This window comes from Oncorhynchus masou, chromosome 24 (genome assembly GCF_036934945.1).
Source record: "Oncorhynchus masou masou isolate Uvic2021 chromosome 24, UVic_Omas_1.1, whole genome shotgun sequence".
In the NCBI taxonomy this organism is placed as follows: domain Eukaryota; kingdom Metazoa; phylum Chordata; class Actinopteri; order Salmoniformes; family Salmonidae; genus Oncorhynchus; species Oncorhynchus masou.
Window position 1 is genome coordinate 118,024,026 of NC_088235.1, and position 288,358 is coordinate 118,312,383.

General features: G+C 46.3%; 3 protein-coding genes and 2 long non-coding RNA genes across 12 annotated transcripts in view; 3 read left to right on the forward strand and 2 right to left on the reverse strand.

Annotated features, from left to right (window-relative positions):
• Positions 1-26,476, forward strand: part of chd1l (chromodomain helicase DNA binding protein 1-like) — an 87,152-nt gene extending 60,676 nt beyond the window's left edge. For both annotated transcript variants that reach the window (XM_064936250.1, XM_064936251.1), the window contains 5 exons: positions 1,409-1,479; positions 7,950-8,064; positions 8,437-8,545; positions 20,522-21,017; positions 24,864-26,476. In XM_064936250.1, coding sequence (XP_064792322.1) covers positions 1,409-1,479; positions 7,950-8,064; positions 8,437-8,545; positions 20,522-21,017; positions 24,864-24,986 — 914 coding nt within the window. In that variant the 3' untranslated portion in view covers positions 24,987-26,476. The remainder of the gene's footprint in view (positions 1-1,408; positions 1,480-7,949; positions 8,065-8,436; positions 8,546-20,521; positions 21,018-24,863) is intronic.
• An 11,425-nt stretch (positions 26,477-37,901) lies between these two features.
• LOC135511782 (uncharacterized) lies at positions 37,902-39,510 on the reverse strand. Of its 2 annotated transcripts, none has more exons than XR_010451317.1 (3): positions 39,122-39,510; positions 38,738-38,839; positions 37,902-38,643 (listed from the first exon to the last, which is right to left on the reverse strand). It is a non-coding gene; the product is annotated as an uncharacterized LOC135511782 (long non-coding RNA). The 2 variants fall into 2 exon arrangements; XR_010451318.1 differs by lacking the exon at positions 39,122-39,510 and adding an exon at positions 38,936-39,008.
• A 1,064-nt stretch (positions 39,511-40,574) lies between these two features.
• Positions 40,575-42,546, reverse strand: LOC135511783 (uncharacterized). The gene is made up of 3 exons (XR_010451319.1): positions 42,079-42,546; positions 40,832-40,902; positions 40,575-40,744 (listed from the first exon to the last, which is right to left on the reverse strand). It is a non-coding gene; the product is annotated as an uncharacterized LOC135511783 (long non-coding RNA).
• A 294-nt stretch (positions 42,547-42,840) lies between these two features.
• On the forward strand, positions 42,841-194,386 carry traf3ip2l (TRAF3 interacting protein 2-like). Of its 3 annotated transcripts, none has more exons than XM_064936252.1 (10): positions 42,841-42,941; positions 55,039-55,133; positions 93,701-94,332; positions 100,903-100,939; positions 101,056-101,141; positions 111,908-112,005; positions 113,943-114,011; positions 133,144-133,260; positions 134,759-134,833; positions 191,752-194,386. In XM_064936252.1, exons 2-10 carry the CDS (start codon positions 55,090-55,092, stop codon positions 191,896-191,898), a joined length of 1,305 nt encoding a protein of 434 aa, XP_064792324.1. In that variant the 5' UTR covers positions 42,841-42,941; positions 55,039-55,089; the 3' UTR covers positions 191,899-194,386. The 3 variants fall into 3 exon arrangements, with proteins under 3 accessions (XP_064792324.1, XP_064792326.1, XP_064792327.1); XM_064936254.1 differs by having other exon boundaries at positions 93,704-94,332; XM_064936255.1 differs by lacking the exons at positions 42,841-42,941; positions 93,701-94,332 and having other exon boundaries at positions 55,051-55,133.
• A 43,960-nt stretch (positions 194,387-238,346) lies between these two features.
• Positions 238,347-288,358, forward strand: part of shroom2a (shroom family member 2a) — a 134,945-nt gene continuing 84,933 nt past the window's right edge. For 2 of the 4 annotated variants that reach the window (XM_064936256.1, XM_064936259.1), the window contains exons 1-4: positions 238,347-238,429; positions 239,474-239,695; positions 272,792-272,940; positions 286,443-286,565. In XM_064936256.1, coding sequence (XP_064792328.1) covers positions 239,495-239,695; positions 272,792-272,940; positions 286,443-286,565 — 473 coding nt within the window. In that variant the 5' untranslated portion in view covers positions 238,347-238,429; positions 239,474-239,494. Of the gene's footprint in view, positions 238,587-239,473; positions 239,696-272,791; positions 272,941-282,771; positions 282,842-286,442; positions 286,566-288,358 lie in introns of those variants that run through there. The other 2 variants (XM_064936257.1, XM_064936258.1) reach the window with 2 other exon arrangements.

The window sequence follows — 288,358 nt, forward strand, 5'->3', positions numbered from 1 at the left end:
TACGTGTAGGTATGTACGGCAGGACCAAATCAGAAAGATAGGTAGGAGCAAGCCCATGTAATGCTTTGTAGGTTAGCAGTAAAACCTTGAAATCAGCCCTTGCTTTGACAGGAAGCCAGTGTAGAGAGGCTAGCACTGGAGTAATATGATCAAATATTTTGGTTCTAGTCAGGATTCTAGCAGCCGTATTTAGCACTACCTGAAGTTTATTTAGTGCTTTATCCGGGTAGCCGGAAAGTAGAGCATTGCAGTAGTCTAACCTAGAAGTGACAAAAGCATGGATTAATTTTTCTGCATCATTTTTGGACAGAAAGTTTTTGATTTTTGCAATGTTACGTAGATGGAAAAAAGCTGTCCTTGAAATGGTCTTGATATGTTCTTCAAAAGAGAGATTAGGGTCCAGAGTAACGCCGAGGTCCTTCACAGTTTTATTTGAGACGACTGTACAACCAATCAGGATATATCTATAGCTCTGTACTGTACAACCAATCAGGATATATCTATAGCTCTGTACTGTACATGCCAATCAGGATATATCTATAGCTATGTACTGTACATGCCAATCAGGATATATCTATAGCTATGAACTGTACATGCCAATCAGGATATATCTATAGCTCTGTACTGTACATGCCAATCAGGATATATCTATAGCTCTGTACTGTACATGCCAATCAGGATATATCTATAGCTCTGTACTGTACATGCCAATCAGGATATATCTATAGCTCTGTACTGTACATGCCAATCAGGATATATCTATAGCTATGTACTGTACATGCCAATCAGGATATATCTATAGCTCTGTACTGTACATGCCAATCAGGATATATCTATAGCTATGTACTGTACATGCCAATCAGGATATATCTATAGCTATGTACTGTACATGCCAATCAGGATATATCTATAGCTCTGTACTGTACATGCCAATCAGGATATATCTATAGCTATGTACTGTACATGCCAATCAGGATATATCTATAGCTATGTACTGTACATGCCAATCAGGATATATCTATAGCTATGTACTGTACATGCCAATCAGGATATATCTATAGCTCTGTAGTGTACAACCAATCAGGATATATCTATAGCTCTGTACTGTACATGCCAATCAATAGCATTAAATCGACATCCATCAATGGAAAATTATATTTTATCTTGCAACATATGCAATCTCCTTTGTTAGCTCACAGTAATTCTCATTTTGATGGAAAACCACATTTTGCTTCTTAATTCCCTCAATAACAAAAATGTTCTCGTTGTCTCTGTCTACTGGCTCTACATCAGCCCTGGTTCTAATGTCTAATCTAATGGCCTCCAGTGCCTTAGACCTAGTTGTAACTGTACTACCTGTGCTGTCCTGCCATTACACACCAGTAAATCAGAGTTCTTTCTGTTTCAGACTTGGAGCTGGGATCAGTGTTGCTGTTTCCTGTTGATGATAAACAGTCTAGACTGGATGGCCAGGACCAGGTGAGTGTAGCAGAGATGACGTAGACCTGTCTGTGTCACCCTCATGAGGAAATTTCCTCTAGGTCTAATGGTGGATGTTCAGGTGGGTACATAAGCACACCCTCTCAACACGCAGTACGTGTCTATGCCCTAACATCTTCTCAGAGTGTTAAAGCTATAGAGCCTTCAGAAAGTATATTTACTAATTAATAAAAATGTGTAGCTGAATTGTTTTGAGTCAATAAGTAGTATTCAACCCCTTTGTTATGGCAAGCCTAAACATTTTCAGGAGTAAAAATGTGCTTACCATAATAAGTGTCATGGACTCACTCTGTGTGCAATAATGGGGTTTAACAAGATTTTTGAATGACTACCTCATCTCTGTACCTCATCTCTGTGCCTCACGGCTACCTCATCTCTGTACCCCCCACATACAATTATCTGTAAGGTCCCTCAGTCCAGCAGTGAATTTCACACACAGATTCAACCACAAAGACCAGGGAGGTTTTCCAACTCCTCGCAAAGAAAAGCACCTATTGGTAGATAGATAAAAAAGCAGACATTGAATATCCCTTTGATCATGGTGAAGTTATTAGTTACACTTTGGATGGTGTATCAATACACCCAGTTACTACAAAGATACAGGGGTCCTTCCTAACTCAGTTGCCGGAGAAGAAGGAAACTGCTCACCATGAGGCCAATGGTGACTTTAAAACAGTTAGAGTTTAATGGCTGTGATAGGAGAAAACTGAGAATGGATCAACAACATTATAGTTACTCCACAATACTAAACTAATTGACAGTGAAAAGAACAAAGCCTGTACAGAATACAAATACTCCAAAACATTTACCCTGTTAGCAAACAAGGGACTAAAGTAATACTGTAAAAATATGGCAACGCAATTCACTTTTTGTCCTGAATACAAAGTGTTATGTTTGGGGCAAATCCAATACAACACATTACTGAGTACCACTCTCCATATTTTCAAGCACAGTGTTATGGGTATGCTTGTTATCATTAAGGGCTAGTGAGTTTTTCAGGATAGAAAAGAAATGGAATGGAGCTAAGCACAGGCAAAAAGGAAAACCTGGTTCAGTGCTTTCCACCAGACACTGGGAGATGGCTTCACCTTTCATCAGGACAACAACCTAAAACACAAGGCCAAATCTCCACTGGCACTGCTTACCAAGAAGACGGTGAATATTCATCAGTGGCAGTTACCGTTTGGACTTAAATCTGGTTGAAAATCTATGACAAGACCTGAAGATAACAATGATCAACAACCAATTTGACAGAGATAGAAAATATTAATGTGCCAATGTTGCACAATCCAGGTGTGGAAAGTTCTAGAAACTTACCCAGAAAGACTCACAGCTGTAATCGCTGCCAAAGGTCCTTCTACAAAGTATTGAGTCAGGGGTGCGGATACATCTCTAAATTAGATTTTTCTGTATTTAATTTTCAATGATTAGCAAAAGAAATCTAAAAACATGTTTTGACTTGGTCATTATGGGTTATTGTGTAGAAAAAATCAGTTTAATCAATTTGAATTCAGGCGGTAACACAACAAGATGTGGAACAAGTCAAGGGGTATGAATGCTTTCTGGAGGCGCTGTATGTTCCTGTGTGTGCGTCAGAGAGTCGGGACACTCTGCTCTGAAACAATTAAGATACCTGTGTAATTATGATGATGATGTACCTGATTTGTATAATGAGTGATTTGTTCCCACCCTCCTGTTCTCAGATGACCCTGATGTGATGTGTTCTGTCCGTCCGTCCCCAGGGTGTTCTGATGTGTTCTGTCCGTCCGTCCCCAGGGTGTTCTGATATGTCTGTCCGTCCGTCCCCAGGGTGTTCTGATGTGTTCTGTCCGTCCGTCCCCAGGGTGTTCTGATGTGTCTGTCCGTCCGTCCCCAGGGTGTTCTGATGTGTTCCGTCCGTCCCCAGGGTGTTCTGTCCGTCCGTCCCCAGGGTGTTCTGTCCGTCCGTCCCCAGGGTGTTCTGATGTGTTCTGTCCGTCCGTCCCCAGGGTGTTCTGTCTGTCCGTCCGTCCCCAGGGTGTTCTGATGTGTTCTGTCCGTCCGTCCCCAGGGTGTTCTGATGTGTCTGTCTGTCCATCCGTCCCCAGGGTGTTCTGATGTGTTCTGTCCGTCCGTCCGTCCCCAGGGTGTTCTGATGTGTTCTGTCCGTCCGTCCGTCCCCAGGGTGTTCTGATGTGTTCTGTCCGTCCGTCCCCAGGGTGTTCTGATGTGTTCTGTCCGTCCGTCCGTCCGTCCCCAGGGTGTTCTGATGTGTTCTGTCCGTCCGTCCGTCCGTCCCCAGGGTGTTCTGATGTGTTCTGTCCGTCCGTCCGTCCCCAGGGTGTTCTGATGTGTTCTGTCCGTCCGTCCGTCCCCAGGGTGTTCTGATGTGTTCTGTCCGTCCGTCTCCAGGGTGTTCTGATGTGATGTGTCTGTCCGTCCGTCCCCAGGGTGTTCTGATGTGTTCTGTCCGTCCCCAGGGTGTTCTGATGTGTCTGTCTGTCCGTCCCCAGGGTGTTCTGATGTGTTCTGTCCGTCCGTCCCCAGGGTGTTCTGATGTGTTCTGTCCGTCCGTCCCCAGGTTGTTCTGATGTGTTCTGTCCGTCCGTCCCCAGGGTGTTCTGATGTGTGCTGTCCGTCCGTCCCCAGGGTGTTCTGTCCGTCCGTCCCCAGGGTGTTCTGATGTGTTCTGTCCGTCCGTCCCCAGGGTGTTCTGATGTGTTCTGTCCGTCCGTCCCCAGGGTGTTCTGATGTGTTCTGTCCGTCCGTCCGTCCCCAGGGTGTTCTGATGTGTTCTGTCCGTCCGTCCCCAGGGTGTTCTGATGTGTTCTGTCCGTCCGTCCGTCCGTCCCCAGGGTGTTCTGATGTGTTCTGTCCGTCCGTCCGTCCGTCCCCAGGGTGTTCTGATGTGTTCTGTCCGTCCGTCCGTCCGTCCCCAGGGTGTTCTGATGTGTTCTGTCCGTCCGTCCGTCCCCAGGGTGTTCTGATGTGTTCTGTCCGTCCGTCCGTCCCCAGGGTGTTCTGATGTGTTCTGTCCGTCCGTCTCCAGGGTGTTCTGATGTGATGTGTCTGTCCGTCCGTCCCCAGGGTGTTCTGATGTGTTCTGTCCGTCCGTCCGTCCCCAGGGTGTTCTGATGTGTTCTGTCCGTCCGTCCGTCCCCAGGGTGTTCTGATGTGTTCTGTCCGTCCGTCCGTCCCCAGGGTGTTCTGATGTGTTCTGTCCGTCCGTCCCCAGGGTGTTCTGATGTGTTCTGTCCGTCCGTCTCCAGGGTGTTCTGATGTGATGTGTCTGTCCGTCCGTCCCCAGGGTGTTCTGATGTGTTCTGTCCGTCCCCAGGGTGTTCTGATGTGTCTGTCTGTCCGTCCCCAGGGTGTTCTGATGTGTTCTGTCCGTCCGTCCCCAGGGTGTTCTGATGTGTTCTGTCCGTCCGTCCCCAGGGTGTTCTGATGTGTTCTGTCCGTCCGTCCCCAGGGTGTTCTGATGTGTTCTGTCCGTCCGTCCCCAGGGTGTTCTGATGTGTTCTGTCCGTCCGTCCCCAGGGTGTTCTGATGTGTCTGTCTGTCCGTCCCCAGGGTGTTCTGATGTGTTCTGTCCGTCCGTCCCCAGGGTGTTCTGATGTGTTCTGTCCGTCCGTCCCCAGGGTGTTCTGATGTGTTCTGTCCGTCCGTCCCCAGGGTGTTCTGATGTGTCTGTCTGTCCGTCCCCAGGGTGTTCTGATGTGTTCTGTCCGTCCATCCCCAGGTTGTTCTGATGTGTCCGTCCGTCCGTCCCCAGGGTGTTCTGATGTGTTCTGTCCGTCCGTCCCCAGGGTGTTCTGATGTGTTCTGTCCGTCCGTCCCCAGGGTGTTCTGATGTGTCTGTCTGTCTGTCCCCAGGGTGTTCTGATGTGTTCTGTCTGTCCGTCCCCAGGGTGTTCTGATGTGTTCTGTCCGTCCGTCCGTCCGTCCCCAGGGTGTTCTGATGTGTTCTGTCCGTCCGTCCGTCCCCAGGGTGTTCTGATGTGTTCTGTCCGTCCGTCCGTCCGTCCCCAGGGTGTTCTGATGTGTTCTGTCCGTCCGTCCGTCCCCAGGGTGTTCTGATGTGTTCTGTCCGTCCGTCCGTCCCCAGGGTGTTCTGATGTGTTCTGTCCGTCCGTCTCCAGGGTGTTCTGATGTGATGTGTCTGTCCGTCCGTCCCCAGGGTGTTCTGATGTGTTCTGTCCGTCCGTCCGTCCCCAGGGTGTTCTGATGTGTTCTGTCCGTCCGTCCGTCCCCAGGGTGTTCTGATGTGTTCTGTCCGTCCGTCCGTCCCCAGGGTGTTCTGATGTGTTCTGTCCGTCCCCAGGGTGTTCTGATGTGTTCTGTCCGTCCGTCTCCAGGGTGTTCTGATGTGATGTGTCTGTCCGTCCGTCCCCAGGGTGTTCTGATGTGATGTGTTCTGTCCGTCCGTCTCCAGGGTGTTCTGATGTGATGTGTCTGTCCGTCCGTCCCCAGGGTGTTCTGATGTGTTCTGTCCGTCCGTCCGTCCGTCCCCAGGGTGTTCTGATGTGTTCTGTCCGTCCGTCCGTCCCCAGGGTGTTCTGATGTGTTCTGTCCGTCCGTCCGTCCCCAGGGTGTTCTGATGTGTTCTGTCCGTCCGTCCGTCCCCAGGGTGTTCTGATGTGTTCTGTCCGTCCGTCTCCAGGGTGTTCTGATGTGATGTGTCTGTCCGTCCGTCCCCAGGGTGTTCTGATGTGTTCTGTCCGTCCCCAGGGTGTTCTGATGTGTCTGTCTGTCCGTCCCCAGGGTGTTCTGATGTGTTCTGTCCGTCCGTCCCCAGGGTGTTCTGATGTGTTCTGTCCGTCCGTCCCCAGGGTGTTCTGATGTGTTCTGTCCGTCCGTCCCCAGGGTGTTCTGATGTGTTCTGTCCGTCCGTCCCCAGGGTGTTCTGATGTGTTCTGTCCGTCCGTCCCCAGGGTGTTCTGATGTGTCTGTCTGTCCGTCCCCAGGGTGTTCTGATGTGTTCTGTCCGTCCGTCCCCAGGGTGTTCTGATGTGTTCTGTCCGTCCGTCCCCAGGGTGTTCTGATGTGTTCTGTCCGTCCGTCCCCAGGGTGTTCTGATGTGTCTGTCTGTCCGTCCCCAGGGTGTTCTGATGTGTTCTGTCCGTCCATCCCCAGGTTGTTCTGATGTGTCCGTCCGTCCGTCCCCAGGGTGTTCTGATGTGTTCTGTCCGTCCGTCCCCAGGGTGTTCTGATGTGTTCTGTCCGTCCGTCCCCAGGGTGTTCTGATGTGTCTGTCCGTCCGTCCCCAGGTTGTTCTGATGTGTCCGTCCGTCCCCAGGGTGTTCTGATGTGATGTGTTCTGTCCGTCCATCCCCAGGTTGTTCTGATGTGTCCGTCCGTCCGTCCCCAGGGTGTTCTGATGTGTTCTGTCCGTCCGTCCCCAGGGTGTTCTGATGTGTTCTGTCCGTCCGTCCCCAGGGTGTTCTGATGTGTTCTGTCCGTCCGTCCCCAGGGTGTTCTGATGTGTTCTGTCCGTCCGTCCCCAGGGTGTTCTGATGTGTTCTGTCCGTCCGTCCCCAGGTTGTTCTGATGTGTTCTGTCCGTCCGTCCCCAGGGTGTTCTGATGTGTTCTGTCCGTCCGTCCCCAGGGTGTTCTGATGTGATGTGTCTGTCCGTCCATCCCCAGGTTGTTCTGATGTGTCCGTCCGTCCGTCCCCAGGGTGTTCTGATGTGTTCTGTCCGTCCGTCCCCAGGGTGTTCTGATGTGTTCTGTCCGTCCGTCCCCAGGGTGTTCTGATGTGTTCTGTCCGTCCGTCCCCAGGGTGTTCTGATGTGTTCTGTCCGTCCGTCCCCAGGGTGTTCTGATGTGTTCTGTCCGTCCGTCCCCAGGGTGTTCTGATGTGTTCTGTCCGTCCGTCCCCAGGGTGTTCTGATGTGTTCTGTCCGTCCGTCCCCAGGGTGTTCTGATGTGTTCTGTCCGTCCGTCCCCAGGGTGTTCTGATGTGATGTGTCTGTCCGTCCGTCCCCAGGTTGTTCTGATGTGTCCGTCCGTCCCCAGGGTGTTCTGATGTGATGTGTCTGTCCGTCCCCAGGGTGTTCTGTTGTGATGTGTCCGTCCGTCCCCAGGTTGTTCTGATGTGTCCGTCCATCCCCAGGGTGTTCTGATGTGTTCTGTCCGTCCGTCCCCAGGGTGTTCTGATGTGTTCTGTCCGTCCGTCCCCAGGGTGTTCTGATGTGTTCTGTCCGTCCGTCCCCAGGTTGTTCTGATGTGTCCGTCCGTCCCCAGGGTGTTCTGATGTGATGTGTCTGTCCGTCCCCAGGGTGTTCTGTTGTGATGTGTCCGTCCGTCCCCAGGTTGTTCTGATGTGTCCGTCCATCCCCAGGTTGTTCTGATGTGTCCGTCCATCCCCAGGGTGTTCTGATGTGTTCTGTCCGTCCGTCCCCAGGGTGTTCTGATGTGTTCTGTCCGTCCGTCCCCAGGTTGTTCTGATGTGTCTGTCTGTCCTCAGGTGGCCCTGATAGTGGCCCAGCATAGAGCCAGAGACAACAGCCTGTCAGGGATCCAACTCTCTGCTCTGGAAGAAGGACTCCAGAAAATCTACAGGGTCGCCAAGACTAACAAGGGTAGTTTGTCTGTCTCTGTGTCTGTCTGTCTGTGTGTGTGTGTGTGTCTCTGTCTGTCTCTGTGTCTCTGTCTCTGTCTCTGTCTATGTCTGTCTGTCTCTGTCTATGTCTGTCTCTGTCTATGTCTGTCTCTGTCTCTGTCTATGTCTGTCTATGTCTGTCTCTGTCTGTCTCTGTCTGTCTACGTCTGTCTCTGTCTGTCTACGTCTGTCTGTCTACGTCTGTCTGTCTACGTCTGTCTGTCTGTCTACGTCTGTCTGTGTGTAGTTGGAGTAAGAGACCATTTACTCTGCTGTACACGTCACTAAAGATGCTGATTTGAGTCACTTCATTTGTCTCCTTATTTCCCTCTCATACACCTCTCTCCCCTAGCGAGCGTCCACCTCCCCCGTATCGGCCACTCCACCAGAGGGTTTAACTGGTATGGAACAGAGAGACTCATCAGAAAACACCTGGCCTCCAGAGGGGTACACACCTCCATGTATCCTTTCTACTCCTTTACAAACCCTAACAACCCCATGTATCCTTTCTACTCCTTTACAAACCCTAACAACCCCATGTATCCTTTCTACTCCTTTACAAACCCTAACAACCCCATGTATCCTTTCTACTCCTTTACAAACCCTAACAACCCCATGTATCCTTTCTACTCCTTTACAAACCCTAACAACCCCATGTATCCTTTCTACTCCTTTACAAACCCTAACAACCCCATGTATCCTTTCTACTCCTTTACAAACCCTAACAACCCCATGTATCCTTTCTACTCCTTTACAAACCCTAACCACCCCATGTATCCTTTCTACTCCTTTACAAACCCTATCACACCTAAATGTATCCTTTCTACTCCTTTACAAACCCTAACGACCCCATGTATCCTTTCTACTCCTTTACAAACCCTAACCACCCCATGTATCCTTTCTACTCCTTTACAAACCCTATCACACCTAAATGTATCCTTTCTACTCCTTTTAAAACCCTAACACACCCCCAAAAACCCTACCACACATCCATGTATCCTTTCTACTCCTTTACTAACCCTAACATCTCCTTTGGTAAACAGTTGTGTACTCTGTTTATTTAACCAAATAGCTTGCCGGCTAACGTTAGCTGCCTAACTAAGTAGCATTGCTGTAACCAGCTAGCTGGCTAAATATGTCTTCAGCTAGTTAGCTAGCCATGTTCTATGCTGTCAGACTGATATATATTTTTTTAACTAGGCAAGTCCATGAAGAACAAATTGTTATTTACAATGACGGCCTAGGAAAAGGCAAACGGCCTCCTGCGGGGGACTGGGATTAAAAATAAATCAAATAAAAATATTGGACAAAACACTCATCACAACAAGAGAGACAGCACAACACTACATGAAGAGAGACCTAAGGTGACAACATAACATGGCAGCAACATAACAACAACATTGTAGCAGCACAAAACATGGTACAAACATTATAGCACAGACAACAGCACAAAGGGCAAGAAGGTAGAGTCAACAATACATCACACAAATCAGTCACAACTGTCAGAGTGTCCATGACTGAGTCTATGAATGAAGAGATGGAGATAAAACTGTCCAGTTTAAGTGTTAGTTGCAGCTCGTTCCAGTCGCTAGCTGCAGCGAACTGAAAAGAGGTGCGACCCAGGGATGTGTGCGCTTTGGGGACCTTTAACAGAATGTGACTGGCAGAACGGGTGTTGTATGTGGAGGATGAGGGCTGCAGTAGATATCTCAGATAAGGGGGAGTGAGGCCTAAGACGTTTTTTTAAATAAGCATCAACCAGTGGGTCTTGTGACGGGTATACAGAGATGACCAGTTTACAGAGGAGTATAGAGTGCACTGATGTGTCCTATAAGGAGCATTGGTGGCAAATATGATGGCAGAATGGTAATGAACATCTAGCTGCTCGAGTGCACCCTTACCTGCCGATCTATAAATTATGTCTCCGTAATCTAGCATGGGTAGGATGGTCATCTGAATCAGGGTTAGTTTGGCAGCTGGGGTGAAAGAGGAGCGATTACGATAGAGGAAACCAGGTCTAGATTTAACTTTAGCCTGCAGCTTTGATATGTGCTGAGAGAAGGGCAGTGTACCATCTAGCCATACTCCCAAGTTCTTGTATGACGTGACTAAATCAAGCTCTAAACCCTCACAGGTAGTAATCACACCTGTGGGGAGAGGGGCATTCTTCTTACCAAACCACATGACCTTTGTTTTGGAGGTGTTCAGAACAAGGTTAAGGATAGAAAAAGCTTGTTGGACACGAAGAAAGCTTTGTTGTAGAGCGTTTAACACAGAATCTGGTGGAGGGGCCAGCTGAGTACAAGACTGTATCATCTGCATATACAGTGGGGCAACAAAGTATTTAGTCAGCCACCGATTGTGCAAGTTCTCCCCCTTAAAAAGATGAGAGAGGCCTGTAATTTTCATCATAGGTACACTTCAACTGTGACAGACAAAATGAGAAAAAAATTCCAGAAAATCACATTGTAGGATTTTTAATGAATTTATTTGCAAATTATGGTGGAAAATAAGTATTTGGTCACCTACAAACAAGCAAGATTTCTGGCTCTCACAGACCTGTAACTTCTTCTTTAAGAGGCTCCTCTGTCCTCCACTCGTTACCTGTATTAATGGCACCTGTTTGAACTTGTTATCCGTATTAAAGACACCTGTCCACAACCTCAAACAGTCACACTCCAAACTCCACTATGGCCAAGACCAAAGAGCTGTCAAAGGACACCAGAAACAAAATTGTAGACCTGAACCAGGCTGGGCAGACTGAATCTGCAATAGGTAAACAGCTTGGTTTGAAGAAATCAACTGTGGGAGCAATTATTAGGAAATGGAAGACATACAAGACCACTGATAATCTCCCTTGATCTGGGGCTCCACGCAAGATCTCACCCTGTGGGGTCAAAATGACCACAAGAACGGTGAGCAAAAATCCCAGAACCACACGGGGGGGGGGGGGGGGATCTAGTGAATGACCTGCAGAGAGTTGGGACCAAAGTAACAAAGCCTACCATCAGTAACACACTACGCCGCCAGGGACTCAAATCCTGCAGTGCCAGACGTGTCCCCCTGCTTAAGCCAGTACATGTCCAGGCCCGTCTGAAGTTTGCTAGAGAGCATTTGGATGATCCAGAAGAAGATTGGGAGAATGTCATATGGTCAGATGAAACCAAAATATAACTTTTTGATAAAAACTCAACTCGTCGTGTTTGGAGGACAAAGAATGCTGAGTTGCATCCAAAGAACACCATAGCTACTGTGAAGCATGGGGGTGGAAACATCATGCTTTGGGGCTGTTTTTCTGCAAAGGGACCAGGACGACTGATCAGTCAAAACTGTTCGCTGCTCTGGCCCCCCAATGGTGGAACAAACTCCCTCACGACGCCAGGACAGCGGAGTCAATCATCACCTTCCGGAGATACCTGAAACCCCACCTCTTCAAGGAATACCTAGGATAGGATAAAGTAATCCTTCTCACCCCCCCCCCCCCCTTAAATGATTTAGATGCACTATTGTAAAGTGGCTGTTCCACTGGATGTCAGAAGGTGAATTCACCAATTTGTAAGTCGCTCTGGATAAGAGCGTCTGCTAAATGACTTAAATGTAAAATGTAAATGTGAAAGAATGAATGGGGCCATGTATCGTGAGATTTTGAGGGAAAACCTCCTTCCATCAGCAAGGGCATTGCAGATGAAACGTGGCTGGGTCTTTCAGCATGACAATGATCCCAAACACACCGCTCGGGCAACGAAGGAGTGGCTTCGTAAGCTTTTCAAGGTCCTGGAGTGGCCGAGCCAGTCTTCAGATCTCAACCCCATAGAAAATCTTTGAAGGGAGTTGAAAGTCCGTGTTGCCCAGCAACAGCCCCAAAACATCACTGCTCTAGAGGAGATCTGCATGGAGGAATGGGCCAAAATACCAGCAACAGTGTGTGAAAACCTTGTGAAGACTTACAGAAAATGTTTGACCTCTGTTATTGCCAACAAAGAGTATATAACAAAGTATTGAGAAACTTTTGTTATTGGCCAAATACTTATTTTCCACCATAATTTGCAAATAAATTCATTAAAAATCCTACAATGTGGGGCCTAGGATTGAGCCATTTGGGAAACTCCCTTGATGACAGGCAGTGGCTGAGACAGCAGATTTTCTGAGACAGCATATAGGGAGGAGGTCAGAGACCTGGCAGTGTGGTACCAGGACAACAACCTCTCCCTCAACGTGAGCAAGACAAAGGAGCTGATCGTGGACTACAGGGAAAAGGAGGGCTGAACAGGTCCCCATTCACATCGACGGGGTTGTAGTGGAGCGGGTTGAGAGTTTCAAGTTCCTTGGTGTTCACATCACCAACAAACTATCATGGTCCAAACATACCAAGACAGTTGTGAAAAAGGCACAACAAAACCTTTTCCCCCCCCAGGAGACTGAAAAGATTTGGCATGGACCCCCAGATCCTCATAAGGTTCTACAGATGCACCATGGAGAGCATCCTGACCGGTTGCATCACCGCCTGGTATGGCAACTGCTCGGCATCTGACCGTAAGGCTCTACAGCGGGTAGTGCATACGGCCCAGTATCACTGGGGCCAAGCTTCCTGCCATCCAGGACCTCTATACCAGGCGGTGTCAGAGGAAAACCCATAAAATTGTCAGAGACTCAAGTCACCAATATCATAGACGGTTTTCTCTGCTACTGCATGACAAGCGGTACCGGAGCGCCAAGTCTAGGACCATAAGGCTCCTCAACAGCTTCTACCCCCAAGCGATTAGACTGCTGAACAATTCATAAAAATCAACACCGGACAATTTACATTGACCCCCACCCCCTCTTGCTACTCGCTGTTTGTTTGTTACCTATGCATAGTCACTTCGCCCCCACCTACATGTACAGATTACCTCAACTAGCCTGTACCCCCGTACCCTGACTCAGTACCGGTGCCTCCTGTATATAGCCTCCACATTGACTCTGTACCGTAATACCCTGTATATAGCCTCCACATTGACTCTGTACCGGTACCCCTGTATATAGCCTCCACATTGACTCTGTACCGGTACCCCTGTATATAGCCTCCACATTGACTCTGTACCGGTACCCCCTGTATATAGCCTCCACACTGACTCTGTACCGGTACCCCCTGAATATAGCCACCACATTGACTGTACTGATACCCCCTGTATATAGCCTCCACATTGACTCTGTACCGGTAACCCCTGTATATAGCCTCCACATTGACTCTGTACCGTAACACCCTGTATATAGCCTCCACATTGACTCTGTACCGGTACCCCTGTATATAGCCTCCACATTGACTCTGTACCGTAACACCCTGTATATAGCCTCCACATTGACTCTGTACCGGTACCCCTGTATATAGCCTCTACATTGACTCTGTACCGTAATACCCTGTATATAGCCTCCACATTGACTCTGTACCGGTACCCCTGTATATAGCCTCCACATTGACTCTGTACCGGTACCCCCTGTATATAGCCTCCACACTGACTCTGTACCGGTACCCCCTGAATATAGCCACCACATTGACTGTACTGATACCCCCTGTATATAGCCTCCACATTGACTCTGTACCGGTAACCCCTGTATATAGCCTCCACATTGACTCTGTACCGGTAACCCCTGTATATAGCCTCCACATGGACTCTGTACCGGTACCCCCTGTATATAGCCTCCACATTGACTCTGTACCGGTAACCCCTGTATATAGCCTCCACATTGACTCTGTACCGGTACCCCCTGTATATAGCCTCCACATTGACTCTGTACCGGTACCCCCTGTATATAGCCTCTACATTGACTCTGTACCGGTACCCCCTGTCTATAGCCTCCACATGGACTCTGTACCCCCTGTATATAGCCTCCACATTGACTCTGTACCGGTACCCCCTGTATATAGCCTCCACATTGACTCTGTACCGGTACCCCCTGTATATAGCCTCCACATGGACTCTGTACCCCCTGTATATAGCCTCCACATTGACTCTGTACCGGTAACCCCTGTATATAGCCTCCACATTGACTCTGTACCGGTACCCCCTGTATATAGCCTCCACATTGACTCTGTACCGGTACCCCCTGTATATAGCCTCTACATTGACTCTGTACCGGTACCCCCTGTCTATAGCCTCCACATGGACTCTGTACCCCCTGTATATAGCCTCCACATTGACTCTGTACCGGTACCCCCTGTATATAGCCTCCACATTGACTCTGTACCGGTACCCCCTGTATATAGCCTCCACATGGACTCTGTACCCCCTGTATATAGCCTCCACATTGACTCTGTACCGGTACCCCCTGTATATAGCCTCCACACTGACTCTGTACCGGTGCACCATGTATATTACATTTACATTTAAGTCATTTAGCAGACGCTCTTATCCAGAGCGACTTACATATATAGCCTCTACATTGACTCTGTACCGTAATACCCTGTATATAGCCTCCACATTGACTCTGTACCGGTACCCCCTGTATATAGCCACCATATTGACTCTGTACCGGTACCCCCTGTATATAGCCTCCACATTGACTCTGTACCAGTACCCCCTGTATATAGCCTGCACATTGACTCTATACCGGTGCCCCCTGTATATAGCCTCCACATTGACTCTATACCGGTGCCCCCTGTATATAGCCTCCACATTGACTCTATACCGGTGCCCCCTGTATATAGCCTCTACATTGACTCTGTACCGTAATACCCTGTATATAGCCTCCACATTGACTCTGTACCGGTACCCCCTGTATATAGCCTCCACACTGACTCTGTACCGGTACCCCCTGAATATAGCCACCACATTGACTGTACTGATACCCCCTGTATATAGCCTCCACATTGACTCTGTACCGGTAACCCCTGTATATAGCCTCCACATTGACTCTGTACCGGTACCCCCTGTATATAGCCTCCACATGGACTCTGTACCGGTACCCCCTGTATATAGCCTCCACATTGACTCTGTACCGGTAACCCCTGTATATAGCCTCCACATTGACTCTGTACCGGTACCCCCTGTATATAGCCTCCACATTGACTCTGTACCGGTACCCCCTGTATATAGCCTCTACATTGACTCTGTACCGGTACCCCCTGTATATAGCCTCCACATTGACTCGGTACCGGTGCCCCCTGTATATAGCCTCCGCATTGACTCTGTACCGTTGCCCCCTGTATATAGCCTCCACATTGACTCTGTACCGGTACCCCCTGTATATAGCCTCCACATTGACTCTGTACCGGTACCCCCTGTATATAGCCTCCACATGGACTCTGTACCGGTACCCCCTGTATATAGCCTCCACATTGACTCTGTACCGGTAACCCCTGTATATAGCCTCCACATTGACTCTGTACCGGTACCCCCTGTATATAGCCTCCACATTGACTCTGTACCAGTACCCCCTGTATATAGCCTCTACATTGACTCTGTACCGGTACCCCCTGTATATAGCCTCCACATGGACTCTGTCCCGGTACCCCCTGTATATAGCCTCCACATGGACTCTGTACCCCCTGTATATAGCCTCCACATTGACTCTGTACCGGTACCCCCTGTATATAGCCTCCACACTGACTCTGTACCGGTGCACCATGTATATAGCCTCTACGTTGACTCTGTACCGTAATACCCTGTATATAGCCTCCACATTGACTCTGTACCGGTGCACCATGTATATAGCCTCCACATTGACTCTGTACCGGTACCCCCTGTATATAGCCACCATATTGACTCTATACCGGTGCCCCCTGTATATAGCCTCCACATTGACTCTATACCGGTGCCCCCTGTATATAGCCTCCACATTGACTCTATACCGGTGCCCCCTGTATATAGCCTCTACATTGACTCTGTACCGTAATACCCTGTATATAGCCTCCACATTGACTCTGTACCGGTACCCCCTGTATATAGCCTCCACACTGACTCTGTACCGGTACCCCCTGAATATAGCCACCACATTGACTGTACTGATACCCCCTGTATATAGCCTCCACATTGACTCTGTACCGGTAACCCCTGTATATAGCCTCCACATGGACTCTGTACCGGTACCCCCTGTATATAGCCTCCACATTGACTCTGTACCGGTAACCCCTGTATATAGCCTCCACATTGACTCTGTACCAGTACCCCCTGTATATAGCCTGCACCAGTACCCCCTGTATATAGCCTGCACATTGACTCTATACCGGTGCCCCCTGTATATAGCCTCTACATTGACTCTGTACCGTAATACCCTGTATATAGCCTCCACATTGACTCTGTACCGGTACCCCCTGTATATAGCCTCCACACTGACTCTGTACCGGTACCCCCTGAATATAGCCACCACATTGACTGTACTGATACCCCCTGTATATAGCCTCCACATTGACTCTGTACCGGTAACCCCTGTATATAGCCTCCACATGGACTCTGTACCGGTACCCCCTGTATATAGCCTCCACATTGACTCTGTACCGGTAACCCCTGTATATAGCCTCCACATTGACTCTGTACCGGTACCCCCTGTATATAGCCTCCACATTGACTCTGTACCGGTACCCCCTGTATATAGCCTCTACATTGACTCTGTACCGGTACCCCCTGTATATAGCCTCCACATTGACTCGGTACCGGTACCCCTGTATATAGCCTCCACATTGACTCTGTACCGTAACACCCTGTATATAGCCTCCACATTGACTCTGTACCGGTACCCCCTGTATATAGCCTCCACATTGACTCTGTACCGGTACCCCTGTATATAGCCTCCACATTGACTCTGTACCGGTACCCCTGTATATAGCCTCCACATTGACTCTGTACCGTAACACCCTGTATATAGCCTCCACATTGACTCTGTACCGGTACCCCCTGTATATAGCCTCCACATTGACTCTGTACCGGTACCCCTGTATATAACCTCCACATTGACTCTGTACCGGTACCCCTGTATATAGCCTCCACATTGACTCTGTACCGTAACACCCTGTATATAGCCTCCACATTGACTCTGTACCGGTACCCCCTGTATATAGCCTCCACATTGACTCTGTACCGGTACCCCCTGTATATAGCCTCCACATTGACTCTGTACCGGTACCCCCTGTATATAGCCTCCACATTGACTCGGTACCGGTGCCCCCTGTATATAGCCTCCGCATTGACTCTGTACCGTTGCCCCCTGTATATAGCCTCCACATTGACTCTGTACCGGTACCCCCTGTATATAGCCTCCACATTGACTCTGTACCGGTACCCCCTGTATATAGCCTCCACATGGACTCTGTACCGGTACCCCCTGTATATAGCCTCCACATTGACTCTGTACCGGTAACCCCTGTATATAGCCTCCACATTGACTCTGTACCGGTACCCCCTGTATATAGCCTCCACATTGACTCTGTACCAGTACCCCCTGTATATAGCCTCTACATTGACTCTGTACCGGTACCCCCTGTATATAGCCTCCACATGGACTCTGTCCCGGTACCCCCTGTATATAGCCTCCACATGGACTCTGTACCCCCTGTATATAGCCTCCACATTGACTCTGTACCGGTACCCCCTGTATATAGCCTCCACACTGACTCTGTACCGGTGCACCATGTATATAGCCTCTACATTGACTCTGTACCGTAATACCCTGTATATAGCCTCCACATTGACTCTGTACCGGTGCACCATGTATATAGCCTCCACATTGACTCTGTACCGGTACCCCCTGTATATAGCCACCATATTGACTCTATACCGGTGCCCCCTGTATATAGCCTCCACATTGACTCTATACCGGTGCCCCCTGTATATAGCCTCCACATTGACTCTATACCGGTGCCCCCTGTATATAGCCTCTACATTGACTCTGTACCGTAATACCCTGTATATAGCCTCCACATTGACTCTGTACCGGTACCCCCTGTATATAGCCTCCACACTGACTCTGTACCGGTACCCCCTGAATATAGCCACCACATTGACTGTACTGATACCCCCTGTATATAGCCTCCACATTGACTCTGTACCGGTAACCCCTGTATATAGCCTCCACATGGACTCTGTACCGGTACCCCCTGTATATAGCCTCCACATTGACTCTGTACCGGTAACCCCTGTATATAGCCTCCACATTGACTCTGTACCAGTACCCCCTGTATATAGCCTGCACCAGTACCCCCTGTATATAGCCTGCACATTGACTCTATACCGGTGCCCCCTGTATATAGCCTCCACATTGACTCTATACCGGTGCCCCCTGTATATAGCCTCCACATTGACTCTATACCGGTGCCCCCTGTATATAGCCTCTACATTGACTCTGTACCGTAATACCCTGTATATAGCCTCCACATTGACTGTACTGATACCCCCTGTATATAGCCTCCACATTGACTCTGTACCGGTAACCCCTGTATATAGCCTCCACATGGACTCTGTACCGGTACCCCCTGTATATAGCCTCCACATTGACTCTGTACCGGTAACCCCTGTATATAGCCTCCACATTGACTCTGTACCAGTACCCCCTGTATATAGCCTGCACCAGTACCCCCTGTATATAGCCTGCACATTGACTCTATACCGGTGCCCCCTGTATATAGCCTCCACATTGACTCTATACCGGTGCCCCCTGTATATAGCCTCCACATTGACTCTATACCGGTGCCCCCTGTATATAGCCTCTACATTGACTCTGTACCGTAATACCCTGTATATAGCCTCCACATTGACTCTGTACCTGTACCCCCTGTATATAGCCTCCACACTGACTCTGTACCGGTACCCCCTGAATATAGCCACCACATTGACTGTACTGATACCCCCTGTATATAGCCTCCACATTGACTCTGTACCGGTAACCCCTGTATATAGCCTCCACATGGACTCTGTACCGGTACCCCCTGTATATAGCCTCCACATTGACTCTGTACCGGTAACCCCTGTATATAGCCTCCACATTGACTCTGTACCGGTACCCCCTGTATATAGCCTCCACATTGACTCTGTACCGGTACCCCCTGTATATAGCCTCTACATTGACTCTGTACCGGTACCCCCTGTATATAGCCTCCACATTGACTCGGTACCGGTGCCCCCTGTATATAGCCTCCACATTGACTCTGTACCGGTACCCCTGTATATAGCCTCCACATTGACTCTGTACCGTAACACCCTGTATATAGCCTCCACATTGACTCTGTACCGGTACCCCCTGTATATAGCCTCCACATTGACTCTGTACCGGTACCCCTGTATATAGCCTCCACATTGACTCTGTACCGGTACCCCTGTATATAGCCTCCACATTGACTCTGTACCGTAACACCCTGTATATAGCCTCCACATTGACTCTGTACCGGTACCCCCTGTATATAGCCTCCACATTGACTCTGTACCGGTACCCCTGTATATAACCTCCACATTGACTCTGTACCGGTACCCCTGTATATAGCCTCCACATTGACTCTGTACCGTAACACCCTGTATATAGCCTCCACATTGACTCTGTACCGGTACCCCCTGTATATAGCCTCCACATTGACTCTGTACCGGTACCCCTGTATATAGCCTCCACATTGACTCTGTACCGGTACCCCTGTATATAGCCTCCACATTGACTCTGTACCGTAATACCCTGTATATAGCCTCCACATTGACTCTGTACCGGTACCCCTGTATATAGCCTCCACATTGACTCTGTACCGTAATACCCTGTATATAGCCTCCACATTGACTCTGTACCGTAACACCCTGTATATAGCCTCCACATTGACTCTGTACCGGTACCCCTGTATATAACCTCCACATTGACTCTGTACCGGTACCCCTGTATATAGCCTCCACATTGACTCTGTACCGTAACACCCTGTATATAGCCTCCACATTGACTCTGTACCGGTACCCCCTGTATATAGCCTCCACATTGACTCTGTACCGGTACCCCTGTATATAGCCTCCACATTGACTCTGTACCGGTACCCCCTGTATATAGCCTCCACATTGACTCTGTACCGTAACACCCTGTATATAGCCTCCACGTTGACTCTGTACCGGTACCCCCTGTATATAGCCTCCACATTGACTCTGTACCGGTACCCCTGTATATAGCCTCCACATTGACTCTGTACCGGTACCCAGTCAGCATTTCACAGTAAAGTCTACACTTGTTGTATTCAGTGCATGTGGTAAAGAAAGCTTGATTTGATACCAGAGAGAATACTATAGACATCAATAAAGCCAGTCAGTTGGTTATTGGCACGTTTTTACAACACTTGATAAACTGGGCGCTCTAAAAGAACAGGGTTCCGTTTGGGAAGCAGACAAATGGCCTTTTCTCTGCATTGCATTTGTTGAACGGATCGAGTGCTAAATGTGTTAGTCTTAACTGTGAAGGCTTTGTTTTGTCCAGGATGTTTAGTCCTTAACTGGCCTGTCTGTCAGATACTACTACAGCAGGTCTGTCTCTACCTCTGCTTTAGGTACGTCCACAACACCCTCCACAGCATCAGCCTCAACCTCCAAGGCCTCAGCCTCAACCTCCAAGGCCTCAGCCTCAACCTCCAAGGCCTCAGCCTCTAGCTCCAAGGCCTCAGCAGCATCCCCCTCCCCATCCTCCGTCTCCCCCTCCCCAACCTTCGTCTCGGGCACCCCCTCTCCTCCACACTCCCCCCCAGTGCCACAGTATCCTGGCCCTGACTCAGACCGGGAGAGTGAGGAAGGAGAGACAGCCAATCAGAGCAGCAGGACCCCCAGCCCCTCTGGACCTGCTCTGCCTGACTTCATGAGAGGAGTTCATGTGTTCTTCTACAACCTGACAGCCTCAGACAGGAAGAGACTGGCCCGCTACCTCATCACATATGAAGGAGATGAGGAGGAGATCATGAGTTCAGAGGTCACACACATTGTAACAGAGCTGGAGAGTCCTGTCCAATCACAGGTGACCTCAACAGTCAGGCTTACATTTACAATTTCAAGGATGGTTATAACATGGTTATAACATGAAAAGCATTGATGTACAATGACACATCTGATGTTGCTATGGTCTGATGATGCTAGTCTTGTGATGATGCTATGGTCTGATGATGCTAGTCTTGTGATGTTGCTATGGTCTGATGATGCTAGACTTGTGATGATGCTATGGTCTGATGATGCTAGTCTTGTGATGTTGCTATGGTCTGATGATGCTAGTCTTGTGATGTTGCTATGGTCTGATGATGCTAGTCTTGTGATGTTGCTATGGTCTGATGATGCTAGTCTTGTGATGTTGCTATGGTCTGATGATGCTAGTCTTGTGATGTTGCTATGGTCTGATGATGCTAGTCTTGTGATGTTGCTATGGTCTGATGATGCTAGTCTTGTGATGTTGCTATGGTCTGATAATGCTAGTCTTGTGATGTTGCTATGGTCTGATGATGCTAGTCTTGTGATGTTGCTATGGTCTGATGATGCTAGTCTTGTGATGTTGCTATGTTCTGATGATGCTAGTCTTGTGATGTTGCTATGTTCTGATGATGCTAGTCTTGTGATGTTGCTATGGTCTGATGATGCTAGTCTTGTGATGTTGCTATGGTCTGATGATGCTAGTCTTGTGATGTTGCTATGGTCTGATGATGCTAGTCTTGTGATGTTGCTATGGTCTGATGATGCTAGTCTTGTGATGTTGCTATGGTCTGATGATGCTAGTCTTGTGATGTTGCTATAGTCTGATGTTGCTGTGTTCTGATGTTGCTATGGTCTGATGATGCTCGTCTTGTGATTTTGCTATAGTCTGATGTTGCTGTGGTTTGATGTTGCTATGTTCTGATGATGCTAGACTTGTGATGATGCTATGGTCTGATGATGCTAGACTTGTGATGTTGCTATGGTCTGATGATGCTCGTCTTGTGATTTTGCTATAGTCTGATGTTGCTGTGGTTTGATGTTGCTATGGTCTGATGATGCTAGTCTTGTGATGTTGCTATGGTCTGATGATGCTCGTCTTGTGATGTTGCTATGGTCTGATGATGCTCGTCTTGTGATTTTGCTATAGTCTGTTGCTGTGGTCTGATGTTGCTATGGTCTGATGATGCTAGTCTTGTGATGTTGCTATGGTCTGATGATGCTAGTCCTCTGATGTTGCTATGGTCTGATGATGCTAGTCTTGTGATGATGCTATGGTCTGATGATGCTAGACTTGTGATGATGCTATGGTCTGATGATGCTAGACTTGTGATGTTGCTATGGTCTGATGATGCTCGTCTTGTGATTTTGCTATAGTCTGTTGCTGTGGTCTGATGTTGCTATGGTCTGATGATGCTAGTCTTGTGATGTTGCTATGGTCTGATGATGCTCGTCTTGTGATGTTGCTATGGTCTGATGATGCTAGTCTTGTGATGTTGCTATGGTCTGATGATGCTAGACTTGTGATGTTGCTATGGTCTGATGATGCTCGTCTTGTGATGATGCTATGGTCTGATGATGCTAGACTTGTGATGTTGCTATGGTCTGATGATGCTGTGGTCTGATGTTGCTGTGGTCTGATGATGCTAGTCTTGTGATGTTGCTATGGTCTGATGATGCTAGTCCTCTGATGTTGCTATGGTCTGATGATGCTAGTCTTGTGATGATGCTATGGTCTGATGATGCTAGACTTGTGATGTTGCTATGGTCTGATGATGCTCGTCTTGTGATTTTGCTATAGTCTGATGTTGCTGTGGTCTGATGTTGCTATGGTCTGATGATGCTAGTCTTGTGATGTTGCTATGGTCTGATGATGCTCGTCTTGTGATGTTGCTATGGTCTGATGATGCTCGTCTTGTGATTTTGCTATGGTCTGATGTTGCTGTGGTCTGATGTTGCTATGGTCTGATGATGCTAGTCTTGTGATGTTGCTATGGTCTGATGATGCTAGTCTTGTGATGTTGCTATGGTCTGATGATGCTAGTCTTGTGATGTTGCTATGGTCTGATGATGCTAGTCTTGTGATGTTGCTATGGTCTGATGATGCTCGTCTTGTGATGTTGCTATGGTCTGATGTTGCTGTGGTCTGATGATGCTAGTCTTGTGATGTTGCTATGGTCTGATGATGCTAGTCTTGTGATGTTGCTATGGTCTGATGATGCTAGTCTTGTGATGTTGCTATGGTCTGATGATGCTATGGTCTGATGATGCTAGTCTTGTGATGTTGCTATGGTCTGATGATGCTATGGTCTGATGATGCTAGTCTTGTGATGTTGCTATGGTCTGATGATGCTAGTCTTCTGATGATGCCATGGTCTGATGATGCTAGTCCTCTGATGTTGCTATGGTCTGATGATGCTAGTCTTGTGATGATGCTAGTCTTGTGATGATGCTAGTCTTGTGATGATCCTATGGTCTGATGATGCTAGTCTTGTGATGTTGCTATGGTCTGATGATGCTAGTCTTGTGATGTTGCTATGGTCTGATGATGCTAGTCTTGTGATGTTGTTATAGTCTGATGATGCTAGTCTTGTGATGTTGCTATGGTCTGATGATGCTATGGTCTGATGATGCTAGTCTTGTGATGTTGCTATGGTCTGATGATGCTAGTCCTCTGATGTTGCTATGGTCTGATGATGCTAGTCTTGTGATGTTGCTATGGTCTGATGTTGCTATGGTCTGATGATGCTAGTCTTGTGATGTTGCTATGGTCTGATGATGCTAGTCCTCTGATGTTGCTATGGTCTGATGATGCTAGTCTTGTGATGTTGCTATGGTCTGATGTTGCTATGGTCTGATGATGCTAGTCTTGTGATGCTGCTATGGTCTGATGATGCTCATCTTGTGATGCTGCTATGGTCTGATGATGCTAGTCTTGTGATGATGCTATGGTCTGATGTTGCTATGGTCTGATGATGCTAGTCTTGTGATGTTGCTTTGGTCTGATGTTGCTATGGTCTGATGATGCTACTCTTGTGATGTTGCTATGATCTGATGATGCTAGTCTTGTGATGTTGTTATAGTCTGATGATGCTAGTCTTGTGATGTTGCTATGGTCTGATGATGCTATGGTCTGATGTTGCTATGGTCTGATGATGCTATGGTCTGATGCTAGTCTTGTGATGTTGCTATGGTCTGATGGTGCTAGTCTTGTGATGATGCTAGTCCTCTGATGTTGCTATGGTCTGATGATGCTCGTCTTGTGATGTTGCTATGGTCTGATGATGCTCGTCTTGTGATGTTGCTATGGTCTGATGATGCTCGTCTTGTGATGTTGCTATGGTCTGATGATGCTAGTCTTGTGATGTTGCTATGGTCTGATGATGCTAGTCTTGTGATGTTGCTATGTTCTGATGATGCTAGTCTTGTGATGTTGCTATGGTCTGATGATGCTAGTCCTCTGATGTTGCTATGGTCTGATGATGCTAGTCTTGTGATGTTGCTATGGTCTGATGATGCTCGTCTTGTGATGTTGCTATGGTCTGATGATGCTCGTCTTGTGATGTTGCTATGGTCTGATGATGCTCGTCTTGTGATGTTGCTATGGTCTGATGATGCTCGTCTTGTGATGTTGCTATGGTCTGATGATGCTCGTCTTGTGATGTTGCTATGGTCTGATGATGCTAGTCTTGTGATGTTGCTATGGTCTGATGATGCTCGTCTTGTGATGTTGCTATGTTCTGATGATGCTAGTCTTGTGATGATGCTAGTCTTGTGATGTTGCTATGGTCTGATGATGCTAGTCTTGTGATGTTGCTATGGTCTGATGATGCTAGTCTTGTGATGTTGCTATGGTCTGATGATGCTAGTTTTCTGATGTTGCTATGATTTTCTGTGTCACCAGGAGCTCCAGGAGCTGATTGGTCAGCACCCTCATGCACTTCCTGTTCAGAAGACCTGGCTGGAGGCCTGCTTCTCTAGACAGAGACAAGTCAACACCACCAAGTTCCTGCACTGCTTTAAATGATGTATCTCTTCAGTACTATAACACGCAGGAGCCACGGATCAATTCCTTTTGCAGCACTCCCTTTCTCCCGCTACAATGCTACTTTAATACTTAACATACTCAACTGATTACACTGAAGTAGAGAGAATTCCTTTACTCTAACCCACTGTTCCCCGAGCGCTGAAGACATGGGTGTCGATTAAGGAAGCTCCCCCCGCACCTCTCTGATTCAGAGGGGTTGGGTTAAATGTGGAAGATACATTTCAGTTGAATGCATTCAGTTGTACTGACTAGGTATCTCACTTTCCTTATCATTAGGTGTTCTCTATATCAGTGGTTCCCAACGTTTATCAGATACTGTCCCTGAGGTACCCCCATGGCTGGGAACCAATGCTGTATATCTGACCAGGTACCACTCTAAAGTGATATGTTATGGAACAGAGAGGTGGGGCTTATAGAAAAGGGGCGTGGCATGAGGTATAAAAGAACTGGGAACTGCTTCCAAGATGGACATCTGTTGTTTTTAATGTAATCTGCTCATGTTGGCATATGCTGTTTTGTGGTCACTCCCATCTGCTTGACAGAGCCGGTAACGCCTGATCACTAGCGCTGTGTGCACTGGCGCTAGCAGCAATGACGTCATCCAGAAGCATTGCAGACATTGAATGATTATTAAAAGTTCAGCTGTCAGTGATGGGAAACAATTTGTTCAGACAATTATTAGGAAAAAAAAGCTCTGGATATTTTTGGCACAAAGGTGATAACGAGTGTCTTTTTAGAATTTTTTAAATTGGACTTCTATGGGGATTGTCGGGGCGGCAGTGTAGCCTAGTGGTTAGAGCATTGGACTAGTAACCGAAAGGTTGCAAGTTCAAATCCCCGAGCTGACAAGGTACAAAATCTGTCGTTCTGCCCCTGAACAGGCAGTTAACCCACTGTTCCTAGGCCGTCATTGAAAATAAGAATTTGTTCTTAACTGACTTGCCTAGTAAAATAAAGGTAAAATAAAATTTAAAAAATTGTCCTGTTGTGCTTTGCTCGGCTTGGTAGCAACACAACATGGCAGCAGCAAAAACGCAATGTGACCAACAGGCACAACCACAGCGGTCCTTGCTATGCTCCACATCCACAACCTAACTCTTTTACATTTCAGATTACTGGCTTAACGTTATTTGGGACAGCCCAAGGATCCCAGATAGCATAGAAAGGTCCGCTGTGGTTGTGCCTGTTGGTCACATTGCGTATATATGTGTGATGTATTGTTGTCTATGCCCAATAAAGTTTCTAACCTGTTTTGTGCTGCTGCCATGTTGCTACCATGCTATGTTGAAGTTTACATCCACCTTAGCCAAATACATGCACCAAAGTACATTCATCCTTCCTGAGCGGATTCATTGTGTTTATACTTGCGTACTGTTTGTACAGATGAACGAGGTACCTTCAGGCGTTTGGAAATTACTCCCAAGGATGAACCAGACTTGGAGGTCAAAAAATAAAATTCTGACATCTTGGCCGATTTCTTTTGATTTTCCCATTATGACAAGCAAAGAGGCACGGAGATAGAAGGTAGGCCTTGAAATACATCCACAGTTACACCTCCAATTGACTCATGATGTCAATTAGCCTATCATAAGCTTCTAAAGCCATGACAATTTTCTGGAATTTGCCAAGCAGTTTTAAAGGCACAGTCAACTTAGTGTATGTCAACTTCTGACCCACTGGAATTGTGATACAGTGAAATAATCTGTCTGTAAACAATTGTTGGAAAATTACTTCTGTCATGCACAAAGTAGATGTCCTAACAGACTTGGCAACACTAGTTTGTTAACAAGAAATTTGTGGAGTGGTTGAAAAACGGGTTCTAATAGCTCTACAAAGTGTAACTTCCAACTTCAACTGCCTTAAGTGTTGAACATTCAAATATTTTCAGAAAATAACGCTCAAGCACCAAGGAGAAAAGACAGCATTTGCGTGTTACATAAATTGCATAGTTTATTTACAAAAAAAACAAAAAAACACTGCAATTTGACATAACAGGTATCAAGCAGAAATGGACTTGATTTGTGCCCATCAATATTATAAACTTACTGTATCATATTTATGCTCGTATATATTATGTTAACTAATAGCAAAGAAAAGTTTTGGAATTGGCCTAATCAAGACCATTTTAAATCTGTGTGACATGATCCCCTTTGGATGGATCATTTTAGAATGTCAGTGTACTTGCTAGTACACAGTGCAGGTTTTAATCTTGAGCAGAGGGACTGCCTATGTGACAATTTATCCCTGGTAGCTTTAAACCAGCATAATTATGCAGTTCGGGTGAGAACTGGCAAAATGTTTCACATTCACCCATGTTAAGGGAGCGTGCCCTCCTTGACTCAACACGGAGAATTCTGAGCTGACTTAACCTATCATCGACCATTGTTGTCCTAAGGTGGTTTTAATCCATTTTAAAGCTGAGAAGCTTCTCTCGCAAGAAGCACTGCTGACTGGTGTAACAGAAATCTTAAAGTCAAAATAGCTCATGGAGGACCTCTTTATAAGGTTCTAGAAACAAAAGTCAAGGAGAGTAGATAGTCTGTCCCTTCCACTTCTCTCCTATCAAGAAGCCTCTTGGTTTGATGAACCTCATGTTTGAGGTCCTCTAAATCTGACTCAAAGGTCTGAGCAAAGGCAAACAGAGGCTCCTCATTCAAGAATGTTGTCCTCTTTGGGTTGAGAGACTGGGCCCTTTGCATTATCTCACAATCCTTCTTTGAAAAACGCCTCTGCAGCTCAGCTGTGAGACTGTCAAGCACCTGATTAAAGACAGCTCTTTGGAAGCTCTCACCATCACATTGGTCACTGTTTTTCTGTCCTACAGTGCTCATCAATGATTTGTGGAATCACAAGCTTGTTTTAGACTGTCTTTTACACACTGTTTGTACACTTATTTTGCAGTGCTCTGCAATCTCTTTCCATAGTAACCCTACCTTCTGTAGTCCTGTAATGGGTCTGTAAGGGCACCTACTAGACCCACAGCACCTACTAGATCTACAGACCTTGCTTGGTCAAGAGAGCTTGGTTGGAGCATGCCAAAAGACGTTTGGCATCACCAAGCACTTTCCAAAAGAAAGAAGGCCCCTGAGAAAGACGGCCCCTTGCCAGCACTGATCTATCACAAATATTTTCAAGTGTGGTATCCTGTAGCACTCTCAGAACTGCTGGAATCCTGTCCCTCAGATTATGGCATGCCATGTATCTGCAGGCACACCTTCCATCCGTAAGTCTCCGTAGTTCCCTGGGCTGCTGCTGTGTACAGCTCTTTCTGAACTGCAAGCCACTTGAGATGAACGTACGAGCCAGATACTAAAGTTAGAAAGCTTCTGCAGGAGGCACTGATTTTTACAGCATCGACAAGAACCAAATTCAAACAATATGCATTACAGTGCACATACAATGTAAATCTTGCACTGTTTTTAATCCGTGCAGACACCAGAATGCTTTCCGCTCACGACGGATGCACCGTCACAGCCTTGCCCCACCAGATTATTTCTGTCGTCCAGACCGTTTTTCAAGACAATCAACGTGAGACCTGCTGCATCGAACCTTTCAGCTGACTGAAAGTGTAAAAAGCTTTCGCGGATGGCCCCGTTGTAATAGTACCTCACAACTAAAGACATGATGTTCTTCATTCTTTAAATCTTTGATTTCATCTGAAATGACACTAAAAACATCACTTTAACTTCTCTTGTTATTTCACTTTGTACCATCTCAGCATTGCTTCTCAGCTCAGCCCTCAAGAACTCGATGACCTCTCTGCGCTATGTTTTGACTGGCAGTTAAGAGGAGCACATCTGTAATTGTTTTAATGTCAGTACAGTTGTCCTTTTTCCGGTCCTCATTCATGACATCTAACATTGAGTTGCTGTCAATAGCCCTTTCATGCTGATTCCAAGCATACATAGCATTGATATGATGCTATGCATTCGAATTGAGATTAAACCCAGAATCTTTAAACAGCGCCTTTTCCCAGGTATAAAAACCTGACTGATGTGAAGGCAGATTCAGGTGTATTGGGCAGAGAAAAATACCGACATGCGAAACAATAAGTCGAATCTTGACTTACAGAATATTCAAGCCATGAATTGTCCTTTATACCAGGAGCTGATGAAAGCCCTTTTCCCTCGTACCATGCTGAGTTCTGGGAAATGTTTTCAAACACGGCTGTACAGGACCCTCTTCTCTGGATCTTGAAATGTCTGAAATACACGTTAAATAATGTGTCATATCTGCATGGAAATGCATAATTAAGGGATCCACAAGATTAGAATATAACAGCTGCTAACTGAAATGTGTAGTTTAAGTAAAGGCCTGGCCTACCATTGGGTTCTTTTGGAACAGCATATCTGGTGCTTGATGCAGTTGGGAGGGGCTTGATGATATCTACTAGCATCTCTGGCTCACTGTCTTGCTCAGAGCCAGAGGTCTCTGTGTCATCCCTTGATACAGTTGGGAGGGGCTTGATGATATCTACTAGCAGCTCTGGCTCACTGTCTTGCTCAGAGCCAGAGGTCTCTGTGTCATCCCTTGATACAGTTGTGAGGGGCTTGATGACATCTCCTGGCAGCTCTGGCTCACTGTCTTGCTCAGAGCCAGAGGTCTCTGTGTCATCCCTTGATACAGTTGGGAGGGGCTTGATGATATCTACTAGCAGCTTTGGCTCACTGTCTTGCTCAGAGCCAGAGGTCTCTGTGTCATCCCTTGATACAGTTGGGAGGGGCTTGATGACATCTACTAGCAGCTCTGGCTCACTGTCTTGCTCAGAGCCAGAGGTCTCTGTGTCATCCCTTGATACAGTTGGGAGGGGCTTGATGACATCTCCTGGCAGCTCTGGCTCACTGTCTTGCTCAGAGCCAGAGGTCTCTGTGTCATCCCTTGATACAGTTGGGAGGGGCTTGATGATCTCTACTAGCAGCTCTGGCTCACTGTCTTGCTCAGAGCCAGAGGTCTCTGTGTCATCCCTTGATACAGTTGGGAGGGGCTTGATGACATCTCCTGGCAGCTCTGGCTCACTGTCTTGCTCAGAGCCAGAGGTCTCTGTGTCATCCCTTGATACAGTTGGGAGGGGCTTGATGATATCTACTAGCAGCTTTGGCTCACTGTCTTGCTCAGAGCCAGAGGTCTCTGTGTCATCCCTTGATACAGTTGGGAGGGGCTTGATGACATCTACTAGCATCTCTGGCTCACTGTCTTGCTCAGAGCCAGAGGTCTCTGTGTCATCCCTTGATACAGTTGGGAGGGGCTTGATGATATCTACTAGCAGCTCTGGCTCACTGTCTTGCTCAGAGCCAGAGGTCTCGGTGTCATCCCTTGATGCATCCATTACATTAAAATAACACAAGAACCATTAGTGTAGAATCACAATAAAAATGTCACAGCCATCAAAACAAGAACACACATGAATCAACAACCAACATTTTAAAGTGAGGCTTAATCTGACAAAATATTCTATTACAAACTGAAGCTCAACTTAAATTCTGAACTGGTCATGTGACTGACTGCCTGGTAGCCGCTCTGACCTGGTGGTGGTAGACTGGGACCTTGTGAAGTCTGACCACACTGACTAGCCTCAGGTAGGGAGCCGCTCTGACCTGGTGGTGGTAGACTGGGACCTTGTGAAGTCTGACCACACTGACTAGCCTCAGGTAGGGAGCCGCTCTGTGGTCTGGTGGTGGTAGACTGGGACCTTGAAGTCTGACCACACTGACTAGTCTCAGGTAGGGAGCCGCTCTGACCTGGTGGTGGTAGACTGGGACCTTGTGAAGTCTGACCACACTGACTAGTCTCAGGTAGGGAGCCACTCTGACCTGGTGGTGGTAGACTGGGACCTTGTGAAGTCTGACCACACTGACTAGTCTCAGGTAGGGAGCCGCTCTGACCTGGTGGTGGTAGACTGGGACCTTGTGAAGTCTGACCACACTGACTAGTCTCAGGTAGGGAGCCGCTCTGACCTGGTGGTGGTAGACTGGGACCTTGTGAAGTCTGACCACACTGACTAGCCTCAGGTAGGGAGCCGCTCTGACCTGGTGGTGGTAGACTGGGACCTTGTGAAGTCTGACCACACTGACTAGCCTCAGGTAGGGAGCCGCTCTGACCTGGTGGTGGTAGACTGGGACCTTGTGAAGTCTGACCACACTGACTAGCCTCAGGTAGGGAGCCGCTCTGACCTGGTGGTGGTAGACTGGGACCTTGTGAAGTCTGACCACACTGACTAGCCTCCGGTAGGGAGCCGCTCTGTGGTCTGGTGGTGGTAGACTGGGACCTTGTGAAGTCTGACCACACTGACTAGCCTCAGGTAGGGAGCCGCTCTGACCTGGTGGTGGTAGACTGGGACCTTGTGAAGTCAGACCACACTGACTAGTCTCAGGTAGGGAGCCGCTCTGACCTGGTGGTGGTAGACTGGGACCTTGTGAAGTCTGACCACACTGACTAGTCTCAGGTAGGGAGTCGCTCTGTGGTCTGGTGGTGGTAGACTGGGACCTTGTGAAGTCTGACCACACTGACTAGCCTCCGGTAGGGAGCCGCTCTGTGGTCTGGTGGTGGTAGACTGGGACCTTGTGAAGTCTGACCACACTGACTAGTCTCAGGTAGGGAGCCGCTCTGACCTGGTGGTGGTAGACTGGGACCTTGTGAAGTCTGACCACACTGACTAGCCTCAGGTAGGGAGCCGCTCTGTGGTCTGGTGGTGGTAGACTGGGACCTTGAAGTCTGACCACACTGACTAGCCTCAGGTAGGGAGCCGCTCTGACCTGGTGGTGGTAGACTGGGACCTTGAAGTCTGACCACACTGACTAGCCTCAGGTAGGGAGCCGCTCTGACCTGGTGGTGGTAGACTGGGACCTTGTGAAGTCTGACCACACTGACTAGTCTCAGGTAGGGAGCCGCTCTGACCTGGTGGTGGTAGACTGGGACCTTGTGAAGTCTGACCACACTGACTAGCCTCAGGTAGGGAGTCGCTCTGTGGTCTGGTGGTGGTAGACTGGGACCTTGTGAAGTCTGACCACACTGACTAGCCTCAGGTAGGGAGCCGCTCTGACCTGGTGGTGGTAGACTGGGACCTTGTGAAGTCTGACCACACTGACTAGCCTCTGGTGGAGAGTCGCTCTGGGGTCCGTTTGTGCTTCTTTAAAAAGAAGTCCGATATCTCTCCCTTTTCATGTATAATTGACCCTATGCAAAAATAAGATGGTCTATAGTTACATCTAAGCATCCAATTACCCACATTTGAGTCCAATTATCATGACTGTACCTTAAAATCAACTACCAGTCTAAGTTACTATTAGATAATGGCTAGCCCTACTCTGCAGTAAGTAACTATTAGATAATGGCTAGCCCTACTCTGCAGTAAGTTACTATTAGATAATGGCTAGCCCTACTCTGCAGTAAGTTACAATTAGATAATGGCTAGCCCTACTCTGCAGTAAGTAACTATTAGATAATGGCTAGCCCTACTCTGCAGTAAGTTACTATTAGATAATGGCTAGCCCTACTCTGCAGTAAGTAACTATTAGATAATGGCTAGCCCTACTCTGCAGTAAGTAACTATTAGATAATGGCTAGCCCTACTCTGCAGTAAGTTACTATTAGATAATGGCTAGCCCTACTCTGCAGTAAGTTACTATTAGATAATGGCTAGCCCTACTCTGCAGTAAGTTACTATTAGATAATGGCTAGCCCTACTCTGCAGTAAGTTACTATTAGATAATGGCTAGCCCTACTCTGCAGTAAGTAACTATTAGATAATAGCCCTACTCTGCAGTAAGTAACTATTAGATAATGGCTAGCCCTACTCTGCAGTAAGTTACTATTAGATAATGGCTAGCCCTACTCTGCAGTAAGTTACTATTAGATAATGGCTAGCCCTACTCTGCAGTAAGTTACTATTAGATAATGGCTAGCCCTACTCTGCAGTAAGTTACTATTAGATAATGGCTAGCCCTACTCTGCAGTAAGTAACTATTAGATAATGGCTAGCCCTACTCTGCAGTAAGTTACTATTAGATAATGGCTAGCCCTACTCTGCAGTAAGTTACTATTAGATAATGGCTAGCCCTACTCTGCAGTAAGTAACTATTAGATAATGGCTAGCCCTACTCTGCAGTAAGTTACTATTAGATAATGGCTAGCCCTACTCTGCAGTAAGTTACTATTAGATAATGGCTAGCCCTACTCTGCAGTAAGTTACTATTAGATAATGGCTAGCCCTACTCTGCAGTAAGTTACTATTAGATAATGGCTAGCCCTACTCTGCAGTAAGTTACAATTAGATAATGACTAGCCCTACTCTGCAGTAAGTTACAATTAGATAATGGCTAGCCCTACTCTGCAGTAAGTTACTATTAGATAATGGCTAGCCCTACTCTGCAGTAAGTAACTATTAGATAATGGCTAGCCCTACTCTGCAGTAAGTAACTATTAGATAATGGCTAGCCCTACTCTGCAGTAAGTTACTATTAGATAATGGCTAGCCCTACTCTGCAGTAAGTAACTATTAGATAATGGCTAGCCCTACTCTGCAGTAAGTTACTATTAGATAATGGCTAGCCCTACTCTGCAGTAAGTAACTATTAGATAATGACTAGCCCTACTCTGCAGTAAGTTACTATTAGATAATGGCTAGCCCTACTCTGCAGTAAGTAACTATTAGATAATGGCTAGCCCTACTCTGCAGTAAGTTACTATTAGATAATGGCTAGCCCTACTCTGCAGTAAGTAACTATTAGATAATGGCTAGCCCTACTCTGCAGTAAGTAACTATTAGATAATGGCTAGCCCTACTCTGCAGTAAGTAACTATTAGATAATGGCTAGCCCTACTCTGCAGTAAGTAACTATTAGATAATGGCTAGCCCTACTCTGCAGTAAGTTACTATTAGATAATGGCTAGCCCTACTCTGCAGTAAGTAACTATTAGATAATGACTAGCCCTACTCTGCAGTAAGTTACTATTAGATAATGGCTAGCCCTACTCTGCAGTAAGTTACTATTAGATAATGGCTAGCCCTACTCTGCAGTAAGTTACTATTAGATAATGGCTAGCCCTACTCTGCAGTAAGTTACTATTAGATAATGGCTAGCCCTACTCTGCAGTAAGTTACTATTAGATAATGGCTTGCCCTTCTCTGCAGTAAGTTACTAAATCAAATCAAATTTTATTTGTCACATACACATGGTTAGCAGATGTTAATGCGAGTGTAGCGAAATGCTTGTGCTTCTAGTTCCGACAATGCAGTAATAACCAACAAGTAATCTAACTAACAATTCCTAATCTACTGTCTTATACACAGTGTAAGGGGATAAAGAATATGTGCATAATGATATATGAATGAGTGATGGTACAGAGCAGCATAGGCAAGATACAGTAGATGGTATCGAGTACAGTATATACATGTGAGATGAGTATGTAAACAAAGTGGCATAGTTAAAGTGGCTAGTGATACATGTATTACATAAGGATGCAGTCGATGATATAGAGTACAGTATATACGTATGCATATGAGATGAATAATGTAGGGTAAGTAACATTATATAAGGTAGCATTGTTTAAAGTGGCTAGTGATATATTTACAACATTTCCCATCAATTCCCATTATTAAAGTGGCTGGAGTTGAGTCAGTGTGTAGGCAGCAGCCACTCAATGTTAGTGGTGGCTGTTTAACAGTCTGATGGCCTTGAGATAGAAGCTGTTTTTCAGTCTCTCGGTCCCAGCTTTGATGCACCGTACTGACCTCGCCTTCTGGATGATAGCGGGGTGAACAGGCAGTGGCTCGGGTGGTAGATGTCCTTGATGATCTTTATGGCCTTCCTGTAACATCGGGTGGTGTAGGTGTCCTGGAGGGCAGGTAGTTTGCCCCCGATGATGCGTTGTGCAGACCTCACTACCCTCTGGAGAGCCTTACGGTTGAGGGCGGAGCAGTTGCCGTACCAGGCGGTGATACAGCCCGCCAGGATGCTCTCGATTGTGCCTCTGTAGAAGTTTGTGAGTGCTTTTGGTGACAAGCCGAATTTCTTCAGCCTCCTGAGGTTGAAGAGGCGCTGCTGCGCCTTCTTCACGATGCTGTCTGTGTGAGTGGACCAATTCAGTTTGTCTGTGATGTGTATGCCGAGGAACTTAAAACTTGCTACTCTCTCCACTACTGTTCCATCGATGTGGATAGGGGGGTTACTATTAGATAATGATGAGCCCTACTCTGCAGTAAGTAACTCAGCTAGCTATAATTTCTTAGCCCGTTTGCTATCATCAAGGTGTATCTGCAAACTGTGGTAATTGTTTGAGTAACATTAACAGATTGATAATAACAATTGTTTGTTTTGAGTTCAAGTACGAAAATCTTAGTTAATGGATTTCAAATTGCTGAATGTTAACTTGCTGAACACTGACAGCTGTAGCATACTAGTTACCCCACATTAGCGCAATATTCATATACTGTAATTTACGACACTGCACTGTATATGTGTGTATTACTAGCACAGATGTAAACAATGTTAGGCTAAATTGGGAACCGATCTCTCTTATCTGATTAACTCTGTTAACTTTAGGCCTTTGGCTCCAGACAGTTAACTGAGTGACTCAACTTTCATAAAAGTTGTTAAGGAAACCTAAACCCGATGCGAAATCTTAACTTAGTTCAAATATGCTTTCGCCAATCGCGAAAGGAGCTTGTGGAGCTGTGGAAATATTATCTTTGTTACGCTCGCCCCTATGAAGAGGGAACGCAACACCCTGCTACAACTCAACGTGACGTGAAAGACGTATGGACTGTAGATGTGAGTAAGGATGACAAGACAGAATTTACCGTTTACTAGGAATTTATTCCTTCACGGTAATATGGGGAAAAGGCTGGACGGAACCAAAGCACAGAAAGTAAATATCAAAGCCCCCTCTCCTATCTAACCTGCCTACCCACTACTTACCTAACTTAGCATCACCTGGTGCACTAACCAAAATACAAGGGGTGGTCTGCCCAGGTCTTACCTAGTGTGCCTAGATAGTGAATGTTGTAGCGACCCACACAGACAGCTGTGTGTTTATGTGTTAGGCTAGTAGGTGGTTGTGTTGTACTTACCAGTTCCCAGTGTTCACAGGGTCCGACATGCCAATCAACCTGCTATCTGCCAATCACGGGAATGCCTGGAATGTTCTGATGCCGAGCATCCTGGCGGTTGGCGGAGTGGCGTGGAGGGGGGTTGGACAGGGGGATGGAGCATTGGAAGTTAAGACCAGGTGTAGCCTTTGTTCTCTCTCTTACTTCTGGGCTTCACAAGAGAAGGTCACGGTTGGCTTGTGGGGTATCTTTCATTTATTTGGCGTGGGCTACGGCCAAACAGTAGCCTGTGTAAAGTTGGGTTAATTAACCGTCAATTCTTAAACTCAACCCTCTGTCTGGACAATTGTTCCTTTATGATCTAGTCAGGTCATTACAATATATTACAGGTATATGTATGCCTGCGGGCCTCTTGCCTAAGCACTCCCTAGTTGCCTTCCCCTTCCCCCCCTGGGAACAAATTTAAAGAATATTACAAACCACTTCACAACAAAACTGGGGAAAAAACTAACTCAGGACATTAAAGAAGCTCTCTCTGAGCAACAAACTAACACAGGACATACCAAATCTCTGAGCAACAACCCAACATGATATAAGCATCAGCCTCCTCTCTCTCAGCAAAAAATAAATAAAAAATCTCTCTCCTGAACAACAGAACACTGACTTTTATAACTGGAGAAGGAGTCTAGGATTCTGCTGTAACTTGACGAGGGGGCGGGGTCAGCTCCAATTAGCCGTGGAGTCGACCAATCAGCTGCTTGGGAGATTTCAGGAAGCCATCTACTAAAACACACACTCAAATACACAAACTACAACACAGAAAATAGGAAACGGAACATTCTTCTGTATGTTCTTCTTCTTCTGTATCTAGCAACCAACAGTAATATTCTCTCTTCCTCGATTTGAAAAATGTGCCGCCGAAAGTCAAAATAAATGCTTCTTTCAACAAGAGGTGAAATGAGATGTCAATCAGCATTAAACTGCCAGTAGCGAATGACATATCTGGGACACCCCTCTGGCTCCGCCCCTGGTCCTTATTGAACCTCAGATTGTTGTCTTTTCATAGTCATTTTTCCATGTCCGATCCCTCACTGTCCTGGGGCCTGTTGCACAAAACTAGGATAAGGGATTAAGCCAGGATATCTTGGTGATCCTGGCTCAATTGATCCGTAATCCGGTTGCACTAAAGATGGATAGGGGGCAGGAGGATATGTTATGGTATAAATTACCATGGAGATTTATTCTGTGGAGCTAGCCTGCTCCAGACCAGGCTAAATTCCAGGATCTATTTAATCTCATCCCTAATGTCAGTCAGCAGTCACCACAAATGGAAACCAATAGTTATTTCACTGCTCACTATACATTGTTATCACATATAACTAGACCCACTGTTATTAAACGTTTGTGATCATTAATTTCAATGATTTTGGATAAAAAATGATTTTTAGATGATGTTGCTATCATTAGATAATTTACAGTTTCCCATAGACTATAAGGCTATATATAAAATGATAGAATATTAGGGCCACAGAGGAGAAAAAAAACACAAGTCATAATATTGTAACCAGTTGTTTTAGAGGACAGTTGTTAAAATGACAGATGTGGGGCATTTCGTGAAATTGTACTTCAGTATGGTTTCATAAACCAAGACATGCTGATGTGCCAGAATATTAAGTATCACATTGTCATAAGTATCAAAACTGTAAAAACAATATGTAGCTTTTCTGCAGAAAGAACCAGCCTCATAAATGTATGACTTTATCCTTTTTCTTCAGTGTGCCCTAGTACTCTGTCATATAAACAAATACACATTCCATATGAATATAAAAACACAATGTGTAACATTATGTTCCTTTATTGAATAAGGACAAAACAAAGCAGGTAAACCATCAGCTCCTTTCGAAACTGAAGTCACAGTGACTCTACAAGATGGAAAGCACAGAATCCAAGCATATTATACAAAATGATACATACACATTCAAAGGTCTGTATATAACACACCCTGCATGTCTGCACACTAAAATAAATGCAGGACAAATCCATACACATCAACTGAACAGACAAATGAATGGATGCAGTAGCCTCCCTGCAGCCTTGTATTACACACAGTATACCGCAAACATCATAAGAGGCCAAATTCGTCAAAAAACGAACCCAAAAAAACCCAAATTCCTCTGCCACCGCAGGACATATTTAACCAAAATTGAAAGCACACATACTAACTAAAATAATTCAACACATATTGGTCCCTCAGCAGCCGACCACTGTCGTCATCAGGGAAGATTGCCGGATTGTCCCAGTCCATGGCTGGTGGCACTCTGGGGGCCCTCTCCTTCCTCAGGCAGGCCACATTGTGGAGGACAGCACAAGCCACAGTAATATCACATGCCCTAACAGGGCTGACCCTTAATTTGTGAAGGCAGTGAAAGCGTGCCTTCAGGAGGCCAAAGGTCATTTCAACTCTGGCCCTGGTCCTGGCATGGGCATGGTTGTAGGCCTGCTGTGCTTCCTGGGGGTCTGTGAAAGGTGTCAGGAGAAAAGGCTGGCAGCCATACCCCCTGTCTCCCAGCAACACACCAGAGAATTCACCTGTCAACACAAAATCTCATCATTACTACCTCATAAACACAGTGATATTCTTGACACAGCCATGATGGTTATAAATGGGGGTTGTGTGGCTTACCTTGTGATAGATTTCAGAGGCCCGAAAGATTCTGGAGTCATGGACTGAGCCAGGCCATTTTGCCACAACATTGCTGATCACACAGTCAGCATTGCAGACCATCTGAAATCATAAGATGAGGAATATTACACCAATCAATGCACATCACTGGCAATGCAGAGTGTTCGTCAATGGACAATATCAAAAAGTTATGTTCACCTGAACATTAATGCTGTGAAAGGATTTCCTATTCACAAAATCGGCCTCATGGGCACCTGAGGGGGCTTTTATCCTTATGCGTGTGCAGTCCACTGCACCAATGACATTGGGGAAACCTGTCACACAAAGTAATGAGTATCCTACTATGTGTTAACAGTTGTCCTGTAATTTGTAGCACAATCTTACCTGCAATCCTATAGAACTCCTCTTTGATGTCACAGAGTCTTCTGTGGCCAGGGAAGGAGATGAAGACATCTGCTAATGCTTTGATAGCCAGACACACACTCCTTATTGTGCGGCAAATTGTGGCCTTGTTCAGCTGTTCTGCATCCCCCACTGAGTACAGGAAGGCTCCACTAGCAAAAAAGCGCAAGGCCACACAAACCATTTGCTCCACACTCAGTGCATGGCTCCGTGCAGTGCGGTGCTTAATCCTGGGACCCAGTAGTCTGCATAGATACCTGATGCCATCTGCAGAAAACCTGTATCTTTCATATAGATGGTCATCAGGGAAGGCCAGTGGGTCCAACCGGTCCCTGAAGACCCTTTCTCGCCTGAAGGCTCTCCTCAGCACAAGTGCTTCTTCATCCACCACATCTCGCACGAATGGGCATGCCATTGTCAGAGCAGAAAGGAACACACAATTTTGGGCCTTCATATAGGCTAGTGGCCACACCTGGTGCTGGGGGGGTGGGCAAAAGAGGACGATGACTTGGTTGTACTGATTGCTGGGAAAATTAAAAAAACCTTAGAAAGATGCCACCGTCCTGTGTGCTCACAATAAGAGCTCATATGTCATGGCTCACTTGACTTTACGAGAATATACCTAATTTTTATTTTGAGCTGTGTCATCTTCTTGGAGCTGGGGGAGGAAAGAAAAATAATGATTAATACATTTGTGTTACAGTTAGCATACAGTGTACATTGAAGGCATATCTCACCTCCCTCTCAAGTTTTTTTATTTCAAGGTCCAGTTTCCTAATTGTCCTCTTTTTTATTTCGGACTCCAGTGCAAGATTTTCCATCTTTTTCTTCTTGTACTGAATGTCTATGTCTGCCAGTTCTATTTGGCGCCGGAGGTGGTTGCCATACAACTTTCTGATAGCTTGTGAGCTCTGTGAACACAATACAATTAGCGCAGCTGGAATTTGGCAGGATGTGGTGTCCTTTTATTAATACGCACTATGTTGCCAGGCTGGTTTTCCCACTGTATAGCATCTGGGTCCTGTAAAATAAATTAGATTTTTTGATTTTGATGAGGACTCCTCACCATTGTAGAGTAAATAGTACTTTCACAGTCTTAACATGATACCTCATGCCTTCTGGAATCCAGAGAGATGGTCTCCTCCTCATCATCGTCTCCATCATGTGTAGTTGCTGCTGCACTGGGGCCTTCACCCTATCACATTTAATCGGATTCATATTGAAGCTAGTAGACAAGACATGCCAGGCCTACAGTATGCCTTTGATGGAGTACTCACTGGATCAGCATCGTCTGGTGCTTGTGCTGGTGGCTCTAACAGGAACACAGTGCTGCCAGACACTGCAAGGCAATAGGTAAACCAAAGTCAGACAGTCCAAATTGATTCAATATGAATGTGGTTGTATCCCATGTAGAGATGGAAGGACATACCTTGAATGAAGCGGGTGGCATCTTGGGAGGAACCTATGCTCGTCTCTTTCCCCCAGGGATCCCCTCTAAGACGGGCCTGCCTTTATTTAGCTCCAAGGCCATGTCCTCTGCTGGGGTAAGGTCAGCCTTTGGTGACCCACCACCCGTGCCTTGTCTGTGGGTATTCTTTTTCACTGCTAAAACAGTACAGACAATGTGTGAGCAGGCACCTTCTGGGTACAATATATGCTTGTGCTTTGTTAAATATTAGTCAGGGACCATACCATTCTGCAGAATGTTCTTGTATTTGATTTTGACCTGCTGCCATGTCCGTTTTGGCCCGTTCATGTTTAATCTACACACACACACACACACACACATTTAATGGAGTCACACTGCAAAAAATTACTTGGTATTTTTGTCTTGTTTTCAGTAAAAAAAATAAAAAAAATTATCATAGCTTTATACAGTGTGATGGAGTTACTTTACACAATTTCACTCATATCTGCAGTGCATTTCAATTAAAAATTTAACCGTTTCATAATTACAGTACAACTGCATTTTTGGAGATGTGAATTAAATATTTGAATTGTAATTGTGATGTTTCAGCGGAGCGGTGAGTGTGTAATTGTGCACTACTTACGCATTCAGGCGGTCTGCAATACTTTGCCACGCTTTTTCTCTTTCCTTTATCACTGTGGCGGTGTTGCCTTTCTTCTTAATTATATCTTTTACCTCCTCGTATGCCTCCATGAGGATTTGTGCTTCCGACGGGGAAAAGTACGCGGCTCTAGTTGCCATGGTAAATCAGTTAATCTGTGGCGGGGTCTATTTGAGTGAGCCGTGAGCGCGCACCTATCCAGGATTGGTTTCACCTGGTTTAATGAATCCGTGTCTGCTCATCCTGGCTTGGTCTTTGTGCAACCAATTAAGCCTGGACGCACATGTTTTGGCTTCATTGAGCTCAGCTGAGTCATTTATCCCGGATGTCTTAATTCTACTTTTGTGCAACAGGCCCCTGGAGATGAATCTCATAATCACTGGACGCGGTGGTTCTCCCCATCTCTCAGCCTACCCCGGCTGTCACGGATCCCTCTGGAACTTTCATTGCGAACACCATAAGTGTGCCCCCTATTCCCACTGATTGTATAAGTGTGCCCTTTATTCAACATGTTGGGGTTGATTATTCTTACAATGTCCGTTGGTGCGTGTGAGTACCTGTGCTGTGTGTTTTGGGCTTTCGTGCCATTGTGGATTGCCAGATGATTACGGGTCTCGTCCCGTGTGACAATAGTTGTGCGTGTGTGTATTTATTCAAGGTACTCCTCGCTCTTTTGTTTGGGTTTCAACCCAGTGTTTTTGTTACGTGTTTGTTTGGTCTTTGTCCCCGTGCTTTTACACCGCACGGCGTAATTTGGGCTAAATAAAAAACCCGATTACGCATTCCTGCTTCTATCTCCCGAATCATTCATGCCAACGTGACACAGGCGGTGCACCACATCCAGAGAACCTGCAACAACATTTTGCTCACCTGACTATTGTCCTGCAAATGTCCTTCACTTTTGCTTTGATGTTCTCCTCAGCTCTTTCTGCGATTCCGTAAATTCGAAGATTCCATCTCCGACCCGACCGGTCAGTCTCGTTTACCATTTACTCCATTTCAGTGAGTTTCTTCTCTTGCTTTGCAACCTGAGTTTTCAATGTTGCGTTCTGCTGCTTCAGATTTTTTTACTTCCTCAGAATTCAAATCAATCGCTTTCTTCAGGTTAATGATGCTGACAGTGTTTTTTCACCAAGTCCTTGTCGTCATCTGCGCTCTCTTATTTTAGCAGCGAGGATACGGATGATGTTGTCCTGTAGCTGGCTCAGTGATGGTTCGCTTCTCAGCCCCTTTGGAAGTTGCTCCCAGGTTGGGCTATTCGGGCATGACTGCAAGCATATGAATGAGTTTCAGCAAAAGCTATTTCCTCCTTGGAAGTCTGACATCCAATATCTCCGCAACAGTTTGGTTATGATCTTAATCCATACTGCTAGCAATGCAGGTGTTTGCGATGGCTTGATTAATGACACAATTATTCAAAATAGCTACATTGTATAGGTATATAATTTTGTTTGTTGCAACTGCAGCCTAAAATGATTAATGTGAGAACCGCTATTGTTTCTCAGCTATAAATGTTACCTCATCAACGTGTTGAGTTTGTCATGACGTATACAGATCTATGCAAACAACGTCAGTTATTGACCGAAGAGAGGAGGCTGGGCTTGGTGAACTTTTCTCTCTTGGCAGTGTCACTTGAGCGAGTGTCGAGACATACATGCCATACCGACTCTTCGATTTTCCACTTTTTGAACAAACCGTCAGATCTGGACTAAAATCCTTCTTTTGAACATGAGGTAGGTGAAATAGCCTTCTAGAGCACTGTGCCCTGGGTAATATGAGATGTGGATCTCATCTTTTTCACTTACACCAGGAAGCTACTCTGAAAATATAGTTTACCAATCTATCAATTACTTCACAATGGAAGAAGTTAAACGGCACTAAAGCAACCCTTAAATATGCACTGTGCAGAAATTGCTCCTGGTTGCTAAAATTATCATAGTTAACCTAATTTCAGTGTATGTAACAGAACAAACAGTCATTATGTAGAAAATCATTGTACCATCTACACCCTTGTGAAATATACATTTCCATAACTAAATATTGTATTTTCAGCTGTTTGAAGCAGGTTTACAAAACTGAAAGTAAAAGACAAACTAATCTTAAGAACGGGAAGCATAGAAATAGCACACAGAACAGCTCTACTGCTTCTTAGATCTGCTTTCAAAGAGAATGAAAGATCTATGACTCACATTTCTATGTGAATTTGGTGCGGTCCCCCAAAAAGCTTTAAGAAAAATATAGTTTACTTAACTGGAGTTACTTTTAAAAATGAGTTTGCTACATCCAAATACTTAGTTAAAAATTGTCTTATGCAAATCTGGAATGTCATTGAATACAAATTGCAAGAACAGATCACTATTGGGTCATATGTTACCACAAGGTAATTTAGCCTATTTAAAAACTTTTTAAAAGTGAGAATTAGGCACTTGTGACTGTGAAAAAGGAAATGATTGCCTATGTCAACCAAGTATTGTGTAATTCCAGTAGTTACCTACACCCCTAGATGGCAAAAAAGTAATCAACTACTGAAAACACTACCTAGATTTGAATTTGTTCAACTACCACCAAGCTACTGCTAAAATGGAGCTAAATTACTAGTTGAAGTGCATGTAGTTAACTACTCTCCAATACCTTTATGTATCCACCGCAGTACGTGATCTGGTAATGTTTCTTTCCCAACGTTTAAATGTTATTGTTAAAGATTTGTTGCAATAAAAAAACTAATAATTTCCTGAAAATTTTGTTCTGAAAGTACAATTGCAAGGCGCGTCTAGCTCTGGTCCAGGTGCGTCTTCTAGCTCTAGTCCAGGGTGTAATGCACATGCATGTAGTATTTTTCCATGTCAAGAATCAGAAAGTCAACTTCTGACATTTTAAATTCAGTGTCACAATAAAAGCTTCTGAAAGTTCATTTTGATAACTGACAGACCGTAGATCTGAACACAGGAAAGCGACAGGAAGAGGCACCAATCGAAATTGCACTCAACGCAGATTTTTGCGGTTGATAGGATAGATGTCTCGGGGGCAGTTTCTGTGCACCTTTGCATGCGCTGCTGCTCAGGCAGGGTGTGACCATGTCAAGCAGAATGTGAACTGTTGGAAAATATGAGTTCAGCTTCTGTTCTGAATCAGGGTCAATGCTACTGCTGTTTCAGTGGAAAACGTGACTGACTACAATGACTTCATCAGCGAAACGTTCTGAGATGTATAGCCTCTAGGCCAGGGGTCTGCAACAGGCGGCCTGCGGGCCAAAGCCGGCCCGCAAGTGATTTTATTTTTACATTCTCTTTATGCCTTTATTTATGGTCAATTTGCAGTGTGTTCATTATTTTCCGTCCCCTGACCATTTGCTCTGACAGCTGAATCATCTAGTTACATACCCCTGCTTCAGGCTTTGTGCATCACACCTGGAGATGGAACAGATACCTCTTTCCCAAACCATAGTAAATTATAAATACTCCGATTCAATCAAGCTGTCAAAAACCCAAACCTGTCCTCACCTTAAATATTTTATTAAATGACTCAGGTTTCATTACACCAATGTAACCATGTAAAAACACAAAAACATCTGATTGTTGGTTATCCGTCTATGTAAAAACACAGAACTTCTGATTGTTGGTTATCCGTCTATGTAAAAACACAGAACTTTGTAAAAGGGCTGGAATGTTGTGTACCTGAATATTGTAGTTGCCCCGAGACTACCTGAGGCCAGCCAGCTTTCTCACATATCATAAACTTGAACTTTTATAACTCTGGACTGACTGTATGGTTTCTAACCTAGAATTTATAAACCTGGACTGTGTGCCTGCATGATGTGTCCCAAATGACACCCTTCACTCTATATAGTGCCCTTCTTTTGCACTAAATAGGGAATAGAGAGCCATTTGAAGACATGTATGCCTACAATCAAGACACATTTTAACATTAAATGAGGATATGTTGATGGTTTGGTTTCCCATCAGTGAGAGTCGAGTTTGTATTTCCACTGAACTCGCATCACGTCCTCCTCCTCCCCACTAGTGCTACTAGATAACAGACTATACTGCTGGTAAATTACTGCTACAGGTTCAGAAAAGTCCCTATGAGCAGAGTAGCTGTAGGTGGCACTGCACGTTGACTCAATAGCCTTTACATTTTAAATTAATTTGCCAAAATGACTATATCAAATCAAGCTTTATTAATGCAGCACATTTCAGACATGGAATGCAAAACTAACAAAACACGATGAAAATAAAAGCTGAAATAGTTACTACACAAAACATAAGCTAAACAAAAGAATGACACAAACTGAACAACTAAAAAGCACGCTAAGGAAAAGCAAAGCTAAAAATGTGTTTTAAAATCCCTTTTAAATATGTCCACAGTTTCAGCCCCCCTCAGGTTCACTGGCAGGCTATTCCAGAGGGTGGGGGCATAGTAACTAAAGGCTGTCTTTCCATGCCTCTTGGTTCCCCTCAGGTTCTCTGGCAGGCTATTCCAGAGGGTGGGGGCATAATAACTAAAGGCTGTCTCTCCATGCCTCTTGGTCCCCCTCAGGTTCTCTGGCGGCTATTCCACAGGCTGGGGGCATAATAACTAAAGGCTGTCTCTCCATGCCTCTTGGTCCCCCTCAGGTTCTCTGACAGGCTATTCCAGAGGGTGGGGGCATAATAACTAAAGGCTGCCTCTCCATGCCTCTTGGTTCCCCTCAGGTTCTCTGACAGGCTATTCCAGAGGGTGGGGGCATAATAACTAAAGGCTGCCTCTCCATGCCTCTTGGTTCCCCTCAGGTTCTCTGGCAGGCTATTCCAGAGGGTGGGGGCATAGTAACTAAAGGCTGTCTCTCCATGCCTCTTGGTCCCCCTCAGGTTCTCTGACAGGCTATTCCAGAGGGTGGGGGCATAGTAACTAAAGGCTGTCTCTCCATGCCTCTTGGTCCCCCTCAGGTTCTCTGGCAGGCTATTCCAGAGGGTGGGGGCATAATAACTAAAGGCTGCCTCTCCATGCCTCTTGGTTCCCCTCAGGTTCTCTGGCAGGCTATTCCAGAGGGTGGGGGCATAGTAACTAAAGGCTGTCTTTCCATGCCTCTTGGTCCCCCTCAGGTTCTCTGACAGGCTATTCCAGAGGGTGGGGGCATAGTAACTAAAGGCTGTCTTTCCATGCCTCTTGGTTCCCCTCAGGTTCTCTGACAGGCTATTCCAGAGGGTGGGGGCATAGTAACTAAAGGCTGTCTTTCCATGCCTCTTGGTTCCCCTCAGGTTCACTGGCAGGCTATTCCAGAGGGTGGGGGCATAATAACTAAAGGTTGCCTCCATGCCTCTTGGTCCCCCTCAGGTTCACTGGCAGGCTATTCCAGAGGGTGGGGGCATAGTAACTAAAGGCTGTCTTTCCATGCCTCTTGGTCCCCCTCAGGTTCACTGGCAGGCTATTCCAGAGGGTGGGGGCATAATAACTAAAGGTTGCCTCCATGCCTCTTGGTCCCCCTCAGGTTCACTGGCAGGCTATTCCAGAGGGTGGGGGCATAGTAACTAAAGGCTGTCTTTCCATGCCTCTTGGTCCTAGGCTTAGGGATAGTTAAAAGGCTGTCTCTCCATGCCTCTTGGTCCTAGGCTTTAGGATAGTTAAAAGGCTGTCTCTCCATGCCGCTTGGTCCTAGGCTTTGGGATAGTTAAAATGCTGCCTCTCCATGCCTCTTGGTCCTTGGCTTTGGGATAGTAAAAAGGCTGTCTCTCCATGCCGCTTGGTCCTAGGCTTTGGGATAGTAAAAAGGCTGTCTCTCCATGCCGCTTGGTCCTAGGCTTTGGGATAGTAAAAAGGCTGTCTCTCCATGCCGCTTGGTCCTAGGCTTTGGGATAGTAAAAAGGCTGTCTCTCCATGCCGCTTGGTCCTAGGCTTTGGGATAGTAAAAAGGCTGTCTCTCCATGCCGCTTGGTCCTAGGCTTTGGGATAGTTAAAAGGCTGTCTCTCCATGCCTCTTGGTCCTTGGCTTTGGGATAGTAAAAAGGCTGTCTCTCCATGCCGCTTGGTCCTAGGCTTTGGGATAGTAAAAAGGCTGTCTCTCCATGCCTCCTGGTCCTTGGCTTTGGGATAGTAAAAAGGCTGTCTCTCCATGCCTCCTGGTCCTTGGCTTTGGGATAGTAAAAAGGCTGTCTCTCCATGCCTCCTGGTCCTTGGCTTTGGGATAGTAAAAAGGCTGTCTCTCCATGCCGCTTGGTCCTTGGCTTTGGGATAGTTAAAAGGCTGTCTCTCCATGCCGCTTGGTCCTTGGCTTTGGGATAGTTAAAAGGCTGTCTCTCCATGCCGCTTGGTCCTAGGCTTTGGGATAGTTAAAATGCTGCCTCTCCATGCCTCTTGGTCCTTGGCTTTGGGATAGTTAAAAGGCTGTCTCTCCATGCCTCCTGGTCCTTGGCTTTGGGATAGTTAAAAGGCTGCCTCTCCATGCCGCTTGGTCCTAGGCTTTGGGATAGTTAAAAGGCTGTCTCTCCATGCCGCTTGGTCCTAGGCTTTGGGATAGTTAAAAGGCTGTCTCTCCATGCCGCTTGGTCCTAGGCTTTGGGATAGTTAAAAGGCTGTCTCTCCATGCCGCTTGGTCCTAGGCTTTGGGATAGTAAAAAGGCTGTCTCTCCATGCCGCTTGGTCCTAGGCTTTGGGATAGTTAAAAGGCCAGAGGACCTGAGGGACCTACTGGGTACATAACTTAAAGCATGTCTGATCATGTATTGGGGTGCATAATCATGGATTGAGTTGAAAACCAATAGAATAATCTTCAAATTAATTCTAAAACTCGCAGCCAGTGCAGAGACCTTAAAACTGGTGTAATGTGTGCTCTCCATCTGGTCTTGGTCAGTACCCACGCTGTAGCATTCTGTATGTTTTGCAGTTGACCAATGGCTTTCTTGGGTAGACCAGACAGGAGAGCATTACAGTAGTCAAGCCTGCTTGTAATGAAAGCATGGATGATTTAAACAGTATAACATGACCAGACAGGAGAGCATTACAGTAGTCAAGCCTGCTTGTAATGAAAGCATGGATGATTTAAACAGTATAACATGACCAGACAGGAGAGCATTACAGTAGTCAAGCCTGCTTGTAATGAAAGCATGGATGATTTAAACAGTATAACATGACCAGACAGGAGAGCATTACAGTAGTCAAGCCTGCTTGTAATGAAAGCATGGATGATTTAAACAGTATAACATGACCAGACAGGAGAGCATTACAGTAGTCAAGCCTGCTTGTAATGAAAGCATGGATGATTTAAACAGTATAACATGACCAGACAGGAGAGCATTACAGTAGTCAAGCCTGCTTGTAATGAAAGCATGGATGATTTAAACAGTATAACATGACCAGACAGGAGAGCATTACAGTAGTCAAGCCTGCTTGTAATGAAAGCATGGATGAGTGTCTGTCATCCTGAGAGAAACGGCTGCACCTTGGAGATGTTCCTCAGGTGGTAAAAAAGCTCATTTGGTCACATTCCTAATGTGGGATTCCAAATTTTGTAAAGAATCTAAAATAACTCGTTTTTTTTAACCTGGTGTTTTATCTTTATTTCCTGTGAATTGAAATGTGCGGCCAGCTTCTCTCTCTGTGCTTTGGCTCCAACAATAAGCACCTCGGTCTTGTCTTGATTTAGCTGGAGGAAGTTGTGAGTATTTCAATCACTAATACTGTCTAATAATTTATCCGTGGAGCTGAAATCCTCTTGTGACACAGACATGTAAAGTTGTGTATCGTCTGTGCAAACGCGCCACATTTAGATGTGGAGGAAAGCTCACATAACTTTGCTGGGGTAGGATTTATGAGACCATCAATGGTCTAGAAGAGCACTGAAATTATTCTCATTAGTGATCGTTATAAAATGACCCCATTTGGCATTTCTAGTTGCTCTCAGAATATCATAGTGGACCTGCAACTTTGCCTTTCTCCACTTCTGCTCTGTCTTTCTGCAATGTCTCTTTAATTGATTAGTTTCCTCGCTCATATAAGGGGCTCTCCATTTGGATGTGTCCTTTTTCAACCTTAATTGAGCTATGGCATCAACGGTAGTCTAGTGGTTAGAGCATTGGACTAGTAACCGAAAGGTTGCAAGCTCAAATCCCCGAGCTGACAATATAAACATCTGTCGTTCTGCCCCTGAACAGGCAGTTAACCCACTGTTCCTAGGCCGTCATTGAAAATGAGTAATTTGATAGCGTTTCTTAATAATGCGTTCAGTATTACCCTGTGCTGTGGGCAACAAGGTAGTATAAAGCAACAATAGAGGATATGTCAATAGAAAGCCCCTTGGTAATAACCAGGTCCAGAGTATGGCTGTGGTTATGGGTGGGCCCTGTAGAAAGCCTCTTGGTAATAACCAGGTCCAGAGAATGGCTGTGGTTATGGGTGGGCCCAGTAGAAAGCCCCTTGGTAATAACCAGGTCCAGAGTATGGCTGTGGTTATGGGTGGGCCCAGTAGAAAGCCCCTTAGTAATAACCAGGTCCAGAGTATGGCTGTGGTTATGGGTGGGCCCAGTAGAAAGCCCCCTTAGTAATAACCAGGTCCAGAGTATGGCTGTGGTTATGGGTGGGCCCAGTAGAAAGCCCCTTGGTAATAACCAGGTCCAGAGTATGGCTGTGGTTATGGGTGGGCCCAGTAGAAAGCCCCTTGGTAATAACCAGGTTCAGAGTATGGCTGTGGTTATGGGTGGGCCTAGTAGAAAGCCCCTTGGTAATAACCAGGTCCAGAGTATGGCCACAGTTATGGGTGGGCCCAGTAGAAAGCCCCTTGGTAACATGGTCCAGAGTTTGGCTGTGGTTATGGGAGGGCCCAGTAGAAAGCCCCCTGGTAACAACCAGGTCCAGAGTTTGGCTGTGGTTATGGGTGGGCCCTGTAACATGATTGACTCCAAGGCCATTGAATTTATCAATATATTTGTCAACATAAATATTAAAATCGCCCAACACAATGATTTTATCCAAATTCTCAAGGACAATAGACTATAGTTCGGAGAAATCAGTAAAGAAAGTGGGGCAGTACTTTGGTTGCCTATACAGGGTTATGGTCAGCACTGGTGGCTGACATTTAAACAGTATAACATGATACTCTGGTCTGGTGGCTGACATTTAAACAGTATAACATGATGCTCTGGTCTGGTGGCTGACATTTAAACAGTATAACATGATGCTCTGGTCTGGTGGCTGACATTTAAACAGTATAACATGATGCTCTGGTCTGGTGGCTGACATTTAAACAGTATAACATGATGCTCTGGTCTGGTGGCTGACATTTAAACAGTATAACATGATGCTCTGGTCTGGTGATTGACATTTAAACAGTATAACATGATGCTCTGGTCTGGTGGCTGACATTTAAACAGTATAACATGATGCTCTGGTCTGGTGGCTGACATTTAAACAGTATAGCATGATGCTCAGAAGACTCAAAGTCACCAAATGAAATGTCCTCCAGCTGATAGCATTAGTAAAAATATAGGCTTCCCCTTTTTCCTTTTCTGATGGAGTATGAAAAGCTGTAGTCTGGGGGGTGGCTTCAATAAGAGAGGCACTACAGTCTGAAGACAGCCATGTTTCAGTGAGAAACATGCAATCAGCTTTGCACTCAGTAATGAGGTCATTCATAAGAAAGGCCTTACTCCTGAGTGGCCCAGCGGTCTAAGACACTGCATCGCAGCGCGAGCTGTGCCACTGGAGATTCTGGGTTCGAGTCCAGGCTCTGTCAGCCGGCCGCGACCGGCGCACAATTGGCCCAGCACCATCCAGGTTAGGGGAGGGTTTGGCCGGCAGGGATGTCCTTGTCCTATCGTGCACTAGCTACTCCGGGCGCGGTGCACGCAGACATGGTCGGCAGGTGTACAGTGTTTCCTCCAACACTTTAGTGCAGCTAGCTTCTGGGTTAAGTGGGCATTGTGTCAAGAAGCAGTGCGGCTTGGTTGGGTTGTGTTTCGGAGAACACACGGCTCTCTGCCTTCGCCTCTCCCAAGTCCGTATGGGAATTGCAGCGATGAGACAAGACTAACTATCAATTGGAAACCACAAAATTGGGATGACCACATTTTCTGACCGTCTCCAATCTATCAGAATGGTAGGAGATAACAGTTTGAATAAACTGGCGGAGTTAAAGGAACATAAATAAGGTTACTCACAATAACCATAGCCTGTCTGAGGTATGTCCTGGGATATGTGTCCTGTCTGAAGTATGTCCTGGGATATGTGTCCTGTCTGAAGTATGTCCTGGGATATGTGTCCTGTCTGAAGTATGTCCTGGGATATGTGTCCTGTCTGAAGTATGTCCTGGGATATGTGTCCTGTCTGAAGTATGTCCTGGGATATGTGTCCTGTCTGAAGTATGTCCTGGGATATGTGTCCTGTCTGAAGTATGTCCTGGGATATGTGTCCTGTCTGAGGTATGTCCTGGGATATGTGTCCTGTCTGAAGTATGTCCTGGGATATGTGTCCTGTCTGAGGTATGTCCTGGGATATGTGTCCTGTCTGAAGTATGTCCTGGGATATGTGTCCTGTCTGAGGTATGTCCTGGGATATGTGTCCTGTCTGAAGTATGTCCTGGGATATGTGTCCTGTCTGAGGTATGTCCTGGGATATGTGTCCTGTCTGAAGTATGTCCTGGGATATGTGTCCTGTCTGAGGTATGTCCTGGGATATGTGTCCTGTCTGAAGTATGTCCTGGGATATGTGTCCTGTCTGAGGTATGTCCTGGGATATGTGTCCTGTCTGGGAAGTATGTCCTGGGATATGTGTCCTGTCTGAGGTATGTCCTGGGATATGTGTCCTGTCTGAAGTATGTCCTGGGATATGTGTCCTGTCTGAGGTATGTCCTGGGATATGTGTCCTGTCTGAAGTATGTCCTGGGATATGTGTCCTGTCTGAAGTATGTTCTGGGATATGTGTCCTGTCTGAAGTATGTCCTGGGATATGTGTCCTGTCTGAAGTATGTTCTGGGATATGTGTCCTGTCTGAAGTATGTCCTGGGATATGTGTCCTGTCTGAGGTATGTCCTGGGATATGTGTCCTGTCTGAAGTATGTCCTGGGATATGTGTCCTGTCTGAGGTATGTCCTGGGATATGTGTCCTGTCTGAAGTATGTCCTGGGATATGTGTCCTGTCTGAGGTATGTCCTGGGATATGTGTCCTGTCTGAAGTATGTCCTGGGATATGTGTCCTGTCTGTATGTTCTGGGATATGTCCTGTCTGGGTATCCTGGGATATGTGTCCTGTCTGAAGTATGTCCTGGGATATGTGTCCTGTCTGAGGTATGTCCTGGGATATGTGTCCTGTCTGAGGTATGTCCTGGGATATGTGTCCTGTCTGAAGTATGTCCTGGGATATGTGTCCTGTCTGAAGTGTATCCTGGGATATGTGTCCTGTCTGAAGTATGTCCTGGGATATGTGTCCTGTCTGAAGTATGTCCTGGGATATGTGTCCTGTCTGAGGTATGTGTCCTGTCTGAAGTATGTCCTGGGATATGTGTCCTGTCTGAAGTGTATCCTGGGATATGTGTCCTGTCTGAGGTATGTCCTGGGATATGTGTCCTGTCTGAAGTATGTTCTGGGATATGTGTCCTGTCTGAAGTATGTCCTGGGATATGTGTCCTGTCTGAAGTATGTCCTGGGATATGTGTCCTGTCTGAGGTATGTCCTGGGATATGTGTCCTGTCTGAAGTGTATCCTGGGATATGTGTCCTGTCTGAGGTATGTCCTGGGATATGTGTCCTGTCTGATGTGAAACGTCTATGACTTTTCTACCTTTATGTACCAATTCATGATACATCACTATGAAGAGAACTGTGTTCTGGTCATGATGTGTTTGTCCTACATTTTATTTTTAATCTCAGCCCCCGTCCACGCAGGAGGCCTTTTGCCTCTTGGTAGGCCGTCATTGTAAATAATAATTTGTTCTTAACTGACTTTCCTAGTTAAATAAAACATTCATATCCATATTTATGCATTTCTGTGTACTACAGATCAGGGACCAGGATGTAATTCTGTTACCGGGTGGAAATCCACTTACTGCAGTTCAATAACCAACAGATTTTGGTGCCACCCCATTGTTTAGACATCTTTGAATCTTAACTCAGAGAAGATATTTAGGAGTTTTGGGAAAACGTGCCCACAGAGGGGAATTTTACCATCATTCTGTTACATCTGCACTATTGGAGAAAATGTTTTTTGTAAAATGTTCATTGTAAATTGTTCAAAGTAGTCCTTGTGCATGGAGTTGTATGGTTTGTTGAACTTTGAAATCATTGGTTTTAGCTCGGCATACTTTTACAGTGAAAAACCTGTCATTCTGTTACTGTAGAATTGCCCTCATTCTTTGCTAGCAGGCTGTGTGTTGCCATTAGTTACCTGTGATGTTTGTTTTAGCAGGCTGTGTGTTGCCATTAGTTACCTGTGATGTTTATTTTGGCAGGCTGTGTGTTGCCATACGTTACCTGTGATGTTTATTTTAGCAGGCTGTGTGTTGCCATTAGTTACCTGTGATGTTTATTTTGGCAGGCTGTGTGTTGCCATTAGTTACCTGTGATGTTTGTTTTAGCCGGCTGTGTGTTGCCATTAGTTACCTGTGATGTTTATTTTAGCCGGCTGTGTGTTGCCATAAGTTACCTGTGATGTTTATTTTAGCCGGCTGTGTGTTGCCATTAGTTACCTGTGATGTTTATTTTGGCAGGCTGTGTGTTGCCATAAGTTACCTGTGATGTTTATTTTGGCAGGCTGTGTGTTGCCATAAGTTACCTGTGATGTTTATTTTGGCAGGCTGTGTGTTGCCATAAGTTACCTGTGATGTTTATTTTAGCCGGCTGTGTGTTGCCATTAGTTACATGTGATGTTTATTTTAGCCGGCTGTGTGTTGCCATTAGTTACCTGTGATGTTTATTTTAGCCGGCTGTGTGTTGCCATTAGTTACCTGTGATGTTTATTTTGGCAGGCTGTGTGTTGCCATAAGTTACATGTGATGTTTATTTTGGCAGGCTGTGTGTTGCCATAAGTTACCTGTGATGTTTATTTTGGCAGGCTGTGTGTTGCCATTAGTTACCTGTGATGTTTATTTTAGCCGGCTGTGTGTTGCCATTAGTTACCTGTGATGTTTATTTTGGCAGGCTGTGTGTTGCCATAAGTTACCTGTGATGTTTATTTTGGCAGGCTGTGTGTTGCCATAAGTTACATGTGATGTTTATTTTGGCAGGCTGTGTGTTGCCATAAGTTACATGTGATGTTTATTTTGGCAGGCTGTGTGTTGCCATAAGTTACCTGTGATGTTTATTTTGGCAGGCTGTGTGTTGCCATAAGTTACCTGTGATGTTTATTTTGGCAGGCTGTGTGTTGCCATAAGTTACATGTGATGTTTATTTTGGCAGGCTGTGTGTTGCCATAAGTTATATGTGATGTTTGTTTTAGCCGGCTGTGTGTTGCCATTAGTTACCTGTGATGTTTATTTTGGCAGGCTGTGTGTTGCCATAAGTTACCTGTGATGTTTATTTTAGCCGGCTGTGTGTTGCCATTAGTTACCTGTGATGTTTATTTTGGCAGGATGTGTGTTGCCATAAGTTACCTGTGATGTTTATTTTAGCCGGCTGTGTGTTGCCATTAGTTACCTGTGATGTTTATTTTGGCAGGCTGTGTGTTGCCATAAGTTACCTGTGATGTTTATTTTGGCAGGCTGTGTGTTGCCATAAGTTACCTGTGATGTTTATTTTGGCAGGCTGTGTGTTGCCATAAGTTACCTGTGATGTTTATTTTGGCAGGCTGTGTGTTGCCATTAGTTACCTGTGATGTTTATTTTGGCAGGCTGTGTGTTGCCATAAGTTACCTGTGATGTTTATTTTGGCAGGCTGTGTGTTGCTGGGACTTGACAGGAGCTGATCCTCCAGTGGCAGACAGAATGATGCTGCCCACTCCCTGTTACTCAACCACAGCTACTAACAGGTAGGCCTACATGCTACAGTATGTCCTACTATGGGGCATTTCCATGTAAAAGGACACATGAGCACCAACATGTGAAATTCATAGGAGCTTGTCAAATTAAAGATAAGTCTATTTTTTTGGCGAAATTAAGGCATAAATACATTTTAACCATTTTCCATCGTAATAATTTAGCAAAAGTGTTTAATTTCTGGTCGAACAGATTGAAAAGCGGTCTTACAAAACGTTTAGCAGAAAAAGTCTTAAAATGATATTAGAATACATCAATACACAATGTTGAGGTAAAGCCTAGTGGTTAGAGTGTTGGCCTAGTAACCGGAAGGTTGCGAGTTCAAACCCCCGATCTGACAAGGTACAAATCTGTCGTTCTGCCCCTGAACAGGCAGATAACCCACTGTTCCCAGGCCGTCATTGAAAATAAGAGTTTGTTCTTAACTGACTTGCCTAGTTAAATAAAGGTAAAAAAAAAATAAAAAAAAAATAATATCATCATTTAGTGTGGAGAAATGACCTGCCTTCTGTAAGTTTGAGGACCATTGCCTTGTCATACTATTACCAACAACAGCGGCGCAACTTTGGTTTTAGAAATGGGGGGGACATAATTATTATTATTTATTTTTTTATCCAGTCGGATAAACACTCCAAACAGCCTGACCGCTTGGAGGCGTCCACATGGTCCTAAAGCAAACCTTTGCCTGTTTTGTATCACATTCCAATGATAAAACTGGCGGGGACAGAAATGCCACATACTGTTTCTTGAAGATATTTTCTAGTTTATCTCCTTCATGAAGAGGAAGGACAATGAAAGTTTACAGAAATAACAAGGTAGACCTACCAATTAGTTATATTATTTTTACTGATATCAAGTTTTATATCAGTGCTGTCACTAAATTGGTAATGGAATTACTGAAAGATTTGTAGGGGAGAGTGGGGTAAGTTTAGCCAAAGGGTTAGTTAATTCACCACTTGTTTCTAGGAAACCATGTCACCATTTCATGGAGTCTGTGAAGGAAGACACCAAATGGAAAAAGTGTTAAGCAAGTCGGTCCAAAAACACAGATTTTTTACAAAGTCAAATAAATTTTACGCAGCTTTTTTTGAAAGATCACGTAAGTAGAACTGCATAAGTGTTGCTCTCCACTTTCTGGGGGATGAGTTTTGAAATCAGTGGAATTAGAGTATGATAGCTAAGGAGATGGACAATATTCTGCCGTTTGATTGCAAATGAATTCATTAGGCCCTAATATGGATTTCACTTTACTGGGAATACAGATATGCATCTGTTGGTCACAGATACCTTTAATAAAAAACTAGGGGTGTGGATCAGAAAACCAGTCAGTGTCTGGTGTGACCACCATTTGCCTCATGTAGCGTGACACATCTCCTTCACATAGAGTTGATCAGGCTGTTCATTGTGGCCTGTGGAATGTTGTCCAACATGCTCAATGAGTGACATGTCTGGTGAGTATGCAGGCCATGGAGGAACTGGGCCATTTTCAACTTCCAGGAATTGTGTACAGATTCTTGCGACATGGGGCCATGCATTATCATGCTGAAACATGAGGTGATGGCGGCTGATGAGTAGAACAACAATGGGCCTCAGGATCTCGTCACGGCATCTCTGTGCATTCAAATTGCCATTGATAAAATGCAGTTGTGTTCGTTGTCCATAGCTTATGCCTGCCCATACCATAACCCCACCATGAGTCACTCCGTTCACGACGTTATCATCAGAAAACCGCTTGCCCACACAATGTTATACGCCTGGTCTGCGGTTGTGAGGCCGGTTGGACGTTCTGCCAAATTCTCTAAAACGGCGTTGGAGGTGGCTTATGGTAGATAAATTAGAACTTATCTGGCAACCACTCTGGTGGACATTCCTGCAGTCAGGATGCCAATGGCCTCAACTTGAGACGTCTGTGGCATTGTGTTATGTGACACAACTGCAAGTTTTTTTGGCCTTTTTATAGTCCCCAGCACAAGGTGCACCTGCGTAATGATCATGCTTTTTAATCAGTTTATTGATATGCCACACCTGTCAGGTGGATGGATCTAGGCAAAGGAGAAATGTTCTCAAATTTGTGTATAACATTTGAGAGAAATGCACTTTTTGTGTGTATGGAAATTTTCAGGTATCTTTTATTTCAGCTCATACATAGTATTTTTGTAACGTTGTAACGGTTTTGACTTGAGGTTATTATTTATAGGGGTGCCAGGTAGGTTGTGCCGACCAGAGAAAACATTGGTTTCTCTTTTTAGTTTGGGAGGGAATGAGTCCCATCTGGTCCGTCAAGTCTACACCAATACAAAGGACTTGTGCAAAAGTCAGGATGGAAATAAACTTTTCATTTACATTTAAGTCATTTAGCAGACGCTCTTATCCAGAGCGACTTACAAATTGATAAACCCTTAAAACATTGGAAATAACTTCAAAAACAACTATATTATTTTGCGTGGGTTGTATTAGCAACATCAATGATTACACACACATTATTATATCACAATGAGTTCTGGTTCTTCTAGAAATGTCCTGTACCTCGGGCTTAAAAGAGTCCAGCCCGGTAAAGGAGTTCAGGGAACTCCCGTGACCTTAGTCACGCAATGTTTGTCCGTTCATTCAAGTGTAGCGTAAACCCAGTATTAATCATACAATCCATATAACAATTATTTCCCCACAGAACTTTAAAGCGTATCAACTCTTACTAAGTCCTCAACTACAACTAACTACATAAATCACCACCATATACATCACATCAAAACAAATGAAATACCGTATACAAAAAAGGTGGTAGTCAGTCGGTCAGTCAGACAATCCAATCCGCCAATAGATCTCCAGCAGAGAAAGGCCACGAAGAACGGAGAGTTGTAGTCCACGGAAGCAAAGAGTAGATCCGATCCTGGGTAAACTAAACACACGTTTAACGGCAACAAAACAACGGAATAGAGAAGCTTCCGAACTGAGGGTTGAACACATCCTCCTTCACGTCTCCATCACAACCCCACTTTTGCGCTGCTGATGCTGGCTATTTAATTGGGAATTAAAGGGAAAGCGCCTTATTGGAAGGAGCTGCACTGAGACGGTTCAGAAAAATTCAGGTCCGTCACAACGTGTCATGCAAATTAACTCAAGATGGTGCGTTTTTTTTCTTCCAGAGCAGCCCTCATCATGTCCCGTGTATACAAATGTAAAACAAGCAGGGGTCTAGCACCCCTTGAGTTTCTTCAGACAACAGGAAGTGAGCGATGGGAAGAAGTCGAGCAGCAGCAAGGGATATATTTTTTTGACAATGACACTGAAGAGGTACATTTGACAAAAAAAGATGAAGGAAAAAGGAAACCGCACACTGCTCTTCATAGTATCACTGATATTTAATAATCTTACGTATTCGTCGGAGCTTTTGTGAATTTCTTAAAATTTGCACCCTTATGTGGACCTCGCCGCACCCACATCTGTGAAAATCTAACGGTAGAAATGAGTAGAGAGTAGCAGATGAACACAAGGTCTGATAACATGAAGTCTGAGCTTGATAAACATATCAAGAATCTCACGGACCAGTTTGATGGGCTGGAAACAACATCTGTCCCAAACAACTGGTCAAGAAATGAAAGGGTAATTGATATTGAACAGAGAGATACCACACCCCCATTCCATGAATTACACTTTGACCTTACACTTCAAACAACCCTCATCAATTTTGGAATGAAATCAATAAACTTTGACGGAAAAGTCTTGTGATAATTCCCATGGAAATCATACTGGAAAATGCTGAATTTGAAAATACAAAGAATTGTGTATTAGATAAGTGGGAGAATGATTTTGCTAACCTGTTTTCAGGGAACAATATAGCATCTGTGTTTGATGACTTCTTAAATGATACTTGTAACTTAAATAATTGGATGGGAATTAAGATGAATAGGGCTGGATACACCTGAATGCAAAATGTACTATGGAGGAAGTTGGAGGCTGTTGAGAAAGCAGGAACAAGAGAAGCAAACAAGAGAAGCATCAGGAACTTGGTACAGAGTCATCATTAACCCAATCCCAAAGTCATCAAAGAATGATCCAGGCTCCCATTCAATTACAGAGGCATCAGTCTTATTAGCAGTCTGCAGTTATACTCTGGCATCAGTCTTATTAGCAGTCTGCAGTTATACTCTGGCATCAGTCTTATTATCAGTCTGCGGTTATACTCTGGCATCAGTCTTATTAGCAGTCTGCGGTTATACTCTGGCTTCAGTCTTATTAGCAGTCTGCGGTTATACTCTGGCATCAGTCTTATTAGCAGTCTGCGGTTATACTCTGGCATCAGTCTTATTATCAGTCTGCAGTTATACTCTGGCATCAGTCTTATTAGCAGTCTGCGGTTATACTCTGGCTTCAGTCTTATTAGCAGTCTGCGGTTATACTCTGGCTTCAGTCTTATTAGCAGTCTGCGGTTATACTCTGGCTTCAGTCTTATTAGCAGTCTGCGGTTATACTCTGGCATCAGTCTTATTAGCAGTCTGCAGTTATACTCTGGCATCAGTCTTATTATCAGTCTGCAGTTATACTCTGGCATCAGTCTTATTAGCAGTCTGCGGTTATACTCTGGCATCAGTCTTATTAGCAGTCTGCGGTTATACTCTGGCTTCAGTCTTATTAGCAGTCTGCGGTTATACTCTGGCTTCAGTCTTATTAGCAGTCTGCAGTTATACTCTGGCTTCAATCTTATTACCAGTCTACAAGTTGTCCTCTGGTATCTTAAACAACAGGTTGACTCAGTATTTGGAAATGTCAGGTTTCCATGTAGACGAGCAGAACGGGTTTTGTAAACTCAGGGCTGGTGTCGTGGAAATAACCATACTCAGTTAATATAATATACTCAGTCAATATTAAATGAATCATTCTTTATAAACAGCAAGCTGGAGAGGTCACAGTCAAACTTAAATGCATAAAGTACAGGTCTGAAGTGGAATCTATCGGGGCAGTCCTGTTACTTCTCTTATATACTGCTTACGTAGGACGGTTCATAGGATTGGTTCTTGCATGTGATTGGCACGTTTCCTAGGATTGGTTCTTACATGTGACTGGCACGTCTCCTTTCTTAACTTATATAACATGTTCTGGACGTTCTGCCAAAAGGTCTGAGTGGGTCATGACCGTCTCCCCCTCATATCTCTCTACCCAGCACCTTACAGGAACCAATGATAGTATGAGACTAGATGTTCAAGGCGATACATTTTCCCTCCACATTTCCTACTTTTATCACTTCTACGATAATAATGGTAAAAAATGTATGCGATAAACACTTACAAACCCTTCATTCTGGGTTATACAATTCTTATTAGTATGATAATGCTATCTTCACAATAAAGGTTATACTTCTATTAACGGGAGTGAATTGATCAAAAATACACACACAGCATGTTAACACAAACTAAGAAAAAAAACACATGCTGCAGCTAGGGCTGTGGCGGTCACAAAATATCGTCAGCCAGTGATTGTCAAGCAAATAACTGTCCGTCTCACAGTAATTGTCAGGTTCCTCGACTCCTCTAACCGGGGTACCTGATCCTGCTGACTCCATTCAATCAGTGAATCAGTGTGTTATTCTGTCAGGATGTGTATGAAGGCGAAGTCAGGTGCAGGAGAGCAGAGTATGATTAAATAAAGAACACTTTATTAAAGTTCCAAACCAGGAGCACAACAAAACAAACACGCTCAAAAAACGGAACAATAAAGTAAAGCGCTTAACGAACATCACTTGACATGAAAACAATTACACACAAAACATGATGGGAAACAGAAGGTTAAATACAAGTAGATTGATTGGGGAAATGAAAACCAGGCGTGTATGGAAACAAGACAAATGGATATATGAAAACCAGGGGTGTATGAAGACAAGACAAATGGATATATGAAAACCAGGTGTGTATGAAGACAAGACAAATGGATATATGAAAACCAGGTGTGTATGAAGACAAGACAAATGGATATATGAACACCAGGTGTGTATGAAGACAAGACAAATGGATATATGAAAACCAGGTGTGTATGAAGACAAGACAAATGGATATATGAAAACCAGGTGTGTATGAAGACAAGACAAATGGAGCGGTGATGGCTAGGAAGCCGGTGACATCGAACGCCGCCCGAACAAGGAGAGGAGCCCACTTCGGCGGAAGTCGTGACAGTAATTTACCATAATTAACATAAACACATTTAGTATCTCCTGGCTTCCACACATATGCCAAATGACTGTGGGCAATACTAGTTCGTTTAGCACACAAGATTTGTTTAGAATTCCTTGGCATTATTTGGTATTATTTTATAGTATGAAGAACACAATTGAACAAAGCTGAATAAAATTGAAAGGATATTTTCTCCAAAAGATTTGAGGGAGTGTGCAGCTGCGGCCACTCTGAGTGGTTAACAAAGGAACAGGTCCTCCTATAAGCTGCATGTAGAGTTATTAATGTAACTTTAGTTGTTCTACAAACGTTGGGCTATAAATGTTTTTCCGTTTAATATATTGTAAGACTGCATGATGAGACAAACATTTGCATAAAAGGCATGAGCTCTGCTTTGTTTTTTTGCACAGGCTGTGTACACACTACATCAGTCTCTCATTCACAATTTGACAAGCACTTGTTCATGCCTCACATTTCCCAGCGGCATCCCCTTTGTGTGGCCATAATGCACCCTAAAACAATCCATGCCTTTTACCGCCAGTGGCCGTTGTGCTCTTGGCCCAGAGTGCTGCATTGTGTCCTTCAAATCAAATGTATTTATAAAGCCCTTCGTACATCAGCTGATATCTCAAAGTGCTGTACAGAAACCCAGCCTAAAACCCCAAACAGCAAGCAATGCAGGTGTAGAAGCACGGTGGCTAGGAAAAACTCCCTAGAAAGGCCAAAACCTAAGAAGAAACCTAGAGAGGAACCAGGCTATGAGGGGTGGCCAGTCCTCTTCTGGCTGTGCCGGGTGGAGATTATAACAGCACTCCCTGATTGCTGCCTGCTCCGAAGCACCTCTCACTCACATGGCTCATGTGATCGGGTCTTTCTCACAGGCTACAAGTGAAGACAGACACATCGGGGAAGCGGAGTCCATATCCAATTACGAGGTGCATAATTGAAGATATTGGAAGAGGCTATACTCCTGTTGTAAAGACAAGCAATGTGCTTAATATTAGGAAAGTTGAGTTGTAAATACAGTTGGCCTGGCCTATAGAAACCTGGTAGGATTCTCCTCTTTTGTAATAGAGGCCATCACTCTTTTCTCAAGCAATTCCATAGCCTATAGAAATGTTGCGCAACATGAGCTCATGGGCTCTTATGAAGTGTTTGATTAGATTTTCGAATATATTTGCATTGATGTCAGAGTGATTAGAGGGACAATAGAGTGCTGAGTACCGGGCAGTTAGCAAGTTTGGTAGGCTACTCGCGATTCCTGGCGCAGTGCGCACTGACCAGGTCGCTAGGTGCACTGTGTTTCCACCGACACATTGGTGCCGCTGGCTTCCGAGTTGGATGCACGCTGTATTAAGAAGCAGTGCAGCTTGTTTGGGTTGTGTTTCAGAGGACGCATGACTCTCGAACTTCGTCTCTCCGGGCCCGCACGGGAGTTGTAGCGATGAGACAAGACAGTAACTACTAACTATTGGATACTACGTAATTGGGGAGAAAAGAAGGGGGTAAAAATAAATAATCTCTTATTCAATTATTCATACATACCCCTGTCCCACTGTGTCCCTTACAGCCTGTTTGAGTTCAGTGAGTACTGGTGCCCTATCTATCTGTCCTCAGGAAGCTTATCTCTAACCCAAACACCAGATGGCAAACTCTAATATAATGTGCCAACATTGAGCTCCCTCTGTTTGTCATGTGACCTTGTATAGAAACCTCAGCGTCTTCAAATTACTAAAATACTGCATTCCTATTAAGAAGAACTTCTCAATCACTACTGCTAATACACACGGATCACTCTCAAACAATGTTCTGCTTTTACCCCTATTGTAAGGTTTAAAAACAAAACAAACATGACAACTTTCTCCATATTGGAAAGCATTGTTTTTATTTGAGTCCACCCTAACAAATGTTATATTTAGTACAAATTTCTTTTAGATATTTACTTTCTGCATCACATTTATGAAATGTCTAATATTTTAAGATGACATGTAATGCGGTGGATTTATACAATACATTGTTCAGAATGGAAGGGATCACCTTTCTGGGATCAAGGTGTATTAAAAGTGGGCTGTCTATCAGCCCCCTGTAGCTGGTGTGCTCTGTCCATAATAAGTCTCTACCTAGCAAGTTTACATCTAGTAAGCCGTTATACTATTCATTTCTTTCAATACTTTTTCACCACTTAGGTACGTCTACGTGTGGGTGTGCAAGTTGTTTATTATTATTTTCCCATTGTTACTTTATCAGAGCTCTAGTAACCCATTATACACAAATTCCTCCTTTACACTTGTGTTCTGTTCATACAGGGATTTAAATATTTACACTAGTGTTCTATTTTACAGCATATTCGGGAATAGTATTTTCTCCTTTCATATCTCACATTCAGAATCCCTATCTAATATTATAAATCAACATAAATGTTTACAGACAATTGTCAGTGGTGCTTAGGCATTGACATCCACACCAGTCCATGTGCATCTTCAACAATTCCTAAATACCTACAATAACATCTTGTGCTATTATCAGACCCCGTAGACTTTTCTATTGTTACATCCTATGCACCATATGTATCTTCAACATTTCTTACCGCTACTTCCTATACATATAAAACACACTGTGCTCAATAATACCTCGTGCTAGTAGTCCCAGACTACGATGATCGGTGGTGGACTGAACCCCTAGATAACCTTATAGATCAAAAAGCTCAGCTCACACAGAACTGGTTGGGGTATTTATTCAGACACACACCTCTTTCACACCGGAGCCAGTCACCTGACAGCCCTCATTCGCTCAGTACTTAATAGTAATATCTATTATTATCTAAATTTCAATCCTCTTCGATCCACTCTGTGCATCTTCAACGATTTTCTTAGAGCCAAACTACAAGAATGGAAACCTACATATGGATGTTTTATTGATTTTCAAAAGGCCTTATTTTGGGCAAATACAGATTCTTGCTTTCCAACATAAATGTAGGGGTGGAAGGTTATGATGGTCTCCTATATACAGCTCCAGTCTCCTGTGGACAGGTTAATGAACTGGATGGTCTCCTATATACAGCTCCAGTCTCCTGTGGACAGGTTAATGAACTGAGACTGGATGGTCTCCTATATACAGCTCCAGTCTCCTGTGGACAGGTTAATGAACTGGATGGTCTCCTATATACAGCTCCAGTCTCCTGTGGACAGGTTAATGAACAGAGACTGGATGGTCTCCTATATACAGCTCCAGTCTCCTGTGGACAGGTTAATGAACTGGATGGTCTCCTATATACAGCTCCAGTCTCCTGTGGACAGGTTAATGAACTGGATGGTCTCCTATATACAGCTCCAGTCTCCTGTGGACAGGTTAATGAACTGGATGGTCTCCTATATACAGCTCCAGTCTACTGTGGACAGGTTAATGAACTGGATGGTCTCCTATATACAGCTCCAGTCTCCTGTGGACAGGTTAATGAACAGAGACTGGATGGTCTCCTATATACAGCTACAGTCTTCTGTGGACAGGTTAATGAACTGGATGGTCTCCTATATACAGCTCCAGTCTACTGTGGACAGGTTAATGAACAGAGACTGGATGGTCTCCTATATACAGCTCCAGTCTTCTGTGGACAGGTTAATGAACTGGATGGTCTCCTATATACAGCTCCAGTCTCCTGTGGACAGGTTAATGAACAGAGACTGGATGGTCTCCTATATACAGCTCCAGTCTACTGTGGACAGGTTAATGAACAGAGACTGGATGGTCTCCTATATACAGCTCCAGTCTACTGTGGACAGGTTAATGAACTGGATGGTCTCCTATATACAGCTCCAGTCTCCTGTGGACAGGTTAATGAACAGAGACTGGATGGTCTCCTATATACAGCTCCAGTCTCCTGTGGACAGGTTAATGAACAGAGACTGGATGGTCTCCTATATACAGCTCCAGTCTCCTGTGGACAGGTTAATGAACAGAGACTGGATGGTCTCCTATATACAGCTCCAGTCTCCTGTGGACAGGTTAATGAACAGAGACTGGATGGTCTCCTATATACAGCTCCAGTCTCCTGTGGACAGGTTAATGAACTGGATGGTCTCCTATATACAGCTCCAGTCTCCTGTGGACAGGTTAATGAACTGGATGGTCTCCTATATACAGCTCCAGTCTCCTGTGGACAGGTTAATGAACAGAGACTGGATGGTCTCCTATATACAGCTCCAGTCTCCTGTGGACAGGTTAATGAACTGGATGGTCTCCTATATACAGCTCCAGTCTCCTGTGGACAGGTTAATGAACTGGATGGTCTCCTATATACAGCTCCAGTCTCCTGTGGACAGGTTAATGAACTGGATGGTCTCCTATATACAGCTCCAGTCTACTGTGGACAGGTTAATGAACTGGATGGTCTCCTATATACAGCTCCAGTCTCCTGTGGACAGGTTAATGAACAGAGACTGGATGGTCTCCTATATACAGCTACAGTCTTCTGTGGACAGGTTAATGAACTGGATGGTCTCCTATATACAGCTCCAGTCTACTGTGGACAGGTTAATGAACAGAGACTGGATGGTCTCCTATATACAGCTCCAGTCTTCTGTGGACAGGTTAATGAACTGGATGGTCTCCTATATACAGCTCCAGTCTCCTGTGGACAGGTTAATGAACAGAGACTGGATGGTCTCCTATATACAGCTCCAGTCTACTGTGGACAGGTTAATGAACAGAGACTGGATGGTCTCCTATATACAGCTCCAGTCTACTGTGGACAGGTTAATGAACTGGATGGTCTCCTATATACAGCTCCAGTCTCCTGTGGACAGGTTAATGAACAGAGACTGGATGGTCTCCTATATACAGCTCCAGTCTCCTGTGGACAGGTTAATGAACAGAGACTGGATGGTCTCCTATATACAGCTCCAGTCTCCTGTGGACAGGTTAATGAACAGAGACTGGATGGTCTCCTATATACAGCTCCAGTCTCCTGTGGACAGGTTAATGAACAGAGACTGGATGGTCTCCTATATACAGCTCCAGTCTCCTGTGGACAGGTTAATGAACTGGATGGTCTCCTATATACAGCTCCAGTCTCCTGTGGACAGGTTAATGAACTGGATGGTCTCCTATATACAGCTCCAGTCTCCTGTGGACAGGTTAATGAACAGAGACTGGATGGTCTCCTATATACAGCTCCAGTCTCCTGTGGACAGGTTAATGAACTGGATGGTCTCCTATATACAGCTCCAGTCTCCTGTGGACAGGTTAATGAACTGGATGGTCTCCTATATACACCTCCAGTCTCCTGTGGACAGGTTAATGAACAGAGACTGGATGGTCTCCTATATACAGCTCCAGTCTCCTGTGGACAGGTTAATGAACAGAGACTGGATGGTCTCCTATATACAGCTCCAGTCTCCTGTGGACAGGTTAATGAACTGGATGGTCTCCTATATACAGCTCCAGTCTCCTGTGGACAGGTTAATGAACTGGATGGTCTCCTATATACAGCTCCAGTCTCCTGTGGACAGGTTAATGAACAGAGACTGGATGGTCTCCTATATACAGCTCCAGTCTCCTGTGGACAGGTTAATGAACTGGATGGTCTCCTATATACAGCTCCAGTCTCCTGTGGACAGGTTAATGAACAGAGACTGGATGGTCTCCTATATACAGCTCCAGTCTCCTGTGGACAGGTTAATGAACTGGATGGTCTCCTATATACAGCTCCAGTCTCCTGTGGACAGGTTAATGAACTGGATGGTCTCCTATATACAGCTCCAGTCTCCTGTGGACAGGTTAATGAACAGAGACTGGATGGTCTCCTATATACAGCTCCAGTCTCCTGTGGACAGGTTAATGAACTGGATGGTCTCCTATATACAGCTCCAGTCTCCTGTGGACAGGTTAATGAACAGAGACTGGATGGTCTCCTATATACAGCTCCAGTCTCCTGTGGACAGGTTAATGAACTGGATGGTCTCCTATATACAGCTCCAGTCTCCTGTGGACAGGTTAATGAACTGGATGGTCTCCTATATACAGCTCCAGTCTCCTGTGGACAGGTTAATGAACTGGATGGTCTCCTATATACAGCTCCAGTCTCCTGTGGACAGGTTAATGAACAGAGACTGGATGGTCTCCTATATACAGCTCCAGTCTCCTGTGGACAGGTTAATGAACTGGATGGTCTCCTATATACAGCTCCAGTCTCCTGTGGACAGGTTAATGAACAGAGACTGGATGGTCTCCTATATACAGCTCCAGTCTCCTGTGGACAGGTTAATGAACAGAGACTGGATGGTCTCCTATATACAGCTCCAGTCTCCTGTGGACAGGTTAATGAACAGAGACTGGATGGTCTCCTATATACAGCTCCAGTCTCCTGTGGACAGGTTAATGTACTGGATGGTCTCCTATATACAGCTCCAGTCTCCTGTGGACAGGTTAATGAACAGAGACTGGATGGTCTCCTATATACAGCTCCAGTCTCCTGTGGACAGGTTAATGAACTGGATGGTCTCCTATATACAGCTCCAGTCTCCTGTGGACAGGTTAATGAACTGGATGGTCTCCTATATACAGCTCCAGTCTCCTGTGGACAGGTTAATGAACAGAGACTGGATGGTCTCCTATATACAGCTCCAGTCTCCTGTGGACAGGTTAATGAACTGGATGGTCTCCTATATACAGCTCCAGTCTCCTGTGGACAGGTTAATGAACAGAGACTGGATGGTCTCCTATATACAGCTCCAGTCTCCTGTGGACAGGTTAATGAACTGGATGGTCTCCTATATACAGCTCCAGTCTCCTGTGGACAGGTTAATGAACTGGATGGTCTCCTATATACAGCTCCAGTCTCCTGTGGACAGGTTAATGAACAGAGACTGGATGGTCTCCTATATACAGCTCCAGTCTCCTGTGGACAGGTTAATGAACAGAGACTGGATGGTCTCCTATATACAGCTCCAGTCTCCTGTGGACAGGTTAATGAACAGAGACTGGATGGTCTCCTATATACAGCTCCAGTCTCCTGTGGACAGGTTAATGAACAGAGACTGGATGGTCTCCTATATACAGCTCCAGTCTCCTGTGGACAGGTTAATGAACAGAGACTGGATGGTCTCCTATATACAGCTCCAGTCTCCTGTGGACAGGTTAATGAACAGAGACTGGATGGTCTCCTATATACAGCTCCAGTCTCCTGTGGACAGGTTAATGTACTGGATGGTCTCCTATATACAGCTCCAGTCTCCTGTGGACAGGTTAATGAACAGAGACTGGATGGTCTCCTATATACAGCTCCAGTCTCCTGTGGACAGGTTAATGAACTGGATGGTCTCCTATATACAGCTCCAGTCTCCTGTGGACAGGTTAATGAACTGGATGGTCTCCTATATACAGCTCCAGTCTCCTGTGGACAGGTTAATGAACTGGATGGTCTCCTATATACAGCTCCAGTCTCCTGTGGACAGGTTAATGAACAGAGACTGGATGGTCTCCTATATACAGCTCCAGTCTCCTGTGGACAGGTTAATGAACAGAGACTGGATGGTCTCCTATATACAGCTCCAGTCTCCTGTGGACAGGTTAATGAACAGAGACTGGATGGTCTCCTATATACAGCTCCAGTCTCCTGTGGACAGGTTAATGAACAGAGACTGGATGGTCTCCTATATACAGCTCCAGTCTCCTGTGGACAGGTTAATGAACTGGATGGTCTCCTATATACAGCTCCAGTCTCCTGTGGACGGGTTAATGAACAGAGACTGGATGGTCTCCTATATACAGCTCCAGTCTCCTGTGGACAGGTTAATGAACTGGATGGTCTCCTATATACAGCTCCAGTCTCCTGTGGACAGGTTAATGAACAGAGACTGGATGGTCTCCTATATACAGCTCCAGTCTCCTGTGGACAGGTTAATGAACTGGATGGTCTCCTATATACAGCTCCAGTCTCCTGTGGACAGGTTAATGAACAGAGACTGGATGGTCTCCTATATACAGCTCCAGTCTCCTGTGGACAGGTTAATGAACAGAGACTGGATGGTCTCCTATATACAGCTCCAGTCTCCTGTGGACAGGTTAATGTACTGGATGGTCTCCTATATACAGCTCCAGTCTCCTGTGGACAGGTTAATGAACAGAGACTGGATGGTCTCCTATATACAGCTCCAGTCTCCTGTGGACAGGTTAATGTACTGGATGGTCTCCTATATACAGCTCCAGTCTCCTGTGGACAGGTTAATGAACAGAGACTGGATGGTCTCCTATATACAGCTCCAGTCTCCTGTGGACAGGTTAATGAACTGGATGGTCTCCTATATACAGTTCCAGTCTCCTGTGGACAGGTTAATGAACTGGATGGTCTCCTATATACAGTTCCAGTCTCCTGTGGACAGGTTAATGAACTGGATGGTTTCCTATATACAGCTCCAGTCTCCTGTGGACAGGTTAATGAACAGAGACTGGATGGTCTCCTATATACAGCTCCAGTCTCCTGTGGACAGGTTAATGAACAGAGACTGGATGGTCTCCTATATACAGCTCCAGTCTCCTGTGGACAGGTTAATGAACAGAGACTGGATGGTCTCCTATATACAGCTCCAGTCTCCTGTGGACAGGTTAATGAACAGAGACTGGATGGTCTCCTATATACAGCTCCAGTCTCCTGTGGACAGGTTAATGAACTGGATGGTCTCCTATATACAGCTCCAGTCTCCTGTGGACAGGTTAATGAACTGGATGGTCTCCTATATACAGCTCCAGTCTCCTGTGGACAGGTTAATGAACTGGATGGTCTCCTATATACAGCTCCAGTCTCCCGTGGACAGGTTAATGAACAGAGACTGGATGGTCTCCTATATACAGCTCCAGTCTCCTGTGGACAGGTTAATGAACAGAGACTGGATGGTCTCCTATATACAGCTCCAGTCTCCTGTGGACAGGTTAATGAACAGAGACTGGATGGTCTCCTATATACAGCTCCAGTCTCCTGTGGACAGGTTAATGAACAGAGACTGGATGGTCTCCTATATACAGCTCCAGTCTCCTGTGGACAGGTTAATGAACTGGATGGTCTCCTATATACAGCTCCAGTCTCCTGTGGACAGGTTAATGAACTGGATGGTCTCCTATATACAGCTCCAGTCTCCTGTGGACAGGTTAATGAACTGGATGGTCTCCTATATACAGCTCCAGTCTCCCGTGGACAGGTTAATGAACAGAGACTGGATGGTCTCCTATATACAGCTCCAGTCTCCTGTGGACAGGTTAATGAACTGGATGGTCTCCTATATACAGCTCCAGTCTCCTGTGGACAGGTTAATGAACAGAGACTGGATGGTCTCCTATATACAGCTCCAGTCTCCTGTGGACAGGTTAATGAACAGAGACTGGATGGTCTCCTATATACAGCTCCAGTCTCCTGTGGACAGGTTAATGAACTGGATGGTCTCCTATATACAGCTCCAGTCTCCTGTGGACAGGTTAATGAACAGAGACTGGATGGTCTCCTATATACAGCTCCAGTCTCCTGTGGACAGGTTAATGAACTGGATGGTCTCCTATATACAGCTCCAGTCTCCTGTGGACAGGTTAATGAACTGAGACTGGATGGTCTCCTATATACAGCTCCAGTCTCCTGTGGACAGGTTAATGAACAGAGACTGGATGGTCTCCTATATACAGCTCCAGTCTCCTGTGGACAGGTTAATGAACAGAGACTGGATGGTCTCCTATATACAGCTCCAGTCTCCTGTGGACATGTTAATGAACTGGATGGTCTCCTATATACAGCTCCAGTCTCCTGTGGACAGGTTAATGAACAGAGACTGGATGGTCTCCTATATACAGCTCCAGTCTCCTGTGGACAGGTTAATGAACAGAGACTGGATGGTCTCCTATATACAGCTCCAGTCTCCTGTGGACAGGTTAATGAACAGAGACTGGATGGTCTCCTATATACAGCTCCAGTCACCTGTGGACAGGTTAATGAACTGGATGGTCTCCTATATACAGCTCCAGTCTCCTGTGGACAGGTTAATGAACAGAGACTGGATGGTCTCCTATATACAGCTCCAGTCTACTGTGGACAGGTTAATGAACAGAGACTGGATGGTCTCCTATATACAGCTCCAGTCACCTGTGGACAGGTTAATGAACAGAGACTGGATGGTCTCCTATATACAGCTCCAGTCTCCTGTGGACAGGTTAATGAACAGAGACTGGATGGTCTCCTATATACAGCTCCAGTCTCCTGTGGACAGGTTAATGAACTGGATGGTCTCCTATATACAGCTCCAGTCTCCTGTGGACATGTTAATGAACTGGATGGTCTCCTATATACAGCTCCAGTCTCCTGTGGACAGGTTAATGTACTGGATGGTCTCCTATATACAGCTCCAGTCTCCTGTGGACAGGTTAATGAACAGAGACTGGATGGTCTCCTATATACAGCTCCAGTCTCCTGTGGACAGGTTAATGAACTGGATGGTCTCCTATATACAGTTCCAGTCTCCTGTGGACAGGTTAATGAACTGGATGGTCTCCTATATACAGTTCCAGTCTCCTGTGGACAGGTTAATGAACTGGATGGTTTCCTATATACAGCTCCAGTCTCCTGTGGACAGGTTAATGAACAGAGACTGGATGGTCTCCTATATACAGCTCCAGTCTCCTGTGGACAGGTTAATGAACAGAGACTGGATGGTCTCCTATATACAGCTCCAGTCTCCTGTGGACAGGTTAATGAACAGAGACTGGATGGTCTCCTATATACAGCTCCAGTCTCCTGTGGACAGGTTAATGAACAGAGACTGGATGGTCTCCTATATACAGCTCCAGTCTCCTGTGGACAGGTTAATGAACTGGATGGTCTCCTATATACAGCTCCAGTCTCCTGTGGACAGGTTAATGAACTGGATGGTCTCCTATATACAGCTCCAGTCTCCTGTGGACAGGTTAATGAACTGGATGGTCTCCTATATACAGCTCCAGTCTCCCGTGGACAGGTTAATGAACAGAGACTGGATGGTCTCCTATATACAGCTCCAGTCTCCTGTGGACAGGTTAATGAACAGAGACTGGATGGTCTCCTATATACAGCTCCAGTCTCCTGTGGACAGGTTAATGAACAGAGACTGGATGGTCTCCTATATACAGCTCCAGTCTCCTGTGGACAGGTTAATGAACAGAGACTGGATGGTCTCCTATATACAGCTCCAGTCTCCTGTGGACAGGTTAATGAACTGGATGGTCTCCTATATACAGCTCCAGTCTCCTGTGGACAGGTTAATGAACTGGATGGTCTCCTATATACAGCTCCAGTCTCCTGTGGACAGGTTAATGAACTGGATGGTCTCCTATATACAGCTCCAGTCTCCCGTGGACAGGTTAATGAACAGAGACTGGATGGTCTCCTATATACAGCTCCAGTCTCCTGTGGACAGGTTAATGAACTGGATGGTCTCCTATATACAGCTCCAGTCTCCTGTGGACAGGTTAATGAACAGAGACTGGATGGTCTCCTATATACAGCTCCAGTCTCCTGTGGACAGGTTAATGAACAGAGACTGGATGGTCTCCTATATACAGCTCCAGTCTCCTGTGGACAGGTTAATGAACTGGATGGTCTCCTATATACAGCTCCAGTCTCCTGTGGACAGGTTAATGAACAGAGACTGGATGGTCTCCTATATACAGCTCCAGTCTCCTGTGGACAGGTTAATGAACTGGATGGTCTCCTATATACAGCTCCAGTCTCCTGTGGACAGGTTAATGAACTGAGACTGGATGGTCTCCTATATACAGCTCCAGTCTCCTGTGGACAGGTTAATGAACAGAGACTGGATGGTCTCCTATATACAGCTCCAGTCTCCTGTGGACAGGTTAATGAACAGAGACTGGATGGTCTCCTATATACAGCTCCAGTCTCCTGTGGACATGTTAATGAACTGGATGGTCTCCTATATACAGCTCCAGTCTCCTGTGGACAGGTTAATGAACAGAGACTGGATGGTCTCCTATATACAGCTCCAGTCTCCTGTGGACAGGTTAATGAACAGAGACTGGATGGTCTCCTATATACAGCTCCAGTCTCCTGTGGACAGGTTAATGAACAGAGACTGGATGGTCTCCTATATACAGCTCCAGTCACCTGTGGACAGGTTAATGAACTGGATGGTCTCCTATATACAGCTCCAGTCTCCTGTGGACAGGTTAATGAACAGAGACTGGATGGTCTCCTATATACAGCTCCAGTCTACTGTGGACAGGTTAATGAACAGAGACTGGATGGTCTCCTATATACAGCTCCAGTCACCTGTGGACAGGTTAATGAACAGAGACTGGATGGTCTCCTATATACAGCTCCAGTCTCCTGTGGACAGGTTAATGAACAGAGACTGGATGGTCTCCTATATACAGCTCCAGTCTCCTGTGGACAGGTTAATGAACTGGATGGTCTCCTATATACAGCTCCAGTCTCCTGTGGACATGTTAATGAACTGGATGGTCTCCTATATACAGCTCCAGTCTCCTGTGGACAGGTTAATGAACAGAGACTGGATGGTCTCCTATATACAGCTCCAGTCTCCTGTGGACAGGTTAATGAACAGAGACTGGATGGTCTCCTATATACAGCTCCAGTCTCCTGTGGACAGGTTAATGTACTGGATGGTCTCCTATATACAGCTCCAGTCTCCTGTGGACAGGTTAATGAACAGAGACTGGATGGTCTCCTATATACAGCTCCAGTCTCCTGTGGACAGGTTAATGTACTGGATGGTCTCCTATATACAGCTCCAGTCTCCTGTGGACAGGTTAATGAACAGAGACTGGATGGTCTCCTATATACAGCTCCAGTCTCCTGTGGACAGGTTAATGAACTGGATGGTCTCCTATATACAGTTCCAGTCTCCTGTGGACAGGTTAATGAACTGGATGGTCTCCTATATACAGTTCCAGTCTCCTGTGGACAGGTTAATGAACTGGATGGTTTCCTATATACAGCTCCAGTCTCCTGTGGACAGGTTAATGAACAGAGACTGGATGGTCTCCTATATACAGCTCCAGTCTCCTGTGGACAGGTTAATGAACAGAGACTGGATGGTCTCCTATATACAGCTCCAGTCTCCTGTGGACAGGTTAATGAACAGAGACTGGATGGTCTCCTATATACAGCTCCAGTCTCCTGTGGACAGGTTAATGAACAGAGACTGGATGGTCTCCTATATACAGCTCCAGTCTCCTGTGGACAGGTTAATGAACTGGATGGTCTCCTATATACAGCTCCAGTCTCCTGTGGACAGGTTAATGAACTGGATGGTCTCCTATATACAGCTCCAGTCTCCTGTGGACAGGTTAATGAACTGGATGGTCTCCTATATACAGCTCCAGTCTCCCGTGGACAGGTTAATGAACAGAGACTGGATGGTCTCCTATATACAGCTCCAGTCTCCTGTGGACAGGTTAATGAACAGAGACTGGATGGTCTCCTATATACAGCTCCAGTCTCCTGTGGACAGGTTAATGAACAGAGACTGGATGGTCTCCTATATACAGCTCCAGTCTCCTGTGGACAGGTTAATGAACAGAGACTGGATGGTCTCCTATATACAGCTCCAGTCTCCTGTGGACAGGTTAATGAACTGGATGGTCTCCTATATACAGCTCCAGTCTCCTGTGGACAGGTTAATGAACTGGATGGTCTCCTATATACAGCTCCAGTCTCCTGTGGACAGGTTAATGAACTGGATGGTCTCCTATATACAGCTCCAGTCTCCGTGGACAGGTTAATGAACAGAGACTGGATGGTCTCCTATATACAGCTCCAGTCTCCTGTGGACAGGTTAATGAACTGGATGGTCTCCTATATACAGCTCCAGTCTCCTGTGGACAGGTTAATGAACTGGATGGTCTCCTATATACAGCTCCAGTCTCCTGTGGACAGGTTAATGAACTGGATGGTCTCCTATATACAGCTCCAGTCTCCTGTGGACAGGTTAATGAACTGGATGGTCTCCTATATACAGCTCCAGTCTCCCGTGGACAGGTTAATGAACAGAGACTGGATGGTCTCCTATATACAGCTCCAGTCTCCTGTGGACAGGTTAATGAACTGGATGGTCTCCTATATACAGCTCCAGTCTCCTGTGGACAGGTTAATGAACAGAGACTGGATGGTCTCCTATATACAGCTCCAGTCTCCTGTGGACAGGTTAATGAACAGAGACTGGATGGTCTCCTATATACAGCTCCAGTCTCCTGTGGACAGGTTAATGAACTGGATGGTCTCCTATATACAGCTCCAGTCTCCTGTGGACAGGTTAATGAACAGAGACTGGATGGTCTCCTATATACAGCTCCAGTCTCCTGTGGACAGGTTAATGAACTGGATGGTCTCCTATATACAGCTCCAGTCTCCTGTGGACAGGTTAATGAACTGAGACTGGATGGTCTCCTATATACAGCTCCAGTCTCCTGTGGACAGGTTAATGAACAGAGACTGGATGGTCTCCTATATACAGCTCCAGTCTCCTGTGGACAGGTTAATGAACAGAGACTGGATGGTCTCCTATATACAGCTCCAGTCTCCTGTGGACATGTTAATGAACTGGATGGTCTCCTATATACAGCTCCAGTCTCCTGTGGACAGGTTAATGAACAGAGACTGGATGGTCTCCTATATACAGCTCCAGTCTCCTGTGGACAGGTTAATGAACAGAGACTGGATGGTCTCCTATATACAGCTCCAGTCTCCTGTGGACAGGTTAATGAACAGAGACTGGATGGTCTCCTATATACAGCTCCAGTCACCTGTGGACAGGTTAATGAACTGGATGGTCTCCTATATACAGCTCCAGTCTCCTGTGGACAGGTTAATGAACAGAGACTGGATGGTCTCCTATATACAGCTCCAGTCTACTGTGGACAGGTTAATGAACAGAGACTGGATGGTCTCCTATATACAGCTCCAGTCACCTGTGGACAGGTTAATGAACAGAGACTGGATGGTCTCCTATATACAGCTCCAGTCTCCTGTGGACAGGTTAATGAACAGAGACTGGATGGTCTCCTATATACAGCTCCAGTCTCCTGTGGACAGGTTAATGAACTGGATGGTCTCCTATATACAGCTCCAGTCTCCTGTGGACATGTTAATGAACTGGATGGTCTCCTATATACAGCTCCAGTCTCCTGTGGACAGGTTAATGAACAGAGACTGGATGGTCTCCTATATACAGCTCCAGTCTCCTGTGGACAGGTTAATGTACTGGATGGTCTCCTATATACAGCTCCAGTCTCCTGTGGACAGGTTAATGAACAGAGACTGGATGGTCTCCTATATACAGCTCCAGTCTCCTGTGGACAGGTTAATGAACAGAGACTGGATGGTCTCCTATATACAGCTCCAGTCTCCTGTGGACAGGTTAATGAACTGGATGGTCTCCTATATACAGCTCCAGTCTCCTGTGGACAGGTTAATGAACTGGATGGTCTCCTATATACAGCTCCAGTCTCCTGTGGACAGGTTAATGAACAGAGACTGGATGGTCTCCTATATACAGCTCCAGTCTCCTGTGGACAGGTTAATGAACTGGATGGTCTCCTATATACAGCTCCAGTCTCCTGTGGACAGGTTAATGAACAGAGACTGGATGGTCTCCTATATACAGCTCCAGTCTCCTGTGGACATTTTAATGAACTGGATGGTTTCCCACTCAGTTTGGAGTCGAACAAGGCCACATTCTTTCCCTAACTATTTTTGCCCTTTTTGTGAATGACTTGTCCCAGCAAATCAAGCATGCTAACCGAGGAGATAAATTAGATGACATCACTTTAAAGGATAATATTTAACACAGATTATATTGTCCTCCTTGGCAGAGAGTGAGTTTGATTTGCAATGTTGAACATGGTCATTCTGTGGTGTACAAAATGGAGATGGATGATAATCCCAGATAATCCCAGATAATCCCAGATCAACCCAGATAATCCCAGATAAATCCTGAAAGGTACAGTAAGAAGTATTCAGTACTTCTCTTTTGGAGCCACTCCCCTAAACTACACCAGCTCATATAAATACCTTAGTTTCCTGTCTAATGAATAGGACCTTTGAAGTCTTTCAGATTCTGCAGGTAGAGCGTTGGTCTGTTGGTAGTAAACTGAACATCTGTGAAGACCATGGCTATTGTACATAATCACAGTTCTATCATTTATGTGTGTGTCCTATCCTGAACTATGCCAATGGAATCTGGGTTTGTAAAGAATGTAAAACAGCAAACTCTATTCAGAATATGGCATACCATGTGTTTTGGGAGTGCATATGTTTGTCCCAAGCCTTACTATTCAAGGAGACATGGAATGGAGCCCTGTGAAATAAGACAGAGGAGGGAAAGTATTAGGTTATGGAACTGTCTTATCAATATGTCAGACCGAATAACAACAACAAAATGTTCAACTGGGATTAAACACACAGCTACCCAAAGGAACACAATGCCATATTTTAAAGAAACTGATCTACAACACATATTTAGAAACAAGTTACAATGCAATGCCAATATGAGCTCAAACAAGTTAACCCTAAAATACAACCAACAAAACTGGCCAACTGACTGGCTAAAACCAAAACTCTAAACCTTCAACCAGACCAAAAACAGCTACAATCCAGAACCTTGTCACCTCTCACATAAGAAGAAACTAAAGGTCCTTGTGTGGCCAGTTGAGAAACAGGATACTGCCCCTGGTAATGTAAGTAGTTGGTTCAATGCCATAGATGAAGAAGAGGGGCTATGTACTATCTGGGATTTAGGGGAGGTCCTTTATATGATGATTTGAGAGCTGTACTGTTTGATAAAATGTTGCAAAGAGAACCACATGAACTAAAGTTGGATGTCTCTTTAGGGAGTATTTGTGGTTGCAGACGGTCTCCATACTTGCAGGGTGAGACCGGATGAGTTGTTTGGATTTCTCAGTCATCTGTCACTGACGTATGAACATGTATTTTTTTATCCAAACATGCTTTCCATTGGCCAACACACCATATCCCATAATGTCAAAGTGGAATTATGTTTATTTTTACAAATGAAAAATAAAACGCTGAACTGTCTTGAGTCAATAACTATTCAACCCTTTTGTTATTGCAAGCCTAAATAAGTTCAGTAGTAAAAATATGCTCAACAAGTCACATAATAAGTTGCATGGACTCACTCTGTGTGCAATAATAGTGTTTAACATGATTTTTGAATGACTACCTCATCTCTGTACCCCCCACATACAATTATCTGTAAGGTCCCTCAGTTGAGCAGTGAATTTCCTACACAGATTCAACAACAAAGACCAGGGAGGTTTTCCAACTCCTCGCAAAGAAGGGCACCTATTGGTAGATGGGTAAAACAACAAGAAAAGCAGACATTGAGTATCCCTTTGAGCATGGTGCAGTTATGAGTTACACTTTGGATGGTGTATCAATACACCCAGTCACTACAGAAATACAGGTGTCCTTCCTAACTCAGTTGCTGTTGAGGAAGGAAACCGCTCAGGGATTTTGCCATGAGGCCAATGGTGACTTTAAAACAGTTACAGAGTTTAATGGGGGCGGCAGGGTAGCCTAGTGGTTAGAGCGTTGGACTAGTAACCGAAAGGTTGCAAGTTCATATCCCCGAGCTGACAATCTGTGGTTCTGCCCCTGAACAGGCAGTTAACCCATTGTTCCTAGGCCGTCATTGAAAATAAGAATTTGTTCTTAACTGACTTGCCTAGTTAAATAAAGGTTAAAAAAAATAAAAATGGCTGTGATAGGAGAAAACTGAGGATGGATCAACAACATTGTAGTTACTCCACAATACTAACCTAAATGACAGAGTGAAAAGAAGGAAGCCTGTACGGAATAAAAATATTCCAAAACATGTACCCTGTTTGCAACAAGGCCCTAAAGTAATACTGCTAAAATGTGGCAAAGCATGTCACTTTTGTTCCTGAATACAAAGTGTTAGTTTTGGGGCAAATCCAATTCAACACATTACTAAGTACCACTCTCCATATTTTGAAGCACAGTGGTGGCTGCATCATGTTATGGGTATGTTTGTAATGGTTAAGTACTGTGGAGTTTTTCAGGATAGAAACGGAATGGAGCTACACACAGGCAAAATCTCCACTGAAGTTGCTTATTGAGAAGACAGTGAATTTCCAAGTTACAGTTGACTTAAATCTGCTTAAATCTATGGCAAGACCTGAAAATGGCTGTCTAGCAATGATCAGCAACCAATTAGACAGACTTTGAAGAATTTAGAAATTAATAATAGGCAAATGTTTCACAATCCAGGTGTGGAAAGCTCTTAGAGACTTTCCCAGAAAGACTCATAGCTGTATTCGCTGCCAAAGGTACTCTTTTTTTTTTCTTTCTTCCCAGGACATACTTCAGACAGGACACATATCCCAGGATACACTTCAGACAGGACACATACCTCAGACAGGACACATATCCCAGGACATACTTCAGACAGGACACATATCCCAGGACACATCGCTCAGACAGGACACATATCCCAGGATACACTTCAGACAGGACACATCGCTCAGACAGGACACATATCCCAGGATACACTTCAGACAGGACACATATCCCAGGATACACTTCAGACAGGACACATATCCCAGGATACACTTCAGACAGGACACATATCCCAGGATACACTTCAGACAGGACACATACCTCAGACAGGACACATATCCCAGGACATACCTCAGACAGGACACATATCCCAGAACATACTTCAGACAGGACACATATCCCAGGACATACTTCAGACAGGACACATATCCCAGGACATACCTCAGACAGGACACATATCCCAGGACATACTTCAGACAGGACACATATCCCAGAACATACCTCAGACAGGACACATATCCCAGGATACACTTCAGACAGGACACATATCCCAGGACATACTTCAGACAGGACACATATCCCAGGACATACTTCAGACAGGACACATATCCCAGAACATACCTCAGACAGGACACATATCCCAGGATACACTTCAGACAGGACACATCGCTCAGACAGGACACATATCCCAGGATACACTTCAGACAGGACACATATCCCAGGACATACCTCAGACAGGACACATATCCCAGGATACACTTCAGACAGGACACATATCCCAGGACATACCTCAGACAGGACACATATCCCAGGACATACCTCAGACAGGACACATATCCCAGGATACACTTCAGACAGGACACATATCCCAGGATACACTTCAGACAGGACACATATCCCAGGATACACTTCAGACAGGACACATACCTCAGACAGGACACATATCCCAGGACATACCTCAGACAGGACACATATCCCAGAACATACTTCAGACAGGACACATATCCCAGGACATACCTCAGACAGGACACATATCCCAGGACATACTTCAGACAGGACACATATCCCAGGACATACCTCAGACAGGACACATATCCCAGGATACACTTCAGACAGGACACATATCCCAGGATACACTTCAGACAGGACACATACCTCAGACAGGACACATATCCCAGGACATACCTCAGACAGGACATATCCCAGAATATCAGACAGGACACATATCCCAGGACATACCTCAGACAGGACACATATCCCAGGACATACTTCAGACAGGACACATATCTTCAGACAGGACATACCTCAGACAGGACACATATCCCAGGACATCCCAGGACATACACTTCAGACAGGACACATATATCCCAGGATACACTTCAGACAGGACACATATCCCAGGATACACTTCAGACAGGACACATACCTCAGACAGGACACATATCCCAGGACATACTTCAGACAGGACACATATCCCAGGATACACTTCAGACAGGACACATATCCCAGGATACACTTCAGACAGGACACTTACCTCAGACAGGACACATATCCCAGAACGTACTTCAGACAGGACACATATCCCAGGACATACCTCAGACAGGACACATATCCCAGGACATACCTCAGACAGGACACATATCCCAGGACATACCTCAGACAGAACACATATCACAGTACATACCTCAGACAGGACACATATCCCAGGACATACTTCAGACAGGACACATATCCCAGGATACACTTCAGACAGGACACATATCCCAGAACATACTTCAGACAGGACACATATCCCTGAACATACCTCAGACAGGACACATATCCCAGGATACACTTCAGACAGGACACATATCCCTGAACATACCTCAGACAGGACACATATCCCAGGACACATCGCTCAGACAGGACACATATCCCAGGATACACTTCAGACAGGACACATCGCTCAGACAGGACACATATCCCAGGATACACTTCAGACAGGACACATATCCCAGGATACACTTCAGACAGGACACATATCCCAGGATACACTTCAGACAGGACACATATCCCAGGATACACTTCAGACAGGACACATATCCCAGGACACCAGGACACATACCTCAGACAGGACACATATCCCAGGACATCAGACAGGACACTCAGACAGACAGGACACATATCCCAGAACATACTTCAGACAGGACACATATCCCAGGACATACTTCAGACAGGACACATATCCCAGGACATACCTCAGACAGGACACATATCCCAGGACATACTTCAGACAGGACACATATCCCAGAACATACCTCAGACAGGACACATATCCCAGGATACACTTCAGACAGGACACATATCCCAGGACATACTTCAGACAGGACACATATCCCAGGACATACTTCAGACAGGACACATATCCCAGAACATACCTCAGACAGGACACATATCCCAGGATACACTTCAGACAGGACACATCGCTCAGACAGGACACATATCCCAGGATACACTTCAGACAGGACACATATCCCAGGACATACCTCAGACAGGACACATATCCCAGGATACACTTCAGACAGGACACATATCCCAGGACATACCTCAGACAGGACACATATCCCAGGACATACCTCAGACAGGACACATATCCCAGGATACACTTCAGACAGGACACATATCCCAGGATACACTTCAGACAGGACACATATCCCAGGATACACTTCAGACAGGACACATACCTCAGACAGGACACATATCCCAGGACATACCTCAGACAGGACACATATCCCACATATCAGACAGGACATATCCCAGGATACACTTCAGACAGGACACATATATCTTCAGACAGGACACATATCCCAGGACATACCTCAGACAGGACACATATCCCAGGACTTCAGACAGGACACATATTCAGACAGGACACATATCCCAGGACATACTTCAGACAGGACACATATCCCAGGACATACATTCAGACAGGACACATATCCCAGAACATACTTCAGACAGGACACATATCCCAGGATACACTTCAGACAGGACACATATCCCAGGATACGCTCAGACAGGACACATATCCCAGGATACACTTCAGACAGGACACATATCCCAGGACATACCTCAGACAGGACACATATCCCAGGACATACACTTCAGACAGGACACATATCCCAGGACATACCTCAGACAGGACACATATCCCAGGACATACCTCAGACAGGACACATATCCCAGGATACACTTCAGACAGGACACATATCCCAGGATACACTTCAGACAGGACACATACCTCAGACAGGACACATATCCCAGGACATACTTCAGACAGGACACATATCCCAGGATATACTTCAGACAGGACACATATCAGACAGGACACATATCCCAGGACATACCTCAGACAGGACACATATCCCAGGATACTTCAGACAGGACACATATCCCTGAACATACCTCAGACAGGACACATATCCCAGAACATACCTCAGACAGGACACATATCCCAGGACATACCTCAGACAGGACACATATCCCAGGACATACCTCAGACAGGACACATATCCCAGGATACACTTCAGACAGGACACATACCTAAGACAGGACACATATCCCAGGACATACTTCAGACAGGACACATATCACAGGACATACCTCAGACAGGACACATATCCCAGGATACACTTCAGACAGGACACATATCCCAGGACATACTTCAGACAGGACACATATCCCAGGACATACCTCAGACAGGACACATATCCCAGGACATACTTCAGACAGGACACATATCCCAGGACATACCTCAGACAGGACACATATCCCAGGACATATCAGACAGGACACATATCCCAGAACATACCTCAGACAGGACACATATCCCAGGACATACCTCAGACAGGACACATATCCCAGGATACTTCAGACAGGACACATACCTCAGACAGGACACATATCACAGGATACACTTCAGACAGGACACATATCACAGGACATACTTCAGACAGGACACATATCCCAGGATACACTTCAGACAGGACACATATCCCAGGACATACTTCAGACAGGACACATATATCTTCAGACAGGACACATATACACATACCTCAGACAGGACACATATCCCAGGACATCAGACAGGACACTCAGACAGGACATACATATCCCAGGACATACTTCAGACAGGACACATATCCCAGGATACACATTCAGACAGGACACATATCCCAGGATCTTCAGACAGGACACATATACATACTTCAGACAGGACACATATCCCAGGACATACCTCAGACAGGACACATATCTTCAGACAGGACACATACAGGATACTTCAGACAGGACACATATCCAGACAGGACACATACATACCTCAGACAGGACACATATCCCAGGACATACCTCAGACAGGACACATATCCCAGGACATACCTCAGACAGGACACATATCCCAGGACATACCTCAGACAGGACACATATCCCAGGACATACTTCAGACAGGACACATATCCCAGGATACACTTCAGACAGGACACATATCCCAGGACATACCTCAGACAGGACACATATCCCAGGACATACCTCAGACAGGACACATATCCCCCAGACAGGACACATATCCCAGGACATACCTCAGACAGGACACATATCCCAGGACATACTTCAGACAGGACACATATCCCAGGACATACTTCAGACAGGACACATATCCCAGACAGGACACATATCCCATACCTCAGACAGGACACATATCCCAGGACATACCTCAGACAGGACACATATCCCAGGACATACCTCAGACAGGACACATATATACCAGACAGGACACATACACATACCTCAGACAGGACACATATCCCATACTTCAGACAGGACACATATCCCAGGACATACTTCAGACAGGACACATATCCCAGGACATCAGACAGGACACATATCCCAGACAGGACACATATCCCAGGATACACTTCAGACAGGACACATACACATATCCCAGGACATACATTCAGACAGGACACATATCCCAGGATACACTTCAGACAGGACACATATACCTCAGACAGGACACATATCCCAGGACATACCTCAGACAGGACACATATCCCAGGACACATACATACTTCAGACAGGACACATATCCCAGGACATACCTCAGACAGGACACATATCCCAGGACATACCATACCTCAGACAGGACACATATCCCAGGACATCTCAGACAGGACACATATCCCAGGATACCTCAGACAGGACACATATCCCAGGATACACTTCAGACAGGACACATACCTCAGACAGGACACATATCCCAGGACATACTTCAGACAGGACACATATCACAGAACATCTCAGACAGGACACATACAGGACACATACCTCAGACAGGACACATATCCCAGGACATACTTCAGACAGGATCACATATCCCAGGACATACTTCTTCAGACAGGACACATATCCCAGGATACACTTCAGACAGGACACATATCCCATACCTCAGACAGGACACATATCCCAGGACATACCTCAGACAGGACACATATCCAGACAGGACACATACTTCAGACAGGACACATATCCCAGGACATACTTCAGACAGGACACATATCCCAGGACATACTTCAGACAGGACACATATCCAGACAGGACACATACATACCTCAGACAGGACACATATCCCAGGACATACTTCAGACAGGACACATATCCCAGGACATACCTCAGACAGGACACATATCCCAGGACATACTTCAGACAGGACACATATCCCAGGACATATCAGACAGGACACATAGGACATACTTCAGACAGGACACATATCCCAGGACATACTTCAGACAGGACACATATCCCAGGACATACAGGACACATATCAGACAGGACACATATCCCAGGACATCAGACAGGACACATATCCCAGGACATACACTTCAGACAGGACACATATCCCAGGACATCCTCAGACAGGACACATATCCCAGGACATCTCAGACAGGACACATATCCCAGGACATATCAGACAGGACACATATCCCAGGACATCTCAGACAGGACACATATCCCAGGACATACACTTCAGACAGGACACATATCCAGACAGGATCCCAGGACATACACTTCAGACAGGACACATATCCCAGGACATACTTCAGACAGGACACATATCCCAGGATACACTTCAGACAGGACACATATCCCAGGATACACTTCAGACAGGACACATATCCCAGGATACATCAGACAGGACACATATCCCAGGATACATTCAGACAGGACACATATACCTCAGACAGGACACATATCCCAGGACATACCTCAGACAGGACACATATCCCAGAACATACTTCAGACAGGACACATATCCCAGGACATACCTCAGACAGGACACATATCCCAGGACATACTTCAGACAGGACACATATCCCAGGATACACTTCAGACAGGACACATACCTCAGACAGGACACATATCCCAGGACATACCTCAGACAGGACACATATCCCAGGACATACTTCAGACAGGACTCAGACAGGACACATATCCCAGGACATACTCAGACAGGACACATATCCCAGGACATACAGGACACTCAGACAGGACACATATCCCAGGACATACTTCAGACAGGACACATATCCCAGGACATACCTCAGACAGGACACATATCCCAGGACATACTTCAGACAGGACACATATCCCAGGACATCTTCAGACAGGACACATATCCTCAGACAGGACACATATCCCAGGACATACTTCAGACAGGACACATATCCCAGGACATACTTCAGACAGGACACATATATCCAGACAGGACACATACTTCAGACAGGACACATATCCCAGGACATACCTCAGACAGGACACATATCCCAGGACATACTTCAGACAGGACACATATCCCAGGACATACCTCAGACAGGACACATATCCCAGGACATACTTCAGACAGGACACATATCCCAGGACATACCTCAGACAGGACACATATCCCAGGACATACCTCAGACAGGACACATATCCCAGGACATACCTCAGACAGGACACATATCCCAGGATACACTTCAGACAGGACACATATCCCAGGACATACTTCAGACAGGACACATATCTCAGACAGGACATATCCCAGGACATACCTCAGACAGGACACATATCCCAGGACATCCTCAGACAGGACACATATCCCAGGACATACCTCAGACAGGACACATATCCCAGGACATACTTCAGACAGGACACATATCCCAGGACATACCTCAGACAGGACACATATCATACTTCAGACAGGACACATATCCCAGGACATACCTCAGACAGGACACATATCCCAGGACATACCTCAGACAGGACACATATCCCAGAACATACTTCAGACAGGACACATATCCCAGGATACACTTCAGACAGGACACATACCTATCAGACAGGACACATATCCCAGGACATACACATATCTTCAGACAGGACACATATCCCAGGACATACCTCAGACAGGACACATATCCCAGGATACACTTCAGACAGGACACATATCCCAGGACATACTTCAGACAGGACACATATCCCAGGACATACCTCAGACAGGACACATATCCCAGGACATACTTCAGACAGGACACAGGACATCCAGACAGGATACACTTCAGACAGGACACATATCCATACTTCAGACAGGACACATATCCCAGGACATACCTCAGACAGGACACATATCCCAGGACATACCTCAGACAGGACACATATCCCAGGACATACCTCAGACAGGACACATATCCCAGGACACTTCAGACAGGACACATATCCCAGGACCTCAGGACACAGACAGGACACATATCCCAGGACATACCTCAGACAGGACACATACACATTCAGACAGGACACATATCCCAGGACATACAGGACACTTCAGACAGGACACATATCCCAGGACATACTTCAGACAGGACACATATCCCAGGACATACTTCAGACAGGACACATATCCCAGGACATACCTCAGACAGGACACATATCCCAGGATACACTTCAGACAGGACACATACCTCAGACAGGACACATATCCCAGGACATACTTCAGACAGGACACATATCCCAGGATACACTTCAGACAGGACACATATCCCAGGATACACTTCAGACAGGACACATACCTCAGACAGGACACATATCCCAGGACATACTTCAGACAGGATCCCACATATCAGACAGGACACATCCCAGGACATTCAGACAGGACACATATCCCAGGACATACTTCAGACAGGACACATATCCCAGGACATACTTCAGACAGGACACATATCCCAGGACATACCTCAGACAGGACACATATCCCAGGACATACCTCAGACAGGACACATATCCCAGGACATACTTCAGACAGGACACATATCCCAGGACATACTTCAGACAGGACACATATCCCAGGACATACTTCAGACAGGACACATATCCCAGGACATACTTCAGACAGGACACATATCCCAGGACATACCTCAGACAGGACACATATCCCAGGACATCAGACAGGACACATATCCCAGACAGGACACATATCCCAGGACATACCTCAGACAGGACACATATCCCAGGACATACCTCAGACAGGACACATATCCCAGGATACACTTCAGACAGGACACATATCACAGGACATACTTCAGACAGGACACATATCCCAGGATACACTTCAGACAGGACACATATCCCAGGACATACTTCAGACAGGACACATATCCCAGGACACACTTCAGACAGGACACATATCCCAGGACCTCAGACAGGACACATATACCTCAGACAGGACACATATCCCTCAGACAGGACACATATCCCAGACAGGACACATATCCCAGGACATTCAGACAGGACACATATCCCAGGACATACTTCAGACAGGACACATATCCCAGGACATACCTTCAGACAGGACACATATCCCAGGACATTCAGACAGGACACATATCCCAGGACATACTTCAGACAGGACACATATCCCAGGACATACTTCAGACAGGACACATATCCCAGGACATACCTCAGACAGGACACATATCCCAGGACATATACACATATTCAGACAGGACACATATCCCAGGACATACTTCAGACAGGACACATATCCCAGGATACACTTCAGACAGGACAGGACATCAGACAGGACACATATCCCAGGATACACTTCAGACAGGACACATACAGGATACCTCAGACAGGACATACACAGGACACATATCCCAGGACATACCTCAGACAGGACACATATCCCAGAACATACTTCAGACAGGACACATATCCCAGGACATACCTCAGACAGGACACATATCCCAGGACATACTTCAGACAGGACACATATCCCAGGATACACTTCAGACAGGACACATATCCCAGGACATACCTCAGACAGGACACATATCCCAGGACATCAGACAGGACACATCAGACAGGACACATATCAGACAGGACACATATCCATACTTCAGACAGGACACATATCCCAGGACATACCTCAGACAGGACACATATCAGACAGGACACATATCCCAGGACCTTCAGACAGGACACATATCCCAGGACATACCTCAGACAGGACACATATCCCAGGACTTCAGACAGGACACATATCCCAGGACATACTTCAGACAGGACACTCAGACAGGACACATATCCCAGGACATACTTCAGACAGGACACATATCCCAGGACACTTCAGACAGGACACATATCCCAGACATACAGGACACATATCCCAGGACATACTTCAGACAGGACACATATCCCAGGACATACCTCAGACAGGACACATATCCCAGGACATACCTCAGACAGGACACATATCCCAGGACATACCTCAGACAGGACACATATCCCAGACATACTTCAGACAGGACACATATCCCAGGACATACTTCAGACAGGACACATATCCCAGGACATACCTCAGACAGGACACATATCCCAGGACATACCTCAGACAGGACACATATCCCAGAACATACCTCAGACAGGACACATATCCCAGGATACACTTCAGACAGGACACATATCCCAGGACTATCAGACAGGACACATATCCCAGACAGGACATATCCCAGAACATTCAGACAGGACACATATCACAGGACATACCTCAGACAGGACACATACCTCAGACAGGACACATCCCAGGACATACCTCAGACAGGACACATATCCCAGGACATACCTCAGACAGGACACATATCCCAGAACATACTTCAGACAGGACACATATCCCAGGATACACTTCAGACAGGACACATACCTATGACAGGACACATATCCCAGGACATACTTCAGACAGGACACATATCACAGTACATACCTCAGACAGGACACATATCCCAGGATACACTTCAGACAGGACACATATCCCAGGACATACTTCAGACAGGACACATATCCCAGGACATACCTCAGACAGGACACATATCCCAGGACATACCTCAGACAGGACACATATCACAGTACATACCTCAGACAGGACACATATCCCAGGATACACTTCAGACAGGACACATATCCCAGGACATACTTCAGACAGGACACATATCCCAGGACATACCTCAGACAGGACACATACCTCAGACAGGACACATCCCAGGACATACCTCAGACAGGACACATATCCCAGGACATACTTCAGACAGGACACATATCCCAGGATACACTTCAGACAGAACACATATCCCAGGACATACTTCAGACAGAACACATATCCCAGAACATACCTCAGACAGGACACATATCCCAGGACATACTTCAGACAGGACACATATCCCAGGACATACTTCAGACAGAACACATATCCCAGAACATACTTCAGACAGGACACATATCCCAGAACATACCTCAGACAGGACACATATCCCAGGACATACTTCAGACAGAACACATATCCCAGGACATACTTCAGACAGAACACATATCACAGTACATACCTCAGACAGGACACATATCACAGTACATACCTCAGACAGGACACATATCCCAGGACATACTTCAGACAGGACACATATCCCAGGACATACCTCAGACAGGACACATATCCCAGGACATACCTCAGACAGGACACATATCCCAGGATACACTTCAGACAGGACACATATCCCAGGATACACTTCAGACAGGACACATATCCCAGGATACACTTCAGACAGGACACATATCCCAGGATACACTTCAGACAGGACACATATCCCAGGACATACCTCAGACAGGACACATACCTCAGACAGGACACATCCCAGGACATACCTCAGACAGGACACATACCTCAGACAGGACACATCCCAGGACACATACCTCAGACAGGACACATATCCCAGGACATACTTCAGACAGGACACATATCCCAGGACATACTTCAGACAGAACACATATCCCAGAACATACTTCAGACAGGACACATATCCCAGAACATACCTCAGACAGGACACATATCCCAGGACATACTTCAGACAGGACACATATCCCAGGACATACTTCAGACAGAACACATATCCCAGGACATACTTCAGACAGGACACATATCCCAGGACATACTTCAGACAGGACACATATCCCAGAACATACTTCAGACAGAACACATATCCCAGGACATACTTCAGACAGAACACATATCACAGTACATACCTCAGACAGGACACATATCCCAGGATACACTTCAGACAGGACACATATCCCAGAACATACCTCAGACAGGACACATATCCCAGGATACACTTCAGACAGGACACATACCTAAGACAGGACACATATCCCAGGACATACTTCAGACAGGACACATATCCCAGAACATACCTCAGACAGGACACATATCCCAGGACATACTTCAGACAGGACACATACCTAAGACAGGACACATATCCCAGGACATACTTCAGACAGGACACATATCACAGGACATACCTCAGACAGGACACATATCCCAGGACATACTTCAGACAGGACACATATCCCAGGACATACTTCAGACAGAACACATATCCCAGAACATACTTCAGACAGGACACATATCCCAGAACATACCTCAGACAGGACACATATCCCAGGACATACTTCAGACAGGACACATATCCCAGGACATACTTCAGACAGAACACATATCCCAGGACATACTTCAGACAGGACACATATCCCAGAACATACTTCAGACAGAACACATATCCCAGGACATACTTCAGACAGAACACATATCACAGTACATACCTCAGACAGGACACATATCCCAGGATACACTTCAGACAGGACACATATCCCAGAACATACCTCAGACAGGACACATATCCCAGGATACACTTCAGACAGGACACATACCTAAGACAGGACACATATCCCAGGACATACTTCAGACAGGACACATATCCCAGAACATACCTCAGACAGGACACATATCCCAGGACATACTTCAGACAGGACACATATCACAGGACATACCTCAGACAGGACACATATCCCAGGATACACTTCAGACAGGACACATATCCCAGGACATACTTCAGACAGGACACATATCCCAGGACATACCTCAGACAGGACACATATCCCAGGACATACCTCAGACAGGACACATATCCCAGGACATACCTCAGACAGGACACATATCCCAGGACATACCTCAGACAGGACACATATCCCAGGACATACTTCAGACAGGACACATATCCCAGAACATACCTCAGACAGGACACATATCCCAGGACATACCTCAGACAGGACACATATCCCAGGACATACCTCAGACAGGACACACATCCCAGGACATACCTCAGACAGGACACATATCCCAGAACATACCTCAGACAGGACACATATCCCAGAACATACTTCAGACAGGACACATATCCCAGGACATACCTCAGACAGGACACATATCCCAGGACATACCTCAGACAGGACACATATCCCAGAACATACTTCAGACAGGACACATACCTAAGACAGGACACATATCCCAGGACATACTTCAGACAGGACACATATCCCAGAACATACTTCTGACAGGACACATATCCCAGAACATACTTCAGACAGGACACATATCCCAGGACATACTTCAGACAGAACACATATCCCAGGACATACCTCAGACAGGACACATACTTCAGACAGGACACATATCCCAGGACATACTTCAGACAGGACACATATCCCAGGACATACCTCAGACAGAACACATCACAGAACACCTCAGACAGGACACAGATAGGCTATGGTTATTGTGAGTAAACTTATTTCTGTTCCTTTAACTCCGCCTTCTAGTGAATTTATACAAACTGTTGTCTTCTACCATTCTACCAATAATGTGGTTGTTATTCCATTGATTACCTCCAGCCAGATGACCCAGTGACCCAATGAACCTCATGAACCTTTCAAATGTTAGTCACAAATAAAACAGGTTGTTTTTACTCCTTTTTCTCTCCAATTCCGTCCAATTGGTAGTAACCGTTGTCTCATCGCTACAACTCCCGTACGGACTCAGGAGAGGCAAAGGTCGAGAGCCGTGCGTCCTCCGAAACACAACCCAACCAAGCCGCACTGCTTCTTAACACATTGCCCATGTAACCCGGAAGCCAGCCACGCCAACGTGTCGGAGGAAACACCGTACACCTGGCGACCGTGTCAGCGTGCACTGCACCCGGCCCGTCACAGGAATCGCTAGTGCGCGATAGGACAAAGGACATCCCTGTGACAGAGCCTGGACTCGAACCCAGAATCTCTAGTGGCACAGCTAGACCACTGTGCCACTCGGGTGATTCTAACGTGTATTGACTACTTACCTAATCATACTGTATATTAGAGTTTTGAGTTTTTACAAATATTCACATTTTTTACTTTGACAGAGTACTTTGTGTAGATCGTTGATAAAAAAAATTACAATCTACTTTAATCCCACTTTGTAACACAACAAAAAGTGGAATAAATCAAATGAATGCTTTCTGAAGTACATGATGTAACTGAAGCCTGTCCTCTGTCCCAGGCCTAACCCTAACCTCTGACCCCTAACTGACCTCTGTCCTAGTAGGCGTGTCCCCCAGCTGATCTGCTGCCATAGAGAGTTCCAGAACACTCCAGAGGAGGACGACGAAACCTCTACCCCCTGCCCTGATCTCCCCCCTGACCTCCACTCTGACCTCTGCCCCAACCTCCACCCCGACCTCCAACGTGACGAACCCAGCTCCATGGCTGGCTCTGCCCTCAGCAGTCGGAGGGCGGGGCCCAGCTACACGCCGTATCAGCCTCCTGTAGGCCTCCCAGTCGGGTACAGCCAGCCTACCCCGTTCCCCAGCCAGGCTGATGGCTCCTGGCTTCACCCCAGCTACACCAGTGCCTGGTCTGGTCCTGGACCTGCTTACCCCAGCAGCCTGCCCTCCTGCCTCACCCCTCCGAACTACCCCAGCTACCCAGGGGAGAGCTGCTACTCCCGGGGAAGGTCCCTGTCCCTCACCCCGCTGCCGGGCCGTGACAGCCCTAGTATGACCAGCCTGGAGCAGCCCCACTCCCTTCACTCCATCCCCCTCTCAGCAGGCTTCTACCACCACTCTCTGACTCCACACACCTGCTGTGCCCAGTGCCCTGTGGAGGCCTTCAACATGGGCCCCTACCACAGCCCCCGTCCCATCGCCGGTTACCGCCTACCCTCCAGGCCCATGTGTGAGTAACGCTAGCTAACAAACTTTTGTACATCGCACTGTTCCGTACGATTGACCTTATTTTAGTGTCCAAAAAAGGTAATAGTTCCAGGTCAACTGTAATATGAATACTATTGTAAAGCACAATTTCTCCCCTTTCCAACAAAATCAATGACGAGACCTTCAGGCTGCCCGTCTCTGCATGATTGAAGAAGGCAATGAGCTCCGTTGGGTCTTTTGAAAAATGGCGGGTGGGGAATCAAAACCTATTGCGTGATAGTGAAAGTGTGTGGAAACTGCTTTTTTCACCCGATCTGTCCAACTTATCACCTCTAAAATGGAAATAAAACACTATAAAGGGTTTATATAATGTGTCATAATATACCTATTTGAAAGTGTGTGTCGAATTTGAATCTGTTTTTTAGTGTGGCGCTAATGTTAACACCGGCTGTCGTGGCTTTTGAGAGTCACAGTGGCTTAAAATGATGACGCAAAAAATGTATGCATTCAGTTGTACAATTGACTAGGTATCCCCCTGTCCCTGTCCCCTTACCCTGTCCATGTCCCCTGTCCATGTCCCCTGTCCCTGTCCTCTTAGCCTGTCCCCTTACCCTGTCCCTGTCCCCTGTCCATGTCCCCTTACCCTGTCCCTGTCCTTTTAGCCTGTCCCCTGTCCCCTGTCCATGTCCCTTTACCCTGTCCTCTTACCCTGTCCCCTTACCCTGTCCCTCTCCTCTTACCCTGTCCCCTTTCCCTGTCCCTGTCCTCTTACCCTGTCCATGTCCCCTTACCTTGTCCCCTTACCCTGTCCATGCCCCCTGTCCCTGTCCCCTTACCCTGTCCATGTCCACCTACCCTGTCCATGTCCCCTGTCCCCTGTCAATGTCCCCTGTCCCCTTACCCTGTCCCCTTACCCTGTCCCCTTACCCTGTCCATGTCCCTTGTCCATGTCCCCTTACCCTGTCCATGTCCCCTTACCCTGTCCCCTTACCCTGTCCATGTCCCCTTACCCTGTCCCCTTACCCTGTCCATGTCCCCTTACCCTGTCCCCTTACCTTGTCCATGTCCCCTTACCCTGTCCCCCTACCCTGTCCATGTCCCCTTACCCTGTCCCCTTACCCTGTCCATGTCCCCTTACCCTGTCCCCTTACCCTGTCCATGTCCCCATACGCTGTCCCCTTACGCTGTCCATGTCCCCTGTCCATGTCCCCTGTCCATGTCCCCTGTCCATGTCCCCTGTCCCTGTCCCCTTACCCTGTCCATGTCCCCTTACCCTGTCCCCTTACCCTGTCCATGTCCCCTGTCCATGTCCCCTGTCCATGTCCCCGTACCCTGTCCATGTCCCCTGTCTCTGTCCTCTTACCCTGTCCCCTTACCCTGTCCCTGTCCTCTTACCCTGTCCCCTTACCCTGTCCCTGTCCTCTTACCCTGTCCCCTTACCCTGTCCTCTTACCCTGTCCACGTCCCCTTACCCTGTCCCCTTACCCTGTCCATGTCCCCTTACCCTGTCCATGTCCCCTGTCCCTGTCCCCTTACCCTGTCCATGTCCCCTTACCCTGTCCCTGTCCCCTTACCCTGTCCATGTCCCCTGTCCATGTCCCCTGTCCCTGTCCCCTTACCCTGTCCATGTCCCCTTACCCTGTCCCCTTACCCTGTCCATGTCCCCTTACCCTGTCCATGTCCCCTGTCCCCTTACCCTGTCCATGTCCCCTTACCCTGTCCCCTTACCCTGTCCCCTTACCCTGTCCATGTCCCCTGTCCATGTCCCCTTACCCTGTCCATGTCCCCGTCCCCTGTCCATGTCCCCTTACCCTGTCCCCTTACCCTGTCCCCTACCCTGTCCATGTCCCTGTCCCCTGTCCATGTCCCCTGTCCATGTCTCCTTACCCTGTCCCCTTACCCTGTCCCTGTCCTCTTTCCCTGTCCCCTTACCCTGTCCCTGTCCCCTTACCCTGTCCCCGTACCCTGTCCATGTCCCCGTACCCTGTCCATGTCCCCTTACCCTGTCCATGTCCCCTTACCCTGTCCATGTCCCCTTATGCTGTCCCCTTACCCTGTCCATGTCCCCTGTCCATGTCCCCTTACCATGTCCCATTACCCTGTCCATGTCCCCATCCCCTGTCCATGTCCCCTTACCCTGTCCCCTTACCCTGTCACCTTACCCTGTCCCCTTACCCTGTCCATGTCCCCTGTCCCCTTACCCTGTCCATGTCCCTTGTCCCCTTACCCTGTCCATGTCCCCTTACCCTGTCCATGTCCCTTTACCCTGTCCATGTCCCCTTACCCTGTCCCCTTACCCTGTCCATGTCCCCTTACCCTGTCCCCTTACCCTGTCCATGTCCCCTTACCATGTCCCCTGTCCATGTCCCCTTACCCTGTCCCCTTACCCTGTCCATGTCCCCTGTCCCTGTCCATGTCCCCTTACCCTGTCCATGTCCCCTGTCCCTGTCCTCTTCGCCTGTACCCTGACCATGTCCCCTTACCCTGTCCCTGTCCCCTTACCCTGTCCATGGCCCATGTCCCTGTCCTCTTACCCTGTCCATGTCCTCTTAGCTTGTCCCCTTACCCTGTCCATGTCCCCTTACCCTGTCCCCTTACCCTGTCCCCTGTCCATGTCCCCTTACCCTGTCCATGTCCCCTTACCCTGTCCCCTTACCCTGTCCCCTGTCCATGTCCTCTTACCCTGTCCACGTCCCCTGTCCACATACCCTGTCCATGTCCCCTTACCCTGTCCCCTTACCCTGTCCCCTTACCCTGTCCATGTCCCCTGTCCATGTCCCCTTACCCTGTCCATGTCCCTGTCCCCTTACCCTGTCCATGTCCATGTCCCCTTACCCTGTCCCTGTCCTCTTAGCCTGTCCCCTTACCCTGTCCATGTCCCTGTCCCCTTACCCTGTCCATGTCCCATTACCCTGTCCCCTTACCCTGTCCATGTCCCCTTACCCTGTCCCCTTACCCTGTCCATGTCCCTGTCCCCTTACCCTGTCCTTGTCCCCTTACCCTGTCCATGTCCCTGTCCCCTTACCCTGTCCCTGTCCCCTTACCCTGTCCATGTCCATGTCCCCTTACCCTGTCCATGTCCCCTTACCCTGTCCGTGTCCATGTCCCCTTACCGTGTCCCTGTCCCCTTACCCTGTCCCCTTACCCTGTCCCCTTACCCTGTCCATGTCCATGTCCCCTTACCCTGTCCATGTCCATGTCCCCTTACCCTGTCCATGTCCCCTTACCATGTCCCCTTACCCTGTCCCCTTACCCTGTCCCTGTCCCCTTACCCTGTCCCCTGTCCATGTCCCCTTACCCTGTCCATGTCCCCTTACCCTGTCCATGTCCCCTTACCCTGTCCATGTCCCCTTACCCTGTCCATGTCCCTGTCCCCTTACCCTGTCCCCTTACCCTGTCCATGTCCCCTTACCATGTCCCTGTCCTCTTAGCCTGTCCCCTTACCCTGTCCATGTCCCCTTACCCTGTCCCCTTACCCTGTCCTCTTTCCCTGTCCTCTTACCCTGTCCACGTCCCCTGTCCACATACCCTGTCCCCTTACCCTGTCCATGTCGCCTGTCCATGTCCCCTTACCCTGTCCTCTTACCCTGTCCCCTTACCCTCACCCCTACCCTGTCCATGTCCCCTGTCGCCTGTCCATGTCCCCTTACCCTGTCCTCTTACCCTGTCCCTGTCCTCTTACCCTGTCCAAGTCCCCTGTCCACATACCCTGTCCCCTTACCCTGTCCATGTCCCCTGTCGCCTGTCCATGTCCCCTTACCCTGTCCTCTTACCCTGTCCCTGTCCCCTTACCCTGTCCCCTACCCTGTCCATGTCCCCTGTCCCCTTACCATGTCCCTGTCCCCTTACCATGTCCCTGTCCCTGTCCCTTGTTTTTAATCTACACTCTCGCTTTGTGTGCTGTACGTTACGTCATGACACGTCACCATTTAACGTACATCGTCAGAGGGGTCCATTTAACGTACATCGTCAGAGGGGTCCATTTAACGTAGATCGTCAGAGGGGTCCATTTAACGTACATCGTCAGAGGGGTCCATTTAACGTACATCGTCAGAGGGGTCCATTTAACGTACATCGTCAGAGGGGTCCATTTAACGTACATCGTCAGAGGGGTCCATTTAACGTACATCGTCAGAGGGGTCCATTTAACGTACATCGTCAGAGGGGTCCATTTAACGTAGATCGTCAGAGGGGTCCATTTAACGTACATCGTCAGAGGGGTCCATTTAACGTACATCGTCAGAGTTGTCCATTTAACGTACATCGTCAGAGGGGTCCATTTAACGTACATTGTCAGAGGGGTCCTATTAACGTACATTGTTAGAGGGGTCCGTTTTTAAAAATGTTTAGGGTGTCTAGGGTATAGGGTTTGGGACCGTTCCATCATGATAGGACAATAAATTAATTACATGTTTCATTTATTTTAAAATGTATGTCCCTCATCGGCACAAAATTGAAAGCTCTCTCTCACAACACCTGCTCACAGACACACATTGGTCCATCACAATACATCCACACATACTGTGCCTTCTTTGTCTTCTGTTTGCTGTGTTTTATCTCTACCATTTTGGTTGAGTTATTTTGTGTTACAATTAGTTATATTTTAAGATGTGCTATTTTGCTAGTAATCCGTTCTTGTAATGTTGTCTTATCAATTTATAAAATACTATAAATGGAAAATTGAATACTAATTATTTTACAACATTCCCTATCTTGAAATGGATGGTGGAGTTGTACTTCATTTTACAATAGTTTTTTTTGTATTATTAAATTCCCTACCATGGCTAGTATTGGGTGTTCCATTATTACAATCCCTACCATTGCTAGTATTGGGTGTTCCATTATTACAATCCCTACCATGGCTAGTATTGGGTGTTCCATTATTACAATCCCTACCATGGCTAGTATTGGGTGTTCCATTATTACAATCCCTACCATGGCTAGTATTGGGTGTTCCATTATTACAATCCCTACCATGGCTAGTATTGGATGTTCCATTATTACATTCCCTACCATGGCTAGTATTGGGTGTTCCATTATTACAATCCCTACCATGGCTAGTATTGGGTGTTCCATTATTACAATCAACTGTATATTACAGGCATATAAAATAGCATTGTATCTTGTCAAACACAATATTTTCCAAAACTTTACTAAGGGTTGGTAACAGGTTTATTTGAGCCAGTAAAGGGGGCTTTACTATTCTTGGGTAGCACAATGACTTTTGCTTCCCTCCAGGCCTGAGGGCACACACTTTCTAGTAGGCTTAAATTGAAGATCTGGCAAATAGGAGTGGCAATATCTTACACTATTATCCTCAGTCATTTTCCATCCATGTTGTCAGACCCTGGTGTTGATAGACAACAATAAAAAAAAATCTCACTTTATGGAATTCAAAATTACAGTTCTTGTCTTTCATAATTTGGCCAGCGTTTGTTGCTGGCATGTCATGCCTAAATTTACCAATTTAAAAAATCATTAAAGTAGTTGGCAATCAGTCTGTTTTGATGGAGCTGAGTTTGCTATCATTCTTTGTCATTTATCTTTGTTTCATAGTGTAGTTTCTTCTTTTTATTCATTATCGTCACATGATTTCTCAATTTGCAGTACGTTTGCCCTTCGGTTGTGCAGCCAGACTTATTTGCCATTCCTTTTGCCTCATCCCTCTCAACCATACCATTTTTCAATTCCACTGGGATTGAACAGTTTTTAGTCATTTTCGTAATGAGTGCGTGCTTATGTCAAGTGCAACGTCTATTTGCTCCTCATTACACACCACGGACCAACAAATATTCTATATATCAACAACAGAGGAATCGCTACAAACTTATTGTATGACCTCTTATACACCTATATTAGGCCCAGCCTTTGGAACTTTGGTTCCAAACTTTGGTCCTTGTGGGACACCCATTCTGTTTTTCTGAGCTGTATACGTGTTATTGATCACTACACTTTGTTCCCAGTTCTTGAGATATGATTCAAACCATCTAAGTGCTTTTGTTTAGGACATGTTACCCTGGAGTGTTGAGACCAGGATGCGGTGTCAAAAGCGTTACTTAAATTGAGAAAATATCTCCAACCACATTGCCTTTGTCCAACATTCAAAACCATCTATCAGAAAACTGTTTTCTTTGTCTGTTGAGTCTCCCGAGTGGCGCAGAGTCTGCATCTCAGTGCAGGAGGCGTCACTGCAGTCCCTGGTTTGAATCCAGGCTGCATAACATCTGGCTGTGATTGGGAGTCCCATAGGGTGATGCACAATTGGCCCAGCGTCGTCTGGGTTTGGCCGGTGTAGGCCGTCATTGTAAATAAGAATTGGTTCTTAACTGACTTGCCAGGTTAAATAAAACATGTAGTGTTTACGTCTAAAGCCGAATTACTGTGAATGCAGAAATTGATTCTACAAGTAGGCCATTAATTGCTCTGTTAAAGCTGTCTCCATTACTTTTGATAGAACTGGGAAAATGCTATGCCTGGTCAACTTCACACCATTTTAAAAATGGGGGTTACCAGTGCCTTTATCCACCCCTCTGGAAACTGTGTAGTACTTATTGACAGATTTATCAGGTCTCTCTCTCTCTCTCTCTCTCAGATAACTACAGACTGCCAGGTGCAGGCGACGTGCAAAGGTAAGCTCGCGAGCATATGATCTGCATTACCAAGAGCACAGGTCTCAGAAATCCCTTTTTGCAAAGAGATTAACTTTGTTTCTGAAATGGTAACTCATGTTGGATCTTCTTTCTAGTGGCCACATGAGTCCCCATCCTAACCCCTGCAGTGCCTCGCTCTCTGTGGAACAACCCGGCAGTGCCCCGCTCTCTGTGGAACAAAGTAAGTACATGAGTCCCCATCTTACACCCTGCAGTGGTAGTGTAGTAGCAGTAGTGGTAGTGAATTAGTGTGTTTGTGTATTAGTGTAGTAGTGGTAGCGTAATAGCTGTAGAGAGGTAGTGGTAGTGTAGTAAGGTAGTAGTAGTGTATTATTTGTAGTGGTAGTGTAGTAGTGTACTGAAGTAGTGGTAGTGTAGTGGTAATGGGGTATTGTAGTTGTGGTAGTGTGGTGTTGTGGTTGTGTAGTAGTAGAGAAGTAGTGTAGTAGTAGAGAAGTAGTGTAGTTGTGGTAGTGTAGTATTAGTGTAGTAGTGTGGTAGTGTAGTAGTAGAGAAGTAGTGTAGTTGTGGTAGTGTAGTATTAGTGTAGTAGTGTGGTAGTAGTAGAGAAGTAGTGGTAGTGTAGTAGTAGAGAAGTAGTGTGGTAGTGGTATTTTAGTAATAGAGAAGTAGTGTGGTATTTTTGTAAGAGAAGTAGTGTAGTTGTGGTAGGGGTAGTGTGGAAGTGGTATTGTAGTAGTAGAGAAGTTGTGTAGTAGTAGAGAAGTAGTGTGGTAGTGTAGTAGTAGAGAAGTAGTGTGGTAGTGTAATAGTAGAGAAGTAGTGTAGTAGTAGTGTGGTAGTGTAGTAGTATTGTGGTAGTGTAGTAGTAGAGAAGTAGTGGTAGTGTAGTAGTAGCGAAGTAGTGTGGTAGTGTAGTAGTGTAATAGTAGAGAAGTAGTGTAGTGTGGTAGTGTAGTAGTAGTGTGGTAGTGTAGTAGTAGAGAAGTAGTGGTAGTGTAGTAGTAGCGAAGTAGTGTGGTAGTGTAGTAGTGTAATAGTAGAGAAGTAGTGTAGTAGTAGTGTGGTAGTGTAGTAGTAGAGAAGTAGTGTGGTAGTGTAGTAGTAGCGAAGTAGTGTGGTTGTGTAGTAGTGTAGTATTAGAGAAGTAGTGTGGTAGTGTAGTAGTAGTAGAGAAGTAGTGTGGTAGTGTGGTAGTAGATAAGTAGTGTAGTAGAGAAGTAGTGTGGTAGTGTAGTAGTAGAGAAGTAGTGTAGTAGGGGTAGTGTAGTAGAAGAGAAGTTGTGTAGTAGTAGAGAAGTAGTGTGGTAGTGTAGTAGTAGAGAAGTTGTGTAGTAGTAGAGAAGTAGTGTGGTAGTGTAGTAGTGTAGTAGTAGAGAAGTAGTGTGGTAGTGTAGTAGTAGAGAAGTTGTGTAGTAGGGGTAGTGTGGTAGTGTAGTAGAAGAGAAGTTGTGTAGTAGTAGAGAAGTAGTGTGGTAGTGTAGTAGTAGAGAAGTTGTGTAGTAGTAGAGAAGTAGTGTGGTAGTGTAGTAGTGTAGTAGTAGAGAAGTAGTGTGGTAGTGTAGTAGTCGAGAAGTTGTGTAGTAGTAGAGACGTAGTGTGGTAGTAGTAGTGAAGTAGTGTGGTAGTGTAGTAGTAGAGAAGTAGTGTAGTAGTAGAGAAGTAGTGTGGTAGTGTAGTAGTAGAGAAGTAGTGTGGTAGTGTAGTAGTAGAGAAGTAGTGTAGTTGTGGTAGTGTAGTAGTAGTGTGGTAGTAGTAGAGAAGTAGTGGTAGTGTAGTAGTAGAGAAGTAGTGTGGTAGTGGTATTTTGGTAATAGAGAAGTAGTGTGGTATTTTTGTAATAGAGAAGTAGTGTAGTTGTGGTAGGGGTAGTGTGGTAGTGGTAGTTGTAGTAGTATGGTAGGAGTAGTGTAGTAGTGCGGTAGTGGTACTGGGGTAATAGTAGTGTAGTAGTGTGGTAGTAAAGTAGTGGTAGTGCGGTAGGAGTAGTGGTACTGGGGTAATAGTAGTTTGGTAGTGTGGTAGTAAAGTAGTGGTAGTGTGGTAGGAGTAGTGGTACTGGGGTAATAGTAGTGTAGTAGTGTGGTAGTAAAGTAGTGGTAGTGTGGTAGGAGTAGTGGTACTGGGGTAATAGTAGTTTGGTAGTGTGGTTGTGGTAGTAAAGTAGGGGTAGTGTAGTAGTCTGGTAGGAGTAGTGGTACTGGGGTAATAGTAGTTTGGTAGTGTGGTTGTGGTAGTAAAGTAGGGGTAGTGTAGTAGTCTGGTAGGAGTAGTGGTACTGGGGTAATAGTAGTTTGGTAGTGTGGTTGTGGTAGTAAATTAGGGGTAGTGTAGTAGTCTGGTAGTGGTACTGGGGTAATAGTAGTTTGGTAGTGTGGTTGTGGTAGTAAAGTAGTGGTAGTGTGGTAGGAGTAGTGGTACTGGGGTAATAGTAGTTTGGTAGTGTGGTTGTGGTAGTAAAGTAGGGGTAGTGTAGTAGTCTGGTAGGAGTAGTGGTACTGGGGTAATAGTAGTTTGGTAGTGTGGTTGTGGTAGTAAAGTAGGGGTAGTGTAGTAGTCTGGTAGGAGTAGTGGTACTGGGGTAATAGTAGTTTGGTAGTGTGGTTGTGGTAGTAAAGTAGGGGTAGTGTAGTAGTCTGGTAGGAATAGTGGTACTGAAGTAGTGTGGGATGTGGTAGTGGTGGAAGTTGTAAAGTAGGGGTAGTAGTAGAGAAATGGTGTAGTAGTAGAGACGTAGTGTAAAAGGGATGTAGTGGTGGTTTAGTTGGGTGGTAGTGTAGTAGTAAAGTAGTAGTATGTGGAAGTGTTTTAGTGTGGTAGCGTGGTGGTGTAGTAGTAGTGATAGTGTGGAAGTGTTTTAGTGTGCTAGTGGTAGCGTGGTGGTGTAGTAGTAGTGATAGTGTGGAAGTGTTTTAGTGTGCTAGTGGTAGCGTGGTGGTGTAGTAGTAGTGATAGTGTGGAAGTGTTTTAGTGTGCTAGTGGTAGCATGGTGGTGTAGTGGGGGGGTAGTAGTGATTGTGTGCTGGTGCAGTAGTGATAGTAGTAGTGGTAGTGTGATGGTATAGTAGTAGTGGTAGCGTGGTGGTGTAGTAGTAGTAGTAGTATGTGGAAGTGTTTTAATGTGCTAGTGGTAGCGTGGTGGTGTAGTAGTAGTAATAGTGTGGAAGTGTTTTAGTGTGCTAGTGGTAGCGTGGTGGTGTAGTAGTAGTAATAGTGTGGAAGTGTTTTAATGTGCTAGTGGTAGCGTGGTGGTGTAGTAGTAGTAATAGTGTGGAAGTGTTTTAGTGTGCTAGTGGTAGCGTGGTGGTGTAGTAGTAGTGATAGTGTGGAAGTGTTTTAGTGTGCTAGTGGTAGCGTGGTGGTGTAGTAGTAGTAGTATGTGGAAGTGTTTTAGTGTGCTAGTGGTAGCATGGTGGTGTAGTGGGGGGGTAGTAGTGACTGTGTGCTGGTGCAGTAGTGATAGTAGTAGTGGTAGTGTGATGGTGCAGTAGTGATAGTAGTAGTGGTAGTGTGATGTTATAGTAGTGATAGTAGTAGTGATTGTGTGCTGGTGCAGTAGTGATAGTAGTAGTGGTAGTGTGATGGTATAGTAGTGATAGTAGTAGTGGTAGTGTGATGGTATAGTAGTGGTGGTGTGGTAGAGGTATATTGATGTGTGTGTTTATATATTTATAGTGATGTGTGTGCTAAAATCTTTCTCTCCCTGTGACCTCTAACCTCTATTTAAATCCTTCATCACAGTAGAATTGTTTGTAACCTCTAACCTCTTTAATCCCTCATCACCGTAGGAGAAGTGTTTGTGACCTCTTGTCACGATCGTCGTTGTAATCATGCTCAGACCAAAGTGCAGCATGGAATCGGTTCGACATCTTTTATTGATAGTCAAACGCACAAAAAACAAGGAAGAATAAACAATACGTGAAGCTCAAGCAGTGTTCACAGGCAACTACATAGAAACCAGATCCCACAAAATCCAGTGGGGAAATGGCTGCCTAAATATGATCCCCAATTAGAGACAATGATAAACAGCTGCCTCTGATTGGGATGCAAACATTGAAACAAAACACCTCGATCGGAACACCCCCCCCTAGTCACACCCCGACCTAACCTAAATAGAGAATTACAAGGCTCTCTATGGTCAGGGCGTGACACCTCTAACCTCTATTTAAACACTTCATCACCGTAGGAGAAGTGTTTGTGACCTCTAACCTCTATTTAAACCCTTTATATTTACATTTATATTTAAGTCATTTAGCAGACGCCCTTATCCAGAGCGACTTACAAATTGGTGAATTCACCTTCTGACATCCAGTGGAACAGCCACTTTACAATAGTGCATCTAAATCATTTAAGGGGGGGGGGGGGTGAGAAGGATTACTTTATCCTACCCTAGGTATTCCTTGAAGAGGTGGGGTTTCAGGTGTCTCCGGAAGGTGGTGATTGACTCCGCTGTCCTGGCGTCGTGAGGGAGTTTGTTCCACCATTGGGGGGCCAGAGCAGCGAACAGTTTTGACTGGGCTGAGCGGGAACTGTACTTACCCAGTGGTAGGGAGGCGAGCAGGCCAGAGGTGGATGAACGCAGTGCCCTTGTTTGGGTGTAGGGCCTGATCAGAGCCTGGAGGTACTGTGGTGCCATTCCCCTCACAGCTCCGTAGGCAAGCACCATGGTCTTGTAGCGGATGCGAGCTTCAACTGGAAGCCAGTGGAGAGAGCGGAGGAGCGGGGTGACGTGAGAGAACTTGGGAAGGTTGAACACCAGACGGGCTGCGGCGTTCTGGATGAGTTGTAGGGGTTTAATGGCACAGGCAGGGAGCCCAGCCAACAGCGAGTTGCAGTAATCCAGACGGGAGATGACAAGTGCCTGGATTAGGACCTGCGCCGCTTCCTGTGTGAGGCAGGGTCGTACTCTGCGGATGTTGTAGAGCATGAACCTACAGGAACGGGCCACCGCCTTGATGTTAGTTGAGAACGACAGGGTGTTGTCCAGGATCACGCCAAGGTTCTTAGCGCTCTGGGAGGAGGACACAATGGAGTTGTCAACCGTGATGGCGAGATCATGGAACGGGCAGTCCTTCCCCGGGAGGAAGAGCAGCTCCGTCTTGCCGAGGTTCAGCTTGAGGTGGTGATCCGTCATCCACACTGATATGTCTGCCAGACATGCAGAGATGCGATTCGCCACCTGGTCATCAGAAGGGGGAAAGGAGAAGATTAATTGTGTGTCGTCTGCATAGCAATGATAGGAGAGACCATGTGAGGTTATGACAGAGCCAAGTGACTTGGTGTATAGCGAGAATAGGAGAGGGCCTAGAACAGAGCCCTGGGGGACACCAGTGGTGAGAGCGCGTGGCGAGGAGACAGATTATCGCCACGCCACCTGGTAGGAGCGACCTGTCAGGTAGGACGCAATCCAAGCGTGGGCCGCGCCGGAGATGCCCAACTCGGAGAGGGTGGAGAGGAGGATCTGATGGTTCACAGTATCGAAGGGGGGGGAGGCGGAGGAGGATTCAGGAGGGAGGAGAAGGTGGCAAAGAGCTTCCTAGGGTTAGAGGCAGATGCTTGGAATTTAGAGTGGAAGAAAGTGGCTTTAGCAGCAGAGACAGAGGAAGAAAATGTAGAGAGGAGGGAGTGAAAGGATGCCAGGTCCGCAGGGAGGCGAGTTTTCCTCCATTTCCGCTCAGCTGCCCGGAGCACTGTTCTGTGAGCTCGCAATGAGTCGTCGAGCCACGGAGCGGGAGGGGAGGACCGAGCCGGCCTGGAGGATAGGGGACATAGAGAGTCAAAGGATGCAGAAAGGGAAGAGAGGAGGGTTGAGGAGGCAGAATCAGGAGATAGGTTGGAGAAGGTATGAGCAGAGGGAAGAGATGATAGGATGGAAGAGGAGAGAGTAGCGGGGGAGAGAGAGAGCGAAGGTTGGGACGGCGCGATACCATCCGAGTAGGGGCAGTGTGGGAAGTGTTGGATGAGAGCGAGAGGGAAAAGGATACAAGGTAGTGGTCGGAGACTTGGAGGGGAGTTGCAATGAGGTTAGTGGAAGAACAGCATCTAGTAAAGATGAGGTCGAGCGTATTGCCTGCCTTGTGAGTAGGGGGAAGGTGAGAGGGTGAGGTCAAAAGAGGAGAGGAGTGGAAAGAAGGAGGCAGAGAGGAATGAGTCAAAGGTAGACGTGGGGAGGTTAAAGTCGCCCAGGACTGTGAGAGGTGAGCCGTCCTCAGGAAAGGAGCTTATCAAGGCATCAAGCTCATTGATGAACTCTCCGAGGGAACCTGGAGGGCGATAAATGATAAGGATGTTAAGCTTGAAAGGGCTGGTAACTGTGACAGCATGGAATTCAAAGGAGGCGATAGACAGATGGGTAAGGGGAGAAAGAGAGAATGACCATTTGGGAGAGATGAGGATCCCGGTGCCACCACCCCGCTGACCAGAAGCTCTCGGGGTGTGCGAGAACACGTGGGCGGACGAAGAGAGAGCAGTAGGAGTAGCAGTGTTATCTGTGGTGATCCATGTTTCCGTCAGTGCCAAGAAGTCGAGGGACTGGAGGGAGGTATAGGCTGAGATGAACTCTGCCTTGTTGGCCGCAGATCGGCAGTTCCAGAGGCTACCGGAGACCTGGAACTCCACGTGGGTCGTGCGTGCTGGGACCACCAGATTAGGGTGGCCGCGGCCACGCGGTGTGGAGCGTTTGTATGGTCTGTGCAGAGAGGAGAGAACAGGGATAGATAGACACATAGTTGACAGGCTACAGAAGAGGCTACGCTAATGCAAAGGAGATTAGAATGACAAGTGGACTACACGTCTCGAATGTTCAGAAAGTTAAGCTTACGTAGCAAGAATCTTATTGACTAAAATGATTGAAATGATACAGTACTGCTGGAGTAGGCTAGCTGGCAGTGGCTGCGTTGTTGACTTTGTAGGCTAGCTGGCAGTGGCTGCGTTGTTGACACTACACTAATCAAGTCGTTCCGTCGAGTGTAATAGTTTCTACAGTGCTGCTATTCGGGGGCTAGCTGGCTAGCTGGCTAGCTAGCAGTGTAGATTACGTAACGTTACGTTAAAAGAACGACAATAGCTGGCTAGCTAACCTAGAAAATCGCTCTAGACTACACAATTGTCTTAGATACAAAGACGGCTATGTAGCTAGCTAGCTACGATCAAACAAATCAAACCGTTGTACTGTAATGAAGTGAAATGAAAATGTGATACTACCTGTGGAGCGAAGCGGAATGTTGACCGGGTAGTTGAAGTTCAATTCGGTAGACGTTGGCTAGCTGTTGGCTAGCTAGCTAGCAGTATCTCCTACGTTAAGGACGACAAATAGCTGGCTAGCTAACCTCGGTAAATTAAGATAATCACTCTAAGTCTACACACTCTAAACTACACAATTATCTTGGATACGAAGACGGCAAAGACAACTATGTAGCTAGCTAACACTACACTAATCGAGTCGTTCAGTTGAGTGTAATAGTTTCTACAGTGCTAGTAGACGGTGGACGATAGCTAGCTGCTGGGCAGATAGCAGTGTAGACTACGTTAGGACGAAGAAATACGATAATTACGCAATTATCTTTGATACAAAGACGTCTATGTAGCTAGCTAAGAAGAAATTGCTAAGATTAGACAAATCAAACCGTTGTACTATAATGAAATGTAATGAAAATGTAATGAAAAGTTATACTACCTGCGGACCGAAGTGTAGATGCGACCGCTCGCTCCAACCCGGAACCGGAACTTCACCGTAGGAAGGGTGTTTGTGACCTCTAACCTCTATTTAAACCCTTCATCACCGTAGAAGAAGAGTTTGTGACCTCTAACCTCTATTTAAACCCTTTATCACCGTAGGAAGGGTGTTTGTGACCTCTAACCTCTATTTAAACCCTTTATCACCGTAGGAAGGGTGTTTGTGACCTCTAACCTCTATTTAAACCCTTCATCACCGTAGGAAGGGTGTTTGTGACCTCTAACCTCTATTTAAACCCTTCATCACTGTAGGAGAAGTGTTTGTGACCTCTAACCTCTATTTAAACCCTTCATCACCGTAGGAAGGGTGTTTGTGACCTCTAACCTCTATTTAAACCCTTCATCCCCGTAGGAGAAGTGTTTGTGACCTCTAACCTCTATTTAAACCCTTCATCACCGTAGGAAGGGTGTTTGTGACCTCTAACCTCTATTTAAACCCTTCATCACCGTAGGAAGGGTGTTTGTGATCTCTAACCTCTATTTAAACCCTTCATCCCCGTAGGAGAAGTGTTTGTGACCTCTAACCTCTATTTAAACCCTTCATCACCGTAGGAAGGGTGTTTGTGACCTCTAACCTCTATTTAAACCCTTCATCACCGTAGGAAGGGTGTTTGTGATCTCTAACCTCTATTTAAACCCTTCATCACTGTAGGAGAAGTGTTTGTGACCTCTAACCTCTATTTAAACCCTTCATCACCGTAGGAAGGGTGTTTGTGACCTCTAACCTCTATTTAAACCCTTCATCCCCGTAGGAGAAGTGTTTGTGACCTCTAACCTCTATTTAAACCCTTCATCACCGTAGGAAGGGTGTTTGTGACCTCTAACCTCTATTTAAACCCTTCATCACCGTAGGAAGGGTGTTTGTGACCTCTAACCTCTATTTAAACCCTTTATCACCGTAGGAGAAGTGTTTGTGACCTCTAACCTCTATTTAAACCCTTCATCACCGTAGGAAGGGTGTTTGTGACCTCTAACCTCTATTTAAACCCTTCATCACCGTAGGAAGGGTGTTTGTGACCTCTAACCTCTATTTAAACCCTTCATCACCGTAGGAGAAGTGTTTGTGACCTCTAACCTCTATTTAAACCCTTTATCACCGTAGGAGAAGTGTTTGTGATCTCTAACTTCTATTTAAACCCTTCATCACCGTAGGAAGGGTGTTTGTGACCTCTAACCTCTATTTAAACCCTTCATCACCGTAGGAGAAGTGTTTGTGACCTCTAACCTCTATTTAAACCCTTTATCACCGTAGGAAGGGTGTTTGTGACCTCTAACTTCTATTTAAACCCTTTATCACCGTAGGAAGGGTGTTTGTGACCTCTAACCTCTATTTAAACCCTTTATCACCGTAGGAGAAGTGTTTGTCACCTCTAACCTCTATTTAAACCCTTTATCACCGTAGGAAGGGTGTTTTTGACCTCTAACCTCTATTTAAACCCTTCATCACCGTAGGAGAAGTGTTTGTGATCTCTAACCTCTATTTAAACCCTTCATCACCGTAGGAAGGGTGTTTGTGACCTCTAACCTCTATTTAAACCCTTCATCACCGTAGGAAGGGTGTTTGTGACCTCTAACCTCTATTTAAACCCTTCATCACCGTAGCAGAAGTGTTTGTGATCTCTAACCTCTATTTAAACCCTTCATCACCGTAGGAAGGGTGTTTGTGACCTCTAAACTCTATTTAAACCCTTCATCACTGTAGGAGAAGTGTTTGTGACCTCTAACCTCTATTTAAACCCTTCATCACCGTAGGAGAAGTGTTTGTGACCTCTAACCTCTATTTAAACCCTTCATCACCGTAGGAAGGGTGTTTGTGACCTCTAACCTCTATTTAAACCCTTCATCACCGTAGGAGAAGTGTTTGTGACCTCTAACCTCTATTTAAACCCTTCATCACCGTAGGAAGGGTGTTTGTGACCTCTAACCTCTATTTAAACCCTTTATCATCGTAGGAAGGGTGTTTGTGACCTCTAACCTCTATTTAAACCCTTCATCACCGTAGGAGAAGTGTTTGTGACCTCTAACCTCTATTTAAACCCTTTATCACCGTAGGAAGGGTGTTTGTGACCTCTAACTTCTATTTAAACCCTTTATCACCGTAGGAAGGGTGTTTGTGACCTCTAACCTCTATTTAAACCCTTTATCACCGTAGGAGAAGTGTTTGTCACCTCTAACCTCTATTTAAACCCTTTATCACCGTAGGAAGGGTGTTTGTGACCTCTAACCTCTATTTAAACCCTTCATCACCGTAGGAGAAGTGTTTGTGACCTCTAACCTCTATTTAAACCCTTCATCACCGTAAGAGAAGTGTTTGTGACCTCTAACCTCTATTTAAACCCTTCATCACCGTAGGAAGGGTGTTTGTGACCTCTAACCTCTATTTAAACCCTTCATCACCGTAGGAAGGGTGTTTGTGACCTCTAACCTCTATTTAAACCCTTCATCACCGTAGGAAGGTTGTTTGTGACCTCTAACCTCTATTTAAACCCTTCATCACCGTAGGAGAAGTGTTTGTGACCTCTAACCTCTATTTAAACCCTTCATCACCGTAGGAAGGGTGTTTGTGACCTCTAACCTCTATTTAAACCCTTCATCACCGTAGGAGAAGTGTTTGTGACCTCTAACCTCTATTTAAACCCTTCATCACCGTAGGAAGGGTGTTTGTGACCTCTAACCTCTATTTAAACCCTTCATCACCGTAGCAGAAGTGTTTGTGACCTCTAACCTCTATTTAAACCCTTCATCACCGTAGGAAGGGTGTTTGTGACCTCTAACCTCTATTTAAACCCTTCATCACCGTAGGAAGGGTGTTTGTGACCTCTAACCTCTATTTAAACCCTTCATCACCGTAGGAGAAGTGTTTGTGACCTCTAACCTCTATTTAAACCCTTCATCACCGTAGGAAGGGTGTTTGTGACCTCTAACCTCTATTTAAACCCTTCATCACCGTAGGAAGGGTGTTTGTGACCTCTAACCTCTATTTAAACCCTTCATCACCGTAGGAGAAGTGTTTGTGACCTCTAACCTCTATTTAAACCCTTCATCACCGTAGGAAGGGTGTTTGTGACCTCTAACCACTATTTAAACCCTTTATCACCGTAGGAGAAGTGTTTGTGACCTCTAACCACTATTTAAACCCTTTATCACCGTAGGAGAAGTGTTTGTGACCTCTAACCTCTATTTAAACCCTTCATCACCGTAGGAAGGGTGTTTGTGACCTCTAACCTCTATTTAAACCCTTCATCACCGTAGGAAGGGTGTTTGTGACGTACGAAGCCGACAGCGATAAACACGTCAAACAGATCATCAACTTTGTGGCGTTGCTGAGACACAATGGCTTCGATACACACGTAAGCACACACACACACACACACACACACACACACACACACACACACACACACACACACACACGTAAGCACACACACAAACACACACACACGTAAGCACACACACACACACGTAAGCACATACACACACATGTAAGCACACACACACACACACACACATGTAAGCACACACACACACACACACGTAAGCACACACACACACACGTAAGCACACTTAAACACACACACACACACACACACACACGTAAGCACACACACACGTAAGCACACACACACGTAAGCACACACACACGTAAGCACACACACACACACACACACACACACACGTAAGCACACACGCACACGTAAGCACACACGCACACGTAAGCACACACACACACACGTAAGCACACACGCACACACACACACACACACACGTAAGCACACACACACTACGTAAGCACACATACACACACACACACACACACACGTAAGCACACACACATAAGCACACACACACACATAAGCACACACACAGACACATGTAAGGCTGGATTCTCCTAGTGGAGACAGTGGAAGACCAATGAACAGCTTTTACTTTTAGGAATTATAACTGACCGAACCCCTTTTATAGATACAGTACTATTCAAAAGTTTGGACACACCTACTCATTCTAGGGTTTTTCTTTATTTTTACTATTTTCTACATAATAGAATAATAGTGAAGACATCACAACTATGAATAAAAAATATATAGGAATATATTTGAGATTCTTCAAAGTAGCCTTTGCCTTGATGACATCTTTGCACAAGAAACACCTAAGATTTTCCTAAAATGAAGTCTGAAAAAAAAGTTTTTTTATATTTAAATCATAAAATAATTTGACAACCCTGTTTGTAAACTTTTAAATGATATCAAACTCAACTGTGTGGTCCTGTGTGGCTCAGTCGGTAGAGCATGGCGCTTGCAACGCCAAGCGTCGTGGGTTCGATTCCCGCTGGGACCACCCATATGTAAAAAAGTAGTGGCCCCAGCCGACTTGTAAGTCGCTTTGGACAAAAGCGTCTGCTAAATGGGATATATTATTATTATTATTATTTTATATTAACTGTATATTTCCGGTGATGAAGACATGGATACCTCATGGTATGTTGGGGTATGCAAAACGCCTGTTAATTACTGACCACTTCTACCACAAAATGTTCATTTATGACCACTTCTACCATGGCAAATATGTTTAGAAAGCTTCGTTCAAATACAAAGGGTTGCGTTCAAAAAGTGATTGAAATCAGATGTAACGACCCAGTTGCACCTTCCTTGAGAGCTTTTGAATTCTTGAACACTGTATTTAGCATACAGTTCCCTTGGGGCTGTTCCAGAGAACTAGATCAATGAGAAACTTAATGACAGGGTACAATTTGTGTTTATTATGGATCTGCCTTGGCAGCAGCTACTCTTCCTGGGGTCCAGCAAAATTAAGGCGACAACAACATACACATTAAGCTTCCTTAATAAACCTTAAAATCTAGTTATATGTGGCTGTTAATTTGGGTGTTTGTCAAAGTTAGCTGGCTAACGTAGTACATTTACATTTTAGTCATTCAGCAGACGCTCTTATCCAAAGAGACTTAAAGGAGCAATTAGGTTTGAGTGCCTTGCTCAAGGGTACATGGACAGATTTGAAAAAAATCGTAGTTAGCTCTGTGATTCAAACACACACAGGGGCGGCAGGGTAGCCTAGTGGTTGGACTAGTAACCGGAAGGTTGCGAGTTCAAACCCCCGAGCTGACAAGGTACAAATCTGTCGTTCTGCCCTTGAACAGGCAGTTAACCCACTGTTCCTAGGCCGTCATTGAAAATAAGAATTTTTTCTTAACTGACTTGCCTGCTTAAATAAAGGTAAAAAAACCTCTGAAGTACTGCACCCCACTAGTCTGCTCTACATCCTGGTGTTTCAGATCGATATGTTTGAGCAGCAGTTCCGGAGCATCAGTAAGATCGACTTCATGGAGCGGTACCTCAGCGAGGTAAAGGACGTCCCTCGCCTCATTCCAGCTCTTCTTGTTAACTGAATGATAGTTCAGCTCGACTGTTCAGGGTTAGGGAATAGGGTTAGGGAATAGGGTGCTCTGTTGGGAATAGGGTTAGGGAATAGGGTTAGGGAATAGGGTGCTCTGTTGGGAATAGGGTTAGGGAATAGGGTTAGGGAATAGGGTGCTCTGTTGGGAATAGGGTTAGGGAATAGGGTTAGGGAATAGGGTTCCCTGGGCCAGGTGGCGCAGCAGTCTAAGGCACTGCATCTCAGTGCAAGAAGCATCACTACAAACCCTGGTTTGATTCCAGGCTGTATCACAACCGGCCGTGATTGGGAGTCCCATAGGGCGGCGGCATCATTGTAAATAAGAATGAGTTATTTATTGACTTGCCTAGTTAAATAAAGGTTAATAAAGGTTACATAACATTTAAATATGTAAAAATAATGCACTATGTAGGGAATAGTGTGACATTTGGGAAATGTTTATGCTATGACCAAAATCCATGAATGTCAATAGTGAAGTTAGTAACAGGCCAGTGTAAGAGACAGACCGACAGGTTAGTAACAGGGAAGTGTAAGAGAGACAGACAGGTTAGTAACAGGCCAGTGTAAGAGAGACAGACAGGTTAGTAACAGGGAAGTGTAAGAGACAGACAGGTTAGTAACAGGGAAGTGTAAGAGAGACAGACAGGTTATTAACAGGCCAGTGTAAGAGAGACAGACAGGTTAGTAACAGGCCAGTGTAAGAGAGACAGACAGGTTAGTAACAGGCCTGTAAGGGACAGTCAGACAGGTTAGTAACAGGCCTGTAAGGGACAGACAGACAGGTTAGTAACAGGCCAGTAAGGGACAGTCAGACAGGTTAGTAACAGGCCAGTGTAAGGGACAGACAGACAGGTTAGTAACAGGCCAGTGTAAGGGACAGACAGACAGACAGACAGGTTTTTTACAGGCCAGTGTAAGGGACAGTCAGACAGGTTAGTAACAGGCCAGTGTAAGGGACAGACAGACAGGTTAGTAACAGGCCAGTGTAAGGGACAGACAGACAGGTTAGTAACAGGCCAGTGTAAGGGACAGACAGGTTTTTAACAGGCCAGTGTAAGGGACAGACAGTCAGACAGACAGGTTTTTAACAGGCCAGTAAGGGACAGTCAGACAGGTTAGTAACAGGCTAGTGTAAGGGACAGACAGACAGGTTAGTAACAGGCCAGTGTAAGGGACAGACAGACAGGTTAGTAACAGGCCAGTGTAAGGGACAGACAGGTTAGTAACAGGTCAGTGTAAGGGACAGTCAGACAGACAGGTTAGTAACATGCCAGTGTAAGGGACAGAGAGACAGACAGGTTTTTAACAGGCCAGTGTAAGGGACAGACAGTCAGTCAGGTTAGTAACAGGCCAGTGTAAGGGACAGTCAGTCAGGTTAGTAACAGGCCAGTGTAAGGGACAGACAGACAGGTTAGTAACAGGGAAGTGTAAGAGACAGACAGGTTAGTAACAGGGAAGTGTAAGAGAGACAGACAGGTTAGTAACAGGGAAGTGTAAGAGAGACAGACAGGTTAGTAACAGGGAAGTGTAAGAGAGACAGACAGGTTAGTAACAGGGAAGTGTAAGGGACAGACAGACAGGTTAGTAACAGGCCAGTGTAAGGGACAGACAGACAGGTTAGTAACAGGCCAGTGTAAGGGACAGATAGACAGGTTAGTAACAGGCCAGTGTAAGGGACAGACAGACAGGTTAGTAACAGGCCAGTGTAAGGGACAGTCAGACAGGTTAGTAACAGGCCAGTGTAAGGGACAGACCGACAGGTTAGTTACAGGCCAGTGTAAGGGACAGTCAGACAGGTTAGTAACAGGGAAGTGTAAGACAGGCAGACAAGTTAGTAACAGGGAAGTGTAAGAGAGACAGACAGACAGGTTAGTAACAAGGAAGTGTAAGAGACAGACAGGTTTTTAACAGGCCAGTGTAAGGGACAGACAGACAGACAGGTTTTTAACAGGCCAGTGTAAGGGACAGTCAGACAGGTTAGTAACAGGCCAGTGTAAGGGACAGACAGACAGGTTAGTAACAGGCCAGTGTAAGGGACAGTCAGACAGGTTAGTAACAGGCCAGTGTAAGGGACAGACAGACAGGTTAGTAACAGGCCAGTGTAAGGGACAGACAGGTTTTTAACAGGCCAGTGTAAGGGACAGACAGTCAGACAGACAGGTTTTAACAGGCCAGGAAGGGACAGACAGACAGGTTAGTAACAGGCCAGTGTAAAGGACAGACCGACAGGTTAGTAACAGGGAAGTGTAAGAGAGACAGACAGGTTAGTAACAGGCCAGTATAAGAGAGACAGACAGGTTAGTAACAGGGAAGTGTAAGAGACAGACAGGTTAGTAACAGGGAAGTGTAAGAGAGACAGACAGGTTAGTAACAGCGTAGTGTAAGAGAGACAGACAGGTTAGTAACAGGGAAGTGTAAGAGAGACAGACAGGTTAGTAACAGGGAAGTGTAAAGGACAGATAGACAGGTTAGTAACAGGCCAGTGTAAGGGACAGACCGACAGGTTAGTAACAGGGAAGTGTAAGAGAGACAGACAGGTTAGTAACAGGCCAGTGTAAGGGACAGACAGACAGGTTAGTAACAGGCCAGTGTAAGGGACAGATAGACAGGTTAGTAACAGGCCAGTGTAAGGGACAGACCGACAGGTTAGTAACAGGGAAGTGTAAGAGAGACAGACAGGTTAGTAACAGGCCAGTGTAAGAGAGACAGACAGGTTAGTAACAGGGAAGTGTAAGAGAGACAGACAGGTTAGTAACAGGGAAGTGTAAGGGACAGACAGACAGGTTAGTAACAGGCCAGTGTAAGGGACAGTCAGTCAGGTTAGTAACAGGCCAGTGTAAGGGACAGACAGACAGGTTAGTAACAGGGAAGTGTAAGAGACAGACAGGTTAGTAACAGGGAAGTGTAAGAGAGACAGACAGGTTAGTAACAGGGAAGTGTAAGAGAGACAGACAGGTTAGTAACAGGGAAGTGTAAGAGAGACAGACAGGTTAGTAACAGGGAAGTGTAAGGGACAGACAGACAGGTTAGTAACAGGCCAGTGTAAGGGACAGACAGACAGGTTAGTAACAGGCCAGTGTAAGGGACAGACAGACAGGTTAGTAACAGGCCAGTGTAAGGGACAGACAGGTTTTTAACAGGCCAGTGTAAGGGACAGACAGACAGGTTAGTAACAGGCCAGTGTAAGGGACAGATAGACAGGTTAGTAACAGGCCAGTGTAAGGGACAGACAGACAGGTTAGTAACAGGCCAGTGTAAGGGACAGTCAGACAGGTTAGTAACAGGCCAGTGTAAGGGACAGACCGACAGGTTAGTTACAGGCCAGTGTAAGGGACAGTCAGACAGGTTAGTAACAGGGAAGTGTAAGACAGGCAGACAAGTTAGTAACAGGGAAGTGTAAGAGAGACAGACAGACAGGTTAGTAACAAGGAAGTGTAAGAGACAGACAGGTTTTTAACAGGCCAGTGTAAGGGACAGACAGACAGACAGACAGGTTTTTAACAGGCCAGTGTAAGGGACAGTCAGACAGGTTAGTAACAGGCCAGTGTAAGGGACAGACAGACAGGTTAGTAACAGGCCAGTGTAAGGGACAGTCAGACAGGTTAGTAACAGGCCAGTGTAAGGGACAGACAGACAGGTTAGTAACAGGCCAGTGTAAGGGACAGACAGGTTTTTAACAGGCCAGTGTAAGGGACAGACAGTCAGACAGACAGGTTTTTAACAGGCCAGGAAGGGACAGACAGACAGGTTAGTAACAGGCCAGTGTAAAGGACAGACCGACAGGTTAGTAACAGGGAAGTGTAAGAGAGACAGACAGGTTAGTAACAGGCCAGTATAAGAGAGACAGACAGGTTAGTAACAGGGAAGTGTAAGAGACAGACAGGTTAGTAACAGGGAAGTGTAAGAGAGACAGACAGGTTAGTAACAGCGTAGTGTAAGAGAGACAGACAGGTTAGTAACAGGGAAGTGTAAGAGAGACAGACAGGTTAGTAACAGGGAAGTGTAAAGGACAGATAGACAGGTTAGTAACAGGCCAGTGTAAGGGACAGACCGACAGGTTAGTAACAGGGAAGTGTAAGAGAGACAGACAGGTTAGTAACAGGCCAGTGTAAGGGACAGACAGACAGGTTAGTAACAGGCCAGTGTAAGGGACAGATAGACAGGTTAGTAACAGGCCAGTGTAAGGGACAGACCGACAGGTTAGTAACAGGGAAGTGTAAGAGAGACAGACAGGTTAGTAACAGGCCAGTGTAAGAGAGACAGACAGGTTAGTAACAGGGAAGTGTAAGAGAGACAGACAGGTTAGTAACAGGGAAGTGTAAGGGACAGACAGACAGGTTAGTAACAGGCCAGTGTAAGGGACAGTCAGTCAGGTTAGTAACAGGCCAGTGTAAGGGACAGACAGACAGGTTAGTAACAGGGAAGTGTAAGAGACAGACAGGTTAGTAACAGGGAAGTGTAAGAGAGACAGACAGGTTAGTAACAGGGAAGTGTAAGAGAGACAGACAGGTTAGTAACAGGGAAGTGTAAGAGAGACAGACAGGTTAGTAACAGGGAAGTGTAAGGGACAGACAGACAGGTTAGTAACAGGCCAGTGTAAGGGACAGACAGACAGGTTAGTAACAGGCCAGTGTAAGGGACAGACAGACAGGTTAGTAACAGGCCAGTGTAAGGGACAGACAGGTTTTTAACAGGCCAGTGTAAGGGACAGACAGTCAGACAGACAGGTTTTTAACAGGCCAGTAAGGGACAGTCAGACAGGTTAGTAACAGGCTAGTGTAAGGGACAGACAGACAGGTTAGTAACAGGCCAGTGTAAGGGACAGACAGACAGGTTAGTAACAGGCCAGTGTAAGGGACAGACAGGTTAGTAACAGGTCAGTGTAAGGGACAGTCAGACAGACAGGTTAGTAACATGCCAGTGTAAGGGACAGAGAGACAGACAGGTTTTTAACAGGCCAGTGTAAGGGACAGACAGTCAGTCAGGTTAGTAACAGGCCAGTGTAAGGGACAGTCAGTCAGGTTAGTAACAGGCCAGTGTAAGGGACAGACAGACAGGTTAGTAACAGGGAAGTGTAAGAGACAGACAGGTTAGTAACAGGGAAGTGTAAGAGAGACAGACAGGTTAGTAACAGGGAAGTGTAAGAGAGACAGACAGGTTAGTAACAGGGAAGTGTAAGAGAGACAGACAGGTTAGTAACAGGGAAGTGTAAGGGACAGACAGACAGGTTAGTAACAGGCCAGTGTAAGGGACAGACAGACAGGTTAGTAACAGGCCAGTGTAAGGGACAGATAGACAGGTTAGTAACAGGCCAGTGTAAGGGACAGACAGACAGGTTAGTAACAGGCCAGTGTAAGGGACAGTCAGACAGGTTAGTAACAGGCCAGTGTAAGGGACAGACCGACAGGTTAGTTACAGGCCAGTGTAAGGGACAGTCAGACAGGTTAGTAACAGGGAAGTGTAAGACAGGCAGACAAGTTAGTAACAGGGAAGTGTAAGAGAGACAGACAGACAGGTTAGTAACAAGGAAGTGTAAGAGACAGACAGGTTTTTAACAGGCCAGTGTAAGGGACAGACAGACAGACAGGTTTTTAACAGGCCAGTGTAAGGGACAGTCAGACAGGTTAGTAACAGGCCAGTGTAAGGGACAGACAGACAGGTTAGTAACAGGCCAGTGTAAGGGACAGTCAGACAGGTTAGTAACAGGCCAGTGTAAGGGACAGACAGACAGGTTAGTAACAGGCCAGTGTAAGGGACAGACAGGTTTTTAACAGGCCAGTGTAAGGGACAGACAGTCAGACAGACAGGTTGTTAACAGGCCAGGAAGGGACAGACAGACAGGTTAGTAACAGGCCAGTGTAAAGGACAGACCGACAGGTTAGTAACAGGGAAGTGTAAGAGAGACAGACAGGTTAGTAACAGGCCAGTATAAGAGAGACAGACAGGTTAGTAACAGGGAAGTGTAAGAGACAGACAGGTTAGTAACAGGGAAGTGTAAGAGAGACAGACAGGTTAGTAACAGCGTAGTGTAAGAGAGACAGACAGGTTAGTAACAGGGAAGTGTAAGAGAGACAGACAGGTTAGTAACAGGGAAGTGTAAAGGACAGATAGACAGGTTAGTAACAGGCCAGTGTAAGGGACAGACCGACAGGTTAGTAACAGGGAAGTGTAAGAGAGACAGACAGGTTAGTAACAGGCCAGTGTAAGGGACAGACAGACAGGTTAGTAACAGGCCAGTGTAAGGGACAGATAGACAGGTTAGTAACAGGCCAGTGTAAGGGACAGACCGACAGGTTAGTAACAGGGAAGTGTAAGAGAGACAGACAGGTTAGTAACAGGCCAGTGTAAGAGAGACAGACAGGTTAGTAACAGGGAAGTGTAAGAGAGACAGACAGGTTAGTAACAGGGAAGTGTAAGGGACAGACAGACAGGTTAGTAACAGGCCAGTGTAAGGGACAGTCAGTCAGGTTAGTAACAGGCCAGTGTAAGGGACAGACAGACAGGTTAGTAACAGGGAAGTGTAAGAGACAGACAGGTTAGTAACAGGGAAGTGTAAGAGAGACAGACAGGTTAGTAACAGGGAAGTGTAAGAGAGACAGACAGGTTAGTAACAGGGAAGTGTAAGAGAGACAGACAGGTTAGTAACAGGGAAGTGTAAGGGACAGACAGACAGGTTAGTAACAGGCCAGTGTAAGGGACAGACAGACAGGTTAGTAACAGGCCAGTGTAAGGGACAGACAGACAGGTTAGTAACAGGCCAGTGTAAGGGACAGACAGGTTTTTAACAGGCCAGTGTAAGGGACAGACAGTCAGACAGACAGGTTTTTAACAGGCCAGTAAGGGACAGTCAGACAGGTTAGTAACAGGCTAGTGTAAGGGACAGACAGACAGGTTAGTAACAGGCCAGTGTAAGGGACAGACAGACAGGTTAGTAACAGGCCAGTGTAAGGGACAGACAGGTTAGTAACAGGTCAGTGTAAGGGACAGTCAGACAGACAGGTTAGTAACATGCCAGTGTAAGGGACAGAGAGACAGACAGGTTTTTAACAGGCCAGTGTAAGGGACAGACAGTCAGTCAGGTTAGTAACAGGCCAGTGTAAGGGACAGTCAGTCAGGTTAGTAACAGGCCAGTGTAAGGGACAGACAGACAGGTTAGTAACAGGGAAGTGTAAGAGACAGACAGGTTAGTAACAGGGAAGTGTAAGAGAGACAGACAGGTTAGTAACAGGGAAGTGTAAGAGAGACAGACAGGTTAGTAACAGGGAAGTGTAAGAGAGACAGACAGGTTAGTAACAGGGAAGTGTAAGGGACAGACAGACAGGTTAGTAACAGGCCAGTGTAAGGGACAGACAGACAGGTTAGTAACAGGCCAGTGTAAGGGACAGATAGACAGGTTAGTAACAGGCCAGTGTAAGGGACAGACAGACAGGTTAGTAACAGGCCAGTGTAAGGGACAGTCAGACAGGTTAGTAACAGGCCAGTGTAAGGGACAGACCGACAGGTTAGTTACAGGCCAGTGTAAGGGACAGTCAGACAGGTTAGTAACAGGGAAGTGTAAGACAGGCAGACAAGTTAGTAACAGGGAAGTGTAAGAGAGACAGACAGACAGGTTAGTAACAAGGAAGTGTAAGAGACAGACAGGTTTTTAACAGGCCAGTGTAAGGGACAGACAGACAGACAGGTTTTTAACAGGCCAGTGTAAGGGACAGTCAGACAGGTTAGTAACAGGCCAGTGTAAGGGACAGACAGACAGGTTAGTAACAGGTCAGTGTAAGGGACAGTCAGACAGGTTAGTAACAGGCCAGTGTAAGGGACAGACAGACAGGTTAGTAACAGGCCAGTGTAAGGGACAGACAGGTTTTTAACAGGCCAGTGTAAGGGACAGACAGTCAGACAGACAGGTTTTTAACAGGCCAGGAAGGGACAGACAGACAGGTTAGTAACAGGCCAGTGTAAAGGACAGACCGACAGGTTAGTAACAGGGAAGTGTAAGAGAGACAGACAGGTTAGTAACAGGCCAGTATAAGAGAGACAGACAGGTTAGTAACAGGGAAGTGTAAGAGACAGACAGGTTAGTAACAGGGAAGTGTAAGAGAGACAGACAGGTTAGTAACAGCGTAGTGTAAGAGAGACAGACAGGTTAGTAACAGGGAAGTGTAAGAGAGACAGACAGGTTAGTAACAGGGAAGTGTAAAGGACAGATAGACAGGTTAGTAACAGGCCAGTGTAAGGGACAGACCGACAGGTTAGTAACAGGGAAGTGTAAGAGAGACAGACAGGTTAGTAACAGGCCAGTGTAAGGGACAGACAGACAGGTTAGTAACAGGCCAGTGTAAGGGACAGATAGACAGGTTAGTAACAGGCCAGTGTAAGGGACAGACCGACAGGTTAGTAACAGGGAAGTGTAAGAGAGACAGACAGGTTAGTAACAGGCCAGTGTAAGAGAGACAGACAGGTTAGTAACAGGGAAGTGTAAGAGAGACAGACAGGTTAGTAACAGGGAAGTGTAAGGGACAGACAGACAGGTTAGTAACAGGCCAGTGTAAGGGACAGTCAGTCAGGTTAGTAACAGGCCAGTGTAAGGGACAGACAGACAGGTTAGTAACAGGGAAGTGTAAGAGACAGACAGGTTAGTAACAGGGAAGTGTAAGAGAGACAGACAGGTTAGTAACAGGGAAGTGTAAGAGAGACAGACAGGTTAGTAACAGGGAAGTGTAAGAGAGACAGACAGGTTAGTAACAGGGAAGTGTAAGGGACAGACAGACAGGTTAGTAACAGGCCAGTGTAAGGGACAGACAGACAGGTTAGTAACAGGCCAGTGTAAGGGACAGACAGACAGGTTAGTAACAGGCCAGTGTAAGGGACAGACAGGTTTTTAACAGGCCAGTGTAAGGGACAGACAGTCAGACAGACAGGTTTTTAACAGGCCAGTAAGGGACAGTCAGACAGGTTAGTAACAGGCTAGTGTAAGGGACAGACAGACAGGTTAGTAACAGGCCAGTGTAAGGGACAGACAGACAGGTTAGTAACAGGCCAGTGTAAGGGACAGACAGGTTAGTAACAGGTCAGTGTAAGGGACAGTCAGACAGACAGGTTAGTAACATGCCAGTGTAAGGGACAGAGAGACAGACAGGTTTTTAACAGGCCAGTGTAAGGGACAGACAGTCAGTCAGGTTAGTAACAGGCCAGTGTAAGGGACAGTCAGTCAGGTTAGTAACAGGCCAGTGTAAGGGACAGACAGACAGGTTAGTAACAGGGAAGTGTAAGAGACAGACAGGTTAGTAACAGGGAAGTGTAAGAGAGACAGACAGGTTAGTAACAGGGAAGTGTAAGAGAGACAGACAGGTTAGTAACAGGGAAGTGTAAGAGAGACAGACAGGTTAGTAACAGGGAAGTGTAAGGGACAGACAGACAGGTTAGTAACAGGCCAGTGTAAGGGACAGACAGACAGGTTAGTAACAGGCCAGTGTAAGGGACAGATAGACAGGTTAGTAACAGGCCAGTGTAAGGGACAGACAGACAGGTTAGTAACAGGCCAGTGTAAGGGACAGTCAGACAGGTTAGTAACAGGCCAGTGTAAGGGACAGACCGACAGGTTAGTTACAGGCCAGTGTAAGGGACAGTCAGACAGGTTAGTAACAGGGAAGTGTAAGACAGGCAGACAAGTTAGTAACAGGGAAGTGTAAGAGAGACAGACAGACAGGTTAGTAACAAGGAAGTGTAAGAGACAGACAGGTTTTTAACAGGCCAGTGTAAGGGACAGACAGACAGACAGGTTTTTAACAGGCCAGTGTAAGGGACAGTCAGACAGGTTAGTAACAGGCCAGTGTAAGGGACAGACAGACAGGTTAGTAACAGGCCAGTGTAAGGGACAGTCAGACAGGTTAGTAACAGGCCAGTGTAAGGGACAGACAGGTTTTTAACAGGCCAGTGTAAGGGACAGACAGTCAGTCAGGTTAGTAACAGGCCAGTGTAAGGGACATTCAGACAGACAGGTTAGTAACAGGCCAGTGTAAGGGACAGTCAGACAGGTTAGTAACAGGCCAGTGTAAGGGACAGTCAGACAGGTTAGTAACAGGCCAGTAAGGGACAGTCAGACAGGTTAGTAACAGGCCAGTGTAAGGGACAGTCAGACAGGTTAGTAACAGGCCAGTGTAAGGGACAGACAGACAGGTTAGTAACAGGCCAGTAAGGGACAGTCAGACAGGTTAGTAACAGGCCAGTGTAAGGGACAGTCAGACAGGTTAGTAACAGGCCAGTGTAAGGGACAGTCAGACAGGTTAGTAACAGGCCAGTAAGGGACTGACAGACAGACAGGTTTTTAACAGGCCAGTGTCAGGGACAGTCAGACAGGTTAGTAACAGGCCAGTGTAAGTGACAGATAGTCAGTCAGGTTAGTAACATGCCAGTGTAAGGGACAGACAGGTTAGTAACAGGCCAGTGTAAGGGACAGACAAACAGACAGACAGACAGACCGGTTAGTAACAGGCCAGTAAGGTACAGACAGACAGACAGGTTTTTAACAGGCCAGTGTAAGGGACAGACAGCCAGGTTAGTAACAGGCCAGTGTAAGTGACAGACAGGTTAGTAACAGGCCAGTGTAAGGGGCAGACAGTCAGTCAGGTTAGTAACAGGCCAGTGTAAGTGACAGACAGGTTAGTAACAGGCCAGTGTAAGGGGCAGACAGGTTAGTAACAGGCCAGTGTAAGTGACAGACAGGTTAGTAACAGGCCAGTAAGTGACAGTCAGACAGGTTAGTAACAGGCCAGTGTAAGGGACAGTCAGACAGGTTAGTAACAGGCCAGTGTAAGGGACAGTCAGACAGGTTAGTAACATGACAGTGTAAGGGACAGACAGGTTAGTAACAGGCCAGTGTAAGGGACAGACAGGTTAGTAACAGGCCAGTGTAAGTGACAGACAGGTTAGTAACAGGCCAGTAAGGGACATTCAGACAGGTTAGTAACAGGCCAGTGTAAGGGACATTCAGACAGACAGGTTAGTAACAGGCCAGTGTAAGGGACAGTCAGACAGGTTAGTAACAGGCCAGTGTAAGGGACAGTCAGACAGGTTAGTAACAGGCCAGTGTAAGGGACAGTCAGACAGGTTAGTAACAGGCCAGTAAGGGACAGTCAGACAGGTTAGTAACAGGCCAGTGTAAGGGACAGTCAGACAGGTTAGTAACAGGCCAGTGTAAGGGACAGACAGACAGGTTAGTAACAGGCCAGTAAGGGACAGTCAGACAGGTTAGTAACAGGCCAGTGTAAGGGACAGACAGACAGGTTAGTAACAGGCCAGTGTAAGGGACAGACAGTCAGTCAGGTTAGTAACAGGCCAGTGTAAGGGACATTCAGACAGACAGGTTAGTAACAGGCCAGTGTAAGGGACAGTCAGACAGGTTAGTAACAGGCCAGTGTAAGGGACAGTCAGACAGGTTAGTAACAGGCCAGTGTAAGGGACAGTCAGACAGGTTTTTAACAGGCCAGGAAGGGACAGACAGACAGGTTAGTAACAGGCCAGTGTAAAGGACAGACCGACAGGTTAGTAACAGGGAAGTGTAAGAGAGACAGACAGGTTAGTAACAGGCCAGTATAAGAGAGACAGACAGGTTAGTAACAGGGAAGTGTAAGAGACAGACAGGTTAGTAACAGGGAAGTGTAAGAGAGACAGACAGGTTAGTAACAGGGAAGTGTAAAGGACAGCTAGACAGGTTAGTAACAGGCCAGTGTAGGGGACAGACCGACAGGTTAGTAACAGGGAAGTGTAAGAGAGACAGACAGGTTAGTAACAGGCCAGTGTAAGGGACAGACAGACAGGTTAGTAACAGGCCAGTGTAAGGGACAGATAGACAGGTTAGTAACAGGCCAGTGTAAGGGACAGACCGACAGGTTAGTAACAGGGAAGTGTAAGAGAGACAGACAGGTTAGTAACAGGCCAGTGTAAGAGAGACAGACAGGTTAGTAACAGGGAAGTGTAAGAGAGACAGACAGGTTAGTAACAGGGAAGTGTAAGGGACAGACAGACAGGTTAGTAACAGGGAAGTGTAAGAGACAGTCAGGTTAGTAACAGGCCAGTGTAAGGGGCAGACAGTCAGTCAGGTTAGTAACAGGCCAGTAAGGGACAGTCAGACAGGTTGGTAACAGGCCAGTGTAAGGGACAGACAGACAGGTTAGTAACAGGCCAGTGTAAGGGACAGTCAGACAGGTTAGTAACAGGCCAGTGTAAGAGACAGTCAGACAGACAGGTTAGTAACATGCCAGTGTAAGGGACAGAAAGGTTAGTAACAGGCCAGTGTAAGGGACAGACAGACAGACAGGTTTTTAACAGGCCAGTAAGGGACAGTCAGACAGGTTAGTAACAGGCCAGTGTAAGGGACAGTCAGACAGACAGGTTTGTAACAGGCCAGTAAGGGACAGTCAGACAGGTTAGTAACATGCCAGTGTAAGGGACAGACAGACAGACAGACAGACAGACAGACAGACAGATTTTTAACAGGCCAGTGTAAGGGACAGTCAGACAGACAGACAGACAGGTTAGTAACAGGCCAGTAAGGGACTGACAGACAGACAGGTTTTTAACAGGCCAGTGTCAGGGACAGTCAGACAGGTTAGTAACAGGCCAGTGTAAGTGACAGATAGTCAGTCAGGTTAGTAACATGCCAGTGTAAGGGACAGACAGGTTAGTAACAGGCCAGTGTAAGGGACAGACAAACAGACAGACAGACAGACCGGTTAGTAACAGGCCAGTAAGGTACAGACAGACAGACAGGTTTTTAACAGGCCAGTGTAAGGGACAGACAGCCAGGTTAGTAACAGGCCAGTGTAAGGGACAGTCAGACAGGTTAGTAACAGGCCAGTGTAAGGGACAGTCAGACAGGTTAGTAACAGGCCAGTGTAAGGGACAGTCAGGTTAGTAACAGGCCAGTGTAAGGGGCAGACAGTCAGTCAGGTTAGTAACAGGCCAGTAAGGGACAGTCAGACAGGTTGGTAACAGGCCAGTGTAAGGGACAGACAGACAGGATAGTAACAGGCCAGTGTAAGGGACAGTCAGACAGGTTAGTAACAGGCCAGTGTAAGAGACAGTCAGACAGACAGGTTATTAACATGCCAGTGTAAGGGACAGAAAGGTTAGTAACAGGCCAGTGTAAGGGACAGACAGACAGACAGGTTTTTAACAGGCCAGTAAGGGACAGTCAGACAGGTTAGTAACAGGCCAGTGTAAGGGACAGTCAGACAGACAGGTTTGTAAAAGGCCAGTAAGGGACAGTCAGACAGGTTAGTAACATGCCAGTGTAAGGGACAGACAGACAGAAAGATTTTTAACAGGCCAGTGTAAGGGACAGTCAGACAGACAGGTTAGTAACAGGCCAGTAAGGGAATGACAGACAGACAGGTTTTTAACAGGCCAGTGTCAGGGACAGTCAGACAGGTTAGTAACAGGCCAGTGTAAGTGACAGACAGACAGACAGACAGACAGACAGACAGACAGACAGACAGACCGGTTAGTAACAGGCCAGTAAGGTACAGACAGACAGACAGGTTTTTAACAGGCCAGTGTAAGGGACAGACAGCCAGGTTAGTAACAGGCCAGTGTAAGTGACAGACAGGTTAGTAACAGGCCAGTGTAAGGGACATTCAGACAGACAGGTTAGTGACATGCCAGTGTAAGGGACAGACAGACAGACAGGTTAGTAACAGGCCAGTGTAAGGGACATTCAGACAGACAGGTTAGTAACATGCCAGTGTAAGGGACAGACAGGTTAGTAACATGCCAGTGTAAGGGACAGACAGGTTAGTAACATGCCAGTGTAAGTGACAGACAGGTTAGTAACAGGCCAGTGTAATGGACAGTCAGACAGGTTAGTAACATGCCAGTGTAAGGGACAGACAGGTTAGTAACAGGCCAGTGTAAGGGACAGTCAGACAGGTTAGTAACAGGCCAGTGTAAGGGACATTCAGACAGACAGGTTAGTAACATGCCAGTGTAAGGGACAGACAGGTTAGTAACATGCCAGTGTAAGGGACTGACAGGTTAGTAACAGGCCAGTTTAAGGGACAGTCAGACAGGTTAGTAACATGCCAGTGGAAGGGACAGACAGGTTAGTAACAGGCCAGTGTAAGGGACAGTCAGACAGGTTAGTAACATGCCAGTGTAAGGGACATACAGGTTAGTAACAGGCCAGTGTAAGGGACAGTCAGACAGGTTAGTAACAGGCCAGTGTAAGGGACAGTCAGACAGGTTAGTAACAGGCCAGTGTAAGGGACAGTCAGACAGGTTAGTAACAGGCCAGTGTAAGGGACAGACAGTCAGTCAGGTTAGTAACAGGCCAGTGTAAGGGACAGACAGTCAGGTTAGTAACAGGCCAGTGTAAGGGACAGACAGGTTAGTAACAGGCCAGTTTAAGGGACAGTCAGACAGGTAAGTAACATGCCAGTGGAAGGGACAGACAGGTTAGTAACAGGCCAGTTTAAGGGACAGTCAGACAGGTAAGTAACATGCCAGTGGAAGGGACAGACAGGTTAGTAACAGGCCAGTGTAAGGGACAGTCAGACAGGTTAGTAACATGCCAGTGTAAGGGACAGACAGGTTAGTAACAGGCCAGTGTAAGGGACAGTCAGACAGGTTAGTAACAGGCCAGTGTAAGGGACAGTCAGACAGGTTAGTAACAGGCCAGTGTAAGGGACAGACAGTCAGTCAGGTTAGTAACAGGCCAGTGTAAGGGGCAGACAGGTTAGTAACAGGCCAGTGTAAGGGACAGACAGTCAGGTTAGTAACAGGCCAGTGTAAGGGACAGACAGTCAGTCAGGTTAGTAACAGGCCAGTAAGGGACAGCCAGACAGGTTGGTAACAGGCCAGTGTAAGGGACAGATAGACAGGTTAGTAACAGGCCAGTGTAAGGGACAGTCAGACAGGTTAGTAACAGGCCAGTGTAAGAGACAGTCAGACAGACAGGTTAGTAACATGCCAGTGGAAGGGACAGACAGGTTAGTAACAGGCCAGTGTAAGGGACAGACAGACAGGTTTGTAACAGGCCAGTAAGGGACAGTCAGACAGGTTAGTAACATGCCAGTGTAAGGGACAGACAGGTTAGTAACAGGCCAGTGTAATGGACAGACAGACAGGTTAGTAACAGGCCAGTGTAAGGGACAGACAGGTTAGTAACAGGCCAGTGTAAGGGACAGTCAGACAGGTTAGTAACATGCCAGTGTAAGGGACAGCCAGGTTAGTAACATGCCAGTGTAATGGACAGACAGACAGGTTAGTAACAGGCCAGTGTAAGGGACAGTCAGACAGGTTAGTAACAGGCCAGTAAGGGACAGTCAGACAGGTTAGTAACATGCCAGTGTAAGGGACAGACAGACAGGTTAGTAACAGGCCAGTATAAGGGACAGTCAGACAGGTTAGTAACGGGCCAGTGTAAGGGACAGTCAGACAGGTTAGTAACATGCCAGTGTAAGGGACAGACAGGTTAGTAACAGGCCAGTGTAAGGGACAGTCAGACAGGTTAGTAACATGCCAGTGTTAGGGACAGACAGGTTAGTAACATGCCAGTGTAAGAGACAGACAGACAGACAGGTTAGTAACAGGCCAGTGTAAGAGACAGTCAGACAGTTTAGTAACAGGCATGTAAGGGACAGTCAGACAGACAGGTTAGTAACGTGCCAGTGTAAGGGACAGTCAGACAGGTTAGTAACAGGCCAGTGTAAGGGACAGACAGTCAGTCAGGTTAGTAACAGGCCAGTGTAAGGGACAGACAGGTTAGTAACAGGCCAGTGTAAGGGACAGACAGTCAGGTTAGTAACAGGCCAGTGTAAGGGACAGACAGTCAGTCAGGTTAGTAACAGGCCAGTAAGGGACAGCCAGACAGGTTGGTAACAGGCCAGTGTAAGGGACAGATAGACAGGTTAGTAACAGGCCAGTGTAAGGGACAGTCAGACAGGTTAGTAACAGGCCAGTGTAAGAGACAGTCAGACAGACAGGTTAGTAACATGCCAGTGGAAGGGACAGACAGGTTAGTAACAGGCCAGTGTAAGGGACAGACAGACAGGTTTGTAACAGGCCAGTAAGGGACAGTCAGACAGGTTAGTAACATGCCAGTGTAAGGGACAGACAGGTTAGTAACAGGCCAGTGTAATGGACAGACAGACAGGTTAGTAACAGGCCAGTGTAAGGGACAGACAGGTTAGTAACAGGCCAGTGTAAGGGACAGTCAGACAGGTTAGTAACATGCCAGTGTAAGGGACAGCCAGGTTAGTAACATGCCAGTGTAATGGACAGACAGACAGGTTAGTAACAGGCCAGTGTAAGGGACAGTCAGACAGGTTAGTAACAGGCCAGTAAGGGACAGTCAGACAGGTTAGTAACATGCCAGTGTAAGGGACAGACAGACAGGTTAGTAACAGGCCAGTATAAGGGACAGTCAGACAGGTTAGTAACGGGCCAGTGTAAGGGACAGTCAGACAGGTTAGTAACATGCCAGTGTAAGGGACAGACAGGTTAGTAACAGGCCAGTGTAAGGGACAGTCAGACAGGTTAGTAACATGCCAGTGTTAGGGACAGACAGGTTAGTAACATGCCAGTGTAAGAGACAGACAGACAGACAGGTTAGTAACAGGCCAGTGTAAGAGACAGTCAGACAGTTTAGTAACAGGCATGTAAGGGACAGTCAGACAGACAGGTTAGTAACGTGCCAGTGTAAGGGACAGTCAGACAGGTTAGTAACAGGCCAGTGTAAGGGACTGACAGACAGGTTAGTAACAGGCCAGTGTAAGGGACAGACAGACAGGTTAGTAACAGGCCAGTAAGGGACAGTCAGACAGACAGGTTAGTAACGGGCCAGTGTAAGGGACAGTCAGACAGGTTAGTAACAGGCCAGTGTAAGGGACAGTCAGACAGGTTAGTAACAGGCCAGTGTAAGGGACAGTCAGACAGGTTAGTAACAGGCCAGTGTAAGGGACAGACAGTCAGTCAGGTTAGTAACAGGCCAGTGTAAGGGACAGACAGGTTAGTAACAGGCCAGTGTAAGGGACAGACAGTCAGGTTAGTAACAGGCCAGTGTAAGGGACAGACAGTCAGTCAGGTTAGTAACAGGCCAGTACGGGACAGCCAGACAGGTTGGTAACAGGCCAGTGTAAGGGACAGATAGACAGGTTAGTAACAGGCCAGTGTAAGGGACAGTCAGACAGGTTAGTAACAGGCCAGTGTAAGAGACAGTCAGACAGACAGGTTAGTAACATGCCAGTGGAAGGGACAGACAGGTTATTAACAGGCCAGTGTAAGGGACAGACAGACAGGTTTGTAACAGGCCAGTAAGGGACAGTCAGACAGGTTAGTAACATGCCAGTGTAAGGGACAGACAGGTTAGTAACAGGCCAGTGTAATGGACAGTCAGACAGGTTAGTAACATGCCAGTGTAAGGGACAGACAGGTTAGTAACAGGCCAGTGTAAGGGACAGTCAGACAGGTTAGTAACATGCCAGTGTAAGGGACAGCCAGGTTAGTAACATGCCAGTGTAATGGACAGACAGACAGGTTAGTAACAGGCCAGTGTAAGGGACAGTCAGACAGGTTAGTAACAGGCCAGTAAGGGACAGTCAGACAGGTTAGTAACATGCCAGTGTAAGGGACAGACAGACAGGTTAGTAACAGGCCAGTATAAGGGACAGTCAGACAGGTTAGTAACGGGCCAGTGTAAGGGACAGTCAGACAGGTTAGTAACATGCCAGTGTAAGGGACAGACAGGTTAGTAACAGGCCAGTGTAAGTGACAGACAGACAGGTTAGTAACATGCCAGTGTTAGGGACAGACAGGTTAGTAACATGCCAGTGTAAGAGACAGACAGACAGACAGGTTAGTAACAGGCCAGTGTAAGAGACAGTCAGACAGTTTAGTAACAGGCATGTAAGGGACAGTCAGACAGACAGGTTAGTAACGTGCCAGTGTAAGGGACAGTCAGACAGGTTAGTAACAGGCCAGTGTAAGGGACTGACAGACAGGTTAGTAACAGGCCAGTGTAAGGGACAGACAGACAGGTTAGTAACAGGCCAGTAAGGGACAGTCAGACAGACAGGTTAGTAACGGGCCAGTGTAAGGGACAGTCAGACAGGTTAGTAACAGGCCAGTGTAAGGGACAGACAGACAGACAGACAGGTTAGTAACAGGCCAGTGTAAGGGACAGTCAGACAGGTTAGTAACAGGCCAGTGTAAGGGACAGACAGGTTAGTAACAGGCCAGTGTAAGGGACAGACAGGTTAGTAACAGACCAGTGTAAGGGACAGACAGACAGGTTAGTAACAGGCCAGTGTAAGGGACAGACAGACAGACAGCCAGGTTAGTAACAGGCCAGTGTAAGGGACAGACAGGTTAGTAACAGACCAGTGTAAGGGACAGTCAGACAGGTTAGTAACAGGCCAGTGTAAGGGACAGACAGGTTAGTAACAGGCCAGTGTAAGGGACAGACAGGTTAGTAACAGGCCAGTGTAAGGGACAGTCAGACAGGTTAGTAACAGGCCAGTGTAAGGGACAGTCAGACAGGTTAGTAACAGGCCAGTGTAAGGGACAGACAGACAGACAGTCAGACAGGTTAGTAACAGGCCAGTGTAAGGGACAGACAGACAGGTTAGTAACAGGCCAGTGTAAGGGACAGCCAGGTTAGTAACAGGCCAGTGTAAGGGACAGCCAGGTTAGTAACAGGCCAGTGTAAGGGACAGACAGGTTAGTAACAGACCAGTGTAAGGGACAGTCAGACAGGTTAGTAACAGGCCAGTGTAAGGGACAGACAGGTTAGTAACAGGCCAGTGTAAGGGACAGACAGGTTAGTAACAGGCCAGTGTAAGGGACAGTCAGACAGGTTAGTAACAGGCCAGTGTAAGGGACAGACAGACAGACAGTCAGACAGGTTAGTAACAGGCCAGTGTAAGGGACAGACAGACAGACAGTCAGACAGGTTAGTAACAGGCCAGTGTAAGGGACAGACAGACAGGTTAGTAACAGGCCAGTGTAAGGGACAGACAGGTTAGTAACAGACCCGTGTAAGGGACAGACAGACAGGTGTCTAACTCCTCCGTGCCTCACCCTTACAGAAGGAATACCTCATTATCATCATCATCAGTCCAAAGTACCATGAGACTGTGACCTCATCACCGGTCAGCTTAGAGAACGACGAGAGGATCCTCAACACAGTCTACATACACAAACAGGTACCTCAACACGGTCAGACCTCAACACGGTCAGACCTCAACACAGTCTACATACACAAACAGGTACCTCAACACGGTCAGACCTCAACATGGTCAGACCTCAACACTGTCAGACCTCAACACGGTCAGACCTCAACACAGTCTACATACACAAACAGGTACCTCAACACGGTCAGACCTCAACATGGTCAGACCTCAACACTGTCAGACCTCAACACGGTCAGACCTCAACACAGTCTACATACACAAACAGGTACCTCAACACGGTCAGACCTCAACATGGTCAGACCTCAACACTGTCAGACCTCAACACGGTCAGACCTCAACACAGTCTACATACACAAACAGGTACCTCAACATGGTCAGACCTCAACATGGTCAGACCTCAACACTGTCAGCCCTCAACACGGTCAGACCTCAACACAGTCTACATACACAAACAGGTACCTCAACATGGTCAGACCTCAACATGGTCAGACCTCAACACTGTCAGACCTCAACATGATCAGACCTCAACACGGTCAGACCTCAACACAGTCTACATACACAAACAGGTTCCTCAACACTGTCAGACCTCAACACTGTCTACATACACAAACAGGTACCTCAACACTGTCAGACCTCAACACTGTCTACATACACAAACAGGTACCTCAACACTGTCAGACCTCAACACTGTCAGACCTCAACACAGTCTACATACACAAACAGGTACCTCAACACTGTCAGACCTCAACACTGTCAGACCTCAACACAGTCTACATACACAAACAGGTACCTCAACACTGTCAGACCTCAACACTGTCAGACCTCAACACAGTCTACATACACAAACAGGTACCTCAACACTGTCAGACCTCAACACTGTCAGACCTCAACACAGTCTACATACACAAACAGGTACCTCAACACTGTCAGACCTCAACACTGTCAGACCTCAACACAGTCTACATACACAAACAGGTACCTCAACACTGTCAGACCTCAACACAGTCTACATACACAAACAGGTACCTCAACACTGTCAGACCTCAACACTGTCAGACCTCAACACAGTCTACATACACAAACAGGTACCTCAACACTGTCAGACCTCAACACTGTCAGACCTCAACACTGTCTACATACACAAACAGGTCAGAGGTATATTCTTTAGTCGGTCACTGTTGCAAAATATTGCAGCAAAAACAGTTTACTCCAAACAGAAAAAGCTTTGCAACGAAAACAAGTTTTTATTGGACAAATTCAGGTAGGTCCCTCCCTGTTTGGTTCTGTTTGCTCCTTAGTGAAAACACCCCAGGCCATTCATGCAAGCTTTATACTGAGTCTGTTGCATTTTGGCTACAATGTCTCTGTCCCCTGTCACAAAGGGATTTATGGGCGATTTAAGATGAAATCGTCAACCCATTAAAACAGCTTATGACATGTTGTGTCATCATGATGTGGCTCTGACCGTGTCATAACGCTGGGTCACATGTTCTGTGTGTTTGTGCTGCAGCTGCAGAATGAGTTCATTCAGAACGGCAGTAAGAACTTCCGGTTCATCCCTATCCTGTTCCCTGGGGCTAGAAAGGTAAAATATATACATCTGTCTCTCTGCTGCTGAAGCTGCTTTATAGTCAACACAACATTACACTGCTGGCAATTTCTTAAATCATGACAAGTTAGCTAGCGTCGGTGACATGCCCGTGATACAGGTGCCCAGTAGGGAGCATGTTGATGGCCACATGCCCGTGATACAGGTGCCGAGTAGGGAGCATGTTGATGGCCACATGACCTTGATACAGGTGCCCAGTAGGGAGCATGTTGATGGTGCACAGGTCGCCGGCTTATCGAATCATTGTGAATCACAAACAGCCACGGAAAACGGTCTTGAGTGACAACAAATTAGCTGATTCGCTTTCCATGCACCCATTCCTTTCAACACAGTCATTTGCCTATACTCATGTTGTCATATTGTCCTGCAGCTACCCGTACTCCAGTCATCATATTGTCCTGCAGCTACCCATACTCCAGTCACCATATTGTCCTGCAGCTACCCATACTCCAGTCACCATATTGTCCTGCAGCTACCCATACTCCAGTCACCATATTGTCCTGCAGCTACCCATACTCCAGTCACCATATTGTCCTGCAGCTACCCATACTCCAGTCACCATATTGTCCTGCAGCTACCCGTACTCCAGTCACCATATTGTCCTGCAGCTACCCATACTCCAGTCACCATATTGTCCTGCAGCTACCCATACTCCAGTCACCATATTGTCCTGCAGCTACCCATACTCCAGTCACCATATTGTCCTGCAGCTACCCATACTCCAGTCACCATATTGTCCTGCAGCTACCCGTACTCCAGTCACCATATTGTCCTGCAGCTACCCGTACTCCAGTCACCATATTGTCCTGCAGCTACCCATACTCCAGTCACCATATTGTCCTGCAGCTACCCATACCCAAGTTGTCATATTGTCCTGCAGCTACCCATACCCAAGTTGTCATATTGTCCTGCAGCTACCCATACTCCAGTCACCATATTGTCCTGCAGCTACCCGTACTCCAGTCACCATATTGTCCTGCAGCTACCCATACTCCAGTCACCATATCGGGCTGCAGCTACACATACTCCAGTCACCATATTGGGGGACAGCTACCCATACTCCAGTCACCATATTGGGGGATAGCTACCCATACTCCAGTCAACATATTGGGCTGCAGCTACCCGTACTCCAGTCACCATATTGGCCTGCAGCTACCCATACTCAAGTCGTCATATTGTCCTGCAGCTACCCATACTCCAATCACCATACTGGGGGACAGCTACCCATACTCCAGTCACCATATTGGGCTGCAGCTACCCATACTCCAGTCACCATATTGTCCTGCAGCTACCCGTACTCCAGTCACCATATTGACCTGCAGCTACCCATACTCCAGTCACCATATTGGGCTGCAGCTACCCATACTCAAGTCATCATAATGTCCTGCAGCTACCCATACTCCAGTCACCATATTGGGGGACAGCTACCCATACTCCAGTCACCATATTGGGGGACAGCTACCCATACTCCAGTCGTCATTTTGTCCTGCAGCTACCCATACTCAAGTCGTCATATTGTCCTGCAGCTACCCATACTCCAGTCACTATATTGTCCTGCAGCTACCCATACTCAAGTCGTCATATTGTCCTGCAGCTACCCATACTCCAGTCACCATATTGTCCTGCAGCTACCAATACTCAAGTAGTCATATTGTTCTGCAGCTACCCATATTCCAGTCACCATATTGTCCTGCAGCTACCCATACCCCAGTCACCATATTGTCCTGCAGCTACCCATACTCCAGTCACCATATCGGGCTGCAGCTACACATACTCCAGTCACCATATTGGGGGACAGCTACCCATACTCCAGTCACCATATTGGGGGATAGCTACCCATACTCCAGTCACCATATTGTCCTGCAAATACCCATACTCCAGTCACCATATTGTCCTGCAGCTACCCATACTCCAGTCACCATACTGGGGGACAGCTACCCATACTCCAGTCACCATATTGTCCTGCAGCTACCCATACTGCAGTCACCATATTGTCCTGCAGCTACCCATACTCCAGTCACCATATTGTCCTGCAGCTACCCATACTCCAGTCACCATATCGGGCTGCAGCTACACATACTCCAGTCACCATATTGGGGGACAGCTACCCATACTCCAGTCAACATATTGGGCTGCAGCTACCTGTACTCCAGTCACCATATTGGACTGCAGCTACCCATACTCAAGTCGTCATATTGTCGTGCAGCTACCCATACTCCAGTCACCATATTGTCCTGCAGCTACCCATACTCCAGTCACCATACTGGGGGACAGCTACCCATACTCCAGTCACCATACTGGGGGACAGCTACCCATACTCCAGTCACCATATTGTCCTGCAGCTACCCATACTCCAGTCACCATACTGGGGGACAGCTACCCATACTCCAGTCACCATATTGTCCTGCAGCTACCCATACTCCAGTCACCATATTGTCCTGCAGCTACCCATACTCCAGTCACCTTACTGGGGGACAGCTACCCATACTCCAGTCACCATATTGTCCTGCAGCTACCCATACCCAAGTTGTCATATTGTCCTGCAGCTACCCATACCCAAGTTGTCATATTGTCCTGCAGCTACCCATACTCCAGTCACCATATTGTCCTGCAGCTACCCGTACTCCAGTCACCATATTGTCCTGCAGCTACCCATACTCCAGTCACCATATCGGGCTGCAGCTACACATACTCCAGTCACCATATTGGGGGACAGCTACCCATACTCCAGTCACCATATTGGGGGATAGCTACCCATACTCCAGTCAACATATTGGGCTGCAGCTACCCGTACTCCAGTCACCATATTGGCCTGCAGCTACCCATACTCAAGTCGTCATATTGTCCTGCAGCTACCCATACTCCAATCACCATACTGGGGGACAGCTACCCATACTCCAGTCACCATATTGGGCTGCAGCTACCCATACTCCAGTCACCATATTGTCCTGCAGCTACCCGTACTCCAGTCACCATATTGACCTGCAGCTACCCATACTCCAGTCACCATATTGGGCTGCAGCTACCCATACTCAAGTCATCATAATGTCCTGCAGCTACCCATACTCCAGTCACCATATTGGGGGACAGCTACCCATACTCCAGTCACCATATTGGGGGACAGCTACCCATACTCCAGTCACCATTTTGTCCTGCAGCTACCCATACTCAAGTCGTCATATTGTCCTGCAGCTACCCATACTCCAGTCACTATATTGTCCTGCAGCTACCCATACTCAAGTCGTCATATTGTCCTGCAGCTACCCATACTCCAGTCACCATATTGTCCTGCAGCTACCAATACTCAAGTAGTCATATTGTTCTGCAGCTACCCATATTCCAGTCACCATATTGTCCTGCAGCTACCCATACCCCAGTCACCATATTGTCCTGCAAATACCCATACTCCAGTCACCATATTGTCCTGCAGCTACCCATACTCCAGTCACCATACTGGGGGACAGCTACCCATACTCCAGTCACCATATTGTCCTGCAGCTACCCATACTCCAGTCACCATATCGGGCTGCAGCTACACATACTCCAGTCACCATATTGGGGGACAGCTACCCATACTCCAGTCAACATATTGGGCTGCAGCTACCTGTACTCCAGTCACCATATTGGACTGCAGCTACCCATACTCAAGTCGTCATATTGTCGTGCAGCTACCCATACTCCAGTCACCATATTGTCCTGCAGCTACCCATACTCCAGTCACCATACTGGGGGACAGCTACCCATACTCCAGTCACCATACTGGGGGACAGCTACCCATACTCCAGTCACCATATTGTCCTGCAGCTACCCATACTCCAGTCACCATACTGGGGGACAGCTACCCATACTCCAGTCACCATATTGTCCTGCAGCTACCCATACTCCAGTCACCATATTGTCCTGCAGCTACCCATACTCCAGTCACCTTACTGGGGGACAGCTACCCATACTCCAGTCACCATATTGGGCTGCAGCTACCAATACTCCAGTCACCAAACTGAGGGACAGCTACCCATACTCCAGTCACCATTTTGTCCTGCAACTACCCATACTCCAGTCACCATATTGGCCTGCAGCTACCCATACTCAAGTCATCATATTGTCCTGCAGCTACCCATACTCCAGTCACCATATTGTCCTGCAGCTCCCCATACTCCAGTCACCATATTGTCCTGCAGCTACCCATACTCAAGTCATCATAATGTCCTGCAGCTACCCATACTCCAGTCACCATACTGGGGGACAGCTACCCATACTCCAGTCACCATATTGTCCTGCAGCTACCCATACTCCAGTCACCTTACTGGGGGACAGCTACCCATACTCCAGTCACCATATTGGGCTGCAGCTACCAATACTCCAGTCACCAAACTGAGGGACAGCTACCCATACTCCAGTCACCATATTGTCCTGCAGCTACCCGTACTCCAGTCACCATATTGTCCTGCAGCTACCCATACTCCAGTCACCATACTGGGGGACAGCTACCCATACTCCAGTCACCATACTGGGGGACAGCTACCCATACTCCAGTCACCATACTGGGGGACAGCTACCCATACTCCAGTCACCATATTGTCCAGCAGCTACCCATACTCCAGTCACCATATTGTCCTGCAGCTACCCATACTCCAGTCACCATATTGTCCTGCAGCTACCCATACTCCAGTCACAATATTGTCCTGCAGCTACCCATACTCCAGTCACCATATTGTCCTGCAGCTACCCATACTCCAGTCACCATACTGGGGGACAGCTACCCATACTCCAGTCACCATATTGTCCTGCAGCTACCCATACTCCAGTCACCATACTGGGGGACAGCTACCCATACTCCAGTCACCATACTGGGGGACAGCTACCCATACTCCAGTCACCATATTGTCCTGCAGCTACCCATACTCCAGTCACCATATTGTCCTGCAGCTACCCATACTCCAGTCACCATATTGTCCTGCAGCTACCCATACTCCAGTCACAATATTGTCCTGCAGCTACCCATACTCCAGTCACCATATTGTCCTGCAGCTACCCATACTCCAGTCACCATGCTGGGGGACAGCTACCCATACTCCAGTCACCATATTGGGCTGCAGCTACCCATACTCCAGTCACCAAACTGAGGGACAGCTACCCATACTCCAGTCACCATATTGGCCTGCAGCTACCCATACTCAAGTCACCATATTGTCCTGCAGCTCCCCATACTCCAGTCACCATATTGTCCTGCAGCTACCCATACTCAAGTCATCATAATGTCCTGCAGCTACCCATACTCCAGTCACCATACTGGGGGACAGCTACCCATACTCCAGTCACCATATTGTCCTGCAGCTACCCATACTCCAGTCACCTTACTGGGGGACAGCTACCCATACTCCAGTCACCATATTGGGTTGCAGCTACCAATACTCTAGTCACCAAACTGAGGGACAGCTACCCATACTCCAGTCACCATATTGCCCTGCAGCTACCCGTACTCCAGTCACCATATTGTCCTGCAGCTACCCATACTCCAGTCACCATACTGGGGGACAGCTACCCATACTCCAGTCACCATACTGGGGGACAGCTACCCATACTCCAGTCACCATACTGGGGGACAGCTACCCATACTCCAGTCACCATATTGTCCTGCAGCTACCCATACTCCAGTCACCATATTGTCCTGCAGCTACCCATACTCCAGTCACCATATTGTCCTGCAGCTACCCATACTCCAGTCACAATATTGTCCTGCAGCTACCCATACTCCAGTCACCATATTGTCCTGCAGCTACCCATACTCCAGTCACCATACTGGGGGACAGCTACCCATACTCCAGTCACCATATTGTCCTGCAGCTACCCATACTCCAGTCACCATATTGGGCTGCAGCTACCCATACTCCAGTCACCAAACTGAGGGACAGCTACCCATACTCCAGTCACCATATTGGCCTGCAGCTACCCATACTCAAGTCGTCATATTGTCCTGCAGCTACCCATACTCCAGTCACCATATTGTCCTGCAGCTCCCCATACTCCAGTCACCATACTGTCCTGCAGCTACCCATACTCAAGTCATCATAATGTCCTGCAGCTACCCATACTCCAGTCACCATATTGGGGGACAGCTACCCATACTCCAGTCACCATACTGGGGGACAGCTACCCATACTCCAGTCACCATATTGTCCTGCAGCTACCCATACTCAAGTCGTCATATTGTCCTGCAGCTACCCATACTCCAGTCACCATATTGGGGGACAGCTACCCATACTTCAGTCACCATCCTGGGGGACAGCTACCCATACTCCAGTCACCATATTGGCCTGCAGCTACCCATACTCCAGTCACCATATTGGGCTGCAGCTACCCATACTCAAGTCATCATAATGTCCTGCAGCTACCCATACTCCAGTCACCATATTGGGGGACAGCTACCCATACTCCAGTCACCATATTGGGGGACAGCTACCCATACTCCAGTCACCATTTTGTCCTGCAGCTACCCATACTCAAGTCGTCATATTGTCCTGCAGCTACCCATACTCCAGTCACTATATTGTCCTGCAGCTACCCATACTCAAGTCGTCATATTGTCCTGCAGCTACCCATACTCCAGTCACCATATTGTCCTGCAGCTACCAATACTCAAGTAGTCATATTGTTCTGCAGCTACCCATACTCCAGTCACCATATTGTCCTGCAGCTACCCATACCCCAGTCACCATATTGTCCTGCAGCTACCCATACTCCAGTCACCATATCGGGCTGCAGCTACACATACTCCAGTCACCATATTGGTTGGACAGCTACCCATACTCCAGTCACCATATTGGGGGATAGCTACCCATACTCCAGTCACCATATTGTCCTGCAGCTACCCATACTCCAGTCAACATATTGGGCTGCAGCTACCCGTACTCCAGTCACCATATTGGCCTGCAGCTACCGATACTCCAGTCACCATATTGTCCTGCAGCTACCCATACTGCCTGTCACCATATTGTCCTGCAGCTACCCATACTCCAGTCACCATATTGTCCTGCAGCTACCCATACTCCAGTCACCATATCGGGCTGCAGCTACACATACTCCAGTCACCATATTGGGGGACAGCTACCCATACTCCAGTCAACATATTGGGCTGCAGCTACCCGTACTCCAGTCACCATATTGGCCTGCAGCTACCCATACTCAAGTCGTCATATTGTCGTGCAGCTACCCATACTCCAGTCACCATATTGTCCTGCAGCTACCCATACTCCAGTCACCATACTGGGGGACAGCTACCCATACTCCAGTCACCATACTGGGGGACAGCTACCCATACTCCAGTCACCATATTGTCCTGCAGCTACCCATACTCCAGTCACCATACTGGGGGACAGCTACCCATACTCCAGTCACCATATTGTCCTGCAGCTACCCATACTCCAGTCACCATATTGTCCTGCAGCTACCCATACTCCAGTCACCATACTGAGGGACAGCTACCCATACTCCAGTCACCATACTGGGGGACAGCTACCCATACTCCAGTCACCATATTGTTCTGCAGCTACCCATACTCCAGTCACCATATTGTCCTCCAGCTACCCATACTCCAGTCACCATATTGTCCTGCAGCTACCCATACTCCAGTCACCATACTGGGGGACAGCTACCCATACTCCAGTCACCATATTGTCCTGCAGCTACCCATACTCCAGTCACCATATTGGGCTGCAGCTACCCATACTCCAGTCACCAAACTGAGGGACAGCTACCCATACTCCAGTCACCATATTGTCCTGCAGCTACCCATACTCAAGTCGTCATATTGTCCTGCAGCTACCCATACTCCAGTCACCATATTGTCCTGCAGCTCCCCATACTCCAGTCACCATACTGTCCTGCAGCTACCCATACTCAAGTCATCATAATGTCCTGCAGCTACCCATACTCCAGTCACCATATTGGGGGACAGCTACCCATACTCCAGTCACCATACTGGGGGACAGCTACCCATACTCCAGTCACCATATTGTCCTGCAGCTACCCATACTCAAGTCGTCATATTGTCCTGCAGCTACCCATACTCCAGTCACCATATTGGGGGACAGCTACCCATACTTCAGTCACCATCCTGGGGGACAGCTACCCATACTCCAGTCACCATATTGGCCTGCAGCTACCCATACTCCAGTCACCATATTGGGCTGCAGCTACCCATACTCAAGTCATCATAATGTCCTGCAGCTACCCATACTCCAGTCACCATATTGGGGGACAGCTACCCATACTCCAGTCACCATATTGGGGGACAGCTACCCATACTCCAGTCACCATTTTGTCCTGCAGCTACCCATACTCAAGTCGTCATATTGTCCTGCAGCTACCCATACTCCAGTCACTATATTGTCCTGCAGCTACCCATACTCAAGTCGTCATATTGTCCTGCAGCTACCCATACTCCAGTCACCATATTGTCCTGCAGCTACCAATACTCAAGTAGTCATATTGTTCTGCAGCTACCCATACTCCAGTCACCATATTGTCCTGCAGCTACCCATACCCCAGTCACCATATTGTCCTGCAGCTACCCATACTCCAGTCACCATATCGGGCTGCAGCTACACATACTCCAGTCACCATATTGGTTGGACAGCTACCCATACTCCAGTCACCATATTGGGGGATAGCTACCCATACTCCAGTCACCATATTGTCCTGCAGCTACCCATACTCCAGTCAACATATTGGGCTGCAGCTACCCGTACTCCAGTCACCATATTGGCCTGCAGCTACCGATACTCCAGTCACCATATTGTCCTGCAGCTACCCATACTGCCTGTCACCATATTGTCCTGCAGCTACCCATACTCCAGTCACCATATTGTCCTGCAGCTACCCATACTCCAGTCACCATATCGGGCTGCAGCTACACATACTCCAGTCACCATATTGGGGGACAGCTACCCATACTCCAGTCAACATATTGGGCTGCAGCTACCCGTACTCCAGTCACCATATTGGCCTGCAGCTACCCATACTCAAGTCGTCATATTGTCGTGCAGCTACCCATACTCCAGTCACCATATTGTCCTGCAGCTACCCATACTCCAGTCACCATACTGGGGGACAGCTACCCATACTCCAGTCACCATACTGGGGGACAGCTACCCATACTCCAGTCACCATATTGTCCTGCAGCTACCCATACTCCAGTCACCATACTGGGGGACAGCTACCCATACTCCAGTCACCATATTGTCCTGCAGCTACCCATACTCCAGTCACCATATTGTCCTGCAGCTACCCATACTCCAGTCACCATACTGAGGGACAGCTACCCATACTCCAGTCACCATACTGGGGGACAGCTACCCATACTCCAGTCACCATATTGTTCTGCAGCTACCCATACTCCAGTCACCATATTGTCCTCCAGCTACCCATACTCCAGTCACCATATTGTCCTGCAGCTACCCATACTCCAGTCACCATACTGGGGGACAGCTACCCATACTCCAGTCACCATATTGTCCTGCAGCTACCCATACTCCAGTCACCATATTGGGCTGCAGCTACCCATACTCCAGTCACCAAACTGAGGGACAGCTACCCATACTCCAGTCACCATATTGGCCTGCAGCTACCCATACTCAAGTCGTCATATTGTCCTGCAGCTACCCATACTCCAGTCACCATATTGTCCTGCAGCTCCCCATACTCCAGTCACCATACTGTCCTGCAGCTACCCATACTCAAGTCATCATAATGTCCTGCAGCTACCCTTACTCCAGTCACCATATTGGGGGACAGCTACCCATACTCCAGTCACCATACTGGGGGACAGCTACCCATACTCCAGTCACCATATTGTCCTGCAGCTACCCATACTCAAGTCGTCATATTGTCCTGCAGCTACCCATACTCCAGTCACCATATTGGGGGACAGCTACCCATACTTCAGTCACCATCCTGGGGGACAGCTACCCATACTCCAGTCACCATATTGTTCTGCAGCTACCCATACTCCAGTCACCATATTGTCCTCCAGCTACCCATACTCCAGTCACCATATTGTCCTGCAGCTACCCATACTCCAGTCACCATACTGGGGGACAGCTACCCATACTCCAGTCACCATATTGTCCTGCAGCTACCCATACTCCAGTCACCATATTGGGCTGCAGCTACCCATACTCCAGTCACCAAACTGAGGGACAGCTACCCATACTCCAGTCACCATATTGGCCTGCAGCTACCCATACTCAAGTCGTCATATTGTCCTGCAGCTACCCATACTCCAGTCACCATATTGTCCTGCAGCTCCCCATACTCCAGTCACCATACTGTCCTGCAGCTACCCATACTCAAGTCATCATAATGTCCTGCAGCTACCCTTACTCCAGTCACCATATTGGGGGACAGCTACCCATACTCCAGTCACCATACTGGGGGACAGCTACCCATACTCCAGTCACCATATTGTCCTGCAGCTACCCATACTCAAGTCGTCATATTGTCCTGCAGCTACCCATACTCCAGTCACCATATTGGGGGACAGCTACCCATACTTCAGTCACCATCCTGGGGGACAGCTACCCATACTCCAGTCACCATATTGGCCTGCAGCTACCCATACTCCAGTCACCATATTGTCCTGCAGCTACCAATACTCAAGTAGTCATATTGTTCTGCAGCTACCCATACTCCAGTCACCATATTGGCCTGCAGCTACCCATACTCCAGTCACCATATCGGGCTGCAGCTACACATACTCCAGTCACCATATTGGGGGAGAGCTACCCATACTCCAGTCACCATATTGGGGAAAAGCTACCCATGCTCCAGTCACCATATTGTCCTGCAGCTACCCATACTCCAGTCAACATATTGGGCTGCAGCTACTCGTACTCCAGTCACCATATTGGCCTGCAGCTACCCATACTCCAGTCACCATATTGTCCTGCAGCTGCCCATACTGCAGTCACCATATTGTCCTGCAGCTGCCCATACTGCAGTCACCATATTGTCCTGCAGCTGCCAATACTGCAGTCACCATTTTGTCCTGGAGCTACCCATATTCCAGTCATCATATCGGGCTGCAGCTACACATACTCCAGTCACCATATTGGGGGACAGCTACCCATACTGCAGTCACCATATTGTCCAGCAGCTACCCGTACTCCAGTCACCATATTTGCCTGCAGCTACCCATACTCCAGTCACCATATTGGGCTGCAGCTACCCATACTCAAGTCATCATAATGTCCTGCAGCTACCCATACTCCAGTCACCATATTGGGGGACAGCTACCCATACTCCAGTCACCATATTGGGGGACAGCTACCCATACTCCAGTCACCATTTTGTCCTGCAGCTACCCATACTCAAGTCGTCATATTGTCCTGCAGCTACCCATACTCCAGTTACTATATTGTCCTGCAGCTACCCATACTCAAGTCGTCATATTGTCCTGCAGCTACCCATACTCCAGTCACCATATTGTCCTGCAGCTACCAATACTCAAGTAGTCATATTGTTCTGCAGCTACCCATACTCCAGTCACCATATTGTCCTGCAGCTACCCATACCCCGGTCACCATATTGTCCTGCAGCTACCCATACTCCAGTCACCATATCGGGCTGCAGCTACCCGTACTCCAGTCACCATATTGGCCTGCAGCTACCCATACTCCAGTCACCATATTGTCCTGCAGCTACCCATACTGCCTGTCACCATATTGTCCTGCAGCTACCCATACTCCAGTCACCATATTGGGGGATAGCTACCCATACTCCAGTCACCATATTGTCCTGCAGCTACCCATACTCCAGTCAACATATTGGGCTGCAGCTACCCGTACTCCAGTCACCATATTGGCCTGCATTTACCCATACTCCAGTCACCATATTGTCCTGCAGCTACCCATACTGCCTGTCACCATATTGTCCTGCAGCTACCCATACTCCAGTCACCATATTGTCCTGCAGCTACCCATACTCCAGTCACCATATCGGGCTGCAGCTACACATACTCCAGTCACCATATTGGGGGACAGCTACCCATACTCCAGTCAACATATTGGGCTGCAGCTACCCGTACTCCAGTCACCATATTGGCCTGCAGCTACCCATACTCAAGTCGTCATATTGTCGTGCAGCTACCCATACTCCAGTCACCATATTGTCCTGCAGCTACCCATACTCCAGTCACCATACTGGGGGACAGCTACCCATACTCCAGTCACCATACTGGGGGACAGCTACCCATACTCCAGTCACCATATTGTCCTGCAGCTACCCATACTCCAGTCACCATATTGTCCTGCAGCTACCAATACTCAAGTCACCATATTGTCCTGCAGCTACCCATACTCCAGTCACCATACTGGGGGACAGCTACACATACTCCAGTCACCATATTGTCCTGCAGCTACCCATACTCCAGTCACCATATTGTCCTGCAGCTACCCATACTCCAGTCACCATATTGTCCTGCAGCTACCCATACTCCAGTCACAATATTGTCCTGCAGCTACCCATACTCCAGTCACCATATTGTCCTGCAGCTACCCATACTCCAGTCACCATACTGGGGGACAGCTACCCATACTCCAGTCACCATACTGGGGGACAGCTACCCATACTCCAGTCACCGTATTGTCCTGCAGCTACCCATACTCCAGTCACCATATTGTCCTGCAGCTACCCATACTCCAGTCACCATATTGTCCTGCAGCTACCCATACTCCAGTCACAATATTGTCCTGCAGCTACCCATACTCCAGTCACCATATTGTCCTGCAGCTACCCATACTCCAGTCACCATATTGTCCTGCAGCTACCCATACTCCAGTCACAATATTGTCCTGCAGCTACCCATACTCCAGTCACCATATTGGCCTGCAGCTACCCATACTCAAGTCGTCATATTGTCGTGCAGCTACCCATACTCCAGTCACCATATTGTCCTGCAGCTACCCATACTCCAGTCACCATACTGGGGGACAGCTACCCATACTCCAGTCACCATACTGGGGGACAGCTACCCATACTCCAGTCACCATATTGTCCTGCAGCTACCCATACTCCAGTCACCATATTGTCCTGCAGCTACCAATACTCAAGTCACCATATTGTCCTGCAGCTACCCAGACTCCAGTCACCATACTGGGGGACAGCTACACATACTCCAGTCACCATATTGTCCTGCAGCTACCCATACTCCAGTCACCATATTGTCCTGCAGCTACCCATACTCCAGTCACCATATTGTCCTGCAGCTACCCATACTCCAGTCACCATATTGTCCTGCAGCTACCCATACTCCAGTCACCATATTGTCCTGCAGCTACCCATACTCCAGTCACCATACTGGGGGACAGCTACCCATACTCCAGTCACCATACTGGGGGACAGCTACCCATACTCCAGTCACCGTATTGTCCTGCAGCTACCCATACTCCAGTCACCATATTGTCCTGCAGCTACCCATACTCCAGTCACAATATTGTCCTGCAGCTACCCATACTCCAGTCACCATATTGTCCTGCAGCTACCCATACTCAAGTGGTCATATTGTCCTGCAGCTACCCATACTCCAGTCACCATATTGGGGGACAGCTACCCATACTTCAGTCACCATCCTGGGGGACAGCTACCCATACTCCAGTCACCATATTGGCCTGCAGCTACCCATACTCCAGTCACCATTTTGTCCTGCAGCTACCAATACTCAAGTAGTCATATTGTTCTGCAGCTACCCATACTCCAGTCACCATATTGTCCTGCAGCTACCCATACTCCAGTCACCATATCGGGCTGCAGCTACACATACTCCAGTCACCATATTGGGGGACAGCTACCCATACTCCAGTCACCACATTGGGGAATAGCTACCCATACTCCAGTCACCATATTGTCCTGCAGCTACCCATACTCCAGTCAACATATTGTGCTGCAGCTACCTGTACTCCAGTCACCATATTGGCCTGCAGCTACCCATACTGCAGTCACCATATTGTCCTGCAGCTACCCATACTGCAGTCACCATATTGTCCTGCAGCTACCCATACTCAAGTCGTCATATTGTCGTGCAGCTACCCATACTCAAGTCACCATATTGTCCTGCAGCTACCCATACTCCAGTCACCATACTGGGGGACAGCTACCCATACTCCAGTCACCATACTGGGGGACAGCTACCCATACTCCAGTCACCATATTGTCCTGCAGCTACCCATACTCCAGTCACCATACTGGGGGACAGCTACCCATACTCCAGTCACCATATTGGCCTGCAGCTACCCATACTCCAGTCACCATATTGTCCTGCAGCTACCCATACTCCGGTCACCATATTGTCCTGCAGCTACCCATACTCAAGTCGTCATATTGTCCTGCAGCTACCCATACTCCAGTCACCATATTGGGGGACAGCTACCCATACTCCAGTCACCATACTGGGGGACAGCTACCCATACTCCAGTCACCATATTGTCCTGCAGCTACCCATACTCAAGTCGTCATATTGTCCTGCAGCTACCCATATTCCAGTCACTATATTGTCCTGCAGCTACCCATACTCAAGTCGTCATATTGTCCTGCAGCTACCCATACTCCAGTCACCATATTGTCCTGCAGCTACCAATACTCCAGTCAACATATTGGGCTGCAGCTACCCGTACTCCAGTCACCATATTGGCCTGCAGCTACCCATACTCCAGTCAACATATTGGGCTGCAGCTACCCGTACTCCAGTCACCATATTGGCCTGCAGCTACCCGTACTCCAGTCACCATATTGTCCTGCAGCTACCCATACTGCAGTCACCATATTGTCCTGCAGATACCCATACTCCAGTCACTATATTGTCCTGCAGCTACCCATACTCCAGTCACCATATCGGGCTGCAGCTACACATACTCCAGTCAACATATTGGGCTGCAGCTACCCGTACTCCAGTCACCATATTGGGGGACAGCTACCCTACTCCAGTCACCATATTGGGGGACAGCTACCCATACTCCAGTCACCATTTTGTCCTGCAGCTACCCATACTCAAGTCGTCATATTGTCCTGCAGCTACCCATACTCCAGTCACTATATTGTCCTGCAGCTACCCATACTCAAGTCGTCATATTGTCCTGCAGCTACCCATACTCCAGTCACCATATTGTCCTGCAGCTACCAATACTCAAGTAGTCATATTGTTCTGCAGCTACCCATATTCCAGTCACCATATTGTCCTGCAGCTACCCATACCCCAGTCACCATATTGTCCTGCAAATACCCATACTCCAGTCACCATATTGTCCTGCAGCTACCCATACTCCAGTCACCATACTGGGGGACAGCTACCCATACTCCAGTCACCATATTGTCCTGCAGCTACCCATACTCCAGTCACCATATCGGGCTGCAGCTACACATACTCCAGTCACCATATTGGGGGACAGCTACCCATACTCCAGTCAACATATTGGGCTGCAGCTACCTGTACTCCAGTCACCATATTGGACTGCAGCTACCCATACTCAAGTCGTCATATTGTCGTGCAGCTACCCATACTCCAGTCACCATATTGTCCTGCAGCTACCCATACTCCAGTCACCATACTGGGGGACAGCTACCCATACTCCAGTCACCATACTGGGGGACAGCTACCCATACTCCAGTCACCATATTGTCCTGCAGCTACCCATACTCCAGTCACCATACTGGGGGACAGCTACCCATACTCCAGTCACCATATTGTCCTGCAGCTACCCATACTCCAGTCACCATATTGTCCTGCAGCTACCCATACTCCAGTCACCTTACTGGGGGACAGCTACCCATACTCCAGTCACCATATTGGGCTGCAGCTACCAATACTCCAGTCACCAAACTGAGGGACAGCTACCCATACTCCAGTCACCATTTTGTCCTGCAACTACCCATACTCCAGTCACCATATTGGCCTGCAGCTACCCATACTCAAGTCATCATATTGTCCTGCAGCTACCCATACTCCAGTCACCATATTGTCCTGCAGCTCCCCATACTCCAGTCACCATATTGTCCTGCAGCTACCCATACTCAAGTCATCATAATGTCCTGCAGCTACCCATACTCCAGTCACCATACTGGGGGACAGCTACCCATACTCCAGTCACCATATTGTCCTGCAGCTACCCATACTCCAGTCACCTTACTGGGGGACAGCTACCCATACTCCAGTCACCATATTGGGCTGCAGCTACCAATACTCCAGTCACCAAACTGAGGGACAGCTACCCATACTCCAGTCACCATATTGTCCTGCAGCTACCCGTACTCCAGTCACCATATTGTCCTGCAGCTACCCATACTCCAGTCACCATACTGGGGGACAGCTACCCATACTCCAGTCACCATACTGGGGGACAGCTACCCATACTCCAGTCACCATACTGGGGGACAGCTACCCATACTCCAGTCACCATATTGTCCAGCAGCTACCCATACTCCAGTCACCATATTGTCCTGCAGCTACCCATACTCCAGTCACCATATTGTCCTGCAGCTACCCATACTCCAGTCACAATATTGTCCTGCAGCTACCCATACTCCAGTCACCATACTGGGGGACAGCTACCCATACTCCAGTCACCATATTGTCCTGCAGCTACCCATACTCCAGTCACCATATTGGGCTGCAGCTACCCATACTCCAGTCACCAAACTGAGGGACAGCTACCCATACTCCAGTCACCATATTGGCCTGCAGCTACCCATACTCAAGTCGTCATATTGTCCTGCAGCTACCCATACTCCAGTCACCATATTGTCCTGCAGCTCCCCATACTCCAGTCACCATACTGTCCTGCAGCTACCCATACTCAAGTCATCATAATGTCCTGCAGCTACCCTTACTCCAGTCACCATATTGGGGGACAGCTACCCATACTCCAGTCACCATACTGGGGGACAGCTACCCATACTCCAGTCACCATATTGTCCTGCAGCTACCCATACTCAAGTCGTCATATTGTCCTGCAGCTACCCATACTCCAGTCACCATATTGGGGGACAGCTACCCATACTTCAGTCACCATCCTGGGGGACAGCTACCCATACTCCAGTCACCATATTGGCCTGCAGCTACCCATACTCCAGTCACCATATTGTCCTGCAGCTACCAATACTCAAGTAGTCATATTGTTCTGCAGCTACCCATACTCCAGTCACCATATTGGCCTGCAGCTACCCATACTCCAGTCACCATATCGGGCTGCAGCTACACATACTCCAGTCACCATATTGGGGAGAGCTACCCATACTCCAGTCACCATATTGGGGAAAAGCTACCCATGCTCCAGTCACCATATTGTCCTGCAGCTACCCATACTCCAGTCAACATATTGGGCTGCAGCTACTCGTACTCCAGTCACCATATTGGCCTGCAGCTACCCATACTCCAGTCACCATATTGTCCTGCAGCTGCCCATACTGCAGTCACCATATTGTCCTGCAGCTGCCCATACTGCAGTCACCATATTGTCCTGCAGCTGCCAATACTGCAGTCACCATTTTGTCCTGGAGCTACCCATATTCCAGTCATCATATCGGGCTGCAGCTACACATACTCCAGTCACCATATTGGGGGACAGCTACCCATACTGCAGTCACCATATTGTCCAGCAGCTACCCGTACTCCAGTCACCATATTTGCCTGCAGCTACCCATACTCCAGTCACCATATTGGGCTGCAGCTACCCATACTCAAGTCATCATAATGTCCTGCAGCTACCCATACTCCAGTCACCATATTGGGGGACAGCTACCCATACTCCAGTCACCATATTGGGGGACAGCTACCCATACTCCAGTCACCATTTTGTCCTGCAGCTACCCATACTCAAGTCGTCATATTGTCCTGCAGCTACCCATACTCCAGTTACTATATTGTCCTGCAGCTACCCATACTCAAGTCGTCATATTGTCCTGCAGCTACCCATACTCCAGTCACCATATTGTCCTGCAGCTACCAATACTCAAGTAGTCATATTGTTCTGCAGCTACCCATACTCCAGTCACCATATTGGCCTGCAGCTACCCATACTCCAGTCACCATATTGTCCTGCAGCTACCCATACTGCCTGTCACCATATTGTCCTGCAGCTACCCATACTCCAGTCACCATATTGGGGGATAGCTACCCATACTCCAGTCACCATATTGTCCTGCAGCTACCCATACTCCAGTCAACATATTGGGCTGCAGCTACCCGTACTCCAGTCACCATATTGGCCTGCATTTACCCATACTCCAGTCACCATATTGTCCTGCAGCTACCCATACTGCCTGTCACCATATTGTCCTGCAGCTACCCATACTCCAGTCACCATATTGTCCTGCAGCTACCCATACTCCAGTCACCATATCGGGCTGCAGCTACACATACTCCAGTCACCATATTGGGGGACAGCTACCCATACTCCAGTCAACATATTGGGCTGCAGCTACCCGTACTCCAGTCACCATATTGGCCTGCAGCTACCCATACTCAAGTCGTCATATTGTCCTGCAGCTACCCATACTCCAGTCACTATATTGTCCTGCAGCTACCCATACTCAAGTCGTCATATTGTCCTGCAGCTACCCATACTCCAGTCACCATATTGTCCTGCAGCTACCAATACTCAAGTAGTCATATTGTTCTGCAGCTACCCATATTCCAGTCACCATATTGTCCTGCAGCTACCCATACCCCAGTCACCATATTGTCCTGCAGCTACCCATACTCCAGTCACCATATCGGGCTGCAGCTACACATACTCCAGTCACCATATTGGGGGACAGCTACCCATACTCCAGTCACCATATTGGGGGATAGCTACCCATACTCCAGTCACCATATTGTCCTGCAAATACCCATACTCCAGTCACCATATTGTCCTGCAGCTACCCATACTCCAGTCACCATACTGGGGGACAGCTACCCATACTCCAGTCACCATATTGTCCTGCAGCTACCCATACTGCAGTCACCATATTGTCCTGCAGCTACCCATACTCCAGTCACCATATTGTCCTGCAGCTACCCATACTCCAGTCACCATATCGGGCTGCAGCTACACATACTCCAGTCACCATATTGGGGGACAGCTACCCATACTCCAGTCAACATATTGGGCTGCAGCTACCTGTACTCCAGTCACCATATTGGACTGCAGCTACCCATACTCAAGTCGTCATATTGTCGTGCAGCTACCCATACTCCAGTCACCATATTGTCCTGCAGCTACCCATACTCCAGTCACCATACTGGGGGACAGCTACCCATACTCCAGTCACCATACTGGGGGACAGCTACCCATACTCCAGTCACCATATTGTCCTGCAGCTACCCATACTCCAGTCACCATACTGGGGGACAGCTACCCATACTCCAGTCACCATATTGTCCTGCAGCTACCCATACTCCAGTCACCATATTGTCCTGCAGCTACCCATACTCCAGTCACCTTACTGGGGGACAGCTACCCATACTCCAGTCACCATATTGTCCTGCAGCTACCCATACCCAAGTTGTCATATTGTCCTGCAGCTACCCATACCCAAGTTGTCATATTGTCCTGCAGCTACCCATACTCCAGTCACCATATTGTCCTGCAGCTACCCGTACTCCAGTCACCATATTGTCCTGCAGCTACCCATACTCCAGTCACCATATCGGGCTGCAGCTACACATACTCCAGTCACCATATTGGGGGACAGCTACCCATACTCCAGTCACCATATTGGGGGATAGCTACCCATACTCCAGTCAACATATTGGGCTGCAGCTACCCGTACTCCAGTCACCATATTGGCCTGCAGCTACCCATACTCAAGTCGTCATATTGTCCTGCAGCTACCCATACTCCAATCACCATACTGGGGGACAGCTACCCATACTCCAGTCACCATATTGGGCTGCAGCTACCCATACTCCAGTCACCATATTGTCCTGCAGCTACCCGTACTCCAGTCACCATATTGACCTGCAGCTACCCATACTCCAGTCACCATATTGGGCTGCAGCTACCCATACTCCAGTCACCATATTGGGGGACAGCTACCCATACTCCAGTCACCATTTTGTCCTGCAGCTACCCATACTCAAGTCGTCATATTGTCCTGCAGCTACCCATACTCCAGTCACTATATTGTCCTGCAGCTACCCATACTCAAGTCGTCATATTGTCCTGCAGCTACCCATACTCCAGTCACCATATTGTCCTGCAGCTACCAATACTCAAGTAGTCATATTGTTCTGCAGCTACCCATATTCCAGTCACCATATTGTCCTGCAGCTACCCATACCCCAGTCACCATATTGTCCTGCAAATACCCATACTCCAGTCACCATATTGTCCTGCAGCTACCCATACTCCAGTCACCATACTGGGGGACAGCTACCCATACTCCAGTCACCATATTGTCCTGCAGCTACCCATACTCCAGTCACCATATCGGGCTGCAGCTACACATACTCCAGTCACCATATTGGGGGACAGCTACCCATACTCCAGTCAACATATTGGGCTGCAGCTACCTGTACTCCAGTCACCATATTGGACTGCAGCTACCCATACTCAAGTCGTCATATTGTCGTGCAGCTACCCATACTCCAGTCACCATATTGTCCTGCAGCTACCCATACTCCAGTCACCATACTGGGGGACAGCTACCCATACTCCAGTCACCATACTGGGGGACAGCTACCCATACTCCAGTCACCATATTGTCCTGCAGCTACCCATACTCCAGTCACCATACTGGGGGACAGCTACCCATACTCCAGTCACCATATTGTCCTGCAGCTACCCATACTCCAGTCACCATATTGTCCTGCAGCTACCCATACTCCAGTCACCTTACTGGGGGACAGCTACCCATACTCCAGTCACCATATTGGGCTGCAGCTACCAATACTCCAGTCACCAAACTGAGGGACAGCTACCCATACTCCAGTCACCATTTTGTCCTGCAACTACCCATACTCCAGTCACCATATTGGCCTGCAGCTACCCATACTCAAGTCATCATATTGTCCTGCAGCTACCCATACTCCAGTCACCATATTGTCCTGCAGCTCCCCATACTCCAGTCACCATATTGTCCTGCAGCTACCCATACTCAAGTCATCATAATGTCCTGCAGCTACCCATACTCCAGTCACCATACTGGGGGACAGCTACCCATACTCCAGTCACCATATTGTCCTGCAGCTACCCATACTCCAGTCACCTTACTGGGGGACAGCTACCCATACTCCAGTCACCATATTGGGCTGCAGCTACCAATACTCCAGTCACCAAACTGAGGGACAGCTACCCATACTCCAGTCACCATATTGTCCTGCAGCTACCCGTACTCCAGTCACCATATTGTCCTGCAGCTACCCATACTCCAGTCACCATACTGGGGGACAGCTACCCATACTCCAGTCACCATACTGGGGGACAGCTACCCATACTCCAGTCACCATACTGGGGGACAGCTACCCATACTCCAGTCACCATATTGTCCAGCAGCTACCCATACTCCAGTCACCATATTGTCCTGCAGCTACCCATACTCCAGTCACCATATTGTCCTGCAGCTACCCATACTCCAGTCACAATATTGTCCTGCAGCTACCCATACTCCAGTCACCATATTGTCCTGCAGCTACCCATACTCCAGTCACCATACTGGGGGACAGCTACCCATACTCCAGTCACCATATTGTCCTGCAGCTACCCATACTCCAGTCACCATACTGGGGGACAGCTACCCATACTCCAGTCACCATACTGGGGGACAGCTACCCATACTCCAGTCACCATATTGTCCTGCAGCTACCCATACTCCAGTCACCATATTGTCCTGCAGCTACCCATACTCCAGTCACCATATTGTCCTGCAGCTACCCATACTCCAGTCACAATATTGTCCTGCAGCTACCCATACTCCAGTCACCATATTGTCCTGCAGCTACCCATACTCCAGTCACCATGCTGGGGGACAGCTACCCATACTCCAGTCACCATATTGGGCTGCAGCTACCCATACTCCAGTCACCAAACTGAGGGACAGCTACCCATACTCCAGTCACCATATTGGCCTGCAGCTACCCATACTCAAGTCACCATATTGTCCTGCAGCTCCCCATACTCCAGTCACCATATTGTCCTGCAGCTACCCATACTCAAGTCATCATAATGTCCTGCAGCTACCCATACTCCAGTCACCATACTGGGGGACAGCTACCCATACTCCAGTCACCATATTGTCCTGCAGCTACCCATACTCCAGTCACCTTACTGGGGGACAGCTACCCATACTCCAGTCACCATATTGGGTTGCAGCTACCAATACTCCAGTCACCAAACTGAGGGACAGCTACCCATACTCCAGTCACCATATTGCCCTGCAGCTACCCGTACTCCAGTCACCATATTGTCCTGCAGCTACCCATACTCCAGTCACCATACTGGGGGACAGCTACCCATACTCCAGTCACCATACTGGGGGACAGCTACCCATACTCCAGTCACCATACTGGGGGACAGCTACCCATACTCCAGTCACCATATTGTCCTGCAGCTACCCATACTCCAGTCACCATATTGTCCTGCAGCTACCCATACTCCAGTCACCATATTGTCCTGCAGCTACCCATACTCCAGTCACAATATTGTCCTGCAGCTACCCATACTCCAGTCACCATATTGTCCTGCAGCTACCCATACTCCAGTCACCATACTGGGGGACAGCTACCCATACTCCAGTCACCATATTGTCCTGCAGCTACCCATACTCCAGTCACCATATTGGGCTGCAGCTACCCATACTCCAGTCACCAAACTGAGGGACAGCTACCCATACTCCAGTCACCATATTGGCCTGCAGCTACCCATACTCAAGTCGTCATATTGTCCTGCAGCTACCCATACTCCAGTCACCATATTGTCCTGCAGCTCCCCATACTCCAGTCACCATACTGTCCTGCAGCTACCCATACTCAAGTCATCATAATGTCCTGCAGCTACCCATACTCCAGTCACCATATTGGGGGACAGCTACCCATACTCCAGTCACCATACTGGGGGACAGCTACCCATACTCCAGTCACCATATTGTCCTGCAGCTACCCATACTCAAGTCGTCATATTGTCCTGCAGCTACCCATACTCCAGTCACCATATTGGGGGACAGCTACCCATACTTCAGTCACCATCCTGGGGGACAGCTACCCATACTCCAGTCACCATATTGGCCTGCAGCTACCCATACTCCAGTCACCATATTGGGCTGCAGCTACCCATACTCAAGTCATCATAATGTCCTGCAGCTACCCATACTCCAGTCACCATATTGGGGGACAGCTACCCATACTCCAGTCACCATATTGGGGGACAGCTACCCATACTCCAGTCACCATTTTGTCCTGCAGCTACCCATACTCAAGTCGTCATATTGTCCTGCAGCTACCCATACTCCAGTCACTATATTGTCCTGCAGCTACCCATACTCAAGTCGTCATATTGTCCTGCAGCTACCCATACTCCAGTCACCATATTGTCCTGCAGCTACCAATACTCAAGTAGTCATATTGTTCTGCAGCTACCCATACTCCAGTCACCATATTGTCCTGCAGCTACCCATACCCCAGTCACCATATTGTCCTGCAGCTACCCATACTCCAGTCACCATATCGGGCTGCAGCTACACATACTCCAGTCACCATATTGGTTGGACAGCTACCCATACTCCAGTCACCATATTGGGGGATAGCTACCCATACTCCAGTCACCATATTGTCCTGCAGCTACCCATACTCCAGTCAACATATTGGGCTGCAGCTACCCGTACTCCAGTCACCATATTGGCCTGCAGCTACCGATACTCCAGTCACCATATTGTCCTGCAGCTACCCATACTGCCTGTCACCATATTGTCCTGCAGCTACCCATACTCCAGTCACCATATTGTCCTGCAGCTACCCATACTCCAGTCACCATATCGGGCTGCAGCTACACATACTCCAGTCACCATATTGGGGGACAGCTACCCATACTCCAGTCAACATATTGGGCTGCAGCTACCCGTACTCCAGTCACCATATTGGCCTGCAGCTACCCATACTCAAGTCGTCATATTGTCGTGCAGCTACCCATACTCCAGTCACCATATTGTCCTGCAGCTACCCATACTCCAGTCACCATACTGGGGGACAGCTACCCATACTCCAGTCACCATACTGGGGGACAGCTACCCATACTCCAGTCACCATATTGTCCTGCAGCTACCCATACTCCAGTCACCATACTGGGGGACAGCTACCCATACTCCAGTCACCATATTGTCCTGCAGCTACCCATACTCCAGTCACCATATTGTCCTGCAGCTACCCATACTCCAGTCACCATACTGAGGGACAGCTACCCATACTCCAGTCACCATACTGGGGGACAGCTACCCATACTCCAGTCACCATATTGTTCTGCAGCTACCCATACTCCAGTCACCATATTGTCCTCCAGCTACCCATACTCCAGTCACCATATTGTCCTGCAGCTACCCATACTCCAGTCACCATACTGGGGGACAGCTACCCATACTCCAGTCACCATATTGTCCTGCAGCTACCCATACTCCAGTCACCATATTGGGCTGCAGCTACCCATACTCCAGTCACCAAACTGAGGGACAGCTACCCATACTCCAGTCACCATATTGTCCTGCAGCTACCCATACTCAAGTCGTCATATTGTCCTGCAGCTACCCATACTCCAGTCACCATATTGTCCTGCAGCTCCCCATACTCCAGTCACCATACTGTCCTGCAGCTACCCATACTCAAGTCATCATAATGTCCTGCAGCTACCCATACTCCAGTCACCATATTGGGGGACAGCTACCCATACTCCAGTCACCATACTGGGGGACAGCTACCCATACTCCAGTCACCATATTGTCCTGCAGCTACCCATACTCAAGTCGTCATATTGTCCTGCAGCTACCCATACTCCAGTCACCATATTGGGGGACAGCTACCCATACTTCAGTCACCATCCTGGGGGACAGCTACCCATACTCCAGTCACCATATTGGCCTGCAGCTACCCATACTCCAGTCACCATATTGGGCTGCAGCTACCCATACTCAAGTCATCATAATGTCCTGCAGCTACCCATACTCCAGTCACCATATTGGGGGACAGCTACCCATACTCCAGTCACCATATTGGGGGACAGCTACCCATACTCCAGTCACCATTTTGTCCTGCAGCTACCCATACTCAAGTCGTCATATTGTCCTGCAGCTACCCATACTCCAGTCACTATATTGTCCTGCAGCTACCCATACTCAAGTCGTCATATTGTCCTGCAGCTACCCATACTCCAGTCACCATATTGTCCTGCAGCTACCAATACTCAAGTAGTCATATTGTTCTGCAGCTACCCATACTCCAGTCACCATATTGTCCTGCAGCTACCCATACCCCAGTCACCATATTGTCCTGCAGCTACCCATACTCCAGTCACCATATCGGGCTGCAGCTACACATACTCCAGTCACCATATTGGTTGGACAGCTACCCATACTCCAGTCACCATATTGGGGGATAGCTACCCATACTCCAGTCACCATATTGTCCTGCAGCTACCCATACTCCAGTCAACATATTGGGCTGCAGCTACCCGTACTCCAGTCACCATATTGGCCTGCAGCTACCGATACTCCAGTCACCATATTGTCCTGCAGCTACCCATACTGCCTGTCACCATATTGTCCTGCAGCTACCCATACTCCAGTCACCATATTGTCCTGCAGCTACCCATACTCCAGTCACCATATCGGGCTGCAGCTACACATACTCCAGTCACCATATTGGGGGACAGCTACCCATACTCCAGTCAACATATTGGGCTGCAGCTACCCGTACTCCAGTCACCATATTGGCCTGCAGCTACCCATACTCAAGTCGTCATATTGTCGTGCAGCTACCCATACTCCAGTCACCATATTGTCCTGCAGCTACCCATACTCCAGTCACCATACTGGGGGACAGCTACCCATACTCCAGTCACCATACTGGGGGACAGCTACCCATACTCCAGTCACCATATTGTCCTGCAGCTACCCATACTCCAGTCACCATACTGGGGGACAGCTACCCATACTCCAGTCACCATATTGTCCTGCAGCTACCCATACTCCAGTCACCATATTGTCCTGCAGCTACCCATACTCCAGTCACCATACTGAGGGACAGCTACCCATACTCCAGTCACCATACTGGGGGACAGCTACCCATACTCCAGTCACCATATTGTTCTGCAGCTACCCATACTCCAGTCACCATATTGTCCTCCAGCTACCCATACTCCAGTCACCATATTGTCCTGCAGCTACCCATACTCCAGTCACCATACTGGGGGACAGCTACCCATACTCCAGTCACCATATTGTCCTGCAGCTACCCATACTCCAGTCACCATATTGGGCTGCAGCTACCCATACTCCAGTCACCAAACTGAGGGACAGCTACCCATACTCCAGTCACCATATTGGCCTGCAGCTACCCATACTCAAGTCGTCATATTGTCCTGCAGCTACCCATACTCCAGTCACCATATTGTCCTGCAGCTCCCCATACTCCAGTCACCATACTGTCCTGCAGCTACCCATACTCAAGTCATCATAATGTCCTGCAGCTACCCTTACTCCAGTCACCATATTGGGGGACAGCTACCCATACTCCAGTCACCATACTGGGGGACAGCTACCCATACTCCAGTCACCATATTGTCCTGCAGCTACCCATACTCAAGTCGTCATATTGTCCTGCAGCTACCCATACTCCAGTCACCATATTGGGGGACAGCTACCCATACTTCAGTCACCATCCTGGGGGACAGCTACCCATACTCCAGTCACCATATTGTTCTGCAGCTACCCATACTCCAGTCACCATATTGTCCTCCAGCTACCCATACTCCAGTCACCATATTGTCCTGCAGCTACCCATACTCCAGTCACCATACTGGGGGACAGCTACCCATACTCCAGTCACCATATTGTCCTGCAGCTACCCATACTCCAGTCACCATATTGGGCTGCAGCTACCCATACTCCAGTCACCAAACTGAGGGACAGCTACCCATACTCCAGTCACCATATTGGCCTGCAGCTACCCATACTCCAGTCACCATATTGTCCTGCAGCTCCCCATACTCCAGTCACCATACTGTCCTGCAGCTACCCATACTCAAGTCATCATAATGTCCTGCAGCTACCCTTACTCCAGTCACCATATTGGGGGACAGCTACCCATACTCCAGTCACCATACTGGGGGACAGCTACCCATACTCCAGTCACCATATTGTCCTGCAGCTACCCATACTCAAGTCGTCATATTGTCCTGCAGCTACCCATACTCCAGTCACCATATTGGGGGACAGCTACCCATACTTCAGTCACCATCCTGGGGGACAGCTACCCATACTCCAGTCACCATATTGGCCTGCAGCTACCCATACTCCAGTCACCATATTGTCCTGCAGCTACCAATACTCAAGTAGTCATATTGTTCTGCAGCTACCCATACTCCAGTCACCATATTGGCCTGCAGCTACCCATACTCCAGTCACCATATCGGGCTGCAGCTACACATACTCCAGTCACCATATTGGGGGAGAGCTACCCATACTCCAGTCACCATATTGGGGAAAAGCTACCCATGCTCCAGTCACCATATTGTCCTGCAGCTACCCATACTCCAGTCAACATATTGGGCTGCAGCTACTCGTACTCCAGTCACCATATTGGCCTGCAGCTACCCATACTCCAGTCACCATATTGTCCTGCAGCTGCCCATACTGCAGTCACCATATTGTCCTGCAGCTGCCCATACTGCAGTCACCATATTGTCCTGCAGCTGCCAATACTGCAGTCACCATTTTGTCCTGGAGCTACCCATATTCCAGTCATCATATCGGGCTGCAGCTACACATACTCCAGTCACCATATTGGGGGACAGCTACCCATACTGCAGTCACCATATTGTCCAGCAGCTACCCGTACTCCAGTCACCATATTTGCCTGCAGCTACCCATACTCCAGTCACCATATTGGGCTGCAGCTACCCATACTCAAGTCATCATAATGTCCTGCAGCTACCCATACTCCAGTCACCATATTGGGGGACAGCTACCCATACTCCAGTCACCATATTGGGGGACAGCTACCCATACTCCAGTCACCATTTTGTCCTGCAGCTACCCATACTCAAGTCGTCATATTGTCCTGCAGCTACCCATACTCCAGTTACTATATTGTCCTGCAGCTACCCATACTCAAGTCGTCATATTGTCCTGCAGCTACCCATACTCCAGTCACCATATTGTCCTGCAGCTACCAATACTCAAGTAGTCATATTGTTCTGCAGCTACCCATACTCCAGTCACCATATTGTCCTGCAGCTACCCATACCCCGGTCACCATATTGTCCTGCAGCTACCCATACTCCAGTCACCATATCGGGCTGCAGCTACCCGTACTCCAGTCACCATATTGGCCTGCAGCTACCCATACTCCAGTCACCATATTGTCCTGCAGCTACCCATACTGCCTGTCACCATATTGTCCTGCAGCTACCCATACTCCAGTCACCATATTGGGGGATAGCTACCCATACTCCAGTCACCATATTGTCCTGCAGCTACCCATACTCCAGTCAACATATTGGGCTGCAGCTACCCGTACTCCAGTCACCATATTGGCCTGCATTTACCCATACTCCAGTCACCATATTGTCCTGCAGCTACCCATACTGCCTGTCACCATATTGTCCTGCAGCTACCCATACTCCAGTCACCATATTGTCCTGCAGCTACCCATACTCCAGTCACCATATCGGGCTGCAGCTACACATACTCCAGTCACCATATTGGGGGACAGCTACCCATACTCCAGTCAACATATTGGGCTGCAGCTACCCGTACTCCAGTCACCATATTGGCCTGCAGCTACCCATACTCAAGTCGTCATATTGTCGTGCAGCTACCCATACTCCAGTCACCATATTGTCCTGCAGCTACCCATACTCCAGTCACCATACTGGGGGACAGCTACCCATACTCCAGTCACCATACTGGGGGACAGCTACCCATACTCCAGTCACCATATTGTCCTGCAGCTACCCATACTCCAGTCACCATATTGTCCTGCAGCTACCAATACTCAAGTCACCATATTGTCCTGCAGCTACCCATACTCCAGTCACCATACTGGGGGACAGCTACACATACTCCAGTCACCATATTGTCCTGCAGCTACCCATACTCCAGTCACCATATTGTCCTGCAGCTACCCATACTCCAGTCACCATATTGTCCTGCAGCTACCCATACTCCAGTCACAATATTGTCCTGCAGCTACCCATACTCCAGTCACCATATTGTCCTGCAGCTACCCATACTCCAGTCACCATACTGGGGGACAGCTACCCATACTCCAGTCACCATACTGGGGGACAGCTACCCATACTCCAGTCACCGTATTGTCCTGCAGCTACCCATACTCCAGTCACCATATTGTCCTGCAGCTACCCATACTCCAGTCACCATATTGTCCTGCAGCTACCCATACTCCAGTCACAATATTGTCCTGCAGCTACCCATACTCCAGTCACCATATTGTCCTGCAGCTACCCATACTCCAGTCACCATATTGTCCTGCAGCTACCCATACTCCAGTCACAATATTGTCCTGCAGCTACCCATACTCCAGTCACCATATTGGCCTGCAGCTACCCATACTCAAGTCGTCATATTGTCGTGCAGCTACCCATACTCCAGTCACCATATTGTCCTGCAGCTACCCATACTCCAGTCACCATACTGGGGGACAGCTACCCATACTCCAGTCACCATACTGGGGGACAGCTACCCATACTCCAGTCACCATATTGTCCTGCAGCTACCCATACTCCAGTCACCATATTGTCCTGCAGCTACCAATACTCAAGTCACCATATTGTCCTGCAGCTACCCAGACTCCAGTCACCATAATGGGGGACAGCTACACATACTCCAGTCACCATATTGTCCTGCAGCTACCCATACTCCAGTCACCATATTGTCCTGCAGCTACCCATACTCCAGTCACCATATTGTCCTGCAGCTACCCATACTCCAGTCACCATATTGTCCTGCAGCTACCCATACTCCAGTCACCATATTGTCCTGCAGCTACCCATACTCCAGTCACCATACTGGGGGACAGCTACCCATACTCCAGTCACCATACTGGGGGACAGCTACCCATACTCCAGTCACCGTATTGTCCTGCAGCTACCCATACTCCAGTCACCATATTGTCCTGCAGCTACCCATACTCCAGTCACAATATTGTCCTGCAGCTACCCATACTCCAGTCACCATATTGTCCTGCAGCTACCCATACTCAAGTCGTCATATTGTCCTGCAGCTACCCATACTCCAGTCACCATATTGGGGGACAGCTACCCATACTTCAGTCACCATCCTGGGGGACAGCTACCCATACTCCAGTCACCATATTGGCCTGCAGCTACCCATACTCCAGTCACCATTTTGTCCTGCAGCTACCAATACTCAAGTAGTCATATTGTTCTGCAGCTACCCATACTCCAGTCACCATATTGTCCTGCAGCTACCCATACTCCAGTCACCATATCGGGCTGCAGCTACACATACTCCAGTCACCATATTGGGGGACAGCTACCCATACTCCAGTCACCACATTGGGGAATAGCTACCCATACTCCAGTCACCATATTGTCCTGCAGCTACCCATACTCCAGTCAACATATTGTGCTGCAGCTACCTGTACTCCAGTCACCATATTGGCCTGCAGCTACCCATACTGCAGTCACCATATTGTCCTGCAGCTACCCATACTGCAGTCACCATATTGTCCTGCAGCTACCCATACTCAAGTCGTCATATTGTCGTGCAGCTACCCATACTCAAGTCACCATATTGTCCTGCAGCTACCCATACTCCAGTCACCATACTGGGGGACAGCTACCCATACTCCAGTCACCATACTGGGGGACAGCTACCCATACTCCAGTCACCATATTGTCCTGCAGCTACCCATACTCCAGTCACCATACTGGGGGACAGCTACCCATACTCCAGTCACCATATTGGCCTGCAGCTACCCATACTCCAGTCACCATATTGTCCTGCAGCTACCCATACTCCGGTCACCATATTGTCCTGCAGCTACCCATACTCAAGTCGTCATATTGTCCTGCAGCTACCCATACTCCAGTCACCATATTGGGGGACAGCTACCCATACTCCAGTCACCATACTGGGGGACAGCTACCCATACTCCAGTCACCATATTGTCCTGCAGCTACCCATACTCAAGTCGTCATATTGTCCTGCAGCTACCCATATTCCAGTCACTATATTGTCCTGCAGCTACCCATACTCAAGTCGTCATATTGTCCTGCAGCTACCCATACTCCAGTCACCATATTGTCCTGCAGCTACCAATACTCCAGTCAACATATTGGGCTGCAGCTACCCGTACTCCAGTCACCATATTGGCCTGCAGCTACCCATACTCCAGTCAACATATTGGGCTGCAGCTACCCGTACTCCAGTCACCATATTGGCCTGCAGCTACCCGTACTCCAGTCACCATATTGTCCTGCAGCTACCCATACTGCAGTCACCATATTGTCCTGCAGATACCCATACTCCAGTCACTATATTGTCCTGCAGCTACCCATACTCCAGTCACCATATCGGGCTGCAGCTACACATACTCCAGTCAACATATTGGGCTGCAGCTACCCGTACTCCAGTCACCATATTGGGGGACAGCTACCCATACTCCAGTCACCATATTGGGGGACAGCTACCCATACTCCAGTCACCATTTTGTCCTGCAGCTACCCATACTCAAGTCGTCATATTGTCCTGCAGCTACCCATACTCCAGTCACTATATTGTCCTGCAGCTACCCATACTCAAGTCGTCATATTGTCCTGCAGCTACCCATACTCCAGTCACCATATTGTCCTGCAGCTACCAATACTCAAGTAGTCATATTGTTCTGCAGCTACCCATATTCCAGTCACCATATTGTCCTGCAGCTACCCATACCCCAGTCACCATATTGTCCTGCAAATACCCATACTCCAGTCACCATATTGTCCTGCAGCTACCCATACTCCAGTCACCATACTGGGGGACAGCTACCCATACTCCAGTCACCATATTGTCCTGCAGCTACCCATACTCCAGTCACCATATCGGGCTGCAGCTACACATACTCCAGTCACCATATTGGGGGACAGCTACCCATACTCCAGTCAACATATTGGGCTGCAGCTACCTGTACTCCAGTCACCATATTGGACTGCAGCTACCCATACTCAAGTCGTCATATTGTCGTGCAGCTACCCATACTCCAGTCACCATATTGTCCTGCAGCTACCCATACTCCAGTCACCATACTGGGGGACAGCTACCCATACTCCAGTCACCATACTGGGGGACAGCTACCCATACTCCAGTCACCATATTGTCCTGCAGCTACCCATACTCCAGTCACCATACTGGGGGACAGCTACCCATACTCCAGTCACCATATTGTCCTGCAGCTACCCATACTCCAGTCACCATATTGTCCTGCAGCTACCCATACTCCAGTCACCTTACTGGGGGACAGCTACCCATACTCCAGTCACCATATTGGGCTGCAGCTACCAATACTCCAGTCACCAAACTGAGGGACAGCTACCCATACTCCAGTCACCATTTTGTCCTGCAACTACCCATACTCCAGTCACCATATTGGCCTGCAGCTACCCATACTCAAGTCATCATATTGTCCTGCAGCTACCCATACTCCAGTCACCATATTGTCCTGCAGCTCCCCATACTCCAGTCACCATATTGTCCTGCAGCTACCCATACTCAAGTCATCATAATGTCCTGCAGCTACCCATACTCCAGTCACCATACTGGGGGACAGCTACCCATACTCCAGTCACCATATTGTCCTGCAGCTACCCATACTCCAGTCACCTTACTGGGGACAGCTACCCATACTCCAGTCACCATATTGGGCTGCAGCTACCAATACTCCAGTCACCAAACTGAGGGACAGCTACCCATACTCCAGTCACCATATTGTCCTGCAGCTACCCGTACTCCAGTCACCATATTGTCCTGCAGCTACCCATACTCCAGTCACCATACTGGGGGACAGCTACCCATACTCCAGTCACCATACTGGGGGACAGCTACCCATACTCCAGTCACCATACTGGGGGACAGCTACCCATACTCCAGTCACCATATTGTCCAGCAGCTACCCATACTCCAGTCACCATATTGTCCTGCAGCTACCCATACTCCAGTCACCATATTGTCCTGCAGCTACCCATACTCCAGTCACAATATTGTCCTGCAGCTACCCATACTCCAGTCACCATACTGGGGGACAGCTACCCATACTCCAGTCACCATATTGTCCTGCAGCTACCCATACTCCAGTCACCATATTGGGCTGCAGCTACCCATACTCCAGTCACCAAACTGAGGGACAGCTACCCATACTCCAGTCACCATATTGGCCTGCAGCTACCCATACTCAAGTCGTCATATTGTCCTGCAGCTACCCATACTCCAGTCACCATATTGTCCTGCAGCTCCCCATACTCCAGTCACCATACTGTCCTGCAGCTACCCATACTCAAGTCATCATAATGTCCTGCAGCTACCCTTACTCCAGTCACCATATTGGGGGACAGCTACCCATACTCCAGTCACCATACTGGGGGACAGCTACCCATACTCCAGTCACCATATTGTCCTGCAGCTACCCATACTCAAGTCGTCATATTGTCCTGCAGCTACCCATACTCCAGTCACCATATTGGGGGACAGCTACCCATACTTCAGTCACCATCCTGGGGGACAGCTACCCATACACCAGTCACCATATTGGCCTGCAGCTACCCATACTCCAGTCACCATATTGTCCTGCAGCTACCAATACTCAAGTAGTCATATTGTTCTGCAGCTACCCATACTCCAGTCACCATATTGGCCTGCAGCTACCCATACTCCAGTCACCATATCGGGCTGCAGCTACACATACTCCAGTCACCATATTGGGGGAGAGCTACCCATACTCCAGTCACCATATTGGGGAAAAGCTACCCATGCTCCAGTCACCATATTGTCCTGCAGCTACCCATACTCCAGTCAACATATTGGGCTGCAGCTACTCGTACTCCAGTCACCATATTGGCCTGCAGCTACCCATACTCCAGTCACCATATTGTCCTGCAGCTGCCCATACTGCAGTCACCATATTGTCCTGCAGCTGCCCATACTGCAGTCACCATATTGTCCTGCAGCTGCCAATACTGCAGTCACCATTTTGTCCTGGAGCTACCCATATTCCAGTCATCATATCGGGCTGCAGCTACACATACTCCAGTCACCATATTGGGGGACAGCTACCCATACTGCAGTCACCATATTGTCCAGCAGCTACCCGTACTCCAGTCACCATATTTGCCTGCAGCTACCCATACTCCAGTCACCATATTGGGCTGCAGCTACCCATACTCAAGTCATCATAATGTCCTGCAGCTACCCATACTCCAGTCACCATATTGGGGGACAGCTACCCATACTCCAGTCACCATATTGGGGGACAGCTACCCATACTCCAGTCACCATTTTGTCCTGCAGCTACCCATACTCAAGTCGTCATATTGTCCTGCAGCTACCCATACTCCAGTTACTATATTGTCCTGCAGCTACCCATACTCAAGTCGTCATATTGTCCTGCAGCTACCCATACTCCAGTCACCATATTGTCCTGCAGCTACCAATACTCAAGTAGTCATATTGTTCTGCAGCTACCCATACTCCAGTCACCATATTGGCCTGCAGCTACCCATACTCCAGTCACCATATTGTCCTGCAGCTACCCATACTGCCTGTCACCATATTGTCCTGCAGCTACCCATACTCCAGTCACCATATTGGGGGATAGCTACCCATACTCCAGTCACCATATTGTCCTGCAGCTACCCATACTCCAGTCAACATATTGGGCTGCAGCTACCCGTACTCCAGTCACCATATTGGCCTGCATTTACCCATACTCCAGTCACCATATTGTCCTGCAGCTACCCATACTGCCTGTCACCATATTGTCCTGCAGCTACCCATACTCCAGTCACCATATTGTCCTGCAGCTACCCATACTCCAGTCACCATATCGGGCTGCAGCTACACATACTCCAGTCACCATATTGGGGGACAGCTACCCATACTCCAGTCAACATATTGGGCTGCAGCTACCCGTACTCCAGTCACCATATTGGCCTGCAGCTACCCATACTCAAGTCGTCATATTGTCGTGCAGCTACCCATACTCCAGTCACCATATTGTCCTGCAGCTACCCATACTCCAGTCACCATACTGGGGGACAGCTACCCATACTCCAGTCACCATACTGGGGGACAGCTACCCATACTCCAGTCACCATATTGTCCTGCAGCTACCCATACTCCAGTCACCATATTGTCCTGCAGCTACCAATACTCAAGTCACCATATTGTCCTGCAGCTACCCATACTCCAGTCACCATACTGGGGGACAGCTACACATACTCCAGTCACCATATTGTCCTGCAGCTACCCATACTCCAGTCACCATATTGTCCTGCAGCTACCCATACTCCAGTCACCATATTGTCCTGCAGCTACCCATACTCCAGTCACAATATTGTCCTGCAGCTACCCATACTCCAGTCACCATATTGTCCTGCAGCTACCCATACTCCAGTCACCATACTGGGGGACAGCTACCCATACTCCAGTCACCATACTGGGGGACAGCTACCCATACTCCAGTCACCGTATTGTCCTGCAGCTACCCATACTCCAGTCACCATATTGTCCTGCAGCTACCCATACTCCAGTCACCATATTGTCCTGCAGCTACCCATACTCCAGTCACAATATTGTCCTGCAGCTACCCATACTCCAGTCACCATATTGTCCTGCAGCTACCCATACTCCAGTCACCATATTGGCCTGCAGCTACCCATACTCAAGTCGTCATATTGTCGTGCAGCTACCCATACTCCAGTCACCATATTGTCCTGCAGCTACCCATACTCCAGTCACCATACTGGGGGACAGCTACCCATACTCCAGTCACCATACTGGGGGACAGCTACCCATACTCCAGTCACCATATTGTCCTGCAGCTACCCATACTCCAGTCACCATATTGTCCTGCAGCTACCAATACTCAAGTCACCATATTGTCCTGCAGCTACCCATACTCCAGTCACCATACTGGGGGACAGCTACACATACTCCAGTCACCATATTGTCCTGCAGCTACCCATACTCCAGTCACCATATTGTCCTGCAGCTACCCATACTCCAGTCACCATATTGTCCTGCAGCTACCCATACTCCAGTCACCATATTGTCCTGCAGCTACCAATACTCAAGTCACCATATTGTCCTGCAGCTACCCATACTCCAGTCACCATACTGGGGGACAGCTACACATACTCCAGTCACCATATTGTCCTGCAGCTACCCATACTCAAGTCATCATAATGTCCTGCAGCTACCCATACTCCAGTCACCATATTGGGGGACAGCTACCCATACTCCAGTCACCATATTGGGGGACAGCTACCCATACTCCAGTCACCATTTTGTCCTGCAGCTACCCATACTCAAGTCGTCATATTGTCCTGCAGCTACCCATACTCCAGTTACTATATTGTCCTGCAGCTACCCATACTCAAGTCGTCATATTGTCCTGCAGCTACCCATACTCCAGTCACCATATTGTCCTGCAGCTACCAATACTCAAGTAGTCATATTGTTCTGCAGCTACCCATACTCCAGTCACCATATTGTCCTGCAGCTACCCATACCCCGGTCACCATATTGTCCTGCAGCTACCCATACTCCAGTCACCATATCGGGCTGCAGCTACCCGTACTCCAGTCACCATATTGGCCTGCAGCTACCCATACTCCAGTCACCATATTGTCCTGCAGCTACCCATACTGCCTGTCACCATATTGTCCTGCAGCTACCCATACTCCAGTCACCATATTGGGGGATAGCTACCCATACTCCAGTCACCATATTGTCCTGCAGCTACCCATACTCCAGTCAACATATTGGGCTGCAGCTACCCGTACTCCAGTCACCATATTGGCCTGCATTTACCCATACTCCAGTCACCATATTGTCCTGCAGCTACCCATACTGCCTGTCACCATATTGTCCTGCAGCTACCCATACTCCAGTCACCATATTGTCCTGCAGCTACCCATACTCCAGTCACCATATCGGGCTGCAGCTACACATACTCCAGTCACCATATTGGGGGACAGCTACCCATACTCCAGTCAACATATTGGGCTGCAGCTACCCGTACTCCAGTCACCATATTGGCCTGCAGCTACCCATACTCAAGTCGTCATATTGTCGTGCAGCTACCCATACTCCAGTCACCATATTGTCCTGCAGCTACCCATACTCCAGTCACCATACTGGGGGACAGCTACCCATACTCCAGTCACCATACTGGGGGACAGCTACCCATACTCCAGTCACCATATTGTCCTGCAGCTACCCATACTCCAGTCACCATATTGTCCTGCAGCTACCAATACTCAAGTCACCATATTGTCCTGCAGCTACCCATACTCCAGTCACCATACTGGGGGACAGCTACACATACTCCAGTCACCATATTGTCCTGCAGCTACCCATACTCCAGTCACCATATTGTCCTGCAGCTACCCATACTCCAGTCACCATATTGTCCTGCAGCTACCCATACTCCAGTCACAATATTGTCCTGCAGCTACCCATACTCCAGTCACCATATTGTCCTGCAGCTACCCATACTCCAGTCACCATACTGGGGGACAGCTACCCATACTCCAGTCACCATACTGGGGGACAGCTACCCATACTCCAGTCACCGTATTGTCCTGCAGCTACCCATACTCCAGTCACCATATTGTCCTGCAGCTACCCATACTCCAGTCACCATATTGTCCTGCAGCTACCCATACTCCAGTCACAATATTGTCCTGCAGCTACCCATACTCCAGTCACCATATTGTCCTGCAGCTACCCATACTCCAGTCACCATATTGTCCTGCAGCTACCCATACTCCAGTCACAATATTGTCCTGCAGCTACCCATACTCCAGTCACCATATTGGCCTGCAGCTACCCATACTCAAGTCGTCATATTGTCGTGCAGCTACCCATACTCCAGTCACCATATTGTCCTGCAGCTACCCATACTCCAGTCACCATACTGGGGGACAGCTACCCATACTCCAGTCACCATACTGGGGGACAGCTACCCATACTCCAGTCACCATATTGTCCTGCAGCTACCCATACTCCAGTCACCATATTGTCCTGCAGCTACCAATACTCAAGTCACCATATTGTCCTGCAGCTACCCATACTCCAGTCACCATACTGGGGGACAGCTACACATACTCCAGTCACCATATTGTCCTGCAGCTACCCATACTCCAGTCACCATATTGTCCTGCAGCTACCCATACTCCAGTCACCATATTGTCCTGCAGCTACCCATACTCCAGTCACCATATTGTCCTGCAGCTACCAATACTCAAGTCACCATATTGTCCTGCAGCTACCCATACTCCAGTCACCATACTGGGGGACAGCTACACATACTCCAGTCACCATATTGTCCTGCAGCTACCCATACTCCAGTCACCATATTGTCCTGCAGCTACCCATACTCCAGTCACCATATTGTCCTGCAGCTACCCATACTCCAGTCACCATATTGTCCTGCAGCTACCCATACTCCAGTCACCATATTGTCCTGCAGCTACCCATACTCCAGTCACCATACTGGGGGACAGCTACCCATACTCCAGTCACCATACTGGGGGACAGCTACCCATACTCCAGTCACCGTATTGTCCTGCAGCTACCCATACTCCAGTCACCATATTGTCCTGCAGCTACCCATACTCCAGTCACAATATTGTCCTGCAGCTACCCATACTCCAGTCACCATATTGTCCTGCAGCTACCCATACTCAAGTCGTCATATTGTCCTGCAGCTACCCATACTCCAGTCACCATATTGGGGGACAGCTACCCATACTTCAGTCACCATCCTGGGGGACAGCTACCCATACTCCAGTCACCATATTGGCCTGCAGCTACCCATACTCCAGTCACCATTTTGTCCTGCAGCTACCAATACTCAAGTAGTCATATTGTTCTGCAGCTACCCATACTCCAGTCACCATATTGTCCTGCAGCTACCCATACTCCAGTCACCATATCGGGCTGCAGCTACACATACTCCAGTCACCATATTGGGGGACAGCTACCCATACTCCAGTCACCACATTGGGGAATAGCTACCCATACTCCAGTCACCATATTGTCCTGCAGCTACCCATACTCCAGTCAACATATTGTGCTGCAGCTACCTGTACTCCAGTCACCATATTGGCCTGCAGCTACCCATACTGCAGTCACCATATTGTCCTGCAGCTACCCATACTGCAGTCACCATATTGTCCTGCAGCTACCCATACTCAAGTCGTCATATTGTCGTGCAGCTACCCATACTCAAGTCACCATATTGTCCTGCAGCTACCCATACTCCAGTCACCATACTGGGGGACAGCTACCCATACTCCAGTCACCATACTGGGGGACAGCTACCCATACTCCAGTCACCATATTGTCCTGCAGCTACCCATACTCCGGTCACCATATTGTCCTGCAGCTACCCATACTCAAGTCGTCATATTGTCCTGCAGCTACCCATACTCCAGTCACCATATTGGGGGACAGCTACCCATACTCCAGTCACCATACTGGGGGACAGCTACCCATACTCCAGTCACCATATTGTCCTGCAGCTACCCATACTCAAGTCGTCATATTGTCCTGCAGCTACCCATATTCCAGTCACTATATTGTCCTGCAGCTACCCATACTCAAGTCGTCATATTGTCCTGCAGCTACCCATACTCCAGTCACCATATTGTCCTGCAGCTACCAATACTCCAGTCAACATATTGGGCTGCAGCTACCCGTACTCCAGTCACCATATTGGCCTGCAGCTACCCATACTCCAGTCAACATATTGGGCTGCAGCTACCCGTACTCCAGTCACCATATTGGCCTGCAGCTACCCGTACTCCAGTCACCATATTGTCCTGCAGCTACCCATACTGCAGTCACCATATTGTCCTGCAGATACCCATACTCCAGTCACTATATTGTCCTGCAGCTACCCATACTCCAGTCACCATATCGGGCTGCAGCTACACATACTCCAGTCAACATATTGGGCTGCAGCTACCCGTACTCCAGTCACCATATTGGCCTGCAGCTACCCATAATCAAGTCGTCATATTGTCGTGCATCTACCCATACTCCAGTCACCATATTGTCCTGCAGCTACCCATACTCCAGTCACCATACTGGGGGACAGCTACCCATACTCCAGTCACCATACTGGGGGACAGCTACCCATACTCCAGTCACCATATTGTCCTGCAGCTACCCATACTCCAGTCACCATATTGTCCTGCAGCTACCCATACTCCAGTCACCATACTGGGGGACAGCTACCCATACTACAGTAACCATATTGGGCTGCAGCTACCCATACTCCAGTCACCAAACTGAGGGACAGCTACCCATACTCCAGTCACCATATTGGCCTGCAGCTACCCATACTCAAGTCGTCATATTGTCCTGCAGCTACCCATACTCCAGTCACAATATTGTCCTGCAGCTACCCATACTCCGGTCACCATATTGTCCTGCAGCTACCCATACTCAAGTCGTCATATTGTCCTGCAGCTACCCATACTCCAGTCACCATATTGTCCTGCAGCTACTCATACTGCAGTCAGCATATTGTCCTGCAGCTACCCATACTCCAGTCACCATATTGTCCTGCAGCTACCCATACTCCAGTCAACATATCGGGCTGCAGCTACACATACTCCAGTCACCATATTGGGGGACAGCTACCCATACTCCAGTCACCATATTGTCCTGCAGCTACCCATACTCCAGTCACCATATCGGGCTGCAGCTACACATACTCCAGTCACCATATTGGGGGACAGCTACCCATACTCCAGTCAACATATTGGGCTGCAGCTAACCGTACTCCAGTCACCATATTGGCCTGCAGCTACCCATACTCCAGTCACCATACTGGGGGACATCTACCCATACTCCAGTCACCATACTGGGGGACAGCTACCCATACTCCAGTCACCATATTGTCCTGCAGCTATCCATACTCCAATCACCATATTGTCCTGCAGCTACCCATAGTCCTGTCACCATACTGGGGGACAGCTACCCATACTCCATTCACCATACTGGGGGACAGCTACCCATACTCCAGTCACCATATTGTCCTGCAGCTATCCATACTCCAGTCACCATATTGTCCTGCAGCTACCCATACTCCAGTCACCATACTGGGGGACAGCTACCCATACTCCAGTAACCATATTGTCCTGCAGCTACCCATTCTCCAGTCACCATATTGTCCTGCAGCTACCCATACTCCAGTCACCATACTGGGGAACAGCTACCCATACTCCAGTCACCATATTAGGCTGCAGCTACCCATACTCCAGTCACCAAACTGAGGGACAGCTACCCATACTCCAGTCACCATATTGGCCTGCAGCTCCCCATACTCAAGTCGTCATATTGTCCTGCAGCTACCCATACTCCAGTCACCATATTGTCCTGCAGCTACCCATACTCCAGTCACCATATTGTCCTGCAGCTACCCATACTCCGGTCACCATATTGTCCTGCAGCTACCCATACTCCAGTCACCATACTGGGGGACAGCTATCCATACTCCAGTCACCATATTGGGCTGCAGCTACCCATACTCCAGTCACCATATTGTCCTGCAGCTACCCGTACTCCAGTCACCATATTGGCCTGCAGCTACCCATACTCCAGTCACCATATTGTCCTGCAGCTACCCATACTCAAGTCGTCATAATGTCCTGCTGCTACCCATACTCCAGTCACCATACTGGGGGACAGCTACCCATACTCCAGTCACCATACTGGGGGACAGCTACCCATACTCCAGTCACCATACTGGGGGACAGCTACCCATACTCCAGTCACCATACTGGGGACAGCTACCCATACTGCAGTCACCATATTGTCCTGTGGCTACCCATACTCCAGTCACCATATTGTCCTGTGGCTACCCATACTCCAGTCGTCATATTGTCCTGCAGCTACCCATACTCCAGTCACCATATTTTCCTGCAGCTACCCATACTCCAGTCACCATCATGTCCTGCAGCTACCCATACTCCAGTCACCATTATGTCCTGCAGCTACCCATACTCCAGTCACCATATCGGGCTGCAGCTACACATACTCCATTCACCATATTGGGGGACAGCTACCCATACTCCAGTCACCATATTGTGGGATAGCTACCCATACTACAGTCAACATATTGGGCTGCAGCTACCCGTACTCCAGTCACCATATTGGCCTGCAGCTACCCATACTCAAGTCGTCATATTGTCCTGCAGCTACCCATACTCCAGTCACCATACTGGGGGACAGCTACCCATACTCCAGTCACCATATTGTCCTGCAGCTACCCATACTCCAGTCACCATATTGTCCTGCAGCTACCCACACTCCAGTCACCATATTGTCCTGCAGCTACCCGTACTCCAGTCACCATATTGTCCTGCAGCTACCCGTACTCCAGTCACCATATTGGCCTGCAGCTACCCATACTCCAGTCACCATATTGTCCTGCAGCTACCCATACTCAAGTCGTAATTTTGTCCTGCAGCTACCCATACTCAAGTCGTCATAATGTCCTGCTGCTACCCATACTCCAGTCACCATACTGGGGGACAGCTACCCATACTACAGTCACCATATCGGGCTGCAGCTACCCATACTCCAGTCACCATACTGGGGGACAGCTACCCATACTCCAGTCACCATACTGGGGGACATCTACCCATACTCCAATCACCATATTGTCCTGCAGCTACCGATACTCCAGTCACCATACTTGGGGACAGCTACCCATACTACAGTCACCATATTGGGCTGCAGCTACTCATACTTCAGTCGTCATATTGTCTTGCAGCTACCGATACTCCAGTCACCATATTGTCCTGCAGCTATCCATACTCCAATCACCATATTGTCCTGCAGCTACCCATAGTCCTGTCACCATACTGGGGGACAGCTACCCATACTCCATTCACCATACTGGGGGACAGCTACCCATACTCCAGTCACCATATTGTCCTGCAGCTACCCATTCTCCAGTCACCATATTGTCCTGCAGCTACCCATACTCCAGTCACCATACTGGGGAACAGCTACCCATACTCCAGTCACCATATTAGGCTGCAGCTACCCATACTCCAGTCACCAAACTGAGGGACAGCTACCCATACTCCAGTCACCATATTGGCCTGCAGCTCCCCATACTCAAGTCGTCATATTGTCCTGCAGCTACCCATACTCCAGTCACCATATTGTCCTGCAGCTACCCATACTCCAGTCACCATATTGTCCTGCAGCTACCCATACTCCGGTCACCATATTGTCCTGCAGCTACCCATACTCAAGTCGTCATATTGTCCTGCAGCTACCCATACTCCAGTCACCATACTGGGGGACAGCTATCCATACTCCAGTCACCATATTGGGCTGCAGCTACCCATACTCCAGTCACCATATTGTCCTGCAGCTATCCGTACTCCAGTCACCATATTGGCCTGCAGCTACCCATACTCCAGTCACCATATTGTCCTGCAGCTACCCATACTCAAGTCGTCATAATGTCCTGCTGCTACCCATACTCCAGTCACCATACTGGGGGACAGCTACCCATACTCCAGTCACCATACTGGGGGACAGCTACCCATACTCCAGTCACCATACTGGGGGACAGCTACCCATACTCCAGTCACCATACTGGGGGACAGCTACCCATACTGCAGTCAGCATATTGTCCTGTGGCTACCCATACTCCAGTCACCATATTGTCCTGTGGCTACCCATACTCCAGTCGTCATATTGTCCTGCAGCTACCCATACTCCAGTCACCATATTTTCCTGCAGCTACCCATACTCCAGTCACCATCATGTCCTGCAGCTACCCATACTCCAGTCACCATTATGTCCTGCAGCTACCCATACTCCATTCACCATATTGGGGGACAGCTACCCATACTCCAGTCACCATATTGTGGGATAGCTACCCATACTACAGTCAACATATTGGGCTGCAGCTACCCGTACTCCAGTCACCATATTGGCCTGCAGCTACCCATACTCAAGTCGTCATATTGTCCTGCAGCTACCCATACTCCAGTCACCATACTGGGGGACAGCTACCCATACTCCAGTCACCATATTGTCCTGCAGCTACCCATACTCCAGTCACCATATTGTCCTGCAGCTACCCACACTCCAGTCACCATATTGTCCTGCAGCTACCCGTACTCCAGTCACCATATTGTCCTGCAGCTACCCATACTCCAGTCACCATATTGTCCTGCAGCTACCCACACTCCAGTCACCATATTGTCCTGCAGCTACCCGTACTCCAGTCACCATATTGTCCTGCAGCTACCCGTACTCCAGTCACCATATTGGCCTGCAGCTACCCATACTCCAGTCACCATATTGTCCTGCAGCTACCCATACTCAAGTCGTAATTTTGTCCTGCAGCTACCCATACTCAAGTCGTCATAATGTCCTGCTGCTACCCATACTCCAGTCACCATACTGGGGGACAGCTACCCATACTACAGTCACCATATCGGGCTGCAGCTACCCATACTCCAGTCACCATACTGGGGGACAGCTACCCATACTCCAGTCACCATACTGGGGGACATCTACCCATACTCCAATCACCATATTGTCCTGCAGCTACCGATACTCCAGTCACCATACTGGGGGACAGCTACCCATACTACAGTCACCATATTGGGCTGCAGCTACTCATACTTCAGTCGTCATATTGTCTTGCAGCTACCGATACTCCAGTCACCATATTGTCCTGCAGCTATCCATACTCCAATCACCATATTGTCCTGCAGCTACCCATAGTCCTGTCACCATACTGGGGGACAGCTACCCATACTCCATTCACCATACTGGGGGCCAGCTACCCATACTCCATTCACCATATTGTCCTGCAGCTATCCATACTCCAGTCACCATATTGTCCTGCAGCTACCCATACTCCAGTCACCATACTGGGGGACAGCTACCCATACTCCAGTCACCATATTGTCCTGCAGCTACCCATTCTCCAGTCACCATATTGTCCTGCAGCTACCCATACTCCAGTCACCATACTGGGGAACAGCTACCCATACTCCAGTCACCATATTAGGCTGCAGCTACCCATACTCCAGTCACCAAACTGAGGGACAGCTACCCATACTCCAGTCACCATATTGGCCTGCAGCTCCCCATACTCAAGTCGTCATATTGTCCTGCAGCTACCCATACTCCAGTCACCATATTGTCCTGCAGCTACCCATACTCCAGTCACCATATTGTCCTGCAGCTACCCATACTCCGGTCACCATATTGTCCTGCAGCTACCCATACTCAAGTCGTCATATTGTCCTGCAGCTACCCATACTCCAGTCACCATACTGGGGGACAGCTATCCATACTCCAGTCACCATATTGGGCTGCAGCTACCCATACTCCAGTCACCATATTGGCCTGCAGCTACCCATACTCCAGTCACCATATTGTCCTGCAGCTACCCATACTCAAGTCGTCATAATGTCCTGCTGCTACCCATACTCCAGTCACCATACTGGGGGACAGCTACCCATACTCCAGTCACCATACTGGGGGACAGCTACCCATACTCCAGTCACCATACTGGGGGACAGCTACCCATACTCCAGTCACCATACTGGGGGACAGCTACCCATACTGCAGTCACCATATTGTCCTGTGGCTACCCATACTCCAGTCACCATATTGTCCTGTGGCTACCCATACTCCAGTCGTCATATTGTCCTGCAGCTACCCATACTCCAGTCACCATATTTTCCTGCAGCTACCCATACTCCAGTCACCATCATGTCCTGCAGCTACCCATACTCCAGTCACCATTATGTCCTGCAGCTACCCATACTCCAGTCACCATACTGGGGGACAGCTACCCATACTCCATTCACCATACTGGGGGACGGCTACCCATACTCCAGTCACCATATTGTCCTGCAGCTATCCATACTCCAGTCACCATATTGTCCTGCAGCTACCCATACTCCAGTCACCATACTGGGGGACAGCTACCCATACTCCAGTCACCATATTGTCCTGCAGCTACCCATTCTCCAGTCACCATATTGTCCTGCAGCTACCCATACTCCAGTCACCATACTGGGGAACAGCTACCCATACTCCAGTCACCATATTAGGCTGCAGCTACCCATACTCCAGTCACCAAACTGAGGGACAGCTACCCATACTCCAGTCACCATATTGGCCTGCAGCTCCCCATACTCAAGTCGTCATATTGTCCTGCAGCTACCCATACTCCAGTCACCATATTGTCCTGCAGCTACCCATACTCCAGTCACCATATTGTCCTGCAGCTACCCATACTCAAGTCGTCATATTGTCCTGCAGCTACCCATACTCCAGTCACCATACTGGGGGACAGCTATCTATACTCCAGTCACCATATTGGGCTGCAGCTACCCATACTCCAGTCACCATATTGTCCTGCAGCTACCCGTACTCCAGTCACCATATTGGCCTGCAGCTACCCATACTCCAGTCACCATATTGTCCTGCAGCTACCCATACTCAAGTCGTCATAATGTCCTGCTGCTACCCATACTCCAGTCACCATACTGGGGGACAGCTACCCATACTCCAGTCACCATACTGGGGGACAGCTACCCATACTCCAGTCACCATACTGGGGGACAGCTACCCATACTCCAGTCACCATACTGGGGGACAGCTACCCATACTGCAGTCAGCATATTGTCCTGTGGCTACCCATACTCCAGTCACCATATTGTCCTGTGGCTACCCATACTCCAGTCGTCATATTGTCCTGCAGCTACCCATACTCCAGTCACCATATTTTCCTGCAGCTACCCATACTCCAGTCACCATCATGTCCTGCAGCTACCCATACTCCAGTCACCATTATGTCCTGCAGCTACCCATACTCCATTCACCATATTGGGGGACAGCTACCCATACTCCAGTCACCATATTGTGGGATAGCTACCCATACTACAGTCAACATATTGGGCTGCAGCTACCCGTACTCCAGTCACCATATTGGCCTGCAGCTACCCATACTCAAGTCGTCATATTGTCCTGCAGCTACCCATACTCCAGTCACCATACTGGGGGACAGCTACCCATACTCCAGTCACCATATTGTCCTGCAGCTACCCATACTCCAGTCACCATATTGTCCTGCAGCTACCCACACTCCAGTCACCATATTGTCCTGCAGCTACCCGTACTCCAGTCACCATATTGTCCTGCAGCTACCCATACTCCAGTCACCATATTGTCCTGCAGCTACCCACACTCCAGTCACCATATTGTCCTGCAGCTACCCGTACTCCAGTCACCATATTGTCCTGCAGCTACCCGTACTCCAGTCACCATATTGGCCTGCAGCTACCCATACTCCAGTCACCATATTGTCCTGCAGCTACCCATACTCAAGTCGTAATTTTGTCCTGCAGCTACCCATACTCAAGTCGTCATAATGTCCTGCTGCTACCCATACTCCAGTCACCATACTGGGGGACAGCTACCCATACTACAGTCACCATATCGGGCTGCAGCTACCCATACTCCAGTCACCATACTGGGGGACAGCTACCCATACTCCAGTCACCATACTGGGGGACATCTACCCATACTCCAATCACCATATTGTCCTGCAGCTACCGATACTCCAGTCACCATACTGGGGGACAGCTACCCATACTACAGTCACCATATTGGGCTGCAGCTACTCATACTTCAGTCGTCATATTGTCTTGCAGCTACCGATACTCCAGTCACCATATTGTCCTGCAGCTATCCATACTCCAATCACCATATTGTCCTGCAGCTACCCATAGTCCTGTCACCATACTGGGGGACAGCTACCCATACTCCATTCACCATACTGGGGGCCAGCTACCCATACTCCATTCACCATATTGTCCTGCAGCTATCCATACTCCAGTCACCATATTGTCCTGCAGCTACCCATACTCCAGTCACCATACTGGGGGACAGCTACCCATACTCCAGTCACCATATTGTCCTGCAGCTACCCATTCTCCAGTCACCATATTGTCCTGCAGCTACCCATACTCCAGTCACCATACTGGGGAACAGCTACCCATACTCCAGTCACCATATTAGGCTGCAGCTACCCATACTCCAGTCACCAAACTGAGGGACAGCTACCCATACTCCAGTCACCATATTGGCCTGCAGCTCCCCATACTCAAGTCGTCATATTGTCCTGCAGCTACCCATACTCCAGTCACCATATTGTCCTGCAGCTACCCATACTCCAGTCACCATATTGTCCTGCAGCTACCCATACTCCGGTCACCATATTGTCCTGCAGCTACCCATACTCAAGTCGTCATATTGTCCTGCAGCTACCCATACTCCAGTCACCATACTGGGGGACAGCTATCCATACTCCAGTCACCATATTGGGCTGCAGCTACCCATACTCCAGTCACCATATTGGCCTGCAGCTATCCATACTCCAGTCACCATATTGTCCTGCAGCTACCCATACTCAAGTCGTCATAATGTCCTGCTGCTACCCATACTCCAGTCACCATACTGGGGGACAGCTACCCATACTCCAGTCACCATACTGGGGGACAGCTACCCATACTCCAGTCACCATACTGGGGGACAGCTACCCATACTCCAGTCACCATACTGGGGGACAGCTACCCATACTGCAGTCACCATATTGTCCTGTGGCTACCCATACTCCAGTCACCATATTGTCCTGTGGCTACCCATACTCCAGTCGTCATATTGTCCTGCAGCTACCCATACTCCAGTCACCATATTTTCCTGCAGCTACCCATACTCCAGTCACCATCATGTCCTGCAGCTACCCATACTCCAGTCACCATTATGTCCTGCAGCTACCCATACTCCAGTCACCATACTAGGGGACAGCTACCCATACTCCATTCACCATACTGGGGGATAGCTACCCATACTCCAGTCACCATATTGTCCTGCAGCTATCCATACTCCAGTCACCATATTGTCCTGCAGCTACCCATACTCCAGTCACCATACTGGGGGACAGCTACCCATACTCCAGTCACCATATTGTCCTGCAGCTACCCATTCTCCAGTCACCATATTGTCCTGCAGCTACCCATACTCCAGTCACCATACTGGGGAACAGCTACCCATACTCCAGTCACCATATTAGGCTGCAGCTACCCATACTCCAGTCACCAAACTGAGGGACAGCTACCCATACTCCAGTCACCATATTGGCCTGCAGCTCCCCATACTCAAGTCGTCATATTGTCCTGCAGCTACCCATACTCCAGTCACCATATTGTCCTGCAGCTACCCATACTCCAGTCACCATATTGTCCTGCAGCTACCCATACTCAAGTCGTCATATTGTCCTGCAGCTACCCATACTCCAGTCACCATACTGGGGGACAGCTATCTATACTCCAGTCACCATATTGGGCTGCAGCTACCCATACTCCAGTCACCATATTGTCCTGCAGCTACCCGTACTCCAGTCACCATATTGGCCTGCAGCTACCCATACTCCAGTCACCATATTGTCCTGCAGCTACCCATACTCAAGTCGTCATAATGTCCTGCTGCTACCCATACTCCAGTCACCATACTGGGGGACAGCTACCCATACTCCAGTCACCATACTGGGGGACAGCTACCCATACTCCAGTCACCATACTGGGGGACAGCTACCCATACTCCAGTCACCATACTGGGGGACAGCTACCCATACTGCAGTCAGCATATTGTCCTGTGGCTACCCATACTCCAGTCACCATATTGTCCTGTGGCTACCCATACTCCAGTCGTCATATTGTCCTGCAGCTACCCATACTCCAGTCACCATATTTTCCTGCAGCTACCCATACTCCAGTCACCATCATGTCCTGCAGCTACCCATACTCCAGTCACCATTATGTCCTGCAGCTACCCATACTCCATTCACCATATTGGGGGACAGCTACCCATACTCCAGTCACCATATTGTGGGATAGCTACCCATACTACAGTCAACATATTGGGCTGCAGCTACCCGTACTCCAGTCACCATATTGGCCTGCAGCTACCCATACTCAAGTCGTCATATTGTCCTGCAGCTACCCATACTCCAGTCACCATACTGGGGGACAGCTACCCATACTCCAGTCACCATATTGTCCTGCAGCTACCCATACTCCAGTCACCATATTGTCCTGCAGCTACCCACACTCCAGTCACCATATTGTCCTGCAGCTACCCGTACTCCAGTCACCATATTGTCCTGCAGCTACCCATACTCCAGTCACCATATTGTCCTGCAGCTACCCACACTCCAGTCACCATATTGTCCTGCAGCTACCCGTACTCCAGTCACCATATTGTCCTGCAGCTACCCGTACTCCAGTCACCATATTGGCCTGCAGCTACCCATACTCCAGTCACCATATTGTCCTGCAGCTACCCATACTCAAGTCGTAATTTTGTCCTGCAGCTACCCATACTCAAGTCGTCATAATGTCCTGCTGCTACCCATACTCCAGTCACCATACTGGGGGACAGCTACCCATACTACAGTCACCATATCGGGCTGCAGCTACCCATACTCCAGTCACCATACTGGGGGACAGCTACCCATACTCCAGTCACCATACTGGGGGACATCTACCCATACTCCAATCACCATATTGTCCTGCAGCTACCGATACTCCAGTCACCATACTGGGGGACAGCTACCCATACTACAGTCACCATATTGGGCTGCAGCTACTCATACTTCAGTCGTCATTGTCTTGCAGCTACCGATACTCCAGTCACCATATTGTCCTGCAGCTATCCATACTCCAATCACCATATTGTCCTGCAGCTACCCATAGTCCTGTCACCATACTGGGGGACAGCTACCCATACTCCATTCACCATACTGGGGGACAGCTACCCATACTCCATTCACCATATTGTCCTGCAGCTATCCATACTCCAGTCACCATATTGTCCTGCAGCTACCCATACTCCAGTCACCATACTGGGGGACAGCTACCCATACTCCAGTCACCATATTGTCCTGCAGCTACCCATTCTCCAGTCACCATATTGTCCTGCAGCTACCCATACTCCAGTCACCATACTGGGGAACAGCTACCCATACTCCAGTCACCATATTAGGCTGCAGCTACCCATACTCCAGTCACCAAACTGAGGGACAGCTACCCATACTCCAGGCACCATATTGGCCTGCAGCTCCCCATACTCAAGTCGTCATATTGTCCTGCAGCTACCCATACTCCAGTCACCATATTGTCCTGCAGCTACCCATACTCCAGTCACCATATTGTCCTGCAGCTACCCATACTCCGGTCACCATATTGTCCTGCAGCTACCCATACTCAAGTCGTCATATTGTCCTGCAGCTACCCATACTCCAGTCACCATACTGGGGGACAGCTATCCATACTCCAGTCACCATATTGGGCTGCAGCTACCCATACTCCAGTCACCATATTGGCCTGCAGCTACCCATACTCCAGTCACCATATTGTCCTGCAGCTACCCATACTCAAGTCGTCATAATGTCCTGCTGCTACCCATACTCCAGTCACCATACTGGGGGACAGCTACCCATACTCCAGTCACCATACTGGGGGACAGCTACCCATACTCCAGTCACCATACTGGGGGACAGCTACCCATACTCCAGTCACCATACTGGGGGACAGCTACCCATACTGCAGTCACCATATTGTCCTGTGGCTACCCATACTCCAGTCACCATATTGTCCTGTGGCTACCCATACTCCAGTCGTCATATTGTCCTGCAGCTACCCATACTCCAGTCACCATATTTTCCTGCAGCTACCCATACTCCAGTCACCATCATGTCCTGCAGCTACCCATACTCCAGTCACCATTATGTCCTGCAGCTACCCATACTCCAGTCACCATACTGGGGGACAGCTACCCATACTCCATTCACCATACTGGGGGACAGCTACCCATACTCCAGTCACCATATTGTCCTGCAGCTATCCATACTCCAGTCACCATATTGTCCTGCAGCTACCCATACTCCAGTCACCATACTGGGGGACAGCTACCCATACTCCAGTCACCATATTGTCCTGCAGCTACCCATTCTCCAGTCACCATATTGTCCTGCAGCTACCCATACTCCAGTCACCATACTGGGGAACAGCTACCCATACTCCAGTCACCATATTAGGCTGCAGCTACCCATACTCCAGTCACCAAACTGAGGGACAGCTACCCATACTCCAGTCACCATATTGGCCTGCAGCTCCCCATACTCAAGTCGTCATATTGTCCTGCAGCTACCCATACTCCAGTCACCATATTGTCCTGCAGCTACCCATACTCCAGTCACCATATTGTCCTGCAGCTACCCATACTCAAGTCGTCATATTGTCCTGCAGCTACCCATACTCCAGTCACCATACTGGGGGACAGCTATCTATACTCCAGTCACCATATTGGGCTGCAGCTACCCATACTCCAGTCACCATATTGTCCTGCAGCTACCCGTACTCCAGTCACCATATTGGCCTGCAGCTACCCATACTCCAGTCACCATATTGTCCTGCAGCTACCCATACTCAAGTCGTCATAATGTCCTGCTGCTACCCATACTCCAGTCACCATACTGGGGGACAGCTACCCATACTCCAGTCACCATACTGGGGGACAGCTACCCATACTCCAGTCACCATACTGTGGGACAGCTACCCATACTCCAGTCACCATACTGGGGGACAGCTACCCATACTGCAGTCAGCATATTGTCCTGTGGCTACCCATACTCCAGTCACCATATTGTCCTGTGGCTACCCATACTCCAGTCGTCATATTGTCCTGCAGCTACCCATACTCCAGTCACCATATTTTCCTGCAGCTACCCATACTCCAGTCACCATCATGTCCTGCAGCTACCCATACTCCAGTCACCATTATGTCCTGCAGCTACCCATACTCCATTCACCATATTGGGGGACAGCTACCCATACTCCAGTCACCATATTGTGGGATAGCTACCCATACTACAGTCAACATATTGGGCTGCAGCTACCCGTACTCCAGTCACCATATTGGCCTGCAGCTACCCATACTCAAGTCGTCATATTGTCCTGCAGCTACCCATACTCCAGTCACCATACTGGGGGACAGCTACCCATACTCCAGTCACCATATTGTCCTGCAGCTACCCATACTCCAGTCACCATATTGTCCTGCAGCTACCCACACTCCAGTCACCATATTGTCCTGCAGCTACCCGTACTCCAGTCACCATATTGTCCTGCAGCTACCCATACTCCAGTCACCATATTGTCCTGCAGCTACCCACACTCCAGTCACCATATTGTCCTGCAGCTACCCGTACTCCAGTCACCATATTGTCCTGCAGCTACCCGTACTCCAGTCACCATATTGGCCTGCAGCTACCCGTACTCCAGTCACCATATTGTCCTGCAGCTACCCATACTCAAGTCGTAATTTTGTCCTGCAGCTACCCATACTCAAGTCGTCATAATGTCCTGCTGCTACCCATACTCCAGTCACCATACTGGGGGACAGCTACCCATACTACAGTCACCATATCGGGCTGCAGCTACCCATACTCCAGTCACCATACTGGGGGACAGCTACCCATACTCCAGTCACCATACTGGGGGACATCTACCCATACTCCAATCACCATATTGTCCTGCAGCTACCGATACTCCAGTCACCATACTGGGGGACAGCTACCCATACTACAGTCACCATATTGGGCTGCAGCTACTCATACTTCAGTCGTCATATTGTCTTGCAGCTACCGATACTCCAGTCACCATATTGTCCTGCAGCTATCCATACTCCAATCACCATATTGTCCTGCAGCTACCCATAGTCCTGTCACCATACTGGGGGACAGCTACCCATACTCCATTCACCATACTGGGGGCCAGCTACCCATACTCCATTCACCATATTGTCCTGCAGCTATCCATACTCCAGTCACCATATTGTCCTGCAGCTACCCATACTCCAGTCACCATACTGGGGGACAGCTACCCATACTCCAGTCACCATATTGTCCTGCAGCTACCCATTCTCCAGTCACCATATTGTCCTGCAGCTACCCATACTCCAGTCACCATACTGGGGAACAGCTACCCATACTCCAGTCACCATATTAGGCTGCAGCTACCCATACTCCAGTCACCAAACTGAGGGACAGCTACCCATACTCCAGTCACCATATTGGCCTGCAGCTCCCCATACTCAAGTCGTCATATTGTCCTGCAGCTACCCATACTCCAGTCACCATATTGTCCTGCAGCTACCCATACTCCAGTCACCATATTGTCCTGCAGCTACCCATACTCCAGTCACCATATTGTCCTGCAGCTACCCATACTCCGGTCACCATATTGTCCTGCAGCTACCCATACTCAAGTCGTCATATTGTCCTGCAGCTACCCATACTCCAGTCACCATACTGGGGGACAGCTATCCATACTCCAGTCACCATATTGGGCTGCAGCTACCCATACTCCAGTCACCATATTGGCCTGCAGCTACCCATACTCCAGTCACCATATTGTCCTGCAGCTACCCATACTCAAGTCGTCATAATGTCCTGCTGCTACCCATACTCCAGTCACCATACTGGGGGACAGCTACCCATACTCCAGTCACCATACTGGGGGACAGCTACCCATACTCCAGTCACCATACTGGGGGACAGCTACCCATACTCCAGTCACCATACTGGGGGACAGCTACCCATACTGCAGTCACCATATTGTCCTGTGGCTACCCATACTCCAGTCACCATATTGTCCTGTGGCTACCCATACTCCAGTCACCATATTGTCCTGTGGCTACCCATACTCCAGTCGTCATATTGTCCTGCAGCTACCCATACTCCAGTCACCATATTTTCCTGCAGCTACCCATACTCCAGTCACCATCATGTCCTGCAGCTACCCATACTCCAGTCACCATTATGTCCTGCAGCTACCCATACTCCATTCACCATATTGGGGGACAGCTACCCATACTCCAGTCACCATATTGTGGGATAGCTACCCATACTACAGTCAACATATTGGGCTGCAGCTACCCGTACTCCAGTCACCATATTGGCCTGCAGCTACCCATACTCAAGTCGTCATATTGTCCTGCAGCTACCCATACTCCAGTCACCATACTGGGGGACAGCTACCCATACTCCAGTCACCATATCGTCCTGCAGCTACCCATACTCCAGTCACCATATTGTCCTGCAGCTACCCACACTCCAGTCACCATATTGTCCTGCAGCTACCCATACTCCAGTCACCATATTGTCCTGCAGCTACCCGTACTCCAGTCACCATATTGGCCTGCAGCTACCCATACTCCAGTCACCATATTGTCCTGCAGCTACCCATACTCAAGTCGTAATTTTGTCCTGCAGCTACCCATACTCAAGTCGTCATAATGTCCTGCTGCTACCCATACTCCAGTCACCATACTGGGGGACAGCTACCCATACTACAGTCACCATATCGGGCTGCAGCTACCCATACTCCAGTCACCATACTGGGGGACAGCTACCCATACTCCAGTCACCATACTGGGGGACATCTACCCATACTCCAATCACCATATTGTCCTGCAGCTACCGATACTCCAGTCACCATACTGGGGGACAACTACCCATACTACAGTCACCATATTGGGCTGCAGCTACTCATACTTCAGTCGTCATATTGTCTTGCAGCTACCGATACTCCAGTCACCATATTGTCCTGTGGCTACCCATACTCCAGTCACCATATTGTCCTGTGGCTACCCATACTGTTGAGTGTTGAGATGGGTTTTTCAAAGTTTATTGGTCTATCAGATGTCAATCAGATGACTTCGTGACATCAATAAAATACATATCCATCATATTCAAATTTAGTTCAAAATGAGATGCAGACGTTGGACTGGAGTGTTGGAGAAGAGGGACTTCAACACTTGAGTTGATGTAGCTAACTTTAAGTAACTATTTGTAACTATCTATTTGGGACAAACTAGCTAGCTCGCTACCACCTGTAAGATGAAGACCATTTGTGCCTTATAAATATGCATGACGTTCATTAGGAAAACGGCCACTATCTAGTGCACTCGTCCTAAACAATGTCATCTCTATAAACACTTAGGTAAGTCAAGTCTACCAAACGTAGTGCACTCTGTTTCTTATAGATTCTAGTTTTGGAAACTGAGAACTGTATGGAGATCAAATGTTTCATTGATGAGGAAATTAGCAGAATTTCGGCCAAAATCCATCTCAACCTTATCCCACTGCCGGCAAACAGGCTTCCTCTCATCACCATATTTGGTAGTGAGAGGAAACACCAACCGGATGTCTCACATTTATTTATCCGGTGAAATATCTGTCTCATCCATCTGTAGTAGTGTTTCTTGTGAAGCTCACTCCTCTCTCTCTCCCTCAGTGTCACGTCCCTACGTGGCTCCAGAACACTCATGTCTACAGCTGGCCTAGGGACAGAGATGACGTCCTACGTCGCCTGATGAGAATAGAGAAATACAACCCTCCTCCTATTGGGAAGCTACCAACCATCGTCTCTATCCCCATCTAATAGCACAGCGCCCCCGCTGGACTGGAGGACCGACAGCCGATTTAAACCATAAGGCTTCAGCCACACAAAGACTCATAAATATGGATTAAATCATAGTGTCTGTTTTTGTCTGTCGTAAATTAAACTCAAGTCAACTATTTTCGGACAAGTTGCATCCATAAAAAGACGATGTTCTTTGAGACCATCTCTGTGGTCCTTCAGTCAATCTGTAATTTTCAGACACAAAATCTCTGTTTGGCAGTGACCTAACAGTCAGAATGGACCTCTGCTCTGAAGACATCCTCACCCTCCAGATTAGAACCTGTTGCTGATCTGGGACCAGTGAAATACTTTACCTGGATCTTTATAGGATTCAACCGGAGACAGATCTTCTATGATTTGTTGTAAACAACTGTTTTATCTGCTATGATTTGTTGTAAACAACTGTTTTATCTGCTATGATTTGTTGTAAACAACTGTTTTATCTGCTATGATTTGTTGTAAACAACTGTTTTATCTGCTATGATTTGTTGTAAACAACTGTTTTATCTGCTATGATTTGTTGTAAACAACTGTTTTATCTGCTATGATCTGTAAACAACTGTTTTATCTGCTATGATCTGTTAACAACTGTTTTATCTGCTCTGATCTGTTAACAACTGTTTTATCTGCTCTGATCTGTTAACAACTGTTTTATCTGCTCTGATCTGTTAACAACTGTTTTATCTGCTCTGATCTGTTAACTGTTTTATCTGCTCTGATCTGTTAACAACTGTTTTATCTGCTCTGATCTGTTAACAACTGTTTTATCTGCTATGATCTGTTAACAACTGTTTTATCTGCTCTGATCTGTTCACAACTGTTTTATCTGATCTGATCTGTTCACAACTATTTTATCTGCTCTGATCTGTTCACAACTGTTTTATCTGCTATGATCTGTTCACAACTGTTTTATCTGCTATGATCTGTTCACAACTGTTTTATCTGCTCTGATCTGTTAACAACTGTTTTATCTGCTCTGATCTGTTAACAACTGTTTTATCTGCTCTGATCTGTTAACAACTGTTTTATCTGCTCTGATCTGTTAACAACTGTTTTATCTGCTGTGATCTGTTCACAACTGTTTTATCTGCTCTGATCTGTTCACAACTGTTTTATCTGCTGTGTTGATCTACAGTCCTAGAATACACAGAAGGACTGAACATATGAGGCACAGACCTCAATCGTCTCTGCTTCAGTCATGGCAGCTTGTGACTGTCTCTGCCTTTTCAGCTGGATGTGTTTTAACTGTTCTGTGAACTGACTGTTGTCCTGGAACACTGTGTGATAACTTAGTTGAAGTCGGAAGTTTCCATACACCTTAGCCAAATACATTTATACTCCGTTTTTCACAATTCCTGACATTAAATCCTCAAAAATATTCCCTGTCCTTAGGTCAGTTAGGATCACCACTTTATTTTAAGAATGTGAAATGTCAGAATAATAGTAGAGAGAATTATTGATTTCAGCTTTAATTTATTTGATCACATTCCCAGTGGGTCAGAAGTTTACATACACTCAATTAGTATCTGTTAGCTATGCCTTTAAATTGTTTAACTTGGGTCAAATGTTTTGGGTAGCCTTCCACAAGCTTCCCACAATAAGTTGTGTGAATTTTGGCCCATTCCTCCTGACAGAGCTGGTGTAACTAAATCAGGTTTGTAGGACTCCTTACTCGCACACTTTTTTTCAGTTCTGCCCACAGATTTTCTATAGGATTGAGGTCAGGGCTTTGTGAAGGCCACTCCAATACCTTGACTCTGTTGTCCTTAATCCATTTTGCCACAGCTTTGGATGTATGCTTGGGGTCATTGTCCATTTGGAAGACCCATTTGCGACCAAGCTTTAATTGATGTCTTGAGATGTTGCTTCAATATATCCATATAATTTTCCTGCCTCATGATGCCATCTATTTTGTGAAGTGCACCAGTCCCTCCTGCAGCAAAGCACCCCCACAACATAATGCTGCCGCCCCTGTGCTTCACGGATGGGATGGTGTTCTTCGGCTTGCAAGCCTCCCCCTTTTTCCTCCAAACATAACAATGGTCATTATGGCCTAACAGTTCTATTTTTGTTTCATCAGACCAGAGGACATTTCTCCAAAAAGTATAATCTTTGTCCCTATGTGCAGTTGCAAACCGTAGTCTGGCTTTTTTATGGCGGTTTTGGAGCAGTGGCTTCTTCCTTGCTGAGCGGCCTTTAAGGTTATTTCAATATAGAACTTGTTTTACTGTGGATATAGATACTTTTGTACCTGTTTCCTCCAGCATCTTCACAAGGTCCTTTGCTGTTGTTCTGGGATTGATTTGCACTTTTTGCACCAAAGTACGTTCATCTCTAGGAGACAGAACAATGACGGCTGCGTGGTCCCATGGTGTTTATACTTGCGTACTATTGCTTGTACAGATGAACGTGGTACCTTCAGGCGTTTGGAAATTGCTCCCAAGGATGAACCAGACTTGTGGAGGTCAAGCATAGAGTCACTGAGTTTGTAGGTAGGCCTTGAAATACATCCACAGGTACACCTCCAATTGATTCAAATTATGTAAATTAGCCTATCAGAAGCTTCTAAAGCCATTAAATCATTTTCTTGAATTTTCCAAGATGTTTCAAGGCACAGTCAACCTACGTGTATGTAAACTTCCGACTTCAACTGTATGTCTGTCCTTCGCAGCACTGAACACAAACAAAGAGCCTTGTGACATGTTTATACCTCTGTATAAGTATTGCCTGAGGAGGACAGACAAGCGAATTAGTCCCAAATGGCACCCTATTCCCTATATAGTGGGGCCCTGATCCCTACATTCCCTATGGGCCCTGATCCCTACATTCCCTATGGGCTCTGATCCCTACGTCCCCTATGGGCCCTGTTCCCTATGGGCTCTGCTCCCTATATTCCCTATGGGCTCTGATCTCTATATTCCCTACGGGCCCTGATCCCTATATTCCCTATGGGCTTTCATCCCTATATTCCATATGGGCCCTGATCCCTATATTCCCTATGGGCCCTGTCCCCTATATTCCCTATGGGCCCTGTCCCCTATATTCCCTATGGGCCCTGATCCCTATATTCCCTATGGGCCCTGTTCCCTATGGGCCCTGATCCCTATTTTCCATATGGGCCCAGTTCCCTATATTCCCTATGGGCCCTGATCCCTATTTTCCCTATGGGCCCTGTTCCCTATATTCCATATGGGCCCTGATCCCTATTTTCCCTATGGGCCCTGATCGATATGTTCCCTATGGGCCCTGTTCCCTATATTCCCTATGGGCCCTGATCGATATGTTCCCTATGGGCCCTGATCCCTATATTCCATATGTGCCCTGAACCCTATATTCCATATGGGCCCTGATCCCTATGTTCCCTATGGGCCCTGATCCCTATGTTCCCTATGGGCCCTGATCCCTATGTTCCCTATGGGCCCTGATCCCTATGTTCCCTATGGGCCCTGATCCCTATTTTTCCTATGGGCCCTGATCCCTATTTTCCCAATGGGCTTTGATCCCTATATTCCCTATGGGCCATGATCCCTATATTCCCTATGGGCCCTGATCCCTATATTCCCTATGGGCCCTGTTCCCTATGGGCCCTGATCCCTATATTCCATATGGGCCCTGATCCCTATATTCCATATGTGCCCTGATCCCTATATTCCCTATGGGCCCTGATCCCTATGTTCCCTATGGGCCCTGTTCCCTATGGGCCCTGATCCTTACATTCCCTATTGGCCATGATCCCTATATTCCCTATGGGCCTTTCCCCTATATTCCCTATGGGCCCTGTTCCCTATGGGCCCTGATCCCTATGTTCCCTATGGGCTTTGATCCCTATATTCCCTATGGGCCCTGTCCCCTATATTCCCTATGGGCCCTGTTCCCTATGGGCCCTGTTCCCTATATTCCCTATGGGCCCTGTTCCCTATATTCCATATGGGCTTTGATCCCTATGTTCCCTATGGGCCCTGATCCCTATGTTCCCTATGGGCCCTGATCCCTATGTTCCCTATGGGCCCTGATCTCTATGTTCCCTATGGGCCATGATCCCTATGTTCCCTATGGGCCCTGATCCCTATGTTCCCTATGGGCCCTGATCCTTATATTCCCTATGGGCCCTGATCCCTATGTTCCCAATGGGCCCTGATCTCTATATTCCTTATGGGCTTTGATCCCTATATTCCCTATGGGCCCTGTTCCCTATATTCCCTATGGGCCCTGATCCCTATATTCCCTATGGGCCCTGATCCCTATATTCCCTATGGGCCTTTCCCCTATATTCCCTATGGGCCCTGTTCCCTATATTCCCTATGGGCCCTGTTCCCTATATTCCATATGGGCCCTGATCCCTATATTCCCTATTGGCCCTGTTCCCTATATTCCCTATTGGCCCTGATCCCTATGTTCCCTATGGGCCCTGATCCTTACATTCCCTATTGGCCATGATCCCTATATTCCCTATGGGCATTTCCCCTATATTCTCTATGGGCCCTGTTCCCTATATTCCCTATGGGCCCTGTTCCCTATATTCCATATGGGCCCTGATCCCTATATTTCCTATGGACCCTGATCCCTATGTTCCCTATGATCCTTACATTCCCTATTGGCCATGATCCCTATATTCCCTATGGGCCTTTCCCCTATATTCCCTATGGGCCCTGTTCCCTATGGGCCCTGATCCCTATGTTCCCTATGGGCTTTGATCCCTATATTCCCTATGGGCCCTGTCCCCTATATTCCCTATGGGCCCTGTTCCCTATATTCCCTATGGGCCCTGTTCCCTATGGGCCCTGTTCCCTATATTCCCTATGGGCCCTGTTCCCTATATTCCATATGGGCTTTGATCCCTATGTTCCCTATGGGCCCTGATCCCTATGTTCCCTATGGGCCCTGATCTCTATGTTCCCTATGGGCCATGATCCCTATGTTCCCTATGGGCCCTGATCCCTATGTTCCCTATGGGCCCTGATCCTTATATTCCCTATGGGCCCTGATCCCTATGTTCCCAATGGGCCCTGATCTCTATATTCCTTATGGGCTTTGATCCCTATATTCCCTATGGGCCCTGTTCCCTATATTCCCTATGGGCCCTGATCCCTATATTCCCTATGGGCCCTGATCCCTATATTCCCTATGGGCCTTTCCCCTATATTCCCTATGGGCCCTGTTCCCTATATTCCCTATGGGCCCTGTTCCCTATATTCCATATGGGCCCTGATCCCTATATTCCCTATTGGCCCTGTTCCCTATATTCCCTATTGGCCCTGATCCCTATGTTCCCTATGGGCCCTGATCCTTACATTCCCTATTGGCCATGATCCCTATATTCCCTATGGGCATTTCCCCTATATTCTCTATGGGCCCTGTTCCCTATATTCCCTATGGGCCCTGTTCCCTATATTCCCTATGGGCCCTGTTCCCTATATTCCATATGGGCCCTGATCCCTATATTTCCTATGGGCCCTGATCCCTATGTTCCCTATGGGCCCTGGTCAACAGTAGTGCACTATATGGTGAATAGTGTGCCATTTGGTATGCATATTGTTATTGTTTATCATGATGAGAGGACATATGCCAGAGGCTTCTTCCCTCCATGATTCTAAAGCAGGGTTCCCCAACTGGCTCCCCGAGGGTCATTTTATTTGGGTCCTACTGTAGTGCACTATAAACAGGTGCCATTTGGGACATAGCCCGCGTTATACTGTACTCACCTGTACTGTGTGTTAAACAAGGTGTGTATTGAACTGTGTGATGACAGACTGAAGCAGAACATCCAACCTCACATGACTGACACTCCAAAGTTACCTTCCCTTCAATGAACTGTTCCAGTTTCAAAAGAAGTGCCTCTTAACTGTACTGTAGGTACAAATTGTAGCAACCTTAATGCCTTTCCCCATGTTGTCTGTCAGGACTGCGCTGCACGTGTGTGATCCAACCATAGAAATAAAAACAAAACAAACACACATTTTAATTGTGTTAATGTTACATTCACATGTTATGTTTGCCCACTCTCTTTGGGGAGTTTGGAAAATGTTTATGATGGATTGTACTGTATGTCAGTGTCATCACTGACATATAATTATTCATTCATGTGACTGTCATCAAAATAAAATACAATAACATACGATGATGACCGACAGTAAACAGAATGTTTGTAATATCAGCTACTTAGTGGTCAGAACTGTCAGCATAAGCTTTAATAAAATGATACGTCCTACAATGTTATTGCTTCAATAATCATTTCCATGTAGATTACATTGCTTATTGTCAAGATAAATAATTTTGCATAACAATGAGTTGGCAAGATTGAACAAACAGACTGGCCCTGTTTCAATAGACTCAACTAGTCTATTGATCTGTAGCATTGAGTTCAGTCAGAGAGACAGTATTGATCTGTAGCATTGAGTTCAGTCAGACGGACAGTCTATAGTCTGTGTAGTAGTGAGTTCAGACAGTATTGATCTGTAGTAGTGAGTTCAGTCAGACAGTCTATTGATCTGTAGCAGTGAGTTCAGACAGTCTATTGATCTGTAGTAGAGAGTTCGGACAGTCTATTGATCTGTAGTAGTGAGTTCAGTCAGACAGTCTATTGATCTGTAGTAGAGAGTTCAGTCAGACAGTCTATTGATCTGTAGTAGAGAGTTCAGTCAGACAGTCTATTGATCTGTAGTAGAGAGTTCAGTCAGACAGTCTATTGATCTGTAGTAGGGAGTTCAGTCAGACAGTCTATTGATCTGTAGTAGGGAGTTCAGTCAGACAGTCTATTGATCTGTAGTAGAGAGTTCAGGCAGTCTATTGATCTGTAGTAGAGAGTTCAGGCAGTCTATTGATCTGTAGTAGAGAGTTCAGGCAGTCTATTGATCTGTAGTAGAGAGTTCAGGCAGTCTATTGATCTGTAGTAGAGAGTTCAGGCAGTCTATTGATCTGTAGTAGGGAGTTCAGTCAGACAGTCTATTCATCTGTAGTAGAGAGTTCAGGCAGTCTATTGATCTGTAGCAGTGAGTTCAGTCAGAGAGACAGTATTGACCTGTAGCATTGAGTTCAGTCAGACGGACAGTCTATAGTCTGTGTAGCAGTGAGTTAACTCAGTCTATTGATCTATCGTAGTGAGTTCAGACAGTCTATTGATCTATGGTCGTGAGTTCAGACAGTTTATTGATCTGTAGTAGTGAGTTCAGTCAGACAGTCTATTGATCTGTAGCAGTGAGTTCAGTCAGACAGTCTATTCATCTGTAGTAGTGAGTTCAGTCAGACAGTCTATTTATCTGTAGCATTGAGTTCAGTCAGACAGTCTATTGATCTGTAGCATTGAGTTCAGTCAGACGGACAGTCTATAGTCTGTTTAGCAGTGAGTTCACTCAGTCTATTGATCTATCGTAGTGAGTTCGGACAGTCTATTGATCTGTAGTAGAGAGTTCGGACAATCTATTGATCTGTACTAGTGAGTTCAGACAGTCTATTGATCTGTAGCATTGAGTTCAGTCAGACGGACAGTCTATAGTCTGTTTAGCAGTGAGTTCACTCAGTCTATTGATCTATCGTAGTGAGTTCAGACAGTCTATTGATCTGTAGTAGAGAGTTCAGGCAGTCTATAGATCTGTAGTAGTGAGTTCAGTCAGACAGTCTTTTGATCTGTAGTAGGAAGTTCAGTCAGACAGTCTATTGATCAGTAGTAGTGAGTTCAGACATTCTATTGATCTGTAGTAGAGAGTTCAGGCAGTCTATAGATCTGTAGTAGTGAGTTCAGTCAGACAGTCTATTGATCTGTAGTAGTGAGTTCAGTCAGACAGTCTATTGATCTGTAGTAGAGAGTTCAGACAGTCTATTGATCTGTAGTAGAGAGTTCAGACAGTCTATTGATCTGTAGCAGTGAGTTCAGTCAGAGAGACAGTATTGACCTGTAGCATTGAGTTCAGTCAGACGGACAGTCTATAGTCTGTGTAGCAGTGAGTTAACTCAGTCTATTGATCTATCGTAGTGAGTTCAGACAGTCTATTGATCTATGGTCGTGAGTTCAGACAGTTTATTGATCTGTAGTAGAGAGTTCAGTCAGTCTATTGATCTGTAGTAGTGAGTTCAGTCAGACAGTCTATTGATCTGTAGTAGTGAGTTCAGTCAGACAGTCTATTGATCTGTAGCAGTGAGTTCAGACAGTCTATTGATCAGTAGTAGTGAGTTCAGACATTCTATTGATCTGTAGTAGAGAGTTCAGAGAGTCTATTGATCTGTAGTAGGGAGTTCAGTCAGACAGTCTATTTGTCAGGATTTGGCCAGGGTTGTTCCGGTTTTTGGTCACTAGATGCCCCCATTGTGCTTTTTGACCTATTGCTTTCCCTTGATCCCCATTATTATTTGCACCTGTGCCTCGTTTTTCCCCTGATTGTATTTAAACCCTTAGTTTTCCTCAGTTCTTTGCTCTGTGTTTGTATGTTAGCACCCAGCCCTAGTATTCTGTGAACTCTTGTTGATCCCGGTGGACGCTCTTGTGGAATTCTGTTTTTTGTTCTTGTTTATTTATTTTTGAGTATCTTTTGAGGCTTTTTATGCTATACCTACCACCTTGTGGATTTACCTTTTTGTCTTTGAGGATTACCTTTGTTCTTGTGGAATTCCTTTTGAGGTTGTGGAGTTACATGTTTTCCTGAAGGACTTCACTTTTTACTTTATTAAATACACCGTCTCAAGTACTGCTGTGTCTGCCTCATCTTCTGGGTTCTGCTGACTATTCGTGGCTCAGTTGGTTAAGTGACTGTTTCTCACTCCGGAGACCCAGGTTCGTAACCGGGTCCTGACAATCCTATTTCGCAACAAAGCGTCCCCTTCACTCATGCTGCCAAACATACCCTGGGTAAAACTGACTATCCTACCGATCCTTGACTTGACTTGACAATGGTGACTTTAAAACAGTCACAGAGTTTAATGGCTGTGACAGGAGAAGACTGAGGATGGATCCACAACATTGTAGTTATTCCACAATACTAAACTAATTGACAGAGTGAAAAGAACAAAGGCTGTAGAGAATACTAATACTCCAAAACCTTGTTTGCAACAAGGCACTAAAACAATACTGTAAAAGACTTAGCAAAGTAATACACTTTTTGAAGTTGTAAATGAGAACTTGTTCTCAACTGGCCTACCTGGTTAAATAAAGGTGTTCTCAACTGGCCTACCTGGTTAAATAAAGGTGTTCTCAACTGGCCTACCTGGTTAAATAAAGGTGTTCTCAACTGGCCTACCTGGTAAAATAAAAAAAGTCTGGTTAGCTTCAGTTGATCAGAGTATCGCACTGATAACGCAAAGGTTGCAGGTTTGATACCCGTACTGGACAAGATCTATTTTGGGGCGGCAGGTAGCCTAGTTGTTAGAGTGGTGGACCGGGAGGCAGGTAGCCTAGTGGTTAGAGAGTTTGACCGGGAGGCAGGTAGCCTAGTGGTTTCTAGAGTTGGATCGGGAGGCAGGTAGCCTAGTGGTTAGAGAGTTGTACCGGGAGACAGGTAGCCCAGTGGTTAGAGAGTTGGACCGGGAGACAGGTAGCCCAGTGGTTAGAGAGTAGGACAGGGAGGCAGGTAGCCCAGTGGTTAGAGAGTAGGACAGGGAGGCAGGTAGCCCAGTGGTTAGAGAGTTGGACCGGGAGGCAGGAAGCCTAGTGGTTAGAGAGTTGGACCAGGAGACAGGTAGCCTAGTGGTTAGAGAGTAGGACCGGAAGGCAGGTAGCCTAGTGGTTTCTAGAGTTGGATCGGGAGGCAGGTAGCCTTGTGGTGAGAGAGTTGGACCGGGAGGCAGGAAGCCTAGTGGTTAGAGAGTTGGACCGGGAGGCAGGTAGCCTAGTGGTCAGAGAGTTGGACCGGGAGGCAGGTAGCCTAGTGTTTAGAGAGTTGGACCGGGAGGCAGGTAGCCCTGTGGTGAGAGAGTTGGACCGGGAGGCAGGTAGCCCAGTGGTTAGAGAGTTGGACCGGGAGGCAGGTAGTCTAGTGGTTAGAGAGTTGGACCGGGAGGCAGGTAGCCTAGTGGTCAGAGAGTTGGACCGGGAGGCAGGTAGCCTAGTGGTCAGAGAGTTGAACCGGGAGGCAGGTAGCCTAGTGGTTAGAGAGTTGGACCGGGAGACAGGTAGCCCAGTGGTTAGAGAGTTGGACCGGGAGGCAGGTAGCCCAGTGGTTAGAGAGTTGGACCGGGAGGCAGGTAGCCTAGTGGTTAGAGAGTTGGACCGGGAGGCAGGTAGCCTAGTGGTTTCTAGAGTTGGACCGGGAGGCAGGTAGCCTAGTGGTGAGAGAGTTGGACCGGGAGGCAGGTAGCCCAGTGGTTAGAGTTGGACCGGGAGGCAGGTAGCCTAGTGGTCAGAGAGTTGGACCGGGAGGCAGGTAGCCTAGTGTTTAGAGAGTTGGACCGGGAGGCAGGTAGCCCTGTGGTGAGAGAGTCGGACCGGGAGGCAGGTAGTCTAGTGGTTAGAGAGTTGGACTGGGAGGCAGGTAGCCTAGTGGTTAGAGAGTTGGACCGGGAGACAGGTAGCCCAGTGGTTAGAGAGTTGGACCGGGAGGCAGGTAGCCCAGTGGTTAGAGAGTTGGACCGGGAGGCAGGAAGCCTAGTGGTTAGAGAGTTGGACCGGGAGGCAGGTAGCCTAGTGGTTTCTAGAGTTGGACCGGGAGGCAGGTAGCCTAGTGGTTTCTAGAGTTGGACCGGGAGGCAGGTAGCCTAGTGGTCAGAGAGTTGGACCGGGAGGCAGGTAGCCCAGTGGTTAGAGTTGGACCGGGAGGCAGGTAGCCTAGTGGTTTCTAGAGTTGGACCGGGAGGCAGGTAGCCTAGTGGTCAGAGAGTTGGACCGGGAGGCAGGTAGCCCAGTGGTTAGAGTTGGACCGGGAGGCAGGTAGCCCAGTGGTTAGAGTTGGACCGGGAGGTTGCTAGATCAAATCCCCGAGCTGACAGGGTAAAAATCTGTCGTTCTGCCCCTGAACAGACAGTTAACCCACTGTTCCTAGGCCGTCATTATAAATACGAATTTGTTCTTAACTGACTTGCCTCCCGGTTAAGGTTAAATTTAACAAGTCAAGGGGTATGAATCCTTCTTGATGGCTCTATAGAATTAGTAAAACATGTGCTTGGCTCTCAGTTCAACTAGCTAGTTAGCGACATGTTTTGCTCATTCCACGCTAAATATGACTTAGTGTAACTACATTAGTTTCCTTCGTTGAAATTGTTATTTAGGCGCCTAGTTAACGTCAGTGAGCGTGCTTTTTTTTACCATTCTAACTAGCTACCTAGCTAGTTAGCGGCCATCTGCTACATATAGGTGGGATTCATTGACAGTCTGTCCTTGAATGTATTTCGGCACTGAACAAATTCTGCTCAAGGAACACGGATTTAGTGTTATAGCTAGTACCAGGCTGGGCAGGAAAACTGAAGTAAAGCAGAGTTATATCTAGGAGAGCCTGAGATTCATACCATGTCCTCCAGCTCGCGACTGGTTCGGTTAGCTGCGCCGTCTTGGCCCTGGACGGGGCTCGCGCTGCCTTCTGGAGTTGTCCGTTCCCCATTCCGTTTCCCCGGTGAGTCCTTCGTCTTGCTGCGGTTCCACAGGTAAACAGCTCCTACACCCAGCACTATGGGGGTTCCGATCAGGAGGGCCAGCTGCCAGCGAGGGAGACTGCTCCCGGACTGCGGCTCAACGGGCTTTGAAGCGGCCATCATCCACCATGCAAGGAGAGCACACAACACAGCTTATACTACCGACTCCGTTATCGGCGAGGTCATTGCAGAAACAGCGGAATCTTGGGATACTGGCGGGCGCCTTGCAACTGCAACCGGGGCGGGGTACTCTGTACTTCCGGACTACACAGGACAACAACAACAAAAACACCACTGCAAAATGACATGCAGTGCAAGGGCCCCATCTAGTGTACGTTGTATGTAATGGAGGCTGCAACAAATTCATATCAACAGACCCACCTTGACTATGAGAGATACAGTATGTCTGTATTTGTTGTGCTTTACCACTGATAAAGATGGTCATTATTTAACACTCACATAAACTGTTAATGTTATTAACCTTTATTTTAACAAGGTGTCATATTGAGACCAAAGCTGCGTTCGAATACCCATACTAACATACTATATACTATATACTATTAGTCTATAGGTCTAGACACTAGAACTGTGTTCCAATAACCATACTAACATACTGTATACTACATACTATATACTATATACTATTAGTCCATAGGTCTAGAGACTAGAACTGTGTTCCAATACCCATACTAACATACTGTATACTACATACTATACACTATATACTATTAGTCTATAGGTCTAGAGCTGTGTTCCAATACCCATACTAACATACTGTATACTACATAATATATACTATATACTATTAGTCTATAGGTCTAGAGACTAGAGCTGTGTTCTAATACCCATACTAACATACTGTATACTACATACTATATACTATTAGTCTATAGGTCTAGAGACTAGAGCTGTGTTCCAATACCCATACTAACATACTGTATACTACATACTATTAGTCTATAGGTCTAGAGACTAGAGCTGTGTTCCAATACCCATACTAACACACTGTATACTACATACTATATACTATATACTATTAGTCTATAGGTCTAGAGACTAGAGCTGTGTTCCAATACCTATACTAACACACTGTATACTACATACTATATACTATTAGTCTATAGGTCTAGAGACTAGAACTGTGTCCCAATACCCATACTAACATACTGTATACTATATACTATATACTATTAGTCTATAGGTCTAGAGACTAGAGCTGTGTTCCAATACCTATACTAACACACTGTATACTACATACTACATTTACATTTACATTTAAGTCATTTAGCAGACGCTCTTATCCAGAGCGACTTACAAATTGGTGAATTCACCTTCTGACATCCAGTGGAACAGCCACTTTACAATAGTGCATCTAAATCATTAAGGGGGGGGTGGTGAGAAGGATTACTTATCCTATCCTAGGTATTCCTTGAAGAGGTGGGGTTTCAGGTGTCTCCGGAAGGTGGTGATTGACTCCGCTGTCCTGGCGTCGTGAGGGAGTTTGTTCCACCATTGGGGGGCCAGAGCAGCGAACAGTTTTGACTGGGCTGAGCGGGAACTGTACTTCCTCAATGTAGGGGGGCGGGCAGGCCAGAGGTGGATGAACGCAGTGCCCTTGCTTGGGTGTAGGGCCTGATCAGAGCCTGGAGGTACTGCGGTGCCGTTCACCTCACAGCTCCGTAGGCAAGCACCATGGTCTTGTAGCGGATGCGAGCTTCAACTGGAAGCCAGTGGAGAGAGCGGAGGAGCGGGGTGACGTGAGAGAACTTGGGAAGGTTGAACACCAGACGGGCTGCGGCGTTCTGGATGAGTTGTAGGGGTTTAATGGCACAGGCAGGGAGCCCAGCCAACAGCGAGTTGCAGTAATCCAGACGGGAGATGACAAGTGCCTGGATTAGGACCTGCGCCGCTTCCTGTGTGAGGCAGGGTCGTACTCTGCGGATGTTGTAGAGCATGAACCTACAGGAACGGGCCACCGCCATGATGTTGGTTGAGAACGACAGGGTGTTGTCCAGGATCACGCCAAGGTTCTTAGCGCTCTGGGAGGAGGACACAATGGAGTTGTCAACCGTGATGGCGAGATCATGGAACGGGCAGTCCTTCCCCGGGAGGAAGAGCAGCTCCGTCTTGCCGAGGTTCAGCTTGAGGTGGTGATCCGTCATCCACACTGATATGTCTGCCAGACATGCAGAGATGCGATTCGCCACCTGGTCATCAGAAGGGGGAAAGGAGAAGATTAATTGTGTGTCGTCTGCATAGCAATGATAGGAGAGACCATGTGAGGTTATGACAGAGCCAAGTGACTTGGTGTATAGCGAGAATAGGAGAGGGCCTAGAACAGAGCCCTGGGGACACCAGTGGTGAGAGCGCGTGGCGAGGAGACAGATTCTCGCCACGCCACCTGGTAGGAGCGACCTGTCAGGTAGGACGCAATCCAAGCGTGGGCCGCGCCGGAGATGCCCAACTCGGAGAGGGTGGAGAGGAGGATCTGATGGTTCACAGTATCGAAGGCAGCCGATAGGTCTAGAAGGATGAGAGCAGAGGAGAGAGAGTTAGCTTTAGCAGTGCGGAGCGCCTCCGTGATGCAGAGAAGAGCAGTCTCAGTTGAATGACTAGTCTTGAAACCTGACTGATTTGGATCAAGAAGGTCATTCTGAGAGAGATAGCGGGAGAGCTGGCCAAGGACGGCACGTTCAAGAGTTTTGGAGAGAAAAGAAAGAAGGGTTACTGGTCTGTAGTTGTTGACATCGGAGGGATCGAGTGTAGGTTTCTTCAGAAGGGGTGCAACTCTCGCTCTCTTGAAGACGGAAGGGACGTAGCCAGCGGTCAGGGATGAGTTGATGAGCGAGGTGAGGTAAGGGAGAAGGTCCCCGGAAATGGTCTGGAGGAGAGAGGAGGGGATAGGGTCGAGCGGGCAGGTTGTTGGGCGGCCGGCCGTCACAAGAAGCGAGATTTCATCTGGAGAGAGAGGGGAGAAAGAGGTCAGAGCACAGGGTAGGGCAGTGTGAGCAGAACCAGCGGTGTCGTTTGACTTAGCAAACGAGGATCGGATGTCGTCGACCTTCTTTTCAAAATGGTTGACGAAGTCATCTGCAGAGAGGGAGGAGGGGGGAGGGGGAGGAGGATTCAGGAGGGAGGAGAAGGTGGCAAAGAGCTTCCTAGGGTTAGAGGCAGATGCTTGGAATTTAGAGTGGTAGAAAGTGGCTTTAGCAGCAGAGACAGAGGAGGAAAATGTAGATAGGAGGGAGTGAAAGGATGCCAGGTCCGCAGGGAGGCGAGTTTTCCTCCATTTCCGCTCGGCTGCCCGGAGCTCTGTTCTGTGAGCTCGCAATGAGTCATCGAGCCACGGAGCGGGAGGGGAGGACCGAGCCGGCCTGGAGGATAGGGGACATAGAGAGTCAAAGGATGCAGAAAGGGAAGAGAGGAGGGTTGAGGAGGCAGAGTCAGGAGAAAGGTTGGAGAAGGTATGAGCAGAGGGAAGAGATGAAAGGATGGAAGAGGAAAGAGTAGCGGGGGAGAGAGAGCGAAGGTTGGGACGGCGCGATACCATCCGAGTAGGGGCAGTGTGGGAAGTGTTGGATGAGAGCGAGAGGGAAAAGGATACAAGGTAGTGGTCGGAGACTTGGAGGGGAGTTGCAGTGAGGTTAGTGGAAGAACAGCATCTAGTAAAGATGAGGTCGAGCGTATTGCCTGCCTTGTGAGTAGGGGGAAGGTGAGAGGGTGAGGTCAAAAGAGGAGAGGAGTGGAAAGAAGGAGGCAGAGAGGAATGAGTCAAAGGTAGACGTGGGGAGGTTAAAGTCGCCCAGGACTGTGAGAGGTGAGCCGTCCTCAGGAAAGGAGCTTATCAAGGCATCAAGCTCATTGATGAACTCTCCGAGGGAACCTGGAGGGCGATAAATGATAAGAATGTTAAGCTTGAAAGGGCTGGTAACTGTGACAGCATGGAATTCAAAGGAGGCGATAGATAGATGGGTAAGGGGAGAGAGAGAGAATGACCACTTGGGAGAGATGAGGATCCCGGTGCCACCACCCCGCTGACCAGAAGCTCTCGGGGTGTGCGAGAACACGTGGGCGGACGAAGAGAGAGCAGTAGGAGTAGCAGTGTTATCTGTGGTGATCCATGTTTCCGTCAGTGCCAGGAAGTCGAGGGACTGGAGGGAGGCATAGGCTGAGATGAACTCTGCCTTGTTGGCCGCAGATCGGCAGTTCCAGAGGCTACCGGAGACCAGGAACTCCACGTGGGTCGTGCGCGCTGGTACCACCAGATTAGGTGGCCGCGGCCACGCGGTGTGGAGCGTTTGTATGGTCTGTGCAGAGAGGAGAGAACAGGGATAGATAGACACATAGTTAACAGGGTACAGAAGAGGCTACGCTAATGCAAAGGAGATTGGAATGACAAGTGGACTACACGTCTCGAATGTTCAGAAAGTTAAGCTTACGTAGCAAGAATCTTATTGACTAAAATGATTGAAATGAAACAGTACTGCTGGAGTAGGCTAGCTGGTAGTGGCTGCGATGTTGACACTACACTAATCAAGTCGTTCCGTCGAGTGTAATAGTTTCTACAGTGCTGCTATTCGGGGGCTAGCTGGCTAGCTAGCAAGGTTGATTGCGTTCCGTTACTTTAAAAGAACGACAATAGCTGGCTGGCTAACCTAGAAAATCGCTCTAGGCTACACAATTGTCTTAGATACAAAGACGGCTATGTAGCTGGCTAGCTACGATCAAACAAATCAAACCGTTGTACTGTAATGAAGTGAAATGAAAATGTGATACTACCGGTGGAACGACGCGGAATGTTGACCGGGTAGTTGGAGTTCAATTCGGTAGAGGTTGGCTAGCTGTTGGCTAGCTAGCTAGCAGCATTTCCTACGTTAAGGACGACAAATAGCTGGCTAGCTAACCTCGGTAAATTAAGATAATCACTCTAAGTCTACACACTCTAAACTGCACAATTATCTTGGATACGAAGACAACTATGTAGCTAGCTGACACTACACTAATCGAGTCGTTCAGTTGAGTGTAATAGTTTCTACAGTGCTAGTGGACAGTGGATGTTAGCTAGCTGCTTAGCTAGCTGCTGGGCAGATACGTTAGGACGACGAAATACGATAATTATGCAATTGTCGTTGATACAAAGACGGCTATGTAGCTGGCTAAGAAGAAATTGCTAAGATTAGACAAATCAAACCGTTGTACTATAACGAAATGTAATGAAAAGTTATAAAAAGTTATACTACCTGCGGACCGAAGTGTAGATGCGGCCGCTCGCTCCAACCGGAACCGGAACCGCTCCAACCGGAACCGGAAATATATACTAATATATACTAATATACTATTAGTCTATAGGTCTAGAGACTAGAGCTGTGTTCCAATACCCATACTAACATACTGTATACTATATACTATATACTATTAGTCTATAGGTCTAGAGACTAGAGCTGTGTTCCAATACCCATACTAACATACTGTATACTATATACTATATACTATTAGTCTATAGGTCTAGAGACTAGAGCTGTGTTCCAATACCCATACTAACATACTGTATACTACATACTATATACTATTAGTCTATAGGTCTAGAGACTAGAGCTGTGTTCCAATACCCATACTAACATACTGTATACTATATACTATATACTATTAGTCTATAGGTCTAGATCTGTGTTCTAATACCCAAACTAACACACTGTATACTACATACTATATACTACATACTATATACTATTAGTCTATATGTCTAGAGACTAGATCTGTGTTCCAATACCCATACTAACATACTATATACTACATACTATAAACTATTAGTCTATATGTCTAGAGACTAGAGCTGTGTTCCAATACCCATACTAACATACTGTATTCTACATACTACATACTATATACTATTAGTCTATAGGTCTAGAGACTAGAGCTGTGTTCGAATACCCATACTAACATACTGTATACTACATACTATATACTATATACTATTAGTCTATAGGTCTAGAGACTAGAACTGTGTTTCAATACCCATACTAACATACTGTATTCTACATACTATATACTATATACTATTAGTCTATAGGTCTAGAGACTAGAGCTGTGTTCTAATACCCATACTAACACACTGTATACTACATACTATATACTATTAGTCTATAGGTCTAGAGCTGTGTTCCAATCCCCATACTAACATACTGTATACTACATACTATATACTATTAGTCTATAGGTCTAGATCTGTGTTCCAATACCCATACTAACATACTGTATACTATATACTATATACTATTAGTCTATAGGTCTAGAGACTATAGCTGTGTTCTAATACCCATACTAACACACTGTATACTACATACTATATACTACATACTATATACTATTAGTCTATATGTCTAGAGACTAGAGCTGTGTTCCAATACCCATACTAACATACTGTATTCTACATACCACATACTATATACTATTAGTCTATAGGTCTAGAGACTAGAACTGTGTTCCAATACCTATACTAACATACTGTATACTACATACTATATACTATTAGTCTATAGGTCTAGAGCTGTGTTCCAATACCCATACTAACACACTGTATACTACATACTATGTACTATATACTATTAGTCTATAGGTCTAGAGACTAGAACGGTGTTCCAATACCCATACTAACACACTGTATACTACATACTGTATACTATATACTACATACTATATACTATTAGTCTATAGGTCTAGAGACAAGAGCTGTGTTCCAATACCCATACTAACACACTGTATACTACATACTATATACTATTAGTCTATAGGTCTAGAGACTATGGCTGTGTTCTAATACCCATACTAACACACTGTATACTACATACTATATACTATTAGTCTATAGGTCTAGAGACTAGAGCTGTGTTCCAATACCCATTCTAACATACTGTATACTATATACTATTAGTCTATAGGTCTAGAGCTGTGTTCTAATACCCATACTAACACACTGTATACCACATACTATATACTATATACTATTAGTCTATAGGTCTAGAGACTAGAACTGTGTTCCAATACCCATACTAACATACTGTATACTACATACTATATACTATATACTATTAGTCTATAGGTCTAGAGCTGTGTTCTAATACCCATACTAACACACTGTATACTACATACTATTAGTCTATAGGTCTAGAGCTGTGTTCCAATCCCCATACTAACATACTGTATACTACATACTATATACTATTAGTCTATAGGTCTAGATCTGTGTTCTAATACCCATACTAACATACTGTATACTATATACTGTAAGTCTATAGGTCTAGAGCTTGTCAGGATTTGGCCAGGGTTGTTCCGGGTTTTTGTCAGTAGATGTCCCCATTGTGCTTTTTGTCCCTGTGTTTTTCCCTTGATCCCCATTATTGTTTGCACCTGTGTCTCGTTTCCCCTGACTGTATTTAAACCCTTTGTTTCTCTCAGTTCTGTGCTCTGTGTTTGTATGTTAGCACCCTGCCCTAGTGTTCTGTGTGCTCTTGTCGATTCCGGGTGAAGTTCTTGTGGTATTCTGTTTTTTGTTTTTGTTTAATTTTTGGTGAGTTTCTTTTGAGGTCTTTTTGTGTTTTTCCTACCACCTTTTGGATTTGCCATTTTTTGTATTTTAGGATTTTTTCTTTATTAAATACACCGTCTTAAGTACTGCTGTGTCTGCCTCATCTTCTGGGTTCTGCTGACTATTCGTGGCTCAGTTGGTTAAGTGACTGTTTCTCACTCCGGAGACCCAGGTTCGTAACCGGTTCCTGACACTATTGATCTGTGGTAGAGAGTTCAGACAGTCTATTGATCTGTGGTAGAGAGTTCAGACAGTCTATTGATCTGTAGTAGTGAGTTCAGTCAGACAGTCTATTGATCTGTACCAGTGAGTTCTGACAGACGCGGAGTCCTGCTCTCTCTGTACTCAGCAGGAATGTGAGCTGATTTGTTCCACTCTGCGCCAACATTTACCTGCAGAATACAGACACAAGTCCTCATAGACATCCATGTATGTGATGCTTCCGGTGGCGCTGCAAGGCTGCGACTCGGCTCTCAAACAAGACAGTGCTTCCCATGTGTTTCAAATCAAAATCAAACTACATTTTATTAGTCACATGCGCCGAATACAACAGGTGTACCTTACATTGAAATGCTGAATACAACAGGTGTACCTTACATTGAAATGCTGAATACAACAGGTGTACCTTACAGTGAAATGCTGAATACAACAGGTGTACCTTACATTGAAATGCTGAATACAACAGGTTTACCTTACGTTGAATGCTGAATACAACAGGTGTACCTTACATTGAAATGCTGAATACAACAGGTGTACCTTACAGTGAAATGCTGAATACAACAGGTGTACCTTACATTGAAATGCTGAATACAACAGGTGTACCTTACATTGAATGCTGAATACAACAGGTGTACCTTACATTGAATGCTGAATACAACAGGTGTACCTTACATTGAAATGCTGAATACAACAGGTGTACCTTACAGTGAAATGCTGAATACAACAGGTGTACCTTACAGTGAAATGCTGAATACAACAGGTGTACCTTACATTGAAATGCTGAATACAACAGGTGTACCTTACATTGAAATGCTGAATACAACAGGTGTACCTTACATTGAAATGCTGAATACAACAGGTGTACCTTACATTGAAATGCTGAATACAACAGGTGTACCTTACATTGAAATGCTGAATACAACAGGTTTACCTTACATTGAATGCTGAATACAACAGGTGTACCTTACATTGAATGCTGAATACAACAGGTGTACCTTACATTGAAATGCTGAATACAACAGGTTTACCTTACATTGAATGCTGAATACAACAGGTGTACCTTACAGTGAAATGCTGAATACAACAGGTGTACCTTACATTGAAATGCTGAATACAACAGGTTTACCTTACATTGAAATGCTGAATACAACAGGTGTACCTTACATTGAAATGCTGAATACAACAGGTGTACCTTACATTGAAATGCTGAATACAACAGGTTTACCTTACATTGAATGCTGAATACAACAGGTGTACCTTACATTGAATGCTGAATACAACAGGTGTACCTTACAGTGAAATGCTGAATACAACAGGTGTACCTTACATTGAAATGCTGAATACAACAGGTGTACCTTACATTGAAATGCTGAATACAACAGGTGTACCTTACATTGAAATGCTGAATACAACAGGTGTACCTTACATTGAAATGCTGAATACAACAGGTGTACCTTACATTGAAATGGTGAATACAACAGGTGTACCTTACATTGAAATGCTGAATACAACAGGTGTACCTTACATTGAAATGCTGAATACAACAGGTGTACCTTACATTGAAATGCTGAATACAACAGGTGTACCTTACATTGAAATGCTGAATACAACAGGTGTACCTTACATTGAAATGCTGAATACAACAGGTGTACCTTACATTGAAATGCTGAATACAACAGGTGTACCTTACATTGAAATGCTGAATACAACAGGTTTACCTTACATTGAAATGCTGAATACAACAGGTGTACCTTACATTGAAATTCTGAATACAACAGGTGTACCTTACATTGAAATGCTGAATACAACAGGTGTACCTTACATTGAATGCTGAATACAACAGGTGTACCTTACATTGAAATGCTGAATACAACAGGTGTACCTTACATTGAATGCTGAATACAACAGGTGTACCTTACAGTGAAATGCTGAATACAACAGGTGTACCTTACAGTGAAATGCTGAATACAACAGGTGTACCTTACATTGAAATGCTGAATACAACAGGTTTACCTTACATTGAAATGCTGAATACAACAGGTGTACCTTACATTGAAATGCTGAATACAACAGGTGTACCTTACATTGAAATGCTGAATACAACAGGTGTACCTTACATTGAATGCTGAATACAACAGCTGTACCTTACAGTGAAATGCTGAATACAACAGGTGTACCTTACATTGAAATGCTGAATACAACAGGTGTACCTTACATTGAAATGCTGAATACAACAGGTGTACCTTACATTGAAATGCTGAATACAACAGGTGTACCTTACATTGAAATGCTGAATACAACAGGTGTACCTTACATTGAAATGCTGAATACAACAGGTGTACCTTACATTGAAATGCTGAATACAACAGGTGTACCTTACATTGAAATGCTGAATACAACAGGTGTACCTTACATTGAAATGCTGAATACAACAGGTGTACCTTACATTGAAATGCTGAATACAACAGGTGTACCTTACATTGAAATGCTGAATACAACAGGTGTACCTTACATTGAAATGCTGAATACAACAGGTTTACCTTACATTGAATGCTGAATACAACAGGTGTACCTTACATTGAATGCTGAATACAACAGGTGTACCTTACATTGAAATGCTGAATACAACAGGTTTACCTTACATTGAATGCTGAATACAACAGGTGTACCTTACATTGAATGCTGAATACAACAGGTGTACCTTACATTGAAATGCTGAATACAACAGGTGTACCTTACATTGAAATGCTGAATACAACAGGTGTACCTTACATTGAAATGCTGAATACAACAGGTGTACCTTACATTGAAATGCTGAATACAACAGGTGTACCTTACATTGAAATGCTGAATACAACAGGTGTACCTTACATTGAAATGCTGAATACAACAGGTGTACCTTACATTGAAATGCTGAATTCAACAGGTTTACCATACATTGAATGCTGAATACAACAGGTGTACCTTACAGTGAAATGCTGAATACAACAGGTTTACCTTACATTGAAATGCTGAATACAACAGGTGTACCTTACAGTGAAATGCTGAATACAACAGGTGTACCTTACATTGAAATGCTGAATACAACAGGTGTACCTTACATTGAAATGCTGAATACAACAGGTTTACCTTACATTGAATGCTGAATACAACAGGTGTACCTTACAGTGAAATGCTGAATACAACAGGTGTACCTTACATTGAAATGCTGAATACAACAGGTTTACCTTACATTGAATGCTGAATACAACAGGTGTACCTTACAGTGAAATGCTGAATACAACAGGTGTACCTTACATTGAAATGCTGAATACAACAGGTGTACCTTACATTGAAATGCTGAATACAACAGGTGTACCTTACATTGAAATGCTGAATACAACAGGTGTACCTTACATTGAAATGCTGAATACAACAGGTGTACCTTACATTGAAATGCTGAATACAACAGGTGTACCTTACATTGAAATGCTGAATACAACAGGTGTACCTTACATTGAAATGCTGAATACAACAGGTGTACCTTACATTGAAATGCTGAATACAACAGGTGTACCTTACATTGAAATGCTGAATACAACAGGTGTACCTTACATTGAAATGCTGAATACAACAGGTGTACCTTACATTGAAATGCTGAATACAACAGGTGTACCTTACATTGAAATGCTGAATACAACAGGTGTACCTTACATTGAAATGCTGAATACAACAGGTGTACCTTACATTGAAATGCTGAATACAACAGGTTTACCTTACATTGAATGCTGAATACAACAGGTGTACCTTACATTGAATGCTGAATACAACAGGTGTACCTTACATTGAAATGCTGAATACAACAGGTGTACCTTACATTGAAATGCTGAATACAACAGGTTTACCTTACATTGAATGCTGAATACAACAGGTGTACCTTACATTGAAATGCTGAATACAACAGGTGTACCTTACATTGAAATGCTGAATACAACAGGTGTACCTTACATTGAAATGCTGAATACAACAGGTGTACCTTACATTGAAATGCTGAATACAACAGGTGTACCTTACATTGAAATGCTGAATACAACAGGTGTACCTTACATTGAAATGCTGAATACAACAGGTTTACCTTACATTGAATGCTGAATACAACAGGTGTACCTTACAGTGAAATGCTGAATACAACAGGTTTACCTTACATTGAAATGCTGAATACAACAGGTGTACCTTACATTGAAATGCTGAATACAACAGGTGTACCTTACATTGAAATGCTGAATACAACAGGTTTACCTTACATTGAATGCTGAATACAACAGGTGTACCTTACAGTGAAATGCTGAATACAACAGGTGTACCTTACAGTGAAATGCTGAATACAACAGGTGTACCTTACAGTGAAATGCTGAATACAACAGGTTTACCTTACATTGAATGCTGAATACAACAGGTGTACCTTACATTGAATGCTGAATACAACAGGTGTACCTTACAGTGAAATGCTGAATACAACAGGTGTACCTTACATTGAAATGCTGAATACAACAGGTGTACCTTACATTGAAATGCTGAATACAACAGGTGTACCTTACATTGAAATGCTGAATACAACAGGTGTACCTTACATTGAAATGCTGAATACAACAGGTGTACCTTACATTGAAATGCTGAATACAACAGGTGTACCTTACATTGAATGCTGAATACAACAGGTGTACCTTACATTGAAATGCTGAATACAACAGGTGTACCTTACATTGAAATGCTGAATACAACAGGTGTACCTTACATTGAAATGCTGAATACAACAGGTGTACCTTACATTGAAATGCTGAATACAACAGGTGTACCTTACATTGAAATGCTGAATACAACAGGTGTACCTTACATTGAAATGCTGAATACAACAGGTGTACCTTACATTGAAATGCTGAATACAACAGGTTTACCTTACATTGAAATGCTGAATACAACAGGTGTACCTTACATTGAAATGCTGAATACAACAGGTGTACCTTACATTGAAATGCTGAATACAACAGGTGTACCTTACATTGAAATGCTGAATACAACAGGTGTACCTTACATTGAAATGCTGAATACAACAGGTGTACCTTACAGTGAAATGCTGAATACAACAGGTGTACCTTACATTGAAATGCTGAATACAACAGGTGTACCTTACATTGAAATGCTGAATACAACAGGTGTACCTTACATTGAAATGCTGAATACAACAGGTGTACCTTACATTGAAATGCTGAATACAACAGGTGTACCTTACATTGAAATGCTGAATACAACAGGTGTACCTTACATTGAAATGCTGAATACAACAGGTGTACCTTACATTGAAATGCTGAATACAACAGGTGTACCTTACAGTGAAATGCTGAATACAACAGGTGTACCTTACATTGAAATGCTGAATACAACAGGTGTACCTTACATTGAAATGCTGAATACAACAGGTGTACCTTACATTGAAATGCTGAATACAACAGGTGTACCTTACATTGAAATGCTGAATACAACAGGTGTACCTTACATTGAAATGGTGAATACAACAGGTGTACCTTACATTGAAATGCTGAATACAACAGGTGTACCTTACATTGAAATGCTGAATACAACAGGTGTACCTTACATTGAAATGCTGAATACAACAGGTGTACCTTACATTGAAATGCTGAATACAACAGGTGTACCTTACATTGAAATGCTGAATACAACAGGTGTACCTTACATTGAAATGGTGAATACAACAGGTGTACCTTACATTGAAATGCTGAATACAACAGGTGTACCTTACATTGAAATGCTGAATACAACAGGTGTACCTTACATTGAAATGCTGAATACAACAGGTGTACCTTACATTGAAATGCTGAATACAACAGGTGTACCTTACATTGAAATGCTGAATACAACAGGTGTACCTTACATTGAAATGCTGAATACAACAGGTGTACCTTACATTGAAATGCTGAATACAACAGGTTTACCTTACATTGAAATGCTGAATACAACAGGTGTACCTTACATTGAAATTCTGAATACAACAGGTGTACCTTACATTGAAATGCTGAATACAACAGGTGTACCTTACATTGAATGCTGAATACAACAGGTGTACCTTACATTGAAATGCTGAATACAACAGGTGTACCTTACATTGAATGCTGAATACAACAGGTGTACCTTACAGTGAAATGCTGAATACAACAGGTGTACCTTACAGTGAAATGCTGAATACAACAGGTGTACCTTACATTGAAATGCTGAATACAACAGGTTTACCTTACATTGAAATGCTGAATACAACAGGTGTACCTTACATTGAAATGCTGAATACAACAGGTGTACCTTACATTGAAATGCTGAATACAACAGGTGTACCTTACATTGAATGCTGAATACAACAGCTGTACCTTACAGTGAAATGCTGAATACAACAGGTGTACCTTACATTGAAATGCTGAATACAACAGGTGTACCTTACATTGAAATGCTGAATACAACAGGTGTACCTTACATTGAAATGCTGAATACAACAGGTGTACCTTACATTGAAATGCTGAATACAACAGGTGTACCTTACATTGAAATGCTGAATACAACAGGTGTACCTTACATTGAAATGCTGAATACAACAGGTGTACCTTACATTGAAATGCTGAATACAACAGGTGTACCTTACATTGAAATGCTGAATACAACAGGTGTACCTTACATTGAAATGCTGAATACAACAGGTGTACCTTACATTGAAATGCTGAATACAACAGGTGTACCTTACATTGAAATGCTGAATACAACAGGTTTACCTTACATTGAATGCTGAATACAACAGGTGTACCTTACATTGAATGCTGAATACAACAGGTGTACCTTACATTGAAATGCTGAATACAACAGGTTTACCTTACATTGAATGCTGAATACAACAGGTGTACCTTACATTGAATGCTGAATACAACAGGTGTACCTTACATTGAAATGCTGAATACAACAGGTGTACCTTACATTGAAATGCTGAATACAACAGGTGTACCTTACATTGAAATGCTGAATACAACAGGTGTACCTTACATTGAAATGCTGAATACAACAGGTGTACCTTACATTGAAATGCTGAATACAACAGGTGTACCTTACATTGAAATGCTGAATACAACAGGTGTACCTTACATTGAAATGCTGAATTCAACAGGTTTACCATACATTGAATGCTGAATACAACAGGTGTACCTTACAGTGAAATGCTGAATACAACAGGTTTACCTTACATTGAAATGCTGAATACAACAGGTGTACCTTACAGTGAAATGCTGAATACAACAGGTGTACCTTACATTGAAATGCTGAATACAACAGGTGTACCTTACATTGAAATGCTGAATACAACAGGTTTACCTTACATTGAATGCTGAATACAACAGGTGTACCTTACAGTGAAATGCTGAATACAACAGGTGTACCTTACATTGAAATGCTGAATACAACAGGTTTACCTTACATTGAATGCTGAATACAACAGGTGTACCTTACAGTGAAATGCTGAATACAACAGGTGTACCTTACATTGAAATGCTGAATACAACAGGTGTACCTTACATTGAAATGCTGAATACAACAGGTGTACCTTACATTGAAATGCTGAATACAACAGGTGTACCTTACATTGAAATGCTGAATACAACAGGTGTACCTTACATTGAAATGCTGAATACAACAGGTGTACCTTACATTGAAATGCTGAATACAACAGGTGTACCTTACATTGAAATGCTGAATACAACAGGTGTACCTTACATTGAAATGCTGAATACAACAGGTGTACCTTACATTGAAATGCTGAATACAACAGGTGTACCTTACATTGAAATGCTGAATACAACAGGTGTACCTTACATTGAAATGCTGAATACAACAGGTGTACCTTACATTGAAATGCTGAATACAACAGGTGTACCTTACATTGAAATGCTGAATACAACAGGTGTACCTTACATTGAAATGCTGAATACAACAGGTTTACCTTACATTGAATGCTGAATACAACAGGTGTACCTTACATTGAATGCTGAATACAACAGGTGTACCTTACATTGAAATGCTGAATACAACAGGTGTACCTTACATTGAAATGCTGAATACAACAGGTTTACCTTACATTGAATGCTGAATACAACAGGTGTACCTTACATTGAAATGCTGAATACAACAGGTGTACCTTACATTGAAATGCTGAATACAACAGGTGTACCTTACATTGAAATGCTGAATACAACAGGTGTACCTTACATTGAAATGCTGAATACAACAGGTGTACCTTACATTGAAATGCTGAATACAACAGGTGTACCTTACATTGAAATGCTGAATACAACAGGTTTACCTTACATTGAATGCTGAATACAACAGGTGTACCTTACAGTGAAATGCTGAATACAACAGGTTTACCTTACATTGAAATGCTGAATACAACAGGTGTACCTTACATTGAAATGCTGAATACAACAGGTGTACCTTACATTGAAATGCTGAATACAACAGGTTTACCTTACATTGAATGCTGAATACAACAGGTGTACCTTACAGTGAAATGCTGAATACAACAGGTGTACCTTACAGTGAAATGCTGAATACAACAGGTGTACCTTACAGTGAAATGCTGAATACAACAGGTTTACCTTACATTGAATGCTGAATACAACAGGTGTACCTTACATTGAATGCTGAATACAACAGGTGTACCTTACAGTGAAATGCTGAATACAACAGGTGTACCTTACATTGAAATGCTGAATACAACAGGTGTACCTTACATTGAAATGCTGAATACAACAGGTGTACCTTACATTGAAATGCTGAATACAACAGGTGTACCTTACATTGAAATGCTGAATACAACAGGTGTACCTTACATTGAAATGCTGAATACAACAGGTGTACCTTACATTGAATGCTGAATACAACAGGTGTACCTTACATTGAAATGCTGAATACAACAGGTGTACCTTACATTGAAATGCTGAATACAACAGGTGTACCTTACATTGAAATGCTGAATACAACAGGTGTACCTTACATTGAAATGCTGAATACAACAGGTGTACCTTACATTGAAATGCTGAATACAACAGGTGTACCTTACATTGAAATGCTGAATACAACAGGTGTACCTTACATTGAAATGCTGAATACAACAGGTTTACCTTACATTGAAATGCTGAATACAACAGGTGTACCTTACATTGAAATGCTGAATACAACAGGTGTACCTTACATTGAAATGCTGAATACAACAGGTGTACCTTACATTGAAATGCTGAATACAACAGGTGTACCTTACATTGAAATGCTGAATACAACAGGTGTACCTTACAGTGAAATGCTGAATACAACAGGTGTACCTTACATTGAAATGCTGAATACAACAGGTGTACCTTACATTGAAATGCTGAATACAACAGGTGTACCTTACATTGAAATGCTGAATACAACAGGTGTACCTTACATTGAAATGCTGAATACAACAGGTGTACCTTACATTGAAATGCTGAATACAACAGGTGTACCTTACATTGAAATGCTGAATACAACAGGTGTACCTTACATTGAAATGCTGAATACAACAGGTGTACCTTACAGTGAAATGCTGAATACAACAGGTGTACCTTACATTGAAATGCTGAATACAACAGGTGTACCTTACATTGAAATGCTGAATACAACAGGTGTACCTTACATTGAAATGCTGAATACAACAGGTGTACCTTACATTGAAATGCTGAATACAACAGGTGTACCTTACATTGAAATGGTGAATACAACAGGTGTACCTTACATTGAAATGCTGAATACAACAGGTGTACCTTACATTGAAATGCTGAATACAACAGGTGTACCTTACATTGAAATGCTGAATACAACAGGTGTACCTTACATTGAAATGCTGAATACAACAGGTGTACCTTACATTGAAATGCTGAATACAACAGGTGTACCTTACATTGAAATGGTGAATACAACAGGTGTACCTTACATTGAAATGCTGAATACAACAGGTGTACCTTACATTGAAATGCTGAATACAACAGGTGTACCTTACATTGAAATGCTGAATACAACAGGTGTACCTTACATTGAAATGCTGAATACAACAGGTGTACCTTACATTGAAATGCTGAATACAACAGGTGTACCTTACATTGAAATGCTGAATACAACAGGTGTACCTTACATTGAAATGCTGAATACAACAGGTTTACCTTACATTGAAATGCTGAATACAACAGGTGTACCTTACATTGAAATGCTGAATACAACAGGTGTACCTTACATTGAAATGCTGAATACAACAGGTGTACCTTACATTGAAATGCTGAATACAACAGGTGTACCTTACATTGAAATGCTGAATACAACAGGTGTACCTTACATTGAAATGCTGAATACAACAGGTGTACCTTACATTGAAATGCTGAATACAACAGGTGTACCTTACATTGAAATGCTGAATACAACAGGTGTACCTTACATTGAAATGCTGAATACAACAGGTGTACCTTACATTGAAATGCTGAATACAACAGGTGTACCTTACATTGAAATGCTGAATACAACAGGTTTACCTTACATTGAATGCTGAATACAACAGGTGTACCTTACATTGAATGCTGAATACAACAGGTGTACCTTACATTGAAATGCTGAATACAACAGGTTTACCTTACATTGAATGCTGAATACAACAGGTGTACCTTACATTGAATGCTGAATACAACAGGTGTACCTTACATTGAAATGCTGAATACAACAGGTGTACCTTACATTGAAATGCTGAATACAACAGGTGTACCTTACATTGAAATGCTGAATACAACAGGTGTACCTTACATTGAAATGCTGAATACAACAGGTGTACCTTACATTGAAATGCTGAATACAACAGGTGTACCTTACATTGAAATGCTGAATACAACAGGTGTACCTTACATTGAAATGCTGAATTCAACAGGTTTACCATACATTGAATGCTGAATACAACAGGTGTACCTTACAGTGAAATGCTGAATACAACAGGTTTACCTTACATTGAAATGCTGAATACAACAGGTGTACCTTACAGTGAAATGCTGAATACAACAGGTGTACCTTACATTGAAATGCTGAATACAACAGGTGTACCTTACATTGAAATGCTGAATACAACAGGTTTACCTTACATTGAATGCTGAATACAACAGGTGTACCTTACAGTGAAATGCTGAATACAACAGGTGTACCTTACATTGAAATGCTGAATACAACAGGTTTACCTTACATTGAATGCTGAATACAACAGGTGTACCTTACAGTGAAATGCTGAATACAACAGGTGTACCTTACATTGAAATGCTGAATACAACAGGTGTACCTTACATTGAAATGCTGAATACAACAGGTGTACCTTACATTGAAATGCTGAATACAACAGGTGTACCTTACATTGAAATGCTGAATACAACAGGTGTACCTTACATTGAAATGCTGAATACAACAGGTGTACCTTACATTGAAATGCTGAATACAACAGGTGTACCTTACATTGAAATGCTGAATACAACAGGTGTACCTTACATTGAAATGCTGAATACAACAGGTGTACCTTACATTGAAATGCTGAATACAACAGGTGTACCTTACATTGAAATGCTGAATACAACAGGTGTACCTTACATTGAAATGCTGAATACAACAGGTGTACCTTACATTGAAATGCTGAATACAACAGGTGTACCTTACATTGAAATGCTGAATACAACAGGTGTACCTTACATTGAAATGCTGAATACAACAGGTTTACCTTACATTGAATGCTGAATACAACAGGTGTACCTTACATTGAATGCTGAATACAACAGGTGTACCTTACATTGAAATGCTGAATACAACAGGTGTACCTTACATTGAAATGCTGAATACAACAGGTTTACCTTACATTGAATGCTGAATACAACAGGTGTACCTTACATTGAAATGCTGAATACAACAGGTGTACCTTACATTGAAATGCTGAATACAACAGGTGTACCTTACATTGAAATGCTGAATACAACAGGTGTACCTTACATTGAAATGCTGAATACAACAGGTGTACCTTACATTGAAATGCTGAATACAACAGGTGTACCTTACATTGAAATGCTGAATACAACAGGTTTACCTTACATTGAATGCTGAATACAACAGGTGTACCTTACAGTGAAATGCTGAATACAACAGGTTTACCTTACATTGAAATGCTGAATACAACAGGTGTACCTTACATTGAAATGCTGAATACAACAGGTGTACCTTACATTGAAATGCTGAATACAACAGGTTTACCTTACATTGAATGCTGAATACAACAGGTGTACCTTACAGTGAAATGCTGAATACAACAGGTGTACCTTACATTGAAATGCTGAATACAACAGGTGTACCTTACATTGAAATGCTGAATACAACAGGTTTACCTTACATTGAATGCTGAATACAACAGGTGTACCTTACAGTGAAATGCTGAATACAACAGGTGTACCTTACATTGAAATGCTGAATACAACAGGTGTACCTTACATTGAATGCTGAATACAACAGGTGTACCTTACAGTGAAATGCTGAATACAACAGGTGTACCTTACATTGAAATGCTGAATACAACAGGTGTACCTTACATTGAAATGCTGAATACAACAGGTGTACCTTACATTGAAATGCTGAATACAACAGGTTTACCTTACATTGAAATGCTGAATACAACAGGTGTACCTTACATTGAAATGCTGAATACAACAGGTGTACCTTACATTGAATGCTGAATACAACAGGTGTACCTTACATTGAATGCTGAATACAACAGGTGTACCTTACATTGAATGCTGAATACAACAGGTGTACCTTACAGTGAAATGCTGAATACAACAGGTGTACCTTACATTGAAATGCTGAATACAACAGGTTTACCTTACATTGAAATGCTGAATACAACAGGTGTACCTTACATTGAAATGCTGAATACAACAGGTGTACCTTACATTGAAATGCTGAATACAACAGGTTTACCTTACATTGAAATGCTGAATACAACAGGTGTACCTTACATTGAAATGCTGAATACAACAGGTTTACCTTACATTGAATGCTGAATACAACAGGTGTACCTTACATTGAATGCTGAATACAACAGGTGTACCTTACAGTGAAATGCTGAATACAACAGGTGTACCTTACATTGAAATGCTGAATACAACAGGTTTATCTTACATTGAATGCTGAATACAACAGGTGTACCTTACATTGAAATGCTGAATACAACAGGTGTACCTTACATTGAAATGCTGAATACAACAGGTGTACCTTACATTGAATGCTGAATACAACAGGTGTACCTTACATTGAATGCTGAATACAACAGGTGTACCTTACAGTGAAATGCTGAATACAACAGGTGTACCTTACATTGAAATGCTGAATACAACAGGTTTACCTTACATTGAAATGCTGAATACAACAGGTGTACCTTACATTGAAATGCTGAATACAACAGGTGTACCTTACATTGAAATGCTGAATACAACAGGTTTATCTTACATTGAATGCTGAATACAACAGGTGTACCTTACATTGAAATGCTGAATACAACAGGTGTACCTTACATTGAAATGCTGAATACAACAGGTGTACCTTACATTGAATGCTGAATACAACAGGTGTACCTTACATTGAATGCTGAATACAACAGGTGTACCTTACAGTGAAATGCTGAATACAACAGGTGTACCTTACATTGAAATGCTGAATACAACAGGTTTACCTTACATTGAAATGCTGAATACAACAGGTGTACCTTACATTGAAATGCTGAATACAACAGGTGTACCTTACATTGAAATGCTGAATACAACAGGTTTATCTTACATTGAATGCTGAATACAACAGGTGTACCTTACATTGAAATGCTGAATACAACAGGTGTACCTTACATTGAAATGCTGAATACAACAGGTGTACCTTACATTGAAATGCTGAATACAACAGGTTTACCTTACATTGAATGCTGAATACAACAGGTGTACCTTACAGTGAAATGCTGAATACAACAGGTGTACCTTACATTGAAATGCTGAATACAACAGGTTTACCTTACATTGAAATGCTGAATACAACAGGTGTACCTTACATTGAAATGCTGAATACAACAGGTGTACCTTACATTGAAATGCTGAATACAACAGGTGTACCTTACATTGAAATGCTGAATACAACAGGTTTACCTTACATTGAATGCTGAATACAACAGGTTTACCTTACATTGAATGCTGAATACAACAGGTGTACCTTACATTGAAATGCTGAATACAACAGGTGTACCTTACATTGAAATGCTGAATACAACAGGTGTACCTTACATTGAAATGCTGAATACAACAGGTGTACCTTACATTGAAATGCTGAATACAACAGGTTTACCTTACATTGAATGCTGAATACAACAGGTGTACCTTACATTGAAATGCTGAATACAACAGGTGTACCTTACATTGAAATGCTGAATACAACAGGTTTACCTTACATTGAATGCTGAATACAACAGGTTTACCTTACATTGAATGCTGAATACAACAGGTGTACCTTACATTGAAATGCTGAATACAACAGGTGTACCTTACATTGAAATGCTGAATACAACAGGTGTACCTTACATTGAAATGCTGAATACAACAGGTGTACCTTACATTGAAATGCTGAATACAACAGGTTTACCTTACATTGAATGCTGAATACAACAGGTGTACCTTACAGTGAAATGCTGAATACAACAGGTGTACCTTACATTGAAATGCTGAATACAACAGGTTTACCTTACATTGAAATGCTGAATACAACAGGTGTACCTTACATTGAAATGCTGAATACAACAGGTGTACCTTACATTGAAATGCTGAATACAACAGGTTTACCTTACATTGAATGCTGAATACAACAGGTGTACCTTACAGTGAAATGCTGAATACAACAGGTGTACCTTACATTGAAATGCTGAATACAACAGGTGTACCTTACATTGAAATGCTGAATACAACAGGTGTACCTTACATTGAATGCTGAATACAACAGGTGTACCTTACATTGAAATGCTGAATACAACAGGTGTACCTTACAGTGAAATGCTGAATACAACAGGTGTAGCTTACAGTGAAATGCTTATTTATGAGCCCTAATGAACAATGCAGTTTAAAAAAAATACAGATAAGAATTTAAGAATAAGAGATAACAGTAACAAGTAATTAAAGAGCAGCATTAAAATAACAATAGTGAGGCAATATACAGGGGGTTACCAATACAGAGTCAATGTGCGGGGGCACCGTTTAGTTGAGGTAGTTTGCACGTGTAGGTAGAGTTATTAAAGTGACTATGCATAGATGACAACAGAGAGTAGCAGCAGTGTAAAAAAAAAGGGGTGGGGCAATGCAAATAGTATGGGTAGACATTTGACTAGATGTTCAGGAGTCTCATGGCTTGGGGGTAGAAGCTGTTAAGAAGCCTCTTGGACCTAGACTTGGTGCTCCGGTACAGCTTGCCATGCAGTAGCAGAGAGAACAGTCTATGCCTAGGGTGGCTGGAATCATTGACAATGTTTAGGGCCTTCCTCTAACACTGCTTGGTATAGAGGTTCTGGATGACAGTGAGCTTGGCCCAGTGATGTACTGGGCTGTACGCCCTACAGACTCAGAAATTAAAAATGACAGAAATGTTCCATATGCACAAAAAGCGTATTTCTCTGTCAAATTTGTTTTAATCCCTGTTAGTGAACATTTCTCCTTTGCCAAGATAATCCATCCACCTGACAGGTGTGGCATATCAAGAAGCTGATTAAACAGCATGATCATTACACAGGTGTACCTTGTGCTGGGCGGGCAATAAACAGACACTCTAAAATGTGCAGTTTTGTCTCAAAACACAATGCCACAGATGTCTCAAGTTGAGGGAGTGTACAATTGGCATACTGACTGCAGAAATGTCCCCCTGTCACGCCCTGGTCTTAGTATTTTGTGTTCTCTTTATTTATTTGGTCAGGCCAGGGTGTGACATGGGTTTTGGTATGTGGTGTGTTTTGTCTTGGGGTTTTTCATAGGTATTGGGATTGTGGCTTAGTGGGGTTTGCTAGCAAAGTCTATGGCTGTCTGAAGTGGTTCTCAATCAGAGGCCGGTGTTTATTGTTGTCTCTGATTGGGAACCATATTTAGGCAGCCATATTCTTTGAGTGTGTCGTGGGTGATTGTCCTTGTTCCTGTCTCTGTGTTACTTTGCACCAGTATAGGCTGTTTCGGTTTTCGTGTTACATTTCTTGTTTTGTAGTGTTTGTGTTTAGTTGTTTTCATTAAACATGAATGTCAGTAGCCACGCCGCATTTTGGTCCGACTCTCCTTCACATAAAGAAAGCCGTTGGTCCCCCCTTTTGCTGCTATAACAGCCTCCATTCTTCTGGGGAAGGCTTTCCACTAGATGTTGGAACATTGCTGTGGGGACTTGCTTCCATTCAGCCACAAGAGCATTAGTGAGGTCGGGCATTGATGCTGGGTGATTAGGGCTGGCTCGCAGTTGGCGATCCAATTCATCCCAAAGTTTTTCGATTGGGTGAGGTATTTGTATTTTATGTATTATGTATTATTATGTATTTATTAGTTCCTGTCAAGGCAGCAGCTACTCTTCCTGGGGTTTATTATGGATCCCCATTAGTTCCTGTCAAGGCAGCAGCTACTCTTCCTGGGGTCTATTATGGATCCCCATTAGTTCCTGTCAAGGCAGCAGCTACTCTTCCTGGGGTTTATTATGGATCCCCATTAGTTCCTGTCAAGGCAGCAGCTACTCTTCCTGGGGTTTATTATGGATCCCCATTAGTTCCTGTCAAGGCAGCAGCTACTCTTCCTGGGGTTTATTATGGATCCTCATTAGTTCCTGCCAAGGCAGCAGCTACTCTTCCTGGGGTTTATTATGGATCCCCATTAGTTCCTGCCAAGGCAGCAGCTACTGTTCTTGGGGTCCAACATAATTAACATAACATTTAAGGCATTTTATATAATTTTAAAAACCTTACAATACATTCACAGATTTCACAACACACTGTGTGCCCTCAGGCCCCGACTCCACCACTACCACATATCTACAGTACTAAATCCATGTGTATGTGTGTGTATAGTGTGTATGTTATCATGTGTGTGTGCATGTGTCTGTGCCTGTGTTTGTTGCTTCACAGTCCCCGCTGTTCCATAAGGTGCTTTTTTATGTTTTTTTAAATCTAATTTTACTGTTTGCATCAGTTACTTGATGTGGAATAGATTTCCATGTAGTCATGGCTCTATGTTGTACTGTGTGCCTCCCATAGTCTGTTTTGGACTTGGGGACTGTGAAGAGACCTCTTGTGGCATGTCTTGTAGGGTATGCATGGGCTGTGCGCCAGTAGTTCAAACCGACAGCTTGGTGCGTTCAACATGTCCATACCTCTCATAGATAAGAGTAGTGATGAAGTCAGTCTCTCCTCCACATTGAGCCAGGCGAGATTTACATATTATTAATGTTAGCTCTCTGTGTACATCCAAGGCCAGCCGTGCTGCCCTGTTCTGAACCAGCCGTGCTGCCCTGTTCTGAACCAGCCGTGCTGCCCTGTTCTGAACCAGCCGTGCTGCCCTGTTCTGAACCAGCCGTGCTGCCCTGTTCTGAACCAGCCGTGCTGCCCTGTTCTGAACCAGCCGTGCTGCCCTGTTCTGAACCAGCCGTGCTGCCCTGTTCTGAACCAGCCGTGCTGCCCTGTTCTGAACCAGCCGTGCTGCCCTGTTCTGAACCAGCCGTGCTGCCCTGTTCTGAACCAGCCGTGCTGCCCTGTTCTGATCCAGCCGTCCTGCCCTGTTCTGAACCAGCCGTGCTGCCCTGTTCTGAACCAGCCGTGCTGCCCTGTTCTGAACCAGCCGTGCTGCCCTGTTCTGAACCAGCCGTGCTGCCCTGTTCTGAACCAGCCGTGCTGCCCTGTTCTGAACCAGCCGTGCTGCCCTGTTCTGAACCAGCCGTGCTGCCCTGTTCTGAACCAGCCGTGCTGCCCTGTTCTGAACCAGCCGTGCTGCCCTGTTCTGAACCAGCCGTGCTGCCCTGTTCTGATCCAGCCGTCCTGCCCTGTTCTGAACCAGCCGTGCTGCCCTGTTCTGAACCAGCCGTGCTGCCCTGTTCTGAACCAGCCGTGCTGCCCTGTTCTGATCCAGCCGTCCTGCCCTGTTCTGAACCAGCCGTGCTGCCCTGTTCTGAACCAGCCGTGCTGCCCTGTTCTGAACCAGCCGTGCTGCCCTGTTCTGAACCAGCCGTGCTGCCCTGTTCTGAACCAGCCGTGCTGCCCTGTTCTGAACCAGCCGTGCTGCCCTGTTCTGAACCAGCCGTGCTGCCCTGTTCTGAACCAGCCGTGCTGCCCTGTTCTGAACCAGCCGTGCTGCCCTGTTCTGAACCAGCCGTGCTGCCCTGTTCTGAACCAGCCGTGCTGCCCTGTTCTGAACCAGCCGTGCTGCCCTGTTCTGAACCAGCCGTGCTGCCCTGTTCTGAACCAGCCGTCCTGCCCTGTTCTGAACCAGCCGTCCTGCCCTGTTCTGAACCAGCCGTGCTGCCCTGTTCTGATCCAGCCGTCCTGCCCTGTTCTGAACCAGCCGTGCTGCCCTGTTCTGAACCAGCCGTGCTGCCCTGTTCTGAACCAGCCGTGCTGCCCTGTTCTGAACCAGCCGTGCTGCCCTGTTCTGAACCAGCCGTGCTGCCCTGTTCTGAACCAGCCGTGCTGCCCTGTTCTGAACCAGCCGTGCTGCCCTGTTCTGAACCAGCCGTGCTGCCCTGTTCTGAACCAGCCGTGCTGCCCTGTTCTGAACCAGCCGTGCTGCCCTGTTCTGAACCAGCCGTGCTGCCCTGTTCTGAACCAGCCGTCCTGCCCTGTTCTGAGACCTTTTTTGTCCCTTTTTGTGGCACCTGACCACACGACTGGCCAGGTGCCACGACAGCAGTCCAGTTGTGACCAAACTAGAGGCTGTAGGACCTGCCTTGTTGATAGAGTTAAGGCAGAGCAGTGCTTTATTATGGACAGACGTCTCCCCATCTTAGCTACTGTTGTACCAATGTGTTTTGACCATGACAGTTTACAATCCAGGGTTACTCCAAGCAGGTTAGTCACATCAACTTGCTCAATTTCCACGTTATTTATTAACATTTTTAGTTGAGGTTTAGAGTTTAGTGAATGACTAACCTATTCCTTGTGTAAGAATATTTTAAGATAATACACAACGGAGAGTACGAACGGTCAATAGGGAATTAACGATCAATGGAAATAGTTGGTTTTCAGTTCAACATCTGTTTAGAATCTGTGTAGGAATGTCAGTCCTGGACTCATGGCTACATGTGCCACATTGTCATTGGTCTGAATCATCTGTACATTGAGCCTGAAATAGGATACTTGTTATTTGGCCATTGGCCCAATTTAACTGCAAGGATTTCTAATTGGTCAACCACAGGCTAGTGTAGGGGTTATAAATTACCCCCGGTTACTTTGTTCTGTGGAGAAAGTCACTGAGGACAGAGGAGAATGAACCATCTACTTTCCAGCATAACATCCATGATTTGTCCTCTTTGAATAAACCTATTTTTCTCCCCATGATTTCCTTTGGGGTCTGTGTTGTTGAATAATAACATCAATCAATAAAATGTATTTATAAAGCCCTTCTTACATCAGCAGATGTCACAGAGCTATACAGAAACCCAGCCTAAAACCCCAAACAGCAAGCAATGCAGATGTAGAAGCACGGTGGCTAGGAAAAACTCCCTAGAAAGGCAGGAACCCAGGAAGAAACCTAAAGAGGAACCACGCTCTGAGAGGTGGCCAGTCCTCTTCTGGCTGTGCCGGGTGGAGATTATAACAGAACATGGCCAAGATGTTCATAGATGACCAGCAGGGTCAAATAATAATAATTGCATTGGTTGAAGAGGGTGCAACAAGTCAGCACCTCAGGAGTAAATGTCAGTTAGCTTTTCATAGCCGATCATTGAGAGTATCTCTACCACTCCTTCTGTCTTTAGAGAGTTGAAAACAGCAGGTTTGGGACAGGTAGCACGTCCGGTGAACAGGTCAGGATTCCATAGCCGTAGGCAGAACGGTTGAAACTGGAGCAGCAGCACGACCAGGTGGACTGGGGACAGCAAGGAGTCATCATGCCAGGTAATCCTGAGGCATGGTCCTAGGGCTCAGGTCCTCCGAGAGAGAGAATTAGAGAGAGCATACTTAAATTCACACAGGACACCGGATAAGATAGGAGAAGTACTCCAGATATAACAAACTGACCCTGGCCCCCCGACACATAAACTACTGCAGCATAAATACTGGAGGCTGAGACAGAAGGGGTCGGGAGACACTGTGGCCCCATACAATGATACCCCCAGACAGGGCCAACCAGGCAGGATATAACCCCACCCACTTTGCCAAAGCACAGCCTCCACACCACTAGGGGGATATCTTCAACCACCAACTTACTATCCTGAGACAAGGCTGAGTATAGCCCACAAAGATCTCCCCCACTGCACAAACCCGAAGGGGGCGCCAACCCGGACAGGAAGATCACGTTAGTGACTCAACCCACTCAGTGACGCACCCCTCCTAGGGACAGCATGGAAGAGCACCAGTAAGCCAGTGACTCAGCCCCCGTAATAGTGTTAGAGGCATAAAGCTGTCCCAACAGCAGAACTTTCTTTTCAGCACCATGGAGTGAATCCTTACCACTGCTACACCTGGCTATCAGCGGAGACTTGTCTGGCTGCAAAACAGCTCATTCAGCCTCATTTACTGCTTCTTTAAAAAAAACATGATATGGTTGACTTGCTTAAACAAATGTGGTTTCTACTGACAAGAGAGATGTACAAACTATGGCATAAGGGAACAACGAGCTTATAAGAGGCAATCCGTGGCCTCCGAAGTGGTGCAGTGGTCTAAGGCACAGCATCTATAGCCTGGGCTTTCGATCCCAGGCTGTGTCATTACCGGCCATGACCGGGAGTCCCATAGGGCAGCGCACAATTGGCCAAGCGTCGTCCGGGTTATGGGAGGGTTTGGCTGGAGGGCCTTAACTTGACTCATCGCGCTCTAGCGACTCCTTGTGGGGGTTCCTAGCGCCTGCAGGCTGACTTCGGTCATTAGTTGAATAGTGTTTCCTCTGACACATTGGTGCATCTGGCTTCCGGGTTAAGCGAGTGTGTGTTAAGAAGTGCGGTTTGGCAGGTCATGTTTCGGAGGACGCATGACTCGACCTTTGCCTCTCCCGAGCCCGTTGCAGTGATGAAACAAGATCGTAATCACGAAATTGGGGAGAAAAAGGGGGTAAAAATAAAACATCTGTAATTTCGATTAAGACATTAATAAGCAAGCTAGGACGGACGTAGTCAATATGATTATTTGTTCAGCACTTTTGAAATGTACAGTGACAGAATTCAGAACATGGGCCTTTCTTGCGGTATTCTGCCTGTACACCAAGTCAGAACCGTAGGATAAATAAAGGGGGCATATAAGCAGACAATGAAAGCTCTTACAATATTCAATGATTACATTTCTCTAAAACAGGCTATAGGCTGTATGTGCATCACCAAGTCAGAACAGTAGGCTAAGTTATGAGGGGGATAGCGAACAAATTATTACTGTGAGGCACAAGGGCTACTAACAGCTTACTACACAACATACACTTAGAGTTACTTTCTTAGCTACAGTATACATATCTCCTTGGCATATTACGTCATTTATGTAGCAGCATACAATACATTTTTGGACTCACCTTATTGTGCTGTGCTCACTTGAACAGGAAGGTGGCGCGGTGATCAAAGTCTGGCATTCTCTGGATTTATGGTGCTTTCAAGACAACTGGAAACTCTGAAAAAAACAAGGCTGAATCATGGCGTCAGGGAACTTCAGGTCGGAGCTCTAGAAAGAGGCCTGTGTTCCCGACTTGGAATGCCAAGTTGGATGGCTTTTCAAAACGTATTTTCCCAGTCGGAGCTAGAGTTCCAAGTTGTCTTGAACTCACTGAAGTCTGAGATTTTCCAGTTGTTTTGAATGTGGCAGAAGTCATGCTGGATTGACAGCATGGCCAATGTATTCAACCTTTTCTGGCCCATGGCATGTGAATATTCATCCTTTTAAGCTTGGAAAGGAGACCCTTAAACCCAGACTTGGACAACACACCCACTCCAACGAATAGTGGTAGGCCTGATCACCGACAACGATGAGACAGCCTATAGGGAGGAGGTCAGAGATCTGGCCGTGGGGTGCCAGGACAATAACCTCTCCCTCAGTGTGAGCAAGACAAAGGAGCTGATCGTGGACTACAGGAAAAGGCGGGGCGAACAGGCCCCCATTAACTTCGACAGGGCTGTAGTAGAGCGGGTCGAGAGTTTCAAGTTCCTTGGTGTACATCACCAGCAAACTATCATTTTTATTTATTTTTATTTCACCTTTATTTAACCAGGTAGGCAAGTTGAGAACAAGTTCTCATTTACAATTTCGACCTGGCCAAGATAAAGCAAAGCAGATCGACACATTGTAACGGTCTGAGTGTAGTGGGTGAGGAGTCAGGCGCAGGAAGCAGAGAGTTCAGGGGAGTGCTATTTTAATGCACAGAGAAACGGTGAACATAAGCCAACCCCCCACGAAAACACAGGGCGTAATGAACAAACAAATGCCCCAAACAGGGGGACTTAAACTGTCCAGAAAAAACCCACAAAATGGGAAAACACAAAACCCATAGAAGTGCACACAAGTACACCAAACAGACAGTCACAATAATTAATCCCGCACAAGGAACCAGGCGGGCCGGCTGACTAATAAAGCCTTACTACTAACTACCTAACTCAAAACAGGTGCACTCAATAAACACATAAGGAAGGGGAGGAAATAATCAGTGGCAGCTAGTAGGCCGGTGACAACAACCGCCGAGTGCCACACGAACGGGAAGGGGAGTGTCCTTCGGTAGGAGTCGTGACACACATACAACGACACAGAGTTCCACATGGAGTAAAACAAACATACAGTCAATAATACAGTATAAACAAGTCTATATACGATGTGAGCAAATGAGGTGAGATAAGGGAGGTAAAGGCAAAAAAGGCCATGGTGGCAAAGTAAATACAATATAGCAAGTAAAACACTGGAATGGTAGATTTGCAATGTAAGAATGTGCAAAGTAGAAATAAAAATAATGGGGTGCAAAGGAGAAAAATAAATAAATAAATTAAATACTGTAGGGAAAGAGGTAGTTGTTTGGGCTAAATTATAGGTGGGCTATGTACAGGTGCAGTAATCTATGAGCTGCTCTGACAGTTGGTGCTTAAAGCTAGTGAGGGAGATAAGTGTTTCCAGTTTCAGTGCTTTTTGTAGTTCGTTCCAGTCATTGGCAGCAGAGAACTGGAAGGAGAGGCGGCCAAAGAAAGAATTGGTTTTGGGGGTGACTAGAGAGATATACCTGCTGGAGCGTGTGCTACAGGTGGGAGATGCTATGGTGATCATGGTCCAAACACAACAAGACAGTTGTGAAGAGGGCACCACAACACCTTTTCCCTTCAGAAGGGAAAGGTGTTGCTCCAGCAGGTATATCTCTCTCTATATCTCTCTGAAAAGATTTGGCATGGGTCCCCAGATCCTCAAAAATTCTACAGCTGCACCATGGAGAGGATTGCATCATCGCCTGATATGGCAGCTGCTCGGCATCCGACCATAAGAAGCTACAGAGGGTAGTGCGTATGGCCCAGTACATCACTGAAGCCAAGCATCCTGCCATCCTGTACCTTTATAATAGGCGTGTCAGAGGAAAGCCCCAAAAATTGTCAGAGACTCCTGTCACCCTGGTCATAGACTGTATTCTCTGATACGCACGGCAAGCGGTACCAAAGAGCCAAGTCTAGGACCAAAAGGCTCCTTAACAGCTTCTACCCTCAAGCCATAAGACTGCTGAACAATTAATCAAATGACCTCCGGACTATTTACACAGACCCCCCCCCCCCCCACATTTGTTTTGTATACTGCTGCTACTCACTGTTTATTATCTATGTATAGTCACTTCACCCCTACCTACATGCACAAATTACCTCGACTAACCTGTACCCCCCCCACTCGGTACCGGTACCCCCTGTATATAGCCTCTTATTGTTATGTTATTGTGTTACTTTTTATTATTTTATACCTAAGTTTATTTGGTAAATATTTTCTTAACTCTTCTTGAACTGCACTGTTGGTTATGGGCTTGTCAATAAGCCTTTCACGGTAAAGGTGAACACTTGTCATATTCGGCACGTGACAAATAAAGTTGGATTTGATAGCAGACTAGTGATTGTTTGCAACGCTTGCAGTTAGCCACTGAGTCCTTCCAAACCACAAATTGTTGAATTTGCGATTTCCAACTTGTTGTGTAATTTTTATATCCAATGGCCGATGAGCACTACTGCTGTATTCATTTCTTTTTTACTTTTGCGTTTTACTAAGAAAAGGCTGTATGCTTTTTATTTAAGTAATATGTGTTCAGGAAGTGGAAATGTGTCTAATAACCTATACATTTGTTAATGAATATTTATATTTTGTGTTTTTAAGTTATCATTTCAGTTTTACTTGGTGTTATCACTGTTACACACAATACGCACACTCACGTTTTATCTATACTTTATCTTCATATGACAAGGATTGAAAAGGATTTGCCAGTACATTTACATTTTAAGTCATTTAGCAGACGCTCTTATCCAGAGCGACTTACAAGTTGATTTTTACCTTTATTTAACCAGGCAAGTCAGTTAAGAACACATTCTTATTTTCAATCACGGCCTGGGAACAGTGGGTTAACTGCCTGTTCAGGGGCAGAACAACAGATTTGTACCTTGTCGGCTCGGGGGTTTGAACTCACAACCTTCTGGTTACTAGTCCAACACTCTAACCACTAGGCTACCCTGCCGCCCAGTAGATTGTAGATGTGATTCATGATGATGACTGATTGTCTAGCTCGCTAGCTAAGATTTTGAATGTATGATGTTGACATGATCAGTCCAATCAAAGCTACAGTAGATATAACGTGATAACATTTTATATGTGGCCAATGACCTTGGGCCTTCTTGGATGGGCACTTCTAAATCTCATGAGTGGCAGAACACTGAGCCAATCACGGCGCAACTAGGGAACATTACCAACCCCTGCGCTCTGTATTTTCCTCTGGCTGCCCCACCACCAGAGAAAGTGGTGGGATCTCGGCTGAAACACCTGCATTTTGGAGCTGCCTTCCTCAAGAAAGCAAAGAGACCATGTTTGTATATATATATTTTTTTACATTGTTTGAAAACTGATATGTGACACAAATGAAATCACAAATGAAAATGTATTTGTCACATACACATGGTTAGCAGATGTTAATGCGAGTGTAGCGAAATGCTTGTGCTTCTAGTTCCAACCATGCAGTAATAACCAATGAGTAATCTCACCCAACAATTTCACAACAACTACCTTATACACACAAGTGTAAAGGAATGAATAAGAATATGTACATAAAGATATATGAATGAGTGATGGTACAGAACAGCATAGGCAAGATGCAGTAGATGGTATAGAGTACAGTATATACATATGAGATGAGAAATGTAGGGTATGTAAACATTATATAAAGTGGCATTGTTTAAAGTGGCTAGTGATACATTCATTTATTTTTCAGATGAGTCAGTATGTTGGCAGCAGCCACTCAATATTAGTGATGGCTGTTTAACACTCTGATGGCCTTGAGATAGAAGCTGTTTATCAGTCTCTCGGTCCTTGCTTTGATGCACATATTAATGCCAAAATAACATGCTAAACAGGTGGGGCTCAAATGACGTGTCACCCTGAATGATGGGTCGCCACTGGTCTATGCACACTCACTGGACTCTACCGATACACTCACATATACTTACACTGACACTCCAACACACACACGCTGCTGCTACTACTATGTTGATTATCTGTCCTTGTGACTATTACCCCTACCTACACGTACGGGGCGGCAGTGTAGCCTAGTGGTTAGAGCATTGGACTAGTAACCAAGAGGTTGCAAGTTCAAATCCCCGAGCTGACAAGGTACAAAATCTGTCGTTCTGCCCCTGAACAGGCAGTTAACCCACTGTTCCTAGGCTGTCATTGAAAATAAGAATTTGTTCTTAACTGACTTGCCTAGTAAAATAAAGGTAAAATAAATAATATTACGACGTGGTACCCCAGCACATTGACTCCGTACCGCTACTCCTTGATTATACCCTCATTATTATCTATTGTGTTTCTATTTCCTTACTTTTTAAGTCTCCAATGTTGGGAAAGGGCTAGTAGCATTTCACTGTAAAGTCTAAATGAGTCCAAAAACGTGATGTGATTGATTTTGATGATATACCAGAAGTCACCAAAACGGGTTTGTCCTGCCCACTTCATGCTGGCGAGCTCTATAGACTAAAGTCTATAGTATCTACTCGATAACACGTAAACTCTATGTGCATAAACTACTATCCTTTTCGAGGTAAAGTTACATGTCTACAACACCAGGTGGTGCTGTTGTAGTATGTCAGAGGCTCGTTGGCAATTTGGAAGATCAACCTAGAGTCACCGGTAGACGTAACTTAGTAAAAGTACATTTTACCAAATGAATACCTTTATGTTACGTTTCATATTGTATGTATTAATTTGTGGCTGTCCATCAGACATTTCGTATGATATGTTGCTAATTACAATTTATATTATATGTGCAAGTATGCTAGCAGATATCCATAGACTTCCAGCTATTGCGCTAATGCTAGTTCGTTTTGCGAGCCAATACTATCTCTAACTTCCTTCATACTGGACAGAGACTTAAAATGGTATCCATAAATTCATCTTTCTCTGGGGACGTAGATAAAGGCCTCATTGCCAAAATCCTGAAGTATGCCTTCAACATGTTATACTCATTGAAGTGCCTAGAATTTACGTTTACGATGTTACGTCTAGTCTATGACAGCAGGCTGCAGCTGTCCAAATCCCAGGTCGCTGTGTAATCCGTTGCATCCACAGGTTAATAAACTAGCATGCTAGCTAGTCTCTTGGAAAAGGTGGGTCGCTTGAAAACTAGATAATTACACGTATGTCCATTAATTGGCAGAAGACAAGTGACGAATATTATGAAGAATGCATAACTTTGAAAGCTGTGCTCGTCGACAAAAGCAAACCAGGCAAGATCGGGTCATTTTCAACACATTGAATTCCCAGGTAGCTAACGTTGGAAACTAAATTTAACACTATCGAGTTTAAACCTCTGCGATGAATTACTCGAGCAAACAGTTCATTCCTGAATGTTTAATTTGTTTACGTCAAGTGTAATGCTTTATTGAATTTATATACCGGTTTCCAGAAAGTCCCAGGTATTTCCATGTGTTTGGAAAAATATCTAATCGACTGCTAGTTTGGAGCTAGCCTAGCAAACATTAACTAGCTTGACGTGCGTGAGACTTCGCGAGTTTGTTGTTTGTGAACAATATGATCTTTGCTGACTAGTTAAATATTACATTAACGTATTTTAGATAACTAACTAGATACAACTTTGCCTGTTCATGTGATAACTTAGAGTGACTCACAAAACAGGGGTCCTACTCTATTTGGATGAGTTATTTTGCTAACGTTAGTTCAACCCTGTATGCTGACAACATGTTTTAAGTCTCAACGAAGAGCATTACGCCTCATGTCCTCCAGATTCATCAAACTGTTTGCGTTCCGGCGGAAGTCCTTCGTTGTCAATGGATCCGTCCGAAACGCTACGCTGGGGATGCCGCACTAGGTTTCGGTGCATTCTGCGTGCCGCATGAGTGAAATATTTTCCACTCCTGCTTTGCTGTACAGAACGGTGGTACAAACGGAAGTACACACACATACTCCCAACAAGTTGAAAAGCCACGCAGGTGCATCAACTACAAAAATGTGAGCTAGACATATGGCCAAATAAAACGCAGATATATCTGGTGGACATCGGGCATTACAGTCTGGAGTGTGATCAGGAGAAGGCATAGTGATGTAGTAAAAAAACATTTTTTCTTCTGTTATCAAAAAAAAAGCATACTTTTTTCTGTTATAAAAAAAACTGACCTCTGTCTTTTATCAAGTGAGGTGTTTTTCTAAGCTCCATGGACACCTTGGATAGTAGGAGTTTGCCCCGGTATTCTGATGGCGATCACAACCATTGGCTGATGGAGAGACCGGAAGACATGGATCAGAGGAGCCGGGAGGGGTGGCGGCTGGTAGATGTCCTGCTCTCCGGGGGTGCTCCATGGGGATTCACACTCAAAGGAGGCAGAGAGCACCGAGAACCACTGCTCATCACAAAGGTAATTCACGAGACAGTCTGCTCTATTATAAATCAATATTTAATACCATGCAAGAAAGGCCCTCTTCCAAGTCTGAGTTGTGAAATATCAGAGGACATTAATATGGTACACTCTTTACTGTTTTATGTTCCTGGTAACTTTGACAAATGTTTCCTGTTGTAGAAGGAAGTGTGCTTGTCTTAACAGGGTTGATGGATTTGCCTGTCAGTCTGAAGGTGTATATTCAGTAGGTCATGTGGAGACGAGCCTCTTTACTGCGTGATCCCAGATGGCAGAGCACCTTTAGGGAGATATGGTTAGAATTCGGTAAACTCTGGAGAAGTTGGATTTAAACAGTTATTTTCACACATTGTATGGCCCGTACTGACTGGTAAGACATTCCGGTTTATAGATTTGGCTTTGGTGACAGGAGGTTTCTCAGAAATGGGTCAAACAGAGGGCTGTTAAATATGTTTTTGGAGTAAGGGATGTCACCTTCAGCAGCGACAGACCAAGTACAGGTCTCCTGGAGCAAAGATACTAAGACCTCACACAGCAGAAAGACACTAGTGGAGGCTTGACCTCACACAGCAGAAAGACACTAGTGGAGGCTTGACCTCACACAGCAGAAAGACACTAGTGGAGGCTTGACCTCTCACACAGCAGAAAGACACTAGTGGAGGCTTGACCTCTCACACAGCAGAAAGACACTAGTGGAGGCTTGACCTCTCACACAGCAGAAAGACACTAGTGGAGGCTTGACCTCTCACACAGCAGAAAGACACTAGTGGAGGCTTGACCTCTCACACAGCAGAAAGACACTAGTGGAGGCTTGACCTCTCACACAGCAGAAAGACACTGGTGGAGTTGTACTGTAACTCAGGGCTGTTGTACTGTAACTCAGGGCTGTTTTACTGTTACGGTACTGTAACTCAGGGCTGTTGTACTGTAACTCAGGGCTGTTTTACTGTAACGGGTACTGTAAATCAGGGCTGTTGTTCTGTAAATCAGGGCTGTTGTACTGTAACAGGTACTGTAACTCAGGGCTGTTGTACTGTAACAGGTACTGTAACTCAGGGCTGTTGTACTGTAACGGGTACTGTAACTCAGGGCTGTTGTACTGTAACTCAGGGCTGTTTTACTGTTACGGTACTGTAACTCAGGGCTGTTTTACTGTAACTGGTACTGTAACTCAGGGCTGTTTTACTGTAACGGGTACTGTAACTCAGGGCTGTTTTACTGTAACGGGTACTGTAACTCAGGGCTGTTTTACTGTAACGGGTACTGTAACTCAGGGCTGTTTTACAGTAACGGGTACTGTAACTCAGGGCTGTTTTACTGTAACGGGTACTGTAACTCAGGGCTGTTTTACTGTAACGGGTACTGTAACTCAGGGCTGTTTTACAGTAACGGGTACTGTAACTCAGGGCTGTTTTACTGTAAGGGTACTGTAACTCGGGGCTGTTTTACTGTAAGGGTACTGTAACTCGGGGCTGTTTTAATGTAAGGGTACTGTAACTCAGGGCTGTTTTACTGTAACGGGTACTGTAACTCAGGGCTGTTTTACTGTAAGGGTACTGTAACTCAAGGCTGTTGTACTGTAACGGTACTGTAACTCAGGGCTGTTGTACTGTAACGGTACTGTAACTCAGGGCTGTTGTACTGTTACGGTACTGTAACTCAGGGCTGTTGTACTGTAACTCAGGGCTGTTTTACTGTAACGGTACTGTAACTCAGGGCTGTTTTACTGTAACGGGTACTGTAACTCAGGGCTGTTTTACTGTAAGGGTACTGTAACTCAAGGCTGTTGTACTGTAACGGTACTGTAACTCAGGGCTGTTGTACTGTAACGGTACTGTAACTCAGGGCTGTTGTACTGTTACGGTACTGTAACTCAGGGCTGTTGTACTGTAACTCAGGGCTGTTTTACTGTAACGGTACTGTAACTCAGGGCTGTTTTACTGTAACGGGTACTGTAACTCAGGGCTGTTTTACTGTAACGGGTACTGTAACTCAGGGCTGTTTTACTGTAAGGGTACTGTAACTCGGGGCTGTTTTACTGTAAGGGTACTGTAACTCGGGGCTGTTTTACTGTAACGGGTACTGTAACTCGGGGCTGTTTTACTGTAACGGGTACTGTAACTCGGGGCTGTTGTACTGTAACGGGTACTGTAACTCGGGGCTGTTTTACTGTAACGGGTACTGTAACTCGGGGCTGTTTTACTGTAACGGGTACTGTAACTCGGGGCTGTTTTACTGTAACGGGTACTGTAACTCGGGGCTGTTTTACTGTAACGGTACTGTAACTCGGGGCTGTTTTACTGTAACGGTACTGTAACTCGGGGCAGTTTTACTGTAACGGGTACTGTAACTCGGGGCTGTTTTACTGTAACGGGTACTGTAACTCGGGGCTGTTTTACTGTAACGGGTACTGTAACTCGGGGCTGTTTTACTGTAACGGGTACTGTAACTCGGGGCTGTTTTACTGTAACTGGTACTGTAACTCGGGGCTGTTTTACTGTAACGGGTACTGTAACTCGGGGCTGTTTTACTGTAACGGGTACTGTAACTCGGGGCTGTTTTACTGTAACGGGTACTGTAACTCGGGGCTGTTTTACTGTAACGGGTACTGTAACTCGGGGCTGTTTTACTGTAACGGGTACTGTAACTCGGGGCTGTTTTACTGTAACGGGTACTGGGGCTCCCGAGTGGTGCAGCGGTCTAAGGCATCTCAGTGCTAGAGGCGTCACTACAGACACCCTAGTTTGATTCCAGGCTGTATCACAACCGGCCATGATGTGCGCACTCCCTCAAATCTTTTGGAGAAAATATAATTTATATTTTATTCAGCTTTGATCAGCTATATTCTTCATACTATAAAATAATGGCACTAAATTCTAAGCAAATATTGTCTGCTAAATGAACTAGTGTTGCCCACAGCCATATGGCATGACCAGATCAGGACCTAACATGAGGACAACTCAGAGTATGCTATTCTGTTCTTCTGAAATAAACTACATTTTCTTCATTATGTTTCTTTAGACCTGTCTAAAATCAATAATGGATTTATTGTGATGGTGTAGGTAGACTATATTACATGGATTTATTGTGATGGTGTAGGTAGACTATATCACATGGATTTATTGTGATGGTGTAGGTAGACTATATTACATGGATTTATTGTGATGGTGTAGGTAGACTATATTACATGGATTTATTGTGATGGTGGGGGTAGACTATATTACATGGATTTATTGTGATGGTGTTGGTAGACTATATTACATGGATTTATTGTGATGGTGGGGGTAGACTATTACATGGATTTATTGTGATGGTGGGGGTAGACTTACATGGATTTATTGTGATGGTGGGGGTAGACTATTACATGGATGTATTGTGATGGTGTAGGTAGACTATATTACATGGATTTATTGTGATGGTGTAGGTAGACTATATTACATGGATTTATTGTGATGGTGTAGGTAGACTATATTACATGGATGTATTGTGATGGTGTAGGTAGACTATATTACATGGATTTTTTTGTGATGATGTAGGTAGACTATATTACATGGATTTATTGTGATGGTGTAGACTATATTACATGTATTTATTAGTATTTTTAAAATGTAGATGTTCCAAACGTCTGCATCAGTGGCTTGTAGGCGGGAGCCAGGAGATGCCAAATGTGTTTATGTTAATTTTGGTCAATTACCGTGAGCCCGACCGTTTTTTGCTTGACAATCACCGGCTGACAAAATGTTGTGACCTCCACAGCCTTAGTAGCTACTTCAAGTAAATTCCTGCAGTCAACTTGTGGAATATGTTAGGAGATAAAGCAGATTGCTTTCTTCATTTAACCTGTCACATTATAATGCATTCTGAAGCTTACCATAGTTCATCAGGAAAGTTGAGCCAGTCACGTGTTTGTTTGTAAATTACACAACAGGAGAAAGGAGGAGATGAGTCTAGCTGTGTATTAAGTTTAACATGCTAGTTATCTCAGTAAGTGGCTGAACTAATAAGGAGATGGGGCATCATATAGTGTTACCTTTCTGCCATGTTTGAGAAGTCAAAGCACTTTGGATGAGTTAGCAGCAGTGTTGGCTGTATAGATATCTTGACTTCCTCTTCTCTGAGCAGAGCAGGCCCTAGCTGCTCCAGAGACACTGCTCTTCTCTGAGCAGAGCAGGCCCTCGCTGCTCCAGAGACACTGCTCTTCTCTGAGCAGAGCAGGCCCTCGCTGCTCCAGAGACACTGCTCTTCTCTGAGCAGAGCAGGCCCTCGCTGCTCCAGAGACACTGCTCTTCTCTGAGCAGAGCAGGCCCTCGCTGCTCCAGAGACACTGCTCTTCTCTGAGCAGAGCAGGCCCTCGCTGCTCCAGAGACAATGCTCTTCTCTGAGCAGAGCAGGCCCTCGCTGCTCCAGAGACACTGCTCTTCTCTGAGCAGAGCAGGCCCTCGCTGCTCCAGAGACATGGCTCTTCTTCCATCAGAGAAGCATGTTTTAAATCCTTGTTCATTTGCACAATGTCTCTCGTTCACATTCACTTGTTAATGTCCAAACTCCCTGGTATGTAAGGGAACTCCCCCTGAAATGGACAAAAATGAATGGGAAGTCATTGGCATTGGACAAACCATATTCACGGTGTCCAATACCACCCAATTTGGCGTTGATTAGTGTAAAGTTGATTGCAAATGCCATATGGCAAATGCCAGGTGTAACACTTTGAAAATCCAACAGGTGGCAAGTGCGCTCCACTGTGGTTTTTCATATTGCAAATGCAACCCAAGTCAACATCCAAAAGCAAAATTTTGAAAAAGTGAATTTTTTTCCCATAACCTAGCAACCCCTTAAAACCTGATGGGGCTCGGGGAAATACTGCCCCCTTTGGATGAATTGTGTGCCCAAAGTAAACTTTTAAAAAAACTGTCAAAAATTGCTAATATATGCATATAATAATTATTATTGAATAGAAAACACTCTAAAGCTTCTAAAACCGTTCGAATTATGTCTGTATGTAAAGCAGAACTCACAGGGCAGCCATTCTCCCAAACTCTCTCTCTCTCCTAAGAAAGTTGCTCCAACTTTGACGTCATCGCCCCCACCCTTCCCAACCAGCTACGGATCTGGGAACAGTTTCTATTTCTTCAGCGCGCTCTCGTCTTTCAATGAGACGTGGAACGGAGAAAATAGCACGAGCTTTGACTGCTTGGCGGGCAAAATACTGAGGTGTCACGAGTTTTCAGGTGCGCGCTCTGTGAAAAGGGTCTTTTTTTTCCAGCTTGGCTGAAGAGAGTTCATTATGTTTGATTTAATCGCCAATTGTTTTGTACGTTAAAAACATCCTAAAGCTTGATTCTGCACTTAGTTTGACCAGTTTAGTCGACATATAATATGTAAATTTGAAGTTTTGATGCGCAATTTTCGTGATCAGAAGTCCTTTTTGGGGTAATTCACCTGAAGATGTTAGCTTTTGCTAATGCAAAGACACACCAACAGCAACCAAATGTTATATTAGGTAAGTATAACTCCTTCCACGACATTCTTGTCGAAGACCATCAAAGGTAAGGGAATATTTATGTTATAAAATTGTATTTTTGTCGAATCCAACATAGTAGAGAAATAATGCTAATGGCTGAGCGCCGTCTCAGATTATTGAATAGTGAACGAATTCTGTAACGTTAAAAATAAAAGCTTTCCACACCTGGCTTGTACAATATTTCCACTTCTTCAATCTCGTCAAGTTGGTTGTTGATCATTGCCAGACAGACATTTTCATGTCTTGCCGTAGATTTAAGTGAACTGTACCTGAGCCACTCGGGAACATTCAATGTCGTCTTGGTAAGTAACTCCAGTGTACATTCCTATCCAAGATGGCATAGCAGTTCAGACGTCTTTTGTCCTCGTCTTGTCGTGTCCCATATATATATATATATATATATATATATATATATATATATATATATATATATTTATATATAACTTTTTTTCACATACATTTTCCATAAACTCATCTCCTCCAAGAAGCTAGCCAGAAACTAGCCAGAAGCTAGCCAGGAGCTCGCCAGAAGCTAGTTAGCTTCTTTACTGGCAAATCGTTAGTATTCAGCGAACCACGGTTTGTGGTCATCAGCTATCCTTTAGCTCGAAAATCTATCGCCAGTTTTGTACGGCGCAGCTCGGAACGGAACATACCGGACCAATTTTTCTCTCCATGTCCCTGGATTTCAACCGCTAACTCTGGACATTCATACCTGGATCTCACAGCTAGCTAGCTGCTATCCGTGTGACTATCGGCTTTCGTCGATTCCGGAGCAAACATCAATTATTCCGGAGCTAGCCAGCTGAAGAGTTCCATCAATCACTCCTGGGCTGCAGTCACCTATCCGGACCTGTTTTACTGCCTACGCGGAGCCCCACCGGCCTTCATAACTGGACTGCCGACGTTATCTACCCGAAGGAGTTATCCGGCTGGCTCCTCCGTCGCGAAGTTACCTGAACGCCCATCTGCGGCCTGCAAACCGTGAGCTGTCTTATCGGCTGCTAACTGAATAGACAATCGGACAATTTATTATTATTATTATTTTTTTTTTCTTCTTGGGCCTCTATAACTATATCTATTGTTTTTATTTTTGTTGTTGTGTGATTTGGATTAATCCCCTCTACCACACGGAACCCCACTAATCTACTGACGGAACGCAAGAGGTGGCTAATAACAGACCTCCATCCTATGCTAGCTTGTTACCGATGGCCTGGCTAGCTGTCTAAATCGCCGTGACCCCCAACCAACCTCTCCACTCACCGGATCCTTTTGATCACTCGACTAAGCATGCCTCTCCTCTCCTTGTCCATTGCTGTTCTGGTTAGTGTTTATTGGCTTATTTCACTGTAGAGCCTCTAGTCCTGCTCACTATACCTTATCCAACCTATTAGTTCCACCACCCACACATGCAATGACATCTCCTGTTTTCAATTATGTTTCTAGAGACTATCTCTCTCTTCATCACTCAATACCTAGGTTTACCTCCACTGTATTCACATCCTACCATACCTTTGTCTGTACATTATACATTGATGCTATTTTATCGCCCCCAGAAACCTCCTTTTACTCTGTTTTTATTGCTTTTAGCCGCACCCTTATTCTGCTCCTCTGTTCCTCTGGCGATGTCGAGGTGAATCCAGGCCCTGCAGTGCCTAGCTCCACTCCTATTCCCCAGGCGCTCTCTTTTGACGACTTCTGTAACCGTAATAGCCTTGGTTTCATGCATGTTAAGATTAGAAGCCTCCTCCCTAAGTTTGTTCTACATTTACATTTACATTTAAGTCATTTAGCAGACTATTTATATTCACTGGTTTAGCACACTCTGCCAACCCGGATGTTCTAGCTGTGTCTGAATCCTGGCTTAGGAAGACCACCAAAAATTCTGAAATTTTAATTCCAAACTACAACATTTTCAGACAAGATAGAACTGCCAAAGGGGGCGGTGTTGCAATCTACTGCAAAGATAGCCTGTAGAGTTGTGTCCTACTATCCAACTATCCTCTAAAAACAAGTCTCTCACTGTTGCCGCCTGCTATAGACCACCCTCTGCCCCCAGCTGTGCTCTGGACACCATATGTGAACTGATTGCCCCCCATCTAACTTCAGAGCTCGTGCTGCTAGGCGACCTAAACTGGAACATGCTTAACACCCCAGCCATCCTACAATCTAAACTTGATGCCGTCAATCTCACACAAATTATCAATGAACCTACCAGGTACCTCCCCAAAGCCTTAAACACGGGCACCCTCATAGATATCATCCGAACCAACTTGCCCTCTAAATACACCTCTGCTGTCTTCAACCAAGATCTCAGTGATCACTGCCTCATTGCCTGCATCCGTAATGGGTCAGCGGTCAAACGACCCCCACTCATCACTGTAAAACGCTCCCTGAAACACTTCAGCGAGCAGACCTTTCTAATCGACCTGGCCGGGGTATCCTGGAAGGATATTGATCTGATCCCGTCAGTAGAGTATGCCTGAATATTTTTTTTAAATGCCTTCCTAACCATCTTAAATAAACATGCCCCATTCAAGAAATTTAGAACCAGGAACAGATATAGCCCTTGGTTCTCCCCAGACCTGACTGCCCTTAACCAACGCAAAAACATCCTATGGCGTTCTGCATTAGCATCGAACAGCCCCCGTGATATGCAGCTGTTCAGGGAAGCTAGAAACCATTATACACAGGCAGTTAGAAAAGCCAAGGCTAGCTTTTTCAAGCAGAAATTTGCTTCCTGCAACACTAACTCAAAAAAGTTCTGGGACACTGTAAAGTCCATGGAGAATAAGAACACCTCCTCCCAGCTGCCCACTGCACTGAAGATAGGAAACACTGTCACCACTGATAAATCCACCATAATTGAGAATTTCAATAAGCATTTTTCTACGGCTGGCCATGCTTTCCACCTGGCTACTCCTACCCCGGTCAACAGCACTGCACCCCCCACAGCAACTCGCCCAATCCTTCCCCATTTCTCCTTCTCCCAAATCCGTTCAGCTGATGTTCTGAAAGAGCTGCAAAATCTCGACCCCTACAAATCAGCCGGGCTAGACAATCTGGACCCTTTCTTTCTAAAATTATCTGCCGAAATTGTTGCCACCCCTATTACTAGCCTGTTCAACCTCTCTTTCGTGTCGTCTGAGATTCCCAAAGATTGGAAAGCAGCTGCGGTCATCCCCCTCTTCAAAGGGGGGGACACTCTTGACCCTAACTGCTACAGACCTATATCTATCCTACCATGCCTTTCTAAGGTCTTCGAAATCTCACCATACCTTCTCTGCTATGCAATCTGGTTTCAGAGCTGGTCATGGGTGCACCTCAGCCACGCTCAAGGTCCTAAACGATATCTTAACCGCCATCGATAAGAAACATTACTGTGCAGCCGTATTCATTGATCTGGCCAAGGCTTTCGACTCTGTCAATCACCACATCCTCATCGACAGACTCGACAGCCTTGGTTTCTCAAATGATTGCCTCCCCTGGTTCACCAACTACTTCTCTGATAGAGTTCAGTGTGTCAAATCTGAGGGTCTGCTGTCCGGACCTCTGACAGTCTCTATGGGGGTGCCACAGGTTTCAATTCTTGGACCGACTCTTCTCTTGTATACATCAATGAGGTCGCTCTTGCTGCTGGTGAGTCTCTGATCCACCTCTACGCAGACGACACCATTCTGTATACTTCTGGCCCTTCTTTGGACACTGTGTTAACAACTTCAATGTCATACAACTCTCCTTCCGTGGCCTCCAATTGCTCTTAAATACAAGTAAAACTAAATGCATGCTCTTCAACCGATCGCTACCTGCACCTAGCCGCCTATCCAACATCACTACACTGGACGGCTCTGACTTAGAATACGTGGACAACTACAAATACTTAGGTGTCTGGTTAGACTGTAAACTCTCCTTCCAGACCCATATCAAACATCTCCAATCCAAAGTTAAATGTAATTGGCTTCCTATTTCGCAACAAAGCATCCTTCACTCATGCTGCCAAACATACCCTTGTAAAACTGACTATCCTACCAATCCTCGACTTTGGCGATGTCATTTACAAAATAGCCTCCAATACCCTACTTAACAAATTGGATGCAGTCTATCAAAGTGCAATCCGTTTTGTAACTACAAGACCCTGCTAGGTAAAGTCCCCCCTTATCTCAGCTCGCTGGTCACCATAGCATCTCCCACCTGTAGCACACGCTCCAGCAGGTATATCTCTCTAGTCACCCCCAAAACCAATTCTTTCTTTGGCCGCCTCTCCTTCTAGTTCTTTGCTGCCAATGACTGGAACGAACTACAAAAATCTCTGAAACTGGAAACACTTATCTCCCTCACTAGCATTAAGCACCAACTGTCAGAGCAGCTCACAGATTACTGCACCTGTACATAGCCCACCTATAATTTAGCCCAAACAACTACCTCTTTCCCTACTGTATTTAATTAATTAATTTATTTTGCTCCTTTGCACCCCATTATTTTTATTTCTACTTTGCACATTCTTCCATTGCAAATCTACCATTCCAGTGTTTTACTTGCTATATTGTATTTACTTTGCCACCATGGCCTTTTTTTGCCTTGAACTCCCTTATCTCAACTCATTTGCTCACATCGTATATAGACTTGTTTATACTGTGTTATTGACTGTATGTCTGTTTTAATCCATGTGTAACTCTGTGTCGTTGTATGTGTCGAACTGCTTTGCTTTATCTTGGCCAGGTCGCAATTGTAAATGAGAACTTGTTCTCAACTTGCCTACCTGGTTAAATAAAGGTGAAATAAAATAAATAAATAAATATTTGGCCGTGTGTTTTAGGTTATCGTCCTGCTGAAATGTGAATTTGTCTCCCAGTGTTTGTTGGAAAGCAGAACCAGGATTTTGCTTGTTCTTAGCTCTATAATGTTTATTTTTATGCAAAAAAACTCCTTAGGTATGAAGATAACTTGGCACACCTGTATTTAGGGAGTTTCTCCCATTCTTCTCTGCAGATCCTCTCAAGCTCTGTCAGGTTAGATGGGGAGCTTCGCTGCACAGCTATTTTCAAGTCTCTCCAGAGATGTTAAATCAGGTTCAAGACCGGGCTCTGGCCGGGCCTCTCAAGGACATTCAGAAACTTGTCCCGAAGCCACTCCTGTGTTGTCTTGGCTGTGTCCTTAGGGTCGTTGTCCTGTTGGAAGGTGAACCTTCGCCCCAGTCTGAGGTCCTGGGCACTCTGGAGCAGGTTTTCATCAAGGATCTCCTTACTTTACTCCGTTCATCTTTCTCTCAATCCTAACTAGTCTCCCAGTCCCTGCCACTGAAAAACATCACCACAGCATGATGCTGCCACCACCATGATTCACTGTAGTGATTGTGCCAGGTATCCTCCAGATGTGATACTTGGCAGTCAGGCCAAAGAGATCAATATTTGTTTCATCAGACCAGAGAATCTTGTAAATAAGAATTTGTTCTTAACTGACTTGCCTAGAAGTGATTTTACTAAGCCTGTTTTTGCTTTGTCATTATGGGGTTTTGTGTGAAGATTGATGAGGAAATACATGTTAGAAGAAGGCTGTAACGTAACAAAATGTGGAAAAAGTCAAGGGGTCTAAATACTTTCCGAATATACTGTAGATACCGTCCACTTCGATTGTTGTTGTTGTTGCCCTAATTACACAAATAAGCAACAAACAAAAAAAGATGTGCGTGCTTGTTGAAGGAATTCTAAATTCCTCTGTATTGTTTCCCAGTCAGAATTAAATACTCTGTCAATGCATTTAAGGGTTTGTAAGACCCAATATATATTTTATAAGAATGGACAGAGCCCCGGTCTTAAGTCAGGTAACAGCGTTTAATTCAAGAGAGTACTGGTATATACACATTTTTCCACAGGTTATAAACTGAAAATGACGTCAGCGTTTTCTAAATGTTCTATCTCTTCATGACACCGGTAGAGAGGCCCTATAGTTCTCGAGCCTTCCCTCCTCGCCTGTAGCCAAGGTCAGTTTGTGTAGATAGCATTCTAGACAGTCTGGAGATAGTCCGTCCCTGCCATCTGGAGATAGTTCATTCATTTGTACCAAGGCACTGTTCTCAACTCCTGACTATATTATATACAATTGGGAATGGGAGCAAGAGAGAAAATACATATATGTACAGTACATAATAGCATTTGGACTAGTCAGTCCTGATTTGAAATGTATAAATAATTAGTCATCATTGATAAAAATTCCCTTAACAGTGCTGGTTTCTAAAACAAGAAATATATTACTAGTAAGAAGTAATGTGGTATATTGCTCATTTTAATATTCTGTGACCTTAATATTTTAAATAATCAGAATTTGCTGCCCCTTTTAAGTTTACCTTGGTAACAGGGCCACTGGAGTCATCACAGTACTTAAAGGCCCATGTCTCTTGCTTGCAGTGGGAGTTAACTCAAACATTGTAAACCTAGCTTGTGAACAAGTATAACTAGCCAAAAAAAGAGGACAAAGTCTCACTTTAGCAGACTTTAGAATAAGTCACTTTTTTTCCCTGTTCCCATTGCTTCTAAATACAAATCTTTCAGTGCTCACAGCCCCCCAGAAAGGCAGTGTTGCTATGCGAGGTGGGATAGCTATAACGTTAGGATTCCGTTTATGCGTTACCAGATATGAAACAAAATAGCATAAATACTTTGAAAACCGCTACTACAGCATTTATTTAGCTATAAAATCACAACTCTCACTTGTGCCCATACTTGACTATTTGTGTTAAATGCCCACACTGTAGAGCCCGGAGTGTTACCACGCACCAACGTGGCTGGTGAATCAGACACTGTTACCCGTTTGACAGGTGGAGGCCCTGCTCCTGAATTTATTTAGGTGTGCCATAACAAGTGACACAATCTCAATTAATAATTCAGGCTGTAACATAACAAAACAAATTGTCTCAAAATTAAAGGGTTGTGAATACTTCCTGACGGAACTGTGTGGAAGGTTAGTTTAATTGGGAGATGCACCATCATAGTACCAAGGGCGATTTTAAACTAAGTCCATCTGGCCATAGACAATCATCCAGAATCATTCTAAAAATCCCACTAACTTGTTTGTTAACTCAAGCTGCAGGTTAATGATTAACCAGCAAGGTCTTCACTGGACAGTTAGTTCCAGGGGGTATGACAGCAGGCAGCTCCTGTCGTCTGGTTGCTGTGAATCTCTTCTACTTTGTGTAGCATTCTGTGTTGACCCAAACAGGTGTAAAGTTCAGCAGCTCACCTCAGCATGCAGAGCTCACAGTGCTTAGTGCTGCACAGTGGGCTCAGTCCCAACACACCACAGTAGCTCAAAGCACCTTTCTTCACTCCCTAAGGTTAGGGACGTGATCCACACCAGCAGAATTCCTGAGAAGCTTATGGTCAGGTGGGTCCGGCTGCTGAATGATTAGTGTTTAAGCCACCAACCAAGCGTAGCGTTCTGGACTGAAGTTTGCTCTAGTTGTCTTGGCAGGAGTTCAGTGGCTTTGTCACAGAGTTCTAGAACCGCCAGCAGTGCCCTAGTGTATGCTTGGGCAGTATACCGTGTATAACAGGGTATTTTGAAATGCCCATGATTTTCAAATGCCTCTTTGTATTTGTGTGTGGTGCACCCTAAAGTTTGCAGGGGTGCATGCTACGCCACAACAATATTATCTCCAGCTCAGGGATCCAGCTATGCATTTGATCTTGACATCTAGCCAGTTAACAAACCAATCTTCTTGGTTACAGAAGAGACAATCAATCCCCTCCTGGATAAAGATCCCTGATGCCTAAATTTGTTTTGTGCATAAAAAATATTTTGTTTGGAATTAAATAGCGCCCCTTGTGTGCACTGCCGGTAATACTGTATACCCCAGTATTGTAGAGGAATGGTATGAAGGTATGGAAAGCTGGAGATTGCCCAATCCTACTCTAGAGTTCTAGAACAGCCAGCCAGCGCTCCAGGGGACCAGCAGAGAACCTGGCCGTCACACCTCAACGACTAACTGCCTGGTGAGAGGATGTTAATGGGACTCTGACTATCAAAGTAGAATATAAATACATTTACATTATATTTACATTTAAGTCATTTAGCAGACGCTCTTATCCAGAGCGACTTCAACATGTGAAGTGTTGGTTTCGTGAGCTGAAATAAAAGATCCCAGAAATGTTCCATATGAACAAAAAGCGCATTTCTTTCAAATTTTGTGCACAAATTTGTGTACTTCCCTGTAAGTGAGTGTTTCTCATTTGCCAAGATAATCCATCCACCTGCTGTGCTGGGGATAATAAAAGGCCACTCTAAAATGTGCAGTTTTGTCACACAACACAATGCCACTGTCTCAAGTTGAGGGAGTGTGCAATTGGCTTAGTGACTGTAGGAATGCCCACCTGAGCTGTTGCCAGAGAATTGAATGTTCATTTCTCTACCATAAGCCACCTGCAATGTCTTTTTAGAGAATTTGGCAGTATGTCCAGCCGGCCTCAAAACCGCAGACCAGGTGTAACCATGCCAGCTCAGGACTGCCACATCCGGCTTCTTCACCTGCGGGATCGTCTGAGACCAGCCATCCAGACAGCTGATGAAACTGAGGAGTATTTCTGTCTGTCATAAACCCCTTTTTGTGGAGAAACTCATTCTGATTGGCTGGGCTTGGCTAACAAGTGGGTGGGCCTATGTCCTCCAAGGCCCATCCATGGCTGCGCTCCTGCCCAGTCCATATATTGGGGAATAATGAGTTTATTTAAATTGACTGATTTCCTTATGAACTGTAACTGTAGAATCTTTGAAATGGTTGAATGTTGCGTTTTTGTTTTTTTGTTCAGTAAAGTTAGAGTTTGCTACAACTGTCTGCTGCTAGCGAAGGCACACAGAGATTCTCATACCTAAACCGAGACACTGGGTGTGTTCCAAAATGCATACTGATGTTCTATCTGGAGCGTATAGCGAGTACGGAAGTCAACAATTAGAATTTTTAACATTTAGTTTCATAAGAATTTTGAATTCCAATGTTGAGTCACTGCTGTTTATCAGCCCGCTAGCCAAGCTAAGTTAGCTCATTGAACACTGGCTGGCGATCTCTTCCTGGTTATCGGCTGTTTAAGGGTGAACAACTAAAGGAACTAATAGTAAAAAAAAAATCAATTTGTTTTCTGGGACAGATAGCAACTGATGCGTTCATTTCACTTCATGGCATTGGCTTGATAGGACAATTATCGTGCCGGACTGATTTGGAGGCAAACATTTATTTATTTAAATTTGACCCCCTTTTTCTCCCCAATTTTGTGGTGTACAATTGTTAGTATTCACTATCTTGTCTCATCGCTACAACTCCCGTACGGGCTCGGGAGAGACGAAGGTCGAAAGCCATGCGTCCTCCGAAACACAACCCAACCAAGCCGCACTGCTTCTTAACACAGCGCACATCCAACCCGGAAGCCAGCCGCACTGTGTCGCACTAATGTGCCTCCACCCGGGAGGCCCCGGAGGCAAACATTTTAAGATCTGATTTTTAAAAGGTAGGAAATGCAACTAGCTGTGTTGTTAAATCTAGGCTTGTTCGCCAGCCAAGTTGTGTGTACGTTCATACACGATCAGTCAATACATGTCTGTTTACCTAACGTTATCTAACTTTCTTCTTGTCACTTCCCCTCCCCTCATGTTTTACCATTGCACATAAAGAATATGTTTTGAATAATGAAATTATCAATTAAGTCTGACAACTTGATTAAGCCTATGAATATGTAAAACTGTTTACAAAACCGCTGCACATTAACAAAAGTAGTTGTTCTCAGCGGCTTGAACCAGCACTGGCATTAGAGCAGTGAGGTTAACTTCACCTTCCTTGGTTTCTGCTGAATTCTCCTCCGGGTGAAGCACATCCCACCCCCTCACCCAGACCGATAAACTTGGGAACCTCCTGTCCACCAGGAAAATCCCCCTTTTCAGGAGTTTATTCAGCAGTGTGCAACATCACTATGTTGGAAGTGGATCCACACCTTATTCTCTAAAAAGCAGAATGCTCAGCTCATTGGAACTTTAAGCTCATTCTAGAACCTAGACCTGGGGGATTCCTGCCCCAGGGTACTGCACTGTGCACGTTTTAATTCCTGCCCACCTGTGTATGAAAGAAACCCTGTGGCTGGCATGCCAAAATGTTTTCCTTGTACTGAACAAGCTGTTGAATGTTAATCTCATTCATGCCCCTCACTTGGGGATGCTATGATGTTATTCTACTGAGCCATTTACGCCATTTACGAGACGGGCTCATCTGTCTAATCCCCCCTGCAAGGAGAGAGACCGGCATCATCTGGGGACTGTAGTTCATCTGTCTAATCCCCCCTGCAAGGAGAGAGACAGGCATCATCTGGGGACTGTAGTTCATCTGTCTAATCCCCCCTGCAAGGAGAGAGACAGGCATCATCTGGGGACTGCAGAGAATATGTTTAACTTAAAGGACATTCTTCTTTAGAAAATGCTAGTGTTGGTTTTGTATCCAATGTATTTAGCTCACATTAGGATGAAGTAGTCTAGGCCTTCTAACCTAGTATTGCATCATATAGTCTATCAATTATTTATTATTCATCAATGCATAAGGTGAATATAAAAACAAGCTATCAGGAACCTCACTGTCATTTAATAATAGTCATGGGTGTTATAGCTGTCTGAATTTATCACAATGCAAACCTGGTCATTGGAAACATAACACCAGCAATTCTAATGCATTGCAATACTAGCTTCACAGCGAAACACCACTATTCTGGCTATTTATCATTCTTAAACAGGAAGCAAAATAGCTTTTCAGTTTAATTTTTTGTTGTTGATTCAGCCTCTGCAATGCATAAAAGCTTACCTGTCAAATGTCTGCAACGATGTAGCAACAGACCAAGCAATCCACGTAAAAGGATTCTGGTCCATGTCAGCTTAATTCACTAACGGGTACTGAGAAAATCGATTCTGTTCTTGTTTACTACTTATTCCGGTTTTAAATATTACCATTCTGGGATAGTTCTTATTTGAATTGCTAGCACTAGTTGCTCACAATGTTATATTGGGTATAATTTAAACTGACTTACCTAGCTAGCTTTGACGCCGGCTGCGTGATGCCGTTTCCTGTTTATGTTAGAGGTCATATATCGAAGTACGTTTCAAATTGAGCAGATTTTTAAGTGCTCTGCGTTCTTCCATACTAGACAGTCTCCTCTCTCGGTCTCTCTCTCTCTCTCTCTCTCTCTCTGGTGTTCTTCCTCTATGATATCATGGCGGTCCGCAAACTATCGTTTACGTGCATGCCGCCCCCTGGGCTGGATCAATCAGGATCCTAAACCAAATAAATCCTTAACTTCTAACCCCAACCCCATTAAACTTTATATCATGCAGAAACACTCCACCCGTAGGATTGTTCAGCATGTCAACAACCATTTCAACAGTAACATTTGCTACTTCCAATATCTCTTGCCGTCTCCACAATGACCTTTATCCTGGCATTTCCGCTTTCCACAACCCGAGTCGTATTGATCACCTTACCAATAAAAGCTAACGAAGGCTACTTTATTACTTCATTATCAAAGTGTCCTTTTACGCCACACATTCATGAGCACAAGGTGTCTGAACAGGCCTCTCAACCATGCCGGGACCATCAGAAGCACCAGTCCTGACAGTAGGTCCACCTAGTATAAGTACATCCATGTAAGCTCCATCAATAGCACTGTAGGTCTACCAATCTGTTTTACCCCCTCTGCATACCATTCATCATTACTGCTCCTATATCTCTGAGCTTCTCTCTGTACCTGGCATCCACCAAATACTGCATTGTGTTCTCCCCCACAATTACAACATTTAACCTTCACATTGCTTCCACATTCCCTGTAGTCATGTTCCCCTCCACACATTGTTTCTTTAATTTACACTGCGCAGCTACATTTTATTTAACCTTTATTTAACTCGGCAAGTCAGTTAAGAACAAATTCTAATTTTCAATCACAGCCTAGGAACGGTGGGTTAACTGCCTTGTTCAGGGGCAGAACCACAGATTTGTACCTTGTCAGCTCGGGGATTTGATCTTGCAACCTTTCGGCTACTAGTCCAACGCTCTAACCACTAGGCTACCTGCCGCCAAATATCCCATTCATATCCCATTCTTTGTCCCATATGCATTGCAGTGTAAATGAGGCCCTGTGGTCTCATCAAACACCATCACCACTTTCCACTCCAACACATCACTACTCTAGCGTTCTACCTTGGCTCTCCTTTATGCTTTCTTTGCTAGACCCTCCACTGCTTTCTGTATCATGATCGCTCTTCTTCGGTCCTTGACCCTCATCCTCCCGCTCCATACCATCAGAACTGACACCCATATTGTTCGCATTCCTGTCCAGCTGTTTCTTCAACTTTTTCTCAATTTAGTCCTCACTCCTCACCGCTATTTCCGACCTCCAACCCTCTCTCGCTCAGCTAGCGTTATTCCTGGTCTTTTCTTTGTCAGAAAAATGACCACTCCACCTGAGCCTTTTTTTCTATTTAACTCAAGGCTTCGTCTGCATAAGTCCAAAAGCTTGTTCTCTGTAGCATTGAGGTGAATTGTAAAAGAAACCTAAGGTGCAAATGTCTGCAATTAACTGTATCTGTGGTTAAATAAACCACTTGTTGTTTTGTTTTTACCACAGTCATTACCACGATCATGGCCTGCCGCTTAGAGGGGCAGCTGAAAATGTGTCTCGCCAAATGACTGAAATATTTGGGGTGCATTGTGCTTGATTGAGCTTGAACACTCAAACTTTTTTAATTGTGAACTTTTAGTAATATCTTTACAACAGTCATACTTTTATTGTGCTCCTAAATGTCAGCGTTGGAGCCCTGAACTATAATTATAAATAAGATGCGGAGGTTCTGGGCTGGCGTGGTTACACGTGGTCTGTGGTTGTGAGGCCGGTCGGACATACTGACAAATTGGAGGCGGTTTATGGTAGAGAAATTAACATTAAATTCTCTGGCAACAGCTGTGTTTGACATTCCTGTAGTCCGCATGCCAATTGTACGCTCCCTCAACTTGACATCTGTAGAGTGTCCTTTCATTGTCCCCAGCACAAGGTGCACCTGTGTAATGTGCATGCCGTTTAATCAGCTTCTTGGTACGCCACACCTGTTACCTTGGCAAAGGAGAAATGCTCACTAACAGGGATGTAACCTAATTTGTGCACACCATTTGAGTGATATGAGCTTGTTGTGGGTATGGAACACATCTGACATGAGCTTGGTGTGGGTATGGAACACATCTGAAAGGAGCTTGGTGTGGGTATGGAACACATCTGAAAGGAGCTTGGTGTGGGTATGGAACACATCTGAAAGGAGCTTGGTGTGGGTATGGAACACATCTGAAAGGAGCTTGGTGTGGGTATGGAACACATTTGAAATGAGCTTGGTGTGGGTATGGAACACATTTGAAATGAGCTTGGTGTGGGTATGGAACACATTTGAAATGAGCTTGGTGTGGGTATGGAACACATCTGAAATGAGCTTGGTGTGGAACACATCTGAAATGAGCTTGGTGTGGAACACATCTGAAATGAGCTTGGTGTGGAACACATCTGAAATGAGCTTGGTGTGGGTATGGAACACATTTGGTATCTTCTGTTTCAGGAGCTACACTACATATTGCCTTTATTTTTGGTCCAGTATATTTTAACATACATTGGTTAAATGGAATTGAGCAATATACCCCATTACTTCTTTCTAGTAATACATTTCTTGTTTTATAAACATTCCAAAGCATGCTCATCCGTTATGTGAATTTTGGTGTTATGACGAAAAAATATTTTGGGTGGCTGGTAGGTTTTTAAAATCTAACTACCACAGTAGCTGGTGGACAATAAAAAATAAAATAAAAAATAAAAAAAAATATTATAAAAATGAAGGTCCTACCCGGATTTTGAATACTCCGATTAATATTATAGTTTGAATAAAATGTTTACATGCTTTGCAAGAAGAACTATTTCCTCCTAATTAATCTTGTTTACGTGGATACATCTGAAATCAGACAACCTAATGGGATTAAACGTTATATCAAAGTGGCCATATTATTTTTAATTTGTACATACGGTGGGGCAAAAAAGTATTTAGTCAGCCACCAATTGTGCAAGTTCTCCCACTTAAAAAGATGAGGCCTGTAATTTTCATCATAGGTACACTTAAACTATGACAGACAAAATTAGAAAAAAATCCAGAAAATCACACTGTAGGATTTTTAAAATGAATTTATTTGCAAATTATGGTGGAAAATAAGTATTTGGTCACCTACAAACAAGCAGGAGTTCTGGCTCTCAAAGACCTGTAACTTTATCTTTAAGAGGCTCCTCTGTCCTCCACTCGTTACCTGTATTAATGGCACCTGTTTAGTGGTCAAATAATAATCACAGTGGTTGTAGAGGGTGCAACAGGTCAGCACCTCAGGAGCAAATGTCAGTTGGCTTTTCATAGCTGATCATTCAGTTAGAGACAGCAGGTGTGGTAGAGAGAGAGAGAGTTGAAAACAGCAGGTCTGGGACAGGTAGCACGTCCAGTGAACAGGTCAGGGTTCCATAACCGCAGGCAGAACAGTTGAAACTGGAGCAGCAGCATGACCAGGTGGACTGGGGACAACAAGGAGTCATCATGCCAGGTAGTCCTGAGGCATGGTCCTTGGGCTCAGGTGCTCTGAGAGGAGAGAGCGAGAGAATATTAGAGGGGCATAAACTATTGCAGCATAATTACTGGAGGCTGAGACCGTTGCCCTGGTCAGTCTGTCATCAGGAGGTTCTTGTTATGATAACCTACATTCTCTGAATTACTAAAACATGTTCTTGTTGAGTATGGGATTCTGAAATGACTGGTGTAGTATTTTGGAATGTGTTTACATTACATTAGTTGTATTTGTTTACTTTGTGTGAAGTTGAGATCAATCCCTTGGAACTCTTATTTGTTCCGTCACTGTGCTGAGGAACACAGAGAGCAGAGCTGACATTAGAGCCTCTGATAGTTATTTTATCACCATATTTCTTCTTGAATGCGTAAGTTAAAGCGCACAGAGGACCAGCAGATTGAAGATTGCAATATAGCATTGTTTCAACCAGACTGCCAGTCAGACGGCAGCGTTGTTTCTACCAGACAGCCGGTCTGGAGGGCAGCGTTGTTTCTACCAGACAGCCGGTCAGAGAGCAGCGTTGTTTCTACCAGACAGCCGGTCAGAGGGCAGCGTTGTTTCAACCAGACAGCCGGTCAGAGGGCAGCGTTGTTTCTACCAGACAGCCGGTCAGAGAGCAGCGTTGTTTCTACCAGACAGCCGGTCAGAGAGCAGCGTTGTTTCTACCAGACAGCCTGTCAGAGAGCAGCGTTGTTTCAACCAGACAGCCTGTCAGAGGGCAGCGTTGTTTCAACCAGACAGCCTGTCAGAGAGCAGCGTTGTTTCAACCAGACAGCCTGTCAGAGAGCAGCGTTGTTTCAACCAGACAGCCTGTCAGAGAGCAGCGTTGTTTCAACCAGACAGCCTGTCAGAGAGCAGCGTTGTTTCAACCAGACAGCCTGTCAGAGGGCAGCGTTGTTTCTACCAGACAGCCTGTCAGAGGGCAGCGTTGTTTCAACCAGACAGCCTGTCAGAGAGCAGCGTTGTTTCTACCAGACAGCCTGTCAGAGGGCAGCGTTGTTTCAACCAGACAGCCTGTCAGAGGGCAGCGTTGTTTCTACCAGACAGCCGGTCAGAGAGCAGCGTTGATTCTACCAGACAGCCGGTCAGAGGGCAGCGTTGTTTCAACCAGACAGCCGGTCAGAGAGCAGCGTTGTTTCTACCAGACAGCCGGTCAGAGAGCAGCGTTGTTTCTACCAGACAGCCGGTCAGAGAGCAGCGTTGTTTCTACCAGACAGCCGGTCAGAGAGCAGCGTTGTTTCAACCAGACAGCCTGTCAGAGAGCAGCGTTGTTTCTACCAGACAGCCTGTCAGAGGGCAGCGTTGTTTCAACCAGACAGCCTGTCAGAGAGCAGCGTTGTTTCAACCAGACAGCCTGTCAGAGAGCAGCGTTGTTTCAACCAGACAGCCTGTCAGAGAGCAGCGTTGTTTCTACCAGACAGCCTGTCAGAGGGCAGCGTTGTTTCAACCAGACAGCCTGTCAGAGGGCAGCGTTGTTTCTACCAGACAGCCGGTCAGAGGGCAGCGTTGATTCTACCAGACAGCCGGTCAGAGGGCAGCGTTGTTTCAACCAGACAGCCGGTCAGAGAGCAGCGTTGTTTCTACCAGACAGCCGGTCAGAGAGCAGCGTTGTTTCTACCAGACAGCCGGTCAGAGAGCAGCGTTGTTTCTACCAGACAGCCGGTCAGAGAGCAGCGTTGTTTCTACCAGACAGCCGGTCAGAGAGCAGCGTTGTTTCTACCAGACAGCCGGTCAGAGGGCAGCGTTGTTTCAACCAGACAGCCGGTCAGAGAGCAGCGTTGTTTCAACCAGACAGCCGGTCAGAGGGCAGCGTTGTTTCTACCAGACAGCCGGTCAGAGAGCAGCGTTGTTTCAACCAGACAGCCGGTCAGGGGGCAGCGTTGTTTCAACCTGAAAAATTATGTTTTTGTTTTTTGTTTTGTGGCCAACTTTTTATTTTTCAGAGGGGGTACAAACATAAACCATGCTTCCCAACCCTCATAACCCCCCAACCTCCCTGACCCTAGGTTGCTTATCAGTAATTTAAAATATTCTGCTTCTAATTAAAATTCTTAACATTCCTCCTATACCGTTAAGTTTTGCCAAAGGTCTTCGTGGACTTGCTCGGCTGCCAGTGGAAGTCTATAGCTCGGCTGCCAGTGGAAGTCTATAGCTTAAATTCTGGAACTCAACATCCTGTCGAGGCATGTTACATGCATGTTACATGTTCTGAACAATCACCCACACTTACAGTGCCTTGCGAAAGTATTCGGCCCCCTTGAACTTTGCGACCTTTTACCACATTTCAGGCTTCAAACATAAAGATATAAAACTGTATTTTTTGTGAAGAATCAACAACAAGTGGGACACAATCATGAAGTGGAACGACATTTATTGGATATTTCAAACTTTTTTAACAAATCAAAAACTGAAAAATTGGGCGTGCAAAATTATTCAGCCCCTTTACTTTCAGTGTAGCAAACTCTCTCCAGAAGTTCAATGAGGATCTCAGAATGATCCAATGTTGACCTAAATGACTAATGATGATAAATACAATCCACCTGTGTGTAATCAAGTCTCCGTATAAATGCACCTGCACTGTGATAGTCTCAGAGGTCCGTTAAAAGCGCAGAGAGCATCATGAAGAACAAGGAACACACCAGGCAGGTCCGAGATACTGTTGTGAAGAAGTTTAAAGCCGGATTTGGATACAAAAAGATTTCCCAAGCTTTAAACATCCCAAGGAGCACTGTGCAAGCGATAATATTGAAATGGAAGGAGTATCAGACCACTGCAAATCTACCAAGACCTGGCCGTCCCTCTAAACTTTCAGCTCATACAAGGAGAAGACTGATCAGAGATGCAGCCAAGAGGCCCATGATCACTCTGGATGAACTGCAGAGATCTACAGCTGAGGTGGGAGACTCTGTCCATAGGACAACAATCAGTCGTATATTGCACAAATCTGGCCTTTATGGAAGAGTGGCAAGAAGAAAGCCATTTCTTAAGATATCCATAAAAAGTGTTGTTTAAAGTTTGCCACAAGCCACCTGGGAGACACACCAAACATGTGGAAGAAGGTGCTCTGGTCAGATGAAACCAAAATTGAAATTTTTGGCAACAATGCAAAACGTTATGTTTGGTGTAAAAGCAACACAGCTCATCACCCTGAACACACCATCTCCACTGCCAAACATGGTGGTGGCAGCATCATGGTTTGGGCCTGCTTTTCTTCAGCAGGGACAGTGAAGATGGTTAAAATTGATGGGAAGATGGATGGAGCCAAATACAGGACCATTCTGGAAGAGAACCTGATGGAGTCTGCAAAAGACCTGAGACTGGGACGGAGATTTGTCTTCCAACAAGACAATGATCCAAAACATAAAGCAAAATCTACAATTGAATGGTTCAAAAATAAACATATCCAGGTGTTAGAATGGCCAAGTCAAAGTCCAGACCTGAATCCAATCGAGAATCTGTGGAAAGAACTGAAACTGCTGTTCACAAATGCTCTCCATCCAACCTCAGAGCTTGATCTGTTTTGCAAGGAGGAATGGGAAAAAATGTCAGTCTCTCAATGTGCAAAACTGATAGAGACATACCCCAAGCGACTTACAGCTGTAATCGCAGCAAAAGGTGGCGCTACAAAGTATTAACTTAAGGGGGGCTGAATAATTTTGCACGCCCAATTTTTCAGCTTTTGATTTTATATCTTTATGTTTGAAGCCTGAAATGTGGCAAAAGTTCGCAAAGTTCAAGGGGGCCGAATACTTTCGCAAGGCACTGTATATATCAGGTTTTGCTCATTAACAAAACAGACATGCTGAAACAACAGGTTCTGCTCATGAACAGAACAGACATGCTGAAACAACAGGTTCTGCTCATGAACAGAACAGACATGTTTATACAACAGGTTCTGCTCATTCAGAGTATTACTCTGTGATTACATCAAAAGATGGCACCGAAGAACATGGCTGATGTTTTACATTCTCCCAACCAATTGTGCAATTTTTTAAACTTTTTTTTTCTCGTTTTGTGTAACTTGTTCTTTAACTTATTTTGTACATAATGTTGCTGCTACTGTCTCCTATGACCAAGAATAACTTCTGGGCATCAGAAAAGTGATTACTCACCACGGACTGGAAGAATCTTTATCTTCTAACGAGTTCAACGAGAAGGATATCCTGCTTTCACTGGAACAGGCCCAGATCCACTCCTGCGTGAAGAAAAGACGCCGGAAAAGGGGACGCAGATCGGGGATCCTTTTGAGAAGCCTGAGGCGAGCGATGTAAACTCCCAATGCCTTCCATTTTCCTTGCTAACGTGCAATCGTTAGAAAATGAAATTTATGACAAATTATTAAGATTATCATACCAATGGGACATTTAAACTGTAACATCTTATGTTTCACTGGGGCGTGGCTGAACGAAGAAACGGACAATGTAGAGCTAGTGGGATTTTCAATGCACCGGCAGAACAGAGATGCTACCTCTGGTAGACGAGGGGTGCGGTGTGTCTTTTTGTCAAAAACAGCTGGTGCGCAATGTCTAATATTGAAGAAGTCTCGGGGTATTGCTCGCCTAAGGTAGTGTACAGGTTGTCGGCCAAACTATCTACCAATGTTCTCATCTGTATTATTCATAGCCGTCTATTTACCACCACAAAGCGATGCTGGCATGAAGACCGCTCTCAAGCAACTCTATAAGGCCATAAGCAAAGAAGAAAATGCTCACCCAGAAGCGGCGCGCTCCTCGTGGCCAGGGACTTTTATTGCAGACAAACCAGTTTTACCAAATTTTTACCAGCATGTCACAAGAGGGGAAAAAATCCTAGACCACCTTTACTCCAAACACACAGATGCATACAAAGCTCTCCCCCACCCTCCATTTGGCAAAGCAGAAACGAAAGCAGGAAGAACCAGTGACTCGCTCAGTACGGAAGTGGTCAGATGACTCGGCTGCTACGCTACAGGACTGTTTTGCTAGCACAGACTGGAATATGTTCCAGGATTCATCCAATGGCATTGAGGAATACACCACCTCAGTCATTGGCTTCATCAATAAGTGCATCGTCAACGTCTTCCCCACAGTGACTGGACGTACATAAACCAACCAGAAGACATCAAACAAGCAAAGCGTCAATGCGGGCCAACTGTCAAGTGTCTTCACTGACATTTTCAACCTCTCCCTGACCGAGTCTGTAATACCTACATGTTTCAAACGGACCACCATAGTCCCTGTGCCCAAGGAAGCGAAGCTAACCTGCCTAAATCATTACCGCGCCGTGGCACTCATGTCGGTAGCCAAGACATGCTTTGAAAGGCTGGTCATGGCTCACATCAACGGCATCCTCCCGGACACCCTAGACCCACTCCTCTTCGCATACCGCCCCAACAGATCCACAGATGACACAATCTCAATCACACTCCACACCGCCCTTTCCCACCTGGATAAAAGGAACACCTATGTGAGAATGCTGTTCATCGACTACAGCTCAGCGTTCAACACCATAGTGCCCACAAATCTCATCACCAAGCCAAGGATTCTGGGACTAAACACATCCATCTGCAACTGGATCCTGGACTTCCTGATGGGCCGCTCCCAGGTGGTAAGAGTAGGCAACAATACGTCTGCCACACTGATCCTTAACACTGGGGTGTGTAATTAGTCCCCTCCTGTACTTCAGTTTTGAAGATGGCACAACAACAGCTTTTCCCCCTCAGGAGACTGAAAAGATTTGGCATGGATCCCCAGATCCTCAAAAGGTTCTATAGCTGCACCATCGAGAGCATCCTGACCGGTTGCATCACCGTGGCATCTGACCGTAAGGCGCTACAGAGGGCAGTGCGAACAACACAGTACAACACTGGGGCTGAGCTTCCTGCCATCCAGGACCAATATAATAGGCGGTGTCAAAAGAGAGCCCATAAAATTGTCAGAGACTCCAGTCACCCAAGTTATAGACTGTTTTCTCTACTACCGCATGGCAAGCGGTAACAGAGCGCCAAGTCTAGGACCAAAAGGCTCCTCAACAGCTTCTACCCCCAAGCGATAAGACTGCTGAACAATTCATAAAAATCGTCACCGGACAATTTACATTGACCCCCCCCAACCACCCTTGTACACTGCTACTACTCGCATAGGTAACAAACAAAGAGCTTCGCCCTCACCTACATGTACAGATTATCTCAACTAGGCTGTACCCCTGCACACTGACTCGGTACCGATAACTCCTGTATATAGCCTCCACACTGACTCTGTACTGGTGCCCCCTGTATATAGCCTCCACACTGACTCTGTACTGGTGCCCCCTGTATATAGCCTCCACACTGACTCTGTACTGGTACTCCCTGTATATAGCCTCCACACTGACTCTGTACCGGTACCCCCTGTATATAGCCTCCACACTGACTCTGTACCGGCACTCCCTGTATATAGCCTCCACACTGACTCTGTACTGGCACTCCCTGTATATAGCCTCCACACTGACTCTGTACTGGTGCCCCCTGTATATAGCCTCCACACTGACTCTGTACCGGCACTCCCTGTATATAGCCTCCACACTGACTCTGTACTGGCACTCCCTGTATATAGCCTCCACACTGACTCTGTACTGGTATTCCCTGTATATAGCCTCCACACTGACTCTGTACCGGTACCCCCTGTATATAGCCTCCACACTGACTCTGTACTGGTACTCCCTGTATCAGCCCAGTCAAAACTGTTCGCTGCTCTGGCCCCCCAATGGTGGAACAAACTCCCTCACGACGCCAGGACAGCGGAGTCAATCACCACCTTCCGGAGACACCTGAAACCCCACCTCTTCAAGGAATACCTAGGATAGGATAAAGCAATCCTTCTCACCCCCCCCCTTAAATGATTTAGATGCACTATTGTAAAGTGGCTGTTCCACTGATGTCAGAAGGTGAATTCACCAATTTGTAAGTCGCTCTGGATAAGAGCGTCTGCTAAATGACTTAAATGTAAATGTAAATGTATATAGCCTCCACACTGACTCTGTACTGGTACACCCTGTATATAGCCTCCACACTGACTCTGTACCGGTACTCCCTGTATATAGCCTCCACACTGACTCTGTACCGGTACCCCCTGTATATAGCCTCCACACTGACTCTGTACCGGTACTCTCTGTATATAGCCTCCACACTGACTCTGTACCGGTACCCCCTGTATATAGCCTCCACATTGACTCTGTACCGTAATACCCTGTATATAGCCTCCACATTGACTCTGTACCGTAATACCCTGTATATTGCCTCCACATTGACTATGTACCAGTACCCCCTGTATATAGTCTCCACATTGACTCTGTACCGGTGCCCCCTGTATATAGCCTCCACATTGACTATGTACCAGTACCCCCTGTATATAGTCTCCACATTGACTCTGTACCGGTGCCCCCTGTATATAGTCTCCACATTGACTCTGTACCGGTACCCCCTGTATATAGCCTCCACATTGACTCTGTACTGGTAACCACTGTATATAGCCTCCACATTGACTCGGTACCGGTGCCCCCTGTATATAGCCTCCGCATTGACTCGGTACCGGTGCCCCCTGTATATAGCCTCCGCATTGACTCTGTACCGGTGCCCCCTGTATATAGCCTCGTTATTCTTATTGTGTTACTTTTTATTTTAGTCTACTTGGTAAATACTTTCTTCTTCTTGATCTGCACTGTTGGTTAAGGGCTTGTAAGTCAGCATTTCACAGTAAAGTCTACACTTGTTTTTAGCGCATGTAAAATGATGCAGCTGAATGGAACATCAGTGTGTTGTCTAGGTAGATTAAATAAAGCCTCATCCCTGCTTCTTCTGATTATGCTGTTGACGATGACTAATAATATGATTTTAAATAAAAATCCACAAGAATGTGATGAGACTGTTTGTGATATTGATTAGGTTTTAAATTATCAATCTGAAGGAGTGGTCAATAGCAGAGAGATATACTGAAAGGTCCTAAGAAGCATAAGACTAATAACATTTATTTTCAACAGAATAGAATGGCATATTTTGAGTTCATATTTCAAACCTCCGTGGGCTTTTGGAGTTGCCTTTACAGGATCTAGCGGAATAGTAGTATAATAATAATAATAATAGCCCTACACTTGATTTGGGCGACATTTATCATCCTAATTGTTTCTGATCAGTACTAGATTAGCTATTCCACGTACACTTTTTTGCCCAGACAGAAACCAATTAAACAAATGGCCTATACAGACAGAGATTCAGTGAAGCAAAATCACATTGATTAAGACAATAATACAAATGTATTATAATAATTTTGGGAGTTTCGTTAAGCAACAATTTGATGTCTTCAATTGCATTAGTCTGCTTTATTCCAATATGTTCATCATTGATATTATTCCCACAGTAATTCTTTATGGTTCCAGCTGTGGTTAGAAAACAGTGCATGTGGTGAAGAGATTTGCCTCACAAAGTTGACAACTGGCAGGAGAATAGTAGTAACCGGCGCTGCCAATGTCACCTCAACATTACGGCTCCATTTCATACTAAGCCCTAGGCAGAACCACAATCATGATGCGGTCGTTTGGTGGAAATAAATGTTGAGGCTTTGTTGGCGGAATGCTAAAGTTGGAAGAAAACGTCTTGGTTTGAAACGTGTGGAGGGAGTGGCTCAAGGTTATCTGGAGGGAGTGGCTCAAGGTTATCTGGAGGGAGTGGCTCAAGGTTATCTGGAGGGAGTGGCTCTTTCATCCTCTACCAGGATTCCTTGTTTTTTGTGAATTTCTTGAACTGCTAAGAATACCCTTAGCATGAACCTTTCCCGAACTGTAGGGGTGGCAGGCAGCCTAGTGTTTAGAGCATTGGACCAGTAACTGAAATGTTGCTGGATCGAATCCCCGTGCTGACAAGGTAAAAATCTGTCATTGTCCCTGAGCAAGGCAGTTAATCCACTGTTCCCCGGGCACCGAAGACTTGGACGTCGATTAAGTTACCTCTCTGATTCAGAGGGGTTGGGTTAAATGCGGTGGACACATTTCAGTTTAATACATTCAGTTGGACAACTGACTAGGTATCCGTCTTTCCCTTAGTCCTAATTCAGTCACACCCAGCATGGAGTCTAGGTCTCGGACAGTAGCTCTATATTTCAGTTATGAAAGGCTAGCGTAAAATTGATATGAAAATGCAATGATGATAAAAATATGTTCTGAGCCTCTGTTCTGGCCCAGGACCCAGGCCTACTCCCCCAGGCCTACCCTCAGAAGGGCGTCTTACTAAATGAACAAATACAGACGCATATTTGGAACAGAATATATTTTATGTTGATGTAGTGGCTATAACTCAACCCCAAGGCAGTCTTGACTTTTTAAATGTTATATCTTTAATATGTTGATGTTCTGTGAGCCTCTGACCCAGACTAACCTATGACTCTTTTTATTTTTATTTATTTTTTTCACCTTTATTTAACCAGGTAGGCCAGTTGAGAACAAGTTCTCATTTACAACAGCGACCTGGCCAAGATAAAGCAAAGCAGTGCGACACAAACAACAACACAGAGTTACACATGGAATAAACAAACATACAGCCAATAACAATAGAAACATCTGTATACAGTTTGTGCAAATGGAGTAAGGCGTTAATGCAATAAATAGGCCAGAGTAGCGAAGTAACTACAATTTAACAAATTAACACTGGAGTGATAGATGTGCAGATGATGATGTGCAAGTAGAAATACTCTCCAGCTTCAATGATTTTTGCAATTTGTTAGTCATTGGCAGCAGAGAACTGGATGGCGGCCAAATGGGGAGTTGGCTTTGGGGATGATCAGTGAGATATACCTGCTGGAGTGCGTGCTACGGTTGCTGCTATGGTGACCAGTGAGCTGAGATAAGGCGGGGCTTTACCTAGCAAAGACTTATAGATGACCTGGAGCCAGTGGGTTGGGCAACGAATATGAAGCGAGGGCCAGCCAACGAGAGCATACAGGTTGCAGTGGTGGGTAGTATATGGGGCTTTGGTGACAAAACGGATGGCACTGTGATAGACTGCATCTAATTTGCTGAGTAGAGTGTTGGAGGCTATTTTGTAAATGACATCGCCAAAGTCGAGGATCGGTAGGATAGTCAGTTTTACGAGGGTATGTTTGGCAGTGTGAGTGAAGGAGGCTTTGTTTCGAAATAGGAAGCCTATTCTACATTTAATTTTGGATTGGAGATGCTTGATGTGAGTCTGGAAGGAGAGTTTTCAGTCCAACCAGACACCCAGGTATTTGTAATTGTCCACATGTTCTAAGTCAGAACCGTCCAGAGTAGTGATGCTGGATGGACGGGCAGATGCGAGCAGCGATCAGTTGAAGAGCATGCGTTTAGTTTTACTTGCATTTTTGAGCCGTTGGAGGCCACGGAAGGAGAGTTGTATGGCATTGAAGCTCGTTTGGAGGTTTGTTAACACGGTGTCCAAAGAAGGGCCAGAAGTATACAGAATGGTGTCGTCTGCGTAGAGGTGGATCAGAGACTCACCAGCAGCAAGAGCGACATCATTGATGTAAACAGAGAAAAGAGTCGGCCCGAGATTTTAACCCTGTGTTACCCCCATAGAGACTGCCAGAGGTCCGGCCAACAGACCCTCCGATTTGACACACTGAACTCTATCAGAGAAGTAGTTGGGTGAACCAGGCGAGGCAATCATTTGAGAAACCAAGGCTGTTGAGTCTGCCGATAAGAATGCTGTGATTGACAGATTTGAAAGCCTTGGCCAGGTCAATGAAGATGGCTGCACAGCACTGTCTTTTATCGATGGCGGTTATGATATCGTTTAGGACCTTGAGCGTGGCTGAGGTGCACCCATGATCAGCCCGGAAACCAGATTGCATAGCGGGGAATGTACGGTGGGATTCAAAATGGTCAGTAATCTGTTTGTTAACTTGGCTTTCGAAGACCTTAGAAAGGTAGGGCAGGATAGATATAGGTCTGTAGCAGTTTGGGTCTTGAGCGTCTCCCCCTTTGAAGAGGGGGATGACCGTGGCAGTTTTCCAATCTATGGGAATATCGGACAATAAGAAAAAGCTGTTGAACAGGCAGGTAATAGGCGTGGCAGCAATGGTGGCGGATAATTTTAAAAAGAGACGGTCCAGATTGTCGAGCCCTGCTGATTTGTACAGGTCCAGGACTCAGGCTAACCTCCAGCAGAGCAGTCTGATTGAGTCCAGAGCCAGGAGCTAATGTGTCATGACTTCTGTCTAAGGCTGATAACCAGGCTTGGATGTCTCACCACTTATCTGGCCTCACTTTAAGCTGTGCGTTGGTGAAGCATGTGTCTGATAGAAGGCTGTGAAATCAGCTGTAAATTTTAATATTGATGAATAATTCACTTGTTCTGGTCAACATGCATTTGGTACGTGAGGCAGAAGTAATGAGACCTAAGTTTAGCACTTGTCTGGTTAGTGGTGCGGGAGCCCTGTTGTCTGGTTAGTGGTGCGGGAGCCCTGTTGTCTGGTTAGTAATGTATCTGTTGTCACAGTGTGATGACTTTACATTGTACATGAATCAGAAACAGTTTTCATTATTACCGTAACTGACCGAATTACCTTAACAGACAACCATATGGTGATGAGAATTGGGCATTACGGTAATGAGAAGACCTTACCAAAAATGTTGTTTTAACCCTAAATCAGGTGTTTTAGCCCTAAATCAGGTGTTTTAGCCCTAAATCAGGTGTTTTAGCCCTAACCACGTTTTAGCCCTAAATCAGGTGTTTTAGCCCTAAATCAGGTGTTTTAGCCCTAAATCAGGTGTTTTAGCCCTAACCATGCTTTAACCCTAAATCAGGTGTTTTAACCCTAAATCAGGTGTTTTAACCCTCAATCAGGTGTTTTAGCCCTAAATCAGGTGTTTTAACCCTAACCACGTTTTAACCCTAAATCAGGTGTTTTTGCCCTAACCACGTTTTAACCCTAAATCAGGTGTTTTAGCCCTAAATCAGGTGTTTTAGCCCTAACCCTAACCACGTTTTAACCCTAAATCAGGTGTTTTAGCCCTAACCACGTTTTAACCCTAAATCAGGTGTTTTAGCCCTAACCCTAACCACGTTTTAACCCTAAATCAGGTGTTTTAGCCCCAACCCTAACCACGTTTTAACCCTAAATCAGGTGTTTTAGCCCTAACCACGTTTTAACCCTAAATCAGGTGTTTTAGCCCTAACCACGTTTTAACCCTAAATCAGGTGTTTTAGCCCTAAATCAGGTGTTTTAGCCCTAACCCTAACCACGTTTTAACCCTAAATCAGGTGTTTTAGCCCTAACCACGTTTTAACCCTAAATCAGGTGTTTTAGCCCTAACCCTAACCACGTTTTAACCCTAAATCAGGTGTTTTAGCCCCAACCCTAACCACGTTTTAACCCTAAATCAGGTGTTTTAACCCTAACCACGTTTTAACCCTAAATCAGGTGTTTTAGCCCTAACCCTGCTGTGTTAACCCGAACCCTGCTGTGTTAACCCGAACCCTGCTGTGTTAACCCGAACCCTGCTGTGTTAACCCGAACCCTGCTGTGTTAACCCGAACCCTGCTGTGTTAACCCGAACCCTGCTGTGTTAACCCGAACCCTTCTGTGTTAACCCGAACCCTGCTGTGTTTACCCGAACCCTGCTGTGTTTACCCGAACCCTGCTGTGTTTACCCGAACCCTGCTGTGTTTACCCGAACCCTGGTGTGTTTACCCGAACCCTGGTGTGTTTACCCGAACCCTGGTGTGTTTACCCGAACCCTGGTGTGTTTACCCGAACCCTGGTGTGTTTACCCGAACCCTGGTGTGTTTACCCGAACCCTGCTGTGTTTACCCGAACCCTGGTGTGTTTACCCGAACCCTGGTGTGTTTACCCGAACCCTGGTGTGTTTACCCGAACCCTGGTGTGTTTACCCGAACCCTGCTGTGTTAACCCTAACCCTGCTGTGTGTGATATAGGTGGAGGAGGGCAGCAAGGCAGCAGCGGTCAGCCTCCAGGTTGGAGACGAGATGGTGAACATCAACCAGGTCCCTCTGAGTGGTTACAGGCAGGAGGCCATCTGCCTGGTCAAGGGATCATACAAGACCCTCAATCTGGTTGTCAAGAGGTAGGAAACCACACACACCCCAACACACAACTGCTGCGCTTATCTCCCTGGCTGCCCCTCCAGGTAACCGGTCCCTATGGTTACAGGGGAGAGATGAGATGGAGATCCCTGGACTATCACTGAGCTGCTCTTCTCTGCACAGTGTCGGTCTGGACTAGGGCTAGGGCTCTGCTACAGGGCTGTCTGTGCTAGGGCTCTGCTACAGGTCTGTCTGGACTAGGGTTAGGGCTCTGCTACAGGGCTGAGGCTCTGCTACGGGGCTGAGGCTCTGCTACGGGGCTGAGGCTCTGCTACGGGGCTGAGGCTCTGCTACGGGGCTGAGGCTCTGCTACGGGGCTGAGGCTCTGCTACGGGGCTGAGGCTCTGCTACGGGGCTGAGGCTCTGCTACGGGGCTGAGGCTCTGCTACGGGGCTGAGGCTCTGCTACGGGGCTGAGGCTCTGCTACGGGGCTGAGGCTCTGCTACGGGGCTGAGGCTCTGCTCTGTGCTGGTTCTCTGTCCGCTACAGGGCTGTGCTAGCAGGCTGGTTGTGTGCTGCGGGATTGCAGCAGCAGTTGAGAGTTCAGGGTTATTGACACAGTTTCCAGCAGTATTGATTAAGATGAGAGGAGGGGGAGGAAAGAAGGACATTTTAATCTAGTAGTGTATCTGACTGGGACACACCCAGCCCGGTTTGGTTAAGGACACACCCAGCCAGGTACGGGAAAGACCCCACCTAGGATTGCAAAATTCTGTTAATTTTTCAAATATTCCCCGGTTTTCCAGAAATCCAATTGGAAGATTCTCACATTCAGGATGGAGTATGCCAGGGTTCAGCTCAATTCAGAACTTGAAATTCAAGTTGAATTTGCCACACCCCACAGGATGTAGAGTTTGAGTGAAAGGAAGTAGAATTGAGTTCTGTGTAATTCAAAGTAGGGCTGACCCAATTTAGTCAACTGGTCGATTGTTTGGTCAATAGGATGTTGGTCGAACCAACCAAGATATATATTTTTAGTCGAGCAGTCGCAAATATATTTACTAAAATGTTGGCACACGAGACACCAGCCTGATTCATGGCTGTCTCAGTGGACTGATCCGTTGCGGAGGCCCGTCACAGTGGACTGATCCATTGCGGAGGCCCGTCACAGTGGACTGATCCATTGCGGAGGCCCGTCTCAGTGGACTGATCCATTGCGGAGGCCCGTCTCAGTGGACTGATCCATTGCGGAGGCCCGTCACAGTGGACTGATCCATTGCGGAGGCCCGTCTCAGTGGACTGATCCATTGCGGAGGCCCGTCTCAGTGGACTGATCCATTGCGGAGGCCCGTCTCAGTGGACTGATCCATTGCGGAGGCCCGTCTCAGTGGACTGATCCATTGCGGAGGCCCGTCACAGTGGACTGATCCGTTGCGGAGGCCCGTCTCAGTGGACCGATCCGTTGCGGAGGCCCGTCTCAGTGGACTGATCCGTTGCGGAGGCCCGTCACAGTGGACTGATCCGTTGCGGAGGCCCGTCTCAGTGGACTGATCCTTGCGGAGGCCACGAGGATGACGCACCACTATCACCAGTAGTACATTTACCGTTAATTACCATCGTTCCTAATCTACAATGTTTGTTTGGATACAGTCATTTCTGTTGATGCATTCAATCAATTATTATCCCAATCGTTCTGTTGTCATTGTAGGAGTGGGCACGTTGTTAGCGGAGCACACCACCTGGGGTTAAGGTTAAACTAGGCTACACTTGGGAGAAAGTTTTGATTGATTTCAATCCAGTTACGAGTGGTCTTTAGTTTGTAGCGCTCCTGCTGTTCTTGAGTAAGGACACGCACCTGACTACAGATAGAAATAGTCCTAGGTGACCTGGCCTGCGCACAAATGTAGTCCTATGTGTCCCTTTGGGGATCTGGTAGGATGTCTGATTGTCTTAACTCACCGTCACTGTGGAGCTTCTCAGTCTTTTTCTTCACCTCAAACAGCAAGTAAACCAAGTCTGTTTTTACATCCATTGAGAATGACAATAATTCCTCAACGTCGCCTGTTTGAAAAATATTTTGATAACCACACAGCATGAAAGGGAAAAATGTCCTGATCCAGTGGAAACTTGATAAAATATGCTGATTACTTCTTATCCCTTTAGCAAATAGTCTACAGCTGAGTCTGTCCAGAGCTGACTGGTACAGGAAACACTGAGGGGACAGAATATTTTATACAATGTTTCCAGTTGATTAGCATCATTTTGGGGCTGGTCCAACTAATTGTTGATACAATGTTTCCAGTTGGTTAGCATCAGTTTGGGGCTGGACCAAGCTAATAGTTGATACAATGTTTCCAGTTGGTCAGCACCAATTTGGGGCTGGTTTTGAGTAAAAACTTCCCATCAGCAAGGGCATTGAAGATGAAACGTGGCTGGGTCTTTCAGCATGATAATGATCCCAAACACACCGGCCGGGCAACGAAGGAGGGGCTTCGTAAGAAGCATTTCAAGGTCCTGGAGTGGCCTAGCCAGTCTCCAGATCTCAACCCCATAGAAAATCTTTGGAGGGAGTTGAAAGTCCGTGTTGCTCAGCAACAGCCCCAAAACATCACTGCTCTAGAGGAGATCTGCATGGAGGAATGGGCCAAACTACCAGCAACAGTGGGTGAAAACCTTGTGAAGACTTACAGAAAATGTTTGACCTCTGTCATTGCCAACAAAGGTTATATAACAAAGTATTGAGAAACTTTTGTTGACCAAATACATATTTTCCACCATAATTTGCAAATAAATTCATTATAAATCCTACCATGTGATTTTCTGGATTTTTTTCTCATATTGTCTGTCATAGTTGAAGTGTACCTATGATGAAAATTATAGGCCTCATCTTTTTAAGTAGGAGAACTTGCACAATTGGTGGCTGACTAAATACTTTTTTTTTCCCACTGTATATATACACTGCTCAAATAAATAAAGGGAACACTAAAATAACACATCCTAGATCTGAATTAATGAAATATTCTTATTAAATACTTTTTTCTTTACATAGTTGAATGTGCTGACAACAAAATCACACATAAATTATCAATGGAAATCAAATTTATCAACCCATGGAGGTCTGGATTTGGAGTCACACTCAAAATTAAAGTGGAAAACCACACTACAGGCTGATCCAACGTTGATGTAATGTCCTTAAAACAAGTCAAAATGAGGCTCAGTAGTGTGTGTGGCCTCCACGTGCCTGTATGACCTCCCTACAGCGCCTGGGCATGCTCCTGATGAGGTGGAGGATGGTCTCCTGAGGGATCTCCTCCCAGACCTGGACTAAAGCATCCGCCAACTCCTGGACAGTCTGTGGTGCAACGCCACGTTAGTGGATGGAGCGAGACATGATGTCCCAGATGTGCTCAATTGGATTCAGGTCTGGGGAACGGGTGGGCCAGTCCATAGCATCAACGCCTTCCTCTTGCAGGAACTGCGGACTCACTCCAGCCACATGAGGTCTTGCATTAGGAGGAACCCAGGGCCAACCGCACCAGCATATGGTCTCACAAGGGGTCTGAGGATCTCATCTCGGTACCTAATGGCAGTCAGGCTACCTCTGGCGAGCACATGGAGGTCTGTGCGGTCCCCCAAAGAAATGCCACCCCACACCATGACTGACCCACCGCCAAACCGGTCATGCTGGAGGATGTTGCAGGCAGCAGAATGTTCTCCACGGCGTCTCCAGAATCTGTCACGTCTGTCACGTGCTCAGTGTGAACCTGCCTTCATCTGTGAAGAGCACAGGGCGCCAGTGGCAAATTTGCCAATCTTGGTGTTCTCTGGCAAATGCCAAACGTCCTGCACGGTGTTGGGATGTAAGCCCAACCCCCACCTGTGGACGTCTGGCCCTCATACCACCCTCATGGAGTCTGTTTCTGACCGTTTGAGCAGACACATGCACATTTGTGGCCTGCTGGAGGTCATTTTGCAGGGCTCTGGCAGTGCTCCTCCTGCTCCTCCTTGCACAAAGGCGGAGGTAGCGGTCCTGCTGCTGGGTTGTTGCCGTCCTACGGCCTCCTCTGCGTCTCCTGATGTACTGGCCTGTCTCCTGGTAGCGCCTGGATGCTCTGGACGCTACGCTGACAGACACAGCAAACCTTCTTGCCACAGCTCGCATTGATGTGCCATCCTGGATGAGCTGCACTACCTGAGCCACTTGTGTGGGTTGTAGACTCCGTCTCATGCTTCCACTAGAGTGAAAGCACCGCCAGCATTCAAAATTGACCAAAACATCAGCCAGGAAGCATAGGAACTGAGAAGTGGTCTGTGGTCACCACCTGCAGAACCACTCCTTTATTGGGGGTGTCTTGCTAATTGTCTAAAATTTCCACCTGATGTCTATTCCACTTGCACAACAGCATGTGAAATTGATTGTCAATCAGTGTTGCTTCCTTAGTGGACAGTTTGATTTCACAGAAGTGTGATTGACTTGGAGTTACATTGTGTTGTTTAAAACCTCTTGATACTCCCCATCCCAGATCCGGGATCGTGAATAAAGCCTCAGGCTCATTAGCATAACGCAACGTTAACGATTTCTGAAATGAAAATAATGCGCCTGCTCTCAAGCTTAGCCTTTTCTTAACAACACTGTCATCTCAGATTTTCAAAATATGCTTTTGAACCATAGCAATTCACTAATTTGTGTAAGAGTATGCAAAGCTAGCTTAGCATTTTGAGTAGCATTTAGCACGCAACATTTTCACAAAAACCAGATAACCAAATAAATAAAATCATTTACCTTTGAAGAGCTTCGGATGTTTTCAATGAGGAGACTCTCAGTTACATAGCAAATGTTCAGTTTTTCCTGAAAGAATCTTTGTGTAGGAGAAATCGCTCCGTTTTGTACATCACATTTGGCTACCGAAACGAACCGAAAATTCAGTCACCAACAACGTCAAACTTTTTCCGAATTAACTCCATAATATCGACCGAAACATGGCAAACGTTGTTTGGAATCAATCCTCAAGGTGTTTTTTTTCACATATCTCTTCATTGATATATCGTTCGCGGAAGCCTGCTTTCTTCTCTGAATTCCATGAAAAAATACTTGCAGCTGAGGTTTGCGCACCAATTTCGGCGCAGGACACCGGGCGGACACCTGGTAAATGTGGTCTCTTATGGTCAATCTTCCAATGATATGCCTACAAATACGTCACAATGCTGCAGACACCTTGGGGAAACGACAGAAAGGGCAGGCTCATTCCTCTCGCATTCACAGCCATATAAGGAGACAATGGAAAACGGAGCCTCAAAAATCCTGCTGATTTCCTGGATGCCGTTTCATCTTGGTTTTGCCTGTAGCTCACGTTCTAGGGCACGCACATAGAATATCTTTGCAGTTCTGGAAACGTCAGAGTGTTTTCTTTCCAAAGCTATCAATTATATGCATAGTCGAGCATCTTTTTGTGACAAAATAGCTTGTTTAAAACGGGAACGTTTTTCATCCAAAAATGAAATAGCGCCCCCAGAGTTTCAAGAGGTTAAGTGTTCCCTTTATTTTTTTGAGCAGTGCGTGTATGTATGTATGTATGTGTGTGTGTGTGTGTGTGTGTATATATGTATGTACAGTGCCTTGCGAAAGTATTCGGCCCCCTTGAACTTTGCGACCTTTTGCCACATTTCAGGCTTCAAACATAAAGATATAAAACTGTATTTTTTTGTGAAGAATCAACAACAAGTGGGACACAATCATGAAGTGGAACAACATTTATTGGATATTTCAAACTTTTTTAACAAATCAAAAACTGAAAAATTTGACGCCACCTTTTGCTGCGATTACAGCTGTAAGTCGCTTGGGGTATGTCTCTATCAGTTTTGCACATCGAGAGACTGAAATTTTTTCCCATTCCTCCTTGCAAAACAGCTCGAGCTCAGTGAGGTTGGATGGAGAGCATTTGTGAACAGCAGTTTTCAGTTCTTTCCACAGATTCTCGATTGGATTCAGGTCTGGACTTTGACTTGGCCATTCTAACACCTGGATATGTTTATTTTTGAACCATTCCATTGTAAATTTTGCTTTATGTTTTGGATCATTGTCTTGTTGGAAGACAAATCTCCGTCCCAGTCTCAGGTCTTTTGCAGACTCCATCAGGTTTTCTTCCAGAATGGTCCTGTATTTGGCTCCATCCATCTTCCCATCAATTGTAACCATCTTCCCTGTCCCTGCTGAAGAAAAGCAGGCCCAAACCATGATGCTGCCACCACCATGTTTGACAGTGGGGATGGTGTGTTGGGGTTGATGAGCTGTGTTGCTTTTACGCCAAACATAACGTTTTGCATTGTTGCATCTGACCAGAGCACCTTCTTCCACATGTTTGGTGTGTCTCCCAGGTGGCTTGTGGCAAACTTTAAACGACACTTTTTATGGATATCTTTAAGAAATGGCTTTCTTCTTGCCACTCTTCCATAAAGGCCAGATTTGTGCAATATACAACTGATTGTTGTCCTATGGACAGAGTCTCCCACCTCAGCTGTAGATCTCTGCAGTTCATCCAGAGTGATCATGGGCCTCTTGGCTACATCTCTGATCAGTCTTCTCCTTGTATGAGCTGAAAGTTTAGAGGGACGGCCAGGTCTTGGTAGATTTGCAGTGGTCTGATCCTCCTTCCATTTCCATCCGTTTTGTCGTCAAAACCCAATATACTACCCACCACTGTGACCTTCACACTCTCGTTGGCTGGCCCTCGTTTCATACTCGTCGCCAAACCCACTGGCTCCAGGTCATCTATAAGTCTTTGCTACGTAATGCCCCGCCTTATCTCAGCTCACTGGTCACCATAACAACACCCACCCGTAGCACGCGCTCCAGCAGGTATATCTCACTGGTCATCCACAAAGCCAACTCCTCCTTGGGCTGCCTTTCCTTCCAGTTCTCTGCTGCCAATGACTGGAACAAATTGCAAAAATCACTGAAGCTGGAGACTCAGATCTCACTCACTAGCTTTAAGCATCAGCCGTCACAGCAGCTCACCGATCACTGCACCTGTACACAGCCCATCTGTAAATAGCACACCTAACTACCTCATCCCCATATTGTTATTTAATTTTGCTCTTTTGCAACCCAGTATCTCTACTTGCCCATCATCATCTGCACATCTATCACTCCAGTGTTAATTTGCTAAATTGTAGTTATTTCGCCACTATGGCCTTTTTATTGTCTTACCTCCCTAATCTTACTACATTTGCACATATTGTATACAGATTTTTCAATTGTGTTATTGACTGTATGTTTGTTAATCCCATGTGTAACTGTTGATTGTGTCGCACTGCTTTGCTTTATCTTGGCCAGGTCGCAGTTGTAAATGAGAACTTGTTCTCAACTGGCCTACCTGGTTAAATAAAGGTGAAATAACAAAATTGTACACTCCCTCAACTTGAGACATCTTGAGGCTTTGTGTTGTGTGACAACTGCACAATTTAGAGTGGCCTTTTTTTGTCACCAGCACAAGGTGCACCTGTGAAATTATGCTTTTTAATCAGTTTCTTGATATGCCACAATTGTCAGGTGGATGGATTATCTGGGCAAAGGAGAAATGCTCAATAACAGGGATGTAAACAAATTTTTGCACAACATTTGAGAGAAATAACCTTTTGTGCATTTTCTGGGATCTTTTATTTCAGCTCATGAAATATGGGACCAACACTTTACATGTTGTTTTACATGTTACTTTACATGTTATTTTTGTTCAGTATAATTACATGGAAAGTTATCGTCTCATTGTTTTCGAGAATAAGAAGTTCTCAGATATTTTGGACATTTTCAAGCATTTCATTTTTACTTCTGCACTACTACAGCATATTCTGCCACTTGTCGTTCAGCAACCAAGACCGAAAACATCCTGGCAACGTCCATGGAAGATGTCCGCGTCATTATTTACACCGAGCTGCATAGCAATGATCCCCAGCTTCACAGCCTTTCTGATCTGGTCCTCCATGGAAGGGGCACCAACGGTGACACAACAACGAGAATTGTTTTCTCGACCTGACCCATTTTCTTGACTACCAGCGGAGTTAGCTGGGAAATCAAGCTTTTGCCTGAATCCAGTCGGAGAATAGCGAAAACATCTTCTCCCCAGAGAAAAGCCTTCAAAGCAGTTATTTGTTGTTCTTTCAATGAAGTTCTGCCCTAAAGTTCTGGTACAACTGCTGCTATAGCAGCATGGACACTAACCACCTCAAGAGCAGCCTGTTATGATGTTCGACTTCCTGCCCAGTAAACGGTGCATTCTGAAAGTATTTACACCCCTTGACTATTTCCACATTTTGTGGAAAGGCTACAGGCTTATTCTACACACTACACAGACTTATTCTAAAATGCATTTAAATAGTTTTTTCCCCACACCAATCTGTACACACTGCCCCCTAATGACAATGCAAAAACAGGTTTTTAGACTTTTTCGCAAATCACATTTTCAAGAGTGTTCAGACCCTTTACTCAACTTTTTTGAAGCACCTTTGAGTCTTGGGTATCACGCAACAAGCTTAGGTTTGTACCTTGTCAGCTCAGGGATTCGAACTTGCAACCTTTCGGTTACTAGCCCAATGCTCTAACCACTAGGCTACCCTGTAGCCCCAATCAAGGACATTCAGAGACTTGTCCCAAAGCCACTCCTGTGTGCTTAGGGTCGTTGTCCTGTTGGACGGTGAAACTTTGCACCAGTCTGAGGTTCTGAACAGGTCAGGATTCCATAGCCGCAGGCAGAACAGTTGAAACTGGAGCAGCAGCACGGCCAGGTGGACTGGGGACAGCAAGGAGTCATCATGCCAGGTAGTCCTGAGGCGTAGTCCTGAGGCATGGTCCTAGGGCTCAGGTCCTCCGAGAGAGAGAGAAAGAGAGAATTAGAGAGAGCATACTTAAATTCACACAGGACAGTCAGCGTGCATGCGCTAGAGCCAAACCCTACCCTAACCCGGACGACGTTGGGCCAATTGTGCGACGCCACATGGGTCTCCTGGTCGAGGCCAGCTGCAACACAGCCGAGGATCGAACCCGGTTCCATAGTGACGTGTCTAGCACTGCGATGCAGTGCCTTAGTCTGCTGTAGCACTCTGGAGGACACAAATTTTAAGTTTCAACTGCAAAATTGTCTCTGACCCATGGGGAAAATGTGTAGAATTGCAGGAAATTAGCTTTAAAACGGCAAAAGTTTCTCTCGTATGTGAACGGGGGGGGGCCTTTAAATAGTTCTTTCCCAGGGACCGAGAATTAATTAGTCCGGCCATGCACTGCAGCGGTCTTAGTAAAACTAATTGTATGCTACTTCTATCGCACTCCAAAGTTGGAGTTGAGTTCTGATTTTGAGGGGGAGGAAGTTGCTGTCACAAAAGGGATGTGACAGTCATGGAATTCTGGATGTCAGGACATTGGTCAGCCAAATGACCACCCCAACAGCAAACATTTTTAATTTGGGACACAACGCACATGTTCTCTTCTCCTCCTGACTGCATGTGCTGCTGCTGCAGGGAGGGTGGTGTTGCCTATGCAACCAAAACATGTTTGTTTAAGCAAGGAGGAACAAAGTTTAATCACATTGTAAAGAGTGTTACCGCGGTAACAGAGGCCGTCCTGTCTCGTCTTCAGTCAGCTGTTCGTTTTACAAAAACAAACAAAACATTTTATTTTCATGACGGTCTTTATCTGTAATCGTTGTTTACGCGATTATACGGTTATTGTGCCAGGCCTAGGCCCTCCAGTGCTTAGGTTGACCATTTGTTAGGTTTGTTAAAATAGAGCCCTACATGTCGTTCCATGGTTCAGCGTTTCAGCCCGTGTTCCTCCTCCCCTGTTGGCAGGAATATGAGAATGGTGGATTTAGTAGCTACTGGAAAAATGCCCTCTGAGACTGATGTCCATGTGGCCAGGAGCTTTCTCAACAAGATATTACGAAGTTCCATGAGGTATGCTTCCATTAGCTAGCTAGCCAATAGCATCCATCCCCCTTCCTCCTCCGCTTGTTGTCATCCACACAGACCTCTACCCATAATGCCATTAATGTGCTGTGTGGTAATATCATCATTCCAACCATCTGTGTTTCTTCCTAGTTCAACATCTCCCATGATTAGTCACCATTTTGTTTCATGATAAGTGACCATTTTCTTTCCTTCATCAAGTAGTGTCATGGATAATGCTTTTATCATGAGATTTATTGACTATAAGTAAGATTCATGTCAAGACCTTGATCTGTCATTCATGTTGAGGAGTTTCCATGGTTATCATAAACATTATCAGCACATCTACACTGCCCTCATGTCTTAATACTACTGCCTGTTTTGTTGTTAAATACTGCCTGTTGTGTTGTCAAAACTGCCAGTTGTGTTGTTGTCGATACTGCCTGTTTTGTTGCCGTCGATACTACCTGTTTTGTTGCCGTCGATACTGCCTGTTGCGTTGCCATCAATACTGCCTGATGCGCTGCCGTCAATACTGCCTGATGCGCTGACGTCAATACTGCCTGATGCGCTGACGTCAATACTGCCTGATGCGCTGACGTCAATACTGCCTGATGCGCTGCCGTCAATACTGCCTGATGCGCTGCCGTCAATACTGCCTGTTGTCGCCGTCAATACTGCCTGTTGTCGCCGTCAATACTGCCTGTTGTCGCCGTCAATACTGCCTGTTGTCGCCGTCAATACTGCCTGTTGCCGCCGTCAATACTGCCTGTTGTCGCCGTCAATACTGCCTGTTGCCGCCGTCAATACTGCCTGTTGCCGCCGTCAATACTGCCTGTTGTCGCCGTCAATACTGCCTGTTGTGTCGCCGTCAATACTGCCTGTTGTGTCGCCGTCAATACTGCCTGTTGTGTCGCCGTCAATACTGCCTGATGTGTCGCCGTCAATACTGCCTGTTGTGTTGCCGTCAATACTGCCTGATGTGTTGCCGTCAATACTGCCTGTTGTATTGTTGTCGTCGTCAAAACTGCCTGTTGTGTCGCCGTCAATACTGCCTGTTGTGTTGCCGTCAATACTGCCTGTTGTGTTGCCGTCAAAACTGCCTGTTGCGTTGCCGTCAATACTGCCTGTTGCGTCGCCGTCAATACTGCCTGTTGTGTCGCCGTCAATACTGCCTGTTGTGTCGCCGTCAATAATGCCTGTTGTCGCCGTCAATAATGCCTGTTGTCGCCGTCAATAATGCCTGTTGTCGCCGTCAATACTGCCTGTTGTCGCCGTCAATACTGCCTGTTGTGTCGCCGTCAATACTGCCTGTTGTGTCGCCGTCAATACTGCCTGTTGTGTCGCCGTCAATACTGCCTGTTGTGTCGCCGTCAATACTGCCTGTTGTGTCGCCGTCAATACTGCCTGTTGTGTCGCCGTCAATACTGCCTGTTGTGTCGCCGTCAATACTGCCTGTTGTGTCGCCGTCAATAATGCCTGTTGTCGCCGTCAATACTGCCTGTTGTGTTGCCGTCAATACTGCCTGTTGACGCCGTCAATACTGCCTGTTGACGCCGTCAATACTGCCTGTTGACGCCGTCAATACTGCCTGTTGCCGCCGTCAATACTGCCTGTTGTCGCCGTCAATACTGCCTGTTGCCGCCGTCAATACTGCCTGTTGCCGCCGTCAATACTGCCTGTTGCCGCCGTCAATACTGCCTGTTGTCGCCGTCAATACTGCCTGTTGTCGCCGTCAATACTGCCTGTTGTCGCCGTCAATACTGCCTGTTGTCGCCGTCAATACTGCCTGTTGTCGCCGTCAATACTGCCTGTTGTCGCCGTCAATACTGCCTGTTGCCGCCGTCAATACTGCCTGTTGCCGCCGTCAATACTGCCTGTTGCCGCCGTCAATACTGCCTGTTGCCGCCGTCAATACTGCCTGTTGCCGCCGTCAATACTGCCTGTTGCCGCCGTCAATACTGCCTGTTGCCGCCGTCAATACTGCCTGTTGCCGCCGTCAATACTGCCTGTTGCCGCCGTCAATACTGCCTGTTGCCGCCGTCAATACTGCCTGTTGCCGCCGTCAATACTGCCTGTTGTCGCCGTCAATACTGCCTGTTGTCGCCGTCAATACTGCCTGTTGTCGCCGTCATACTGCCTGTTGTCGCCGTCAATACTGCCTGTTGTGTCGCCGTCAATACTGCCTGATGTGTCGCCGTCAATACTGCCTGTTGTGTTGCCGTCAATACTGCCTGATGTGTTGCCGTCAATACTGCCTGTTGTATTGTTGTCGTCGTCAAAACTGCCTGTTGTGTCGCCGTCAATACTGCCTGTTGTGTTGCCGTCAATACTGCCTGTTGTGTTGCCGTCAAAACTGCCTGTTGCGTTGCCGTCAATACTGCCTGTTGTGTCGCCGTCAATACTGCCTGTTGTGTCGCCGTCAATAATGCCTGTTGTCGCCGTCAATAATGCCTGTTGTCGCCGTCAATAATGCCTGTTGTCGCCGTCAATACTGCCTGTTGTCGCCGTCAATACTGCCTGTTGTGTCGCCGTCAATACTGCCTGTTGTGTCGCCGTCAATACTGCCTGTTGTGTCGCCGTCAATACTGCCTGTTGTGTCGCCGTCAATACTGCCTGTTGTGTCGCCGTCAATACTGCCTGTTGTGTCGCCGTCAATAATGCCTGTTGTCGCCGTCAATACTGCCTGTTGTGTTGCCGTCAATACTGCCTGTTGACGCCGTCAATACTGCCTGTTGACGCCGTCAATACTGCCTGTTGACGCCGTCAATACTGCCTGTTGTAGCCGTCAATACTGTCTGTTGTTGCCGTCAATACTGCCTGTTGTGTCGCCGTCAATACTGCCTGTTGTGTCGCCGTCAATACTGCCTGATGTGTCGCCGTCAATACTGCCTGATGTGTTGCCGTCAATACTGCCTGTTGTATTGTTGTCGTCGTCAAAACTGCCTGTTGTGTCGCCGTCAATACTGCCTGTTGTGTTGCCGTCAATACTGCCTGTTGCGTTGCCGTCAAAACTGCCTGTTGCGTTGCCGTCAATACTGCCTGTTGTGTTGCCATCAATACTGCCTGTTGTGTTGCCGTCAATACTGCCTGTTGTGTTGCCGTCAATACTGCCTGTTGTCGCCGTCAATACTGCCTGTTGTGTCGCCGTCAATAATGCCTGTTGTGTCGCCGTCAATAATGCCTGTTGTCGCCGTCAATAATGCCTGTTGTCGCCGTCAATAATGCCTGTTGTCGCCGTCAATACTGCCTGTTGTCGCCGTCAATACTGCCTGTTGTCGCCGTCAATACTGCCTGTTGTCGCCGTCAATACTGCCTGTTGTCGCCGTCAATACTGCCTGTTGTCGCCGTCGATAATGCTTGTTGTGGTGTTGCGTTGTTACTACTGCCTGTTGTGTTGTTGCGTTGTTGGTGGTCATGGCCGTGTTGATCATGGCGTCATGTGTTAATGTAACTCTGTGTTGTGTTACTGTAACTCTGTTGTGTTAATGTAACTCTGTGTTGTGTAGTCAACCAGCCAGTCACAGTAATGGAGGCCTGTTCATTTCTGCTTCTCAAGAGGACTTGATCTAATCTAGTGCTTATCTCTCTCACTCACTCATATCTTTAGGAGGAATGAAGCCGTAAGCAGGCCTCACTCCTGGCACGCCACCAAGTTCAACGAGAGACAATCAGAGACTGCCAAAACTCAGTCTCCGCCCCCGCCAGTCTGGCAGACCGGATATGATGCAAGGTAACCCAGTGTTCCCCGCTAAGACATCAGGCTTAGAGCCCTACACATGCCCACAACATTGAGACCCTACCCATGCCCACAACATTCAGACCCTACCCATGCCCACAACATTCAGACCCTACCCATGCCCACAACATTCAGGCCCTACTCATGCCCACAACATTCAGGCCCTACTCATGCCCACAACATTCAGGCCCTACCCTACACAACCCCAATTTTGTGTGCCAAATTTAAGACCGAAATCAGAAATAACTTGCTCCATTAGCAAATCTATTAGCTGCCTCTGTCTGTCACTTGCTCCCTGCCCGCAGCTTGCTCTGCATGCAGTTTGCTCATTGCTGCTCTGGGTCTGTGAGTATCCATAGCAACAGCTCAGCTTGGGCTCCTCTGCTCAATGAAGACCATGACAGTGCAGTTAGCTACTTTTCATCACTCTAGGAACATTTATTATTTTCTGTTAAATAATCTCTCCTGTTTTATATTTGACAGGTTTGAAGCACTTCTAACACCACATGATCTTAGTCAGATATGACTGTACTGCACTGCGCTGCACGAGCAAATGGCTCAGCATCAAAATGTTAGTGATGCCCGAGCCCTAAAAAATAAAACGGGCTCTACCCGGATGTAGAATGTCTGGGCCCGTTGGGATTGGTCGGAAAGCTGAGCTCTATTCAGGCTCCATGATCTGAGTTTTAGTGTGACTACTTTCCACTGGCCCACAACTTCAGAGATTTGTTTCAAAATAAGACCAGTAGTTATTCTGTACCTCAATGCACTATGGACCTTTTTCATCGTTATTATACTGAGTGTGCCTAAAATCTTGTCAGTTTGTGTAGACAGTTGAGCTAGCATGTAGAGGTTTTCTCGGGTCTAAAAAGTTGGATCCAAATGGAACAGAGGACGATCAGACCCGGACCCTAAAGAACACAATTTTAAAAAAATTAAAGGGGGACGTGGACCCGATCAGACCTGAACCTGAATGGACCCTCTGATAACCAGACCTATACCCGTACCCTAGACCAGATTCGATTGGACTTGAGGGACACATTTTATTTTTCAGCGAAGTTGCTCCTCTGGTTAACAAATATATCTGCAGTTTAGGTTGGAAGTTTACATACAGTTAGGTTGGAGTCATTTTTCAACTTCTCCTCACATTTCTTGTTAAACTATAGTTTTGGCAAGTCGTTTAGGACATCTACTTTGTGCATGACACAAGTCATTTTTTCAACACTTGTTTACAGACAGATTATTTAACTTATAATTCACTGTATCACAATTCCAGTGGGTCAGAAGTTTACATACACTAAGTTGACTGTGCCTTTAAACAGCTTAGAAAATTCCAGAAAATTATGTCATGGCTTTAGAATCTTCTGATAGGCTAATTGAGTCAAATGGAGGTGTACCTGTGGATGTATTTCAAGGCCTACGTTCAAACTCAGTGCCTCTTTGCTTGACATCATGGGAAAATCAAAAGACATCAGCCAAGACCTCCAAAAAATTGTAGACCTCCACAAATCTGGTTCATCCTTGGGAGCAATTTCCAAATGCCTGAAGGTACCACGTACATCTGTACAAACAATAGCATGCAAGTATAAACACCTTGGGACCACACAGCCGTTTGGTGCGAAAAATCAATCCCAGAACAACAGCAAAGGACCTTGTGAAGATGCTGGAGGAAACGGGTACAAAAGTATCTATATCCACAGTAAAACGAGTTCTATATCGACATAACCTGAAAGGCAGCTCAGCAAGGAAGAAGCCACTGCTCCAAAACTGCCATAAGAAGCCAGACT

Coding starts and splice junctions, on each gene's coding strand:
- traf3ip2l (XM_064936252.1), top strand. CDS start 55,090: ATGATGCTGCCCACTCCCTGTTACTCAACCACAGCTACTAACAG. Junction 101,142..111,907: donor CCCGCTCTCTGTGGAACAAA/GTAAGTACATGA, acceptor TCATCACCGTAG/GAAGGGTGTTTGTGACGTAC. Junction 114,012..133,143: donor TGGAGCGGTACCTCAGCGAG/GTAAAGGACGTC, acceptor TCACCCTTACAG/AAGGAATACCTCATTATCAT.